Below are 287500 nucleotides of genomic sequence, written 5' to 3'. Positions count from 1 at the left end.
GTATTTTTGGTAAGTGGTGGTGTATTTTGTGACATTTGCACGGTTCATGATGTCTTAATGTTTTGGTTTAATGTATGACTTGGGTTATTTTTTGGTATGTGGTCTGGTGTTTTGTGACAGTTGCACGGTTCATGATGTCTTAATGTTTTGGTTTAATGTGTGACTTGGGTTATTTTTGGTATGTGATGTGGTGTTTTGTGACATTTGCATGTTTCAGGTTGTCTTAATGTTTTATTTTATTGTATGACATGGTTTTTTTTTTTGGTATGTGGTGTGGTGTTTTGTGACATTTGCATGGTTCAGGTTGTCTTAAGGTTTTGTTTAATGTATGACTGGGGTTATTTTGGTACGTGATGGTGTATTTTGTGATATTTGCACGGTTCAGTTTGTTTTAAGGTTTTGTTTTAATGTATAACTTGGGTTATTTTTGGTATGTGGTGTGGTGTTTTGTGACATTTGCACGGTTCATGATGTCTTAATGTTTTGGTTTAATGTATGACTTGGGTTATTTTTTGGTAGATGGTGATGTATTTTGTGACATTTGCATGGGTCAGGGTGTCTTAATGTTTTGTTTTAATGCATGACATGGGTTATTTTTGGTACGTGGTGATGTATTTTTGATATGTGGGGTATGTGGTTGGGGAATTTTTACATGGTTCATGATGTCTTAATGATTTGTTTAAGGTAGGAGTTGTATTATTTTGGTAAGTGATTGTATGTTTTGTGGCATTTGCATGGTTCAGGTTGGCTTAATGGTTTATTTTAATGTATGACTTGGATTATTTTTTTGGTACATGGGGGTGTATTTTGTGGCGTTTGCATGGTGCATGGTTCAGGCATGCCACGGGCATATCTGTGGCCGTTTGAGCTGTGAGGTTGGGGTTAGTACTGAGTAATGTACGGTTAGTTCATGCTAGTAGGGTACATGTTTAAAGTAATCATGTATATCATATTGGCGTAACTAAATTTGAAATGAGTTGAGTGGACTATGTATTTTTAGATGAACACACTATGTTGTTCACCTATAATTATAGGGATCGATGACTAGAGTAGATTGACGGCATTTTACAATAGCTAGTATTAGGTATTATTGACATTTAAAGTTAGATAGACTATAGTCTATACTACATGGTGGTATAGGCATCCATGGATTTCCAGGGAATTCAACCCGAATCTGTAGACGGGGGCTGTACACAAAACACAATGTTTTGTGTTGACAATAACTACGAGGCAATAACAGCCATCATACTAGTAAATATTATGTATACTAGTTAAATTATCTAAACTCTGTGATTTGGCATAGACATTTTTCACGACACATAGGAAGAGTCTAAACTACATGCATAATAATAAAATATGGTTGAATGTTTCAAATAATGGATAGTTAGAATGGGTCATGCATGATTTTAATACAAGCACCTTAACATCACCATGTCTGATGGTGCAGTGTGTAAATGTAACAGGTTATCTACATGGTGTATACTAAAGCATGTAATACTGATGTACCGATGTTTTTCCAAGAGTTCAGATCGTATAGTTTAGAAAATTGTGTAAGTCTATACTATACGAGGTCTTTAGATCATGGTCAGCACCAAATATCATACCAAAAGTCTGTATCTTATGTTTATCAGGTTTTATTTTGATCAGAAAATAGACAATTATGCAGATGAACATACACTGTAGCACAACATGGAGCAAAATGTACAAGACAATGAATTCACCAGGACATCAAATATATATATATATATATATATATATATATAGATATATATACAACGATGCAATCAGGTCAATCATAGTGGCAATAGTTATGTCCTTGATTATTATTTTTTGGATCATATCAGGGTAAATCCTTCCAGTAATGCAAATAAGATGTACATAGCCTATGGATTCTTGACATTGGCAGTGGTCCTACCTCAATACCGCTAGTTCTCAATACCTTAATAACACCCGGTATAAAATCATCAGTCCACAACTTGTTCATTAAATCTTTAAAATGATTGTAGAAGTAATATCGGGGCGTAATATTCAAACATGTGTGCTCGGTTTGACTAGAATGGTCTATGCGGCAGCCGTTGCAATCATCCTTCATCTGTTCGGTTATAGCGTTTGCGAGTAGTTGACCAACATGTATTTTCAGAATATCTGTAAGATTTGTGGGGTTTGTCCCAGCAAACTCATCCAAAGTCAGTGGCCAATTCAGGGGGTATGGCGGCGAAAGCAATGGTGTGTCGGAGGCTGGAGGGTCATGGGGAGCAGTTGAATTTGGGGGTGATAGGTCTACCCTCTCAAAATACTCTGTGTCCCCCGCACCATAGACCCAAAATGCCCTCTCAAAATGTTCATCGTTCTCTGGATCATAGTCGCAAAATGCCCGGGCATCATCATATTCATCGCTGTCCGTATCTGCAGTACTGATGTTATGCCACCACGGGGGGTGTATACATGGTCCATTGAGGGTCCATACACCATGAGAGGTCCCTTCATTCGAGTTTGATTCTCCCAATGAAGAAGTAGAATCCTCCATGGTCCGTGAATGGCGCAATATACTGGCAATAATGAGTTAGCATTTTACCTATAGTGTAGGAGGGGGTGGGCTGGTAGCTGCAATTGTTGGCCCATCGGTTTCTAGATCAGAGTGGGGTGTGGGTGCATCGTTTTCTAGGGCGCTGTACGAATTATGATTTACAGGACGGTTATCCATTGAGAATATATTCTTATCTTGGTAGCAGGTAGAGTACATGTCGTCTTTCTTTCTTCGTGGGCAGCTAGTGTCTCTATTGTAGGATTACTCAGTTATGCAGGGTTATTCTCCGTATTTAAGGACATCCCCGGAGAGGTGGAGCCTAAAGAATAACTGCCATACTAATCATATGGCCGACCTTTGAGGTCAAACAGGGTTTTTTATACAGTACCGGATACGTTACACCCCCAACAAAAGAAAGGCAGGATCATCACCAATGCATAATCCTGATTAGTTACAATAGTCGCAAAGTTTAGTATACTACCACCGTAAGAACCTAACTAGAATCTAACAACGGTAATAGTGTAAATATATATATATATATATATATATATATATATATATATATATATATATGAAATAAAAACAACAATGAAGATATGTTGATTTTTGTTTTGTTTTTATTAGTGAGAAACATAGCACGTATTTACACAAGTATGTTACACATTACATTTATAGACATGTTCAGTTCATTCCCATTCGCTTTGGGGTTTCAACCAGGTAGAGTTGGGTTTCAACCATCTAGTTTTTAGGTGAAGCAGACGCTGAGATCGTCGACATGCCTTGGGTGGAGACAGAGGGGAGGGTATGTCCTCATCACCAGAGTCTGCAGGGGATGGTGGTGGATTGGAGTAGTTCTCTGGTTCAGAGTTCGGTGCTCTGGAGGACGGGGTTGTAAGGGAGAGGTGTACAAATTCCGCATTTTTGGCCAGTCCAGGAGTTTTCTTGCTCGTAGTCATGTCCAATGGTTCGATGCTAGCAAAATATTCCTCATCCGTATCGATTATTAACCCGTCCGACTCGAAGTCCTGCTCATCAATTCTCGACATATGGTTACTTAGCAGCTCCGCGGCCATGATCTCGTCCTCTGCCCTCTCTTTGTATAATTCAAAATCACGGGTATAGACAAATCTACCCCGTGTTGAATTATATTCCTCTAGTCTGAGAGGGGTAATATACGGGCTATATGACTGGTGCTCCACAGGTTCAACGGGTTTACGTGGTTTACCCATAGCCTCCATGACTAATACTGAGAGGAGAAAGTTGATAACAAATGGTGTTTCCTGAGAAATTATCTCCTATAGCCTTATCCTCTGGTGTGAATAAGCCTTATCCTCTGGTGTGAATAAGCCTAACTCTCTTTGCTCTATACATACATCTAGATCTGAGCCCTCCCTTTTAATTAGTTTGTTCCTTAGCTATACACCCCACCCCTCTCAGTGATTATTCATGGTAGTGTCTACAATACATTTACACTGATACATTTCAACTAGGCTATTAACCTATGTTGTCGTCAGCAGTTTCAAACCAGTATCTAAAAAATAATGCATGTTTCTACATGTACATGTATCAATTTTTGTTAATTATTAGCCATACGATTTTGAACAATATTGATCAATATACTTTATAATTTAAGCTTGGAGAGTCCATGGCATAGGCTATATAGAGTAGATGCATAGATGTAGATAATATCCTTATTGCCAGTATATTGCGTCATTCACGGACCATGGAGGATTCTACTTCTTCATTGGGAGAATCAAACTCGAATGAAGGGACCTCTCATGGTGTATGGACCCTCAATGGACCATGTATACACCCCCCGTGGTGGCATAACATCAGTACTGCAGATACGGACAGCGATGAATATGATGATGCCCGGGCATTTTGCGACTATGATCCAGAGAACGATGAACATTTTGAGAGGGCATTTTGGGTCTATGGTGCGGGGGACACAGAGTATTTTGAGAGGGTAGACCTATCACCCCCAAATTCAACTGCTCCCCATGACCCTCCAGCCTCCGACACACCATTGCTTTCGCCGCCATACCCCCTGAATTGGCCACTGACTTTGGATGAGTTTGCTGGGACAAACCCCACAAATCTTACAGATATTCTGAAAATACATGTTGGTCAACTACTCGCAAACGCTATAACCGAACAGATGAAGGATGATTGCAACGGCTGCCGCATAGACCATTCTAGTCAAACCGAGCACACATGTTTGAATATTACGCCCCGATATTACTTCTACAATCATTTTAAAGATTTAATGAACAAGTTGTGGACTGATGATTTTATACCGGGTGTTATTAAGGTATTGAGAACTAGCGGTATTGAGGTAGGACCACTGCCAATGTCAAGAATCCATAGGCTATGTACATCTTATTTGCATTACTGGAAGGATTTACCCTGATATGATCCAAAAAATAATAATCAAGGACATAACTATTGCCACTATGATTGACCTGATTGCATCGTTGTATATATATCTATATATATATATATATATATATATATATATTTGATGTCCTGGTGAATTCATTGTCTTGTACATTTTGCTCCATGTTGTGCTACAGTGTATGTTCATCTGCATAATTGTCTATTTTCTGATCAAAATAAAACCTGATAAACATAAGATACAGACTTTTGGTATGATATTTGGTGCTGACCATGATCTAAAGACCTCGTATAGTATAGACTTACACAATTTTCTAAACTATACGATCTGAACTCTTGGAAAAACATCGGTACATCAGTATTACATGCTTTAGTATACACCATGTAGATAACCTGTTACATTTACACACTGCACCATCAGACATGGTGATGTTAAGGTGCTTGTATTAAAATCATGCATGACCCATTCTAACTATCCATTATTTGAAACATTCAACCATATTTTATTATTATGCATGTAGTTTAGACTCTTCCTATGTGTCGTGAAAAATGTCTATGCCAAATCACAGAGTTTAGATAATTTAACTAGTATACATAATATTTACTAGTATGATGGCTGTTATTGCCTCGTAGTTATTGTCAACACAAAACATTGTGTTTTGTGTACAGCCCCCGTCTACAGATTCGGGTTGAATTCCCTGGAAATCCATGGATGCCTATACCACCATGTAGTATAGACTATAGTCTATCTAACTTTAAATGTCAATAATACCTAATACTAGCTATTGTAAAATGCCGTCAATCTACTCTAGTCATCGATCCCTATAATTATAGGTGAACAACATAGTGTGTTCATCTAAAAATACATAGTCCACTCAACTCATTTCAAATTTAGTTACGCCAATATGATATACATGATTACTTTAAACATGTACCCTACTAGCATGAACTAACCGTACATTACTCAGTACTAACCCCAACCTCACAGCTCAAACGGCCACAGATATGCCCGTGGCATGCCTGAACCATGCACCATGCAAACGCCACAAAATACACCCCCATGTACCAAAAAAATAATCCAAGTCATACATTAAAATAAACCATTAAGCCAACCTGAACCATGCAAATGCCACAAAACATACAATCACTTACCAAAATAATACAACTCCTACCTTAAACAAATCATTAAGACATCATGAACCATGTAAAAATTCCCCAACCACATACCCCACATATCAAAAATACATCACCACGTACCAAAAATAACCCATGTCATGCATTAAAACAAAACATTAAGACACCCTGACCCATGCAAATGTCACAAAATACATCACCATCTACCAAAAAATAACCCAAGTCATACATTAAACCAAAACATTAAGACATCATGAACCGTGCAAATGTCACAAAACACCACACCACATACCAAAAATAACCCAAGTTATACATTAAAACAAAACCTTAAAACAAACTGAACCGTGCAAATATCACAAAATACACCATCACGTACCAAAATAACCCCAGTCATACATTAAACAAAACCTTAAGACAACCTGAACCATGCAAATGTCACAAAACACCACACCACATACCAAAAAAAAAAACCATGTCATACAATAAAATAAAACATTAAGACAACCTGAAACATGCAAATGTCACAAAACACCACATCACATACCAAAAATAACCCAAGTCACACATTAAACCAAAACATTAAGACATCATGAACCGTGCAACTGTCACAAAACACCAGACCACATACCAAAAAATAACCCAAGTCATACATTAAACCAAAACATTAAGACATCATGAACCGTGCAAATGTCACAAAATACACCACCACTTACCAAAAATACCCCAAGTCATACATTAAAACAAAACCTTAAGACATCATGAATCATGCAAATGTCACAAAACACCACATCACGTACCAAAAATAACCCATGTCATGCAATAAAACAAAACATTAAGACACCCTGAACCATGCAAATGTCACAAAACACCAGAACACATACCAAGAATAACCCAAGTCATACATTAAAACAAAACATTAAGACACCATGAACCATGCAAATGTCACAAAACATCACATCACATACCAAAATAACCCCTGTCATACATTAAATCAAAACCTTAAGACAACCTGAACCATGCAAATGTCACAAAACACCACACCCCATACCAAAAATAACCCATGTCATACATTAAACCAAAACCTTAACCCAACCTGAACCGTGCAAATGTCACAAAACATCACATCACATACCAAAATAATACAACTCATGCATTAAAACAAAACCTTAAGACACCCTGAACCATGCATAACTCACAAAACACCACATCACATACCAAAATAACCCCAGTCATACATTAAACAAAACCTTAAGACACTGTGAACCGTGCAAATGTCACAAAACACCACACCCCATACCAAAAATAACCCATGTCACACATTAAAATAATACATTAAGACATCATGAACCATGCAAATGCCACAAAACACCACACCACATACCAAAAATAACCCATGTCATGCATTAAAACAAAACCTTAAGACACCCTGAACCATGCATAACTCATAAAACACCCCATCACATACCAAAAATAACCCATGTCATGCATTAAAACAAAACACTAAGACAACCTGAACCATGCAAATGTCACAAAATACGCCACCACGTACCAAAATAATCCAAGTCATACATTAAAACAAAACCTTAAGACAACCTGAACCATGCAAAACTTTACCAAACAGTAAAAAACAAACGATTACAACAACATCAACAACACTTAACACAAATATTTTCACCCCACAGATACAGTAGATTGAAAAGTTGGTTCCTACCTTTGAGTTAGTGTTGCTGAAAAACACCCAGATCCAAATGTATATTCCATATTTCCATATGTAGTAACTAAGTGTGGACTGTCAACACGGAGGCACACATTGACGGTTGTGATCATGCGCAGATTGCATCACCTCTGCTCCACCATACTGGGTACAAAACGGCCATTAGGGGGAGCCATAGTACAGTGAAATACAATGGGGACAGGGGAATAGCTATTGATTCACTGACTGAATACATTATTGGCAGAAGTGTAATCAGTATAGGATACAGTCAACCACATATCCAAAGGGATCACTGATAAAAGTCCTTGCTGTCTTGTTTCCATTCGGTCCAGGGTAATCAATTCATAATCATGGCATATATTATGATATATATATATATATATATATATATATATAAATATATATATATATATGTGTAGGCCTGCATGTTGGGGAACAAAGAAGGGCTTATAAGGATGTGGAGGTAGTCACTAGACATAGGTCAGGGGGGCAATCTTTTTATTTTATTTTTATAAATATAAATACCTTGGAATACCGAGGTATAGATTATCAATATCGGCATCGTACCGTACTGTAAAATCTCATACCGTGGCATGCCTAGTTTGTACCGTCTACCAGAGGGAAGTAGCTGGAAGTCAGTGCAGGGTGGATGAGACGGGGTCGTTTGCTATCTTGATAGTTTTTTTTTTTACGAAGTATCTCATTGTAGATACAGCCTAATTGCTGGTGTCTCTTCCCAATTATTTTTGAGGCTAGATTTACTATTCGCTGCAGCTTGCTTCTTCCTTTGACCTTTAGATTGCCAAACCACATTGCCATGTTAAAACTCAAGACTCCCTCTATCAGGTTTTTATAGACTGTTTCCACGATATGCTTGCTCACTCTAAAGGAGTTGAGCTTGCGTAGTAGGTGGAGACGTTGGTTACAAGTTTTAAAAATCTGTTCAGTATTTTCACTGAAAATGAGTTTGCTGTCAATATATCTGCCTAAGTATTTAAAACTGTCTACTACCTCCACTATTTGTCCACCATTTGTAATGGCCTGCACAGGTTCCTCTTCATGAATGACAAGCTTCTTTTGTTTTTGTCACATTGATCCCTAACGAGTTTTTTTTTTCTTCCCCGCACCAGTTCTGAAGAGATAATAGATATGCTCTGTATGATTCCTCCCCATTGTCCCCCCTTCCTCAGTAAGACAACTGAGACCACTGCTTGCGGTTGAAAGGAAACGTAAAATCAATAAAAAGCTGACCTAGTAAGATGGGGATAAGCAGGCTGATAGTTGCATAATCAGTTCCTCTCTGACTTTTATAACCAAACTGGAAATAATCTAAGCTGTTAAAAACCATCGCTATAATTTGTCTGCTTATAACTCACTCAATACATTTTCCCAAAAATGGGAGTAAGAGCAATACACACACACACACACACACACACACACACACACACACACACACACACACACACACACACACACACACACACACACACACCCAGCAAAAGCATGTCCCTGTCACGACCCATATACGAACTATTGATCCAAGCATGCAAAATCAATACTCACACACACAGCCTGTACAGAACCTACTGCCCCAGACGAGGCGAGAATTAGTTTCACTGGCATGTACACAGTAGCACTGGTTAATGAATAAACGTATATAGTAAATAAGGTTGAAGATAGTCTGAACTAATGATCATTGATTGCCAAACTGGCAAAGTCCACCCAAACACGATCAATATGATGAGATCCTCACACAAAAGCAGAACTACAATCATGATGACACTAACTGCCAAACTGGCAAAGTGCCAATAGCAAAATCAATATAATGACGTCATCGGAAAAAAACGGTTAGGCCCCGCCCACAAAGTGTCCTCAGGCTGAGAATACCGAAATCGGACATAGGGGTCCCTGGGGAATAAAAATCCCCCCTAAATAAAAAGGGTGGGAGGGATATAGGGTGTCCTTCCTAACTACTAGTGTGACTTCATTGTGTCTGGGCCTGGGGTTAATTTATTGGTATATGGTTGGCGTGCAATAAAAGTCAGGACAGCGACTAGACTCCAGTGGATCGGATGATACTGGGGATATAAAAGGGGATGATACAGGGGATATAAAAGGGGATGATACAGGGGATATAAAAGGGGATGATACAGGGGATATGAAACTAAAGGCAGAAGGAGAGAAAGATGAAGAGTGCAGGCAGCATAATGTAAAGGTTGACAACAAGAAACTGACAATGAAAACATGTAACCTATTGGCAACCTTGTGTTGACATTCTAGTGTTATTAATTGGAGTATTAGTTCTGAGCTGCTGACTAATAGCTGGGCAAAGCAGGGGTGGAATCAGGAAATCCAGTACACATGCTTGTAAATATGCCCAACGTACACTGTAAACTCCTTAACCCATTTAGACCTGATGATCGAGGACGATTCTACAAATACCTTCTAAATGCTAACAGTTTTCTCATGTTTCTATATGTCAGTGGTGCTCAAACCTCTTCATGTCATGGACCTCCTAAAATATATGTAGATGACCCCCCCCCCCCCCAGAAGCAAAGATAATAGATTTTAGTTAAAAAACGTTCACTCTGAAAGCATATATATTCAAAGATTTGCACCTTCAAAGATTCAAAGATTCAATTTTTCAAAAAATAGCAGATCTACAAGCTATATGAGCTTGTAGATCTGCAATTTTTCAATAGCTAAAGTATAACATAATCCTTAAAACACCATTCTGTGGTCCCTCTCAGAATGGGTTAATGTATAACTACGAGTGGGAAAAAGTAACCAAATGGACCCGGAAAGATCCATTTGGTTTTTAAGTTTCTTTGTGCAATGTCACAACCCTGAGTTACACATGGCATATTAACAGTGAGAATCTTGCTGCGTACGCGCAAACTCAAAGTCAACTTTATTCACGTCACAAATCCATACAAAGTATATAAAGGACTGGGAGATTATACCAGCGGCACAACACATGCAGTTGCATGAGGCTGCTGCTCTTATGCTGCGTTCACACAGGCAGAGACAAAGATACATGAGGCTGCTGCTCTTATGCTGCGTTCACACAGGCAGAGACAAAGATACATGAGGCTGCTGCTCTTATGCTGCGTTCACACAGGCAGAGACAAAGATACATGAGGCTGCTGCTCTTATGCTGCGTTCACACAGGCAGAGACAAAGATACATGAGGCTGCTGCTCTTATGCTGCGTTCACACAGGCAGAGACAAAGATACATGAGGCTGCTGCTCTAATGCTGCGTTCACACAGGCAGAGACAAAGATACCGTCTGCTCTTATGCTGCGTTCACACAGGCAGAGACAAAGATACCGTCTAGCCGCGTCTACCATTCATTTTCAATGGAAGCCAGCAACATGAAGATACGTCAGCATGTTGTTTATCTCTGTGTGTGCTACCCTATCCTTTGTCTTCCTAGACTTACCTATAGCGCGTTCTCTCGTTAACTCACTTTTTGTACAGTGTAGACAGGAGCCAACTCACAAACACAGACAAACAGCATGACTGGTCCTGTGGTTTTTAGCTAGAAAGAGAACAAAATTAACGACAGCTTATTTAGAAAATACCGTTTGTGGAATATGAAAATATATATAAATTTTAAACATAAACAAACAATGTATAATTATTTTTGTTAAAATACACAGCAATTTACTTACCTGACTGTTACCTATCCACTGCATGCGTTGTGGCTCATAAGGATAGATCGTTCATGCAAAATATGTATATAGGCTAGGCTTGGGTTGGGTTGTGTCAGTGTGACATCTCAAAAAAAGACCTTCCTCTTTTTTGAATGTCTGTAAAGGATGTTTGATCTACACTATGTAACACTATGTACACTATGTGAAGTAGTTTCATGGTTTTAATTCAACTAACAGTTACAATTTTGTATTATGACATTGTTACGCAAACTTCCAGGTATAAAGTAAGTCTATCTATTTCACATTAGATAAGAGGTGTCACAAAATGTGTCACATTTGAGGCTTGAGGTTCTCAGAGATGAACATGTGATCTGTGGTTGCATGCTGAATAGTGTGAAATTAATCAGCACTGTTAAACAGGATGATGAGAATTGGTCACTGAATGTACTGCCAACACTCCAACAATTTCAGGCACATGTTATAGAGCTGTTGAATTGGACATTTGTCATAATTGGTTTTGAGACTATTATTGGTGCTTAGTGGAGAGACAGTGAGCTCCGGCTTAGTGTTCACTTGTGAGGCAAAACACCATAGTCTAATCATTCCGAAGAAGAATTTATGCATATACAGGTAGAACAGTGTGATAATTGTGAATCCCAGCCGTTGTATTCTCAGTGCCCAATCTGGTTTACACATGCCTTGACCTGTTCTTTGACCTCTCTTCTAAGCTTTAAGCCGGGCCAATCATATAGTGTTTCTTGACATGACAGGGTCTGGCCGAGGATGTTGAGACATCTCCCGGGGCAACAGATGTGAACCAGGAAATTTAGAGAGGGTGGTTTTCTTGTGAATAAATTCCAGCACTCAAATATGTACACAAACAGATCAACTGCGTGGATTAGCACTTGCAAACACAGATTCAATGTAACAAAGGCCAAATTCCAATAACCCAAATCTCAGCCACTCACTCACTCACTCACACTCGGTCACTCCAACACGTTACAGTGAAATTGATGACCTGCCGAAATATGTGACCATCTTGTTTAAACTTTGCTAATAAACCAAACCGCAATGATTTACGTTTGGACACTGACGTTATGTGACGTCTACACGATTGTCACATATTTCAGTAGGTCGCCATGCTGGAGTGACCAAGTGTGAGTGAGCGAGTGGCCGAGATTTTGGGTAATGGAATTCAGCCAAAGGGACATGCATGGGCACTAAAGGCTAGATGACTCACCCGCGCTGCTGGCCAATGGAGAGCAACGTTACCACATGGCGGCCATGTTCCTACAGTCAGCTTGTGTAGCCCCCCCAGCCAAGACCCAGCCTGCAACGGCCCTGCCAATCGGGCTCAGCCCTATTGGGCTCAGCCAATCGGGCTCAGCCCTATCGGCACGACAGGTTGCACGTTGGTCTGGCGAGTGGGATGCCCCGGTTCAATCCCCGCTTTCCACGCATTGCTACAATGGCTCACTCATAACATTGTGTCTATGGTGCATGTACTTTATTAATAACTCACTCATAACATTGTGTCTACGGTGCATGTACTTTATTAATAACTCATAACATTGTGTCTATGGTGCATGTACTTTATTAATAACTCATAACATTGTGTCTATGGTGCATGTACTTTATTAATAACTCATAACATTGTGTCTATGGTGCATGTACTTTATTAATAACTCATAACATTGTGTCTATGGTGCATGTACTTTATTAATAACTCATAACATTGTGTCTATGGTGCATGTACTTTATTAATAACCGCAACTTACTCTCCCGGAAGTTTCACCAAGTTGGCTAGAGGCGGCGCCGCTCCGTCGCGGTCAACTATACCGGTATACTTTATCAGCCAAAAGAACTAGTTGCGGTTGTTGGAAAAATAGTGGCAATAGTGGATTAAAACCCGGGAGTCTAATTATGAACTACAAATGGCCACCGAACTGGCTGCCAGAATTGTTTTTTCCGGCTGTTTTATAATGTGAAAATACTCCGCCCCTACTACAGGTAGTATGCCTCCCCCCCGCCCTTCACTGGGCCCCTACTACAGGTAGTATGCCCCCCCCCCCCCCCCCCCCCCGCCCTTCACTGGTGAAAGATTTGTGAGGAAAAGGCTTGGCTTCTTATCTATGGCTGCCACCACTTCAGGGAGAGACCACAGAGCAGTGAATGAGGAGAGACCACAGAGCAGTGAATGAGGAAGGAAGCCTCCCTTGAACAACTGAGGGTCAGACCTGTAGAGGGAGACATTCAATAATCTCTTTCCTGCTATGTGCCATATATGGTCATGGCTTGTCAACACATTGAAGGCCGAGTTATGTAGTATGCTAATGTTTTCCACTGTTTACTGGATTCTCTGATATGATACAGTATATTGTCCAAAAGGGAAAAGCCTAGTAAGACGCACAATATCCCACACTGAATCCACTTAATGCTACTGTCCCGCTTCAGCAAATGGAGAAAATGTGTTATGGGTTAACGCCCATAGCAGGTGCTGTGTGTGTGTGTGTGTGTGTGTGTGTGTGTGTGTGTGCGTGCGTGCGTGCGTGCGTGCGTGCGTGCGTGCGTGCGTGCGTGCGTGCGTGCGTGCGTGCGTGCGTGCGTGCGTGCGTGCGTGGTGTGCACGTGATCCACCATGTATTGCACAGGAGGCCTAGCCATAATATAAGAGTCAAGGCCATGTGTGTGCATGCGTGCGTACGAGTGAGACAGACAGATAGACAGACAGACAGACAGACAGACAGACAGACAGACAGACAGACAGACAGACAGACAGACAGACAGACAGACAGATATATGATAGAACATATATGATATTTCAAATAGAACATATATGATATTTTTTAAATACATGCAGGTATCTATGTGGGTATATGATACATCATGTAGGCTACTGTAAGAATAGAGAAGGTAAAGTCGACGGTCAATGACAGAGGGAAGAATGAAAGTCATGAAAGTGGAGCACAGCTAGCTTTAATGCGGCTTAGTTGAATGTCAGCTGCATGAAATGCTGAACCATCGTGTATGACCAGCAACCACTAAGCCTGGTATACTGTTTTGACATGACTAAAGTGTTTTAGCTGTGGTTGGTCTGGCAAAACCTATTACTACAGTTGACAACCCATAACACACTAAAGGTGATACTGACAGCAACATCTGTATTTAATAGCCCACTGCACCAATTAAGAGGAAGCTGTGTACGTCGTAAAAAAAAAAAGCTCCCTTTCTGACCTTGCAAGCAAATCATTTGTGAATTGAGGACATCACTTTTTTACCATCTACAACACGGTTTATGTCCCATCAAAGGTAGAACAATCACAGCTCATGCCACTACAGACAACACAACACCTGAAGTGAAAGTTGGGTCGTAGTTGAAAATCTATGCATCCGGAAAATCTCTTCATACCAGTTTTGCTTTATGGTATAAAGTATTTTCTATAAGGTCACAATTTAAATGTCTCCAAAACTGTCACTGCAGGGACTGATGATGTCACTGCTGAAGCCTGATCTTCACGCTTACATTGTTTTATTACAACTAAAAGAAGAGGATCATTCATCTAACCGAAATTGCTTAATTTCCTCAATTTGTCTGTGTGTGCAATGTGCATGCATGTGATAGTCTGTGTGTGTGCGTGTGTGTGTGTGTGTGTGTGCGTGCGTATTTGTGTGTGTGTGTGTGTGTGTGCGTGCGTGCGTGCGTGCGTGCGTGCGTGCGTGCGTGCGTGCGTGCGTGCGTGCATACACACACTTATACAGCTGTTTATATCACGTCAACATATCCTAATCAGTTTTTCAAGGTGAACTTTTATAATCAGAAGTACTTGAGATCATTTCTTGTGATAATATGACTCATGTGCTAGTTTAATAATAATAATGTGATAATAATAATAATGTGATAATATGACTCATGTGCTAGTTTATCCAGAAGCCACGTGGCACATTGTGAGCTCTAGAATAGGAGTGATTTGTTAAAGATGCAACATGGACATGGTCTCAAGTTTGGATTTATTGATGGAAAAAGACAAAATGATGTCATAACTGACTATTATAATTATAATTATAATACTGCAGGTCCTGCTGACAATACTCAACCAGCTTGCAATACTTAGATAATCTAAGGGCAGTTATTTTTTTATTTTTTTAGATTTTTCTTTTTGCGGCTTACGCCTTTTTATTGTTTTTGAAGGGACAGACAGTAGGCTGACAGGAAACGGGAGAGAGATGGGGGGATGACATGCAGTAAAGGCCGTGTCGGGCTCGGGAGTCGAACCCGCGGCACACTGCGACTGGATTACCAGTCCGGTGCCCAGACCGTTACGCCACGGCCTGGGCCTAAGGGCAGTTATTTAATTATTTTTCCAACAGTATCAAGATTGTGATTCAGTATATTTATTATTTTTTCTAATCTACCACAATCAAACCATCTAGTAAATCCAACTCTTAACCCATTCTGAACGGGCACCCATTTTGGTGTCAGCATCATGTTATGCTTTAGCTATTTAAAAATAGCAGATCTACAAGCTCATATCGCGCCACCGAGTGGCGCGATATGAGCTTGTAGGTCTGCTATTTTTGAAAAATCGAAGAACGACTGACATTCTTTTAAATCTGATCTCAGGTCAGAATGGGTTAATTATTTTTCCAACAGTGGGTATCGAGATTGTGATTCAGTATATTTATTATTTTTTTCTAATCTACCACAATCAAACCATCTAGTAAATCCAACTCTTAAATCAGAGACGTCAGCAGGGACGTGCAGACTGCAGAGGGAAGTTGAGGGGCAGGGACTGGAATTATAAAAGGCCACCATTATTTTTCTTTTACATTTCTACCCAGATTTTGAGGAATCCGAATATTTATAATCTAGGATTATACTGAGAAAAAAAGAACTCCACTGAATGATATTCATACAAAAGTTACAATTGTTATAATAGTCCTGGGCCGTCCCGAGCGGTCCTGACAGCACCTGACAGAACCTGACAGCACCTGACAGCACCTGACAGCGTGTTGTGGGTTCGAGTCACCTGACAGCACCTGACAGCGTGTTGTGGGTTTGAGTCACCTGACAGCACCTGACAGCGTGTCGTGGGTTCGAGTCCACCTGACAGCACCTGACAGCGTGTCGTGGGTTTGAGTCACCTGACAGCACCTGACAGCGTGTCGTGGGTTCGAGTCACCTGACAGCACCTGACAGCACCTGACAGCACCTGACAGCGTGTCGTGGGTTTGAGTCACCTGACAGCACCTGACAGCGTGTCGTGGGTTTGAGTCACCTGACAGCACCTGACAGCGTGTTGTGGGTTTGAGTCACCTGACAGCACCTGACAGCGTGTCGTGGGTTCGAGTCCACCTGACAGCACCTGACAGCGTGTCGTGGGTTTGAGTCACCTGACAGCACCTGACAGCGTGTCGTGGGTTTGAGTCACCTGACAGCACCTGACAGCGTGTCGTGGGTTTGAGTCACCTGACAGCACCTGACAGTGTGTCGTGGGTTCGAGTCACCTGACAGCACCTGACAGCGTGTCGTGGGTTCGAGTCCCGATCCCGACAACCTTTGCTGCGTGTCTTCCCCCCATGTCCCTCCCCTTTTCCTGCCTAACTACTGTAAAATCTATCAATAAAGGCAAAAAGCCCCAAAAGATATCTTAAAAAAAACCAAACAATTGTTATAATAACACAGGTCAAGAATACACAGTCTGGACGTCTTCTTGAATGATAATGCTTTAATGTTTAATTAAAATCAGTTGTGTTTGGAGATACATGAGCTGTATATCACACATGTGAATACACTTTATTTATAGTTAATTATAAGGGCTTGCCTATGTTTTTTGCGTGCTGCACTCAAACATTGAACATTTTCATGTCTAGGACCCCCAGATTGATGTACATTATGGTCACAGACTCGTAGCTGAAAGATGTACCATGGGGACCCCCATGAGGGAAGCTGATATAAACTAAAGGTATTTTTAGTTTGAGATCTAAAAAATAGTGTGGAAAAAAGTGTGGATCGAGATAAGAAAGGCAGAGAGAGAGAGGACAGAGAATTATAGGTGACAACTGGCAGGGAATATGTCCAGGGGTCATCAATATGCAGGGCTGCACTGGCCACCGGGCATTTTCCCGGTGGGCCGCGACCGTTAGCCTGGGTAAACCCCTCCCCCCTCGCCAGATTTGCATTGTTGTCCAGCAGGGGGAGTGGGTTTACCCAGGCTACGCGACCGTAGGGGCCATGATTTAAAAAAAGAACTTCCTGTTACAGTCCCTTGATCTCATATGGGAGGCAATCTTTCGTGCCCAGGCCGGCCGGTCTACAGTCTAGACCAGCTGCTTACAGTTACGACAGTTTTACATTTGCCAAGGACTGCCCATACCTTCTTCTGATTGCTTGAAATGAAAGTACAGGAACTGGCCGTTTGCCCGTTTCTACAAAAAAAAAAAAAAATCTCAGAGAAAGTATAGTTTTTGCCCGTGACTGAGGTGAGCCGATTGAAGCAACTGACATGAGTCACAAAACATGAGCCGACTGACATGAGCCGACTGACATGAGCCACAAAGAGACACCACGAGCGAGCTCAGGCGTGCAAGTCGCCGTGCCGAACATTGCGAAGTCTGCTCGGGGCAGCGGTGGCCGAACGGTTTGCGGAGTGTTCTTGATATCGGAAGGTCGCTAGTTCGTATCCCCGGACCGGCACGTTAAAATGACCACCGCTGAAGTGCCCTTGGACAAGGCATTGAACCCCTACCATGAAATGTTCTATGAGCAGGGCCTGGCTGTAAACAAGTTCTTGAGCTTAGTCCAGTTACCGTGGGTAGACATAGTACCTTTCCTTTCCTTAGTCCAGTTACCCTGGGTAAACATAGTACCTTTCCTTTCCTTAGTCCAGTTACCCTGGGTAAACATAGTACCTTTCCTTTCCTTAGTCCAGTTATCCTGGGTAAACATAGTACCTTTCCTTTCCTTAGTCCAGTTACCCTGGGTAAACATAGTACCTTTCCTTTCCTTAGTCCAGTTACCCTGGGTAAACATGGTACCTTTCCTTTCCTTAGTCCAGTTACCCTGGGTAAACATAGTACCTTTCCTTTCCTTAGTCCAGTTACCCTGGGTAAACATAGTACCTTTCCTTTCCTTAGTCCAGTTACCCTGGGTAAACATGGTACCTTTCCTTTCCTTAGTCCAGTTACCCTGGGTAAACATAGTACCTTTTCTTTCCTTAGTCCAGTTACCCTGGGTAAACATAGTACCTTTCCTTTCCTTAGTCCAGTTACCCTGGGTAAACATGGTACCTTTCCTTTCCTTAGTCCAGTTACCCTGGGTAAACATAGTACCTTTTCTTTCCTTAGTCCAGTTACCCTGGGTAAACATAATACCTTTCCTTTCCTTAGTCCAGTTACCCTGGGTAAACATAGTACCTTTCCTTTCCTTAGTCCAGTTACCCTGGGTAAACATAGTACCTTTCCTTTCCTTAGTCCAGTTACCCTGGGTAAACATGGTACCTTTCCTTTCCTTAGTCCAGTTACCCTGGGTAAACATTGTACCTTTGCTTTCCTTAGTCCAGTTACCCTGGGTAAACATAGTACCTTTCCTTTCCTTAGTCCAGTTACCCTGTGTAAACATAGTACCTTTGCTTCTGCCGACCATCCACCGTCCGAAGACTCCCGACGATAGGGACAGAATGCTAAATCATGTTTTGGGGTGAGCATTCGGCACAACTGCCAATCAAAGTGACTACTGGGCTGGCCAACTCTGCCATAGAATCTATATATACGCAGACCAGCTTGCTGTACAAGCTGGTAAAAACAATCAGCTCCTGTTAATACCTGTGTGAAGCCCCGTTGACGTGATACTGTTGCTCCCACTGCAGTTCAACCCCCCCCCCCCCCCCCCCCCCCCCGCTCCCATTCAATTCCCCTGGCTCAGACTTAATGTGCAATTGGTGCAGACTTTCTCTTATCTAGCATGTTTGATGACTTCTCCGGAGAGATATGGAGGATTGTAATGAGGGTTAATGAAAAATAGCACCAGTTCAAGTCTCAGCACATGGGAGAATCTCTGTCTTCCTGCCATAGCCCGCTATAAGCACTTGGCCCAGGTACAAGAATAACACTGTATAATGAATACATAAACACACATTATGTGCGTGTACACTTTGCATTCCATTGATAACATTGGCAGCAGTTCTGCATGTTGTAGTTATTGTGCTATTTTGATGATAGGAGTAGTTAGTATTTGTAGGGAATTATAGGACATTTCAACTGCCATGCTGTATACACACAGTTTAATTAGGAATCTGTACCTTAGTTTGTACATTTGTAGCCTACTAATTTTCACCATGAGAGCACCGGGCCATTTAAAGGTATATTCAGTGATTTCACTTAATTCAAATATCACTTATTTTTTTGTATTGTTGTGATAATCCTCCCTACTATAGAGTGTGCTGGCCATATAAGGAGTTCCTCCCTGTCCCCAGTTAACCCCTGGGGGTCAAAAAACCTTAGGTTTCATTTTTGACTCTGTATCCTGATTGGACGAAAGGCTGGGTCCCACAGCCAAAAACGAAACCTAAGGTTTTTTGAGTGAAATCACTGAATATACCTTTAAAAAACATTACATGATTTTACTGCATAGTGGACACTTTAATGGGAAGGACAGTCACTTATTAGCCAGTGAAATCTCACGTCTACTTAAATATATATATTTTTGGTTTAATGGGGCTTGTGGGGTACATTATGTGGCATGAAGTTGAACAAACAGGGGGAAAGGAGGAGCCGAATACTACATATAGGCCTATCATGTTTACATATTCATCACATCCAGATATGGTTTAAATGTGCTTAATAAAATAAATAAAAAACAATACTAGGCTGTGTATTTGTTTACTTACTTTGTTCTTTTAATTGTAGTGTAATCTTCCTCACGTAGCATAAATTGTTGACAAATACAATGTTCAAAGTAAATTTCATTGACAAAATGTGTACTTGTGCACAAATTAGCACACATAGTCTACATGTACTGTACAAGGGAATACTAAACTAACACAACCACTGTACTTTGATACAAACGTACACACATAACAACGTTTACCACGTTTACGGTGTCCACATTTCCATCCTCTTCCTAGCCAACATCGGGGCCAGGTCTCAATGTTGGTTCTTTTCATCATGATAAATAATAGGAATAGTTACATCACATCCATTTAATTGCACTCGTCCAGTAAATGCCACATTCTTCCTCATCATCATTAGCAGAGTCAGAGAGACATAAATTGGCAAATGAAGCCGTACGTGCCCTCCCAGACACCATAGCAACCAACCTGCGGCAACACATCATTCAGTACAGAGCAAGGCAATAGTAGTGTGTAAAATAGAGCATTGCTAAGTGAAAATAATGGCAATAACAAATAGCTGTATAACGATATAATGACTTCATGTTAGTATAAATTAGCCATTATAGGAATAACCCCATGAGGTTAAACATGGGCTAAACATTTCCATTCAATTATGGCCGACATGATGTTCTGGTGTGTATACTTTATAATTAGCCTTTGGACATGGCCCATGTTACATTCTGGTTTGTAAGGAATGATAAGAAATTTCTCTCTCTTCTCTCTATCTATCTCTCTCTCTCTCGCACGCACGCACGCACGCACGCACACACACGCACACACACACACACACACACACACACACACACACACACACACACACACACAGAGAAAAGCGTCCTATAAACAGCATGCGCTGTGTTAACACACATGTAAACACCCCTAAGTGGCCTGTTGACAACAGCATACAGAGCTGCTATCTGCCTCCTGTTCTCTCCTCTGCATCATGTGACACATCAAACACAGCACTTTATGGGAAAGCACCTTCCTGTCAACAGAGGTGTCGATGGACCTGTGTTTGGGTGATGCTTATCCGTTTGTTTGTTTTGTGTGCGAGTGCGTGCATGCGTGTGTGCGCGTGCCCATGTGCACGATGTGTGTTCACAGTGTGAGTGTGAAGATACCATCTAATAAAAACACAAACGTTGCCGTTTCTCTTCCACTCCTTTCCTTTCCTTCCTTTACAGTCTTTGCGATTTCTGTGTCAGGGCCTCGATTTAGCATCAACACCATTATTCCTCCTTCATCTAAAAAGCAGCGTGCCTTTTCAAACGACGGCCGTGATGATGTCATCCAGCTCTGTGTGAACTTAACAGAGAGAGTTTTGTTTGCGTTACATGTGCATGTGTGAGTTCACCACAAAACGTTTAACAATACCCCCCCCCCCCCCCCCCCCCCCCACACACACACACACACACACACACACACACACACACACTTCCCTTCATTGCACGCACCAGAAATAACCCTCCTTCAGAAAGCACTGTATTGTTTTAGAGCCAAAATGACCACATCAGCTCAGGCAGCACTGAAAGCCCTTCACTTCAGTCATCCAAACAAACACACCACAGGCAATGCAACACATCCTTCGCTGTCAACACAATGACAATGAGGAAGAGATCCTCCTTTTGGATGAGGGGAAGAGGGGGGATTTCTTCTCTTTTGGATGAGGGGAAGAGGGGGGATTTCTTCTCTTTTGGATGAGGGGAAGAGGGGGGATTTCTTCTCTTTTGGATGAGGGGAAGAGGGGGGATTTCTTCTCTTTTGGATGAGGGGAAGAGGGGGGATTTCTTCTCTTTTGGATGAGGGAAGAGGGGGGGATTTCTTCTCTCGCGTGTTTCCAGAGCAGCGACCGCTGTCGTGAGAACTTTACTAATTGGCCTAAAGGAAAACTGATCTTTCTGACAAGAAATAATGTTCAAAATCATTCTTTTTTTGGCAAACAAAGACATAGTACTAACCATGAAGTCCATGAGGCTTTAGTCTTCTGAAAATGCAGCAGAAAGAAAGGCACAGATTATTTTGTGTGAACTGAGTGGTGCAACTCCGTGTGGGGGTCCCCGGAACTTCCAGACCCACAGGGTGCCGGCCCGGTTCCGGCGAGCCGCCCCGTGTCCGAAACGGTCGAGAAATGACAGAGTTACCGTGTGGGGGTCCCCAGTGTGTGTGTGTGTGTGTGTGTGTGTGTGTGTGTGTGTGTGTGTGTGCGTACCTACTGTACTTTTCCTGGCCCTCACAAGAGAAGGTAAAACAATTATATTTTAGGGTTGGTCTTATAATTAGAAAAAGGTTGGGGTTTAGGATTAGGCATATAGGGACAGGGGTTTAGGGGTTGTTCGAGTTATGCATTGCAACGTGTGGTGAGCTTGTAGATTTGCTATAAGTACAGTATAATGCTATTAACCCATTCTGAACGGGCACCCATTTTGGTGTCAGCATCATGTTATGCTTTAGCTATTTAAAAATAGCAGATCTACAAGCTCATATCGCGCCACCGAGTGGCGCGATACGAGCTTGTAGGTCTGCTATTTTTTGAAAAATCGAAGAACGACTGACATTTTTAGAATCTGATCTCAGGTCAGAATGGGTTCATCAGACCAGTGTGTGTCCAGTGGAAACCTCGTATGAATCTGATCTCAGGTCAGAATGGGTTAAGAAATACTGCAGTGCAACTATAAGTACAGTATAATGCAGGCTTTAGAGTTAGGGTTAAGAATGGCAGAGAGACTGGTCAAAATGGCATCTAGAAATTTGCCATCTGAACATTTTAAGGACCTTATGTACTGTATACAGAAATAATACAACGTGTGTGTGTGTGTGTGTGTGTGTGTGTGTGTGTGTGTGTGTGTGTGTGTGTGTGAGAGAGAGAGAGAGAGAGAGAGAGTAAGAGAGAGAGAGAGAGAGAGAGAGAGAGAGAGAGAGAGAGAGAGAGAGAGAGAGTGCGCGTGCGTGTGGTCAATGGGATTTAACAACACATACACATCCTGATGATTCAACAAAGCATAACACAATTAACTCTCTCAGTGCCTCTCAATTAGTTCCAAGGAGAGGATTAGGGGCTGTGGAAAGACTCTGACGGAACTGATGTACAATCAGGGGATATACTGTACATGGACCTCTGAATCAAATGTTCCACTGATCAAATGCTCCAATATGGTGTCTGCTCTCACACGGCTCAATCATTGTTCCAAAGCAGCTGTCAGCCGGACTGGACTGTGGGCTGGAATAATGTTGTTTGTGTCTGTCTGTGTGTGTGTGTGTGTGTGTGTGTGTGTGTGTGTGTGTGTGTCTGTGTGTGTGTGTGTGTGTGTGTGTGTGGGTGTGTTAGGGGGCAGCCTTGGACACGCAGCTGTGTGCAGTTGTGTTGATCATCACCTCATCCCAGAAATCAATTAAGTGAACAGAGGAAAGAATGTCGTTAGAATAGGAGGAAGATGGAAGGGAAGGAAGCAAGGGACAGAGAGAGAGAGAGAGAGAGAGAGAGAGAGAGAGAGAGAGAGAAAATTGTAACATACAGCTGGACTAACTGAGGAGGAGTTATGAGAGAGAGAAACAGAATACACAGTAATATCCTCAGTGTTCATTAGCGTAAGTAGTATAGAGACGATAGAGTCCAGCTGGGAGATGGAAACTGAGTGTGTAAAGACATGTAGGACCTGCGGAATCACAGCCAACTAAATCTTTCCCCGAGTACAATCTTTATATCCAGAAGGTTCAATTATAATTGCGCTGTCCTCTACATTGTTCTGCTGAGCTCTGGGTTTTTCAAGGCCATTGTATTTCATAAAGCTCACCATCTGATTGCAATGCAGAATAGAACAAGCTGTCGCATCCAGAACTGAAGGGCAGGTGCAGAATAAAAGAAACATAATTGCAAAGTAGCTCCCAATGCGGTGCAGTTCATTCTGAAGAAGGCAAGATCCAAAATGAAAAGAAATCCACTTTCGGGGAAACTGCTAACTTTATTTTTGTTGAAATTTTTGTTGAAACTTTGTCTCTACCATCTGAGGACAAAAATGTTAAAAGTTTACCAAAGTACAGGAAGTGCCAGTGCCAGATATTGCACGAATGTTTAGGTATGGACGAAGGGCAATATGTTCTGTGCATTCCTTACCAATATACAATATTAGTTATCTGTAGTTGTCATGCCTATTATTTATTGTTTAGTGTTTAGTGTTATAGATCTAAAGTGAACAGGAAAGTGTGGCTTTGGATCCCAGCAGTGGGTATTATGTGACTTTATGTGGTAAGTAGAAGGTCACACATTTGATCTGTACGTGTATATATGCACTAACAACAACCCTCATCAGGCGCACCATTCCTTGTGGCCCAACTTATAACCACATGTGAACCATAACATCCCTGTTCTGGTCTATGTCAGAATTGACATAGACCTTTCTGTAAGCATATAAGGCAAACATTCTGCATCAATAGCTGATTTACAGTACAAGCTTACAACGCGTTGCAACTCTAGAACTACTGAACACAGAGCCACTCCGCCCCATGGCATGGCAATATATGGCATGTCATAGTCCTGTTATGTAGGCTTTTCACCAAAGAGATTTGGTGAAGAGGGGAAAAAAGGAGGGAATCCAAATTAGACTCATGGAGCACTCTGGTCAACTGAAGTAGTGTGTAGGGTGAACTCATGCATCTAAGGATAATTATGCAAAACAACATTTCCTATTTACTTTGTGTGTCATTGATGTGTTACAAAAATCACACCAGTGTGAACCAAGTGGTGCAACTCCCGTCTATTGGTTCTCAGTATCGTTCCAATTTGTATCGTTCCAATTTCTTCTCTGTATCGTTACAATTTCTTCTCTGTATCGTTTGCGTCCAGCAGGTGGCAGCCATGTCACATACTTCTCTCGTTCCAATTTCACGCATGCGCACACCACTCATGCTCATGATACATGATACATGATACATGCGGACATTGCTGGATGTAGAAGTGGTTGCACCACTTAAAAAAGGTCTAGCTGTAGCAGTTCAACTATTTCCCTACCAGTTGAGCTCATGCACTTCCAAGGCTTTGACTTTACACCGCACAACGAACCTCTGTTTGCCCTTCTTAAACACAATTAAATGAGCTCCCCCCCCCCCCCCCCCCCCCCCCCCAATACCGTGGAGCCTACTGTATGACAATACAGAATGAGGGAATGGCATTATACATAATAGGTAAAGTCCAACATATTTCAGATCTTAATCCAGGATAAATCCATAGTTGGCCCATGCTCATGCCTCTCTCACAATAGGTTTTGGGTGGCGTCCAAATAGAGCTTACCCTTGGCTTAATGGTGAAATCCATTCCCACTATTTTGGCCAGGGCTTTTATAATTAATGTTGGGCAAATAGGCTGGAGGAGGAGAAGGAAAATAGGAGGAGGAAAAATCTATATAAAGGGTTTTTGAATAGAATTGGGGATATAGCCCTTATAACCCCCCCACCCTGCCTGTAACATTTTTATCCTCTTGTGGGATTAATAACTGCCTCTCATTACATTACAATGCTCACTTTTCTCCCTCACTGTAATGATCATACACTATCTCCATCAACAGCCCATATTCTAAACTCTTACAGACCTTTTCTCTTTCTACACAATATATACTACTGTTCACACTTATGTTATAGGCCAGCAGGTTGATAATCGAAGGATTACTGGTTTGATACACACACACACACACACACACACACACACACACACACACACACACACACACACACACACACACTGTGTGTGTGTGTGTGTGTGTGTGTGTGTGTGTGTGTGTGTGTGTGTGTGTGTGTGTGTGTGTGTGTGTGTGTGTGTGTGTGTGTGTGTGTGTGTGTGTGTGTGTGTGTGTGTGTGTGTGACATAATATGTTACCCCTTTATTCTACATACTAGTACAACTGTATTTCTAAATGGTAAATGGTCTGCATTTCTGTAGTGACCAAACTGCCAGGTCAACTGTCTTTGACCTGTACATTGTCTTTGCACAGCTTGCACATACTGATATTAGCACTAACTGTGTATACTTTGCTGCATGTATTACCCACTATTCCTGGTTAATTGTGCCATTCATATTCTATATATTTTATATTCTGTACATTCTCCAATGTAAACATTTGTTTTCCAATCTTTCCAGTCCCAGAAAAGACGCTCTGTGATTCACCAGTAGACAGTGGCGACGCAGTGTGCCTTCCGCACTTTCACTCCACTTCCATCTTACAACGAACTGCAGTACGGCCAATGAGGCTTTTTCTTTTTTAATATCTATTCCACCACTTCACCCTTCCCCCCTGGTGAGTCCTAGATTGACACTCTGGGCTCCACCTGGGTCCAGACTCCACAGGTGCAAGCTGTTTCCCTAATTACTGCCTATTGGCCAGGGACTATTTAAGGCTGTCTGGTGGGACTGCGCTCTTGTTTGTTTCATTGTATTCTCATGTTGCTTGTTCTGGGTGGCTGTGTTTTCGGCCTCACGCCCTGTGACGTGACGTGACGTGACGTGTACCTTGTTTTGTATTATGTCATTTTTATGTAAAGGTCCCTGCACACTGGCTGGGTTTTCCCGTCGGTTGTGTGCAACCACCTTAAGTCCTTGTTCAATAGGCTTCCTGAGATTACTTTGAAGTTGAGTTCTGCATTTTGGGTCAAAAATTCTCACTGTTAATTTGCCATGTGTAACTCAGGGTTGTGACATTGCACAAAAGGGACCACAGAATGGTGTTTTAAGGATTATGTTATAGGACTTTAGCTATTGAAAAATCGAATCTTTGAAGGCGCAAATCTTTTTGTTTTTAACTAAAATCTATTATCTTTGCTTCTGGGGGGGGGGGGGGGGTCCCTGGAACTACATATTTTCAGATGGGGGTCGGTGGCCAATTACATATATTTTAGGAGGTCCATGACATGAAAAGGTTTGAGCACCACTGACATATAGAAACATGAGTTTTTCAGAAAACTGTTAGCATTTAGAAGGTATTTGTAGAATCGTCCTCGATCAGGTCTAAATGGGTTAAACAGTAATTGAAATGCACAGTAAATAAAATGGACTGCACATGTGCAGTAAGTGATATTTGTTGGTTGAAGTAGGTGTTTAATAGCTCTATTCTGATAGTAAATCATCAGTAACTGGGGTCTCCACATATCTCCAGATAATTAATGACCGAAAACACATTTTAAAACAAAACTAAAGTAATCAAAGGCCAGTAAACACAGTCGACAGTCATCTTGTAAATCTTTGTTCACCCTTTAGAATTGGGAAGTTGAGCAAGCGCTCACTCACTGTGAGAAAAGACAATCAGCCCAATTCGACACAGGTGTTAAATCAAATGCTGTTCAATAGCGCCACCCTGTGGCACTACACTTACAGATGATGATAGACAAACCATACATCATTGCCACATCACCTTAGATGTAGGTGTCCCTTGTTGACTTGTGGTGTCCTGTTTTGACTACTTCTGTGTAATAATGACTTTAAGAAAATATGTTCTTTAATATTATGCATTCTGTGTCAGGAAAATCTTGGACAAACATCACGCATGTGTGTATTGAAGGGATCAACAGTAGATATGCCATGCCCATAGTACATCTCTCTCACACAACAAACAGACTATTTAGACAATGGTTCGATTTTAAACAGCTGTTTGAATCCTGACGGTTTTCTGAAAAACCTTATGTTTCTGTATCAGTGGTGCTCAATATTTCATGTCAAGGACCCCAAAAATGATATGTTATATGCCTCCGCCCCCCATCTGAAAATATGTTGTTCCAGCTGGAACCTCCCCAGAAGAGAAGCAAAGATTTGAGTTCAAATCTATACAAGCTTGTAGATCGGCTATTTTCAGCATGCAGCCATGTAAAATGTATTTTATTTATACCGGATCTCTTGTCCACTATATATATATATAGTCTTAGTCATCATAGCTTAGCTTTAATTTAGTTTCCATTTCGTTTTTGACAGTGAAAAAAGGTAGTCGACGAACATTCTTTGTTTTGTATTAAGTCGACGAAATCAACACCAAGCTAATTGTCTGGGAGCTTATATGTAATTGCTCATGTGATCACGCCAGATGGCGCTCTTTCCCCAATGCGAGTCAGCACCGTATTAATTAAAAGAACTCCTGCAGTGAGAGATGAGACTTATGACAAGACACAACAATAATTATTTAAATCATGAATTCATTCATACAGTAGGTCTGAGGACCTATAGTGTGTTTTCATATTTTATAATAAATATGGTCCACCTGCACTAGGCCTACTGCTCTGATGACTTGAACATGTAGTTTTCATTGTGATAAATAATTAACTTAAAGTATACTTTGTCCATCATTAATAATAATAATAGAGTTTAATATATAACCAGTGGTGTAAAGTAACTAAAGTACATTTAATTTTGAGGTATTTGTAAAGTATTTCCAATTTCCAATACTTTTACTTCTACTCTACTACATTTCAGTTCCAAAATGTGTACTTTTACTCCACTACATTTATTTGACAACTTTAGTTACTAGTTACTAGTTATTATTATTATTATTATTATTACACATTAACCTCTTCAGCCCTATAGATTTTGGCCATTTGAAAATAGCTTGTAGATCAGCTATTTTCTAAAGATTTTGTACACATTCTGCAATATGAGTAGCCTAATACTTTTAGTGCTTTAACCCATTCTGACCGGGCACCCATTTTTGGTGTTATGCTTTATCTATTTATGTTATGCTTTATCTATTGAAAAATAGCAGATCTACAAGCTCATATCGCGCAACCGAGTGGCGCGATATGAGCTTGTAGGTCTGCTATTTTTGAAAAATCGAAGATTTAATCTGATCTCAGGTCAGAATGGGTTTAATCAGACCAGTGTGTGTCCAGTGGAAACCTCGTATGAATCAGAATGGATCAGAAGTACATTTTGATGCAGATACTTTTGTACTTTTACTACACAATGGAGACACTCTAAAATGACGGCACCAGTAAACACATGATAATAATAATAATAATAATAATAATAATAATAATAATAAACACATGGATTATATTTAGTTCATGCTCTTTTATTGTGGAGACTCAGTACTCAGTCAAAGCTTGAATCAGTTGAATCACACGTTCCACTCAACAAGGACATGTTTAATATGCACGAAGTACACACACAGAAGGATATTTGTCAGAACAAGGGTCGTCGCACCACCGCCCATCCAAACAGTTTGTCACCACACAGTTTGGCCATTCACGTTCACAATGATTTGGCTGACCGCTATGCCACCCAGTGTAATGCACATCAGAACAATCAGACCACATCCATCTGTCCTCCACCAGTCTGTCATTCAGTCCAATCCAGGTCATCTCTGGCTCTGGGCTACTGGCCCGGATCAACAACAGGACGAAGTCGTCCTCCCACGCGCTGTGGATGGACACCAAGTTCGCACCTAGATCCTGGCAGTTCTTCTCTGCGTCGTTCCAGGTCAGCTTTGAAGGTATGAACCTGTAGCAGCGACCGTTGAAGTGGAACCAGGGCAGTGGACAGCTCCCACGCTCCAGCTTCAGCTCAGCGGAGGGACTGGCGTGCACGGTGCCTATACACACATACACACACACAGAGAAAGAAGGATGCCAAATGAGTAATAGAAGAACCATTTTTTGGCCAAACATAAACATAAAATAATCATACATTTGAACTGACAAGCACTTGGAATCCTACGCATTTCATTTAGTTTGACTCGGTTCCACAGAGATACATGTTGTGAAAATAGCTGATCTACAAGAACAATTCTATTACCTAGTGCCATTAGGCCCAGCAAGCACGGGAGTTGAGAAATCATCAGCAGCATGTCAGCCAGAGGTGGTCTCTGTGTCCGTGGAGATGGTTCGGGATCTTCTAGAAGGGTGTGTGTCCGTGAAAATCGGGTCGGTGGTGTGTTGCCTTATGTTGTGCTGTGTGCTCTTTTTATGTGCTCAAAATAGGGTGTTTTCGCGCTGGCATCATTTGATTGGTCGTGACACATTCGCAGGTGTGTTGTTCAAACACACTGCCATGATGTCATGTCCAAAACTGTTGCTTTTCACGATTAAGGTGATACACATGAATTATTTGATTCTTTTGAACTCTAGCATGCACCAACGCACCAACGCACCCACGCACACACAACCTGTGACCTTGACTCCCATCAGAGCAGAGAGAGAGAGAGAGGGAACACCATGCATACTGTATTTTTGTCATCTGAAATGTTTCATCTCATTTACTGTAGATAGCATAGTATAGTAGACATAGCATCCTATAGTGTAGCTTCATTGTACACAGATATTCTATACTGTAAGACAGATGTTAGGTTCTGAGCTTACTTAAATTATGATCCTTGATGACTGTATGATGTTAGTCGCTCTGGATTGAGAGCATATCTGATAAATGTCTACATTGTAAATTCTAATACGTTAATATTATTAGACATAAATGGAAACAGCACAGTGTACAGTCAAAGTTTGTCATCAAATTTTGTTTGCCGGTGCAGCGCTGGTTGGCAGGTATAGGCTATAGGCTACCATCCCCAGACAATGGCAGCCTCTGTAGAATTGGCTTTAAAGCACAGCTCAAAACCTATTTATTTATTCACTCTTGTTGCTTTTAATTGATATATTTGCGCACGCACACGCACACGCACACGCACACGCACACGCACACGGCCATGCTCTGGGCCTGCCATGACTCAGAATGCGGGAAGGATTTCACATTTGGTACTTTGAACCAAATGTGTGAAACTTTGTAACGTTGCTCCTGGACAGCTGGACTGCTTTAATAACATCAATAATGTTTTCCCCTAGTAGAGTATACACTTTGTGAGGAGGGGGGGGGGGGGGGGGGGGGGTTATACTGGAGTCCCTGATCACTGATGGTGTGAATCCTATTTTGAATAGGAATCTGAATCCTATTTTATTTGCATTGTAAATAATCCCCATAGGGGGATTTTAGATCGCCTCATATAAGAACTGTTAACAGAAAAATAAACATGTCACAACCGGGCGATTCACTCATATGGATATGAAGAATCAACTGACTGAGAGAAAACTGCTATTGAATTAGTTACATTTTCACTAGAAACAGATCGACTGTATCATATGAGTCACAAACGATACAGAGACACCTCCCTGACAATAACGCCGAGGCAGCTTGTTTATTTTTGGACCACAACGCTTATATGAAACGATTTTAAGATGAGCCCATGTTATTCTCCATAGAGAAATTACTTCCGTGAACATGGGGGGAATCGAGGGGATGAGCGAGTAACGTCAGGACTTCGGTGCTCTATAGACAGGCAGCCCATTCATCCAAACAGAAAGGTCCTATCTAATCCTACTATAAATGCGACTTTGTGTGTCTGTGTGATGCACGTAACTCGAGAAACGTTTGCCCCACCGACTTCAAATTCAACACACGCGTTCCACACCGCCGCAGGGAGTGCAGTGCCCGGTATCGAGTCTGTCGGACCCACGGTTCTCCAGAACCACCACAAAAGGCTCTGGTCAGGCTCTGCCAGTGGGCCTAATCAGCCTAAATCCCTTCACCTATATGCAATTTCCAAGTTGCATCGTTCCCAAGTAGGCCAGAGGCCGACGGGCACGTACAGGTCTAGTTGTATTAAACAACGTCAAACTCACCAACATTGCAGAAAAGCTTGGCTTATCCTCTTTCAATTCAGTTTGGAAGTGCTTGTTGTAGCCTATATCACTCAATGGCCCATGCATACTACCTGTTTTGAATTTGCACATAATGCAGGTGGCAGCATGAGGTTGCTTTATTGATAACGAGCGCTTCCAAACTCTGACACTTACATAAATTACGTAAATTCTCCATTCATTGTCAATGGGAATTTAATCTCAGTGTAAGATGAAAATCTACACAAACTACAGTTCCAGGAAGTGTTGTGATGAGGAACAGGAAATGCCAGGGGGAAGTGCATAAAAGTTCCAGGAAGTGGATCCAGGAAGTGATCAGAGCATGTGTTTGGTCATCAACAGCTGTTCAACAGCTCTTTCCAACCTACTGTTAATTCATATCAGTGCTTTATATAAATGTATATCGCCATAAACTACTGTGTCCTAAGGAGGGAAACATACAGATAATTATGTTGGATATACATATTGTGAAGGTTGATATTAAATATGGACTGAAACAGACGACAACAAAGGAACAAAGGATAACCTGGAACCCCCTGACAGAGTTTGGGTGAGAGGATAATGATTTGTCTTTGTGTGCATTCCTCTTATTTTGGAGCATTGATTTATTGACTGATTTTAGTAAGTAAGTAGCCTTGCTGAGCCATGAGGCCCATAGGGCAGGAGCCTATCTCCTGTTTCTGTAGCGTGAGGCAGCTTGATGTACAAATACACCCCCTGGACATGACGCTAGTATGTCGCAGGGACTTACCCCCAATCCAACCCTTGATGCTGAGACATTGGCCCTTTCTGAAACCAGTCCCTTGACTTGAAGTGCTCTCGGGAGGTACCTTGTGCAGAAACAGGAAACAGACACCATTCATTGCCATGGTTACCATCATGCAATTGTGTTACCTGTTATTTTGTTTGTACAGTTATATTGCATTGCATTGTGTATGTTTGTGTGACTTCCATTTGTAGGTCACGGTTTCCATTCGGACAGAGAGCAGGGCTGCACAAGGCAATCGAGTCTAGATCGGCACAGACTCGCTCTTGAGGGCTTTATACGGTACTTCCACTCACTACTCACTACTGCTTCTAGCACAAGGCTGGCTTAGATGTCCAGGAAACAAAAATGCTGTCACTTGTTTATTTGTTTATTTGTCGTGTCCCAAAACTGTTACTTTTTCAGGACTCGCTGCTGTGTTATCGTTCCAGAAACCTCGCCGTACGCCCCGAAACTTACTTCCCGTTATTCACATTACAATGTAGCAAAAGTTGCGGATCTACAAGCTCCAAATGTGGCGTTTTGCGCTACTTTTGATGCTTTGGTGTGTGACGCTGTGGTGTGACCACATAGAATGTTGATTTCAGGGGAAGAACATGACTATAGTAATGGAGATAAGAGGTCACCTCTGCCCGACAACGGAGATAAGCTCGCTGGCTGTGTTCCAGTCTGTCTGTCTGTCAGTCATTACATTTGAGTGTGGTGTCATAATTAAAATGTAGCTTTTAGCGTAGGTTCAATAAGGAAGATCTTAACAAACGCATTCATTCGGCCTTTCAGCACTATCGTGGCTCATCATTATCTGTTCTCAAATCCTACAATTTGCAGCAGCCAATCCATATTTCTTCTGGCAATTCAGACAAATGAAAATGAAAATTCAGTGTCAGGCTAGTGATGAAGATCAACATCTCTAAATCTGAGGCCATATGGATCTCAACAGGAAACCAGTGGATTGTCCACTACAGGTAGTGAATGAGTCCTTTCCCCAAGTGAAGGAGTTCAAGTATCTCCGAGGAGCAGCGGCTCCTTTGTATAGAAAGCATGCAGTCAGTTGTTCTGGTGGCAGCTAGGAAGGATGCTTCCTTGTTGCCAACTCTAGGACGTTTTCCAGGCCTACTCTATAGGAAGAGAACACGGGTCACACCAAGAACCACACGCCTGGCAGCACCTCAGAACCCCCAGTTAGAACTGACTGATGTCACCTGCGAATGGGAAGTCTGTGATTCTCTGCAGGAACCGCTACCTGCGAACCGACTCAAAAGAAGCAGACAAAGATGGATGGATGGATGGAGCATTTCACCCATTACAAATTGTTGGTTTACTCATGATAATTCACTTGTTTTTTAAAGATGGAGTGCCAACATTTTTGTATTTTTCCAGTTTTTCATGTGTCTATGAGGTGACAGTACTTCATTAGACACCCTGGAGTTGTTTTTATGTGCAATGGTGTATTAACTTTGTATTTAGGGTTTCTTCCTGGAGGCTGAACCCTTGACAGTCAAACGGGCCAGTGAAGTAAACAGTAATATAGTGACACCACACTATCAGCCCCTCCGCTAACCCCTCCCCCTTTATCATACAACTACAGCTGTGGGTGCGGCTTCAGTTCAGGTGGATCACCACCCATCACCACCCACCAGGCAAACCAGGCATACTTAATGAACTGGGCGTGTCCACATAAAAGCATAATTTTAACAAATACTGTACACTTTTTGGAAAAGGTTCTTCCCCCTTATATTGTAATAATATCTGATGATCATGTTTCAGGGTGGAAAAAAATGGTGGCACTCCATCTTTAAAGATAATACTGTATATAAATGTTTTTATTTTGGCAGAAATTACACATTTTATGTCATATGGGGCATGCTGAGTAATATTTAATTGATACAAAAAAGGTCTCTTCTCTTCATGGTCATATTGTTTTTAAATGCTGCCGAGTAGTTTCACACTATTAAGCAACCACAAATCACATGTTCAACACTGACAACCTCAAACCACTCTGAAGTCATTCTGGAATTGTGTTGCAACTTGGACACATGGCATATATTGGTATATTATAGAACAGCTGAATAGACGTTGCATTTCATCACTGTCAGGCAGGACGATTGTATGTCCAAATTTCATCCTTTTTTTTACTGTATGTTCCCCTCAAAAATGTGTGGCCATATAGTTGATCCAGGATTTGCTTGACACTTACTTCAATGTAAGTAATTCAGTTTAGTTCATTTATTTTGGTCATTAAAAACAGATTAAAATACAGTGCCTGCTTTGTTTTTTTTGTTGCAAAAGAAACATTGACCAAAAAGGTGTAGGCTGTAGCCTATTAAGCTTATTGTGCCTACCCTTCTAACATAAATGGCTTTCATAGGTGAAATAATACAACAAAGCAAACAACAGAAAATCAGCCGTTTCGACCGAAAATCTGAAAATTCACTTAGAAAAATATTACGTAAGTGAATTCCGAGGTTTAAGAATATAATGAGGAAGGAAGTCCTTTCCATGTTGTAGGCCTAACAATCCATGGGCTTAACCCATTCTGACCGGGCACCCATTTTGGTGTAAAAATGGTAAATGGTGCATTTATATAGCGCCTTTATCCAAGGCGCTTTACAGAGATTGTGCATTACATTCACCCATTCATACACCAATGGCAGCGGAAACCATGCAAGGCACCAACTAGCACATCGGGAGCAATTAGGGGTTCAGTGTCTTGCTCAAGGACACTTCGACAGTAACTCTGGGGAGCCCGGGTTCGAACTGGCAACCTTACGGTTACCATCCAGGCACTCTACCCCTGAGCCACCGCCGCCCACTGTCAGCATCATGTTATGCTTTAGCTATTGAAAAATAGCAGATCTACAAGCTCATATCGCGCGATACAAGCTTGTAGGTCTGCTATTTTTGAAAAATCGAAGAACGACTGACATTTTTAGAATCTGATCTCAGGTCAGAATGGGTTCATCAGACCAGTGTGTGTCCAGTGGAAATCTCGTATGAATCTGATCTCAGGTCATAATGGCTTAATACAAAGAGGCGTGTGTCAACTGGCATAACGTCAACAGATGACCATCCTTTCTCAGTAAGTAATGCACTGTCAGAGCTTTATGTGTGAATTCCATCAACAAGCTGTCATAAAAGTTGTTACTCGGTCGGTCATCTTTCTAGTTGTATTATTGTGTTAGTAAGTATGTATGCTGATTAGTGCATAGGACCACAATGGAAATAAGTCCCCAGGACTTTATTTTATCATTTTTTTTAACCTTCTCATGTCTAACTGTACCGTTTACTGTTTACAAATCTGACTAATAAAGTCATTAATCAATCAATCAACAAGGACCCGTCCAGTCATGCTGTTGCCTGGAACTGGATGCGTGATTGTGACTTTCCTCCTATCTGTTTCAGGTAGGAATATGTAGTCAAATGTATTATGAATATGTTGTTAGATTGTCGCTATTATTTAATGGTGTCTATGCTATTGTCCATCACAATGAGTTACCAGCATGCTAAGCTTGTACAAACAAAGCTTGTAAGGGATTCAATGGTTTGTTAATATTAACATTGTAGGAAAGTAAGCAATTAAACAGTAATTGAAATGCACAGTAAGGTTAAATGCAAAGACTTAAAACATTTAATAAGCAGTATACTGTACTGTACCTGCCAGTAACTGATAAGTCAAGTAGCAAGGTCATGTAACAGGTTTAAAGGTGAAATGGGTGAATTAAATTTAGCATTAATTTAGCATAATCTGGGAACAGTAAATGAACACTTATAAATGATCTTTCTATGCATCCCATGTCTATAATGCTTCATGGACATACTTATAGCACGCACTCACCACTTATATTGACTTATAATCACAGTGATTATAATACATTAACATTATTACAGATATGATCCTTGCAAAAGGATGTCTGTGAGTGTTGAGCAATTATGAAATATTATAATACAATAAAGATTGATTCTGATTCTATGCCAGCAACTACAAAGGTATTTGTATTAGGGACATTTTGGCAGTACATTCAGTGACCAATTCTCATCATCCTGTTTTTTTAACAGTGCTGATTAATTTCACACTATTCAGCAAGCAACCACAGATCACATGTTCATCTCTGAGAACCTCAAGCCTCAAATGTGACACATTTGTGACACCTCTTATGTGAAATAGATAGACTTAGCTCAGCTTTGTACCTGGAAGTTTGCGTAGCAATGTCATAATACAAAAATGTAACTGTTAGTTGAATTATAACCATGAAACTACTTCACATAGTGTACATAGTGTTACATAGTGTAGATCAAACATCCTTTACAGACATTCAAAAAAGAGGAAGGTATTTTTTTGAGATGTCACACTGACACAACCCAACCCAAGCCTAGCCTATATACATATTTTGCATGAACGATCTATCCTTATGAGCCACAACGCATGCAGTGGATAGGTAACAGTCAGGTAAATAAATTGGTGTATTTTAACAAAAATAATTATACATTGTTTGTTTATGTTTATAATTTATATATATTTTCATATTCCACAAACAGTATTTTCTAAATAAGCTGTCGTTAATTTTGTTGTCTTTCTAGCTAAAAACCACAGGACCAGTCATGCTGTTGTCTGTGTTTGTGAGTTGGCTCCTGTCTGTCTCAGGTAGGAATTTGTAGTCAAATTGTTCATGCATAATATGTTGCCAAATTGTTGCTATTATCTAATGGCCGTTTATAAGGTTTATAAGGGATACACAATTAAACAGTAATTGAAAGGCACAGTAACAAATGGACTGCACATGTGCAGTAAGTGATATTTGTTGGTTGAAGTAGGTGTTTAATAGCTCTATTCTGATAGTAAATCATCAGTAACTGGGGTCTCCACATATCTCCAGATAATTAATGACCGAAAACACATTTTAAAACAAAACTAAAGTAATCAAAGGCCAGTAAACACAGTCGACAGTCATCTTGTAAATCAATCTTTGTTCACCCTTTAGAATTGGGAAGTTGAGCAAGTGCTCACTCACTGTCAGAGGGAAAGACAATCAGCCCAATTCGACACAGGTGTTAAATCAAATGCTGTTCAATAGCACCACCCTGTGGCACTACACTTACAGATGATGATAGACAAACCATACATCATTGCCACATCACCTTAGATGTAGGTGTCCCTTGTTGACTTGTGGTGTCCTGTTTTGACTACTTCTGTGTAATAATGACTTTAAGAAAATATGTTCTTTAATATTATGCATTCTGTGCCAGGAATTCTTGGACAAACATCACGCATGTGTGTATTGAAGGGATCAACAGTAGATATGCCATGCCCAGGTACATCTCTCTCTCACACACACACACACACACACACACACACACACACACACACACACACACACACACACACACACACACACACACACACACACACACACACACACACACACACACACACACACACACACACACACACACACACACACTATTTAGAGAATGGTTCGATTTTAAACAGCTGTTTGATGATGTTACGTTATAGTGTATTCTCCAGAGGGTCAGTCAACTCACAGAATCGATAAAGTGAGAGAGAGTGATGCAAAGATGTACCAGTGCACAGCAGACTCCACTGATGCATCACGCTTTAGTCTCAATGTCACAGGTACAGTAGTAGTATCATGATGGAAATGTAGTAATTCAATAATATATATTTTTGACAATGATGGGAAAAATTACGTCATATTGTCCCTCATTACGTCATAGGCTATTGTCTCTTGTTATTGTTAATGGCATTTAATATCACCATTACATCACCTAATCACCTAATGAGTTAAACTTTAATATATTAGCGCCCCTCACTTCACACTTTTTGTATATTTCTAACTTGTCTAAAAATGTGAGCTTTAGACCTACAGGTGAAGGTGATACTCGGTCCGTTGAGAGAGGGACAGGGAGTGATTTTGAACTGCAGTACCAGCTGTCCTCTGACTGACAGGCACACCTACATGTGGTATAAGAATGGCCAGTTCCTCTATGAGGACTCGTCTCCCTGGTATCAAGTTCAACTCCCTGTCAACAGTGAGGAAGAAGTGATCTACTCCTGTGCTGTTAAAGGTCATGAAGCTCTCAAAGCCCCTGATGTTTCAGTCAGTGAGTGGTGACATTATCACATCTGTTCACAATGGAGATACTGTAGGCCTATTGCTGTTTATTAATATAGTTTGAGGTAGATACTAGATATCTAACTAAATACTGTATATATTCTATTTTAATAAATGAATGGTTTATAAGGGTTGTCTCAGTCATTTCAATGACTGCATGTGATTTCTTTCTCCTAGATTCTGTCAATCCAAGCTGCTTTAGAATGACCTATGCTGATGGGAGAATGTGTCCTAAGTCATTGCTGAATAACTCCTGTTCCATCACATTCTTTAGAGGTTAGACACATCAGATTTGTTTAGTCCAGTTAGCGGTTTACACTGTTGTGTTCCCCTATAGGCCTAGGGCTATAGGGTGTCACTTTTCCATAAAGGCCACATGGCTGCTGATAGTTAAGCATAAAATCACAAAAGAATGTATTTATGACAGGGACCGGGTCCAATGTTATGTGTGGGCATTTTTTTGATTGAGGAGTCTTTGCGACATCACTAGTCAGAGCAAAACAATTCTGTTGTTCAACCAACATTACTGATGTACTGATGTATGTACTTCTTCTCAACAGATCTGCATGTCAAAGTGACTGTCATTAATACAGGGATAGTGCAGCTGACCTGCAGAACCACTTGTACTCTGACAAACCTCAAACCCACCTTCCTGTGGTACGGGATTAGAGATTATGTTGCCACTGGTCAGAATCAGACTTATGGAAATTCTGATTATGGTTATTATTGTGCTGTAAAAGACCAAAAGGATCTCCTCTCTCCTTCAGTGTGTGAGTATGAATCAGTCTGTTTACTTGAATTAAATACTATATTCATGCTGCATAATAGGTATGTCTCTTATCATTTACATTTAACATGTTCTTGAATCCATAATCTCAGTTTCCTTATATGCATATTGTTTATTTCAGGTGTTCAAGGTGAAAGCTGCTGGAGAGTGAATTATATGAAATATAGAATCTGTGCTCTGATCGGCTCATCAGTGAACATATCATGTAATTATTCATACCCAACTGGTTATGTGCTGGTAGACACATACTGGTATACCACCAGTATACCAGTAAGTATACCAGTATGGTTGACCCAAGACCCTAACTATGAACATCGTGTGAAGTTCTCTGGACAGACAAAGAACCATCACACCCTGACGATCAATAACCTGACAGAGAGAGACTCATCTGAATACATATTCAGATTTCACACAAATAAGCCAGAAGGAAAAGTGTCTGGTCTACCTGGAGTGAAAATACACGTAACAGGTAGACTTTTGATCATGTCTTGTACTTTCTTCTTTCAATTGTAGTCTTCAGTGTCAAAACAATGAATTGACTACTTGGACAAGCCTGCCATAACATAATGACATTATAACTGTCTTTCAGGCCTTACATTGAAGATGATTCCTGCTGCCAATGCAACAGAGGGACAGAGAGTGACACTGGTGTGTAGCAGCAGCTGTCCTCTGACTGACAACCCCACCTACACGTGGTACCAGAACAGTGTAACCCAGAAACAGAGCCAACAGAACTATGTGGTTCTAGACCCAGTCAGCAGTCAGCATGCAGGAGAATACTCCTGTGCTGTCAAAGGTCACGAGGAGCTCAGAAGTCCCGAAGAAACTCTCACTGTCACACGTGAGTAGAGCTTCAATGTTCACATGTTGGAAACCCTTTCACACATGTGAAACCACAAGTTTCCAAAAATGTATACATTGTATTTGAAGAATGTGTTTCGTTTTTGTCAGTACATTTTTCATCGACATTCAACAACTCTCTCTCCAAAAATCATTATGTAATCCTTCACACAAAAAGTATGATCATTCTCATTGTAACCATACAGAAAATGACATTCACTCGAGAACATTCTGCTACTGTTCATAACTTTATAATAATTTTGTGATGTGTGTATTTCCATGTGCTGTTACGCAATCACCAGCCGCTAAGAATGCAGCTATAGTAGTAATTACTGTAGTCTGCCTCAGCCTGATTATTCTGGTACTGGCCTGCCTGTGGATCAGGTAAAACAAATGTTATTTTGTTTTCCAATTCCTGAATCTACATTTCTGCTTTTCTATTACTACAAGTGGTGCCTTCAATTATTATTGTTTTCTGGTTCAATGTAGGAAGAAGAGAAGTCAGACCTCCAGCACTGAGCCAGCACAAAGCAGACAGGTATTAGAATTACTGGACCGCAAACTGCAGTGTTGTGAGTGTGTGTGTGTGTGTGTGTGTGTGTGCGTGTGTGTGTGCGTGTGTGTGAGAGAGAGAGAGATCTAAAGAAAAATAATTGACCCGCCATACCCCACCACACACAACTTACGTCTCTCCTGTCTCCCCATCAGACCAAGTCAGATCCTATGTATGACAACATCTCAGCTGTGTCCAGGACACTCGTCACTGCTCCACATGGACCCACTGAACCACAGGATGAGCTTCACTACAGCAGCGTCCACTTCCCTCCTTCTACCAGCTCCAACAGCCAACCACCTCAGAGACAAGAAGATGTCCAGTATGCAGCCGTCAACTTCAAAACGTCCTCCAAGTGAGAATCACCGCTTGTTGTGAATGAACATTTGTGGGTCTCCCACATAATTGAACGTGTTGAATTTGACTATGTAGCTACACAAATGCATTTCATGTTACAGTATGTTTATGTTAGAGGGGCATGGTGGCACAGTTGGTAGTGCTGTCGCCTCACAGCTAGAAGGTCCTGGGTTCGATTCCCGCTCGGGGCGCTGTGGGTGCTGGCGGCGTGTTTCCTCCTCCATGTCATCAGTGCCCATACCCGAAGGCGTAAAGGGCCTTTCTGTGTGGAGTTTGCATGTTCTCCCCGTGTCCCCTAGGGTAGGTACCCTCACAAAAACATGCAGTAATCCTGGTCTCTAAACTGCCTCCCCCTGGCCAGCCGGGGCGCCTGATGGAGGGGAAAGGAACTGGTTGGAATAACGTGTTCCTTCCACGCGCTACGTCCAAACCAGGGAAACTCCCCCCTGTCAGGTGTAAAGGAGCAACTTGGACACTCAAGCATGAAGGAAGCATGAGTTAAGTCCGTTGCTCTCCCCAGGTTGGCGGAGGGTGTGTAGAGCCCAGGATCACATTAGATGATTGACACAGGGGTGAAAAATGGGTTACAAAATCATGGGATAAAAAAAATATATATATTAGTATGTTTATGTTAGGTTTCAGGGTATTAGGTCCATCTTGTGTTGAATTGTTCATTAAAATTGACAAAGGATATAAATAAATGAATAAATAAAATGGTAAATGAAGAGCAGCTTCATCGTAATTGATCAACTCAAGGACATTGATTTAACTTGATTATTCAGCCAGGTCAAGCTTAAATCCAGGATTCACTCCTTTGTTCTGTTCTATTTATTATATTATTACTATTTTATTAAAATAACCAATGTGCAACTATTATGAAGTCCTTACAATATTATTTTTCTTTAAGTTAAAGTCTAGGAGAATTATTTATATTATTACGGTACTTTGAAAAGTCATCGAAATCAGTAGTTTTCATCCAGTGGCGAACATGAATGAGCTCAGCGAAAATGTAATGCAAGGCCAATGGGACAAACGGACAAAAGAACACTCAGTTCAATATTCAAATACTTTACTTATATAATTAGTACTATAATACAGTATACACCTCATATTGTCAAGTACAAGATGTAACACATTACTCCAATTTATATAGTGCAGATAGAAGTTTGGATTCATTCCTCTTTACTTCAAGTAAGTTGTTCATTCATTCAAGTCCAGTTGAAACGGTCATCTTTCACGTATTAAAACAATGAATACATTACCATTAAAGGCCATGACAATGGTTATATAAGGGTGGTTATATGAAATCAAGCCCACTGATAAAAAAGGCAGATGTGATTATTTGACATTTAGCTTTGTCAAGCTAAGCTACAAGATTACAAGAACTACAGTAGATGCAGTCTTTTCTCTTCTTTAATTTTTTTTCTTCCCTTCCGTCATATTATGACGTCATATTGATTTGTTTCTGTACTTCTGAGGCCTGTCTGGAGACATGTAAAACTTCATATTTGGGCAAAATGTGTGGAGACAGGAGACATACAATGGCTGTTCTAGACAGCTGACCCGCTCTGTGCCACAGTGTAAAACCTATGCCTTCTTTAGGTTGGGAAAACAACAAGGAACCAGACGGAGCAATTCATATGGAGGAGACTACTTTCACAGCCAATCGAAATTGAGCTTTTGCACATACTTCTGACTCCCCCTCACTTTAGCCAAATCACTCACTCCCCACAGGGCTATACAAGACCGCTGACGTTTCCCTCTACACCAAATCTCTTTCCCAACAATAGCCGATGATGTACAAGCTCACCAAGCTTGCAGGTCTACCATTTTTGCTGAATGTTCGCTCCCAGAATAGGATCGGTGTAGTGATTTATGGTGCATTTACAATGTTTACAATAATATAAAATGAGATTTTGTTTTATTGCTAAGAAAAAGTATGTAGTAGTTCGGGTTTTTCCGATAACTGGTGATGAGAACCTACCCTTTTGTTTTTTTTAACGCCTTATTTTTCAGTTAATGTATGCATGTATATATCTAAATTAATTACATAAATAATTCAACAAATCAAATAATCAATCATTAATCAAATAATCCTAAAGAAAGTCAACAGATGAATCAATGACAAAAAACTATTGTTTGTTGCCAACCTGTACAGGAATGTCTTCATTCTCACGTGCAGTGCAGAGACCTTGGTGTACTACGGTGTAGTAACTCCAATAAGGTCGGATGTTGCTAGTTGCTACATAACATACACGTCCTCTGTGTTACAGCTAAAGCCTGTCTGTCACCATTACATCTCTTTCCTGTAACCCAGCACAGGTAACCCAGCAATACAATGCAACAACCTACTAAGATCTAATACCCGGCATACCTGACATTGTTTGTATTATGCACATACTGTAGTCACAAGGCATTCTTTGCAGTCACACAGAAACGGAGCTTTACATCAAACACATTCAGTAGCACCTCACCTGACTGTGAGTCAAATCACTCCGTGTGGACAATAAAAACACCCTCCCTCCCTGCCTCACCGCCCTCTCATTGTCCCTCAGTCTCTCCATGGGGTGGGTCAGTTCTCCGCTAGCTGTTTGGCGAGTTCCTGGATGATCTCCCTGTTCTCGTACAGGTACATCTGGGTCTCCCACAGCATGTTGACCAGAACGGCGTCGCTTACCTCGTCCAACATCACCTCCTGAGACAACTGAGGGCTCAACCTGGTGTGAAGGACAAGGGCAGGAGGACGTGGTGAGGGCGGAATGCAAAGACAGACGTGCGTGGGGATGGAGGGAGGAGGAGACATGGTGATGGATAAGGCCAGCGGGTGAGAGTCAAAAAACAGAGAGGGGAAGACTAATGAAAGACAGACATAGAAGTATAGATATAGTGAAATGATAATGTAACGTGTGTGATTGACCAACCTGTGGTACATTGTGTCAATCATCTCACACCAAGATCTGGCCCGGTCCACTGCACATCCATCTGAGTCCGTACACTGAAAATCCAGATACAAAACAGCTCTTAGATTAGAAGCGTAAAATAATCACTCAGTTGTGGTGCTGCTGTTAGGTGGGAAACGATTTTAAACACAATGTAGGTTACTCATCTCTGCATGTTGTCTAGAATGTATTTTAGATCTCTTTGTGCTTAACTGAAAGACCACAGTGGAAATGTTATGGCCTCTTGTTTGAGGAGGCAAAAGGTTTATTCTTTAAAATATGTTATTTGTTGATGTAATTTTAACTAATTTGATCACATAGGAAATCATTGTTTGTATTTTCCAGTGTAATATTGCAAATTAGGGTGACCCTCAACGATTTCTCTGAGAATCTTAAATAAAGGTTGAATGAATGAATATATACTCACACAGTCCACCAACATTTTGCCCAGCTCCTTGGCTCCTACAAAGCTCTTGGCCAGTTCCAGAGGGTTGGTCGGTCTGAAGACATCCACTGAATTCACCACCACCTGAGGAGGCTTGCCTGGAGATTGTACATACATGCATGTTTCAAAAACACCACCATTAAAGCCCCACATGTTTGTCCTCTCAAAAGTAGACCAATCACAGCTCATGCCGCTAGTGGATTCTGCCTGAAGTGCATGGTGAAATGAAGTCAGTGAATATGAAAGTGATAATCTTTCTGGTAATTGCTTAATTACACCAAGATTGTTCTTCTTTCAAGCAATTTTGATGTATTTTGAGTATTCATAAAGATTTCCATTTAGCCATCCATTTGACCCTCATCACACAATCAGCCAGCCTGGTTTGCCACTGAAAAATGAGCATTGTGATTCGTTCACAAATTATCACAGCTGCAACCGTAGCATACTAACGTTGATCAACTCAAGGTTATAATAATAATATTTTGTGTACTGCAAAGATTGAAGCAATTTATACATACATACATTGATTGATTGATTGAAATATTTATTAACAGTTTGCAGAATTACAGTTCATTTCAAGCACAAACTCAATACAAAGACTGTTAACTGTGAGTGGACGACCCAATTAAGCATTACACTTGTTTACAACAGGGTCCACCATGTTCAATTCATCAAAACATTTAGAGACGTACAAATAGACACTTCTATATAGTTAAAGAACAGAACAGGAATTCATCATAAAGGAAGCAAAAAGGAAAAGAAAGATATACAGTGAGGGGAAAAAGGGCATGCCTTACATACAATACATTGTCCTCATACATACATTGCTGAAAAGTATTGACTTACCAGTGCCAAGAGAGACCACAATGCCTAGCTTCTTGACATCTTCACCACGCCCCTGAGGATGAAGAAGAGAGAGCACAAAGATGAATGGCACAAACTATGTGATTGATAGTGAATATGAGTACACAACATGACACAGACAGAAAGAAGAAGAACTAGAAAAAGTGCCCTTCTGGGCACAGGTCTCCACCAGGATAGGAATGTAGGACATTGCAGCTTGCCTTCATCTGGTGGTTGGATAAAAGGGCAACAAAAGTAAATCAGGATGGAGTCTGAGAAATCTGAAAGACCGGTTTCGTTGAATGGCTCTAGACTAGACTGTGTACCAATTTGCGTGATGTTTGGACAAAATCTGTAGGTGTACTGTGCAAAAACTTGTTTTGCACAAAGCGGCCTCCTGGTGGCGCTATAACAGGCCGTTCTGGAAAGTTTGGGGCAGAGGTTCATCGTTGGCATCCAGGGAGTGTGTGTGCAAAATTTGGCATCGACCGGGTTAACGGTGGCCGAGATTAGCTGCTCACGGACACACACACACACACACACACACACACACACACACGGACGGACGGACGGACACACGGACGGACGGACACACGGACGGACGGACGGAGTGCAAAACATACTCTCCCCCCATGCCTTCGGCCTGGTGGAGACAATAAAACATTGAATTGATTTATTTAATTGCCTACTGTACCTCTGACTTCAGGGCTTTGTTGTACTGGTGGATTTCTGTCATGGTGTCTAATGTCGGGTTATTGGCCAGCAGCCCTCCATCCAGAAAGCGTCCCATTGGGCGGAAGTAGGTCGGCGCGGCACCACTTGAGCGGGCAGCTCGCCATACAATTTGCTCTGATTGGACATAAAATAAAACGATCAATGGTGGACGAATGGATACGACACAGATTTTGGTGGAGACCCGTGACCCGCAGAATCCAAAGTTCGGTGTGACCCCTGTGCCATTTCCGTGCTCATAGTGTCTGGTAGACAGGACACACACACACACACACACACACACACACACACACACACACACACACACACACACACACCTTCATCAGTCACGCTACGCTTTCTGGGGGGCTGTACAGAGTATCCTACCATCAACACTTCCTCATCCTCCCATCCTGCAACAACAACACAGCTGGCGCTTAAATAACGTGGAAAACCTGGAGATTCAATATGCTTTGCATTAGGAATAGCTGCGTTATGTTCAAAAGAGTACTGTGTGTGAACTGTGAACTCACAAACATTTCCTGTTGCATTCCGAGTGATGAATGTTAAAGATGATAATACTGTACTTTTTTTTTCTTGCAAAACAGTGCTGTGTCATTACGTGAAACGGAAGTCTGAAGTCTGGAGATCGCCATTTCGCCATAAACCGTCGTAAACAGGGACAATGTCACGGCCACCGAGGGTAGTGGCTGTAAAACCAGGCTGTATTACTAGTTATTTTCACATTAATACGTTTTACGCCAGTGCCATCACTGGAGTAAACTTTTCAGCACAATGGCATGTGCGTTTCGGAGACACACAGAAGACTACTCTGTTTTATGGCTGCTAATGAAAAATACAGCCCTACAACAAAATAGAGATCATTCAGAATTTGGGAGGCTTTAATGCTTGGTGCACACTAGAGGATTTTAAAATCTTAACCGATTGTAAAAACATGGGAGACCACAGATATACTGAAACATTGTAATTTAGTTTGTTTGTTATTCATGATGATTGAGTCAAGAGTCAACGCAGGACCACACACCTGTCCATTTACCAGTGTGGACTTGTGACCTCACACTCACATGATCAAACATAACTTCAGAGAAAAACAACATTTCTCAGAGCAAAATGTCTAAAAAAAAAAGAAGGTATGCTTTGAATTACAAACAAAACTGGAATTGTCTTAACTTGATGGGGACCTTTCGCCAGAAATAGCAGATCTACTGTACAAGCTCACAACACGTCCCAACATTGTCTGGTGTAGAGATTCTGTGTGGAAGGAAGCAGACCGTGTACAGTTGTAACTCAGAATAGAGGGTTTAAGTGGTTAATCACAAGAAACAGGGGATTGTGAAAGACAAGCTTTATGCCAGTGCTGGAATATGTAACTAAGAACATTTACTTAAGTAATGTACTTAATTGCAATTTTGAGGTATTTGTACTTGTTTCCAATTTCCAATACCTTTACTTCTGCTCCACTACATTTCGGATCCAAATATTGTACTTTTACTCCACTACATTTATTTGAAAACCTTAGTTACTAGTTATTTTTGTAAGTTTTGATTATTATTAAAAAACATATAGTAACCACTGCAGCCTTATATACATTTTGGCCATTTGCCGATTTGGCCATTAGCCGATCTACAAGCTCACAATGCGTTGTGAGGTTGTAGATCTGCTATTTTCAAAAGATTGTTAATATTGTTATACATTTGAAAACATGAAATGGGACATTCTGCATAATGAGTACTTTGTAGATCTTGTAGATCTGCTATTTTTCAATAGCTAAAGCATAACATAATGCTAACACCAAAAGGGGTTCCCGCCCAAAATGGGTTAAGAACCTTTTGATGCCAATACTTTTGTACTTTTACTCAACTACATTTTGAATTCTGGACTTTTACTTGTAAAGGACCATTTCTAATATTTCTATATTGCAGTATTGATAACCTTGAGTACTGTTTCCACCACTGCTTTATGCAATCAGCTGATGTGACCTACAGTATACGTGGTGAATCCCTGTGAACTAATTGACAGGAGGAAATAACCTGACTCGATGCAATATATTTTCATATATTTACACGTCAAAGTCTTTGATTTCACTTCAACAAGTCAGCTCAATCTTCTGTGGGTTTCCGCTCAATATTCCATTGCTGTTCCTCTCGCTCTATAGGATTTCAAGTCAGGTAAACAATCATAATATTTACAATTTAAAGTTGCGTGGACTCCCATCGTCAAGTTGGCAACATTAAGAAGATGCCTGTAAACGCCTCACACTTCAGGATCATTTAGGCACTTAACCGGTGACATCAGCCTCGAATCGGGAACTCCCCTGCGATTGTCAGGAGGGGGCGACGTGTCGTGAACCCCCAATTTTCCTTGTGAATGCCAGCATTGGAGAACACTTAGCAACAACAAACATTCCTTTTCCTGAGCTACAGTAGCACTTGCTCTAGTGAGGTTTTGCAATAACATTGTGGCAACAAGGGAGACGTTAGTAATAGCTACATCTGAGCATGCAGTAAGTCCAGCCAGACAGTACCCTGTGGGATGGTGAGGGGCTTGAACGTAGCTGTAGTGGAGTAGGGGGGCACTCTGTGGCTGGAGGGGGGATCATAGTTCCTGAAGATGTGCAGCTCCCCTGGGTGTCTGTCTGCAAGCACACTGGTCACCATTACCCTGTACAATATGAAAGAGAAACACCACACTGGATAATATACCATCAAACTACTTCAAAAACGTCACTGACGTCCACACCAGAGGGAGCTCCACAAATCACGCTCAACCCAGATTCCCAAAATGTGGAATGCCGTACCAACAGTCATAAAAGGAAAAACAAGCACTTACAGGTGGCTGCAACTCGGAACTTGTCTGGAAACTGTTTGCTGTACATATTTATATTTTAAATTCCCACTCATTTATATGATTTTTTTTAAAGTATTGTCTATTTGTCTGACTGTCATTAAATGTTTCGATGGATCCCAATGGAAACAAGCCATAGTGCTTTCTTGTGTGTAAACTGTAAATCCTCTTAATATAGTATTCAATCAATCATAAAATGACACAGTAAGAGACACAGTTAACAAAAAAAAACACACTGGTTACCAATACCCTGTCCAAGATGAAAGAAAGAAACAGCAGGAAACCACACTTTAAAAAAAAAGGAACTGGGTGCAAGAAACAAGAAATGGTAAATGAGGAACTGAAAGAAAGCTAAATAGAAACAGCAGAAATGTCATGTGGGCCATGGGAGACAGTGATATCCATCAGTGTTATGTACTCAAAATGTATTTCAAATAAATAAATAAAACATTGACCCACAGTCCCACACTCCGGTGCTGTTGCAGTTACCTGGGATATCGAACTTCTGTCATCTTGGTGTTCTCTCCGAACTCTTTCTTCAGGAAGTCCTCGAGCGGCGCTGACTCATAGGGCCGGGACCCCTTGAACACTTGCTCCTTCATTCTGAAGTATAGACAGCGCAGATAATCCATCGACTTACCTAAACGCAGGGACCAAAAACAGAGCCATCAGAACCACAAGTACAGTGAATGTTACGCAATATTGGAGTGACACAAACACACACACACACACACACACACACACACACACACACACACACACACACACACACACACACAAGGCTGTCTCACCATGGACGATGGCCAGTGCCAGGATGCCTCCAGTGCTTGTACCAGACACCCAGTCAAAGAGCTCTTTGGTGGGCTTGCCAGCCTCTCTCTCCAGGGCTATAAGCATTTGGATCAACACCAGACCCTTTATCCCTCCGCCATCCAGACACAGCACTCTGTCTATCCTGGAAGGACAGGACAAGATCATTATATCAGTGAGACACATGCCTCCATTTCACCCAGTCCTTTTAATTCTGCAGTGAGAGCATAACATTTTGCCAAACATACTTCTTTTTCGATGGTTTGGGGCCGTCGACACTGGATGTTCCTATAGCGCCCACTGCGGACGCCCCATGCATGATGTCCCCAAACCCTGTCAGCCAATGACAGATCATTAACTTGACTATAAACATAATAAACTACAGATGACAAGTGATAGAATTATAATATGCACACTGGCTATGTATTCAACAGCCTAACTTGTGTTATTTACGTTTGTTCTTTTTCCCCCCTTTTTTTTTTTACAGCAAAAAATGTGCTTGGAGGAAAATCCTTTCATTAGGCAATAAAGCTCTTTAACTTGGAGTGTTAACAGTGAATCATGGTTAGAACTGTAGCATGAGGTCATATTTGTATAAATGAACAATGCAGTGCATAGTAGGAGCCTTGGATACAGCAGCTGTATCCTATGTAGCACATGGGGTAGGAAACCTTGAGCCCGGGTGCCAACATTGGTGATCACTGGCACACTGGCATAGCTGTGAGAGAGGCATTTTCTTTTAAAATTAAGTATTCAAAAAAGGGGTTTAGTTAGTTAAATTAGGCCCCCCTCACATTTATATACCAATGACATCCTGCACATAATTCTACATTCATTCAAACTCTGAAGTCTTGACTGGGGAGGGAGTCTGGGAGATAGGTTGTCTGTACATGAACGCAGCACACAAAACCAACAATCTTATCAAAATCCAATAAATATGAAAGTGAAACTTACTGTAATTAGGTTACGCTGCATAATTCATTATAATACAAAGATATGTTTCTCCCTTAAAACATGCCTCTTGTTTTGATGGTTATTTCAAGTTCAACAGCACAAAGTAAGCATATTGTGTCTCTGGACAGTGTGATGTTGGCTGTGGTACAAAATGCAGAGCACGTCCCATATTAGAATGAAGCACTAAGTAGAAGCGCTTCCAATTCACTAATTAATTTGTTCAATCCAATCTGAGAACTGCTGACAGTTGCTTCGAAAAACAGGAAGGGTGTAACACGGGTGCATGAGCTACAATTATATACAATAAATAAATAATAATACATTTTTAGTTAATTGGTCCTTTGTTGTACTGTACACGGTTACGTAACAATTTTAACATTCCATCCCTAACGGTCTACAAACACCACACCAAGCACAAAAACAGATAAACGACAAGATGAAGGCCTGGGTGGTCATTACAAAATAACAAACCAGCTCATTATTTCCATTGAAAACTCAGAGTAAAGCAAGCGTGAAAGCGGTTACGGTTGAGAGGGAGGTTCTCTGAGGACACGCCAGGCCCTCCAGGGGCTCGTGAAGAAGACATTCAGCCAGGGGGGCTTAGGGGGTAAGACCACTTTTGTAGAGGTTTGGGTTGTGTAGTCACCTTGCCATGATGTAACTCCAAATGTGGACAAGAAATCTAAAATAATTTATTGCTCCAGTGATTAGAAATTGAGAATTCAAAATATGCTCCTCATTGAATTACATTGTACGCTGAAACGGCTCTCAAAGTCACTCTTTTAGTACGTAAACAAACACACACAAAGTTGACAGTCAGACACCGGCTTTGTTTGTTTACGTACTAAAAGAGTGACTTCGAGAGCTGTTTCAGCATTACAATGCAAGTAAATGTGGAGAATATTTTGAATTATCAATTTCTAATCACTGGAGCAATTTTTTTGTAATTTCTTGTCCACATTTAGAGTTACACATTTGGATGGCAAGGTAACTACACAGCCCAAACGTGGTGAGTGGTCTTACCCATTAAGTAAGAAAAGGAAATGAGAAGAAATGGCATGGAGGACGGGCATTACCTATGCCTGGAGAAGTGGCCTTGACGTTGCTGGGGGGAGGACTGTTGGGGGAGGGAGGGAGACACCGCTGTACCCCTACATGACACAGCATGTCCAGCAGTATCTTTCTGTTAGGGCCTTACAGCACACAGTACACACAAGCCAATGGGGTTAGACATGCGCGCACATCAAGACATGCACGGACGAAGTGTGAGGAAGAGGGAGGGATAAAGAGGGAGGGGATGAGAAGAAACGGACTGAAGAGAATGCATTTACAAATAAAATAATCCAAACCGCTATCACATCCTTCAAGATAAAAGTGGTGAGATCACATATTATAAAGCCTGGTTTAACTAACTACCAGTGTTGTACTCCAGAAATAGCAGATATACAAGCTCACAAAGTGTTGTGCTGCGATGCGTTGTGAGCTTATAGATCTACATTGAGCATCTAACAAAGTATATCTCAGGTTTATTAATACACCCCATCAAACCTGCAACAAACACACACATGTTATAACACTGCATAGAGAGAGATGCATCCATGAGTGACTAATTATGCTATAATGTTGTCTGACTCAATATTGTTGTATTATTTTACAAATACGATACGACATATGGATAATGAAAAGTCTAAAAAAACATGGGTGAGTTGTTTGAACAATAACTGCAAGAGCAGATTTAACAAGTTTGTTAAATGATGACACACTGTTTGATGTTCACATCTTCTGCGTAAACCTTGCGTATCATGTTAATTATTACATATCCAATCATTTTCATGCAAAACTAAACCATTTACAACAATGCACATGCTCTTCAATGGCGGTAGATGTTAGCTTGTGAGTCTCAAACTGGCTTGTAAGATCAGGGTAAGGCCCTTTAACTTGGCCCTTAGAGTTTCCCTCAACCTCTGCTCACTTCTTTTACAATGTCCATCATAGTTCCATAATATATCCCTACCTTTGCTGGTGCGTGCAGCGATGAGTCCTGGTGTCTCTCCCAAGTCATTGTGAATCTCTACGTCTGCCCCGAACACAATCAGAGCCTTGATCAGTTCCATGTGGTCCAGCTACAAAGCAGAGGGTCACATAAAACCAAAAATAATATATATATAGTTAATCCATAATTACTATGAGAAGACAATAATTGCATAGAAGACATATAGACTACATAGAAATAATGGATAATAAAACATACAGGACGTTTTATGTAGACCAACTAGCTTGGTAGCTAATAGTTGTTTCTCCGGTAGTTTTTGTCATTTCCCAGGGAAATCAAAGAGACTCTATTACACAAGTGTTGCAATCTATAAGGGATATCTTTAACCTGGATTAAACAGACTGGTATATTTCATGGGAAGAGCGTATATTTCCTACACACACACACCTTCATTGCCAGGTGCAGAGCAGTGTTTCCGTCCTGCCCTTTGAGGTTGGCGTCTCCTCCATGAGTGAGCAGCACCATGGCTGCCTCGAAGCGGTCCTTCTTGGTGAGGATGTGGAGGGCGCTCTCCCCCGTCTTACTGAGGTAGTTCACTAAGCAGCCACGCTCCAACAGCATCAGGCACATCTGGCAGAGAGAGAGAGAGAGAGAGAGAGAGAAAAAGGTAGAAAGCAATTGAAAGAGAGACGTGGACATGTAGGCAGAGAAGAGAAAGAGAGAGAAACAGATGTGTTCCTCAAGCGCTGAATTTGTGTCATTTGTCATCTGTTGCAGCATGTGAATTTACAGTATAAAGACTACTATACTTATATTGTGTTGTTCTTTACCTCAGCTGTCTTGACCCAGTGTAGAGGGGTTCCTCCATACAAAAGATCCTCCGCCTGCAGCTGGCCTGGGTCTGCCGACAGGATAGCCTCAGCACAGCTGCAGAGTAACGGACAGGAAAAGTTGGACTAGTACGCACACATTATTCAGACATGCATATCGTCGCTGTTGGACAGAAACCTTGGGAAATAACCCTTGTTCCAATGGATACAATGTAGTTACTATTCATCTATACTTTTCAATATCCATAAAACCCAGAGACAGACTTAACCCATTCTGACCGGGCACCCATTTTGGTGTTGGCATCATGTTATGCTTTAGCTATTGAAAAATAGCAGATCTACAAGCTCATATCGCGCCACCGAGTGGCGCGATACGAGCTTGTAGGTCTGTTATTTTTTTGAAAAATCGAAGAACGACTGACATTTTTAGAATCTGATCTCAGGTCAGAATGGGTTAATCAGACCAGTGTGTGTCCAGTGGAAAACTCGTATGAATCTGATCTCAGGTCAGATTGGGTTAACCACTTTCAACCTGGGCACGGGCATGTCACTATGCTACAGAAGACGAAGAGCAAAGAACACAAAATGAGACAAACAGCACAACTATCCAAGGATTATTAATACATTCACAGCATCATCCATCTCACTCACCCTTTTTCGTTGTATTTCATGGCAGTGTGTATAGGGTACCCACTGCCTCCCACGATGTTGCACCTGGCACCGCCGCCCAGGAGGGCCTTGACGGCCTCCACCCGGCCCAGGCGACATGCCACGTGGAGCGGCGTCTCCCCGGAATTGTTGAGCTCATCCACCCCCGCACACAGGCGCGAGCACAGCACCTGGCGGCCATGAAGGTTGGACGGAGGGTTAGAGGAGACAGGAAGAGGCAGAACAGAATGGGGGTTAATGGAATGATGATGTGAAGAAGGTAATAGAACACAACATGTCCACACACACACACACACACACACCTTTAATTCTTCGCCTAGGGAACAGTCATGATGTAAAGCAACCACACAATTAACTCAACATGCATCTCATCCTGTTACTATAGCAATATGACACTGCACGTTCCAAACCTATGGTTCCAACAAGCAGGAAAGAGGCAGAAACCGAATAGCCTAGCTAGCCTACTCGGTCTCTGACGTTTTACACTAGCAGATAGAAAACATAAATAAGCGACAGTCCCTGTCGACAGTCCCTGTCGAATATTCACTGTGTTAGGATCAGTATCACTATCACACAGTATTGCTTAAGTTTTGTAACAAGTCTAATCACTTTGCATGCATGTGATCTACAACTGGTAAACACTAAACAGCAATGTTACCAAAGATGTAGCAATGTATATTTCATCACATTTAAGGTTCCATTTTAAAGATCTTTAAAAAGTTGTGACTGGTTTAATATCACTCAATCCCCCGCTTCCCAAATTACCTCAGCAATGCAATGCAAAGTGCATCTCGGTCGATGATAGAAAAGAGTTATAACATGACCCATCAGTGGATGTTGTGAAGGGAGGGAGGAGGGGGGGCTAGACTCATCTCAGATGAAGACACTCGAGTCGGGTTTCAGCAACCTCACACCAACCACAGTACTACTACCTGACTGGAGACCTGCTTTCTCTCCATTTCATGCTCAGTTCTGTGATCTGGTCCTAGACCTGAGATCAGATCCTAAAAATGTATTCTACATCCTGACAGTTTCCTGAAAAAGCTATGTTTCTTCTATGTCAGTCGATTCTTCAAAAATAGCAGACGTACAAGCTCTTAGCGATCTGCTATTTTTCAATAGCTAAAGCATAACATAATGATTTAATCCTGTGATGAGGTAGGACCTCTGCTGGTTGACAAGAGGTAATGCATTAAAGTCAATACAGTATGCAATGAAGCCTCTGCTCAAACAAGCAGTCCCTTGTGCAGTAGCTCACTCTCAACACATTTCAGAGCATGCACAGGTTTGAATCCCGGGTAGGACACAGTTATGGATTGCAGTTTAATTTATGTCTATGTTCTGTGCTAGACCACAAATTGTCTTTTGATTAAGCAATAATACACAAGAGGGTGTGCGTTGCTGTCATTAATGGCACACCTGCGTTGCTGCAGGACACTTTGAAATATTTATTTCTATTGATGACAACTTATGATGCTTTGAAGCTCTGCCCTCCTTTGACTTGGTAGTAAACAGCTCATTCTCAACAGAAGACTTTTCATCTGTTTTTGAACATTTCAAGCAGCATTTTTCACTGTGGTCAGTGGTGACTTGCATACCATTTCTTTTCGACCACACCTTATGCACTCCATTAATCATTTGCCTTTCAAAAATATATGTTGTTATCCCACAAAGGATTGAACAAACATATTGCCATTTTCAGGGAATTATGTCTACTGTGTAGCTGTTTTGTTGTCGGGTACCAAACTACCACAAATCTTGTGCATGTCATTCAGACACAAATTCTTAATTTAGATTAGATTGTGAACAATTAGGATAGTTATGTTTTTACATTATTAATGTGCCATTGGTTCATAAAATGCACACAGGTTGGCAGATACTGTACAAATACCTTATCACAACTCTTCTGTGAGTTTTGCATTCTTTCACACTCTTCATCAGTTTACGGTGTTCGTTCATAGCCATAATATGTGGTTCTCTTTCATGAGCCCATGCACATACAGTACTATATGCTGCTGTAGCATGAGCCGTAATTCGTCTGTTCTTGTGTGTACATACTGTAGTGTAGTCGGCGTAGTGTAGTGTAGTTTTGGGCGGCGGTGGCTCAGGGGTAGTGCCTGGATGGTAACCGCAAGGTTGCCAGTTCGAACCCGGGCTCCCCCAGAGTTACTGTCAAAGTGTCCTTGAGCAAGACACTGAACCCCTAATTGCTCCCGATGTGCTGGTTGGTGCCTTGCATGGTTTCCGATGCCATCGGTGTATGAATGTGTGTGTGAATGGGTGAATGTAATGCACAATCTCTGTAAAGCGCCTTGGATAAAGGCGCTATATAAATGCACCATTTACCATTTAGTCGATACATTCATACATACATGCACTGTACATACACACAGTATGCTGTAAAACAACACAGGGGAGACAAAAGTCCTCTGATTCTCACCTGTATGACAGCAGGAGAGTCCTGCTTGGCGGCGGAGTGCATGGGAGACTCTCCGTTACGGTCCTTGATGTCAGTGCGAGCCTGGCTCTCCTCCAGCAGCTGTTTCACACACACCACGTCGCCACGCTCACACGCCAAGTGCAGAGGGGTCTGTCCTGACGTGTCCCGTGCATTGATCTGACTAAAAAAATAAAATAGCGGTTGTGTAATTTCAGCAATTACAATTTATAGTTATCCTGGGCAATTCGCAATAAAAATAGTTTTTTAGGATTGAATGCGTCTTGCTCAACACAAACAATTCACTGTTGGTGCCGGACATTTGGCTGTTGCCAGACAGCAGACCAGACTCAGAGCATTTTCATTAGTTACAACTGTGGTTTCAGTATTTTAGTTATAAACTCAGCTCACAAGTAGCAATTATAATACATCAATAATGAATATATTTACTACAATGTACAACACTAAACTCAGAACAGTGTCATATGCACACTTGCAGAGTTATAACAAACACGGAGGACTTTTCTGTGCAGATAGAAGAACAGGTATCCAAAAGGGAAGCACGCACGTCGCACATCTCAAAATATTCTACGGGTGCTGAATAGAAATACGTACAGATTAGAAGGAAGGAAATCTGCACACCGGAAGACCGCATCGGTGTGTGGACTTCCAGTTCCTTCCTTCTAATTTATAAAAGAACGCGCATGAAAATAGCAGTGCCCACCCACATGTAGTCACTGAAAGTAACCGACTCCCGAGTGCCATATCTAGCAAATGCAGCTCCATAAAAGAAGAGTCTCAGTCTGACCTCTGCACATAGTTGTGTTTCAGGCACTCCCTCAGGCCGGTGTCCACAGCGATGTGGGCAGAGCTCCAGTCCGGGTGGCTGCGGAGGCAGTCTACTATTGGCTGGGCTGTTTCGGCCTTTAGCAGAAGGGTCTCATAGAATGGGCGGAGCTTGAGGGCATACTGTGGGAACCAGTTCATGGCGTTCTCCTCGGTCGCCACCTGGAATAGCCTAAAAGGATGCCAGTGGATGTAACTGTCAGTGATGTAATGTAACCTTTTACTTACAGAAGACTTTGATTTTTTTTGATTGAAATATTTATTAACAGTTTGCAGAATTACAGTACATTTCAAGCACAAACTCAATACAAAGACTGTTAACTGTGAGTGGACGACCCAATTAAGCATTACACTTGTTTACAATAGGGTCCACCTTGTTCAATTCATCAAAACATTTAGAGACGTACAAATAGACACTTCTATATAGTTAAAGGACTAAGAAGGAGCTTATAGATACGCCAACCAGAATGCCTCCCCTTGCGTTATAATGATTTGCTTTAAATTAGAGTGGTCATCTATCTGGTCTATGTACATTTACTTAATCGATCACACCAATAATGAGCATATCACACATCCCTTTGGTATACTGTATAGAACAGTGGTTCTCAATGTGTGGTCGTGGACCTTTAACCCATTCTGACCTGAGATCAGATTCATACGAGGTTTCCGCCGGACACACACTGGTCTGATGAACCCATTCTGACCTGAGATCAGATTCTAAAAATGTCAGTCGTTCTTCGATTTTTCAAAAAATAGCAGACCTACAAGCTCGTATCGCGCCACTCGGTGGCGCGATATGAGCTTGTAGATCTGCTATTTTTCAATGGCTAAAGCATAACATGATGCCGACACCAAAATGGGTGCCCGGTCAGAATGGGTTAAAAGCCAGACCGCAGCAGGGCAACTACTGTAGTCGCAACTCAAAACCATAGCATGCAATGGCAGTTGCAAGGAGTTGCATTGGGGTGGACTAGACTTTGCATTGGTGCGGTCTGGCCTTAGGGTCATTACGTGGGTTCATTGGTGCGGTCTGGCCTTAGGGGTCATTACGTGGGTTCCACTAAGGGGGTCCCCTTTCACAAACTACATAATTGGTAGTGTTACTCTATCAATTAAATGTGACCCCAAGTCCAGCTGTCTCGCATAAATCTTTCATCACTCTTTGGCCTTGGTTTCCTATCTCTCGCCACACTGACCTATCTGAAATAACATTAAACTGCAAAAAGAATGTATCTTAAATAATAATTGTTTTACGTGTCAGTCAGTGGAAATCTATGGTTGGCTAAATCAATAAAGTTTTTGTGTGTGGGCTTTCAGTCTGATTGTCTACACTCTACATTGTAAATCAATATATTTTTTTTTACCTTAGAGCCATAGTTGGAGTTTCGGGACACGTAAGCAGACAGTCCCATGACTGATATGAAGGGTTTTTGTAAAGAAACATACGTCCCTCCTCCTTAAGCCGGACTTTTCCACCTCCACTGTAGTCAGACAATTGTACTTCTCGGACCCGATAAGGGTTCGAGAAGAGGTTGGACACAGAGGTGACTGTGTCGAATATCCGACCAATGAACTGCATCTTTATGCTTTATCTGGAGAAAGAGATGGAAAAAGCTGTGGAAATACACAATATTGTAATATATTACAATAGTAGTAATATAGCTAGGCTATCTTGCAGTGAATATATTTCAACGGTACATAGGCAGCTATATACATAATATATACTTGAACTATAGTTACAAAAATAATACTGTACTCTCATCAACACTACAACACTACTAAACCATTATTGCAGCCAAGGACTTGTTTAAATACACGACTGATGAAATTATGTCTGATGTCTGCAGTCACAGTCAGCACTGCACTGTTGAGAGCTTTTTATTATGGACATGACCGTCATGATTATCATGACACGAGCATCATGTGAACCATGGCTATGTTCAATTTAAATGTATTACCTCCACAAAGAGGGACTATCACACTGAGCCGAGGTGTCACACGCCACAAGGCTTCAAGGCAGGCTGACCATTAATATCAGTATCACACACTATGAATAAAGTACACTAGTCAATTCAGCTGTTTCTTACCACTTCTATCAATTCGACACGATCATTAACCCAAGCTCAGGGCAGCTTAGGGCAGCTATATATGCTTAAATGTTCCAACTTCCTTATACCACTAATCGGCTATCTATCTACCTATAGTCGCGGCAGCATAATCGCATTCATAAAATGAGCTTTGTGTAGTTGACTGTACTGTACCTGCTGCGCTCCGTTGGGATGTGATCCGGATACCAGTAGTTGACAGCTATGGATGACAGTCGACTTTTGATATTACATCAACAACCGGGTCGCTGCAACCAACCCTCACTGATGTCACGGATAATGCGAGCTGCACCAATCACAGAGCAGGGACTTGCAGATGGATAAGTCAAATGGGGCGGGCCATAAAGCAGCTATAAACAGCACACTGGGCAGTTTAGCAGCTAGGTCTGATCTGAGATCAGTACAGATCAGTCTTTTTTCCCTTTTATTTTTTGAATATGAAAATAAATTTGAAAACGACATTATAAAAACGTTATAAAATCTATATAGATAGATGCAATAGATTAATTAAAATGTAATAACTCAGGTATTCACTATTCAGGTTTAGTAAACAGTGTTATGTAGTTTATGGAGTAAGGTGGTAATATTAATTAAGCTACATCTTACAATTTAGCCACCAAACAAAAAGTAGAGAGTTCATCATTAACCAACTCTGTACAGTCATGAACTGTTAATGTCACTGTTGTCATATTGTTACTTTGTCACCAATAAGAATATAGCCTCCCTGCATGTATATGACATTTAAAATGTAAGAACATCATCTATCATCTATTATAAAAACCAGCTTATCCAATCAATGACAGTGGCATAGCTCATGCTCCAATCAGTGTGTTGGCCTTTTGCCCTCTTGAGGCTGCTGATATAGCTATGACAAAGCACATTAAGTGAGTGAGTAATGAAAATAGTGAAGCCTACTGTAAAGGCCAGACCATGCAACTATAGTCACTCACAACTGCCATTGGGGACACGGTTGCAAGGAGTTTCATGATGTTGCGACTAGCATTGCAGGTTGCATAGCTGACAACTACAAGCTCACAACATGTCACGTTGTGCGCTTGTAGATCATCTAATTTTAATTTTAAATATAAATCAGGCTGAGGCATAGCGCCAACCCTAACCTCTAAAATCTAATGTGTAAATGCATAATAATATATATATATGCAATAATATAACCAATAATAACCCAATATCTTTAAATATCTTCAATATCTATAAATGCACCAAGTCTCTGTCTGTCTGTGTGGTAAATGGTAAATGGTGCATTTATATAGCGCCTTTATCCAAGGCGCTTTACAGAGATTGTGCATTACATTCACCCATTCACACACACATTTATACACCGATGGCAGCGGAAACCATGCAAGGCACCAACTAGGACATCGGGAGCAATTAGGGGTTCAGTGTCTTGCTCAAGGACACTTCGACAGTAACTCTGGGGGAGCCCGGGTTCGAACTGGCAACCTTTGCGGTTACCATCCAGGCACTCTACCCCTGAGCCACCGCCGCCCTGTGTACTGTTGTAATCCACGTAATTTGACTCGCCCCACTGACATCACAACACTCCATATTTGGGCATGTCTGACACAGAACTCCATATAGGAATAAAGGGACAAAGAGAGATAGATACATAGACCCCCCACGGCTTCCCAAGCCGTGTATATAGACCGATTCACAGAGGGGTGCCCTGGGCGCGGCCATTACTGAGGGGTAATCCATGGAGCAGGTGCTCCGTAGGCCAGGTGTAGCTAATCAGTGCTGCAGTACTCAATGGTACACCTCAGTAATGGCCGCACCCAGGAAACCCTCTGTGAATCGGTCTATACACGGCTTGGCAAGCCGTGGATCTACAAGCTCCAAGTGTTGCGTCCACATCATAGACTGTATACAGTAGGTACACATGCAGCGCGTTGTGAGCTTGCAGATCGTCGGTGTCCCACTCACCATGAATCCAAGCAGAGGTCCTCACAAGAGTCACAAGTATAGTTAAAACACTGCCACTGCCAGTGATCTCATTGATCTGTGGCTTGCTATAGGCCTACACTCTCAATTAGGGATTTTCCCAGAGGTTAATTTCACTGATGTGTGCAACCTTTATTAAAATAGTTTCATTTGTATTGGAGTATTGTGAAGCTTGAGGTAGTTCATAATCGCTTCAACGTGATGCCTGGGTGAGATGAATCGTCTGTGGAAATGATGCCAGTCAGCATGGCCCACCGTTTAATGCTGTGGCCAGAACAATTATACACATTTTCTATGGTATCATAAAACTGTTTGAGCTCTGTGTTATGGTGGCCCTAGTGGTGATTTGGTCTGTGTATAATCCACTGTTAAGTGTTTTCCAGTGCTGATGATGGATGGTGGAAGTGGCAGTAGAGATTGTGACACACGTGGGCCAGTATAAAATCACCAACCAGTATAAAAGGGGAGAGAAATCTCCATATATGGGCATAAAAAGGACACAGACAGATGCAGTGGAACGGGTACTAGCCGGGTGGGGCATCGGGCATGGATCTCCAACTTCCATCGTTACCGACTCAGTGCTCTACAGCGGCAGCCGGGTAGATTACTACTAGATTACTAGTCTAGTATAATAATATTAATAATCCAATAATATATGGTCTTCACAGTGTCTAGTTCTCAAATTCGACTATACTTGTGGGACGTTTGGCCCACAAGTATAAATTCTCTGGTACCAGACTGTATTGCATTATGCTGAAGATATCTCAGTAAATACTGCGAGAGGGGGAGAAAAAAAAAGTGAGAGTTTTTTAACATTTTCTTTTTGCCATTTGCCATGTGTCAGGAATCTTGAGGCGCAAATATCTTTCACATTATTGTGAATATTTTTTTGTCTGAATGTTAAACATTTTGTGAATTCATAATCACAGATCCATCCACCCTCCCCCGATCAGTTCCACACTGATGCCACACCAGGGGGGCAGTGCCAGTCAGCCAGATATTTCGTGAAGCCTCATTTGAAATCGGTAGTTCATATAATGGCCTGTTGTGGCGCTGGACTGGACCCAAAAAGCCCCATAGCTCCATAGAGGCCCATGTATTTTGGCCCAACTTCACCTAGACTGTATTACCTTAATAAACATCGTCATGAATACTTTCTTCTTCCAGTCACTAGTTTAAAGTCTCATTTCTAATGTCATAATATTCTTTTTGGAAAATTATGGTCCCATTAATTAAAGAAATGACCATAAAGTCGCGTATGTTCTGAGGGGCGTGGCTACCGTTACAGTCTATGATCGGGATTCCCCTCCCACTCAAGAGTCTTCTCCTCCCACTCGAGTCAAAATAAAAACCAACGGAGAAGAAGGTGGGAAGTCCCGCCTCGTTGTCTGGGCAGCCAATGACCAGCTGGTACAAAACGGAGCCAGCCAATGGCCAGCTGGTACCAAACGGATCTAGAAAGATGGCGACTTACAAGCATATTATTACAGGCTTCATTTTACGTTAATGTTAGACCTGCGGAACGCTTTGTCCATATTTTTTACAGTCTATGTGCCACACTTACGTTCCTCCCCCTTTCATTGTGACTTTTAATGCATGCACATAACTGAAACATTGTGATCACATGCCCCAGTCAGACATAGGTGGGCGGGACACAGAATCAAAATCAGAAGAATCATCTTTATTATTTGTCACATGAGAGTTTTATAGTAAAATGGGTTAGGTGAAATTATTTTTTGTGCATGGTTTCTATTGTGTTATTTCTTCCAAGAAACAAAGAAAGGTATGGCACATGGGGTATGCCAGGCATGCCACCTGGCACCTGGCAGAGATTTGGCCCTGTTGGATGCACCTTTCTAGGTTTTTCTTGTTTTGTTATTTATTATATCTGAGATAACAAAAGACCAAACAACTGGTAAAGTAGGTTTTTTACTGTTCAAGTGAAACCTTACATGCTGAATATCTCAATCACTGCTTGATAGGAAGAGGACACCCAAGACTAAGACACTCGTTTGGGACAGTCTGTGTCGAATACAGCTCATCCTGGTCGAGGAGTTAATGACAAGGATCTTCACTAGCCTCTTTTGGTGTGCGTCTGCGTCCACGCAACTGATACACGCCTCTTCGTCCATCTGGAGTCTCAACAGTAACGAAACTGGGGCCCTTCTCCACGCACCGCTGGTCTCCCCCTGTGTAGCTCCGAGCAAAGTGTATTTTGGTGCTCGTCAGCCGGTTCCTCTTTTGCTTTCTGCACATCTTGCATCGTGAAATAGCAACTGGAGAAGCTGACACACTCGATCCGAACCTGGATTTACACCAGTCAACAATATTTCCTTTTCAACACTATATACCCTTGCAAGTCCACTGTGGCCACAGTGAGAGCGGGATTTACACATAGTTGTGTAGTGCCAGCCTGAACATGTCATTGGTGCACACCCATGCACCGTTGATCTTCTTGAGGATGAAAGTCTGGTGGAATCCCATTATGGGGTCTTCATCTGCTTTTATCTGTCCTACAACCATACTCATGATGGAGTCGTCTGGGGATGGCTGGTGGTCCTGTGCTGTTATACTGTGGGCAATGTTTCCGAAGGAGAGACTGGAAAGCTTTTGGACGATGTTTGCTTTTCCCTGGAACTGCAGTCCCTCCCATGTAAGGCATGATGAATCGATATACATTGATCCTAGTTGCGCTCTGTCAGTGTCAAACAAGTGGTAGTAGTTCTCCACGAAACTAGCTCCTACCTGCTCCCAACCAGTATATGACTCACAACAACTCAGCAACATATTTGACTCAAAGAGCAACACACTAGTCAAAAACCTTAACCTGTTTCTTAACACAGAACAATGTTGAGTGACAAAGTGCCATATGAAATGTGTGCTATATACTATAGAATCTTTGACATCATCAATATGACATCATCAGTGGCGTGCACAGACATTTAGAGGGGCAGGTGCTCAAGTGAAAAAAATGCGCATTTTGGGGGCGGGAACCCATTTTGGTGCTTTAGCTATTGAAAAATAGCAGATCTACAAGCTCATAGCGCGCCACCGAGTGGCGCGCTACGAGCTTGTAGGTCTGCTATTTTGCTTTAATCGAAGAACCACTGACATAGAAACATAGCTTTAGATTGTGGGGGCCTAAATAATATAGTAGAAGCGTTTTTTTAATCAAGATTTGATCAATGTCACCGCATGGTCCACACACAACAAATTAAGAAAGAAAAAAAATATATATTTTTTTTAATTGCCAAAAGGGCAGGGGGTGCTCTAGCACTCCCTAGTGTCTATCTGTGCACGCCACTGGACATCATAATTGAGTAAATTGACATAACAATATGGAACCTTTAAAGAAATCTTAATAACTCCATCATCGGTTTGCTCTGCCTGCCTGCATATCACATGCCTGCATCCTCTGGTGTCAAAAGCCGTTGCCGTTGCCCTGACGACCAGAAGGGGGCTGCCTGACTTCAGCCACGTGACAAACAGCAGCCAGCAGGTTGTGTCTGGTCTGGTCCATATGGTGGCTGTGTGTCTGACTGTCTGCTGCGGAGCTGATGTTGGAGAAAGTGCTCTGGTCCTAAGAGTGAGATTTTAGAATAGAGCACAATCATATTTTTATATGCATATTGAATGTCAACATATAACTTTAATCCCTTATTTTTCAAGATAAACTCATTCTCATCCATATCATTCCACTTAGACTATAGTTTGATAACATATTTATTTTGAATAATTAGGACCTTTTCCTCAAATGTCCTTCAATGTAGCCTATACCTCTGTGCTGCTGCTTACATTTCTGACTTTTCAGTATTCATAAATCAACCAAAAATGATCTTATAATATAGTTATATTGACATTATCTTGACATTAAAGTCTTCGACTAGCATATACTGCTCAGTCTCAATCGTATTCTATAGTGTTTATAATATTGGTGAATTAATTAAGCGTCTGCGCGCACACGTGCGCGCGCGCGCGTGTGTGTGTATGTGTTGTGTTGAACAGACAGAGAGACAAGTCGGCAGTCGGGCATGAAAGATGGAGCTCTCGGCGGCTGGGGATCGTGTCTTTGCCGCTGAAGCCATACTCAAACGCCGCGTCAGGAAGGTGAGAGAGGGCGGCCGCCCTGCGTCTTATTGTGACTGTGTGTGTGCGCAGAATGTTCCCCAGGGGGTTTTCATCCATGGCACGACTCCAAATGCATGATGAACTAAGCATGCATTTATTGTCGAGGCCTTGCAAATTGTGTGTGGATGCCTTCATGGTAGCTAAAAAGCTAGCAGTCAGGCTAGGCTATCAGTCATGGCTCGTATATGTTGGCATTGGTAGAGCAATAAAAATAGCGACACAAAGAAGGGGCTAGCGAGGAGGGAAACCAGACAACAAGCCATTTACCGGAGGGGCCTTTATATTTGACTGCAAGCTAATGGTAGCTAACGCTGCACATTATTCGGTGTCTTTGACCGTTCCAAATGACAGTAAAGGCGAACACAACATACCCCAGCAGCGGGTTATTATTTTTTAATTTTAAAGCAGTTGCTATTAGTGAAACCACGCTTGGAGATAACACGGACATACTGCAGAGTGCAGTGCAGACACAAGTTTAGCGTCCACTGGCCACATTGGGCAAACTTGCAAAGGTCCTTTTCAAAGTTACTTGTAATGTAGCACAGTGGTTCCCAAACTTTTTAATGTCAAAGACCCCCACATTGACACTTATTAGCCTGCGGACCCCCCATTTCAAAATATATGCCAGGGACCCCCATAAGAGAACATTTTTATTACGGCTCTTTCAGTGATTCTCAACCATTTTAATTTCAAGGACCCCCAGTTTGACATGCATTTAATGCCCCATTTAATGCCATTTCTATCTCTGGGACCCTGATTTTTATTCTGAAACTCTGAGAGTGTACAAATGGAACCAAATGGACCCATTCCATTTGTTACACTCAGAATTACAGGGGTCCATTTGGTTCATAACTATCATTTAGCTGGGGACCCCCTGGAACTCCCTCAAGGACCCCTAGGGGGCTAACAATAACTTACTTACAATGGTTACTCCATTGTAAGTAACCAACTAGGCCTTCACACAAAGCAAAAAAATAAATTAATAAAAACTCTTGTGTGAAATGTATTTTTAAACTAGGGTGTGCAACACTGTAAAGCAGTTCTCAAACTTTTTTCATTTCAAGGACGTGAGTTAGGCATCAATTTAATCTCTTAATGGACCTCTGAGAGTCCCTGGACAGCAGTGGACACATAAAATACATAATTGACCCACATTTGACACTTGACAGATGTGTTGAGAGTGCAGATCCGTATAGTTGTGTATGGTGAGCACTGCAATTATTATGAATTCATAATCATAGCTGAAATGAATACAAAGTTTGGCCAGTGAGTCAGAGTGAAACACCACGATAGTAAAAAGGACTTATACGCTCCTGTTCTTGCAGTGTGGATTGTCATTGAATTGTTGTATGTATTTACATTTCTTATTTTCAAAAGTATTATGTGTTTTGATAACCCTTTCTCTTACAGGCTAGAGTTGAGTACCTGGTTAAATGGAAAGGATGGGCACTAAAGTAAGTTACTCTTTAAAAAAGTGATATTAAAGTACTTAAAAGGTGTTTACTGGGTCTGGAGTATGTGCTTGGTCTCTTTCTTTTCCCTACACCGAAACGTTTTTCCAAAAATAGCTGATGTACAAGCTCACAATGTGTTGCATTGCGATGTGTTGTGAGCTTGTAGGTCTGCTATTTTTGCATTAATGTTCCTTCGCTCATGAGTTATGAGTTAGCCTAGAATTCGGATGCTAGGGTTCATGTGGTTAACTTAGTCTCTGAGACATTTATTGTTTTAAGATAGAACGTTGGTCTGAATAGTCTTCACTCTGTGTGTGTGTGTGTGTGTGTGTGTGTGTGTGTGTGTGTGTGTGTGTGTGTGTGTGTGTGTGTGTGTGTGTGTGTGTGTGTGTGTGTGTGTGTGTGTGTGTGTGTGTGTGTGTGTGTGTGTGTGTGTGTGTGTGTGTGTGTGTGTGTGTGTGTGTGTGTGTGTGTGTGTGTGTGTGTGTGTGTGTGTGTGTGTGTGTGTGTGTGTGTGTGTGTGTGTGTGTGTGTGTGTGTGTGTGTGTGTGTGTGTGTGTGTGTGTGTGTGTGTGTGTGTGTGTGTGTGTGTGTGTGTGTGTGTGTGTGTGTGTGTGTGTGTGTGTGTGCGTGCGTGCGTGCGTGCGTGCGGCGTGCGCTGTTCAGGCACAGCACCTGGGAGCCAGAAGAAAACATTTTGGATAACAGGCTGATAACGGGCTTTGAACAGAAGTAAGTACAATAATTGTGGCTTAGTATAAAACAACAGGTCACAAAAGCTTTATAGACGACTTTTTCTGTATTGTCTTTTATACATTTAGGGCTCCATTTTCGTCACCGCTAAACCCCTTATCCCTAAACTTATTTGCCTTTTTTTTTTTTACTATTTTGCAGAACTTTTTTGAATAGTTAAAATGGCCTAAAATGACTCCACAACGTGTCAATGTAGATTGGCTAGTTAAACTATTCAAAAATGATTTTCAAAATGGTAAAAAAAAAGAAAAGGCAAAGAATTTTAGGGATGAGGGGTTTAGCGGTGACTAAAATGGATCCCATAGGGCCCTATCTTGTGCCACCCCTTATCCCTAAATGGATCCCATAGGGCCCTATCTTGTGCCACCCCTTATCCCTAAACGTATTAGCCTTTTTTTACTACTTTTAAAAATAGTTTAAAATAGTTAAACATTTAAAAATTGTTCAACTAGCAACAATAGTATTTTAAAAGTTTTTTTTTTTAAATGGTAAAAAAATGGCAAATAAGTTTAGGGGTGGTGCAAGATATAGCCCATATGAGCAGACAGGACTTATCTTTTCTAATATTGGTTTAGAAAACGGGGTGAAATGCTGATTTATATCACACCCCTTGAAGTTGATGGGTCTCTTCAATACTCAGTCTGCCTGTTTACGCTTTTCATATATTTATTGCACTTCCCTTTCGGTCCTCATTCACTGTGCCCTTTGTTAACGAGCACATTGTTACTGAAATGCCTTTTGTCTACTGCCAAGCCACTTGAAAGCATCTCACTGGAAAGAAGAGATGTTTACAGGAAACCATAATGGTCACATCAGGACAGAGTATCTGGGTCTGTACAGACTCGAGGCTTCAAAAGCTGTGTGTGTGTGCGCGCGCGCGCACACACACACTTTTGAAGCACACACACACACACACACACACACACACACACACACACACATCATCACATCACATCATCACATCCTTATGTCACATTTTAATCTCACCCTCATTACAAGGCCTGTTTTCAGTTGAAAACGAGTTTCTTAGTTTCATTGGACTGTACTTATTTATTTATTAGCATTGTTTTTGGTGCTGATAAAACCCAAAAGGTTGTTCATCTCACTAAGACTTGCTATCCATCCCGTGTCTACAATGATTATAAGCATACTTATAATGCATTATTATAATCTGCATATATTTAATAAGAACTCACACATTGTGCTTTATAACAATTGTTATGACACAGTTTTAAGCATTCTATGATGACCTGGTCAAGTTTTATTTTACTTACATTATGAATCTTATAATCTATTAAGATTGTTTTAGAGCTTTATAGTACAATTATACACGTCATTGTGTGCTTTCAGTAAAGTAATTACATTCCTGAATGTGTATTTATTTTTTATTTTATATGTTTATTTAGACGGGACAGAACATATTAATGAACAGTATATTAAAAATGTAGCGTAAATACACCGGATTTAGCAGAGATGGTATTTTCCATCCGTAACATAAATGTTGTGTTGTTCTTGCTTAATTAAATTGAATTAAATCTATGTAAAGCACCTTGGATAAAGGCCCTATATAAATGCACCTTTACCAAAAGATCAAGTCTGTGAGTGACCAGTAATTTTGAAGTATTATAATTGACTTGATGTCATTATAAGAGGCTTATAATGTGTTTGTGATTGCATTATGAGTATTTGTCATTGCTTATAAGCAGATTACATTACGTGTGTGTGTGTGTGTGTGTGTGTGTGTGTGTAAAATATAGTCATGATTATTGAGATATGAGTGCTTATAACAACTATAATTATACAGTGGTATGAGCAGATTATAAATAAATAAATAATAAATAAATAAAGTCAATTCTCACACCCCCGGATTTAGAAAAAATCATGCATGCCTTCGTATCTTCCCGCCTTGATTACTGTAACGGACTCTACACAATGTTAAGCCACTCCTCATTATCCAGACTCCAATTAGTACAGAACACTGCAGCCAGAATCCTCACTAACACAAACCGTAGAGCACACATAACCCCGGTATTAGCTGGACTGCATTGGCTACCCATCAAGGCCAGAGTAGATTTTAAAATCCTTTTAACCACTTTTAAGGCACTTAATGGACTGGCCCCACTGTACATCCTCGACCTTTTATCTCCCAAGGTCAATGTGAGACCCCTCAGGTCCTCGGAGAAAGAACTTTTAAACATCCCAGTGACCAAGCTAAAGACTAAAGGTGATAGGGCCTTTGCAGTGGTTGCCCCTACCCTGTGGAATGCTCTGCCCTTGCCTCTGAAAAAGTCCAAATCAGTTGATATTTTTAAAAGCTGTTTAAAAACGTTTTTATTTCGTAAATATTTTCCCCATGCTATCACTTGATTTCCTCTGCAGGTCCATTTGTTTTGTCTCCATTTTAAATCTGAGTATTGATCATGACATATGTATGTTCGTATGCATGTATGTATATATGTGTATGTGTATATATGTACATTTACATGTGGTATAGGTATCTATGTGTGTATGTGCGTGTTTGTGTATATATATGTATATATATATTTCTTCAATTTTTTACTACTATGCTTGTTTTAACCTGATTGTTTTATATTGTGTCACTGTTCAGCACTTTGTAACCTTGTTTCGAAAAGTGCTCTATAAATAAAATTTACTTACTTACTTACTAAATAAATGCATTATAGACATGGGATGCATAGCAAGTGTTGCCTTTATTGCGAACGCAATGAGCACTAACTATGAGACCCTGCAGATCATGTCTGTCTGTGTGTGTGTGTGTGTCTGTGTGTCTGTCCCGCTGTGACACCACCCGCCCGCCACCAGAGGGCGCAGCTGTAGCACACACACACACACACACACACACACAGTAGAAAACTTAAAAAACTAAAAAGAAAAAAAAAGTACGTAATTTATTCTAATTGTTGTTATTGCAATTTACGAGCTGCGTTCGCTTCCCGCGTTTGAGCGTCTTACTTGTCTCACTAGGATACATTCTATGAACGGTCCTTTCATCACTGAGACAAAGTTGAGAAAAGTTCTAATTTGAAAATAAAGTGTTTTTTCTGACTTGCAGTTTTCTTTTCCGTTGTTCCTTTTTCAGGGAGCGGGAGAGGGAAATTCACGGGCCAAAGAAACGGGGGCCAAAACCCAAAAATGTTGTCGTGAACGTCAAGGTATTGTTCAGAACTCGCCTGTATTTAATTGCATTTCTAACCTTTTATCTATTCAGAGAAGGGTTTTGTTGAACACACCAATATTTTTCTGCACCACCTGCAAGACAATAATATCGTTGTTGTGGTCAGGCTAAAACAAACAAAATTGTGAACAATAGATCTTTACATTGAGGATATACTCATTATCTATAATAGTTTTATATAAGTATTTTTTTTTTTTTTTTTTTTTTTTTTTTTGCGGCTTACGCCTTTTATTGATTTTTTAAGGGATAGATAGTAGGCTGACAGGAAACGGGAGAGAGATGGGGGGATGACATGCGGTAAAGGCCGTGTCGGGTCCGGGAGTCGAACCCGCGGCACACCGCGACTGGATCACCAGTCCGGTGCCCAGACCGTTACGCCACGGCCTGGGCCTTTTATATAAGTATTTATCTTATTTTATTTTTTAATTAAAACTAGTTTACCTTCCCTAATTGTAAATCACTTTGTGTCCTCTCCAGGCTCGTTCCCAGAAAGGAGAGACCAGCTCTCAGTCCACAAATCCCCGTCAGACTAAAGCACGCTCCTCCTCGACCGCATCCATCCAACCAATGCCCTCTGCCTCTTCTTCCTCCTCAGCTGTGGCGCACACTCCTAAACTCAACTCAACCCTTTCAACCACCCATAAGCTAAAGAAAGACATTCGTCGTTGCCACCGCATGTCCAGGCGTCCTCTCCCCCGTACAGACCCCTTGGCGCCCCCCTTCAGCCAAGGTGGCTTTCCCTCTCGCCCACATGTCTCCCCCTTCTCTGAGACCGTCCGCATCCTGAACCGTAGGGTCAAGCCCCGGGAGGTCAAGCGGGGTCGAATCATCCTCAACCTGAAGATTACTGGCAAGCCAGGGAGGGGTGGCGCAGCGAGTGGGGGCAACAGGAGTGCTTCCGGAGGACGGCAGAACATCCCCTCGCGCAATAGAATCATCGGAAAGAGGACGGGCGAAGCTCCATATAGGCCTTTCCAGCCCCCTGCTAAGTTGCTGGGCTTCCCCATGTACGGGAAACCCTTTGGGATGCAATGTGGAACCCCTGGGACCTTTGGAACATGCTCCACTGCTGCAGCCACAGGAAGCCCTTCCATCTCCCGGGGCCGGGGTAGGTTTCCTGCTGTCCAACAGCGCCGGTATTCCCAGGGAGGTCCACAGCGCAAACCCAATGCAGAGGCTTCTGTAGCGGAATCACCCTCCAGCCAGAAACCCCAGGACCCTTGTTCTTCCCAGCCAACACCCAGCCAACCTCACTCGGAACAACAAAAGGGCAAAAGCACCCACCAGTCTGCTTCTGCCCCGTCAACTGACCAAACCTCAACATCTTCTGTTTGCCTCCCCTCATGCCAATCCGGCTCTGCCTCTTCCTCCTTGGAGGATGAAGAGGAGGAGGCTGCCCTGGACCATTTGGGGACTTCAGATGGGGGAAAAAAGAAACTTCACAGAAACCCACCTAAATGCCAACCCTCTGCTTCCAACAACACACAACCCCCACCACCCATCGCTCCTGGCAACCAGAGTTCGACCACCGCTGAGCCCAAAAGGGTTCCTGCCGAGGGGGACCCCAACTGGCATCCAGAAATGGCGCCCAGTTGTCAGGATGTGGTGGTCACGGATGTCACCACCAACCTGGTCACTGTCACCATTAAAGAGTTCCCCTCCCCTGCCTCCGGCCCGGCATCACCCTCTTCCATGCCTGAGAACGGCTCCTCCCCGCCCACCAATAGCCTTTCCTCCCCTGAAGACCCCATCCTCCCCAAGCCATAGAAAGCTGCATTGTTGCGATTTTTATTTCCATTGTCAACACGTCTTGCCAATATTGCCACTTTGGCCCTCTGCCCCCCCTCCCTCCTTCCATTACTTGAAGATGTTAAATGAAAGTAGTAATGTAATGTAACTTAACCGCCCAGTCAATGAATGGTAATAAGAACATATTTTTTGAAAACGAAGTGTGTAAATTCAAAAGGGTCAGCTAATATAGCCCTTCCTTTCACATAAATTACCATATTTTGTTCACTTGCACAGCACTGACTCTTTTAGAGCGCTTGGGTGGAAGTGGTATTTGATTTGTTTTCAGTTACTTCAGGCATGCTGAGTTTAGCTTGTTTGGTGTAACAGAATTATCCCCAAAGTAAAACCTTATCAAGCACACTTAGTGTAAATGAAAGATGGATACTATTTTGATACAGGATTTGCAGTGAAGGCTAGATATTGAATGCCTTCAGGGTGTTATGCCAATTTCTCCCCATCCCAAGTTCATTAGAGGTCCAACTTATCAATGATAAAGGTTGTGTTTTTGCACTTAGTTGGACTTATATAGCATCATTACAGAGAGGTATGTACTTACTACATAAAAAAACCCTCTTATATGTTAACTTGTTATCATATCAAGGCGTTTTCTTCTCGCTCTCTTGAACGCACAGGCATATACATATGAATAGTTATTTATATGCACGCACAACAACATTAGAAGCTACAAACAAAGATACAACAACAAAAAAGATAAGATTTAACTTATTGCTGTCCTTGCCTTGTTTTCATGCCTGCCTTGTGTTTTTCCGTTTTTTCCTCTCCTTTATTTTTTTTTACAAAACCCACGCTGGAATGTCTACCAGGACTCTAAACTGGCCTGCTTTTTAATTGTGATAAGTATAAGAATGCAGTGTTGTCTCCCTAACAACTCCTGAAGGAAGCTCAACAATACAGTATCTAACACCACTTTAACCTGGTGAACATCCTGAGCAATGATGAAAGTCTCCTGCCACTGTGGTAGTTGGAGCAAAGCATTTCTTTTAATATCCTGCTATGGTCATTGGTGTGTTGCTGACCAGTCTTTAAGCTAACAGTGCATTCTTAGTGAAGGTTAGTCTCTGCTACACAGGGCTAGTGTAGGCTGAGGCTGGCTGAAGATAAAAATAGAAATGTATTGTCATGTATTTGTTTCTTGACCTCTCACTGAATGTTTGTTATTAAGTAAGGAAGTGGAGAAAATGGTCCCTGTGAACTCCTTGCACCTGAAAACGAATGGCAATTAAGTATGAATTCAGTTTGGACGGCACAAATAAGTATTAAGCAGATCCATCGCACTGAACTGCACAATTGATGTAATCATATTGCAGTTTATACATTGCAATTATTGTGTAATGAAGGATACTCTGACAGTGACTGGTTTACAGACATAATTACCGTTAAATACTGACTGAAATACTGACTCCAGATATCAAGGTCTGTAAGATGGTATGGAATGTTAGTGAAAAGAACAGTAAGAAAGGTTTCTTGAAACCTTGTGCATTGTAGACAATGTTGACAGAGCGTCAGCTTGTCTTTGGACCACATTTAGTGGAATATCTCATGTTTTTTGTTGTTGTAGCAGACTTGAGAGGGCGTCCTGCACAGATGGGGAAACTCTTGAGTCACTTAACTGCTCTGTTATAATCGAAGAAGCGATGTATGATATGATTTCTCATGAAGTAAAAACATAATTTGCTTCAGTAAGGCTTATGCACAATAACCTTGATTTGAAACTGAGAAGTCACCCTAGCTAGTTTGTGTGGTCTCCTTGGGGTGTTTAGTGTGTGTGTGTGTGTGTGTGTGTGTGTGTGTGGCATTGGCTATTTCTTCTGATTATATGTAGCAGTGGTACATGGGGCAGTTGTTGCTAATATGGCTTCATATCCGTCCCAGTTGTGTCATGATATGTCTTAGTTTTGGATTCAGTGGTGAAAACGTTCTAAAGAGTTTAAGATGGGAGCTATGAGGTATCCAACAAAATTAGAATAACCTCTGGTATTACTGCCATCCAGGAAACAGACACCAGCCATTGGCCAAATGGCAGATAATTTCTTCCCTGTAATCAACTCGGGTTGGTAATCAGCAGTTATGTTTAGGTTAATGTTCACGCAACAGGTGACAATGGGGATGTGTGCTAGTCGTTTCATGGGATTCATCAACTATTGTCCCCAGTAGATAATGTTATTGTTTCCTGCCATAGAACTGAGACCAACCATGCAAGGCAGCATTAGGACCCAATGTCCTCCAATCATGGGAAGAAAGAGCTGTGAATTTGCAGAAAATGTGCGTTAATGCAGCAAAATACAATTGGTGTAAAAATGCACCTACACTTATATGGGTTAATTTGTAATTAGTTAAATTAACACTGACCACCATACTTGGCAGTACAGTATTCAATTGGCTAGAAATATTGTCCTTTTACTGAAAGATCATGTTCTATTCCCACAATAGCTACATAAACATGTCTAAAGTCTAAAGTGGTCTCCGACAAGATACAGAACTGCTCCCCTAAAATTACTAAATGTGCCAGATAAATTGCCTGCAAATGTAACATTGTTAAACTGTTTGAAATCTTGATCTACCTGGAAACCTACATCAAGTTCACCTGAAGTACTTGATGTAGAAGTACAATTATATAATATAAGGTAAAAACTCAAAGTAAACCCAGACTCATGGCGATCTCTGGTGCTACCCCTGACTCCCACCACGCCCCTTTGTCGGTTGATCCTCTTTTACAATTATTCCAAACCTTCCGCATGTTGCCTTATACAGCTGCTCTCTTCCCATCCCAGCTTCACACCAGGCGACGTCTTCATCGTCCTACTCGTTTCCATACTTCCGTAAATCTGCCGTCACTTGACATTTAGAGTGCAAAGATACATTTGCACAAACTGCAATATCGTAGGGACTTATTTGAATTACACTTGCCGTCACCTCGCGTCGCAAGGCTTTCAGTAACACCTGAGTGCTTTGTGCACACTGTAGAACTCCGTGTTCCTCTTGAGCACATGATGAAGCTGTCGTGTTCTCCTGTCGTGTACTGTAGAATTGTAGTTGTCAAAACTGTATCATACTCTCAATGACTACATATGCTGTATTGTAAACATTTTGAATGGTGTAGAGGATACTCTACTAATCTTTCATTTTGTAGTTCCAGTGTAAGGATATGGCGTATTGGGTTACCTGGCAATGATTCAATAGTAAATAGCATAGTTTTTTTTGTCCCTCTCTTCCTGTTTTACGGGGTAGCACAACTCGACTTTTAGTGGCCTATCTTTGTACCAAATGGGGCTCTTGATTATTTTGTTTTTCCCATTTAATTGTGATTTTTTAATTTGAGGCGTAATTTCAAGGTGCTAAATGCAGCACTCATTGAAAGTAAGAAAAAAGAGAGGTTAAAAAGCTAGAATGAAGTTTCAATGAAATTAATTGATTTCTTTGTACTGTACATTATATTAATAATTTTTTGAATTGTGCATAATGTTAATGTGATGCTTTTTGAGTGCCATTTGTTTGTTTTTATTCTTTATTAGTCCAATATGGGTTTGATCGGATGGGAAGCCCCAGTTGAAGAACTTATGTGTAAGACTGCAGTTGTGTGTCGTATATGGTAATATGAATAATGTAAATGTGTTGATGGCAATGATGACGACGATGATAATGATGACGTGTAATGTATCTGAACTTCTGAAGCATGTTTTGCAAACCCTTATTGTACAGGTTATGTATTCAGTGTCATGTTACCTGTTACAGTTGCTTTTTGTGTGTTTCTTGTACAAGGCTTTTAATTAAAAGTGCTTCAAAAAGTAATTTGCTTGTGTGTTTTTGTCCATTGTATTATTTATTAACGTAACATTCTGAAACCTCTGTCATGATACATCACCAAGGACTATTTTTAATCCATGTTGCCACATACCCTTGTTGCCAGTTGGCCAAATCACTGCCCCTCTCATCCAGGCTTCCAGCTATCCTTTCTCTTATAGACTGGTTTGCTTCCTGCCTAGGATCCTCCTACGTCTCATTATTATTTTCCTGTTCCATGAAGAGGACTTGTCTCTTTTGGTGGTGAATACCTGCAGTCCCATAATATTCCACATGATGGTGCTGTGAGCCTGTTTAGACCAAAGGCTCAGACTGCAAAGGGCAAATTATTATTATAGCTTGGAGTTTATTTTTAATGTGAAAAGGAAGTCAGATCAAAATGTACTTCACTGCATTTCCTGAATGAACAATGACTTGAATGCTGAACGAACCTTCAGGCCTGAACAGAAAAGGACACACCCACATTTCAAATCTGGGTTTTCTTATGTGATATGAAAATGTTCGAGAAGTTTAAGAACCACTGGCCAAGATAATCCCATTTTATTAAAAGTTTTCAAAATGTTATTTCTAATATGCTGCATCACATTAAAGGTATATTCAGTGATTTCACATAATTCAAATATCACTTCTTTTTTTGTTTTGTTGTGATAATCCTCCATACTATAGAGTGTGCTGGCCATATAAGGAGTTCCTCCCTGTCCCCAGTTAACCCCTGGGGGTCAAAAAACCTTAGGTTTCGTTTTTGACTCTCTATCCTGATTGGACGAAAGGCTGGGTCCCAAGCCAAAAACGAAACCTACGTTTTTTTTTAGCTAAATCACTGAATATACCTTTAAGAAAATACCTTGAGATGTGTATATGACAGACAGTCGATATCTTATTGTTATCTTATACAATGCATGGTGCATTTATATAGAGGGTATGCGCATGCTTAAAGTGAATGGCACATCGAGTGGCAAAGCAACATGCAAAGTGAGTTTAACATTGTTTAATGTTGTTTAATGCAATCAGATAGGACAGATAGGACTGTTTGGATGTAGGGGTTGTCAAGGCCAGAAAGTAGTTTTTTGCCACTCAGTAGGCATTCCTGCGCACAACTTCCGGGTTTGATGATGATATGTCACGTGCATACACTCTATAGTGCCTTTATCCAAGGCTCTTTGCATATATTGCATTACAATCACCCATTCACACACACATTCATACACCGATGGCGTAGGAAACCATGCAAGGCACATTAGGGGTTCAAACTCTGGGGGAGCCCGGGATTGAACTGGGAAGATTCCGGTTCGGTTCCCAAGCGTGTATGATAGAAATAGATATCTTAATAATAATAAACTTTGAGACGTGTATAAGTATGGCTATAGATATCTTATAATGATGTGATTCAGTGCTGTTCCTCAGAGTGGTCTTTTCTTGACTCCATCCCTCTATCTATACCCATCTGAACGCATGCGTATATTCAGTAGCATGTTAGAGAGTGTGGGTATGTGTGGGTGGGTGTTGGAGAAGATTTTAACCTCTGGCCTTTCACCTTTAACCTCCAAGGAAAACCAGATATCAATACCAATACGCGTTCGTTTTGCATGATTATGTCCATAAACTTGTGCCAACCTCTGGAATGAATACACAACAAATAGTTATAATTATCTATAAGTTTTTTTTTTTTTTTTTACTTTGTTTTTATTAAGGGTTTTACAGACACAAAATCAAACAAACAGAAACAACAACAACAACATGGTACAAAGACAAATTCACAACGATCACATAAACATAGAAACAAAAACAAATAAATAAAATAAAAACATAAAATAAAATTAAAACAAAACAAACGGATCATATAAATGCAGTTACATAATAAAATAAATAATAATTAGAACCTTGCTTTGGGAATGCTTTTTAACTTTTCCTTTCCATCATTCTACTATGTTTCACCTCTTGTCCATTTATATAATGACCACTTTTCCCATCTTTTTTCATAGAGGTCTACTCTTATTCTTATCTTGAATGTCAACTTTTCCATGTCCTCAATATTGTCCATGATGGCTCGCCATTGTTTATAGCCTGGTATGTCAGTCTTGAGCCAGTGTTTTGTGATTGCTTTCTTTCCAGCAGCTAGAAGGATTTTGACCAGATATTGGTCTCTCGGATGCACAGATTCCTCAATAAGACCCAAGTACATTACAAGGCAAGAACAGGGAATGTCATATCCTATTACCTCACATACAGCTGTGTGGATTACCAGCCAGAAAGGTTGTATTTTTGCACAATTCCAGAAAACATGTGTATGGTCAGGATTCATGTGGTTACACTCTCTCCAACATGGTTGTTGGCTCTTAAGCTGTTTGCTCTTAATTTGGGGAGTTATGAAATACCGTATTTGGTTTTTCCATGCGAATTCCCTCCACTCCTTTGATTGTGTTGTTGTCTGGTGTTTTTCCCACATATCTTCCCACATCTGTTCTGGAATGTCCTCACCCAACTCCTTTTCCCATTTATTTTTTAAATATACTGTGGAATTTTCAGGTTCGACACTTTGTTAAAACCCACTCTCCAACATTCCCGCAGTTACCTATGCGGTCGGGTGTGGAGGTCTTTATGCCTGCAGCAAGCCTAGCTAGAGGTGTTGTTTCTTGTCTCTATGAGACTATCCCCCGCAGAGACCCGGGTTTGGATAAGATCAGGGCAGGCTGGGAGGCCGAATTGGAGATCGCATTTTCAGATGAGTGGTGGGAGCAGGCAACGGAGAGGGTTAATTCTTCTTCTTCCTGTGCTAGGCTTAGCCTCATTCAGTTTAAAGTTCTCCACAGAACCCATTACAGTAAAGCAAGGTTATCTAAAATATATCCGGGCATGACGGATAGTTGCGATAGATGCTCACAATCACCAGGGAATCTGTCCCACATGTTCTGGTCTTGCCCCAAATTGATCCCATTCTGGAAATCTTTCTTTGACATAATTTCTGAAGTACTGGAGACAACCATTTTGCCTTGCCCCCAAATTGCAATTTTTGGAATCCCGGAGGAGGATGTAGTTTTACCCAGAAAGCAACTTAATGTTATTGCCTTCGCCTCATTAATCGCCCGCAGGAGGATACTTCTACAGTGGAAGGCTAAGTCCCCTCCCTCGGCTAAATCATGGTTGATTGATGTTATGTCCTTTCTGCAACTTGAAAAGATCAAATTCACAATTCGAGGGTCCTCTGACAAATTTTACAACCATTGGCAACCTTTAATATCGTATGTAAGCAGTTTAGAATCACTTTCACCTGACTGAAGACACGTGGTGTGGGTGTGCGGATCTCTATTGGTGCAGTGTGTATATATATAACATAATAATACATCGGAAATCATTACGCATGAGAGTCGAGAAATGAGCCAATTAAGCTTTTATTTTTCTTGTGTTTTTTATTTTTTATTTTTTATTTTTTTATTTTTAACATTACTTTGTTTTATTTGATTTACCCATTTGTGTTATTGTTAATGTTATTTTTACCCCCCATTTGAAATTGTCTTGTCTACCTATTGGTTTTATACCTGTGTATATATTGTTTGTTATGTGTATTGTTTTGTACTTAACCCATTGCTTTTATACCTGTGTTTATATGTTGTTTGTATGTCTGGCCTCGTGGGGAGGGATGGTGGGTGGGGATGACTGGGAGGGGAGTTGTGGGAGAAAATGTAAAAAAACCCCAAAGAGTCATATTCTCTGTCTGTAAAATTTGCATATCTCACTCTTTGAATAAAATTTACTTAAAAAAAATATATATACTGTGGAGAACTTTTTGGAATCCATCAAACATGAGTACAAAACAGATATGGCTTTGGGTGTGACTCTACCATATGCCCGTTCCATGATTCGTATTATGGGGTGTATTTCTTCCGTCGGTCTTTTAATTTTTTTGTTATAATAGTCTCTCATCTGTAAATATCGGAAGAAGTCCTGATTAGTCAGGTCGTATGTACTTCTTATTTCTTCGAAGCTTTTCATTTCTCCTTTTTGAGTCAATAGGCATATGGCTGTCACGCCCAAATCCCTCCATTGCTTAAACCTCGAATCAGACCTTCCTGGTTCAAACTTCTTATCATATGAAATCCATTTCAACATACCCAGTTCCTTTCCAACCTTCAATTGTTTCTATCTATAAGTTTTAATAATCAAAGCCCTATTAACTAATGTACATTTATGTTTGGTCCCTATGTCTACAACAATATAAATTGAGCCTATTACAATCATAATGAATCAAATATGGTTATACAATCAATGTTACCGACAGAAGTCACCGATTAAACCACCAGTAGACCTCTGGACTCCCTCTGTGTGCATACTGTATATATGCTACACATGCATTACTTGCATTCTCATGTACTTATCCAGATTATGCTTGGTTCTACCATCATACTCATTACAATTTATTATATTTATTATTCTGTATACATTACTGTACATTTACTGTACATTTTTCTGCATTTATTCTCTCATTTACTACATTACTGTATTGCACTTCTGGCTAGACGCCACTCTTCATTTCATTGTCAAAGTATTTGTATACTATGTGCAGTGACAATACATTGAATCTAATCTAATCTAAAAAATCTAATCTAATCTAATGGGACGCTTTATGAGACATTATTGTCATAATTATTGTGGCCAAAATTGTGATTTACAATATCAAAGCAATAAATCAAAATATGGTTAAAAACCTCTTAACATGTCACTTCAATGCCCTGCAGCATCCCTATTCTGAACATTTGCCAACATAACCAAAGCCTTAATTGCGAGCTTGTACATCTGCTATCTTTGCGAAGACATTTGGTGAAAGCAGTCCAATTAAGTACAGACCCCAACTCAGGTCCAATCATGAGACGAAGGACAATTTCTAAATTAAATATAATCAGAGTCTTTAATCAGGATAAACATTATGTCCCATCCCTACTCTATATCTAGGCCTAAATATAGGATGATTGTGATCAGCCGTCTGTTCACTATTGTCTCTGCATCAGACTGTGGAATGCACTGTGGAATGCACTTCCCATTGCAGTCAGAACTGCAGCATCACTCCCAATCTTCCGCCGTAGTCTGAAAACCCACCTTTTCAGACTCCATCATGGCCCATAGCACTTACCCTACCCCCTTAGATAGCATTTCTGTAGACTTAGATATAGCATCTGATACAGACTTATAGCATGTTATGTAGACAGCACTATAATTGCATTGTATATAGTCATAGCACGCCATAGTACATATGTATAGCATAGTAGTATATATATATATAGTTTATATGTATAGTCTCATAATATAGATATTCCACTGTTACTTTCTTAGCTTACGCATGTTTTATGATAAATGCTTTTTGTGATGTATTCCCATGCTTTTTGTTCTTGCTTAATGTAAGTCGCTCGCTGGATTAAGAGCGTCTGCTAAATGCCTAAATTGTAAAAATTGTAATTGTAGACTGTCTCTGGTTCATGTCTCATGTCTCTGTCTCATTGTCTCAATTGTCTCATTTCACCCCCCCCCCTCTCTCTCTCTCTCTCTCTCTCTCTCTCTCTCTCTCTCTCTCTCACACCACTTACACACCACCGTCCTGCTATAGCATTGTGTTCGTGATGGCGCATGCCCACTGCCTCTCTCCCCATCCATCCCCATAGTAACACGGAGAGGAGAGGACCATTCTGTCAGCACATCCCTGGTGGTATACACTGTGGTGCTCTCATCAATTTTATATGCTGGGCGGAAAAAAACAGCAAGGCGTCTGACATACGACGGTGACTTCTCTTTAGGTCAGTAAGTACCTATTTGTTTTTGTTTGATTGTTTGCTTTTTCGTGGAACATAATATTGCCAATAGGTAGCCTAATGCTAGTCCTATAGACAAATCTATATAGACAATAGAGCTAATGTCTCGTTTGTGGTTGCAATGCGATCATTTATATTAGCGCATGGCTTGTTGTATTAATGTATATAGGATATAAAGATTTAAATACTAAACGAAATCATTTTTTTAAACTTGTGTGTACAGTAGCCTATAGGCCTACTAGCCTATACCTGCTTCTCTTTTCTCTTCTTTTAGCGAAAATATTCTAATCTATTTGACCGATCTCCTCTAATAGCAATAATAATTGCTGCTATGAAGTTCGTCGTGGTTCTCGTGGCCGCAGGCAGCCTGGCCTTCCTCGGCGTGGTAATCTGCATCATAGCCAGCGTTTATCCTCGTAAACACGCTACGCTTCTGAGCGACAACGGCACTCTCACCGCTGAGAGCCTGGGGCTCGACCCTCTGGCCACGGCATCTGTAGCCCACGCTGGGCCGCTGGGCGCTCTCCATGGTGCTGGATCCTACGACAGAGGAAACGGTCTGGGAATCGACTTGGAGGTCCCCACTCTGAACGCGTTAAGCCCGGGCGAGGTAACAGGTGGCGGAGCAGCGCCCAAACAGTTCAGTTTCAATCGACTGATTTGCACTCCCGTACCAGTCGGGGATTGCAGCAGGCGACAGAAGCAGACGCAGGCAGATGAGCCGTACGGGGCCGGAGGAGACGATCAAGACTGGACTTACCTCCGAACGACGGCGGGGGAGCTCCGCCACATGGTCCTCCAGCAGAACGACCAGATCCTCATGGACCAGAGGACCATCCGGGAGCTCACGGGGAAGCTGACGGAGTGTGAGAGTGGCCTGGACGAGGACATGAACGTCCCGGAGCGCAGCGTCGGAGTCTGGACCGGCAACCGTCGTCTCATGGCCGGGGATGAAGTCAGCTCGTCGGCAGCAGCGCAGCTGCAGACGGCGCGGGCCGTAGAGGAGCTGGAAAGGGCCATAATGGACTTGAAGGACCGCATTGAGAAACTTGAGGTAGGGAAATGATGTATTGTATTTAACCACTAAAACCCCATATGGTTGAGTGCAGTCCCTATATGGCTCTATAGTGTCTTTTCTGTTTTCTGTCATAAAAAAAAGAAAGAAAAAGTGTGACACGTTGTGAGCTTGACGATCTGTAGCCTATACTATACATGATCCAGAGCTATAAATCTCTCGTGGAATTTCAAAAGTACTGTTGGCCAAATCAGATATTTCTGTAATAGCCAGTCTGTATACTTGACTTGAATTATGGGTCGGGTCCTATTAATGAAATAAAATATCCCTTAAAATTGTCTTATTATAATTTTAGATGTTTTACTGTAGCCAGTAGCCTATACACATAATATGTGCCTATTATATAGGCCATGCACCATAATATAGCAATGGCATTAATCAGTGTTGAGATTGCATCCCTATATACACACACAGCTAAATCTTATTTTATGTGAAACTACTCTTAGTGTAAATATTTACCCACGTCCATCTACTCCCCTGCAAACTCATTTCACATGGTGCATGTCTCACACATGCTCTAGCCTCGTTAGTGTCACATCAAGCAGCCTGTGTGAAACCTTTACTTATACTGCAGTGACTAATTTCTGAGCTGTTGTAGCTACTTTATATGAAGGCGTCTCAGGCCCAAATATTAGTACCCTGGCCCTACATCATAAACCCACAACGCATGCACCACACGTCGTGAGCTGAGCTTGCAATGTTTGGAGCGTGACACCGCCCGCCACGCAAGTAAGTATAGAAATCAGACTTAAAGGAGAATTCCATGCTAGAATGCTTTCTTATCTTTCTTACCTTTCTTTGTAGTTGTTACGTCCCCACCAAAGAGGTCCAGGTGTTTTTTTGTGCAAAAACTCCTTATTGGCTATTTTCCCTACCATAAGCCCTCAATGAATTGCATTGCATTGAATGGGAATTAAATGGGGCTATGGGGTGTTATGCTAGTTCGCTTATTTCCATCGAAAGAAGTAGTAAAGTGTGCCGCTTGGGATATTATTTACATTATGAAGAGAGGATATATACAAAGACATTATCATTTTGAGCGATGGAAATAAGCTAATTAGCACAACACCCCATAGCCCCATTCAATTCCCATTCAATTCAATGCAATTCATTTAGGGCTTATGGTAGGGGAAATAGCCAATAAGGAGCTTTTGCACAAAATAACACCTGGACCTCTTTGGTGGGGACGTAACAACTACAAAGAAAGGTAAGAAAGCCTTTTAGTATGGAATTCTCCTTTAACACCACCCTGCCCCGCAACGACCTCCACCTGACGAGGAAAGGCGTGAATAAAAGATGAAGCTTGCATGGTGGACAGTAGAGAGAGAGATGGTGGGCAGATGTAAAAGATGCAAAGCTACACAGTGTATTTGTAGTTGTTGTAGCTTTTGCAGAAGCTACAAGTGTCGGATTTGCTTCGTAGCTTCACGTCGTTGGCTTCCATTGACAATGAATGGTAGACTGCGTCTTTGCGTTTGCCCGTTTGAACACAACAAGAGAGACACCCCTGAGAGCTGGGCGGTGGGTGGGTGGGTGGGTGTAGTGCACGCACGCACACACGCACGCACGCACACACACACACGCACGCACGCACACACACACACACACACACACACACACACGCACATCTATTTATTATTTCTATGTTACTTATTTATTATCTTTGGTTTATTATATTCTTTTTACCTATAGTGTCACCCCTGCACTGTCTTATCACTTACAGGCAGAGATAGGCCCTGCTATACTGAACCTTACCGCCGACACACCCGTGAGTGCTAGCGGCGGCAGCAGCAGCAGCAGCGCAGGCGGAGCTAATGCCAAGCCGCCACCCCCATCTGGCGGCGCTCCCTCCCGCCCTGCTGTGGCGCCCCCGGGTGCAGGGCGCCGTCCCGCCTCTCCCGCCAGCAAGCCTCCCTCCCACGGGGGCTCCCCGGGAGGGAGAGGCAAGGGCGGCACGTGGCGAGTGGAGGACCTGGAGGGAGAGCTGGAGAGAAAGATCAAGATCCTGGAGAAGGAACGTCAGACCATGAAGAAGGAGGGCCAGCAGGAGAGGATCGACCAGGGCCTCGGCGCGGTCGCCCACCACGGGACAGAGCTGGAGCACAGTGAGTGAGAACACACCGACAGTGCTGGAAAATGTACTTAAATGTTTAAGCCATTCTGACCTGAGATCAGATTCATACGAGGTTTCCACTGGACACACACTGGTCTGATGAACCCATTCTGACCTGAGATCAGATTCTATAAAAATGTCAGTCGCTCTTCGATTTTTCAAAAATAGCAGACCTACAAGCTCGTATCGCGCCACTCGGTGGCGCGATATGAGCTTGTAGATCTGCTATTTTTCAATAGCTAAAGCATAACATGATGCCGACACCAAAATGGGTGCCCGGTCAGAATGGGTTAACTTATATTAAAGTAAAAAGTATCAATACTGCAATATAGAAATACTCCGTTACAAGTAAAAAGTCCGGAATTCAAAATGTACTTGGGTAAAAGTACAAAGGTATTGGCATCAAAATGTACTTAAAGTACTACAAGTAAAAGTACTCAATATGCGGGATGTGCCATTTCAAGTTTCAGAATGTATAATAATCTTTTGAAAATAGCAGATCTACAAGCTCACAATGCGTCGCACGGTCGATCCATCGCAACGATGAGGATGAGGTTGAAGGGCCTTGTTTGAGAGAGGGAGGGAATGGATGAAGAGGGTAGATCGGACGCATGATTGTGTCAAATAATTTTGGAGATGAAATAGTAATAATGATACAGTACATGACTTGTATAACACTTTTTAAATGGTGCATTTATATAGCGCCTTTATCCAAGGCACTTTACAGAGATTTTAAATGGTGCATTTATATAGCGCCTTTATCCAAGGCGCTTTACAGAGATTTTAAATGGTGCATTTATATAGCGCCTTTTTCCAAGGCACTTTACAGAGATTGTAAATGGTGCATTTATATAGCGCCTTTATCCAAGGCACTTTACAGAGATTGTAAATGGTGCATTTATATAGCGCCTTTATCCAAGGCACTTTACAGAGATTTTAAATGGTGCATTTATATAGCGCCTTTATCCAAGGCGCTTTACAGAGATTTTAAATGGTGCATTTATATAGTGCCTTTATCCAAGGCGCTTTACAGAGATTTTAAATGGTGCATTTATATAGCGCCTTTATCCAAGGCACTTTACAGAGATTTTAAATGGTGCATTTATATAGCGCCTTTATCCAAGGCACTTTACAGAGATTGTGCATACTAGCGTTTGGTTGGTGGGGAGTGCAGTTTGTCCTTGAGGTAGAGAGGCGTTGGTTTCATCCCTATCACCATCCCTGACTGCAGGTGGCTCATGCCTGACTCATGAGTCATGACTGACTCATGACTGTGGGGTTCATGTTATGTATACCATCCATCTACGTGTCACTGTTTTTAAAGAGCTGTGTGTGACAAATAAAGGTTGAATTTATTCAAGCTCACAACGTATTCCAATGTGGCAGGCTGTGTGACCATGTAGATCTTGTTTGCTGATTTTTAACAAAAATAAATTATGTATTTATTTTTTACCAAAATCCAGACGCCAGGGTTAGAGTGGTAAACCTTCTACAAATATTCTTGTGTGTTCCTCTCCCTGTCTGCACTCACAGCCTCGACAGAGCCGTCGTTCCCTGATGGCTTCGTCCTGTCCTTCCCCATGCGTACCAACTACATGTACGGTGTTGTCAGGAAAGAAATGCCCGAGATGTATGCCTTCACCGCCTGTGTGTGGCTCAAGGCCAAGGAGGGGGGCATTGGAACCCCTTTCTCCTACTCAGTGGCAGGACAGCCCAATGAACTGGTGCTGCTACAGGGGGTACATAACCCTGTGGAGCTGCTCATCAACGACAAGGTAAATGGTCATGGAAAACGAGGATTATGAGTTTATTTTACTGTGGAGACAGTGGAATATAGATGAGTTTATTTTACTGTGGAGACAGTGGAATATAGATGTGTTTATTCTACTGTGGAGACAGTGGAATATAGATGTGTTCATTCTACTGTGGAGACAGTGGAATATAGATGTGTTCATTCTACTGTGGAGACAGTGGAATATAGATGTGTTTATTCTACTGTGGAGACAGTGGAATATAGATGTGTTCATTCTACTGTGGAGACAGTGGAATATAGATGTGTTTATTCTACTGTGGAGACAGTGGAATATAGATGTGTTCATTCTACTGTGGAGACAGTGGAATATAGATGTGTTCATTCTACTGTGGAGACAGTGGAATATAGATGTGTTCATTCTACTGTGGAGACAGTGGAATATAGATGAGTTTATTCTACTGTGGAGACAGTGGAATATAGATGTGTTTATTCTACTGTGGAGACAGTGGAATATAGATGTGTTTATTCTACTGTGGAGACAGTGGAATATAGATGTGTTTATTCTACTGTGGAGACAGTGGAATATAGATGAGTTTATTCTACTGTGGAGACAGTGGAATATAGATAAGTGCATCAGTCAAATGATAGAATAGACAAACCAAATGTAGAAGAGAGAAGGCCACCTGGCCAACTCAATATTATCAATGCTGGACTAACTTGTTAGACATGGTTGACCAGCAGAGATGCCTTTGGTGCCTACTGTGTTTTCTGTCCTTTATAGGTTGCACAGCTGCCACTCTCCTTGCCACAGAATGAATGGCAACACATCTGTGTGAGCTGGACCCTAAGGGACGGTGTGTGGAAGGCATATCAAGGGGGGAAGATGAAGGGCCGGGGAGAGGGACTGGCTGCCTGGCACCCCATCAAGCCTGGGGGAGTACTAATACTGGGCCAGGAACAGGTGAGACAGATGGAAGGATAGAAGAGGTTTAATATCTTGTACTCTGATATGCTGGGTGGTGGAGCTGCAGGAGGTTTGATAGAGTGGCAGAAGCAGGGTAAGGCAATTCAAAGTGCTTTAAAACATGAAGCAAAGGAAAAACACATGTACTGTATATAAAAGGACATTTGGAATTCAGTAAAAAGGAAGAAAAGAAAAGAAAAGAAAAAAAAAGAAAAGAAAAGAAAAGAAAAGAAAAGAAAAGAAAAGAAAAGAAAAGAAAAGAAAAGAAAAAAACGTTTAACACCTAATAGGAAACACCTATTCGGAACACAGATAAAGAAACAAAAACACACACAATATAACTGACAACAAGTTTGTTCCAGGTGATCTGCATAAAACGGAATGCTGCTTCTCCACATTTAGTTTTTAAGAGAAGCTATAGATAGACAGAGATAGACATTGCTCATTTCTGTCCTAGACTGTCTAAAGTCTAGACTATCTTTCTTATCACGCTGATGCACCAAGCCTAGGATCAAAAGCATAAAACTGGACAGTGTCTGAGGGATGCTGAAGAGACAGAAATCCAGCATTAAAGGCCAAAATTGTCTTGGGCAAATAAACCATCAATGAAAGGACTCACTGCCAGTGAGTCTTTTGGACACATCTGGGATTTATATGGATAACTATACTAATAAATACTTTTGGAGCAAAAAAAACATTGGCTAGCAGCTGATTAAGCCTAAAGGTCATTTCACATGGGCAGCGATTAACACGCCTAGTAATTCATTTCCAATGAGACCTGCGTTTTTGTTTTGTTTTCATGCGCAGAGAAGTCAGCGCATAAGAGCAAACCTGTCGTTGATCCAGGCGACAATTATTAGTATTTTTTTTCATGTCAACTCCTAAATTTCAAATAACAGTTTGTTTTTAATGCAGAACTTCTCATTCCTTCCATGTCCTCTCACCCCAAGGATACACTAGGTGGACGCTTCGATGCCTCACAGGCCCTGGTGGGGGAGCTCTCCCAGTTCAACCTGTGGGACCGGGTGCTGAAGCCCGCTGAAGTGGCTGCCTTGGCTGACTGCAGTGCCTCCACGCTGGGGAACATCGCACCCTGGACGGACCATGACGTGGATGTCTTTGGAGGGGCCACTAAGGAGTCCCTGGACCCCTGCCATGCTGCGCAAAGAACCAACCTCTCCAGTCCCAAACAGTGATTGAAGACTGTGGGGGGGGGGGGGGGGGGAGGTCAGCCAAAATGTTCAGGTTTTGTCCTGTTAAGCACTGTTTAGGGAGGTAGAGTTAGAGGGTTTCTTTGGAAAGATCAGGTAATGGTAATTAGGAGCAGTGTAGATGTTTTTCTTTCTTCAGTACACTTGTGTTTATGTCTGTAATTGGATTCAGTGAGGCTTGTGCGCGCTGCAGCCATGAATTCACTTTAACCAAGAGAGCATTGGTGGATCAACCTCTGGCATGCATTTAATGTGTTAAGTAACAGGAACCTGAAGGTGCATTATGTAATTGCGGTTTTAAAGGTTCTTGTTCATACATAATGCCTTTTGTTTTGGCAAATAACATTTTAGCCAACCAATCTTTTGGTTGTCAACGGAGGGTTTTTATGCCATAAAGAGTTGTTTTGTAAATGAGTTTCTTAACTGAAAGTGACGTAGAATCCTGTTTTTTCTTCTGTCCATTTGCCTGTGTTTCACACTGAAAGATTATTAGATTTTTGAGGTGCCATGTTATTTCAGTTTTAATACTCTGTAATGAAAAACAAATAGATTTTTTGTTTGTACTTGTTTCTGTACTGCACAGTTTTGTTGCGCAATGTTTTGTGTACTCTATGTTTTATATAATGCATATCATATTGATTTCTTAAAGCAATTAAATGTGTCATTGTGTACAAGTGTATTTCTGCTACTGTTGTTCTGTGCCAGACGTTTCTCCCTGCTTCAGCCCACATACTTTCTATGGTGTAAGTTGCAATATTGTTATCGTTTGAAACTTGTGCCAATTAATTAACCTACTGTAGAAGCATCAGAGCATCAATCAGGCATTGAAATCATTAACAATTTGGGTACGTTTGGTTGATTTTAGACCTGCTATGTTATGAATGTAAACCTGATGGAATGTCATTGTATTTGCATGAATGTATTTGCAGTGATGAAGTAACATTTCCTATCACCAAATATCTTCACAAAAAGGCATACATTCTTTATACACGGTGCTTACTGTATATGTACCTAACAGTATATGAGTGTTTCTTGGCATATTGTATCCTCACAGAATACCTTATAGGTCTACTGTATGTAATGTCAAATGGTCTTGGAGAAGTACATGTGTCGATGGAGGTCAGTAGAATTGTGTACACCGCTATGTGCTCTCGTGTAGCTTGCCATATCAGCGCCATAAACCATTGACCTTTTGCTGTAAAGTGCCTGCCTGGGTTCACCTGCCCAATTTCATCTATCTTCTTCTTCTTCTTCTTCTCCTCCTCCTCCTCCTCTGTGTCTTTGTCTCTCTCTCAGTTTCTCGCTCTTGGTTATGACGTGAAATACTTATTTACACCTCCATGAATTGTCTATGATATTGTCAAATATGTGGATGGAAAAAACATTTATGTTATGGCAAAGAATATTAAAATAATATGAAAAACATCTTTGTGTGTGTGTGTGTGTGTGTGTGTGTGTGTGTGTGTGTGTGTGTGTGTGTGTGTGTGTGTGTGTGTGTGTGTGTGTGTGTGTGCGTGTGCGCGTGTGTATGTGTGCGTGGCGTGCGTGCGTGCGATCCAAGATCCATAGTGTCGATCCTGTTCTGTTAATATGAGCAGCAATGCAGTCAGTATGTCGGTTTAGTCTAATAATTCAATCAGTCAATCTCTTTCCATCAGTCATGATAATCACCTTTGGTTCACCATAAAGAGCAGCAGCATCACATGGGGTCTTCTTAATCCCCTTCCTCAACCACTATACTATCTCTCTTTGTCTGCTGTTGAATAATTGATACCTCATAATAACCTTTCACTCAGCCACAAGTTATAGAACTCTCTCGACTCCTGCATGCACACATCATTTTCTCTCTCTCCGAACACTGACTTACAGACGGTACAGTCAGTGCACATCAAAAGCGTCTCTTTTCCCCTTCGCCATTCATCCTAGTTAACTCACGAATCCACTCTTGTCAGCTCGAATGCTCGATCAATCAATCAAGCATCATCATCACACCCTCTGTAGCAACCATTCATGTTCTCTCTCAATCAATTATTGAGCTCCAGCTCCAGTTTATCTATTTTTGACTTTCAAGCGAGGGCTTCTCTCAAATTCTCTCTGACCTCTGTTTAAGATTCCTCTAATTCCAGCTGGTATTTACCACCATAACCACTGTGTTGAATGTTATTTTATTTTCTTCCTCTCCATTTTCCCTCCTTTATTTCAATTCACCCTCTGGTCCTGTCCTCTTCTGCAGTGTCTCTCCATCAATCTCTCTTGGGTGCTCGGTCTGTATCTTATTGATTTTCCTCTTTCACTTGGAGTAAAGTAAAACAGACATACACATGCACACAGTAAAGTAAAACAGACATACACATGCACACAGTAAAGTAAAACAGACATATACACATGCACACAGTAAAGTAAAACAGACATACACATGCACACAGTAAAGTAAAACAGACATACACATGCACACAGTAAAGTAAAACAGACATAGACATGCACACAGTAAAGTAAAACAGACATACACATGCACACAGCAAAGTAAAACAGACATATACACATGCACACAGTAAAGTAAAACAGACATATACACATACACACAGTAAAGTAAAACAGACATATACACATGCACACAGCAAAGTAAAACAGACATACACATACACACAGTAAAGTAAAACAGACATACACATGCACACAGTAAAGTAAAACAGACATACACATGCACACAGCAAAGTAAAACAGACATACACATGCACACAGTAAAGTAAAACAGACATACACATGCACACAGCAAAGTAAAACAGACATACACATGCACACAGTAAAGTAAAACAGACATAGACATGCACACAGCAAAGTAAAACAGACATATACACATGCACACAGTAAAGTAAAACAGACATACACATGCACGCAGTAAAGTAAAACAGACATACACATGCACACAGTAAAGTAAAACAGACATAGACATGCACACAGTAAAGTAAAACAGACATACACATGCACGCAGTAAAGTAAAACAGACATAGACATGCACACAGCAAAGTAAAACAGACATACACATGCACACAGCAAAGTAAAACAGACATACACATGCACACAGTAAAGTAAAACAGACATAGACATGCACACAGTAAAGTAAAACAGACATACACATGCACGCAGTAAAGTAAAACAGACATACACATGCACACAGTAAAGTAAAACAGACATACACATGCACACAGCAAAGTAAAACAGACATACACATGCACACAGTAAAGTAAAACAGACATACACATGCACACAGTAAAGTCAAACAGACATACACATGCACACAGTAAAGTAAAACAGTCATACACATGCACGCAGTAAAGTAAAACAGTCATACACATGCACACAGCAAAGTAAAACAGACATACACATGCACACAGTAAAGTAAAACAGACATACACATGCACACAGCAAAGTAAAACAGACATACACATGCACACAGTAAAGTAAAACAGACATACACATGCACACAGTAAAGTAAAACAGACATACACATGCACACAGTAAAGTAAAACAGACATACACATGCACACAGTAAAGTAAAACAGACATACACATGCACACAGTACAGTAAAACAGACATACACATGCACACAGTACAGTAAAACAGACATACACATGCACACAGTACAGTAAAACAGACATACACATGCACACAGTACAGTAAAACAGACATACACATGCACACAGTGAAGTAAAACAGACATACACACTCACACAGTAAAGTAAAACAGACATACACATGCACACAGTACAGTAAAACAGACATACACATGCACACAGTACAGTAAAACAGACATACACATGCACACAGTAAAGTAAAACAGACATACACACTCACACAGTAAAGTAAAACAGACATACACATGCACACAGTACAGTAAAACAGACATACACATGCACACAGACAAACAGACATACACATGCACACAGACAAACAGACATACACACTCACACAGTGAAGTAAAACAGACATACACATGCACACAGTACAGTAAAACAGACATACACATGCACACAGTAAAGTAAAACAGACATACACATGCACACAGACAAACAGACATACACATGCACACAGTAGAGTAAAACAGACATACACATGCACACAGTGAAGTAAAACAGACATACACATGCACACAGACAACTGTGGGCAGAGATGGGCAAAATACATTGAAAATGTATTTTGATACAAAATACAAATACTGGGTCAAAAAATGTATCTAAATACAAAATACTAAATACATCTTCCATCCCAGCGAAATACAAATTACAAAATACAGAAAAAGTATTTCAAATACGTATTTCAAATACATGTATTTCAAATACTGCCCATCTCTGACTGTGGGTCTCAAACACGTGATGTGTCATAACTCAACTGGGTCAAGTTGTAAAACCCCACTAGCCTTCATGTGTAGTCGTCCACCCATTTCATAGTAATCATGCTGTGCAGTTAATGACTCACTGTATAGCACATGATATGTACATGAGAGACAGAGAGGCCAACAGGGAGGGGCAGCAGACAGACACAGCATAAAATGACAAAATGATCAAACTGAATTCCTATATCTTCATTAAAAACTGAGAGAGAGAGAGAGAGAGAGAGAGAGAGAGAGAGAGAGAGAGAGAGAGAGAGAGAGAGAGAGAACAGAGCATGTATGGGGAGGGGGCGATGGAGAGAGATTATCATGTGATCTGTGGGAATACTTCTCGGATAAACCATTATAATCCAGAATTTACACCAGATTGTATTGATTACATGGATTATGTTATACACATGCAATGTCAGGTGCTGCTGCTGTGTGTGTGTGTGTGTGTGTGTGTGTGTGTGTGTGTGTGTGTGTGTGTGTGTGTGTGTGTGTGTGTGTGTGTGTGTGTGTGTGTGTGTGTGTGTGTGTGTGTGCGTGCGTGCGTGCGTGCGTGCGTGTGCGTGTGCGTGCGTGCGTGCGTGCGTGCGTGCGTGCCAGGACTGCCAACAGTCTCCTGCATTTCAATCACATCTCCTGCAGGACCCTTTGTCAGCAATGCACCAGGGGGGGTCTGGGGCATTGCATGCAATCATACAGAGATGTTCACTTAAATAATGAAAGGTTATTATTAAAGATAGGTGTTACATTGCTTCAGGCATCAAATAAAGGTGCAGTATACTTTTTGCCTTTTAATGTCTGTGGCTGTTTAATAGCCAGTGCTTTGACTGTGAGCTTGACCATCCTCCGTGTTTTCTCATTTGATCCATTCTGTTTGTGTCTGTGCTTGTGACGTTCGGTCACTCATTTTGACATTAACAACCATTTTCTTTTTTTTTTTTTTTTTTTTTTAAGATATTTTTTTGCGGCTTACGCCTTTATTGGTTTTTTAAGGGATAGAAAGTAGGCTGACAGGAAACGGGAGAGAGATGGGGGGATGACATGCGGTAAAGGCCGTGTCGGGTCCGGGAGTCGAACCCGCGGCACACCGCGACTGGATCACCAGTCCGGTGCCCAGACCGTTACGCTACGGCCTGGGCCAACATCCATTTTCAACCACAAAATACATGAACTTGCTATACAATACAATCGTATTTCTCACTGAAAATGGTGAATTGAAAAATAACAGTTTTTGTTTTGACTTGTGTTTGACTTGAATTTACCCATTCTGCATACTGTGAAATAAAAATGTCAATCAATCAATCAATCAATCAATCAATCAATCAATCAATCAATCCAGACATGACATTCTAGTTCTAGACTAGGGCCTGGGTCAAACTGAGATTTGTTTTCCTATAGTGTCCATCAAATGATGCAAAAGGTGATATCTAAGTTTTAAAACAATTACAATAAGTAAAATAAAAAACTCTGGTCTGGTCAGAGTCTGACTTATTGATGTCAATGAGTGACATCAAGAGGGCAAAGCAATAAAGGCGGCCAGATAACGTTGTAAAGTAAAAGGCTCAATAACAACAGACATACACATGCATTGCAATATGGCACGTTAATATTGCAAATCAGGATGATGATTGTCATGTCTATGACGTTTTAAATCTTGGGGGACATGTCCCTGTTTGATGGAGAGGTTTACTATGTGGGTGATGATTGGAGCTATGGCTAAGGGAATATTGTCATGGCCAGTGGCCTTGTGGGGTTGGAGGGCACTCCGTTTTTAAGTACCTCCTCAGTTGTTACCATTGCCATTTTAAAATCATCTTTACAAACACCTAGGTTTTTGTAGAAGGCTTTGAGTTTGATGTGTATACATATTACGTATACATATCTTAACATGTAAAGAAAATCATGTTCTAGGCCTATATATGTGTATCTGTGGATATATTTAATTACCGGTTTATATTTAGCTTTTTATATAATATTTTAAGTGTGCATTGGTTTTAGAGTGGCAGTCATCGCTCACTCGGTGGAATGACTGAACCAATGAAGACCAGGCCTACGTCAGAGAGGGCGGGACTTCCTCTTTGAGGGCGTTCTTCCATTTGTTGACAGTCAAAAATGTCTCCTTGACAACCGCGGGGCTGAGGCTGGAATAAATGTCGTTTTTTTTGCAGAACATGCTGTGTGAACATACTATGTTGCCAATAATAAGGTCGTAATTACAAAGACAGAGACAACTTCAAACTCTGCTCTACATTCCTCCGTAGGCAGGTAGGAACACATTAATGCACTGTAAACAGAAACCATAGACCGGCTGTGCTGTGCTGTGCTGCTAGCTAACCTGATTAGCTAATGCTAACTATAGTTGGTGAACTGAGTGGGATAACTTTCATGTAACGCTAGCAGGTGCAAACTAGGCTAACTGTTGATAGCGGCAGCAGAGCAGTGTAAACGGGCGATATGTGGCCTCGTCTAGTGAAACGGGCACACTTTGCAGTAATATGAGCTAATTGCTAACGCTAGCCTGATAATGTTTGTGTGAACGATATGCCATTACGTCATAGACATGACATCACCCTGATTTGCAATATTAACGTGCCATATTATTGCATGTGTCTGTAATTGTTATTGAGCCTTTTACTTCACAACGTTATCTGGCTGCCTTTATTGCTTTGCCCTCCTGATGTCACTCATTGACATCAATAAGTCAGACTGACCAGGCCAGACTATTTTTTATTTTACTTGTATTCTTATTTATTTATTCTTGAATATTCTATATATCTTTTCTTGCCGAGTCACATTCTGTCCTGTCTGTCCATGCCCACTGCTGTGCTGCTATGGCAATGGTTCTCAAACATTTCAATTTCTCACAGTGGCGTGCACAGACATTTAGAGGGGCAGGTGCTCAAGTGAAAAAAAGGGCACCTTGTGCAGCGCATTTTGGGGCGGGAACCCATTTTGGTGCTTTATAGCTATTGAAAAATAGCAGATCTACAAGCTCATAGCGCGCCACCGAGTGGCGTGCTACGAGCTTGTAGGTCTGCTATTTTTTTTAGTATCGAAGAACCACTGACATAGAAACATAGCTTTAGATTGTGGGGGGGCCTAAATAATATAGTAGAAGTGTTTTTTTTTTTTTTTTTTAAGAGCACATTGCCAAAAGGGCAGGGGGTGCTCTAGCACCCCCTAGTGTCTATCTGTGCACGCCACTGTTTTCTCATGTCAAGGACCCCAACTGATCATACGGCCAATAGGTGTAGACCCCCATTTAGAAGGATTTGGTGCCCCCATAGCCTACCTCATTCTACAACTGTCTGTACTGTAGATGGAGAGAGAAACGTTGCTCTTATACAGCACATTCTGTCATTGGATTACCTTGTGGTGAAATGATAATGAAATTAACCACTTTCAATCTGGCATACCTATATTGGGCAACACGCCCACATTTTGCTAGGCTGAACAATTTCAAAGATACAGAAGATTGCAGATCTACAAGCTCACAGCATCAGATCATCATGTCGTGAGCTTGAGCTTTTAAATGAAGTGGTTGAACAGTTCCTATAGGGACCCCCTGGAAGAAGCCCCTCAAGGACAGCTGGGCCTCCCTGGAGTGCAGACCCTACTATAATTGTATTGGCTCCTAGATTTCCCCATGGGATCAATAAAGGTTTACACTGTCTTTCCAGGACCTTGGAGGAGGAATGGCTGAGACGGGAGAGGTGAAGAAGGAAGAGGCTGACTACAAGAGACTTCATAACTTCCCTCTTATCAGGGTACGATGTGGGACAGGAATACGGGCCAGGGTGTACGATGTGGGACAGGGCTTGTATTAAAAAAAAATCATTGTTTTCATGACTTTAGCACACAGACATGCCGGAAGAAATGAGAGTCGAGACCATGGAACTGTGCGTCACAGCCTGCGAGAAGTTTGCCACCAACAACGAGGTGTGTATTTACTATTTTGTAAGACACTATGGATTTAGAAAATGTGTGAGTGTAGGATCTTTGTCCATAGCAAATTAGCAATGTCTTTCTTATGTCTTCCTCTTGTGTTATGCTCCATCACACAATGGAGTTGTGCACCGGGAATAGCTGCTATTTGACGTGCAATGAAGTATGTATGAAATGGGTTTAACTCTCCATCTCTCTCTCTCTCTCTCTCTCTCTCCCTGTCACTCTCTTTTCTCCGTCCCTCTCTTTCTGTCTGTTTTTCAGAGTGCAGCCAAGATGATCAAAGAGTCTATGGATAAGAAGTTTGGCAGCTCGTGGCATGTGGTGATCGGTGAGGGCTTTGGCTTTGAGGTCACTCATGAGGTGAAGAATCTCCTCTATATGTTCTTTGGAGGGAGCCTGGCAGTATGCGTGTGGAAGTGCTCCTAGCATTTCTTGTCCTCTCTCTCTCTCTCTCTCTCTCTCTCTCTCTCTCTCTCTCTCTCTGTCACCAGGATGGAATATCAACACCACCTTCTGAATTTGTTGCTGTGATAGTTTGTGAACTCTGAACCACTTTGACAGGGAACCAACTCTAACTTGGCGGTCCTCTATAGTTTCATATTGTTATATGAAAGGGTGAACAGTGGCTGGTGAATTTGGAGGGCCATTTTGTCTGGTGGTTAAAAAAAAGAAAAGAATTCCACTCTCTTGAGTCTTTCTCACCCTTTTATCTGTCATCAGTGTCATTCTTTTTTCCGAGTAGGCTACACACATGTTGGCATGAACTCACCTTTCAGAACAATTCAGCCAGCCAGGGTCTCCAATATCCATTTTCCCTCATTTCTCTTCAGGGACTGCGACTGCACGTATGTGTATGTGCTCGATGATGTGTATGCTGGACAAACACTGTTTTTTGAAAAAGATTGCACTGTTCACCATACTGCAGTCTGACCACATTTTCTTTGCAACAGCAAAATGTCTTGCTATTTGTTTTCTTCGAGCTCCATCTGTATTCATTTTGCCTTCTCTTTGCCTCTTTCTCCTCTTTTTTCCAAGCACTTGGATTGTGTTTCAGTTAAGTTTTTTGATATTTTATATATGTAAATATTTTTATGCAACTTGTAAAGAAATAAGTGTTTTTAACACCCAAGACTTCTTGTTATACTGAAGGGCTCTGACACTTGGCAGCCAAATACCACTAAACCAGATTCATTTTTTCTCCCTGAAAAGGGGTTTGTATTACTCTGTTTGTATTACCATGCCAATATCTCCCTGCTCGGTGATATTAGCAATGTGATAGGTTTTTATGTTGATGCCAATTTTCACGATTCAGTAGAACGGACCTATGTGTGTGAACTGACCTGATTGTACAATAAAAATCTGAATTGTAATCCACAAGTGAGCTGTTCTGGCTCTCTGTCATTCTCACAGGATTAGTCTTTGGGCAATCAAAGGAAGGAAACATTTTGCAGCAGTGTGATCAAAGGATTAGAGAAGGGATTGTGAAATGATGAATTGAGATTAATATTTATTTGTGACATAATTATTGTATATAACTGGTTTATTTAGAAATGAACTCTGAATTGAAGATGAGATATAAACAGTGAAGGAACATTGTGATCATAACAATTTGAATTGATGTTGATTTAAATAATGATTAATAATTATTCCAACAGAGAATGAGCTACAATATAAAATAATCAAGACATTTCAACTATATAGATCGGCACCACAGATAGCGGAGTATGACAAGGTTTGTGGACCACAAAATGTAAGTAAAGTACCTACTTATTTATTACTATATCAGTGCAATAAATAATGATAAATCTATTTTGAGTATTTTTACATACTCTAAAATACATTTGTAAAATGGTTGCTACAGTACATCTTGTCTTGTGTTTAGCCTGGTTGGAGGGAGGCTAACTTTAGTTTCAAATTAGGCCACCCTTCTTTTTTTTATGCAGCAGTCTAATAATAGACTAGCCTCATTGAAGAGTATTGAATCAGTCTTGGGTAGAAATACACCAGTTGTTGTACTTTTGAATACATAAGTAATATTCTTTTGATCTATACAAAGAAGTCAGACATGTTTTTGAGGATAAAGGGTGCAACTGGATTCAAAGGTGCAATATAGATATACCTTTTTTTTGCCCATGCAAAAGGCAGGTAGATAAAAAGTAATACACACAATTTTGTGAAATGTTATTATTGTTATAGGCGATTGGGGGGGAACCAATGTACCTGTCATTTCAGGTTTCCTATGAAGTCTTAGTGAAATCTCAGCACACAGTTGGCTGCAAACTTAAATATTCGAGTTAATGTTTCAAGGACAAACGATGCCAAATATCAGACAAGAGAGCCTGCCAATTCTCCCCGACCATATTCAACTGAAACATCACAACACCATTTCAGGTCAGGCTGCACTATGGCAACAAACAAGCAAACACGCGCCTCAGATATTTTTTATTTACACAGGCAGTACTTTTACTTTGGCTCCACCTAACGCAATGTTTTCATGACCACCTCCGTAATATTGAGTTACGTAATTTCTGGCAGTTTCACTGCCATGTTGACAGTTTTCTAAATTCAGGCCAAACCTCTGTTTGATGTCATCTATTATTCACCTAAGATGCTCTTTATATATCTCTTCCACCCTGCGTCCTCCCAATATCATGAAATATTCATACAAAGATACACACTTAAAAGTCTATGTTCAGGCTTAATTTTTCAACCCTGAAATAAGTGAATACCGGTATACCCACAAAGTGTTCATGGTTCATGTTGTTTTATGCCATTTTGAGAACACACTCCATGTTTCCCTATTAAAGCTTAGTGTGGTATCTTAGCAACCTTTCCCTGTCCCCTGTGGCAGAAATTGGTTTGTCCCGAGTATGTGTATATGTACCGCATGTGAGAGAGTGGAGGGCAACTGAACTGGATAGCTGATTGTCAATATTGTGGCGAAAACATCAGCACATTCAATCGCTGCAAGAGCAATTACAAGGAAGTGCACTAGAAGAAGATTAGGGCTAAAAGTGTCATCGTCGGTGGAGCAAGGATGAAACTAATTTCAACATTAATATGAGCGTGTCGATACAGTTATCTCTTTGTGTGCGCACTGCGTACTGCGTACTACAAACGGTATGCTGTGTGAAAGGGAAGATCAGCCAACACAGGGAAGCTGGAAGTACCTTCGCTAAAAACACCGGGACAACGCTCCACACGTACCAAACTCTTCTCCCTTCAGGCTCCAAAACTATGGAATGCACTTCCCATTGCAATCAGAACTGCGGACTCACTCCCAATCCTCCGCCGCAGTCTGAAAACCCACCTCCATCATAGCCCATATAGCACTTGCCCTAGCCTCGACCTCCTATGCTATGTAACTTAAATATCACTTTATGTAGACATATAGTGTATACACTTGTAGTTTCATTAGATAGATATTCCACTATTAGCTTACGTATGATTCATGATGACTATTCTTTATGTATTTGATGTATTACCATGTTTTTTGTTCTTGCTTACTGTAAATCACTCTGGATTAAGAGCGTCTGCTAAATGCCTAAATTGTAAATTGAAGACATTTTATAGTTTAAGTCAGGATATGGGTTTAGGTTTGGGGTTAGAATTAGATTTATTCTGAGATCTGGGTACATAGAGGTTGAGTTTATATGCATGCAATGTGATGGACTACTGTAGGTTAAAATTGGCATGTAGTGTTCACTCATCAACTGTTTGTTGATGAGTGAATTTCATTGCGTTATCTCACCCAACGTAAGTGAAAACGGACTATGTCCAGGCCTTTAGGGTTACCTAGAGGTGAATCACTGGAAATCAGTTGAGTGTGAGTGTGTATGTATGTGCGCGCGACCATGTTTGTGTGCATGTGTTGTGTAAGACTGGTTTGACAGTTGACAACTGTGGGTAGAGTAGATACATTATTATCTCAAATAATATTCGAAATAAAGGAATGTGTGGGCATAGTAGGCAAGTCTATGTCAACTGGCTGCATACAAAATAATGAACTATCAAATTTCAAACTAACTACAGCTACCAGTACACACGCACGCACGCGCACACACACACCCACACCCACACACACACACACACACACACACACACACACAGAAAATATCCTCCCACCTCAGAGAGAGAGACATACACAGTGTATCCTTAGAGAATCTCCATGGAGTCTCTGGAGCATTTCTGAAAGTCTGAGCATACTGTAAATGCACAGAGAATATGAAAGAGCAGTCTCTCCCACTGTCAGATTGGAGAGTGCAGTCGAATGCATTATTTGCACATTCCTGTCCAAATGGCATGCACACATTATTTTTATGCTCCTCTTTAGACGGTCCCTCTGTATCACTTTCACTGTTTAACTAGACTCATTGATAAAACAAAACTTTAGAACAAACTGTATGATGAAATATGACTTGAAGCAAACTCAGATTCCTTAAAACAGTAAACCACATAGTGTGTGTGTGACACCAAGAGAACACTATTAGCTTGTAGGTAATGTTCCCTTGATACATACCTGATAAATACATAAATGGTAAATGCAGCCTAACCTTTTTAGTCAAGCTGAGTCGCTTGGTGGTGTGCTTTGATGCCAAGGTAAACAGAAATATATAAAAAAATAAAATTGCAACACTTGCTATGATGACATCCTCTTAGGGGTCCAACTATCGATTATTTTCTCTGTGATCATTTTATCAATTACATTTTCTGAATATAATAAAATAAAATAAACACTTTTTAAATAATGGACTAAATTAATTTGTCTGATTAACCACACCGCGACGCATTGTGGACTTGTAGATCTGCTATTTTCTGTATTTCGATCATTGTTTATAATCTTGATTAAGTTTTACTCATTGACTGCCACTGACGTGTTTGATGTCTCTTGTTTTTTTCCCAATGGAGCTGGATGGCGCTGTTCGCTAACCTATGGGTCACCATTGGTTTTCCCAATGGAGCTGGATGGCGCTGTTCGCTAACCTATGGGTCACCATTGGTTTTCCCAATGGAGCTGGATGGCGCTGTTCGCTAACCTATGGGTCACCATTGGTTTTCCCAATGGAGCTGGATGGCGCTGTTCGCTAACCTATGGGTCACCATTGGATGGCGCTGTTCGCTAACCTATGGGTCACCATTGGATGGCGCTGTTTGCTAACCTATGGGTCACCATTGGATGGCGCTGTTCGCTAACCTATGGGTCACCATTGGTTTTCGGGGGTTCCCGGGAAACCACTTGACACGTCCATCACATGACCGGAAAATAAAAATAAAAAAATGCTTTGCTAAGCCTGTAGGAGCCGGCGGGAAAAGCACCACATACAGTAATGCATTCCTATGGGCAACGGCACGTGGTGCTCGTTCTACACCAAAGCCTGTAGCTTTCAAACGGATTGTCCCTTACTGTATATGGATCAGGATTGTTTTCCGATTCTAGCACACCTGTGTGTGCGCGTCATTTGAGGCCATCCGTGCGCAGAATGGATCCACGCAGAATATTCTATGATTTTTCAAATGTTGTAACTGTTGCACCCCTGCATCCTTTTGATAACCAGGAGCCATGTGACACAAAGCTCCCCTTTTCCCACCCTGAACAGGTGTGTGTTTTCTTCCCTCAATACTGTACAAGTGTACAACCACTCCGGCTATAGACCGTCAAAGTGGTTGTCTGACTGTTCTCCACCGGCTTGCATGTGAATGGTGACACAGATGAGTGGACAGATAGACCTCAAAAGGTACCTCATGGGAGGGATGAGCACACACATTGATCTGTGTGTCCACACGGTGCCAACCAGATCACCGTAACCTGGCACCTCACCCCGTTGGAGCCTGGAAAAGTGCAAAACTTGAATAAAGAGTGAATGGAGGAGCGGAGCAGTGTCTGGTTTCACAGAGACATGAGAGGAGAGTGACGGATATTACAGCACGGTCATTCAAAAGCCAGGTTCGTAAATGGATATATGTGCCTTTGTTCATTTCAGTAACCGACTATCCGGTTGCCTTTTGTTTCCTTGCTTGAGTAGCTTTGTCTGATGAATGGTGTGATTGAATGACAGGAGGAGAGAAGAACAATGTACAATACATTATAAGCCTTTTAGATAATGATGCTTGTATCATTATTCATTACATTGTCTTTAGGTCTCTAAGGCCTTACCTCCTCTGCCTTACTGACTGACTGTCTGTCTCTCTATTTGTCCCTCTGTATAATTTCTTAGTTCTTTTTTTTTTCACCCCTCCATCTGCTCATCTCATCGTTTCTCTCTTCACCCCTGTCTCTCTTGCTTCTCTGTGATAACTACAATATGCACATTTTGCTGCTGTTCCTGTGCATTTCACAAATGCATGCACGCATGCACACGCAGTCACGCACATGGTGTGTGCAAACACAGGATAAGATTTATATTACAGATTTTTCAAAGGTATTGTTATTTCCTTGTATTTGTGTAATGAAGTAAGGTTGTGTCTAAACCTCCCTGGTTATTAAATGAGCACGGAGCCTGGCCTCTCTGTCTCTATGAGAGGGGTTTCACTCACTTTTTCGTCTTTTCTTGAATATTGTTTCTTTCAAATGTTCCATACAGTATACACTGAAATATACTGAAGTGTGTAATAATGTACGTTTGTTTTTGTTTAGAGAAAAGTTTATTTTGGCCATATTGATTGAGCTAATAATCTTCTTGTAGCTGATTGACTGGTCGGTTGAGGGTATTTTTACCTTTGTTCATTTCATGCCATTGTAGGTTTAAATGTATATTGTGGTAGAATTTATTATCTCCGCCAGGTCAGAGAGGTGCAGAGGCGTGAGGTCATGTTTTCGCCCCATGTGTTTTCGTCCAACCAATTATGCACAAATGACCATCAAACAGGGTTTTGATACTATACATACAGTTTGCCATTCACATAGCTGTGTGTGTTTAGGGGGCCCTGCTATGTCTCATTGAAAACGCCATATGAACGCAACATCTAACCCATTCTGAACGGGCACCCATTTTGGTGTCGGCATCAGCGATACGAGCTTGTAGGTCTGCTATTTTAGAAAAATCGAAGAGCGACTGACATTTCTAGAATCTGATCTCAGGTCAGAATGGGTTAATCAGACCAGTGTGTGTCCAGTGGAAACCTCGTATGAATCTGATCTCAGGTCAGAATGGGCTAATCATACCCAAATTGTAATTTCAGTTTGAGGGCTCTATAGAGCACACCTCCCCTGTTGGGGTGCCACAAACGTGAACATTTGTGCTATCTGTCGTACAAACTCAATTTCCTCACACAACTTCCTCGTGAGCTGGCACATATTATGCAACCCTGTGTAGGCAACCAGACTTGGTGGAGATCTGCACTCTAAGGAGCGCGCTTTTCTTTTCTAGTTGTTATGCAAGAGCCTTCTATCTGAAAGGGGCTTGTTTATCTTGAGACAAACATTGACATGAGGGTGTCGATCCTTGACCTTATGAGTTGTTCTAACAAACTGAATATTATAGAGTCAAGATGTCTCTTTCATGCTGGTCTTTTGACTATGACTAAAGCTCCCCCCATCTGTGTTTATAGGGGATAGTCTAGTCTGGCCACTAGAAGCAGAGGACTACTTGACTATACTGACCTCTGTGTTTAATGTACTTCTCCTTTGCCCTCTTGTAATAAATGTATGTATTAAACATACATTTAAGTGGTCCCCCAGGGGCTCTAAACTAAGTCCACTAGTATTTCCCTCTACGCCAAACATCTTTGCTGAAAATAGCTGATCTACAAGATCACAACATGTTGTGACGTGTTTCGAGATTGTAGGTTGTCCTGTAGATTGTCACAGATCTGCTATTTTCACTGATTTCTTTGGCCTAGATTAGGGACGCTATAGGGTTCAAGTGGTTACATTTCAATTTACAATTAAAGCATTTAGTAGATGCTGTTATCCAGAGAAACGTACAAGCATGAATCAGAATGAGCAGAATAAGCAAGAACGGGTCGATAAACAATGGTAAATAATTAGTGCAGAGAGAGACAGACGGAGTGCTATCTCAAATAAACTATACCTCTTATATTGGTTGCTTGCTGCCTGCAGCCTTATGCAGTATTTCGCTCGCTTGCGCTCAATCTATCACATTTATCATCCCATTGTAGCACTTATTTCACCAAGTCCCACCTCCAGGTTTTAAACCCAGCAATTCTCTGATTCTGTCTCATTAAATGTCCCATTTTTCTGAAAGCTGAGGGCCAGAGGGTTGACACCAAGGATTCCAATTTCACGACCAAATCCAAGGTTCCCACTCCTCCAGGCCCTTTATCTTTTCGCGTTTCGCGAATTAAATGCAGGCCCTCAGCTTAGCCATTGTCTGTTTTCAGCGTTGTTATATCTCTTCTCAACCTATTCTTCAAGCCAGCAATTTTCTTGTGAAGCTTATTACAAATCTCCATCTTCAGGAGACTCAGAATGCAATGAACTAAACTTGGACTTTGGAAATGTTACAGTGGTTTGTATACTCTGGAGGTTCTTTCATCGAGCACATGGCATTCTTCTCTCTCACTCGTATCTGTACGTTGGGATTCCTCCTTGTTGGCGTTTTCTGTCTAATTTGTTAACTCTTGACTTTATTAAGTCAAACACTAATTCCACCGAGTGTACTGACAACTGTATACAGTCATATAGAGTGTACTGACAACTGTATACATACATGTAGAGCGTGTACTGACAACTTTATACATGGAGTGTACTGACAACTGTATACATAGAGTGTACTGACAACTGTATAGAGAGGAACTGGTTTAGTTTGAAATGTCAGAAGTGCAATACCAAATCTGCACAGACACCAGTGATAAGAGTGAAGGTCACAGGATTTTGATAGTGCAAGTTTTGTTTAGTTTTATGTTCTCTCTCTCTCTCTCTCTCTGTCTCTCTCCCTCTCTTCCCCCCCCCCCCCCCTCTCTCTCTCTCTCTCTCAGTGGGATGTGGTGGTGTATGCGCCGTCGCTCCAGGACAATCTGTCTGTCCTTGGCAGTCGTTACCGTCTGCTTCCACCTCTTCTTGGTGCTCAATGTGTCCGTCTATAAGCAGCCCTGTAGCCCCTCCTCCTCCCCGTTACCCAGGATACAGCGGGCCTTGGAACGCGCTAACTACAGCTCAGTGGGAGTTGGTACCCTCGTCAAGCCACCGACTGATGACAACCACATGGAGTTTGCTAATGAGGTTACCAAAGGTCACTCAAAATCCGCTACCCACAAATTGGCCGCCAAGGGCTTTGCTCGGAAAGAGGCGGAAAGTGTTTCACTTAACATTTTAGCCCCAGAAGGACGCCATGCCACCTACATGCCACCCGGGGGGTCAAAGTTGGAGGCCCTCTTTAGCCACCCACTGTATAATATGCCCACCCTGCCCATACCTGAAGATGATTGGCTTCTGAGGGTCAAACCAAAAGTCAAACCTAGCGAGAAGAGCTCACAAATGTGGTGAGTGCAGCAGGTGTGTGTGTGTGTGTGTGTGTGTGTGTGTGTGTGTGTGTGTGTGTGTGTGTGTGTGTGTGTGTGTGTGTGTGTGTGTGTGTGTGTGTGTGTGGCAATCACTATACTGTGATTGCCTTTTGGCAACCACACTAATGAGGGAGAGAGTGATGTTTTCATATCTGCTGCTACAATAACCAGGAGCAGACATACAGTACATGCGTTATGTTATGTTCAGTAAGCGTTCATCAGGCTCATTGTTATTCATATCACCTCTCTCTCATTTGATTAGAGGAGGGAATTGGCTGAGTTTTGCACTGTATCCATTTCTGTCATTGTTTTGTTGGAAGTTCATGATATTCAATCCAGCCAACAGCCAAAATGGCTAGGACTCGGAGGTCCAATTTATGAATTATGGAGGTGGTTCGCTCTGCTGCTCAGTGGTATAGTTACTTTGTAACATTTAACAGTTTTCTTGGCGCTCTATTTATTTGACCACTTACCCTGTTCTGCGTTGGTTAGAGTTAAAGCTGCAATCCGGAACTTATTTAAATGATTCTGTATGCTGCCCTACAAAACCAAAGTGCGGTAATTATGTTTTTGGACACATTGACTTATTTATTTGTCTCAAAGGTGAAATTATTATTCATGGTGATAAACAACGTCAGGAACCGATAAATTATTTGTGCATTATCTCTTATATTCCAATAACCTGTTTGGCTGCCCAATTGAAACACTTTAAAGCCTATTTTATCAGTTTAATGTATTGTTTGCGTCGCATCTGCACCTTGGCCTTTTAGGGTATGTATGTGAATACAAGAACGCTCGCCCCACGCTCACTTTTTATCCTCAATTCAAATCCGGCTAATCACTTGTGGCTTCCTCACTTTTTGAGTGGTGCAGCCACTCCAAGGAACAGCAACATGTCCGTCCGTCCCTGGCTGTGCCCCTCAAAAGAAAGAAACTCTGAGATGTAAATAAATGGAACCAAAAGGACCCGTAAGGGGATTTGACTGTGCATGTTGCACCTCTGATTCCTTGCTCTCCCAGGATGAGTGACGGCCAGGACGTGTACGAGGATGTCCAGTGGAACAGTAGCAGTGACAGTCACCCCCCTTGGCTGCGTTTCCACCTGGGAGTCTCCCGCTGGCAGCTTTATCCCCAGCGGGACTCCAACATGGAGGCGCTGATCCAACAGTTATCAAGCCACCGCATCGTCAGCTCCGGTCTGATATGAACAGATTTCCTGTTTTAGCTGAATTGTACATACATTCTGTATGGAATATGGAATGATCTTGTAGTAGTATATTGTATTTCCTACCAAACCACATTTCGATTACATCAATTTTGTTATTGTTTTTGTAAAATGTGGCTCCAAAGGGCCGAGCTGTGTAGGAGTCGGGTCTGTAAATATGGGTCTGGGGCTAATGTCACAGAAGATTTGAACTAATCAGCTGTAGGCCAAAGAAGTAAAAAGCCCTGGACTGGGCTGAAACCTTGCCCAAATATGGAGATGACACAGTAGGCAGTAGCCCTTGAAGTCCCGTCTCTTGAAGTCCGAGATCCACATGGAAGCAGCCTGTCTTGTTTGTGTTTCCCTTTCCTCCCAAATTAGTTCCCAATCTCCCCACACCACCCTGTGTCTGATAATACTCCCCCAAATGTTGGCCCGGGGAGGTTGTTGACTGTAGTCCCATGGTTTCCAGAAGGTGACAAATCCGGTTCCTTTTCCCATAGCTGTGTTATTGGGAATGGGAAATCATATGGGAAAATGAATAAAAACTGGAAATGGTTATGTTTATGTTACCTTCTGCAAACCTGGGACTCAGCCTTTACCTTTCAGCTGATAGTGAGTCACTGGGAGAGTAAAACATGCATAGGTTCACTTCACGATATATCTCCCCCAGTTCCCCCCTAATGCATGCAGTACTAGGGCAGTAATGTGCACACCCACAGTCTCTGACGGTTGCGTTGGCTTCCAGCGAAGACAGACCAAACGCACTGCTGATGGGAACGGAACACAGGTCCCTGCGGTGGGACCTTTATACCACCTAGACGCCTGAATGTCATTATAGCCTCCTAGTTGAAACACTGGTCGTGTGTGTGGGGCTGGCCATGACCCTGGGATGATGACGTGTGTGTGTGTGTGTGTGTGTGTGTGTGTGTGTGTGTGTGGGGCTGGCCATGACCCTGGGATGATGACGTGTGAAGACAGAAGTAGAGGACTGAATTAGTATTATGTTGTATACCAGACACTGTATACAAGTAAGACGCGCAAACGCGTGAAGCGAACGCAGCTCGTAAATTGCAATAACAACAATTAGAATAAATTACGTACTATTTTGTGTGTGTGTGTGTGTGTGTGTGTGTGTGTGTGTGTGTGTGTGTGTGTGTGTGTGTGTGTGTGTGTGTGTGTGTGTGTGTGTGTGTGTGTGTGTGTGTGTGTGTGTGTGTGTGTGTGTGTGTGTGTGTGTGTGTGTGTGCTACAGCTGCGCCCTCTGGTGGCGCACAGACAGACATGATCTGCAGGGTCTCATAGTTAGTGCTCAGTGCGTTCGCAACCAGAGCATAAATTAAGCATTAGTGTGCTTCTGTTAGAGGCTATGCGAATTCACTTAGAGTAACGGTTTCCAGCAGCTGGAAGGATTAAAGGATTGCGCTCCTTGTGTGTCTTAGTGTTTTTAAATAATTTAAAACTCTCTAGGCCGCCCCTCTGACTGTATTTTGAGAGATGCGTGCTTGACTGAGTGTGCATGTTCATGTTTTCTGAGAGAGAGCGAGAGATAGAGGGAGGGCTACAGTAGTAAAGGCCTAAAGCACTAAAACAAAACAAAGAGACGTGGCAGACCAATTTATGCTAGGCTTTTACAGTGGCTTTTACAGTGTTTTGAGCTGGTACATCTGTTACTGAGTCAGAAGACATGACAGAGGTGTTTGGGTTAGCGTATGGAGTATGGAGTATGGCATATGGCGTATGGAGCGTACGCGGATGTTGCTATGGTAACGTTCCCTGCATTGTTTTCAGTGCAGAAGTCCGGAGGGACGCAGCTGAAGCTGGTGATGTCATTTCCCAACTATGGACAAGCCATGTTCAAGCCCATGAAGTGAGTCAATGAGGGAAACCCAATACACCACACATCCAACACATATACTCAACATAGTATACAGCAAGTACAATCCAAGTGAGATCTATGATTCCGTTTAGATGTATTGACTTAAATCATAGGTTACAGGTGGTGAAGGTTATTGCACAAGGTCAATGTAACTGTGTGAACGTAATTTACACCAATAGGCAGGAGAGAGATGATGAATCCAACTACAACCTCTATTACTTCTCTGATTTTGAAAGGCACAATGCAGAAATTGCTGCCTTTCATCTGGACAGGTATGGCAATTCTAAATAAATGTTTTGGAGAATCCAGCATGGACCACACTGCAATGAGCACATTGAAATTGCATCACATTTACTTTTTTCTTCTCTCAAACAATTTGCCCTTTTTTGTTATTCCTACATACAGTATGCACTATGTTCTCTCTTTCTCTGTTCCTGCCTTTCTCTCGCTGTCCCTCTTCAGTTGTATAGCTCCTGTAGCCTCGGAAACCCAGACATTTTTTATACCTCTTGTGGTCTGTCGTTAACCCTGCCTCTCTCTCTCCAGAGTCCTGGGTTACAGGAGGATCCCTCCAGTAGTGGGGAGGCTGGTGGATGTAGTCAAGGAGATAAAAGACATTACGACCGATCACAAACTGGCCCGAACCTTCTACACATCCCCTGGTACCTATTACAGTTCATTTCTTTAGTGAAAGTAACAATATCCCATAAACTGATCATAATATATCATTGTCCTCTGCTCTTTTTGATTGATTGATTGAAATATTTATTAACAGTTTGCAGAATTACAGAACATTTCAAGCACATACTCAATACAAAGACTTAAATGTGAGTGGACGACCCAATTAAGCATTACACTTGTTTACAAGAGGGTCCACCATGTTCAATTCATCAAAACATTTAGAGACGTACAAATAGACACTTCTATATAGACAAAGAACAGAACAGGAATTCATCATAAAGGAGGTAAAAAGGGAAAAGAAACATATACACAGTGAGGTCTACAACCTCCCACCTCTCCTCTTTTATGTGCATGTTTACTCCTCTCCTCTCTCCTCTCCTTTCTGTTTGCATTGCGGCACTATTACTTTCCTTTCGTCTGGCTCCATCTAGTGGGGAATGTATGTTTCTACGGCCAGTGTTCCTACTACTGCACGACAGAGCATGCAGCGTGTGGTCGTCCCCGGGCCCTTGAGGCCTCTCTGGCTGTGATGCTGCCAGACCTCACTCTGGCCACCCGCAGATCTTGGAGGTCGCCATGGAGACGCTCGTACAGCCGCAGCAAGCTGGCAAAGTGGGTGTATATATCTGTACTTTTGTTCTTCTGTTGTTCTGTTGCATAAACCGCTTTTCCAGTATACAACTTAATGTGTTGTCCTGTGAAATGAAGTGATTCATTTTGGTGGTTGTTTGTCTTACCACGACCTCATCAATCAAAGAATCCACTTCACATTACTGCTCACCACCCAAAAGGCACTCCCCAAGCTGTCTCCCCCCTAACGCTCTGACCTCCTCCAGCTTCATGTCCCTACTGCTCACCACCCAAAAGGCACTCCCCAAGCTGTCTCCCCCCTAACTCTCTGACCTCCTCCAGCTTCATGTCCCTACTGCTCACCACCCAAAAGGCACTCCCCAAGCTGTCTCCCCCCTAACGCTCTGACCTCCTCCAGCTTCATGTCCCTACTGCTCACCACCCAAAAGGCACTCCCCAAGCTGTCTCCCCCCTAACTCTCTGACCTCCTCCAGCTTCATGTCCCTACTGCTCACCACCCAAAAGGCACTCCCCAAGCTGTCTCCCCCCCTAACTCTCTGACCTCCTCCAGCTTCATGTCCCGTCCCGTCCCCTCCCCTCAGGTCCAGTGATGTCATCCTCCTGGAGGTCCCCATAGAACCGTCTCCGAACCTAAGGCGACAGCAGGGCTTTCTCTGTGACTGCCCCAAACCTCTGGAATGCACTCTCCAAACAAATCAGAGACACTCCCCTGCCTCCCTTCTTTCAAAACTGCCAATAAAACCCACCTGTTTAGAATAGCTTTTTATGAGCTGAGAACCTGAGATTGATCTCAACTCTTGTTTTTACTGTTTTATTGCTTTTAATTCACTAATTAATTGACTAAAGTTCACGTCCACTTCGTACTATGTCACTGCACCCATGAACTGTGGAAACAAGTATAGGCCTATGCATGATCTCATAATTATCGTTTCAGGTGGGAGGTGGAACCAGATTACTGTGAAACTGTGAAGAAGACATCTCCATACGATACGGGTACCAGACTGGTGGATGTCATGGACATGGTCATACTGGACTTCCTTATGAGTAGGTTCATGCTGTGTGTGCACTATAAACTGAGTTTTCATCTAAAATCTAAACACTTTGTAATGTGTACTTGTTGTGTTTAAAATGTTTTCGATAACTACGATTTGATAAACCACAGCAGTGGTATAGAAGTGGTATATTGTAGCCTCCCATATAAGTTAGGTAACATAACATAACAAAACGCTCCTAAACTTTCCAAAGTTTCACATTTTGTGTTTTGTTTTCATAAATGAATGCCTTTAACTATCATACTACAGTGTCACACAAAAGTATCAAAAATAGCAATATGAAAATGCAGCGCGGTGGTTGTACATGGTTGCCACTACAAACGTATGTCTTTATTACATTTAAAATACAAACTATATAAAAATATCAAAAGGTAATTGAAAAGTAGCTAATTGATAAAATAGTTCTAAATGGACACACTCTTTGAGGTTTTCCAAAAAATGCATGGGATTCATTTATCATCAAATTAGGATCATGGAATCATCATTTCACTGCATAAAAAGAAAACACAAGACATTTTTCACACTTCACACACAAGATAAATAGTAAAATGGGTCCCAGCCGGTTTATTTCCCGTTGCTGTGTTTGGGAATAGCCGAGAGGAAATGAACTTGGACCCAAGCTGTTCCCTAGCAACGTAATTACACTGCAACTCACAGGAACTGCTGAAGAGCACAACTAAAGTTGTATGAGCGCTACTATGGCAACGAGACATTGCTGTGGTTGCATGCCTACACTTCTTCAGGTGAGAAAACCAATGAGATAAAAGTTTATCTGTTTAAGACTTTTGGTTTGTTTGAAAAGTAACTTTATGAACATTAAACATATATTAGTCAATACCTGAAATTGATATTGGTAAAATGATTCTGCAAATGAATGAACTCATGTTGCACTGTGTGTGTCTATAGCTAGCAAGCAACTTTGACAAAGCTAGGTGAGCTAATGATCCTAGCTTGGAAGTGTCTAGTTGGCAGGATGTAAGGATTATATCCTATATATTTAGTTAAAATTGCAGCTGTTGGGAGTGATTGACATTAGGTTAACATGATGATGTCACAAAAACAAACAAGCAAAGTTAAACGGCTAGATTTGATTGATACTGTGATACTTCTGGCAACTTTTTGGACTGTGCAGTTTTCCAACAGTATTTGAAAAGGAATAAGCTGTATGCAATTGCTGTAGGATTGTGAAGAACTTAATGGCCACAAAAAGTAACTTGTATTTCTTTATTTCCATGCTAGCTTGGCCAGACTGTATTGTACCCTTGGGTTGCTGTTTGTGGAAGCTGTCCCGTTAAAGACTTGCTGATGCTATAGTAACAAGGCACCTGCGGCATGTTTGCTGCCTCAAAAGAGGACAAACCCCCTGATGTGATTTTAAGGGACAGAGGCAGGGGCAGCGCTACGTTGAGCCCCAAAGCTAAGAGAAATAACCATGGCCGCATGGCCAGTGTTGTTTCTCGGCCTTCTGTGACTTTACCACCACTATGTCAGGATCAACAGCGCTTATCTGCCTTTGCATTTAAACCCCTGTCTGGCCGTACTTCCATCCTTGAGCATCCCCCTGCACCCAGGACCGCTGTGTCAGTGTTGGAGCTGCCTCGCCTCATAGCACAGGTGGGCCCCGAGAAGGCCATAGGTGACACAAAATGGATGCAAGGACCTCGTCTCATGGCCTCGGCATTAAGCACTGACATCCCCGTCAGATCTGTGCGGGGTAGTGAGACAACACCTCAGAGGTAAGCAGAATGGTTTCTTCGACTGGGGCATTTGCATTATATTTTAGACATAATAGATGCTTGTGCCCTTATAAAGGTGAGCAGCATCTGACTGAAGCACTACATTAGAAAGTCTATAGGCCTATATGTAAATACATAAATCAAACATTTTCTATTTAATTTCCAGTGATGGGACCAACCTATTAGCTTTGGTAGAATGTGAGACTCATAATATTCAAATGAAAATGAAAAGCAATTATTGGAACTCGGAAAATACATTAGCTGTATTGTGTGGCTGTTTCGCTGGCCCTTTTTCAATGTGTCCAGGGCAGGAAATTGTGTTCACGGAACATTTTCACGGTTACAAAATGTACTTAGAAAATGATAGTGCCTGATGAACCCCAGTGGAAATGCATTAGTCATGTAGTTAAAGTTTATTTGAGCTCTCAAAGTTGCTGAATGTAGTTTTGTTGCCCAAATTATCTGGCAGTTTTCTTATTTACAATTGTATTAGATTTTTAGAAGACTTAGTAACTGTTTACCGGTGCTTGTAAGTGTACATGTGCGGCACTATGTTTATTACCCCTAGGTAATGTGTCTGTCTGTCTGTCTGTCTGTCTGTCTGTCTGTCTGTCTGTCTGTCTGTCTGTCTGTCTGTCTGTCTGTCTGTCTGTCTGTCTGTCTGTCTGTCTGTCTGTCTGTCTGTCTGTCTGTCTGTCTGTCTAACAGTCTGTCTGTCTGTCTGTCTGTCTAACAGTCTGTCTGTCACAAAAAATCACCAAAAAACTTTGAAAGAGGTTTTATCATGAGTGGAGGAAGAACCATTAACTGGTCCAGGGGTTCTCAACGTGTGGGTCGTGACCCCTCGGGGGGTCGCCAAATTATTTGGGGGGGTCCCCAAATTTAAAAAAAAAAAGAAATATTTTCTTTCTTTCTTTTTTTGCAACTGGAAATTGGAAATGAAGAGTTTACATTATAGTACATGCATACACCTTCCCTAATGATTATATCTGGTTTCAGTATTTATTTATGGTGTATTGTCTATTTTTAAGGTTATTGTAGCAGTCAATTTATTTTGGGGGTCGGGAGGGGGGCGGGGCGGAACGGGGGTTCCGAGACATTGCCAAAGCTTTTTCCGGGGGTCCCACGGCCAATAACGTTGAGAACCCCTGAACTAGTCGCACCGTTTCATTGTCAATCTCCAGAGGCCACTGAGTGTATGCTAACGATGTGTATGCTAACGATGCGTCATGACATTATATATTGGCCAAACGAGGACGAGGCAGCAGCAGAAGCACTGCAACACCACAAACTGTGGCCTTAGTTGGCTGGTGCCTGACTGTGCTCTACTACTCTACTGAGCGTGTGCATTTCATATTCATATGTACTCTATATTCTCTCCAGTCTTACAGATCGAGAGATACTCACGATTAAGAAAGACAAGAGAAAAAGCGAGTGGGTGAAAGAGACCGTGCTGCATAAAGGCCCTCTCTCTGGCACAGAGGTGGTTGAGATCCTGGCCTTGAAAAGAAACCAGAGAGAGTTTGATTTTTACTACCTCAAAGAAGTGGATGAGGACTCATTCAGGTATCTGATATATACTATGACTATGTCCTTATCTACATTATAGAATGCACAGTATGTGAATTATGTACAGTAAGTACGTCATGCTGCTTTAAAACAGAATAGTCACTAAATATTGAGAGATGCTTCAGAAGGGGGCGGCCAGGTCAATAGCGGCCACAATAAAATGTATGGAATGGGTTGGGTCCAGACTACCCAGTAGACTACAGACTACAGTTAGCCCTGTTTTCATCAGGTTCTTGTAACATGATGCAGCATGTAATGTTTCCATTTCCTCTATAGACCTTATGACCTGCACGTGGTTCATCCCGACGATGCTGGCGCTCAACACTACGTATTCTCCCCCAGTACTGTCCTCCATGTGACGGAGAAGGGCTATGGTGGATTTGTTACCCTGGAGGAGTGGTACAGAGAGGCTGTGTTGTGGACGGCTTTGCAAGAGCTCTCGTTCTTCAGAGACTATCCACTGCGGAAAGCTTTTACCCGGTAAACACGCACACGGCATCCATCCTTGTCTGATTTGTTAATAACATTTCCTTGTTTGACCCTGACTATTTGTTTCTAGGTGGCACAGAAATGTGTGCAAGATTACCTTCCAACGCAAATGTGAGACATTGCAGAATATGCTGCTTATGGCGTTGCCTCAGTTCAGAAATGGCCTTTGTCTCCTCTCCAGGTGCATAGATTAACTACCTCATCTTTAATTACTGTAAATAGTAATCAGTGTTGTTCCAAACATCTCACAGTGTCTCCAATCTGCATCTGTGATGCTGCAATATGTTTTAATTGTTATTTACCTTTTACAGAGTAATTGAAGAAGTGAAAGAGACCCCCTGGCTGCCGCAAGATGAGTCAAAGACTTACACGGTGATGGAATTCAAAAACATACTGATGAACAAAAACAAGCAGTGGATGGGGATCATTGAAAGATTGGTGCATTATCGCACTGTCATCCTAAATATGGTACTATGTTTACATTTTTTAGATGATGATTTGCCTTTTGAGATTCATATATGACGGCACTTAAGTCTTACTAGTCGATACTGAAGTTATTGTGGACACACCGTTATTAGTTATATATATTCATCTTTATATACTGGTATATTTCAAAAAGTGTAGAACGTATATGTGTAAATATGTGAACTATTATGTGAAAAAGCCTACTACAGTGTACAGAAGAATTCTGGTATCGATCAGTCCAGAGGTTTGTGAGATTAGCTCCGGAAAACGATTTTAGATGCTGACGTTAACCCATTTTGGGGGAGGGAACCCCTTTTGGTGTTACGTAGCATCATGTCATGCTTTAGCTATTGAAAAATAGCAGATCTACAAGCTCATAGCGCGCCACCGAGTGGCGCGCTACGAGCTTGTAGGTCTGCTATTTTTGAAGAATCGTGAAAAGTGACATGAAAGTGTTTGAGAACGACTGACATAGAAAAACATAGCTTTTTCAAGAAAACAGTCAGGATTTAGAAGACATTTGCAGAGTCGTTCCCAGGTCAAAATGCGTTGCTATTGCTACGGCCTTGTCATTGTCTTGCCTCCAGGTACAAGAGGACGGCTATAGCACACGTCAAGAGCTGCAGTTCCGCGTTGAGCAGTCCACAGCACCACGTGGACGCCACCGACCACTGCACCTTCAGCTGGCTCACCACAGGGAATGGAAGAACAGCTTGGTCCGTGCAGAGGACGTCATGCAGAAGATGGGCAACATGGCCATTCTCGTTGATCAAATGACCATGCAGGGGCTTGTCGCTGTCACTCGACGAAAGATCCTGTCTTTCCTCAACGATGTTATGAAGGTGGGGACACTACTGATGCTGTGATCAAAGGTGCTGTTTCCTCTGCATTCATGCAGCGGCGGTGCCCTACCACTACCAGAGAAAACTAATATCATAATAATGATTCCACAAAACACAAAGATTTTTTTTGGGGGGGGGGGGGGGGGGGGGGGCCTCAGATGACAGTAAAGTGACAATGTAAGGACTTTTAATATCTTTAATATCTGGGGTCCCCAGATCAAATATGATTATTTTGAGGGGTCGCTGCCTGAAAAGGTTGAGAACCACTGCTCTAAAACACAAATAAGCGTTGGGAGCAATGAACCTCTATGCTTCACTGCTGCATGGTATTGCAGAGGGAACAGTGGAACACTACAGTAGGCTAAATCCGGAAAGCGTATGATGAAATGAATGGTATAGAGCAGTTGTTCTATTTAAATTATTGGCTATCTATACTACCCACTTTCCTTGATTTCTGAATCTTTACCCGACTACAACATTTAGTTGTTTTGCATTTCATTTCACCCCATGTGTTACCCCATGTTGTGTATGCTAATGCATCATTCATTTGGCAAACTGATGGGGGGGGGGACTACAAAAGAAAATCAACCATTTTATTTAGGAAGTAAGAAATGGAGTGAAAGAGTTGTGATTATTTCCTCCCAAGCAGATTAATTGTTAGATTAGTAAATCAATATGTTCCTAATTAAACAGCATAAGAATTGCTTTCTATTCAAACTGCTGGTTGCTTGTTCCATTTCATTTAGTTAACAGATCAGCATGCAGTTTATACAAAGATGCTCAGTATTTTATCATTATTCTTAACAGTATTTATTCAAGAAACATTGGCATAAAGACGATTAAATATTTTCCTATTGTGTTTCCCAGAGGGAGAAACCTCTCTTCCGAGCCCAACTGATGTTCAGTGCAGATGGTCAGCTGACCGTAGATCCACCTGTGCACTTGTTTGAGGGAGTAGTGCGTGAGGCTCTCCTGACTGTCGGTGGCTCTGCAGTCCAGGTAACAGTGACTCTGTACTCCGGGTAGCACCAATTGTCCTCTTGGGAATGTTCTGCAAAATAACCTCGCCAACTCCCTAGTGACTTGAGTGAATAGAGATTACTAAAATGATTGGATACCTGAAACATGCTGCTCAGTGCTCAGACTGCTCACACATAACCTTGGTTATGTTGTAGCCTATGTATCAATTATGATATTTCCTTTCATTTATTTATGCTCACACTGTTGCAAAATGTATTCTGCTGTCCTTGTAGATGTTGGACGCGTATGGTTTCTTCCATGAAACCAATCACAGTGAGGCTTCCACTTCCAGCAGCTTGAGGCCCAGCTGTGCTCCAGGGCTCAACCTGGCAGGTTGCAGTGCTTTTACAGGCAAGGGCTTTTGGCTTGTGGTTGGTGGGTGTTTTCTTCCTCCATGCTTTTTCTGGTGTGTGTTTACAAAATGTTAACTTTTCAGGAATTTAGAGGAACAGATGCGTTTTTTAAACATCAACTGGTCAGATTGCCATGAAACATGCTGTGCACGTGACGTGAGTGCTCCCTGGATGATGAACCCCCTAATGCTCTATACATTTTACCACCAATAACCAAATAAGTCAAAAATGTATGTGAAGATGGTTCATGTTGTTTTTTAAGACGGTGTGTGGACCTTCTCTTTCTCTTTTCAGATATTCTTTTTTGATCCAGTACCCGTCGAAATGTTTGGATGTGCACCTCATACACCTCACACCTGCTGCTCATGTGTGTGTGTGTGTGTGTGTGTGTGTGTGTGTGTGTGTGTGTGTGTGTGTGTGTGTGTGTGTGTGTGTGTGTGTGTGTGTGTGTCCAGTGACAGCATGCAGTCTTTGACTGTATAGAAGATACAAGGAATGTCAATGGAATACTGTATGTGTTCTGCCTGTTCCAGGGGTTGAGGAGGAAAGTGGGAGCCTGTCATATTGTTACCAGTCAGACCAGGAGTTGAGCCGCCTGGTGGTTCAGGGCCAGAGGCTGCGAGGCTGCTACCATCCCTTGCTCAAGGAGCAGCTTGAGTGGCAGCTCAGAAATGAAGATCTTTCAGAAGAGGTTGAGAGAGAGCAAGCAAGGATCATGCAGGCAGGTCTCCCCCCCCCCCTTTTCATCCTCTGTTTGTTTATTGACTATACTTTTATTACCTCTGTATGACCTACTGTCTGTAGGTAATATTACCTACTGTCTGTAGGTAATACAGAGGTAATAAAATTACATTGGAGAGCTAAGCATAAATAATCTCAGTTTTTTTTTTAATTTCACAAAGTGAGTGTTCAACACTTTAATTTGAATGGATATAAGGAGATGTGGGGTTTTTTTAAGGTTTTATAAAAAAAAATGCTAAAGCTCTTTTTTTCTGATAGTAATACTTAGTGTTTTCCTCTGGCCTGGTTTATTTTTTATTCTTGTCAGAGAGATGGGAAGACCCAGACTGTTACTGAACAAACACTACAGCAAGGATTACTGTCGGAATACTGAGATATTTAACACAACAAAACAAAACACTGATATTGTACGCATGCACGCACGCACGCACACAAAGTATATCTCAAAACACTTAATTACTGTACTATACATTTAGCAATTTTATAAAGCTGTACTGTGTGTATTGTCATTGGTCTCTGGATAGGAGATTCAGTCAGAGATCCAGCAGTTGTGTGAAGAGTATGCCTGGTTGGCTGACATCCATTTATTCATCAGCCAATGGAGCCCAGCCTGCCTGGAGGCCATGAGGGACCAGCCTACCTTACTGTATGAGAAACACATTGTGAAAGTGTGTTCCTGGACTGAAAGGATGTGCACGCTTCCCCCCTCATTCACTACCTCCAACAGACTGTTTGTCATCCACTGTGCACACATTCAGGAGAAGCTAGGTATATGCATGCAAATGCACCGCTTTAGATGCTATTGTTGCACATTTTGTGAACAGCATCCATGCCTGATATGTTGATGCAAATGCTGTTTGTTTTTTCCAGGAGTACAGTTAAAGTGCATTGTGGGGGAAGTGAAAGCGCAGCTGGTGGAGGAGATGAAGCAGTGCTCAGAAAGCCTGATATCAGATCTGAAAAGGTCTATCAGTGAACTCAACACAGAACCTTTTGATTTGTACGACTTGAACAAATTTGCCTCAATGGTATGAACAAGTCAAAGCAACACTCCAGGACTCTGGAAGCATACATACATTGTTGACCGGAGGCCCCCAGGGGACTTGATCCCCTCATGAATCTCTTTGTGTGGAAATAGCCGATCCAATAGAGCGTTGCAGTCCCTCCCCCTTTCAGAACAACGAGTGGCCCAGGAAATGAATCCCAATGCATTTTTCCCATAGGCATTTCAGAAAGTATTTATTTAAAGACCTTTTAAGCGTCGTATGAAGCCAACTCTTGTCGTGACAAATCATGACAACACACACAATATTTTGGACCAAACAAATAATTACAAGGAAGAAAAACAACAAAAAAAGTGTTTTAACCTGCCGTTTTTTTCTACTTTCTAATTCTTTGTTTGGCCCGAAAAATTGTGTTTGTTGTCATGATTTGTCACAACAAGAGTTGGCTTCGTACGACGCTTAAAAGGTCTTTAAATAAATACTTTCTGAAATGCCTATGGGAAAAATGCATTGGGATTCATTTCCTGGGCCACTCGTTGTTCTGAAAGGGGGAGGGACTGCGACGCTCTATAGCGAACAGTGCGATGTGTTGCAATGTTTGTAGAATCTTTACCTATTTACCTAAATGTTTGCCTGTTATGACATACTCAGAATAGGGACGCTAGGGTTCATTTGATTAATGAATAAAAATAATTATCCAATCTGTATGGTAGAGTATGTAACAATATAACTAACACGTGTGTAGTTGTTGGAGTTGTCTCCATCTTCCATTGAGTAATTTAGACCCTGATGGCCTGGTAGGAAACCTGTTGTTTGGTAATGTCCTTTAAGTTATTTGAAGCAGACGTTAGAAGCACTTCAAATAAATCTTGTATTACCGTAATTAAGGATAAACTACAATGATCATTATCTTCCTTTAGGTGAAGCAACGTGAGAGAAACACTGCTGACATGCAGTTACGTTTTGATCGTGTGCATTCTCTCCAAGACACCATTTGCAAGAGCTGTAGAAAGATGACCTCACAGGAGGTGACGCTGGAAGATCAGGTCAGTGTTAAAATTATGTTTTCAATTTCACGCATGACTTCACTCTTGTCCTACTTTACCCTCCCCTGTCAATGTAAGTCTGTCTCCATCTGTCTGTCTATATGTTTTATATTTAGATGCAAAGCCTGTGGCGACGTTACGTCCCTCTCCTGAAGCAAGCAGAACAGACGGTGTGTCAGCGTGTTCCCTCAGTGGCCGATACCTTGGATCATACCTTCTCATCGTTGGTCAATGACCTTGACGGAATGGCGTCCGACGCCTCTTCCGGACCCTTCCTTGACCCCACTCAGAGTGCTGATGAGATGTTCTCCAGACTCAGTGATGTGTGCAGACGGGTGCATGCTGTCGGCGCCAAGCTGAAAGAGCTTAGTGGGATCAGTGAAAACCTAAGAGGTGAGTGCCCCACAGACGGTGGAACTAGCCAAGTGATTCTCAACCTTTTTAATATCAGACCCCCAGTTTGATATGCATTAAATGGTAAATGGTGCATTTATATACAGTAGCGCTTTTTATCCAAAGCACTTTACATAGATTGTGCATTATGTACATTCACCCATTCACACACACATTCATACACCAAGGAAACCATGCAAGGCACCAACCTGCACATCGGGAGCAATTAGAGGTTCAGTGTCTTTCTCAAGGACACTTCAACGCTAACTAAACTCTGGGGGAGCTCAGGAACGCACTGGGAATCTCACGGTTCCCATCCGGCCACATGGACCCCCATTTCATCTCTGAGACCCCAATGTACACTGTGAAATCTTAACTCAGAGAGTGCACAAATGGCATTAATAAACTCTCTGAGTTACAGGCCGTAATCCCTCAGATCTCTAGACCCCATGTTGAGAACCAGTGAAGTACTGTAGAGGCGGTGCATTCGTTCATAGCCTTGAAGAAAGTTGACAAACCAGTAGACAAACCAGACAGACAACATTGTACAGCTCTCTCAACGACCTAGAATCTGTTTTCTCTGCCTTGGTTTCTCTCTTCAGGGCATCCTCTGGATCTGACTCTGTTTTCTCTGCCTTGGTTCCTCTCTTCAGGGCATCCTCTGGATCTGAATCTGTTTTCTCTGCCTTGGTTTCTCTCTTCAGGGCATCCTCTGGATCTGACTCTGTTTTCTCTGCCTTGGTTTCTCTCTTCAGGGCATCCTCTGGATCTGAATCTGTTTTCTCTGCCTTGGTTTCTCTCTTCAGGGCATCCTCTGGATCTGACTCTGTTTTCTCTGCCTTGGTTTCTCTCTTCAGGGCATCCTCTGGATCTGAATCTGTTTTCTCTGCCTTGGTTTCTCTCTTCAGGGCATCCTCTGGATCTGAATCTGTTTTCTCTGCCTTGGTTCCTCTCTTCAGGGCATCCTCTGGATCTGAATCTGTTTTCTCTGCCTTGGTTTCTCTCTTCAGGGCATCCTCTGGATCTGACTCTGTTTTCTCTGCCTTGGTTTCTCTCTTCAGGGCATCCTCTGGATCTGAATCTGTTTTCTCTGCCTTGGTTCCTCTCTTCAGGGCATCCTCTGGATCTGAATCTGTTTTCTCTGCCTTGGTTCCTCTCTTCAGGGCATCCTCTGGATCTGAATCTGTTTTCTCTGCCTTGGTGTCTCTCTTCAGGGCATCCTCTGGATCTGAATCTGTTTTCTCTGCCTTGGTGTCTCTCTTCAGGGCATCCTCTGGATCTGACTGTCGTGACGGCAGCTCTGCAGACACTTGAAGCTCGTAAGGGATTGTGGGAGTTGATGACTGCATGCACAGCTCAGACACGAGACTGGAAGCAGTTACAACTCAGCCAGGTGACTGTTATATGATTCTATGAAGCTTAGCTTTGCCCCATTCTGACCTGAGATCAGATTCTATAAACGTCTTCTACATCCTGACAGTTTTCTGATAAAGCTATGTTTCTATGTCAGTCGTTCTTCGAATTTTCAAAAAATAGCAGACCTACAAGCTCGTATCGCGCCACTCGGTGGCGCGATATGAGCTTGTAGATCTGCTATTTTTAAATAGCTAAAGCACGACATGATGCTAACACCAAAATGGGTTCCCGTTCAGAATGGGTTAAAAAGAAATGCTACCAACGAACAATGAACAAATTATTTGGTAAACAACCAAAAATGACCCATATTTCCTCTCAGGGGATTAACAACAGATGCTGTCTGTCTGTCTGTCTGTCTGTCTGTCTTCTTGTATGTCAGTTTGTGGTGTCAAAAGCCCTAGAGCAGGTTGATGTGTGGAGACAGCAGGTTGTATCTCTGTCCAGTACCATACCTACCAACGATGCAGTGCTCCAGGAGACACTACATATGGTGGAGCACTTTCACCAACGGCTTTCTGTCGTGGACAAACTGTGCAGTCCCGGAGTCACACATGAACACTGGAGTAACATTTTGAAAGGTCAGAGAGTATAGTCTGTGAATGTATTGTAATGTACTGTACAGCATTACTGTATACGCCTTGTGATAGTGTTCAGTATTCCTAAAATCACGATGGAAATACTTTTCTTATCTTCAGGCATGGGGCGAATGTATACCCCAGACATGAAGCTGACTGTAGATGACCTGATGTCTAAGCAGTTTGGAGAGCACCAGGACAGCATTAGCAAGGTGAGAGGAGAGCTATCATTCACATGAACACTGTAAGCACATGAACACTGTAAGCACATGCACGCTGTTGTAGTTTGGGAAAAGCCCTGGGCCCTAGCGGTCTGGGCACCTACAGACAATACACATTGTCTGTCCTGACAGTAGAAACGTTGAATTTTTGACAGTGTGCGGGACCCTTCTTTGTTTTTCAAAGATAACCTCTTTTTTTTTTTTTTTTTTTTTTTTATTGATTTTTTTTTTTTTTTTTTAAGGGACAGACAGTAGGCTGACAGGAAACGGGAGAGAGATGGGGGGATGACATGCAGTAAAGGCCGTGTCGGGTTCGGGAGTCGAACCCGCGGCACACTGCGACTGGATTACCAGTCCGGTGCCCAGACCGTTACGCCACGGCCTGGGCCGATAACCTTTTTAAGTACGTATATAGCTACAACAGGACATATTTTCATTTGATAAAATGTGGATCTTTCACCTATTCAGATATGTCGAGAAGCAAAGGCAGAGTGGGACATGAAGCAGGCGCTCCTGAAGCTACAGCAGGGTTGGGAGGCCAGACTCTTTGGACTGGCTGCGTTCACAGTGTCTGTGTGGCAACATGACGGCGAGCCACGTGACGGCGAGCCACGTGACAGCGAGCCACGTGACAGCGAGCCACGTGACCGCACCGGCAAAGAGTTTCAACATGACGGCGAGTCACGTGACCGCACCGGCAAAGAGTTTCAACATGACGGCGAGCCACGTGACCGCACCGACAAAGAGTTTCAACATGACGGCGAGCCACGTGACCGCACCGGCAAAGAGTTTCAACATGACGGCGAGTCACGTGACCGCACCGGCAAAGAGTTTCGACATGACGGCGAGCCACGTGACCGCACCGGCAAAGAGTTTCAACATGACGGCGAGCCACGTGACCGCACCGGCAAAGAGTTTCAACATGACGGCGAGCCACGTGACCGCACCGGCAAAGAGTTTCAACATGACGGCGAGCCACGTGACGGCACCGGCAAAGAGTTTCAACATGACGGCAAGCCACGTGACCGCACCGGCAAAGAGTTTCGACATGACGGCGAGCCACATGACCGCACCGGCAAAGAGTTTCAACATGACGGCGAGCCACGTGACCGCACCGACAAAGAGTTTCGACATGACGGCGAGCCACGTGACCGCACCGGCAAAGAGTTTCAACATGACGGCGAGCCACGTGACCGCACCGGCAAAGAGTTTCAACATGACGGCGAGCCACGTGACCGCACCGGCAAAGAGTTTCGACATGACGGCGAGTCACGTGACCGCACCGGCAAAGAGTTTCAACATGACGGCGAGCCACGTGACCGCACCGGCAAAGAGTTTCAACATGACGGCGAGCCACGTGACCGCACCGGCAAAGAGTTTCGACATGACGGCGAGTCACGTGACCGCACCGGCAAAGAGTTTCAACATGACGGCGAGCCACGTGACGGCGAGTCACGTGACCGCACCGGCAAAGAGTTTCGACATGACGGCGAGTCACGTGACCGCACCGGCAAAGAGTTTCGACATGACGGCGAGCCACGTGACCGCACCGGCAAAGAGTTTCAACATGACGGCGAGTCACGTGACCGCACCGGCAAAGAGTTTCGACATGACGGCGAGCCACGTGACGGCGAGTCACGTGACCGCACCGGCAAAGAGTTTCGACATGACGGCGAGCCACGTGACCGCACCGGCAAAGAGTTTCAACATGACGGCGAGCCACGTGACCGCACCGGCAAAGAGTTTCAACATGACGGCGAGCCACGTGACCGCACCGGCAAAGAGTTTCGACATGACGGCGAGCCACGTGACCGCACCGGCAAAGAGTTTCGACATGACGGCGAGCCACGTGACCGCACCGGCAAAGAGTTTCAACATGACGGCGAGCCACGTGACGGCGAGTCACGTGACCGCACCGGCAAAGAGTTTCGACATGACGGCGAGTCACGTGACCGCACCGGCAAAGAGTTTCGACATGACGGCGAGTCACGTGACCGCACCGGCAAAGAGTTTCAACATGACGGCGAGTCACGTGACCGCACCGGCAAAGAGTTTCGACATGACGGCGAGTCACGTGACCGCACCGGCAAAGAGTTTCCTGCAGCCGACATTGTTTTCAGTCAGCAACATCCAGTGCAACAGTCCTGTGGCGGCCATACATCCATCATTACTGGTGAGACTAATTAGCCTGACACTCAATCTGATTTTATCTAGCCAGAACATATTTTCTTAATGGGCGTGGCTAGCGATTCAGGGCTGGAGCCAGGCTAGAGACTAATGCTTATTTAATTTTTTACTATATATGATGGTGTAGCTGAATGTAAATAGCAGTTCTTCAAGCTCACAACGCGTTGCGATGCGCTCTGCACACTCTTTGTACAACAAAGTAGAAATACTTCATACTTCATTCATAGCTCACAATGCATGGATATTTAAAAAATTATAATAATGATGTTTTTTTTTATGGAAGGCTTGTTAAAATGATCTCAGTTCCTCACTAGCTTAGGGTTATCACAATTATTCAACTTAAATTTGTAATCGTGACAGCCCTAGACTAGTATACATTATAAATATCCCATGTAGAAGTTGTTGCTGAAATATGTTTTAGATGTGGAGATTGTCCTTGCTGAGACAGAGGACAGTGTGAGGACTTTATCCAATATGTTGGTGTCTCCGCATGCTGCTGATTTCAGACCAGAGGTGGAACACTGGGTGCATTCGCTACAAGAGCTCGGTAACATGAACATGAATACAGGAATATGACTGATGAGAGTTGGATGGCGTGAAAGGTTATGAATATATGCCTAAATAATGCCTTTTTCTGTCTCCTCTTCCTGACTATTTGCAGAGGAGCTGCTTGATTTCTTTGAAAGATACCAGCAGACATGGATTTTCCTGTCCAAAATGTTTTCTAAAACAACTATTTGTAATCAGAGGGTGGAACTGGTAGGTAATAGGTATATTAAGTACTTTTGCTCAAATACTGAATACTTTATTAGTCAGAAATGTAAACAGCACATGGTACAGTATAAAGCCATTAATTCTTGTTTCCATTGTTGTCTAATGGGTCAAATAGAATTCTAAAGAACTTTAAACATTCATAACCGGTTGTAACTGAAAGTCCAGGTTTGTTCATATTAAGTATTTATTAACCACACAAACCTTTTATAAGGTTTAAGTGCTTATGTTAATTTGACCTTTCTCTTCATTTATAGCTGGAGAGGTTCCATCCAGTGGATAAAACATTCAGGGACATCATTTGTTCGATATCAAGTGACCCTCATGTGCTGAGCATTGCACAGTCCAAGAAGACAAACAGCCTGTTTCATGGCAGTAGCCTTCGCCAAATCCTCATCAATGATCTGTCTACAATGGAAGCTATTTCCAACCAGATTCTGCATGTACCCCGTGGAGAGTTCCCAAGACTCTGCTTCCTGAGCGACCGAGAAGTGATAAAACTGCTCTCTCTGCACCCCACACCTTCCACCTTGCTCCCTGCTGTGCGGAAATGCTTTCAAGGAGTACGCTGGCTAGAAGTGGACTGTGAGATGACAAATGACACAATAGACACCTCTGATAAACTCATACAGATGAAGATCCGAGGGGTCTTTGGCAGCTTCAAGGAGCACATTGGTTTTCAAAGTCCTGTAGAATTTAGTGTGAATCCTCTGGTTTGCCTCAGTCTAGTGGAGAAACAACTACTGCAAACTATGATGCAACTCATGAAAGATTGCCATGTTGCACGGACAGTGCTTGAACCATCCGACCAAGATTTGAAGACTTGGGACTCGGGAGTTGGAGGTATCAAGTTACTTAAGAAGAAAGGAGAGAAAGACATGCTACCTATGTTGAATTTAGTGTCTGATTACCCTCTTCAGTGCCTTCTGGTGGCTGAGGAAGTGGTGTGGTGCGCTGATGTTCTAAGGATCAACCAGGCTTCAGGCCCAGCAAAGTGGAACCCCATCAAAACACACAAGTCTTCCATACTGAAAACCTTGTGCCGTGTTATAAGGGAAGGAATCACTGGTGCCACAGAGAAATCCCAGGTTTCTAATCGCACAATGATGTTTCTGCGTGCTTTGGTGCAACTTACCATGAACCATGCACGACAGATATCCAAACTCATGGATGTGAAATGTGAGCTGGCATCTTCATTTGAGTGGCAAAGTTCACTGAAGTATCACATAACTTCACATGACCAGAGTAAGACTGAGAATGCCTTCAGCTGTGATTATGCCACTTGTTACGTGGATGTCCTTGGCACTCAGCTGCTGTATGGTTATGAGTACCTTGGTCCAGAGCACTGCATGGTGGTGAATACTCCTTCTACAGAAAGGGCAATACTCGGGATTCTCCTTGCTTTGACCAGCTACAGATGTGGTTTTGTTACTGGACCTTCCATGTCTGGTAAGACAAAGACGGTGGTTCAGTTAGGAAGAGCACTGGGACGACAGGTCATTGCTTTGCAGTGTTTTTTCAGTACAGGTCCTAGCATTGTGCAGCAGATGCTCCTTGGCGCGCTCCAGACAGGAGCATGGCTTGTTTTAAACGCTGTGGACTCATTGAAACAAGGAACGCTGTCATTATTTGGACAGCATTTGGAAGATATTCACCAATCCTTCTCTGCCTGCAAGACAATTTTACGACAGAAAGTGCACAGAGAGCCACGGGACAGGATGACCAACATGTATCAGGGGTGCTCAAACCGTGAAGGGCCGGAGGTCCCGATGTCATTTGCAGGGAAAGACATCTTTGCCAAACTGAGCTATGGCTGTGTTGTTATCTCAGCAAAAGGGCACACAGCTGAGGTTGCTGAGAGTCTGCAAACTGCAACCAGGCCCATTGCATTCATGTACCCAGATCACAGGGTCATCACAGAAGTAATGCTTGCTTCTATTGGCTTCTCAGATGCCATTTCTTTGAGTCGATGCCTGATGTCCCTTTTTAGCATGGCAAAAGATTCCAACTGTTTGCCTGAATGCATGAATGAAGACCAGATTGGCCTGCTTGTGGTCTTGCAAAAGATCATCGCAGCCTCTGGTATACACCTAGATGGCAGGTCTTCCACTTTAATGTACAACAGTCAATCTGCAGCCATTGTGCGAGGCTTAGCTGAGGAAAAGGCTGTTGTCAAAGCACTCTTCTCTACCGTAGTGCCATACATTTGTGAGCTAAAGAAAGCTTCACAGTTTCGCACCCTTCTTGAAGAAACCTTTCCCATGGCAAGGTACTTTCCTTTTGTCCCACACCGTACTGAGGAAGAAGAACAAATCTTACTTAGGGATGCTGTGACAGAAGAGCTACAAAGAGCTGGGTTACACCCTGACACACAAACGATTTGCAACACACTTGCTCTCTACCAAGCCATGAAGTTCTCACGGGCAGTTGTGCTGATCGGTCCCTCAGGGAGTGGAAAGTCAACCTGTTACCGTGCTTTAGCTGGGGCACTGCATATCCTGGCTGCCAGAACAGCAGAGCATGTCGATGATGGAGATAACGCACAGACAGAGCAGCAAACCCCCCTTTCAAACTGGCACTCTGTTGACACTGTGGTCTTATTTCCAAATGCCATGTACCGTGACGAGGTATTTGGATGCTGCAGAGAAGAGCGAGGGTGGTGGGATGGAGCTTTCACTAAAGTATTAAGAGACTCAGAGCGGCACGACCTCTCAGCCGCTGCCATTTCCAACAGTAAGATAGGGAGAGAACAGACACAAAAAGTGAAGTGGCTAGTCATGGATGGAGAGCCACTGGGCCAGCCTGGCTGGTTGGACTGCTTCACTACGCTCTGCAATCCTGACGATCCCTGCCTGTATCTGTCTTCAGGTGAAAAACTTGTGCCATCCCAGTCAAAACTAAAATTACTGGCAGAGATCACAGACCTCAAGGACGCAGCCCCCTCAGCAGTAACCAGTTGCAGCCTGGTGCATGTCACTGGAGCTGATCTATGGAAGGCTGTGTGGAAGGTGGAGATGAATGCTCTTCGTAGAGAACGCTCACTTGAGGAAGGGATCCTGAAAATGTGGAATCGTTTAGCTGAAGACCTTTTCTGCAGAACACTTGATGCGCTTAGGCAGAAGGCCCTCACCTCTGTATTGCACAGTGAAGGAGATGGAAATGTTGAATTCTCTAAACCCCCCACATATGGATTGCAGGAAATTATGTCATTCTTTAGTATTATACAGGCCCTCCTGGAGCATTTTTGGAGGAATTCTGGGTCAAAAACATCACCAAGACAGACATACAAAAGAGGTACAGTAAACTCCTTAATATGACAATATTTAAAGAGGTGATAATTAACATTCCTAACAATAGGTGCATTGCCCATTCTCCCAAAAGATATGCCTCTGCTTGGAAACGTGTCAGACACAGATATCTACGTCATTTCAACTCCGAAGGAGCTACAAGCCAGGGACATTTTCCTGGTGGCCTATATCTGGGGCTTTGGTGGACACCTGCACCCCCGGTGAGGCTATTATCATGTAAAAGAGTCTATGCAACTATTTAATAGACCATATTTGATATTTCTGTTTAAAATGAGTTATGAATGTGTTTACATTAACATACATGTTTTGTCTTTATTTTAGCCACTGGCCACAGTTTGATACACTTGCCCGCCAAGTGTTGTTTGATAGCCGATATAGAGTTGAGGTTCCAGACGAAGGGACCGTTTTTGAGCACTTTTTCAATCAGAGTGAGGGAATGATTGTGGACATAATCAATGGGATCAACTGTCCCAGGGTTAGAGATCCATGTTTGGCCAGTCCAGTTATACCCAAGGTTTGTTGTTCCAAATCTTAAAAATATTTACTTTATATTTTAGTATATATTTATTTTGCTCTGTTGATTTGGTTAGCATTTACATAAATAATGTGTTTTCAAAACATTTTACAACCTGATAATTGTACAACTTTTAATCAACAATGAATTGCTGTTTGCACAGTATGAGAAGCATGTGTACCTTCTGAAGCTCATGTTGGAGGCAGAGCAGCCTGTGATGCTGGTAGGAGAGGCCAGTTCAGGGAAGACCATGTTATGCAACACGTTACTGAACCAGGACAGGCCACACATCAGCCTACCTGCCAGTCCACTCCTGAGTTCCCGCCATGTGCGCAATGTGCTGAACAACATGAGCTCCATGAGAAGACAATCAGGACTGCTGCTGTTTGTGGATGATCTGCACCAGGCTCCCTGTGGTGAGTATAGAACAAGTATAGAACATACAGTGTTTAACCCATTCTGACCTGAGATCAGATTCATACAAGGTTTCCGCCGGACACACACTGGTCTGATGAACACATTCTGACCTGAGATCAGATTCATACGAGGTTTCCGCCGGACACACACTGGTCTGATGAAGCCATTCTGACCTGAGATCAGATTCTAAAAATGTCAGTCGCTCTTCGATTTTTCAAAAATAGCAGACCTACAAGCTCGTATCGCGCCACTCGGTGGCGCGATATGAGCTTGTAGATCTGCTATTTTTAAATAGCTAAAGCATAACATGATGCTGACACCAAAATGGGTGCCCGGTCAGAATGGGATAACCACATTATATTGGCAATGATGCACTAAACCGAAATAAATTAGTATTGTATTCCAAACAATTTTCAAGACTAATGTTTCTGTGTCTTTCCTGTGTTTTTAGATGCTTTTGGAAAAACATCAATGGCTCTAGAGACACTCCGACAAAGTGTTTCAAAAGGCCATATCCAAACCTATGATGACTATCATTTCAAGTGCATGAGTTGTAGAGGCATCAGTTACATGGCTACTTGCTGCACATCCAGGTCTGGTTATGGCAGTGGTACCGTGATCAGCTCCCGCCTCTCTCGTCTGTTCTCCATCTTTGTGCTGCCCAGCTTATCTGCTGAGGTTCTATTTTCTCTTCACTCCCCCCGACTAAAACTATGGCTCAAAGACCTCCCATGCTCGCAAGGATCTGCGGATTTGACACGCTGTATCATCGGCGCTACTCAACATCTGCTTCATGCAACGTGTGAGCAGTTCCCACCCACTGCACAGAGACCCCATTACACGTTCTCCCATCATGATCTTCAAAAAGTCTTCCAAGGAATGCGTCTCTGGCAACCTTGCAACAACACGAACCAGGAAGATGCCAGCCTTATGATGGATGTTTCCAAATCTTCACAAACTGGCGTTGCCACGTCCACAACAGGTTCTGCTGCCAGTGTCCTCAACATAGTCCATCTCTGGATGCATGAGTGTCTGCGCACCTTCAGTGACAGGCTGTTCTCAGTAGATGAAGGCAAAGCGATGGTGTCACTCATAGCCAGAGTTTCGGCAATATACTATGGAAGTGAACTGGTTGAGAAGTCGTCATCCATGAGCCCGCAAGACAAATCCACTGCTATGATCCTCACTACTTCTACTGTCATCACAGACAACCTCAAGTCGAGTAGTCTAGACACACCAAATAAAAGAGAGGGGGACAGTGAGGCCTCATCTTCACAGTTAGCTCCTGAGGCTCTGTTGAATTTGACAACCCTAAGAGAAGAGGTCGAATCCAGACAGTCTGGTAGACTAATCAGCATTGAGTCTACATGTTCAGACTCTAGTTCAATTAGGAGTCATGGAACTAAAGAAGAGAATACAAGAAATACAGTACAATACAAGAAAGTTGGGAAGAAGGATCAGTTGATCCTGCGAGATGCAAGCTTGTGTAAAGTATTAATCCCCTCTCCACCTAAAGGCCCCAAACCAGCTGCTCCGTTAGAAAGAGGCCATAGATTCACTGAACACTCAGTGCAGAATGAAGGAATGTATTCAGGAGAACCAAGCTCAGGCCCATGTCTGCTGCCATCTCAACTTCTTCAAGATATGGAACAAGCAATGACTAAGATTGTATTTGGCCCTGCGATCACAGATCCAGTCAACTCAATGGCACAACAGTACGACTTAAAACGCGATGCTTCTTATCAAGAGCAAGACTTTGATCTGCTGGTGCAGCAGCTGTCTGCTTCCGTGAAAAGACAAGAGGAACATGGAGAGGAGTTTCATGATTTCATCATGACATCAGGTTGTGCAGTACACAGACAGAGGATGCATCAGTTATTGCATATCCTCCGAGCACTGCTTATGCCTGGAGGTCATGGAGTGCTGTTTGGCGCAGTCAGAGGCACAGGCCGTAAGAGCAATGTACGTTTAGCTGCCCATCTGACAGGTTACTGCTTGATGGAAGTACACCCCGGTAATGAGAACAAGTTGGGTGAAATCCTGAAGGAGGCCATTTGTCAGACTGAAGTGAACAGTGCTAATGTGGTGATCTTGGCCCATGAGGAAACGAGCCAGGCTGTGAGAGAAGAGCTACTGACGGTGATGGCCAGTGGCACCTGTCCAGGGCTCTACCCGGAAGAGGAGCAGGCAAACCTCGTAGCCAGAGAGAATGGTGTCAAGGATTCTCATGCACTTGAGAGGTATACGAGAACAGACATCTATCTGTTTTTCCACATTATTCAAGTCTAACTCGTCTAACTGTTACAGTTACAATATTTGTACCCTTTCCAACCTATTGACAGGCATTTGAGGCAGTTCCAGAGGAATATGCATGTATTTCTTCTGCTACCTTTGGCTACCTCAGAGGGACGTGAGCTGCCTCACTACAATACCCAGTCCTGGAAGGTAACTGTACTTTCTCACCAGAAAGATTACCATTTGTAAAATGTTTTAAGTACTTTGTAATGTATTGATCACCTTGGGGACATTTTGTCTTCAGCATTTCACTATCATCCTAACTAATATAGTCTATATAATATAGACTTAGTTGCTTTGAAAAAACATGTTTTTGCATACATTTCATCAGTGTACAAAAAAGGTATTCACTTTTAAACAGTATAGTACAATACCCAGGTATTTAAAAAGTAGTGGGGAAAAAAGATTACGAAAGCACACACAACATCCAAATCATAAATACTATATACTGTAGGTGCTGGACAGAAGAACATGGGTATACATACCAAGCCACCAATGTATTAGTAGTTAAACCTACCAACCATAGCATATTAGTATTTCTCACCATGGTCTGCTTCTTCCATTGTTGCCATTGCTTTAATGATATACAGGCACACATAACGAAGGCCCTGAGCCTGAGCAGCTGTGTGGAAGTGTACCAACCATGGTCCAGACAGTCTTTCGTGGAAGCTGCTACTCACTGCCTTAAGGATAATCTCCGGATTCCTGAATCACATGGACAACGTTAGTTGCTCTTTCTTATACATTTAATTCAGAGAGTGTACAAATGCACTACATTCTTTAATTATGTTTCCGTTGTGGACAGTGTTACATGTATGCTTTTAACCCATTCTGTACGGGAACCCCTTTTGGTGTTTTAACTATTGAAAAATAGCAGATCTACAAGCTCATAGCGCGCCACCGAGTGGCGCGCTACGAGCTTGTAGGTCTGCTATTTTTGAAAAATCGTGAAAATGCGGCACAAATCTTTGAACATATATTCTTTCAGAAGAATTATTATTATTTCGACATCAGGCCTAAATGGGTTAAAATATGTGTGCACACAGTATAGTGTCCATGAAGAAAATCTATCAAATTGCCTCAGTGACGAAATTAACGTTACGCAAAACATCAGATCTGACCTGATGTTATATTGTTTGCTTTTGATGCAGTGCAGAGACGTTGCTTGGAGGCCAGCATGCCCCTGGCCATGGAAAGAATCCACAAGTCAGCATGCAGATATGCTTCAGTCCTGTTAAGAACCCACCCGTTCAGCCCCCAGACCTATATGGAGTTCATCTGTCACTTCTTTTACCTCAGTAGCCATCTCTACAAACAGGGACTGTGCCAAGCCAAAAGGTTAGCTATAGATTATTTTGACACTGTTAACCCATTCTGACCTGAGATCAGATTCATACGAGGTTTCCACTGGACACACGCTGGTCTGACGAACCCATTCTGACCTGAGATCAGATTCTAAAAATGTCAGTCATTCTTCGATTTCTTTCAAAAATAGCAGACCTACAAGCTCGTATCGCGCCACTCGGTGGCGCGATATGAGCTTGTAGATCTGCTATTTTTCAATAGCTAAAGCATAACATGATGCCAACACCAAAATGGGTGCCCGTTCAGAATGGGTTCAAGTAGAGACTCCATTCAACATGTTATGCAAACATGAGTTAAAGGGATATTTAACTTTTAAATAAAAATAAAATATAAAATAAGATAAAGAAATCACACCCCCTCACGCATTAGAAGGACATTCTAATGCATTGTTTTCAATCTTTGCCTAGCTTTATAGCCAAATTACAATAAAGGCTTTTTAAATTCAACTGAGCGGAGATTTATTTTTTCACTTTTGCATATCAGCCCACTTACCACAAGGGAAAGGAACATCCAACTTGTTATTACCTACGGTAGCCTGTTATTATTGAACCCTCTTCAATGAGCACCTGTTTTTCACGTACTCATGACTACAGACTACGCAGTGCTTCCTCTTCTCTCTATTCAATGATATATTATGTATACATAATGTAAACTAGAGTGTTATACTAGAGTGTATACTGGCCTGAAACTATTCTACATGTTTCTCAGAGTTACAACTGTCCTGGCCCGCCTGGAGGCGATGACGGATACAGCTGTCCAGTACAAACACAGCGTAATCACACTGCAGGAGAATGTTGCTCAAGCTAAACAGGTACTGTACTGTAAAGCAATTTATCACATGACAAGTAAACGCTGCATGTATTTACATCTGGGATTACAGTAAGTACAATGTATTTAAATCTGGGATTACAGTAGTAGACATACAATTACATCTGGGATTACACTAGTAGACGTATAATATATGCCTATATACAAGATATGAATGCTCAAACCGTGACCAATGATCATATTACAATTTCAGCGAGGATTATTATAATTATAAATGTTTTGCCTTCGTATTCCCTTATACACTGTATATATTATTATATTTACCATGTCCCACATACTGTATGCCCAACTATGCCCAAACACAACTAGGCTAATATAAACTGTTATAGTACAAATTATAATCAGCTTGATATGTATTAGACCAAAGACCACCATTTGGTTAATAAATTATCTCTAACACCCCAATCTTACAGTAAAATCCTCTGAGTTCATTGAGTGTCGATGAACACTGAGAGTGTACAAATTTGATCATTTAACAATTTGTATACTCTGAGTTACAGACTTGCAGTGGTCTATTTTTTTATATATTTTTTATCCCACGATTTTGTAACCCATTTTTCACCCCTGTGTCAATCATCTAATGTGATCCTGGGCTCTACACACCCTCCACCAACCTAGTCCCCATATATGGGGGACAAGGGGAGAGCAACGGACTTGAACTCATGCTTCCTTCATGCCTGAGTGTCCAAGTTGCTCCTTTACACCTGACAGGGGGGAGTTTCCCTGGTTGGACGTAGCGTATGGAAGGAACACGTTATTCCAACCAGTTCCTTTCCCCTCCATCAGGCGCCCCGGCTGGCCAGGGGGAGGCAGTTTAGTGACCAGGATTACTGCATGTTTTTTGTGAGGGTACCTACCCTAGGGGACACGGGGAGAACATGCAAACTCCACACAGAAAGGCCCTTTCGCCAACCCCGCCTTCGGGTATGGGCACTGATGACGTGGAGGAGGAAACACGCCACCAGCACCCACAGCGTCCCGAGCGGGAATCGAACCCAGGACCTTCTAGCTGTGAGGCGACAGCACTACCCCCGTGCAGTGGTCTATTTGGTCTGAATCATTTACAGTAGAAATGTTTTTGTGCTTTGATTGCATGGTGCTTGTTCTGCAGTGTGAGAAGGAGCTCCTGAGAGCCATGGACGCTGAGAGGATGGTCTGTGAAAGAGCCCGGCAGAGCGTTGTGTTCGCCCAGATGAAACTCTTTCAGCTGGAAGAGCAGATTCATCAGACCAAACACAAGGTACATAACATTGTACAGTAGTTCTCAAACTTTTACATTTCAAGGATCCCCCTGAACTCTTGACAGTATATGCAAATAGAACCAATCGGACCATTTGGTTCCATTTGTATACTGTCAGAGTTACAGACTTGAGAAGAACTACTACCTTAGAGGCTACCTTAGAGGCTGACATTCTGAAAATAGCAGATCTACAAGCTCATATCGCGCCACCGAGTGGCGCGATACGAGCTTGTAGGTCTGCTATTTTTTTAATTTTTTTTTTAAGATATTTTTTTGCGGCTTACGCCTTTTTATTGATTTTTTTGAAGGGACAGACAGTAGGCTGACAGGAAACGGGAGAGAGATGGGGGGATGACATGCAGTAAAGGCCGTGTCGGGTCCGGGAGTCGAACCCGCGGCACACTGCGACTGGATCACCAGTCCGGTGCCCAGACCGTTACGCTACGGCCTGGGCCAGGTCTGCTATTTTTGAAAAATCGAAGAACGACTGACATTTTTTGATCTCAGGTCAGAATGGGTTAATCAGACCAGTGTGTGTCCGGCGGAAACCTCGTATGAATCTGATCTCAGGTCAGAATGGGTTAAGTTTGAGCTTAAAGGCCCTGGGATCTAGGTTGGAAATCCAGCCTGCCAGCGTGTCGTGGGTTTGAGTCCCGATCCCGACGATCTTTTCTGCGTATCTTCCCCCCCCATCTCTCTACCCGTTTCCTGTCAACCTACTGTGATCTATCAATAAAAAGGCAAAAAAATGAAAAGATAAAGCTTAAAGCGTGTGCAAAAATTACATTACTCTAGCATAGTCTCTTTCAGAATACTTTTTATTTATTTCGACGTCAGTCAAAACTGTATGTCATCAATATTGCCTCTCCAGGAGAGTCCACTGTTCCAGTTGAGCCTTCAGATCTTCGAGTGTCTCAGTTCCTCTGACCTGGAAGAGGTGCGTCGCTACACCAACCCTCCAGAGGGAGTGGTGAAAGTCATGGATGCCCTGTGTCTGCTGTTCAACCGCCCATGCAACTGGGAAAGTGCCAAACAGCTTCTCGTGCAATCCAACTTCTTCCAGGTGTGTGGGACAATATTTTTAATCAAGCACAGAGCAGACCCATCCAGTCTAGGTATGGAGTCAAGTGTTATTCAACTGATAAAATAAACCTACTTAAAACTCAAATCCTGCACGGGACTTATTATAAATGTATAAATTAATCTGTCTTGGAAGAGATACAGAATTAGTTCTCTCATGCAGGAGACTGGTGTTCAAATCCTGGGTAGGACAGAGTTGTGAAACGCAGCTTTAAATCAGAAATGACTTGATTCCGAAATAATGGAGCCTCCAACTGCACTTTCTCTCCGGCCCTTTTTCTAGGAATTAGAGTTCTTTGACCGCCACGGACTGACTAAAAGTCAGCTACAAGCGCTCGGCCGGATAGTTCACAGTCCTCACTTCCAGCCAGAGTCTGTGAGAGAGGTCAGTCATGCTTGCGAGTCTCTGTGCAACTGGGTGCGCGCTGTGTACGAGTACGCCTGCATGGAGCGCCGCGTGGCCGCCCAGGGACTTAGCAAGCAGTGCTTAGGAACGCTGGCCAAGGAGGCTCATGATCGCCTGGTCCTGGCCGAGCTGCGGAAGGAGGAGGTGTTTGGGAATCTGGCAGACATGGAGCGTCGGCTCCAGGCTGTGCAGAAGGAGCTGGTAGAGCTTCTCAAGCAGCTGAGTAGAGCCGAGAGCCTGGACAGACATGCTGCCACTGTCGTCAGTCAGATGCAGAGTCACATTGCAGACTGGAACACTGCTGCTCAGGTAAAAACTCATGCTTTGTCAAATGTTTAATTGATTCTGTCACTTCAAACTGTCCGACATACAGAAACATGTTCCACTTTTGGAAAAAAAGGGAAAAAAAGTTAAATGTATTTCGTGTTTTATTTATTTTTCTAACTAAAATTGTATTGGTTTTTAAGACAAGACAAAAAAACAAACTTACAATACATATAACACCACAAACGTACAAAAAATAAAAAACAGAAAATAAAAAATGAAACAGGCATCGACATTGCGTTTCAAATTTGTTACATACATTTTTCTAGGCATTTACAATTGTCTCTCATTCCCCTATACCCTTAAATATTGTCCATTTATACCATTTGTCCTTTTTTCTTCCTGTAGCCTCAGACGGTGTGTCAGTTTCTCCATAAAATGTATCTCCTGAATCAAGTCCTCCCATTGTCCCTGTGTTGGAGGTTCCATCTGTCCCCATTTTCTTGTGACAGCTTTCTTTGCTGCCGCCAGTAAAATGTTTACCAGATATCTATCCTCTCCTCGAATCTTACCCCCCCATCAAGTTTCCTAAATACAGAACATCACACTTCATAGGCACCTCATATCCCAATATCTTTTGTATATGCTCATCATCATTTTCCAAAACTCATCCATTTTGGGACATTTCCAAAACACATGTGAGTGATCCACATTCGCATCCCCACAACCTCTCCAACATTGTATCTGTTGCTTCAACTGCTTACTCTTGATTTTTGGTGTTATAAAAAATCTGCACAGGTTTTTCCAAGAGAATTCCCTCCATATCCGTGAATATTTCGTGTTTTTAATGCACATAATATTCTAGGAGGCAGACGTGAACGACCAAACCCTACCAGGGGATGCCCTTATCCTGGCTGCTGCCATTTCATACTTGGGTCCCTTTGGAGCTGACACACGCACTGAGTTACTGCACAAATGGAGGGAGCTGTGTCTGACGGGGACGATGAATATCAATCCTGAAGACCCGCGAACCTCCCTGTTCACGAAAACAGACTGTTCCTGCTCTGAGCCCTCCCTCTGCGCTGCCATCCCTGTGGCTGAGGAGCTTCAGTGGGCCCTGGCTCGCGCACTAGGCATAGAGCAATGCCATTTCCAAGGTTTGCCTGCCAGACTGGTGCTAAAGCTGCTCCTGTGGGGGTGCAGAAGCCCCTGGGTTCAACACTGGCCTCTACTGGCAGACACCCAGCATCACGAAGAGCTCATCACAGGTACAGTAGTGTAAGCCCAATCAACATGACATTATACCAGGGGGGCAGTCAGACAGATATTTTGTGAAGCCTGAAACTCCTGAAAGTTCATATAATGGCCTGTTGTGGCGCTGTCACTGGACCCAAAAAAACCCATAGCCCCATAGAAGTCCATGTATTTGGGCCCAACTTCACCTAGACTGTTTTACCTTAATAAACATGGTCATGAATACTTTCTGCTTCCAGTCACTAGTTTAAAGTCTCATTTCTAATGTCATAATATTCTTTTTGGAAAATTATGGTCCCATTTATAAAATAAATTACCATAAAGTCGCGTATGTTCTGAGGGGCGTGGCTACCGTTACAGTCTATGATCGGGAGTCCCCTCCCACTCGAGTCAAAATAAAAACCAACGGAGAAGAAGGGGGGAAGTCCCGCCTCGTTGTCTGGCCAGCCAATGGCCATGAAGCTGGGCCCAAACGGAGCCAGCCAATGGCCAGCTGGGCCCAAACGGATCTAGAAAGATGGCGACTTACAGTGCAGGAATAAGAGGCTTCATTTTACGTCCATGTTAGACCCGGAGAACGCTTTGTCCATATTTTTTACAGTCTATGCATTATAGCTAGTTGGTGTTGTTATCAAGACTGATTTACAATACAAATAATTTTTATTATAGGCAACAATATGTAAAAAGTTGAAGGTTCAAAGCCACATGTGACAAGACCTGCTCATAGCTACAGTATGTTACACTTTGGTGTTGAAAAAAAAAGTGTGTTTTAACAGTGGTATTTTAATGTAATTCATCTGTTGTGCTACTGCTAGCACTGCGCAAAAAGCATGGAATATGGATGTGTATATTACAGGAAACTCCTGTTAAACTTTCCAACAAACTCCGGTGAACTCTTTCTTTGTACCATCACATCACATATTAACTGTATACTGTATGCCCGCTAAACTTGAGGTTTACGGCCAAAATACAGTGCCTATAATTGCCCGTTAACAGTTGGCGTAACCAATTCTGACCGGGCACCCATTTTGGTGTCGGCATCATGTTATGCTTTAGCTATTTAAAAATAGCAGATCTGTGGCGCGATACGAGCTTGTAGGTCTGCTATTTTTGAAAAATCGAAGAACGACTGACATTTTTTAGAATCTGATCTCAGGTCAGAATGGGTTCATCAGACCAGTGTGTGTCTGGCGGAAACCTCGTATGAATCTGATCTCAGGTCAGAATGGGTTAAATAAAACACTGTAGGATATAAATTGTTGTACATTATGAGAGAAAAGCACAAGAGAGAGAAATTAAATGTGTTTGTTTGTTCTGCAGAGTTTGAGAAGGAGTATGGAATGGTGATTTGTGCTGATGACCCAGAGCTGCTGGACAAGTTGAAGCAGGCTGCTGAGAATGGTGGGTCTTGTAGTTCTATATTGTAGTGCAGTATGATTTGTATGACGTTGATTAACAAAGAGACAGCATAACCAAATACTGTAACACAGTCAAGTATTAATATAACTCTTGAGAGTGTACAGTACAAATGTAACCACCAAATGCACCCTTGCCCCCCCCCCTTTTCTTTTTTTTTTTAAACTTTAAAACTTTTATTAATCCTGCGGTTGAAATTCAGCTTCACCCAGCTGATGGCTGCTCAGGTGGTCATGATGTGCACGTGGGGGCACATCCGTTAGGGAGTAAGTGCCTTGCTCAGGGACACTTTGACATGTAGAACCTCTCTAGTCTCTACCCACTAATGGACTCAAATGGAGGGCTCATTTTACTCACTCTGAGTTAAATTAACACGTGACTTTACAGCATAACGTCACATTTTCTTAGTTTTAAATTAAATGTATTTATTTTCCACTGTCAAACTCATTCCCATCCTGTCCCTGTGCAGGTGTGAGGGTGCTGCTCAGACACGTGGAGCGTGCTGTCCCCGGCCCACAGTTCCTGGCCATGTTGGTGCGTCCAGCAGCACAATGTCATCTTCATCTCTCAGCAGGCCTCAGCCCACCCTTCCAGCCCACCCACCCACAGTTCTGCCTCTTCCTCAGCACACACCTGCCTGTCCGACTGCTTAGCAGTGGTGAGTAGTGTACACTTCAGTGTTAATTTAAAGGTCCTTTTGATAAGACTTACAGTATATTATGTAGACGAATAATAAAAAATAAAATAATACACCTACAGACCTATTAAAAAGTGTGGAGTAAAGGTATCACTTTTTACGTGTGTAGATGGATATTACGGGTAAACAAGTTTTTCTGTTGATCGTCAGGTACAGGTCGTACCTGATGGAGACCAGAAACATTGTTTTAGAATTTAATCAAGTTTGGGGGGATCTTCGGTGTGTGGACACCATTTGTGTGTCTTGAACTGTTCTTAGTTTAGTTTAGTTTTTATCCTGCACCCAGTCAAATCATCAGAGATGTGCGTGCATTATTACCTATGAACTGAAGGTATGCTGTGTTGCTCCTACAGAGATCCACCCGTCCATACATTATTACCTATGAACTGACGGTATACTGTGTTGCTCCTACAGAGATCCACCCGTCCATACTGGCCGAGGTACATGTGGTTGACCTGACTTTGAGCTCCGCAGAGACTCAGGAACTCATGTTGTCTCGTCTGCTGCTACAGCCTGAATGTGTGGACGCGTTGACACGGCAGACTGGTGTCAGCAGAGACAAGAGGAGTCTGCTGCTACAGCCTGAATGTGTGGACGCGTTGACACGGCAGACTGGTGTCAGCAGAGACAAGAGGAGTCTGCTGCTACAGCCTGAATGTGTGGACGCGTTGACACGGCAGACTGGTGTCAGCAGAGACAAGAGGAGTCTGCTGCTACAGCCTGAATGTGTGGACGCGTTGACACGGCAGACTGGTGTCAGCAGAGACAAGAGGACGTTGCTGCTACAGCCTGAATGTGTGGACGCGTTGACACGGCAGACTGCTGTCAGCAGAGACAAGAGGACGTTGCTGCTACAGCCTGAATGTGTGGACGCGTTGACACGGCAGACTGGTGTCAGCAGAGACAAGAGGAGTCTGCTGCTACAGCCTGAATGTGTGGACGCGTTGACACGGCAGACTGGTGTCAGCAGAGACAAGAGGAGTCTGCTGCTACAGCCTGAATGTGTGGACGCGTTGACACGGCAGACTGGTGTCAGCAGAGACAAGAGGACGTTGCAGGACAAACTGCTGAAAGAAGAGGTGAATCAATTGGCTATATATATATGCACACACGCCATTTTGGAAAGAACTTGGGCCACTTCCCTACTTACTTCACAGTTGTTAGTTACCGAACTTACCGATGATACTAATTAAGGCTCTGTTCCATTTAGTGTGCAGTGGTTCTCGAGCATTTTAATTTTAACGACCCACATAACTCTGAGGGTGTACACATGGAACCAAATGGACCCGTAAGGGTTCATTTGGTTACACATCAGTACAGGGATCTTTCCAAAATGGTGTGCAACTGTGCATACAGTAGAGCCCATTGCCATTATATCAAACAATTATACAGGTGGAATATGAGAGTGAAAACAGTATGACGGTCCTCTATACCAGTGTTTCTCAACCTTTTTTGTCCCAGGGCACACTTTTCATAGCCTAAAAATCTCGGGGCACACCTAGATATACGGTTTGTGTATATACTGTATACAGTATATACCGGTGTGTATATATAGTAAATATATATAGTAAATATATTATATATATTTATATATATATATTGTATAGAGTCTATACAACCAATCAGTTCACACGGTAACTAACCACCTGGTGGTTAACGTGTTTGGTTGGTAAAAATATGAAAGTGGCTGGTGAGATTTTTTTTGCAACTGTGGTTTAAAAATATTTGAACGCTTCCATCATAATTTCTATCCACTAGAGGGTGCTAATGCTCACAAAAAACAACTACAGTATAACCTGTATGTTACTTGCATAAAGTATCATGGAAATAACCAGGCCATGTTGAAAACAATGTTTTAAATCATTTTTGTTGTAAACCTTTTCTTTTTTAGCTCTCTCTGATGGACTATGTCTTGCAGTCCTCCATCCCACTGCTGCAAGACCCTGAGTTCCTCCCCCACCTCTTGGCCTGTCAGGACGCGTCTCAGAAACTGCAGACTGATGTCAAGCAGATGAACGTTGAGCTGGAACTCTGTGAGTGGCGACTGTCAGCCCCCAGAGACGCAGCGAGGTTGGCCTCTGCCCTCTATCAGGACCTGCAGGGTGTGGCCCGTATGTCTCCCGTCTACCTCTTCCCACTGCGTGGCTTCATCACAGCCGTGGGCGAGGCCTTGGTTCCCAAGGGGGATTCAAATGTGTCCAATACCGGTAGACAATTGACAGAGGGCATGATGTCAGAGATCACTCACAGGATGGTATCCCACCTACTAGCCCAATACCGGCCTCGTCTCTTCCAGAGCCACGCCGCACTTCTGAAATTGCTGATGTCCGTGACCCTTCTCCAGCACCAGAAGATGTGCTCTGAGGCTGAGAGAGCAGCCTTCCTCCGGGGACTGGGAGACCTGGATATGGATATGCAGGAACAAGAAACCAAAGTCGACTCCCCTCTCTCCGCCGGTTCACCTAGGGAAACACAGAGACATGCCTTCTTGCCAGGATGGATACCTCCTCAGATCCTTCCCGAGCTGCTCCGCCTGGAGAGGATTCCATCTTTCGGGGGATTACTCTCGTCACTGGCCACGTCTCCCAGGCAGTGGCAGGAGTACCTGCGCTTCCCCTCCTCCACGGTGGCAGGGACCGTCACCTGCTCCTCTCACTCCCATCTGTCCTTACTGCAGCGAGCTCTGCTCTGGAAGACCCTGCTCCCCCACAGCCTGGTCGCAGTGGCAGAGAGCTTGGCCGCCTGCAACCTGGGCCTTTCTGGGAGCGCAGCAGTGGTCGAGGGCCCTCACTGTGGCAACCCGGAGGGCCTGTCCCGATTACTTGTCACACACGACGGACCCATAGTCCTTACATCGCCTGGTCCAGACAGAGATAATTGGGCAAGCATTCAGCCTCTTCACCTGCTGAAACAGCTGACTACTTACCAAGCAGATGCAAAGAGGGTAATGGATTTTGAACAATTTGAGTTACTAGTTTGCCATAATTATGACCATTGCTTGTCTTTGCCCGACAGTATTTGATGTGTTTCCACCTGTTCCACCTGTTTTTCAGGTTCAATTGAAAGTCATTTCATTTGGAGGCGAGTGTGAGACAGAGGTCATGCTGTCAGTACTGGACAGAGCTGTTACTGATGGTCACTGGTTGGTTTTTAACAACTGCCACCGGTTGGAACGATGGGATGAAAAAGTAATGCTACGCCTTAATCGACTGGTTTCGTCTTCCAGAGGTAAGCTAAGTCAAGACATTTTACATTTTTCTGTGGTGGGGCTCTATGGATGGCTAGGTCAGCCGGCCGGCCGTTTTTCTAGAAGAAAATATACACAGAATAGTTTTAGAGAGCTACAGACATTTCAATATATAATGCTAAGAGCAAAGACAGCCTGGCCAACATTTTCAAAAATTACACATAAAACTAAAGTGAACATACTTCAATCAGTCAATCAATAAATCAATCTCAATGCAGTGGAGGTCATGGTATTTATACCGATGTATGACGTGGACAGCATACATTCAGTTCAGGTGTTGTCCACATTAGAGAGAAAGAGATTTTTATATATTCTTGTTCCTATTCCTTCTCTTACTTACTGCCATACTACTCACTGTACTACTCCTGTTCGGATGTTGTTTTACCTTAACTTTTCTAGGCTACCTGACAGATGTGGAGGCAGGCGAGGTGGTTCATCCAAACTTCAGACTATGGTTTATAACTAGAGGATATACCCCATGCTGCATTCCTGGTAGGACTGTGTATACATGACAGGAATAGAACATCCAGATCTGATGCTCTTGATCACCCACTACCTAGCCTTCAATCTGACATTTGCTATGGGGAACATTATGGATGTTTTACCATGTATTTCAATAAGCTTCGATGAGCCTCGTCCATTGCCCAACCAGCTCATACAGTACAGTTTTGGTGTCTGATAAGCCTTCAAACTGGCCTTGCTGTCAATGTACACAATACACATCATGTCAACCAAGCTTGTTGCGTAGCAACGTACCAACATTTGACACAATGTGCCAAACTGGCAGGACAATCCATATTCTTCCAGATCACCTTGCAATAAATGCCGATACCAAGTCAAAGTTGAGCTAATTTGTGCGTACTGCACCTCGTCAATATCAAACCTGTAGCTGCTGACCTGCATTGAATGCAGACCTGCATTCACTTCTAAGAGTTGTTTGATCCTTCTTTGAGGGAGTACAGTACAAGAATGTAAATCATTGTACAGATTTCTTGGCATCTGATAAGCCTTTAAACCGGCCTTGCTGTCATCATGACAACCAGCTTCCTCAGACGTTGATAACAGCTGACGAGGATGTTGGTTGATTATAGTAGCAGAACATCGGACCTTATCAATGCAGATTGTACTGTGGTTTTCCTTCATACTGTAGCTCATGGTGAGCCTTACAGATGAACCACATATATACTCTTGCGTAAATTATTATTTTCTACTACACATAGAAAGTCAATTTAACCCATTCTGAACGGGCACCCATTTTGGTGTTGGCATCATGTTATGCTTTAGCTATTTAAAAATAGCAGATCTACAAGCTCATATCGCGCCACCGAGTGGCGCGATACGAGCTTGTAGGTCTGCTATTTTTGAAAAATCGAAGAGCGACTGACATTTTTAGAATCTGATCTCAGGTCAGAATGGGTTCATCAGACCCAGTGTGTGTCCATGTGGAAACCTCGTATGAATCTGATCTCAGGTCAGAATGGATTAAGCACCTTACTTTCATTCATCCTCAATGTTTATTTGCACCTCTGCTCTGAGAGTGTACAGGTGTAACCAAATGGACCTGTATAAGCATTGGCATTGTCCCCTTGCAGCTGCGGTGAGAATGCGGGCCCTGCATCTGGTATGTGACTGTCCCCGGGATGTGAAGGAGGAGCTCAGCGGCGCCCTGTGTCAGGTGCTCTCTGCCGCGCAGTCTGATGAGGTCATGTCCCCGCTCTCTGCCGCGCAGTCTGATGAGGGGACGTCACGTGACGTCATGGAGCCTTTCCTCCTCGGCTGTGCCATCGTTCACTCTGTCTTGCTGCAGAGACAGACCTGCAGGAACGTGCAGGGCGTCCAGAGCAACGTCTATCACTGGTGAGGAAACATCTGTATCACGCACACACGCTCGCTCGCTCGCTCGCTCACTCACTCACTCTTTTGCACTACAAATAAATATGGATTTTTACCAAAAGTTGTGGGATACTATCTTGTTTAGCCCATTCTGACCTGAGATCAGATTCTAAAAAATGTCTATTACATCCTGACAGTTTCATTATTAACCCATTCTGACCTGAGATCAGATTCTAAAAGTGTCTTCGATTTTTCAAAAATAGCAGACCTACAAGCTCGTATCGCGCCACTCGGTGGCGCGATATGAGCTTGTAGATCTGCTATTTTTAAATAGCTAAAGCACGACACAATGCTGACACCAAAATGGGTGCCTGGTCAGAATGGGTTAGAAATAATAATAGCACGCAGACGCGTCACATCGCCGAAATGTATATTGCGCTGGTGATGTATGTTTTGTACTAATAATCCAAATCTACAAAGTAACTATAGTAACTAAAGTTTTAAATAATTGTAGTAGAGTAAAAGTGGAAAAAGTGGAAATACTCAATTAAACAAAAAATACCTCAAAATGTACAGTAAGTACAATTGTGTCTCTACTAAATATAATTTTCATGAGTCAGTATACTTTAAATGATTGGAGAGACATGGCACAAGACGTATAGGTACTATGTTATGTGTGTTAGACATGGCACAAGACGTATAGGTACTATATATGTTATGTGTGTTAGACATGGCACAAGACGTATAGGTACTATATATGTTATGTGTGTTAGACATGGTACAAGACGTATAGGTACTATATATGTTATGTGTGTTAGACATGGTACAAGACGTATAGGTACTATATATGTTATGTGTGTTAGACATGGCACAAGACGTATAGGTACTATATATGTTATGTGTGTTAGACATGGCACAAGACGTATAGGTACTATATATGTTATGTGTGTTAGACATGGTACAAGACGTATAGGTACTATATATGTTATGTGTGTTAGACATGGCCAGGGGCGGCCTTAGGAATCTGGAGGCCCGTTTCAAGACCAAATATGAGGCCCCCATCATATACCTATGACATCATTATTTTGTTGATACGAATAGTTTGACTGTTCAATATCACACGCAGCTATTGTTTTACTCGTTTCTCCGACATATTGGAAGCCACATTTTTCACATGTGACTAAATAAACACAGTTCCTGGTGCTGGCTGTTATCTGTTGTTTAATCTCCAACATGCGTTTGTAGTTCTATTTTTAACTATTTGTTTGGGTTTGAAGTATTCTGGTCTCTGGCGTGCTGGTGTGTTGATTCCTTTTAGCTTGCTGTGTACCAGATAAAATGGTAAATGGTGCATTTATATAGCGCCTTTATCCAAAGCGCTTTACATAGATTGTGCATTACATTCACCCATTCACACACACATTCATACACCGATTGCGGCGGAAGCCATGCAAGGTACCAACCAGCACATCGGGAGCAATTGGGGGTTCAGTGTCTTGCCCAAGGACACTTCGACATGTAGACAGGAGGAGCCGGGATTCGAACCGCCGACCCATGGATCATTGGACGACCTGCTCTACCTCTTGAGCCACAGTCGCCCTTAAGAGTTTTGTTTTTGGCCCAGGCCGTAGCGTAACGGTCTGGGCACCGGACTGGTAATCAAGTCGCAGTGTGCCGCGGGTTCGACTCCCGGACCCGACACGGCCTTTACTGCATGTCATCCCCCCATCTCTCTCCCGTTTCCTGTCAGCCTACTGTCTGTCCCTTCAAAAATCAATAAAAGGCGTAAGCCGCAAAAAAATATCTTAAAAAAAAAAAAAAAAAGAGTTTTGTTTTTTCTGTAGGCCGAGTTTCGCGATTATTATTTTTTTGGCAGAAGAAAAAAAACTAACAATAACAATAGAAGATCAAGTCCTTTCAGGACTCCTTGGTCCTTTAAATAAAAAAAGATCATAGAAATAAATATACAATAAAGAGAGTTCCACCGTGTTCAGTTTGGAACATACAGACACAGGTTTGTGTTTCCACCGCATTGTGTTGGACGGAACAATTGTCATTGTTTGATGCCTAGCTGAATGGTTAGAGAGCCTGTCTGGAGAGAAGGAGTCTCCTGAGGTTTGAATCTCAGTAAGAGATGCTGAGAGGTGGCTCACCATCAGGTGGGATGAGATGTTGATCCATCATTTCTTGATCTTTCTGCTGTTCCTTCGTCTGGAATGTGGTCTCGGTTGTTGTTGTTGTTGTCGTCTGTTGTCGTTGGTTGCCATGGCTGCTAGTTCCCACCTGATGTCGTGTGGGAGTTCTGATTGGTCCAGAGCGTACTGAATAACTTCTAGCTTACATAACGTCTTAAGGCGAGGACTCAAGTCTAAGATGAACAGCTCATCAGAGAAGGTGTCATCTCCTTTGTATCCTCCAAAGAGGATGATACGATCTCCCACAATGCAACAGCACATACCCTGCATTGGACATGGTCCTTTCCCCTTGGGCTCAACCTTCTTCCAGGAGAAGGTCTCTGGACTGAATTTCCACACATCATTGAAGTTCTGGTTATTGTTCCAGCCACCAAATATGTACAGCTCTCCATTGTAGATAAATGCTGAATGCCAACAGCGTCCTTCTGGTAGAAGTTGTGCAGAAGGTGTGTCCAGCCAGACGTTGGTCTCTGTGTCAAACACTCTGATGCTGTTGTTGACCTCCTGGTATTGCTTCATGCCCCCGAATACAAACATCTTGGTACCAATGATGGTAGCAGAGTGAGCTGATGAATCAGGAGGTGGAGTTCCTCTGGTGTTAATTAAAGTCCAGACCATTGTGCTGGTGTCCAACTTGTACATGTCATTAGTGCATCTAGTCAGCTTGTTGCATCCTCCATGGATAAACATGACCTTCTCCAACACACAGGCTGAGTGGTAGAACCTCTCCTCTGGAACAGTCCCAGAAACCCTGGGTTGGAACCATCTGTGGGCGTCAACATCAAATGCATAAAGCACATTGCAGTAAGGATAGCCTCCCCAGATGTAGACTGTATCTTCAACCAACACAGCTGTGTGGTCCCCGCGCATGGATGGAACCTCAAGGTCACCGTCTCCTCTTCCTGGTTCAGGAAGAGGAGGTAACCTCACTGGAGTTACCTCCAGTGAGGAGGCTCACTGGAGGTAACTTCTTCCAGCATAAAGACACTGTGTTGAAGACATGGACCTCTATCTGTCCCATATTGTTGAAGGTCCCTCCATCATCCCAGCCTCCAAAGGAATACAGTTTGTTCCTCACTGCTACAGCAGCATGATGGGCTCGCTTTGGTCCTCCTGCTTTGGAAACGGTCCAAGACAACATCACCCTGTCTGTCTGTCTGTCTGTCTGTCTGTCTGTCTGTCTGTCTGTCTGTCTGTCTGTCTGTCTGTCTGTCTGTCTGTCTGTCTGTCTGTCTGTCTGTCTGTCTGTCTGTCTGTCTGTCTGTCTGTCTGTCTGTCTGTCTGTCTGTCTGTCTGTCTTTCTTCACTCTCTCGACTAATTTTCAACACGGTGCATCCTCTTATATCTTCTGGTGTGACATCACACGCGACACAAACCGTTGCCATGCACGCCTTAACGACGCCAATTAGTGCAGACAGTCCACTGAGCAACTCAAGGTGAGGCTGAATGACAAGCATTTTGCATTCTAGCTCTTTGAGGGGAGCTAGCGCCCCCTATGGCCAGCTTGGTGTGTTTGTGTGTTCTCAGGGACGGCCTTGGGAATCTGGAGGCCCGTTTCAAGACCAAATATGAGGCCCCCATATACCTATGACATCATTATTTTGTTGAGGCCCCCCCTGAGGGTGGAGGCCCGTTTCAATTGAAACTGGTGAAACATACTTAAGGCCTCCCATGGACATGGCACAAGACGTATAGGTACTATATATGTTATGTGTGTTAGACATGGCACAAGACATATAGGTACTATATATGTTATGTGTGTTAGACATGGCACAAGACATATAGGTACTATATATGTTATGTGTGTTAGACATGGCACAAGACGTATAGGTACTATGTATGTTATGTGTGTTAGACATGGTACAAGACGTATAGGTACTATATATGTTATGTGTGTTAGACATGGCACAAGACGTATAGGTACTATGTTATGTGTGTTAGACATGGCACAAGACGTATAGGTACTATATATGTTATGTGTGTTAGACATGGCACAAGACGTATAGGTACTATGTTATGTGTGTTAGACATGGCACAAGACGTATAGGTACTATGTTATGTGTGTTAGACATGGTACAAGACGTATAGGTACTATATATGTTATGTGTGTTAGACATGGTACAAGACGTATAGGTACTATATATGTTATGTGTGTTAGACATGGCACAAGACGTATAGGTACTATGTTATGTGTGTTAGACATGGTACAAGACGTATAGGTACTATGTTATGTGTGTTAGACATGGTACAAGACGTATAGGTACTATATATGTTATGTGTGTTAGACATGGCACAAGACGTATAGGTACTATGTTATGTGTGTTAGACATGGTACAAGACGTATAGGTACTATATATGTTATGTGTGTTAGACATGGCACAAGACGTATAGGTACTATATATGTTATGTGTGTTAGACATGGTACAAGACGTATAGGTACTATGTTATGTGTGTTAGACATGGCACAAGACGTATAGGTACTATATATGTTATGTGTGTTAGACATGGTACAAGACGTATATGTACTATATATGTTATGTGTGTTAGACATGGCACAAGACGTATAGGTACTATGTTATGTGTGTTAGACATGGTACAAGACGTATAGGTACTATGTTATGTGTGTTAGACATGGCACAAGACGTATAGGTACTATATATGTTATGTGTGTTAGACATGGCACAAGACGTATAGGTACTATATATGTTATGTGTGTTAGACATGGTACAAGACGTATAGGTACTATATATGTTATGTGTGTTAGACATGGCACAAGACGTATAGGTACTATATATGTTATGTGTGTTAGACATGGTACAAGACGTATAGGTACTATATATGTTATGTGTGTTAGACATGGCACAAGACATATAGGTACTATATATGTTATGTGTGTTAGACATGGTACAAGACGTATAGGTACTATATATGTTATGTGTGTTAGACATGGTACAAGACGTATAGGTACTATATATGTTATGTGTGTTAGACATGGTACAAGACGTATAGGTACTATATATGTTATGTGTGTTAGACATGGTACAAGACGTATAGGTACTATATATGTTATGTGTGTTAGACATGGTACAAGACGTATAGGTACTATATATGTTATGTGTGTTAGACATGGCACAAGACGTATAGGTACTATATATGTTATGTGTGTTAGACATGGCACAAGACGTATAGGTACTATATATGTTATGTGTGTTAGACATGGCACAAGACGTATAGGTACTATATATGTTATGTGTGTTAGACATGGTACAAGACGTATAGGTACTATATATGTTATGTGTGTTAGACATGGTACAAGACGTATAGGTACTATGTTATGTGTGTTAGACATGGTACAAGACGTATAGGTACTATGTTATGTGTGTTAGACATGGTACAAGACGTATAGGTACTATATATGTTATGTGTGTTAGACATGGCACAAGACGTATAGGTACTATGTATGTTATGTGTGTTAGACATGGCACAAGACGTATAGGTACTATGTATGTTATGTGTGTTAGACATGGCACAAGACGTATAGGTACTATGTATGTTATGTGTGTTAGACATGGTACAAGACGTATAGGTACTATATATGTTATGTGTGTTAGACATGGCACAAGACGTATAGGTACTATGTATGTTATGTGTGTTAGACATGGTACAAGACGTATAGGTACTATGTTATGTGTGTTAGACATGGCACAAGACGTATATATGTTATGTGTGTTAGACATGGTACAAGACGTATATATGTTATGTGTGTTAGACATGGCACAAGACGTATATATGTTATGTGTGTTAGACATGGCACAAGACGTATATATGTTATGTGTGTTAGACATGGTACAAGACGTATAGGTACTATATATGTTATGTGTGTTAGACATGGTACAAGACTTATAGGTACTATGTTATGTGTGTTGTTGTTAAAGGACTCAGGAGGACCTCCAGGCCTTGGTAGAAGCACACATTCACATTGCCAGTCGCTGTGAGAACAAAATGGAGGCGCTGGAGTACATCGCAGGTGAATCCCTCTAGTGTTAGTGAAACAGACCTCAGCTGCAAATCTATTACTACTATCTACCAACGATGGCTCATCTACAAGCTCACAACACGTTGCACTGTCGCGACACGTTAAGGCAGGGGAGCATTTGATTAGGGGTGCATGCAACAGTTATAGTACTTCACCCATTTTCAACCTATATTCATAATATAATTGGTCTGTGTCTCAGATGAGGACTGTTTCTCATGTTGATTCGTTGATATAAATGTAAAACAAAATAAGAGGGAAACGAAAAGAAAAACTTGATTAACCGAAAAAGTTATATATATATAAAAATCCGATATATATTCGATAGCTGCAGCCCTACATTTTATGTAAATTTGAATATGCTTAACCCATTCTGAACGGGCACCCATTTTGATGTTGGCATCATGTCGTGCTTTAGCTATTGAAAAATAGCAGATCTACAAGCTCATATCGCGCCACCGAGTGGCGCGATATGAGCTTGTAGGTCTGCTATTTTTGAAAAATCGAAAGAACGACTGACATTTTTTAGAATCTGATCTCGGGTCAGAATGGGTTCATCAGACCAGTGTGTGTCCAGTGGAAACCTCGTATGGATCTGATCTCAGGTCAGAATGGCTTAACCCAGTTCCTTTGTGTTCCCAGTCAATGTGGTGCACGGCGGCCATGTGTCAGACCCTGCTGACCTGGAGGAGGTGGCCAGTGTTGTGAAGGCCTGTCTTAACACTGCGTCTCCACTCTGTGGCAGTGGCCCGCATGTCCTCGGGAACATCATCAACGTTCCTGCTGGACACTTTGCTTCTTCTGGCTGTTTTGGCAAGACAATTAGTTCTGTTATGATTTCTCAATTCTTTCCTAGTTGTATGTCAGCATGGCAAGAAATCATAAAACTATAAGATGTGTCAATGCCATAGTGTGGATATTCTGCATGTTCTGTTTAACCCATTCTGACCTGAGATCAGATACTAAAAGTGTCTTCGATTTTTCAAAAATAGCAGACCTACAAGCTCGTATCGCGCCACTCGGTGGCGCGATATGAGCTTGTAGATCTGCTATTTTTAAATAGCTAAAGCACGACATGATGCTGACACCAAAATGGGTGCCCGGTCAGAATGGGTTAACCACTTTGAACCTGATCGCTGTCTTTTCTTTTTTGTCTCGCGTGGCCAGACTATATCACTGCATGGATATTAGGACATATTTGTGTCTGGCCACGTAAGGCTACTATTTTTTTGGCCTATCATTTTAAGTGACTATTTTCACAAGTGTTCACAAATAGTGCAAATGGCAGATCTATAAGCTCACAACACGTCTGATCACTGTTCTTGCACGAACACTGTTTTTGCATGAATACTGTTGTACAATGACGTACATACATGTATAAGGGCTTAAGTTGTTAAATATTACATTTTAGACAGGGATCATAGTCACTGAATTGTTTTCTATTCACAGATGTGTCAGGATTGCTGCAGGGACTGGAGCAGTATACTCGAGACTTGGCTTACGTCAGTGAGCCCTTAATGTTGGGCTTCGGCGCTGATCTGGCTGCTGAGATAATCAAAGTCAATGGCCACGCTCTGAACAACTTGCTGCAGGATTCTCAGATACCACGAGGCAAAGTCGGAGGCCGCGGCAATGAGCGGAACTACCATGCGATGCTGCCGGACTACGGTCAATCCAGAGAACGACTGCAAGCTCTTAAAAGCACGCTTGCAACCAAAGACACCCGTACAGTAACAAGTGACGGATTAACCGTTCCACACGGCCCCGTGCGGGACTTTCTCCTGGCTGAGTGGGATGGTCTGACTGACCTGGTTTCCTCACTGATCTCACAGCTCAAGCAGCCCAATCAGCACAGCAAGCCAACCACTTCTTCCCTCCTCGCTGTCGCAGATCTGTTCCGATTAGAAAGGAGAGCCGAGTTGCTCAGGGCTTATCTTTGGGACGAGGTCTGCAAAGATACACCTACCGCCTACCGTCTGTCCGCCTTCAGCAACGCCAGAGGCTTTTTGGTGGCTGTGAGGAGAGAGGCTGCTCAAGCTCAACGCAAAGACGTCAGTAATGTAGGCCTGCATTTCCAGGTAAACCAAGACCTTTTTTTTTCCCAAAGGTAATTAAGTTAAATTAAATCCCAACATTCTAACGGCAAACTGTCGTACTATTCATTAATTCCACAGTCGTCATAGATTTCTTTTTTTTTCTTTCAAATAACTCCATTTAAGCTTGTCTTGAAATTGTATTTGGCAAAAAGTGATGTGGTTTTCCCAGTCCTATCATCACACTGAAATGGTTTTGGATTTGACTTCATTTCATAGGTGAGGGTATAGAGGAGAATAATGCCTAATTTATACCTTGTTGCTCACTCGTTTTATGCACTGAAAATAGCTATTCTACAAACTCACAACGCAAGCTTGTAGATTGTGTGTCACCACCAGCTCACAGCTATGTATAAATCAGGCCTAATCCTCCACCTTGCTCCTACTTTACACTTTGAACTTTGAACGCCTTCCTGTGCAATAGCATAGGAAGTAAAACTGTTTTTACCAGTGGTTACTGCTACTGCTACTGTCACATAAGCTGACTCACGCGCTGAACCAGCCGCATCGATAAAAAAACATTTAAGAATACAACAGCCGGCCCAGGCCGTAGCGTAACGGTCTGGGCACCGGACTGGTGATCCAGTCGCAGTGTGCCGCGGATTCGACTCCCGGACCCGACACGGCCTTTACCGCATGTCATCCCCCCATCTCTCTCCCGTTTCCTGTCAGCCTACTTTCTATCCCTTAAAAAATCAATAAAGGCGTAAGCCGCAAAAAAATATATCTTAAAAAAAAAAGAAGAATACAACAGCCATTGTTTGCTGTACAGCTAATGTGTGTGTCCTGGTCTTCCCACCCCAGGTCCTGAGTGTTTTCTCACCCCCAGCCTCTCCTCTGACTCAGGGCGGCGTGTATTTGTGTGGCCTGGAGCTAAGGGGGGCGCTGTGGGACACGCGGCTGGGTGCTCTGCAGGACACGCCCTCCCCTCAGCCCTGTGCGCTGCCCTTGCTCTGTGTCAGGCCTGGTGCGGCCGGGGACACACACACTGCCCTTTACAGTCACCAGCGTGAAGCCTCACAGTCACACGTCCCCAAAACTGATGCCACCCAAGTGTTCGATGCCCCTCAGCTGCCAGTCTACCACTGTCCTCTGTATCTGGACCGGCAGGGTGGCGACAGTGGAGAACGGGGACTGGCAGACGCCGATGTCGTCGCCAGCGTTCCCCTTGCAGCTACGCTGAACCCTGTGTTGTGTTGTCTGAGAAGAGTGAGGCTGGTCAGTACACTCTGACCACTCTTTGACTGACTGGGTCTGCTCCTGCCTGCATTGTACTGTGACATCCTGAGTGTTCATTTAACTCTGATCATTTGCAAATTCATGTAACCAAATGGACCCCTTTCCCTTACATTTGAACAGTGTTGTAGTGTACCCTTGTAGCTTGTTCTGTAGATCGACTATAGTAACTAAGTATAGGGTTGAAGTTGTTAAACGTGAAGTATGTTAATCATAATATATTCTATGTGGATTCAAATGTGTCTTATCTTCTCCAGTTGGCACAGATTTTATTTGTTAGTTGTTCCTAACGTGTATTAAGGCAGCATGATATAATTTTTTTTAAATAATATAAAACATTTCTCCGATTTTTTTTTTTAACATTCATAAACATTTCCATACTTTTTTCTTTCCATAATGTATTTCTCCATTAAAATGATACGATCTTCTTTTTATTTTACTTTAAATTATAGTAATCATTTAATCAGCATTCTAGTTCAGTGATTAAGTGACATTTTAATATGAATGTAAAAGAAGTGTGCAATGGGTAGACAATAAAGCACACCATGCAGCCTTTTTGTGGTTGAATTATTTTCTCCCTTCTGTGTTTAATTAAATAGTTGTCAACATTCATTGACCAAAGAGAAAATGTGAACACCCATGAATGCAAAATATTATACTGTTGTTCTCTTATACAGTTAAACAGTGTAATGGAAAGCACTTTATCAAATTATATATGACATTATTTTGTAAAAAAAAGAAAATGCATATAGCGGTAGTCTGTTATTTATCAATCCAGGTCTGCCTGTAAAGAGCTCGGTACAAGTGTACAAGTGTAACAGTTTTGTTTGGGCGTGTAGCCTACATGTAGTTTTTTCAATGCAAAAGTGTAATTTTAAATAAAATCTAACACTCAACAGGATTTGTACACCAGAGAGGGTTGCTGAGGTGGTTGTACAACTTGTACTGTACCGTAGCTAGATGACTGCCTTAAGGCCTACTGTATTCATATTCCAATTTTAGGTGATAAGGTGACCACTATTTCCGAGTATTTCTGACTTTCGGTGGTCACCTTATCACCTGAAACTGGATTATTGCGAACGCAGTGATTGCGAATGCAATGAGCACTAACTATGAGACCCTGCAGATCATGTCTGTCTGTGTGTCTGTCTGTCTGTCTGTCCCGCTGTTACACCACCCGCCCGCCACCAGAGGGCGCAGCTGTATCACACAAAACACACGCACGCACTCACACACACACACACACACACACACACACACACACACACAACTTAACTTAAAAAAAACTTAACTTAAAAATAAAATCTTAAAAAAACACAAAAAAACTTAACTTAAAAAAAATACTTTAAAAACACTTAACTTCTAAAAACTTAACTTAAAAATAAAATCTTAAAAACTTAAAAAAACACAAAAAAACTTAACTTAAAAATAAAATCTTAAAAAAACACAAAAAAGAGAACTTTAAAAAAGTATGTAATTTATTCTAATTGTTATTGCCATTTACGAGCTGCGTTCGCTTCCCGCGTTTGCGCGTCTTACTTGTGAATAGGCCTTTATCAGATGATTGCTGAGTGTATAACGGAGGTCTTCTGGCATGTGGTCCTCTCTAGGTAACATGGACAGACATCACTATGAAACATTCGAGAAGTTTGGCAACAACACATTCTTGATGCACCTGGACAATGGTAGGGGGTGAGTATCATCATTCTGTCTCTCTCTCTCTCTCTCTCTGTGTCTCTTTCTCGCTCTCGCTGGCTGGCTGTCTGTCTATCTCAGAGATAATTCAAAAAAAGATTTTGCATACTCCAAATAGTTTAAAGGTATATTCAGTGATTTCACTCAAAAAACCTTAGGTTTCGTTTTTGGCTGTGGGACCCAGCCTTTCGTCCAATCAGGATAGAGAGTCAAAAACGAAACCTAAGGTTTTTTGACCCCCAGGGGTTAACTGGGGACAGGGAGGAACTCCTTATATGGCCAGCACACTCTATAGTAGGGAGGAATATCGCAACAAAACAAAAAAATAAGTGATATTTGAATTAAGTGAAATCACTGAATATACCTTTAATATCTAACTATAAATGCACCAAGTCTGTACGTCTGTACGTACGTCTGTACTCTGTACGTCTGTATTCTGTACGTAACTCGAGAACCGTTCGCCCCACCAACTTCAAATTCGACACACGTGTTCCACCCCACCACAGGGGGTGCAGTGCCCGGTGTCAAGTTGGTCGGACCCACGGTTGTCCAGAACCGCCCCAAAAAGACAGGTCCCCTGCCCAGTGTCCATATATGGAGCTGGCCTTGTTCTGGTAGGCCAGTGCCCAACGGGCACCGCTGTAGAGGCTCCAATGGGCAAAATAATATAGGCTAAAGGCTACTAATTATTATTATTATTTATTTATTTTTATTTTTTTAAGATATTTTTTTGCGGCTTACGCCTTTTATTGATTTTTGAAGGGACAGACAGTAGGCTGACAGGAAACGGGAGAGAGATGGGGGGATGACATGCAGTAAAGGCCGTGTCGGGTCCGGGAGTCGAACCCGCGGCACACTGCGACTGGATTACCAGTCCATTATTTTAATAATATCGTGGAGCAAGGCAGCCGGCCTCTGGCGGGTGATATATTTTTTATTTATTAAAGTATTATATAATAACATAAAATACCATAAAATGCCATAGCAACCATAACAATAACAGCTCAGCGAAAGTCCATAACTAGAGTGAGAATTATACCATACTGCTCATACAGTACAATGCCGGGGGCGGCGGTGGCTCAGGGGTAGAGTGCCTGGATGGTAACCGTAAGGTTGCCAGTTCGAACCCGGGCTCCCCCAGAGTTACTGTCGAAGTGTCCTTGAGCAAGACACTGAACCCCTAATTGCTCCCGATGTGCTAGTTGGTGCCTTGCATGGTTTCCGCTGCCATCGGTGTATGAATGTGTGTGTGAATGGGTGAATGTAATGCACAATCTCTGTAAAGCGCCTTGGATAAAGGCGCTATATAAATGCACCATTTACCATTTAATGCCCATACGCAAGAAATTATGCCACATATATGCATGTCACATATAGGCTGTGGCCTGACAGTGTGTCGTGTGTTTGAGTCCCGTTCATGACGACCTTTGCTGCATGTCTCTCCCCCTTTCCTGTCTTCACTTGATACGTATCAATAAAGGCAGTTTTAAGCCTAAAACAAATCTTTAGAGAATATATTCTATCATATATTTACCACGGAGTAAATTAACAAAAGTTTGGTGGTGGTTTGTTATCTCAAGATAACAAATGATTAATTCGTGGCCACGAAATAATAATTTGTTATCTTGAGATTACAAATAAATAAAAAAATTAAGATTCGGGGGGCTCCGTATTAAGGCCTATTCATAGTCTGGATTTCCGGTGGTGAGGTGACCACCGGAACTGAAATAACGTTGAGCGGTGCTGAGTAAAAACAGAGAGAAGGGCTGGAGCGGTGGCGGTGGTTTGCTCTTCACCGCGGCTCGTGACGTCATGTTGTAGTTTGGTGGTCACCTAACCACCGAAAAACCAGAGCCTTTAATGTCCTTAATATTGTGGGGTATTCAGAAAAGTAAAATCTTCAGTCAAAAACATAAAAGAAATAAAAGAAAAAGTCCAAATCGTACAGTTTTGGTGGAATGACTCATATAACCTGAACATCTCTGAACAATCACTTCACCCATGCTATGGATACCCCACATGTTATTAGTATCTTATCATTGCCTACTATGATACTGTACTATGAGGTCCTGTCCGTCCACACTGTGTTTTCATGGTTATGCATAATGTTCTGTTTATCTTCTGTGATGAGCTGTCACCCCGTACAGTTACAGTACATGCAAATGTATCTGGCAATAAAGGGATTTCTGATTCACAATTATGATTTGTGTGTGTTCTCACTGTAGGTTTGGACGCCACTCTAAAGATGAGCCTTCTATCCTTGTACCTCTAGAGCAATGTTGCAGGTAAAATACAAATGTGGTTAATCACTTAGTTAATCCCTATAGCGTGCCTGTTCTGGGGGGCGTTGCATCAATCATGGCGCGTTGCGATTGTGAGGTTGTACGTCAGCCATTTTTGCCAAAGATATTCAGTGTAGGTTGAAAACAGGAGGGTCACTTGTATAGAGCTCTGGGGGACTCCGGTCAACTAAGTATAGAGGGTTTAACCCATTCTGACCTGAGATCAGATTCATACGAGGTTTCCACTGGACACACACTGGTCTGATTAACCCATTCTGACCTGAGATCAGATTCTAAAAATGTCAGTCGTTCTTCGATTATTCAAAAATAGCAGACCTACAAGCTCGTATCGCGCCACTCGGTGGCGCGATATGAGCTTGTAGATCTGCTATTTTTCAATAGCTAAAGCACGACATGATGCCAACACCAAAATGGGTGCCCGGTCAGAATGGGTTTAAGCATGAAGAATGTTAATCATATTATTCCTCTATGCAGACTTAAACATGTCTGAACAGTAGCTTCTTCAGATGGCACATTTGAGTGTAGATGGTGTCACACTTGCCTACTGTGCGTAGTATGAAAACCGGGAAAATATAGAGAAATAACCTCCAGGCAGTCCGTGATGCAGAGATGCTGTTCGTCTTTATTCACCAAAACAAAAGTATTTACGTTGATACTGGACAGGAGGCCCTAGCTCCTTCCACCTCCACAGTCCTAATACTGGACAGGAGGCCCTAGCTCCTTCCACCTCCACAGTCCTAATACTGGACAGGAGGCCCTAGCTCCTTCTAGCTCCTTCTAGCTCCTTCTAGCTCCTTCCACCTCCACAGTCCTGGGAGGACTCCCTACATATAAAGGCTAAGCCCCTCCCACTGGAACATACCACCCTGAATTGATTCCACAATTATACCAGTACTTCATAATGTCCAGGGACAACACATATTATTCATCACATTATTATTATTATACATCACTTATTTTTCAATCAATTAACCATATCATCAATGAGAAAACAGGGTGCTCTAAACAAACCCTCATACTGTTGGTATGTTCCCCACACCCCACAGCTGATAGTTCCTCCCTACTATGGAGACAACAAGCAATTAGCAATCAAGCATCAACCCAATACATCCCAAAATATTATAATTCTCTGCAACATACACAATAAATAATAATTCAAACTTTAGCCATTCAGTCTCAGTGGCTCAGGCTGAACTGCCACAGATGGTTTTATCACAAATGTGTATCAATGCAGTTTAATATATAATACAGCAAGTAAGCCTCGCTGGCCCACAGGACAGAAGCTTATCTCGTGTTTCTGTAGCGTGAGTGATTGGCAAGTCCACCCCCTGGACATGACACTTGCTACTGTAGTATGTCGCAGCGACACGAACCCCGGCCTCTCAATCTCAGACCAGACACTATATGAGCTGGTATAAAATATACTGTATAACTTTAAGTGCATCCAGAGAAAACTGTCATTTTCGCATCACTCTCCCGCCTTCATTCACCCCATCTGTCCCATCTTCCAGAATCCGCCGCTCTACTTGGCTGCGTCTCCGTCTCCTTTCGCAGCCTCAGTACCGTCTCAGTGATGTCATGCGGGAGTCGTTGTCCAAAGACCCTCTGACCGGCGTGGCTCCGCTGCTCTCAGAGGCCCACCTTGCTGCTCTCGACCGTCGATTGGCAACGGTGGTCGAAACCGTCCGCCATTGCCAAGAGCAACGGAGCAGGAAGGGCAAGGGCGATGAGGTCATCTACGATGACATCAACTCCACCGAAGGCATGGTCACTCCTGCTGCGTAGCATGTACTGTAGGCCTACATGTTGCACCACAGCCACTTGTATTATCATATCCTGGAGAGACAGCATGTGCTGCTGTGTAACCCAGTATTAGACCAGTCTTCCAAATATTGTTATCGAGATTTCACAAAGATTTGTGACCTGCTGTACTAAAATCTGTCAGATGTTTGATGTTTGAACTTGATTAGAAACGGGAATTATGCATCTAACTGTGGTTCTATCAATTCTAGATATCCCTCATAGCACTGCATTCTTCATCTAACTGCGGTTCTATGAATTCTAGATAGCCCTCATAGCACTGCATTCTTCATCTAACTGCGGTTCTATGAATTCTAGATAGCCCTCATAGCACTGCATTCTTCATCTAACTGCGGTTCTATGAATTCTAGATATCCCTCATAGCACTGCATTCTTCATCTAACTGCGGTTCTATGAATTCTAGATATCCCTCACAGCACTGCATTCTTCATCTAACTGCGGTTCTATGAATTCTAGATAGCCCTCACAGCACTGCATTCTTCCGATCTCGTGCAGCCGGTGAGGTGTCATTATACCAACAAAGACCTGGGATGACATGCAGGGCCTACACCCCCCCCCCCCCCATATGAAACGCCCACAGTCATCCCAAAGAATCTTCTTCTGGACAGTGGACACCCTATATAGGCCTTAATTGTCGTCACAGGTTACATTGATTGGTTACATAATTACTCGAACCGTGCATTCACGAGATGGAAGCATCCAGTTAGAGGCACTGCAGCTCGATCTGGCTTTCAGGAAGACTGAAATAGATCTAAAGAGTATAGGGTAGCAGGTCAGGAGCTCAAATGTTTTACAATAATCGTGCATGCATTTGACATGAATACAGGTCTTGGCAGGTCTTGTGGAATAAATAAAAATCACACTTGTATGAAATGAGCGGTGCCCGTTTATCATGATGACAATGTCAACAACATGATGTCACGGGGGGGGGGGGGGGGGGGGGGGGAATCTACACACAAAGCCACACGTTGGAGTGGTTGGCAGTTAGCGCCGCTCAAAGATTGTGAGCTGCTTTGAATTAACATATGCTACTACTCAATTTGACTCATGCATTTTGTCACCAAACTGATGGGGCGGCATGTGCTTTTTGCCTGAACCCTGAACCCCTGAAACCTTTAAAAAAAACAACCCTGAAACTAATAAAAATAAACCAACACAACAACACTGACCTCCGCATGTAATTCTCTTTTTATTTTATATTTGGCTGAGGTGGAGGAATTTCCTGCGGCGCGGGTCTACGTCACAGCTAGTTGGACAGTTGGCTGTCCATCTCCTTTCGTTTCAGTGCTACGATCAATTATTTACCTGGCCCGGCCGTATCAATGGCACCTGCTCCCTTTTCTATTCCCTCCTTCCCTCCCTCTCTCCCTGTCTCTCTGTCTCTCTCTCTCTGTGTGAAAACAGCCGATGAAAGAAGGATAAAAAGGCTCATTAACTGAATGAGAGAAAGAGAGAGAGAGAGAGAAGAAAGACGAAAGTCGTAGCATCAGACAGGTTGGAACGATAGACAGTGTGGAAGGTGGTGAGGAGGACTTTCACTACCTTACCCTGTTGAAGAAAGGCCCCCAGAAGCTTGCTCTTAACTCCCAGGTGTTCATGGGACGGCGTATCTTTTCCACAGCGGTGTATTATTGTCTCTGACGGATCAAATCCTGCTTTGGACATCTTTTGCTAGACACATTTTTGTTAATTTGCATAGTTTTAAAGTTTGTGCTTACATTGTGGATGACAATGGCAGGAACAAACAGCGACCAGCTACACAGAACCACTTTAGGTGTCTACTCGGTAAGTTGACATACAGTAGTCTTCTTATGTTTCTACTACTTGTTCCTTGATGGTCCCCTCACTTCCCTCACCCCTTCACTAACAGTTACATCTTGAATGTTAATTTAACCTTGTGTGTGTACAAATTATATTTGTTCACACTCAGATTTACAAATGTTAAATTATGACTGAGGATTTGACTGAGCACAACCGACTCTAAAATAATAGTTTTATAGGCTAAATAACTTCCCCAACAGTGTGTTTTGTATTTTTTTTTTATGAACTTCAGCATTTTTCGGTGACTGCATGCATGGTTTCCTAAACTGCATGTGACTGTTTTCTTACAACAACATTGTTATTAGTATCATGGATATTATGTTGTTTGTCCTCTTAGAACCTGATGGAGCAGTTCAACCCTGGTCTGCAGAAACTAGTTACTCTGGGAAACAGCTACATCAAGGCCTTCCAAGGTGAGGGGGTGTGTTAGTGTGTGCGTGCGTGGGGGAGTGTGTGTGTGTGTGTGTGTGTGTGTGTGTGTGTGTGTGTGTGTGTGTGTGTGTGTGTGTGTGTGTGTGTGTGTGTGTGTGTGGGTGTGTTAGTGTGTGCGTGCATGGGGGAGTGTGTAAACTCTGCAAAACAGGCTCTGTTAAAATGAATATTTAATAGATTGGATAAAAGAGCCCTGAGGTGAAAATGAGTTGTTCCATTTTCACAAAATAGATGGAGCAAAAAGGTTACAGGAATGATCACATTCGGATGTTAAATCCCAACCTCAATTAAATCTAGTGTACACTGTGTGTGTGTGTGTGTGTGTGTGTGTGTGTGTGTGTGTGTGTGTGTGTGTGTGTGTGTGTGTGTGTGTGTGTGTGTGTGTGTGTGTGTGTGTGTGTGTGTGTGTGTGTGTGTGTGTGTGTGTGTGTGTGTGTGTGTGTGGTAAAGAGTGATGTGAATAAAGAATCAAAGTTCAACATTGCATGGAAAAGTGGCTCTAATATTTTCACACAATTAATTTGATTTCATAAAAAATGCTAAATCATTCTTCCATACTATGCATATGATATTCATTACCTCTATATATTCTGTGAATACCAATTCCTTGATCATTTGCATATACCAAGCCACACTGCAATTCTATTCACTATCGTTAAATATCTGGTTATTGTTTTATCTGATTTTGTCCTTTCCAATGGCTTGCATACATTCGTAAGCACTAAATAAAACGATACACTTGCTGTGCATTTCATGAATACATTCTGCATTGACTTTACCCAAATATGATGTAGATTACGTTAACATCACAACGTGAGCTTGTAGATCTGCTATTTTTCAGCATAGAGATTTGGTGTTGAGAGAAAAAATAGGCCTTGAGGCCTATACGGTATATCCCTATATAGGGTATCGGGTAGATCCTGTGCCAACAAAAGTATAGTGTTTTAGGCAGTAGTTTTCAACCAGTGGTCCGGGGACCACCAGTGGTCCTTGAGGGGGTTCCAGGTGGTCCCCAGCTAAATGATGGAGAGTTGGTAACCAAATGAACCCTTTTAAATCGTTAACTCCTGAGAGAGTTTAATCAAGAGTTAAATCATTGTTAAACATCTGCATTACTTTAGTCTACACAATTAGAGAACGGAATCGTGGACAAAATCCTAAAAGTCTATACAAACGGTGGTCCGTGGCTCAAATGCCGAATAAATAATAGGCCTTGATGTGAAAAGGGTTGAAAACCCACTAGTTTAAGGGGTTAAGAAGACAGAGGAGAGAGGAGGAGCTAGGACAAGCTTTTTTTCAACTTGACACAACTGGTGCATGCATGGATTAGTCTCTGCGAGAATGACCCAATTTCAGTAAGGGGGTACTATGATCACATTATACAGGATGCTCCATTTACCCATATACGATTACAACCACATGTAGAACGTCTGTGTCCGTTTAGAATCACTTCATCCGTCCTATTCTTTGAACATTCTTATGAATTGGGTTAGTAACTGGGGTGAGCAGCATACAACATTAATGGCCCTCTCTGCGTGATACACCCCGGACAGGCCTTCGCTCACAGGGCAGCTAGTCAGCATGCTGGTAAAGTGATAGCCACTGACATGGTCTATTATTGGACCACAACCACCCCTATCACATGTCACTATATAGTGTTGGGACTGGGAGTGTTTTTTTTGTTGTTGATGAAACTTGATTGAAGTCAATTAAGAGTTATTTTACTGGCTCGTGTGTTATGGAGTGGGACGATTGCAAATTTGTGCTAATAAATGAATACATTTAAAATATTAAATTCAAGGTAGGATACGAGTACTCATTCATCAGCTTAAATTGTATATTGTTCCATTTCCGATATTGTCCTCACTTCCAATTTCAAAATGTGTGTGTGTGTGTGTGTGTGTGTGTGTGTGTGTGTGTGTGTGTGTGTGTGTGTGTGTGTGTGTGTGTGTGTGTGTGTGTGTGTGTGTGCGTGTGTGCGTGTGTGCGTGTGCGTGCGTGCGTGCGTGCGTGCGTGCGTACAGCATTAGCAGTTTGCAGTGAGGCCTATTTCAGTGCCGTCGCTAAGATGGGGGAACACGCACTTCACACAATTTCAAGTCGTTCTCTCGGTAAGTGCCAGTGCGTGTGAAGTGTGTCCTTTCTGCTCATTGATGATTAACTGTGATAAATCCACCACACAACGTTGCAACCTCAAAGTAATCCCCAACCTCAAAGCGGTTGGAAAGGTTTGGAACCACCCCAGGGTGGACAGATAAGGCTGGACAAAGTGGAAGACATGTATACTTGATGGAGAAGGTGATGGTTTTTTATTTAGATACCGTATGCACAAAAAGAAAATTGGTCAAAATGTCTGTTAACAACAGGAACATAAGTTTTGATTGAAACATCATCCCCAACCACGCCATACATTTCTGTTGCTCTGTGTGCAAGGAGCGTGCATGCATGTGTGTGTGTGTATGCCTTTGCGTGTGCATCCATGCGTGCACACACACACGGACTACCTATTTTCCGTAAGATTCACTTTCCCTATGACCTCCGGGGCCTGCGATAGCATTGTTCGTGGTAAGCATTATGCTAACATCTCCTTTGGGACTGTGTGGGTACTCATACACCAGCTCTAGCGTACCATGACCCATGCCGATCTGCTAGGCTGACTAACTGAGAAGGTCAGGGAGCCACCGTGTGACTATAGGGCCCGTATCATGTAGCCGCTGTTAAATAATAGATGGGGACAGTCTTTCAGGCACACTCAATTCATTAAGCTCGCCCACAAACTGTTGCCAATATAGATAAGACCAGAGCAAACCTACAAAGATTTTGACTATTAAGGTCTAGCACTTTGGCAATATATAGGTTAATTGATTCAAATATAGGGCAGAATGGTCTGGGAGGTAAATGTTGCTTTGAGAGTAAAAGTATTGTATTATGTAATTGTACTTCTGTATCAAATAACAATTGTAATTGTATCAAAATGTATTTTTGTGTATTCAAAGTTTTTCCTTTTCCTTTTCGAAAACGGCCACAATGCTACGAGTATTTTCGAATAGCTGAAGTATAAAACACCACACCAAACTTTGATTCGGAGGGCTGATTCTGCCGATGCTTTTCAATGGGAACGGAGTGTTTGATGCTTTTCAATGGGAACGGAGTGGTTTGATGCTTTTCAATGGGAACGGAGTGGTTTGATGCTTTTCAATGGGAACGGAGTGGTTTGATGCTTTTCAATGGGAACGGAGTGGTTTGCTGCTTTTCAATGGGAACGGAGTGGTTCGATGCTTTTCAATGGGAACGGAGTGGTTTGTTGATTCTGATTCTGCCGATGCTTTTCAATGGGAACGGAGTGGTTTGTTGCCATTTGCGGATTTCCGCAAAATCAAAACACATTTAGTCTGAAATTGCATTGCTTTTTCCCCGCATAATCATGTTATTTATGGATGTACTCTTTTGTGTGGGGAACTTTATGTTTGATTGGCTTGCCACAATGTTAATGACAAATACAGCAACAGGATTATATATATATTTTTGGGGAAGTTAATCCAAATAAGAGCTGGGATAGATGTCACAAACTTTTTTCCAATTTGCAACTTCCGAGTGCTTTTTGTTTGTTTTAATCTCTTCGTCTCTATCTGTTTAACAGGGGATGTTCTGATGCAGATATCAGAGACCCAGCGGAGACTCACTGCAGAGATGGAGGGAGTCGTGAGTGGGTTTATTCACTCTAAATCCGTTTCTTCTACCAGACAGCATCCGACGTTTTGTCGACAATCTAGTTTTGACTGCAGATTTAAAAACTCAAATAACACATTTCACTATCGCATCAGTCTAACTCTAAAACAACCAAACACAGCAACATTTTTACATTCAAAACACACATTATGGCCCAGGCCGTAGCGTAACGGTCTGGGCACCGGACTGGTGATCCAGTCGCGGTGTGCCGCGGATTCGACTCCCGAACCCGACACGGCCTTTACCGCATGTCATCCCCCCATCTCTCTCCCGTTTCCTGTCAGCCTACTATCTGTCCCTTAAAAAATCAATAAAAGGCGTAAGCCGCAAAAAAATATCTTAAAAAAAAAACAAAAAAAACACACATTATTATTCATTAATTATTCTATTTTTTACATTTTGTAATGGACACAAGACACTTTAATGCCTTACTGCTCTCCAGGTGGTGTTAAAAATAGTTATCATATGCTCCTAATAGTGGAGATGGTTAATGTGAATGAGTGGAGCTCAATTTCATATATTCTGTATGCATGTACTTTCCCCCGCCCCTACAACAACTTAAGGATACACAAGTTATAACTAATACTGTGAAAATGTGCTACAACACTATCACCACATTTATGTTTATCCAATATACAGTAATGTAATGTGTCTTCCTATTTGTGATTCACAGAACTTGTAGGGAGAATGGCGACTGGGGTTAAAGGAGAATTCCATACTAAAAGGCTTTCTTACCTTTCTTTGTAGTTGTTACGTCCCCATCAAAGAGGTCCAGGTGTTATTTTGTGCAAAAGCTCCTTATTGGCTATTTCCCCTACCATAAGCCCTAAATGAATTGCATTGAATTGAATGGGATGTATGGGGTGTTGTGCTAATTTGCTTATTTCCATCGAAATAAGTAGTAAAGTATACCGCTTGGGTTATTATTTACATTATGAAGAGAGGATATATACAAAACAATTATAATTTTGAGCGATGGAAATAAGCGAATTAGCACAACACCCCATACATCCCATTCAATTCAATGCAATTCATTTAGGGCTTATGGTAGGGGAAATAGCCAATAAGGAGCTTTTGCACAAAATAACACCTGGACCTCTTTGATGGGGACGTAACTACTACAAAGAAAGGTAAGAAAGCCTTTTAGTATGGAATTCTCCTTTAATGGCGACTAGTTGGGAGGTTCGGACAATCTGAAGGGCGAAGCAGCAAGTTTGCGCGATCCCGTGAAATTGAAACACACGCTACAAAAGATGGATTGTGGTGGTCAGCTTTCAGGCTGAACACATGGCGTTTACTCCCAGAGCGACTGACTGTCCGTGTTCACCAGGTGTTCCACCTGATCCAAGCGAGAACACAGGCGTTATGTCGCTCCCCGTCTGACGAGCCCTTAACCCACTGGCACCCCAAGTGGTTCAGTGGTTAAGTGGTTAATCTTCATAGTGTCACTTGAGCCCATGCGCTTGACTGCGTTGGCTTTTGATCAAACAAAACATGACCGCTCTGCTGGCTCTAGTATATAAACAAGTGATCACGTACCAGACATTGTTTGTCCAGAGAGGAGTCGCTACACTGGAATGGCAGCCTTACCGTGACAGTGACATTGTTTTGCTTCTCTCTCTCTCTGCTGCAGTTTCAGTGGTTCCAGATAGAAGTTATACAGTCCATGGAAAAGAATACGAAGTTAGACGAAGAGTACATTGCTGTGAGTGTTCCACAGGGTTTAAGTGTGTGTGTGTGTGTGTGTGTGTGTGTGTGTGTGTGTGTGTGTGTGTGTGTGTGTGTGTGTGTGTGTGTGTGTGTGTGTGTGTGTGTGTGTGCGTGTGCGTGTGTGTGTTTACTTGTCAGACACTGTTTGAGTTCTGGCTATGAGATCCAATGAATATTTGTGAAATTGAGGACATTAATTGCAAACGTTTAAAACTACACAGTCAATCAAATCCTCTCTATCCACGGGTTCATTTGGTTCCATTTGTACACTCTCAGAGCTAAATTAACACTGATGATTTTGCTGTGCAGTGCAGAGGCACGTGCACGCACATAGACATCAAAGGGGGCTTCAACATTCTCTGCACGTCTCTGTTGCTGTCTGTGCACAAATGTTGTTATACTGTTCCAACTTGTATGGCAGCTGAATCGTGTGTGTGTGTGTGTGTGTGTGTGTGTGTGTGTGTGTGTGTGTGTGTGTGTGTGTGTGTGTGTGTGTGTGTGTGTGTGTGTGTGTGTGTGTGTGTGTGTGTGTGTGTGTGTGTGTGTGTGTGTGTGTGCGCGTGTGTGCGTGCGATCCAGGGGAGTCGCAGGGTGTATGAGCTGGAGGTGAGGAACCAAGCAGAGCTGCTGGAGAAGCAGATGAGACGAGGGGTTTACAGAGACTCACTGGTAAACACACACACACACACACACACACACACACACACACACACACACACACACACACACACACACACACACACACACACACACGAGGAACAGCTGTCTGTTCATGAAAAGGAATTATTGATGTGTGTTTGTGTGTGTGTGCGTGCGTGCGTGTGTGCGTGCATTTGTGCGTGTTCAGGAGAGCAGTGATTACATGGTCTACCTGCGTCAGAGTCATCAGGAGATCCTGAAAGAGGAGGAGAGGAGGTATCGCTTCTTGGCCGAGAAACACTGTGGCCTCACCCAGTCACTGCTCTTCCTCATCAACAAGGTCTACACACACACACGCACACACGCACGCACACACGCACGCACGCTCGCTCGCACACACGCACGCACGCACGCACGCACCGGTTTGGTTACATTTGTCCTGTCTCAGAGTTGAATTAACACTGAGGATTTCACTGTGTGGGGAAACTGGACCTGCTCTGCACCCTGTGCTCTGTGATCACATTCCCTGTCTCTCTGTCTCCTCCACTTTCTGTTTCTCTGTCAACACCACTCTGGGCTCTTTGATCACATTCCCTGTCTCTCTGCCTCCTCCACTTTCTGTTTCTCTGTCAACACCACTCTGGGCTCTTTGATCACATTCCCTGTCTCTCTGCCTCCTCCACTTTCTGTTTCTCTGTCAACACCACTCTGGGCTCTTTGATCACATTCCCTGTCTCTCTGCCTCCTCCACTTTCTGTTTCTCTGTCAACACCACTCTGGGCTCTTTGATCACATTCCCTGTCTCTCTGCCTCCTCCACTTTCTGTTTCTCTGTCAACACCACTCTGGGCTCTTTGATCACATTCCCTGTCTCTCTGCCTCCTCCACTTTCTGTTTCTCTGTCAACACCACTCTGGGCTCTTTGATCACATTCCCTGTCTCTCTGCCTCCTCCACTTTCTGTTTCTCTGTCAACACCACTCTGTGCTCTTTGATCACATTCCCTGTCTCTCTGCCTCCTCCACTTTCTGTTTCTCTGTCAACACCACTCTGGGCTCTTTGATCACATTCCCTGTCTCTCTGCCTCCTCCACTTTCTGTTTCTCTGTCACATTCCCTGTCTCTCTGCCTCCTCCACTTTCTGTTTCTCTGTCAACACCACTCTGGGCTCTTTGATCACATTCTCTGTCTCTCTGTCTCCTCCACTTTCTGTCTCTCTGTCTCCTCCACTTTCTGTTTCTCTGTCAACACCACTCTGGTACAACATGCACACAAAAAGTCACACATACACATGCATGCATGCATGCGCAGCGCACTCATGCACGCACGCACAGTCGCGCACACACAAATCAGACTTCAATAATAATAATAATAATGCAGCTGGTAATTAATTGATTTAATCAATTTGGGCTTGTTTTGTTTTTTTTGCCCAAGGGGAAATTCCTGCATGCAAAATAGCTTCTATAACAGCCTGGTTATATAGTGCTGTTATCACTCTGACCCCTTTTCCACCGGTTGGTTCCCAATGGGAACCGGTTCAGTTCTTTTTGGTTTTTAGTCCATGAGCCAGAGCTCCAAAATTGGTGGGCAAACTATACCCTATATTAAATTGTTTATAGGATCAATACAAGTAAATTAATACATGATAACCCTTCCACAGTAGTAGCTTTTTCATATTTTCGATTATTTTGCATATTTTCCTACATAATGCCTCATTTGCATATTTAGAAAATGTAATTTTTTTAATACAATAGATCATTGTCTTCGTGTAAGTACTCAATTGGGGAAGTTTCACGGTGATAACAATCTAATATAGGTATGGTTTTGCACACTCAATTCATAATTAACGTTTCAATTTTGGAGCTCTGGCTCATGGACTAAGAACCAAAAAGAACTGAACCGCAGAACCGGTTCCCATTGGGAACCAACCGGTGGAAAAGGGGCCTCTGTAGCAGCTCAGTGGCCTCGCGGTTAGAGTGTCCGTCCTGAAACAGGGAGGAGGTCGGGGTTCAATTCCCTGTGTGAGTCATACGACCAAACACTTACCAATGTCTCCCTGCTCGGCGCTCAGCATTAAGGGTGGGATTGGGGGTGAAGTTCCTGCCAAATACGTCATGTCCAGGGGCTGTGTACTTGACATGATGGCAGGGGGATGTACTTGCGTATGCTTGCCTGCCACTGCAGAAACAGGAGACCTACTGTATGGCCCACGTGGCTCGGGAACCGTTGGTTTCCAACTCCAAGGCTACAGTATACCAACAGATGTCACTGTTGAGGAATTTTGCCTGTCAATCATCGCTTCTGATCCAGAGAGAGGGTGGGATTAGTGGACTAGTGGACAGGATTATTGGACAGTGACATCACCGTCCACCGGCAAATCACATCACTTTTGTTTTATAGACAGATCACAGAATATCCACTGAATGTTCAGATTTTTGTGTGCAGTTGAGGTTAGAAAACCTAAAAGTTTATCCACTGCGAAGCCCTATTTCACAAGTGTTCTTAAAGAGTGAAAATAGCCGATCTGCAAGCACACAATGCAAGCTCACATGAATTACTTGAATAATTGTTGAGGGGTGCTAGCCCCTCCTATGTCCAGCTTTGAGGGTTTGTGTGAACACAAACATTGTCTTAAACACAGACATTGAATGCCATTGACAATGAATGTCCAGCTTTAAGAGTTTGAGAGAAATTGGAAATACTCAATGTACAAATACCTCAAAATTGTACTTATGTAAATAAATGTACTTAGTTACTTTTCACCATTTTGCTCCTCTGTGCTTTCAGACAGGCGGGTCTCTCCAGCAGAGGGCAGACGGGTGGAAGGAGAAAGTGAACGAGGCCAAGGCGTCCAGACCTCGAACGCCCACCCATCCAGATCAAGAGGCACAGGTACAATGCAGTGAATAACATAACTCCCCCCCCCCCCCCGCCCCCCCCCCCCCTCTCTAATTGCCACACCTGTTTGTGTTTGATCTGTTGACTTTAACCTGCATTGTGATTGGCTCCTGACCAGTTGATCTGTTGACTTTAACCTGCATGTGATTGGCTCCTGACCAGTTGATCTGTTGACTTTAACCTGCGTGTGATTGGCTCCTGACCAGTTGATCTGTTGACTTTAATAATCTGCATTGTGATTGGCTCCTGACCAGTTGCGCGGCTCTGTGAGCTCCCTCCTGCAGACGGTGGCTAAAGAAGAGGACATGTCCTGGGCTCGGAGGGAGCAGCAGGCCCTGGGCAGCCTGCCCTCTAGAGGTAAGACATGTCCTGGGCTCGGAGGGAGCAGCAGGCCCTGGGCAGCCTGCCCTCCAGAGGTAAGACATGTCCTGGGCTCGGAGGGAGCAGCAGGCCCTGGGCAGCCTGCCCTCCAGAGGTAAGACATGTCCTGGGCTCGGAGGGAGCAGCAGGCCCTGGGCAGCCTGCCCTCTAGAGGTAAGACATGTCCTGGGCTCGGAGGGAGCAGCAGGCACTGGGCAGCCTGCCCTCCAGAGGTAAGACATGTCCTGGGCTCGGAGGGAGCAGCAGGCACTGGGCAGCCTGCCCTCTAGAGGTAAGACATGTCCTGGGCTCGGAGGGAGCAGCAGGCCCTGGGCAGCCTGCCCTCCAGAGGTAAGACATGTCCTGGGCTCGGAGGGAGCAGCAGGCACTGGGCAGCCTGCCCTCCAGAGGTACCATTAGTAGAAACCTGATGTTTCCATGCCTTTTTTCATCTCTTTTTTGTGTTCATACAATGGTTTATAACCCTTTAACCCATTCTGACCTGAGATCAGATTCATACGAGGTTTCCAACTGGACACACACTGGTCTGATTGACCCATTCTGACCTGAGATCAGATTCTAAAAAAATGTCAGTCGTGCTTCGATTTTTCAAAAAATAGCAGACCTACAAGCTCGTATCGCGCCACTCGGTGGCGCGATATGAGCTTGTAGATCTGCTATTTTTAAATAGCTAAAGCATAACATGATGCCAACACCAAAATGGGTGCCCGGTCAGAATGGTTTTAACCCTTTAAAAGTCACAGCGAGCTTGTGTACGTCTGCTTTCTTTGAACATTTTTCAAAAATCCTGAAAATCTTCAGGATCCCTGGCACAAAAAAAATCATATCATTTTTTTGGGGTCCTTGGCATGAAAAAGTCAGAGAACCACTGGTTTAGAAGGTATTTGTAGAATTGGTTTAATGGGTTAAAGCATATTTATTTACTCATTCTCTGCATTAATGAGTTACTGGAAAGGCGCAATTCTGGGGAATTTCAAGTGTGGTTGCACCGACAATTTCAAGTTTTTAGTCTTGCATAATGTACAGTATGATGATGATGAGGTACAGTATTGACTCACGTGACATTGCACTCATCGCAGCGACACAAAAAAAAGTTATACGGAAAAAAGTCGGCCAATTAAACTGGCCTCTGGCAACCATACTAATTAATTATAGCAAACTTGAAGTGCACACTCTTAGTCTGAAACACACTTGAAGGATGAGAGCTGGTGCCTCTCAGACAGGAACCACAGCAGCATGAAAAATAATAAAAAGCTGGAGCACATCACGGATAATTACTGACGGCCCAGTGCCTTGAAGAACACACTATGCTGTCAAAATGTCAGTAATTATAGCGCTTAACCCATTCTGAACGGGCATCCATTTTGGTGTCGGCATCATGTTATGCTTTAGCTATTCAAAAATAGCAGATCTACAAGCTCATATCGCGCCACCGAGTGGCGCGATACGAGCTTGTAGGTCTGCTATTTTTGAAAAATCGAAGAGCGACTGACATTTCTAGAATCTGATCTCAGGTCAGAATGGGTTAATCAGACCAGTGTGTGTCCACAGTGGAAACCTTGTATGAATCTGATCTCAGGTCAGAATGGGTTAATGGGCTTTTCACTCCAGTTTTATGACAGGTCTCTGTAGGCGGCGGCGGCTGCAGTCTATAAAAGGGTGTGTGTGTGCGTGCATGTGTGTTTGTCCGTAACTAATCTTGCTAGCTTCTGTACCAATCCACACTACATTTCTTGTGAACACTGCTAATAGTAATTAGTAACCACACTCATTTCTTTCCACATACTGTACATATATATTTTTTTGCAATATTCAATTGGGCTCTGATCGGGTGGAAACCTTGGCCACGTTAATAAATTGGCATTCATTATATATATATATATATATATATATATATATATATATATATATATATATATATCATAGAATATATAGACGTCATCACAGGCTGGGCCCAGGTCTACATTACCATGCCATTTCCATGTGGATCCTTTAAGACCCACAAGATTATATTTTTGTTCAGTATCTAAGAACATTCTGTCTGTATATTTGTAGGTACTGTACACAAATGATAAATGGGGTGCATTTTTATCCAAAGCACTTTACATAGATCGTGCATTACATTCACCCATTCACATCACACACATGAATACACCGATGGCGGAGGAAACCATGCAAGGCTCCAATCAGAAGAAATTGGAGGTCTTGCTCAAGCCTCAAGGACACTTCGACACTAACTAACTACCGTAATTTCCGGACTATAAGCCGCGGCTTTTTACCCATGATTTGAACCCTGCGGCTTATACAACGGTGCGGCTAATCTATGGATTTTTACAGCTAACGCAGAGCCATCTCAGGCTCTGAGCTAACGTAGCTGCGGCTTATAGTCCGGTGCGGTTTATAGTCCGGTGCGGCTTGTATATGGGATTTTCCCTAAATTTGGCTGGTGCGGCTTATATTCAGGTGCGGCTTATAGTCCGTAAATTACGGTAACTCTGGGGGAGCCCGGGATCAAACTGGGCTCCTCACGGTTCCCATCCGGCTGAGAAGAATGAATAATAGCCTGATTTATATGTTATACGCAACCAAGTATAAATCACGCATAAGCCACACATACTGTACTATGTCAGCTCAAATTATTAAAACACCACTCCTTCGATCCCCGGCCGGGTCATACCAAAGACTGTAAAAATGGGACCCAATGCCTCCCTGCTTGACACTCAGCATCAATGGGGTGGATTGGGGGGGTCAAATCAACGAATCAAATTGATTCCCGAGCGCGGCACGGCTGCAGCTCACCGCTCCTTGGCTGCGGCTCACCGCTCCAAGAGATGGGTCAAATGCGGAGAACACATTTCACTGTGGTAACGTGTGTGACAAATCGTACGACTTTGACTTGACTTTGACTATACCCTGGATAGCATGACCATCAACTTTATCAAAATAGTCTGACTATATGAGATGCATGTTCTATTCCTCCCATTAATTCTGTTCTTGTCCTTGTCTCATATCTTCTGGTCACGCTATGTGTCCAATACTGTATATATTGTCTATGTGTGTATTAAACTTCAGTACTTGCCGTGTGAATGTGATACTGCCTATACGGCTTCATCTTGTTCTGTGCGCACTGATCTTGATACCTTTACTTCTTGTAAAAGACGTGAGAGTACGTCTTCCATCACTGCCCATGTGTTCCTCCTCCTCTTCCCTTCTGACAGCGCCGTCTCCCTTGCCCAGTCGCTCCCGCTCCAGCTCTGTGGGGGAGTCTCTGGGGCTGGCTGCAGGCAGAACCATGAAGGCCCTGGTGGCTCACCCCTCCTCCTCCAACCCCAAGCTGTTGCCCTTCACCAGGGGAGAAACCATCACTGTGTTGGTCCTGGAGCCGCGCAATGGATGGCTGTACGGACGCACGGACGGCAACCTGCGGTATGCGGCTGATGGGATGTTTATAGAGTGATCCCTAGAGAGTAGTAGAGACCATCGATTTCTGATGGTTTTTATTGTTATTTTGTAAAAAGAGAAAACATATTGGATTTGCTTCTATTTGAGAACTTAAACTTCAATATATTAAAATAACGTTATTTTTGAGTGGTGCAACCACTCCAAGGAACAGCAATGGCTGTGTTCACCTATGTGTTGGTTCACATAATTATGTATTCATGAGCGCCAGTATCACTGACTACCAGTAGGGGCGCTGTTCTCTCTGCCAGAAACAGAGCGAGAGATAGTAGTAGTGTTGCACTGTTGCCTGCTAATGAGAGAGAGAGAGAGAGAAGAGGAGGGGGGGGGGGGGGGAGGAGGGGGGGGGGGGGAGAGAGAGGGGAGTTGCACCACTCGGTTCACACAGGTGTGATTTTTTATTTATTTAACCACTTAAGCCAGTAAAGCCACAGATACAGATGTTGACGATAAATCAGTGGAGTTCCACTGTAGTTGCTGCTGCGTTGATTTGTGCACGTCTGTCTAACTGTACGTCTCTGTTGTGGTTTGCTCCCCAGCCAGGGCTGGTTCCCTGCAGCCTACGTGTCTGATTCTGAGGACGTTTCCAACACCTTAGGGACCAGGTACCGTATGGACTACTTCATAATCACCTTAGGGACCAGGTACCATATGGACTACTTCATAATCACCTTAGGGACCAGGTACCGTATGGACTACTTCATAATGACCTTAGGGACCAGGTACCGTATGGACTACTTCATAATCACCTTAGGGACCAGGTACCGTATGGACTACTTCATAATCACCTTAGGGACCAGGTACCGTATGGACTATACTTCATAATCACCTTAGGGACCAGGTACCGTATGGACTACTTCATAATCACCTTAGGGACCAGGTACCGTATGGACTACTTCATAATCACCTTAGGGACCAGGTACCATATGGACTACTTCATAATCACCTTAGGGACCAGGTACCATATGGACTACTTCATAATCACCTTAGGGACCAGGTACCGTATGGACTACTTCATAATCACCTTAGGGACCAGGTACTGTATGGACTACTTCATAATCACCTTAGGGACCAGGTACCATATGGACTACTTCATAATCACCTTAGGGACCAGGTACCGTATGGACTACTTCATAATGACCTTAGGGACCAGGTACCGTATGGACTACTTCATAATCACCTTAGGGACCAGGTACCGTATGGACTACTTCATAATCACCTTAGGGACCAGGTACCGTATGGACTACTTCATAATCACCTTAGGGACCAGGTACCATATGGACTACTTCATAATCACCTTAGGGACCAGGTACCGTATGGACTACTTCATAATGACCTTAGGGACCAGGTACCGTATGGACTACTTCATAATGACCTTAGGGACCAGGTACCGTATGGACTACTTCATAATCACCTTAGGGACCAGGTACCGTATGGACTACTTCATAATCACCTTAGGGACCAGGTACCGTATGGACTACTTCATAATGACCTTAGGGACCAGGTACCGTATGGACTACTTCATAATCACCTTAGGGACCAGGTACCGTATGGACTACTTCATAATGACCTTAGGGACCAGGTACCGTATGAACTACTTCATAATGACCTTAGGGACCAGGTACCGTATGGACTAGTTCATAATCACCTTAGGGACCAGGTACCGTATGGACTACTTCATAATGACCTTAGGGACCAGGTACCGTATGGACTACTTCATAATCACCTTAGGGACCAGGTACCGTATGGACTACTTCATAATGACCTTAGGGACCAGGTACCGTATGGACTACTTCATAATCACCTTAGGGACCAGGTACCGTATGGACTACTTCATAATCACCTTAGGGACCAGGTACCGTATGGACTACTTCATAATCACCTTAGGGACCAGGTACCGTATGGACTACTTCATAATCACCTTAGGGACCAGGTACCGTATGGACTACTTCATAATCACCTTAGGGACCAGGTACCATATGGACTACTTCATAATCACCTTAGGGACCAGGTACCGTATGGACTACTTCATAATCACCTTAGGGACCAGGTACCGTATGGACTACTTCATAATCACCTTAGGGACCAGGTACCATATGGACTACTTCATAATGACCTTAGGGAACAGGTACCGTATGGACTACTTCATAATGACCTTAGGGACCAGGTACCGTATGGACTACTTCATAATGACCTTAGGGACCAGGTACCGTATGGACTACTTCATAATGACCTTAGGGACCAGGTACCGTATGGACTACTTCATAATGACCTTAGGGACCAGGTACCGTATGGACTACTTCATAATCACCTTAGGGACAAGGTACCGTATGGACTACTTCATAATGACCTTAGGGACCAGGTACCGTATGGACTACTTCATAATGACCTTAGGGACCAGGTACCGTATGGACTACTTCATAATCACCTTAGGGACCAGGTACCGTATGGACTACTTCATAATCACCTTAGGGACCAGGTACCGTATGGACTACTTCATAATCACCTTAGGGACCAGGTACCGTATGGACTACTTCATAATCACCTTAGGGACCAGGTACCATATGGACTACTTCATAATCACCTTAGGGACCAGGTACCATATGGACTACTTCATAATCACCTTAGGGACCAGGTACCGTATGGACTACTTCATAATCACCTTAGGGACCAGGTACCATATGGACTACTTCATAATGACCTTAGGGAACAGGTACCGTATGGACTACTTCATAATGACCTTAGGGACCAGGTACCGTATGGACTACTTCATAATGACCTTAGGGACCAGGTACCGTATGGACTACTTCATAATGACCTTAGGGACCAGGTACCGTATGGACTACTTCATAATCACCTTAGGGACAAGGTACCGTATGGACTACTTCATAATGACCTTAGGGACCAGGTACCGTATGGACTACTTCATAATGACCTTAGGGACCAGGTACCGTATGGACTACTTCATAATCACCTTAGGGACCAGGTACCGTATGGACTACTTCATAATCACCTTAGGGACCAGGTACCGTATGGACTACTTCATAATCACCTTAGGGACCAGGTACCGTATGGACTACTTCATAATCACCTTAGGGACCAGGTACCATATGGACTACTTCATAATCACCTTAGGGACCAGGTACCGTATGGACTACTTCATAATCACCTTAGGGACCAGGTACCATATGGACTACTTCATAATCACCTTAGGGACCAGGTACCATATGGACTACTTCATAATCACCTTAGGGACCAGGTACCGTATGGACTACTTCATAATCACCTTAGGGACCAGGTACCGTATGGACTACTTCATAATCACCTTAGGGACCAGGTACCGTATGGACTACTTCATAATCACCTTAGGGACCAGGTACCGTATGGACTACTTCATAATGACCTTAGGGACCAGGTACCATATGGACTACTTCATAATCACCTTAGGGACAAGGTACCGTATGGACTACTTCATAATGACCTTAGGGACCAGGTACCGTATGGACTACTTCATAATGACCTTAGGGACCAGGTACCGTATGGACTACTTCATAATCACCTTAGGGACCAGGTACCGTATGGACTACTTCATAATCACCTTAGGGACCAGGTACCGTATGGACTACTTCATAATCACCTTAGGGACCAGGTACCGTATGGACTACTTCATAATCACCTTAGGGACCAGGTACCGTATGGACTACTTCATAATCACCTTAGGGACCAGGTACCGTATGGACTACTTCATAATCACCTTAGGGACCAGGTACCATATGGACTACTTCATAATCACCTTAGGGACCAGGTACCATATGGACTACTTCATAATCACCTTAGGGACCAGGTACCGTATGAACTACTTCATAATCACCTTAGGGACCAGGTACCGTATGGACTACTTCATAATCACCTTAGGGACCAGGTACCATATGGACTACTTCATAATCACCTTAGGGACCAGGTACCGTATGGACTACTTCATAATGACCTTAGGGACCAGGTACCATATGGACTACTTCATAATCACCTTAGGGACCAGGTACCGTATAGACTACTTCATAATGACCTTAGGGACCAGGTACCGTATGGACTACTTCATAATCACCTTAGGGACCAGGTACCATATGGACTACTTCATAATCACCTTAGGGACCAGGTACCGTATGGACTACTTCATAATGACCTTAGGGACCAGGTACCATATGGACTACTTCATAATCACCTTAGGGACCAGGTACCGTATGGACTACTTCATAATGACCTTAGGGACCAGGTACCGTATGGACTACTTCATAATCACCTTAGGGACCAGGTACCGTATGGACTACTTCATAATCACCTTAGGGACCAGGTACCATATGGACTACTTCATAATCACCTTAGGGACCAGGTACCGTATGGACTACTTCATAATCACCTTAGGGACCAGGTACCATATGGACTACTTCATAATCACCTTAGGGACCAGGTACCCTATGGACTACTTCATGATCACCTTAGGGACCAGGTACCGTATGGACTACTTCATAATCACCTTAGGGACCAGGTACCGTATGGACTACTTCATAATCCGCCTACATTCTTAACAACACATATATTAGTCTGGTTTCCAGACTAATATAGACTAATAGACTATAGACTAATTTCTCTCCGGAGAGACAAAACTAATCACAGAACGCAGCGAAGCAGGCTGTAAACCTAATATGTTACTAGTATGGGGGAACCAATGTCGCTCAAGTTATTGCACAAGTAATAATTATGACGTCAGTAGTAGTAGCTACTGTATAGGACATTAGGGCCTCTACATTTTTGTGAAAAGAATCAGCCCAGTCCGACCTCCTTTGTCTTCCAATATGAAATATTTAAAATATTTAAACAATATGAATATTTAAAAGGTTAAACATTTTATAACACTTATTTATAGTACAATTATAAATAATCATAATGTTTTATAACAACAATAATCATAACACCTTAGAAAGAACTGCATCATTACTAGGTCAACTGGTATGCGGACAAATTCAGCATTATTATATAAATGTGTACATGATGAAGCACAACTGCATTTTATTACGTTTATTATTTCATTTTTGTCTTCAGTCTTTGTCCACATTCGAGCAGTTTTTTATTTATTCTATATTTACCCAGGGAAGTAACTGAGCACAGGAGCTCATTTTCAGCAACGCCCTGCACATAGAAACACACACACACACACACACACACACACACACACACACACACACACACACACACACACACTAAAACCTTGGAGCTGACCAGTACAACCACAGTCTTATACTGTTGGCCACTAAGCAGCTCCACTGGAGCAGTTGGGGGTTCAGTGCCTTGCTCAAGGGCACTTCAGCGGTGTTGGGGTGAGTGATGACCAATCACTTCCCCACCCAGATCTTTCCTGCCCGTCCGGGGAATCGAACCAACAACCTTTTCGGCAACAAGGGCGCTCCTCTAACCCTTAGGCCAGCGCTTTCCCCCGATATAGATATCATATTGTTGTAGCATGATACTGTAAGTATCCAAACTTTTAACATCATAACTTATTCTGTTTTTACCTTTTTTTTTGGTCATTAGTGGCACCTCTGTGAGAAGCCACAGCATGAACAACCTGCTGGATCCGACTGACCAAGCAGAGAACCACGACAGCAGCAGGAGTCACGGAGACGTCCTGCCCTCGGCCACGCCCATTCGCAGGGCCTCCGTGGACGTTCGTTCGGCCTCTCCTTCCCCGCCCGAGAGGAAGACGGAGCCGGCGGCGGCCGAGACCAAGACGGCTCCCAAACCTCCCCCCCCGCCTCCCCCACCTCCTCCTCTGCAGAACACCAGGCGCGGCTCGTTGTCCGTCTCACCACTCCCAAAAAGGAAAGAGGAAGCGCCTACTGATGGCAAGGTAAGTACGGTAGCCACTGACCTGTTCTGACCTGAGATCAGATTCATACGAGGTTTCCGCCGGACACACACTGGTCTGATGAACCCATTCTGACCTGAGATCAGATTCTAGATTTTTTTTAAATAGCAGACCTACAAGCTCGTATCGCGCCACTCGGTGGCGCGATATGAGCTTGTAGATCTGCTATTTTTCAATAGCTAAAGCATAACATGATGCTGACACCAAAATGGGTGCCCGTTCAGAATGGGTTAAACCCTAGAGGGTATGCGCATGCATATAGTGAGTGGCCAAATCTAGTGGCAAAGTGAGTTTAACGTTGTTCAATGCAATCAATTAGGACTTTTCTGTTTGGATGTATGGGCTGTCAAGGCCAGGAAGTAGTTTTTGGCATTCCCCCATAACTTCCGGCCGGGTATGAAGATGATGTCATGCTTTGTTGACCGGAGTTCCCCATACAGGCTCTATACTAGAACTGCTCCTTTTTTCCCTCTAGCTGATCTACAGGCTCCAAACATGTTGCAAGCTTGTAGATCTGCTATTGTAACCAAATGTACACAATAGGGACACTTGGTTGACCGTTCATATTCTGATGAGCTAATTGTGTTAATTTATTTCTCACTGTGTGTCTCACAGTGTCTCACTGTGTGTAACATGTTGTGTAAACAAAATCACCTCCTGACATCTCTGTGCTCATGTTTTATCCGTCACGTTTTTAGACACTATCCCCCCATGGTGCTGGAAAACCTGAGAATCCACTCTTTCCCAGGTAAATGTGCATTTGTGTACCTGCATCTATGTGTAAGCACATGACTCAGGTTTGTGCTGTCAGTAGCCTAAATACTATATAAAATAAATGGTACTTAACACTTACTCATGTTGTTCATTTTCAGAGGCACGAACCCGTTTGCCACAGTGAAACTGAAACCTACAACGACCAACGACAGATCCGCCCCTCATATTCATTGACCAATCAGCGCTTTGCAATTTGGAGTCTGCCAGGTCAAATTTACATATATATTTTTCAGTGTAAGGCTGGTAAGCTAAGTAACCTTTTATGGAAGATAAGGGCAAGTGGGATAACGGCAGAACATGTGTAAACATAAGTCATAAGCTATATCAAATTAACCCTGTTTTCCTTTCTTTTGAAATTAGTATAAGGAAAGATTTTGCCATTTTCTTCTCCTCCATAATATGATGTGATCCTGCAATAATGATTGAATTAATCTATTTGTTGATGATATATGACTTTAAACATTAATGTTTGTTTGCATTGGGTCTGCACACTAATAATGACAACTCTTGTGACATTTAATAGTCCTTGACTTTGATATTAGTGAAAACAGCAAACCATAGGAAATATGTGTGTACAGTATCTTGGCATTTACAGTACCAATGCACAGGATCTGGTGTAAATATCACCTTTTTGCTTTTCTGATCACCTACTGTATGTACAGTAGAAACCTGTATGTGAGAGATCACTGGTGTTACAATGTGGACACCTGCCATTACAGAAATTACAATATATTCTATTCTCAGTCTTCCACTTACAACATTTATTCCAGTCATTGTAAATGCATAGCCTACCGTTGTTGTATAATGCAGATGTACTTTCTTCTAAACTCCATATATTTTTTGTTCCAACATTATTAATGCAGCAGCCTTTGAAAGTATTAATCCATTTTCCCTTTTAATTGTGTGTTCCGTGTAATTGAGTCCGCCGTGGTTGACAACAAGTAAAGAGGCATATTTAACTCAAGGCATTTTTATTGTTTCTTTTTTATTTGGATCAATTTTCTCTGTTCATAGAGCTTGTTTTTTCTATATCAGCTTATCTTCTACATCATCTCATCAGAGAGAGGGAGCAAGGAGGAAGGAATGGAGGAGAGGAGACAAGGAAGGACGAGGCTGAATTATACGACGTGTAAGAAGGGCCCCCGTCAAAAACAAAAAAGGTGAAAAAAAACAAAACAAAACAAAAAAGAATGGGGATATCACAGTATAAAACACAGAAGGTAAACCGGAAAAAAGTGAGTTAAGCAGGTAAAGCACATGGTAAATGATTCCATAATGAGACAATATAATACATTCAAATTATCCAAAACAATAAAGCATGTTTGTATATTAATAAAAAGTAAGACAGTGAAATATTGTGACGTCGGTGGTGCCAGCAGGCATGCCTGTGAGTGCCTCGTCTCTGCTCGACCCCCCTGTTGGCCTGCCCTGGTAGCAGCGTGTCACTAAGAGCAAGGCCTGGTGTGACAAGCATAAAGGGTCCCAAGGCAGGTGACGAGAAGAGGGGTGGTGGTGGTGGTGGTGGTGGGGCAGCAGTTACAAAATATGAGCGCTGGGAGGTGGGAGGTGAGTGTGCGGGCGTCCATTACTCATGCACCAATGCCTCAAACTCTGGAAGAAGGGGAAAAAACAGAGGGATTAAATTAGGGTTGCCCCGATCCGGCAATCGGATCCGATCATGTCATTTTCACATGATCGGAATCAGATCGGGAGCAAGAAAATAGAATCCAGTTGTCTCAATCAGATCACTGCTGCCGCGTGGAAACACTGCATGTTCAAAACAATTACTCTTCAGGATATGGAAAGGGGAACCTTTGTTACAATGGTGGTTACACTGTAGTTATTAACTATTCTCACAAACTGTTTTCGTCTGTTAAATAATAACCACTTTAACTCTCAAAATGATCTATTTTCACTATACTTTTGTATGACAAAATAGGGCATTCATTTAAACACCCATAAAAAAATATGTTTATGTCCAACAGCGACAATAAACTCCCTTTCCTGTATCTGCGTTGTTTAATGCCGGCCCACCCACCTTCAATGCCGATCTTGCCATCTCCGTCTGCGTCTGCGGCGTCGATGAATGCTTTGGTCTCAGCGTCGGTCAGGTCTCTGCCCTCTGGAGAGAAGCCCTTCAGGACAAACCTTAAAGATAGCACAGTGCAGCACACCGTTAGCACACTGTGGTCTCTCACACTGTGGTCTCTGCCCTCTGGAGAGAAACCCTTCAGGACAAACCTTAAAGATAGCACAGTGCAGCACACCGTTAGCACTGCACTGTGCTCTGCAGTGGCACGGCCACACTTTTTAAACTGGGGTGGACCAAGTGGGGCACTGCATTATGCAGTGGACCAAGTGGGCACTGCATTAACCCATTTTGGGCGGGCACCCCTTTTGGTGTTTTAAACATTATGTTATAATTTAGCTATTGAAAAATAGCAGATCTACAAGCTCATATCGCGCCACCGAGTGGCGCGATACGAGCTTGTAGGTCTGCTATTTTTGAAAAATCGTGAAAATGTGCCTCAAATTTGGAATTTTTTTTTTCAGAACGAACGTTTTTAACTCAAATCTTTGCTTCTGGAGTGGTCCCTGGAACAACATATTTTCAGATGGGGGTCGGTGGCCAATTACATTACATTTTTGGGGTCCTTGACATGAAATATTGAGTGATATAGGCCTAGAAACATGAGGTATTTCAGAAAACTTTCAGGCTTTTTTTATTTCGATGTCAGGCCTAAATGGGTTAAGTGCATTATGCAGCGGTGGCATGGCATGGCAAAAGAGCATCGATTTGACCATTAATGTCTCTGTTATCTGAATCTATCTACAGTATTTAAATTACCAACATCACAGAGTCAAAATTATATTATTATTATTATTGCATGGGTGATGGTGAGCCTTTTTGAGTGGTGCAACCACTCCAAGGAACAGCTTTGTCCATGTCCGCCTATGTGTTCACCTATATGTTCACGTGTTCACCTGTGTGACTATATGAGCGTCATATAATGAGTACCAGTAGGGGCGCTGTTTGCCAAAGACAGAGAGAGAGAGAGACAGTGCTGCACTTGCCTGCAGTTGCCTGCTAATGAGAGAGAGAGAGAGAGAGAGAGAGAGAGAGGGGAGAGTGAGAGGGGAGAGTGAGAGAGGAGAGAGAGAGAGAGAGGAGAGAGAGAGAGAGAGGGAGAGAGAGAGAGAGAGGAGGGGGAGAGAGAGAGAGAGAGAGAGAGAGGGGAGAGAGAGAGAGGAGGGAGAGAGAGAGAGAGGGAGAGAGAGAGGGGAGTTGCACCACTTGGTTCACACGGTTCATATTTTGTGCATTCTGTTGCATTATGCATGGCCATGTTTTTATTATTTTATTTTCATGGACAATTAATCAAAAGATTTACTCAAAATCTAATTTCCAAATAACAGAGGCAGCAATTAATTGCATAATATAGACTGGTGTCCAAATTAATTAATTATTTTTTTTGGCTTTCGCCTTTATTTTATATTTTTTTATAGAGGGACAGACAGTATAGGCTGACAGGAAAAGGGGGAGAGAGATGGGGGAGTGACATGCAGTAAAGGCCGTCGGGATCGGGAGTCGAGCCCGCGTGGCACACTGCCAGACTCGGACTGTACCGGCCAAGGTGCCTGGACCGCTGAGCCACGGGCCAGGCCCCAAAATGTACTTTTAAACAAGATATTATTCTGTCGCCACACATCCGTCGTCGTGTCTGTGACTCTGTGTATGTTACTCACTTAAGCTCCTCCTCCTCTATGAAGCCACTCTCATCCGCGTCAAGAGTCTGAAAGACCTTCTTGACGTTTTCCGCCGACATGGCCTTCATTCCCACCATGTCAAAGAACTTCTTATGGTCAAAGGGCGTGGCTGCAGACAGGGTGAGGAGGGGAAACATAAAACAGACCATGTCAAAGAACTTCTTATGGTCAAAGGGCGTGGCTACAGAGAGAGATAAAACAATAAAACAGAACATTTCAAATGAAGGTAAAAAATAAAACATTTTATGAAGTGGATGTGCAGGTGATATAATAAACATAATCAAGGGCTTCTATTAATAGCATAGCAGATATTAAATATACTATAGCGAGCAGGGCTTAAAGTTCTCAGTCCTGGGGATTTCATAGGGGTCATTTAATGGCATCGGTGTAGATTTGCAAAAAAAAACATTTTCAGTCTTGGGATTCTTTTTGGCTTTAAGCCCTGTATAGCGAGGGTTGTCCTATTCCCAACATTGAGTTCTTAATGAACTGTTGGGTATGTCCACGGAAAAACAGCATTTTAACACACTTACTGCGCACTTTAAAGAAATATATATAATAATTCATCCACGTCATTTTATTATTTACTAATGATCATTACTTAGGAGGAAATAGGACTGTGGCACAGCCCCTTTAATACTGCACGATAACTTACAAACTTTGACATTGATGAGGCAGGTGTTGTGGGGTTTTATGATCTTGGATGCTGCAGTGTGAGTGCGGTTGATATTAAAGTGCCAAAGCACCTACCGGCTGTCATTCTGGGGGACAGTTATGTTTCTATTTTTAGCAAATGGACTATAAATTAAAGGTAGTGTAAGTGTGTTATAAAGCTCTTTATTGTGATAGTATTTATGGTGTTTGTTACAGTAACAAGAGTCTCCATGTCTCTCCAGCTTTTTATTAAACAGAAAATGCTTTTTCAGAAACCGAAACTGAAACTGCAATCAGGATAGAGAACGCAGTCAGGATACAGATTAAACAAGTGGAACTGTAAGTGATGACAAAGAAATGAGCAGACAAAATTGGAACTGGTGGAACACTATAACAAATTAAGCTCATACACAGCTACTCTCTCCTGATTGGCTGAAATGTTGTCACTTATACCTGAAAATGTTTTTTCTATGTATTAAAGAGCTGGATAGACCGGGAGGCCCCTGTTACTGAACAAGCACTCTATAGCGTGACGACTATCACAATATAGTGATTTAACCTTATAGTAAAACACTTTTTGTTTTAACCAAAACATATCACTAAAAGCCCAACACACACCGTCTGCGAACGCTGCGCGATAGGTTCATTATCTTCAATGAACCTATCCTACACCAGCGGCGTCCGACACGCGCTGACACCTCGTCTGACGCTCCGATGCACCACTGTTCTATTTTCCAGGCGTTGCCGCGTCACTGCGCACCCGGTGTGTGTTGGGCTTTACTCTACCTTTAATTAGTAGTGAGTGCATTAGTATTTAGTAGTGAGTGCAAATGGACCCTTACAGGTCCATTTGGTTCCCTGTGTACACTCTCTGAGTACTGGTCCATGGCCTAATGCATACTGTACAATTTACAATTGACAATTTAGGCATTTAGCAGACGCTCTTAATCCAGAGCGACTTACATTAAGCAAGAACAAAAAGCATGGGAATACATCACAAAAAGCATTTATCATAAAACTAAACATGCGTAAGCTAAGAAAGTAACAGTGGAATATCTATATTATGAGACTATACATATAAATTATATATATATATACTACTATGCTATACATATGTACTATGGCGTGCTATGACTATATACAATGCAATACTGTACGAAACTGGTGGTCCATGGCCTAATGCATACTGTACCAAACTGGCGGTCCATGGCCTAATGCATACTGTACCAAACTGGTGGTCCATGGCCTAATGCATACTGTACCAAACTGGTGGTCCATGGCCTAATGCATACTGTACCAAACTGGCGGTCCATGGCCTAATGCATACTGTACCAAACTGGTGGTCCATGGCCTAATGCATACTGTACCAAACTGGCGGTCCATGGCCTAATGCATACTGTACCAAACTGGTGGTCCATGGCCTAATGCATACTGTACCAAACTGGCGGTCCATGACATTAAAAACGTTTGAGAACTACTGTTTTACGTATAGTGCACTTACTGTACGCTGCACTGAACAATGGGAACTATTTGATCGCCAACCGTTGCAATCTTCTGAGCACCCAAACAACAATGTGCATCTTCTGAAAGCTGGTTGTTTAAGAGGAACATCTTTCATATTATGATGTACCTATTTTGGTCAGCTGTGTTATGAACATTTAAAAAAATTATGATGTACCTATTTTTGGTCAGCTGCATTATTGAACATTTCAAAAAGTAACTACTGTATGCCTGAGTTCCTGTGAAATGCCCACATTGGACTCTGCTACTGTAGCAGTCTGTATGCCTTTACCATACCTGCGAAAGCCTCAAGTGCCTTCTTGATGTCTTCAACTTTCAATAGATCTTCCATTTTGGTAACTGGAATGAGAGGAGAGAAAAAGGTAGAAAGTGAGAATTCATGGATAATTTGAGTCAGACGAGACCTTTTTATATGGCAACCATATTGACATATCAGTTGTGTGATGTTACATTAGTATAACACCAATTAATTGACACTCCAGCAGGATCAATAAAGATGTTAGGTAACACTTTACAATAACGACCTGTTATAAAGCATTTATAAACATTTATAAGCAGTTTGTAGATGAGTAATAATCATGAACAGACTGTTTGTTGACATCCGTAAATGTTTACCTAAACATTTATAACCATGTGAATAGTTTACTACTTACTAATACCTTACTAATAACGTATAAATGATGTTTAAACATAGTTATAAATGTTTAGGTAAACATTTACGGATGTCAACAATGATTGTTCATGATTATTACTCATCTACAAATGCTTATGAATGTTTATAAATGCTTTATAACAGGTCGTTATTGTAAAGTGTTACGTTATCTAAGTAACATTACATAACTATTTACATCAATATGGCTGTGAAAGGGTGTTGTCATTGGACGTGAGATATATATACAGTTACCGGGCTCTTTCTAGAACAATGTACAGACATCATTGTGAACCGCTTAACCCATTCTGACCTGAGATCAGATTCATACGAGGTTTTCGCCGGACACACACTGGTCTGATGAACCCATTCTGACCCGAGATCAGATTCTAAAAATGTCAGTCGCTCTTCGATTTTTCAAAAATGGCAGACCTACAAGCTCGTATCGCGCCACTCGGTGGCGCGATATGAGCTTGTAGATCTGCTATTTTTAAATAGCTAAAGCATAACATGATGCTAACACCAAAACGGGTGCCCGTTCAGAATTGGTTAACAGAAAACTATTTCCGACCAACGGTATCTGCAAAGAGCGATGCATGCCAGTTCTCACATTGGCACGCTTGCTTCTGCAATGTTGTTGAGTTTTTCAAATGGCATTCATCTTGTGCTTTGAATGCCACAAACCAAATGCCATTGAGGTCCATTGCAGATATCTCCAAATAACCTCTGGGGAGTGTGGAGGGAGGTGCTTGGAAGTTGGAACCATTAGCAAGAGGGAGTGATTTTACAACGACGGGCCAGATTTAAAGCCCTGGTATGCTACAGTATTTGCCCCCAGGACTCCCCTGAATGCCCCCCAGAGAGTGTGTCTGTTGGGGAGGGTGGGTATGAGTTGAGAGCGGAAACTAAATTTAAAACAACAAAGCGTTTCGTAATACTTTGAAAAGTATGCATATATTTCTGTTCGTGGTGTGAAGCTGTGGAATGGTTTGCCTGAGATTGTTAAACAAGGTTAAAAGAAAAGTTCTGACTCTTCTGGTGGACAAATACCAAAGTGAGTGATTGATGGAGTTATTGACCAAACTTGCTAATTGATGGAATGTTGGATTGATAGATCTACTTATGCACCTTATGAATTAAAGTTTTTGTTTGGTTCGTTGTTTGTTTAAGTTCACAATATTCTTCTTTTCTTGTTAAAAAGTAACACAAGTGGGCGCCTGCTGGCCTTGTGGTCCAGGCGCACACAACAGCGTTGCATGTTCGAGTCCCATTCATGACGACCTTTGCTGCATGTCTCCTCCCCCCCATCTCTCTTTCCTGTCAATCTCCACTTATAAAGGCTAAAAACTAAAATATGAGCGGCCGGGAAGCTTCACTTCAAGGCTTGCATGAGGGCCCAGCCGGGCTGATGCCATAAATCAGTTGAAATAGCTTGTTGTTGGTATACAGTACTAAGAAGGACAAACTTTAGAGGACATGAACAGTGATTCTGACCACGGCATGATGAGGCCTTGCTGCATTTCATTCAGGCACTCACTATACGGTCTGAAGGCACTTGGCACATCAGGGAGGAAGATGACCAAAGAATTTAAGATGTTGGAATAAATTAAATACACAGCCTGGCATACACTACTGTAGGAGGTCAGATGCATATTTCATTCCTAACCCATTCTGACCGGGCACCCATTTTGGTGTCAGCATCATGTTATGCTTTACATATTGAAAAATAGCAGATCTACAAGCTCATATCGCGCCACCGAGTGGCGCGATACGAGCTTGTAGGTCTGCTATTTTTTGAAAAATCGAAGAACGACTGACATTTCTAGAATCTGATCTCAGGTCAGAATGGGTTCATCAGACCAGTGTGTGTGTCCAGTGGAAACCTCGTGTGAATCTGATCTCAGGTCAGAATGGGCCAAACGCACGCACGCACGCATTGTCCTCCTAGTCCTTCCCACTTTCCACACCCTATGTCCTCGTCACTTGTTCCCTCTGATGGAGAGGAAGAGGACAGGAGTAATGTGGCTGTCTTCTCTCCAGACACTGGCTCTTGGACTGTTGCCCTCACTGCAGCAGAGTTGCAGCACCACACACCCTCACATGGTCACGTGGTCCTCCTCTCCCAAATCAAGGGACAACGGAGGAGGACCCATTGGCACAAGGGAAAGGGAGTATTTAGACTGGTCCACAGGAGAGGGAAAAGGACTTTTCTGCATTCACCCAGTAGGTTCTTTCTCTGACGGCTCAGATGAGTGTCATGGGTTAAGTGTGTTGTTCAGGGGCACGTTGACACCAGGGGGGCAGTCAGCCAGATATTTCGTGAAGCTTCATTTGAAATCGGTAGTTCATATAATGGCCTGTTGTGGCGCTGGACTGGACCCAAAAAGCCCCATAGCTCCATAGAGGCCCATGTATTTTGGCCCAACATGAATACTTTCTTCTTCCAGTCACTAGTTTAAAGTCTCATTTCTAATGTCATAATATTCTTTTTGGAAAATTATGATCCCATTAATTAAAAAAATGACCATAAAGAAAAAAAAACATCGCGTATGTTCTGAGGGGCGTGGCTACCGTTACAGTCTATGATCGGGATTCCCCTCCCACTCGAGTCAAAATAAAAACCAACGGAGAAGAAGGGGGGAAGTCCCGCCTCGTTGTCTGGGCAGCCAATGGCCAGCTGGTCCAAAACGGAGCCAGCCAATGGCCAGCTGGTCCAAAACGGATCTAGAAAGATGGCGACTTACATCAGGAATTACCATATTATTACAGGCTTCATTTTACGTTCATGTTAGACCCGTGGAACGCTTTGTCCATATTTTTTACAGTCTATGGTTGACACAGAGGGTCGAACCGGTTAAAGTTAAGTAGCATTCTGCCAGCAATAGTCATAATAACTCATTTCTAAATAGTTACAAAAGGATAATTTAACACAGAGGATTGTGCACCCGCCATAGTAGTCTCTACAATACTGGTGCTGGAGGCAGCCCTCTCGACTAAATGTGACCAACATTCGACTGGTAGCTGGTGTTCTGTTATTTAGGTCGATAATAATGTGAGGCCAGAAACAGGACAGACACAATAGCGTCAAACCTGCTTCGCCCTATCAGGGTTTATTTCCCAGTAATTACTATTTTATTGTACATTATTGACCTAATTACACTGCTATACCATATATACAAATCACACCAATGTGAAGCGAGCGGTGGCTTTGGTAGAATGTTGTTTAGAATGTTAGACTTCTCTCAGACATACGGACATACATAGCCATACTCAGATATGGACATACATAGCTGTGCATAGGAGACGGTGTGCCATGCACCGCTCAAAAATAGAGAGAAACAGAGAGAGAGAGAGAGAGAGAGAGAGAGAGATAATTGTTACCCACAATTGCAGTTAGTTGCAGTACCCTACAGACCTGTGTAGGGGTCAGTACTGAGCCCTGAGTGCAAATTGTGCAAGTTGTGCAGAGCTATGGGATTAAAGTGTTAAGCTGTGAAGAGATATAGACTCGAGCAATGTATTTGTGCCTCTGACGTGTGTGTGTGTGTGTGTGTGTGTGTGTGTGTGTGTGTGTGTGTGTGTGTGTGTGTGTGACTGTGCGACTGTGCGCGTGTGTTCGTGCCCAGTGAGAGGAATTGATAGTAGCATATTGGAGTGTTTGACCCTAACACAGCACTTACTGTACTCTTTGATGAAAGGACTCCAAAAGGGACACTATGACTTATAAAACCTGATATACAGCCTTCCTTGCTGTCTCTTCCCAACCTCTCCACCTGTTATGCACTAGAAACTACTTTGGCAACAAAAAAACAATTACCGTATAGCAGGTGTTATAATGGAAGTCAATGGCGGTTGGATGGGGCTGAACGCCTTGCCCAAATATGGAGTCGTGCATCGATAGATTACTGACTGCCAGTCTGCCACATCCCAGATCCACATAGGGGAGCCATGGCGTTATAGAGCCAGTTCTTCTAAGAGATGTATAGATATGACATGCTTTTCCAATGTCATTTGAAATCTTGAAGCTGAACCCCGTTAGGCTGCTTCATAATAATAACTAGAAAAAGTGCCCTTCTGGGCACAGGTCTCCACCAGGAGGATAGGAATATTTAGGAGTAATATAAACATGTTTTTTGTTTGTTTGTTCCAATCTTTGCCAATCAGGATGGAATATGGGAAATGGTGCAGATCCGTGTTGATGGCACGCATGCACAATCCACCTGTTGGTGGCGCTATAACAGGGCAATGTGAAATGGGTGGGCTATATTCCTCAGCCTAGTAGGAAAGTGCGTGAAAGATTTCACGTGAAATTTCACGCTGCGTTCATGATTTGAGGTTTTTTGTTCAAAACAGGCCAATCCTGCAAAATTTGAAAGCCAATGTTAAGCCAATTAGGATGGAATATGAAATATCAGACACATCCGTCTTGAGCACATGACTATGGAGATACTGTGTAACGATTTGCGGGATTTTTGGACAAAATCTGTAGGTGTACTGTGCAAAAACTTGTTTTGCACAAAGCGGCCTCCTGGTGGCGCTATAACAGGCCGTTCTGGAAATTTTGGGGCAGAGGTTCATGGTTGGCATCCAGGGAGTGTGTGTGCAAAATGTGGCATCGACCGGGTTAACGGTGGCCGAGATTAGCTTGTCACGGACGGACGGACGGACACACGGACACACGGACGGACGGACGGAGTGCAAAACATACTCTCTCCCCATGCCTTCGGCCTGGTGGAGACAATAATACCCTTTCCTGGTGTTAGTATGTTCATACTGTACACAGACATGCACCCCACAACACACCTAGTTCTAGTAGAATGGAGTAAACGGGTTCTATATCACACCTATTTTGACAGTGTAAACCATAGGCTACTGTATCGTGAAGGTTGCTTACAACTTAGTGACATGACAGTGCTTGTACATTGAACAATATTAATGTATCCACGGTCGGTACCAAACTAATATGACCAGTATGATGGATGGTGTGCTAGCAGATATTTCAGTGCAGTGATATGCACCATAACACATCAATTCATCACAGCAAACTAGTTTTTTTTTTTTTACCGTGGGCTTTTCACATTTCTTTCTCTGCTGTGATTATAGAACACTGTCTTATGTTTCTGCCCAGCAAGGCAGCACATTCAAGGATTCTACTCCACAACTTCCACGAAGCTCAACCAGTTTATTAGTATTGTAGGCCTACTTTGTTTTTAAACACATACAGATTGATTGATTGATAGAAATATTTATTAACAGTTTGCAGAATTACAGTACATTTCAAGCACAAACTCAATACAAAGACTGTTAACTGTGAGTGGACGACCCAATTAAGCATTACACTTGTTTACAACAGGGTCCACCTGTTGTTCAATTCATCAAAACATTTAGAGACGTACAAATAGACACTTCTATATAGTTAAAGAACAGAACAGTAAGTCATACTTTAGGATGAGTTTCAGACGGAGATTTCAACAATAACCCTCTGACAAATCCAGAAAACTGTAAACCAGTTTGAACAACATTCAAACTGGTTGCTTTGAAGTAAGAACTTGCACATCCGTGCAAGTTCAAGCTTAACGTGTAATTCCCACAACATTCACCCCATGTGTGTGTGCGTGTGATCGCGTGTGTGCGTGTGTACGTGCGTGCGTGCGTGTGTATCCATGAACATTTTAAGATATCCCACTTTGAAACATTGGCATATACTTTTGATATAATATATCAAAAGTAATGTGTTGTTACTGTAAATGCCTTCTATGATTAATGCTCTTTATATTTAGTTTTCAACACATTTAGCTGTATATAATCAGCATTATACAGCAACCAACTCCATTAATAGTTCACAATGCATCACTAATGACTTTGGAACTGCTTGGCACAGATACAGTAAAATTATCTCGCGTCATTTCAATCCATCAACACCGGCTATGAATTCTGTTCAGATGGATTATCTTTGACCAACACATCTCATCACATTTCTGTCTTTTCTCACTTTAGCATCAATTCTAGGCTGATCCTGCTTTCGCTTTTCACTAAATATCTTCACCAAAAAATTGCCTGATGTACAAGCTCACAATGTGCCACATGAGCTTGTAGATCAACTTGTACTGAATATTATGGAATATTTCCCTTCTCATCTCTTGTCTTACCTGAGACGGATGGACGGATGCAGAGGAGAGGGGAGAGAGGGAGAGATGGGAAGAGAAAGGGACAGAGAGGCGATGGCGAGTAAATGGAGGACACAATAAGACTTTTATAGGCCCCCTCCCCCCTTACATACACACATCCATGCTCCTGTTTCTTCTCTCTATTTTGGGAGGGCATGGAGGGTCACTATAGCCTCTAAGGCAAGACATGACGCGTGGCCTGTTGGCCCCGAAGTGGCATCCCGGATCCCTCCCTGTCTCTGTGGCATTAACAAATCACACACAATTCTGACCTGAGATCAGATTCTAAAAATGTCTGTTTGAAAATGACAGTTTTCTGAAAAAGCTATGTTTCTGTGTCAGTGGTTCTTCGATTTTTCAAAAATAGCAGACCTACAAGCTCGTATCGCGCCACTCGGTGGCGCGATATGAGCTTGTAGATCTGCTATTTTTCAATAGCTAAAGCATAACATAGTGCTAACACCAAAATGGGTTCCCGTTCAGAATGGGTTAATAATCTTAACCACTTGAACCACAGTGTCCCTATCCACGGGCTAAAATTCGGTGAAAATAGCAGATCTACAAGCTCACAATACTTTATACCTGCTTTAAGCCAGGTGCTGGATAACAAGGAAATGGACATAGAAAATCCACACACTCCCACACAAATGTATTGAAGAGGCGTTCCTCAGGCAAATTACTTGGGAATCCAGTCAACTATAAGAATATAGGGTTTAAAGTGGTTTATCTACATCTCTCCACATACTGTATAGTACAGTAGCTCACTTTCATTTCCCCCTAATTTCATCTGTCCTTTTATGGTCATTGTATTGTTTCCTGGTTTCTGTACAGAATATTTCAATGACATGATTGCATTATTATTATTATTATTATTATTATTATTACTAATTTCAGTCAATAGAGTACATGTAGGGAACTGTACAGTGGACCTGCTTGTTTTCCGGGGTCAGTTAGTGTACAACAGTGGTTTTTAAGTACGGTAGTGTCCGTATACCTACAGCATGCCAACAAAAAGATTTTCATACATTTGAAAACTTGTGAAATGGGACATTCTGCATCATGAGTATACTTTCTACTTTTGGAACTTTAAGCACATTTTGATACCAATACTTTTGTACTTTTACGAAAGTAAATTCCGGATACTAACGGAAAAATGTGAATAGTTTCTCCGGCCCCAGAAAGTTAGTTGCTGCGAGAGTGAGGTCTAGCCAACACCAACTCGGGATTCCTGAATCGCTGCCCTCTCCAACATCAGGTTCTTGAGCTCCTCACTGTTGTCAGCCAAGCTGTCGCACCGCAGCACGTCTACATAGTTGGTACGCTTCTTTCCCCTCCTGGCTTTGCCCTGGGTTGGCTCCCATAGGGTCAATTTACTTGCTTCAAGTTCCGGGTGCATGCCTGACGCAGTGCCCAGCTAGCCTCATCCTTCTCTCTCTGACTTTGTCCTTGACCCGTGGTATGTCCGCATAGAGGTCCACATTTCTGATGTGGTCAGTCCATGTCACACCTAGTGCCATTCGTAGCATTCTTGTGTAGACTCCATCCAGGGCTTTTTCCTGTTGTATTGTAACTTGGGTCCATGTCTCGGCCCCATACAGCAGTACTGACTCCACAGTAGCTATGAACAGCCGCCTCTTAAGGTCTCCCATATCACCATACTTTTTCCGGCCCCGGAAAAAGTAGACGCACAGTACTACGTTAGCCTACCTGTATATACTGGCAGTGTGCACAAGCAATTTGGTGTGGGTCAGTCCAGCAGTTTGCAAGATTATCTCCAGACACAGATACACACACAGACCAGAGGTCTATAGCAGAGGTTCCCAAACCTTTTCATGTCAAGGACCCCCAAATTGACACGTATTAGCCCGCAGACCTAGCCTACCGCGGACCCTATCGGATCGGGTCCCAGTCAGAGATCATCAAACAAAGACTAGTCACACTCCTGACTGACAGCTAGATCACAGGCAACCCCCGCTATGCATGATAGGCATACGGTAGGTGTCTGTAGTACTCTCTCTGAATGAGAGAGAACTTGACTTCAGTTCTATAACCCATTCTGACCTGAGATCAGATTCATACAAGGTTTCCGCCGGACACACACTGGTCTGATGAACCCATTCTGACCTGAGATCAGATTCTAAAAATGTCAGTCGCTCTTCGATTTTTCAAAAATAGCAGACCTACAAGCTCATATCGCGCCACCGAGTGGCGCGATACGAGCTTGTAGATCTGCTATTTTTAAATAGCTAAAGCATAACATGATGCCGACACCAAAATGGGTGCCCGGTCAGAATGGGGTAAGCTGTAGAACTGTATTCACTCTAATTAACCAATACCAATACATCATTATTTTGGCTATGATTCCATGCTTTCATAGAAAGAAAAAGAATAAACACAATGACAGTCATTCTAATAAAAAATATAGTCACATTTTGCCTTTCAATAATAGAAAGGCAACACAACAGACTAGACTAGAGTGACATACATTAGGATATTTGCTATTGTGATATGGCATAAGTGTTATAAAAATATAAAGATCGGATTGGGAAAGATCGGTATCGGTATATGTCTCAAAATCAAATGATCGGAAAAAAACGTGATCGGGACCCTAGCAGACCACATTTGAAAACATTATGCCAGGGACCCCCATAAGAGAAGATTTTTTACGGCTCTAGCAGTGATTCTCAACCCGTTTAATTTCAAGGACCCCCAGTTGTACATGCATATTAGTCTACAGACCCCCATTTAATGGCATTTCTATCTCTAAAACCCTCAATTTATATTGTAAAATCAATTTGAATTTAACTCTGAGAGTGTACACATGGACTCTAATGGGTCCCACGGGTCCATTTGGTTCCATTTGTACACTCTCAGAGTTACAGACCCATAAGGGTCCATTTGGTTACAAACTATCATTTAGCTGGGGACCCCCTGGAACTGCCTCAAGGAATACTGGACTACTCGCCCCGGTGCTTGCCCGTTTTTCCTCCCGGAATTTTCCCCAGTGAGGGGGATAACTTTGTAATATGCTATTGGCTGTTTGTATTCTTTTTGGAAAAATATAAAAAGATACTCCTGTGGAAAGGCTATATTATTTGACTTATATTGAACCTATAAACAATTTAGTATTATTTAGTATATGTAAGGTTTTGCCCCCTCAAATGGTACCTCGTCAGATAATCCCCACATATCCTACAACAACTTCTGTGAACAGACTTCACTGTAGTAGCTTTTCATAAATTATATTTGTACTTAGGCTGTCTGCTGTCATGAAAGTTTATAGTTAGAGAAATTCAAAGTCCAGCCGTCTGCTGTCCAGCCTCTCCCACCCCTCACTGGGGAAAATTCTGTGAGGAAAACAGAAACGGGGCGAGTCTTCTTGTTACTGCCTCAAGGACCCCTGGGGGTCCCCGGACCCCACTTTTGGAACCACTGGTCTATAGCCTAGCTCCTGCAGAGCCACTGGCGTAACAGAATGGGCAGGTGGTCGGCTGGTCGCGGGAAATGGAGCCATATTATGAGAACAAAGAAATGCGCTATGGCAGTTATTTAGGAGACCGCATGCAAATAGCACTCCTTGCATGTAAACAACATACTGCACTGCATGGATCATTGTTTCTGGGATGTTGGGTTCCCAGAATCAATGATGATTTATTACCAGTTGTTCAAGTTATCACTAAACTACCTACTCTGTTTATTAAAAAATTGCGATGCAAAGACAGTTTTGAACGCTGTTGTTCAAAACAGCGGCCTATACGCCAAGTGGTTCTCAAACATTTTCATGTCAAGGACCCCCGTAAACTGTTGAATAATTATATATTTGACCCTCATTTGAAAACATTATGCCAAGAAGATTTGTCAAGATCTGTCAAGATTGTTCTAATTGTTTTGAAAATACACAGAAAATCAAATAGGGCTTATATGTGTTTAAACTGTTCCTCATTTTGCTGGGGACTCTGTGTGACCTCCTCACTCAAGGCCCCATGTGGGTCCCCAGACCCCACTTTGAGCCCCATTGCTACTGTATATTGTATAACGATCCTGGAAGCAGATGGTGCTCAGTTTGATCCCCTGTCCGTCACCAAGCTACGGAATCCCTCTGTTCCCGGGGTATTGTTCTGTTGCGGTTGACCTGGTGACATGGCCCGCCTCACCAACACTCACATTTCCTCCCTGAGGTTCAATATAGCATTATATATATAGATGGACATGTCTGGACTTCACTGTAACATCTTGCCAGGAGTAACAAGAAGATATATAATTGCTTCCTTATCGGAGGTATGGTGAGTGACACATTGACACACCAGCATACTCACACACTCACACAGCATGCAGGAATTCACACAGACATCTGATATATGATGCAAACAACAGGCATGCACACACTGACTTATCTCTGGTCCCCCTGAAGCCCAGAATACATTTGCATTACGGTACCTTCCAAATTCCCTATTCCTTCCTATACGACGTGTTCAGCTTTTGACTGCATATCCATCCATCTATCTCCGACTCCGTCAATGATTTTTACTAATCTCTCTATCTGTTTATCTGACTGTCCTCTCTCTCCTCCCCCCAATTCTTTTTTTTTATCGGTCTGTATCTCCCCTTCCTTCTCCCATATCTCGACACACACAATCTCAAGCCTGTCAGAAGGACCTTGACAGCTTCTAGATGGCTTTTGGATTTACCTACTGTTGCCTCAGACATCCTCACCCCCTCACTTTCCTTCCTTTCCTTCAGTCACCCATCACCTCCTATAGGCTTCTACACTTTCTCCTCTTCTGATTCCACTCGTGGTCAAATCAACAATTTATGTAGAACTTACATAAAGTGTGTGTGTGTGTGTGTGTGTGTGTGTGTGTGTGTGCGCGCGTCCGTCTGTCCGTCCGTCCGTCCGTCCGTGCCTGACCTAGGCCGTATTGGGGAAAACATTGTCCACAGATATGGCGTAACTGTCAGGAAATATTGTCAAATTGGAGAGAACATTTGTGTTCTCAATTAGATTTTATTTAATTTTATTGTTGACTCAACAGCCTTGTGAAGCCATGTGCAATAAAAATATTTTGCTTCTATTTGGTTCCACATTGTCCAGCTTTCTATATTAACAGCTGCCTCTTCAATTTCTTATATTCTCTCTTTCAGACATGCAAGATGCACACATAAACTCACTGGCCTATACACCTACTGTAATTTCACACAAAATAAAGAAATCTCTCTCTCCCTCCCTCCAGCCGATGTGACCCTCTGTCCAGACTCTCATGACTTTCACCTTACTATTGAATTACCTCTGGTCAGCAATCTCCTATGGTCAGCTATTTAAAAGGATGCCAGAGGGAGGGAGATCAGAAGGGTGACAGACAGTAGAGAGGGAGAAGAAGACTTCTTGGAAACACAAAAACAGCCATCCGTATGAATATTGACAGCAAGGGAGAAAAACTGAGAAATACAAAGACAGATTTGACAGTTTAATATATAAATTATATATACAGTATATATATATATAACATATATCGAAATGAAAACAGCATTGTATCGTATCGTTTTGCAATTGAAATAATCGGTATCGAATCGTTTTGCTATGCAATTAATCGATTGTATCAATACTACATTTTTGTGTGTGGTATTTAGCCTTTTTTTCTAATATATTTTTTATCCCACGATTTTGTAAACCATTTTTCACCCCTGTGTCAATCATCTAATGTGATCCTGGGCTCTACACACCCTCCACCAACCTAGTCCCCATATATGGGGGACAAGGGGAGAGCAACGGACTTGAACTCATGCTTCCTTCATGCCTGAGTGTCCAAGTTGCTCCTTTACACCTGACAGGGGGGAGTTTCCCTGGTTGGACGTAGCGCGTGGAAGGAACACGTTATTCCAACCAGTTCCTTTCCCCTCCATCAGGTGTCCCGGCTGGCCAGGGGGAGGCAGTTTAGAGACCAGGATTACTGCATGTTTTTTGTGAGGGTACCTATCCTAGGGGACACAGGGAGAACATGCAAACTCCACACAGAAAGGCCCTTTCGCCAACCCCGCCTCCGGGTATGGGCACTGATGACACGGAGGAGGAAACACTCCGCCAGCACCCACAGTGTCCCGAGCGGGAATCGAACCCAGGACCTTCTAGCTGTGAGGCGACAGCACTACCAACTGTGCCACCGTGCCATTTTTAGAAGAAAAATGAAAAAAAGGGGTTTAATTACTTAATTTAATTTTAAATAGTTACTGTATCGATTTCAAATCATTGAATCGTATCGTATGGCCATAATGAACCAATATCGTCCATGTATCGTATCGTCAACCATGATACGTATCGTATCGCTGTTAAGATGTATCGTTACACCCCTAACATTTTCCCATGGACCACTAGAACTCTGTGGACCAACAGTGGTATAAAATGCAGCAGCATCTGTTAGTAGTTTGATAAATGAGATGCTTAAGGTTTACTGACTGACTGACAGCTAGATCGAAAGGTAGATAGAGGGAAGGCCTTTCAAGTTTAGTTTTTAATGATACAGTTGCTGTTCTGTAACAGGTGCAGTTTTAACTCTTGACAGGTGGATATTTGCCACAGCTGAACTGAGTGAGTGAGTGTGTGTATGTTTGTATCGGTATCACTAGGATATCCCTCAACCAGTTACACCTAGATTAGCAGACTGGCTCATGCAATCCACACAGGGAAATCCACACAGTAAAATCCTGAGTGTTCATTTAACACATTTTTCTGAACGGGCACCCATTTTGGTGTTGGCATCATGTTATGCTTTAGCTATTGAAAAATAGCAGATCTACAAGCTCATATCGCGCCACCGAGTGGCGCGATACGAGCTTGTAGGTCTGCTATCTTTGAATAATCGAAGAACGACTGACATTTTTAGAATCTGATCTCAGGTCAGAATGGGTTCATCAGACCAGTGTGTGTCCAGTGGAAACCTCGTATGAATCTGATCTCAGGTCAGAATGGGTTAACTCGGAGAGTGTACAAATCGACCCAGGAGGGGTCGGCAGTGTGAGCTACAATACTGCACTGTTCTTACAATGTGTGTATGTGCTCAATGCTAACTCTGAGACAGAACGAAAGGAACAAAATGGACCCATAAGGATCCATTTGTGAGTACAAATGGAACCACATGGACCCTTTGCCGGTCCATTTGTCTGTTTGAATTAAACACTTAAACCCTCTATTCTTATGCTGCATTCACATGGAATCAGGAAAGCAGTATAGACGGCAAACCAGACTTAATTTTAGTGGACGGGAGCAGGACGGTAAACGGAAAAAGGACGGCGCGGCAGCCAGAACCGGCGACGGTATAACGGCAGACGGCATCAATGTTAAAATATTTAGTCTTTTTACCGTTCCGTGCCGTCCAGCAGGTTTTTCCGTTTGCCGTCTACTGCTTGCCTGATTCCATGTGAATGCAGCATTTTACATCTGTTGGACCACTTTTTCCGTCGACACCAAATCTCTTCACTTAAAAGAGCTTGTAGATCTGTTATTTCTGGCGAATGTTCCTACCAGAATAGGCATTCTGGGGTTCAAGTGGTTAAATTAGCCGATTTTATTGTGTAAAATGTTCACATGATGCACCAGCACAGTGTCATCAACCACAAGAAAGACCTCCTCCAAATTATTCTTACTACGAGTCTGCAAGGTGCAAGGTGACCTGCTGTCTGCAAGTCTGCAAGGTGACCTGCTGTCAAAATGCTGCATGTGTCTGTCAAACCTTCTGTCAGTCAGTCAGTCTCGCATCTTCTCAGTGAGTGTGTGTGTGTGTGTGTGTGTGTACCTGTACCTGTCTGTCAACTCAATTGCCTATGGGATTCCTTCAGCTGTTTTTGGCAGTGTCGCTCTAGTTTAGAGTTGTATTCCAAGGATGCAATGTCATTAAACTATATAGAAGGCGTGCGCGCACACGCATGCACACACACACACACACACACACACACACACACACACACACACACACACACACACACACACACACACACACACACACACACACACACACACACACACACACACACACACACACACACACACGAGCCTATAGCAACTGGCATAACCTTGAAGATAAATACACCCTTGAATGTAAGTGTGAAGTAGCTGGCTTGGAGAAGGCTGGGCCACAGGATGCCCTGCATGGTCGTGTTGAAATACATAGTTGCAATTCATGGCCACGGATGATTAACTATGATTATGTGAGTGAGAAACTATTCAAAGTGTCTCTTTGGGCTGTATGAAAATAGAGATGTAATCCATATGTGTTCTCATTAAAGAGCACTGGGCTACAACTATAGGACATGAAAGGACAAGAAACGCAAAACACAATAGAATCTTCACACCCAGAGCATACTGACTGGGGGTTAGTCACTGTGTGGTACAGTATATATATATGGATATACAGGTAGCTATTCCTGGGATCCGTGTGTGCCTGACCATGGTGCCCCCTCCCTCCCAACCTTGATGGATATATGTACGACAGCAGATGCTTGAGGAGAGGAAAAATAATTACGAAAGACATAAATAAGCATTAGCAACACCCCGGAAACGGACTGTTAGTTTGTGATGGACTGGCTATAGCGTTTGAGGGCTGCCTCTCACTCAAGCCTCAAGCCTTTTCCTATGCCACCAAAATGTGGAACGCCCTACCAACAGTCATTAAGACATGTGAATCCCTTGACTCCTTCAAAACCGCTCTCAAAGGGCACCTACGGATGGCTGCAATTCGAAACTGGCCTCTGTAAAATCTGAATCCCCCCCACCCCCCCACCCCATTTTCCCTCACTGTATATAGTATCTTTTCCCTTTTTTGCTTCCCATATGATGAATTCCTGTTCTGTTCTTTACCTACAGAGAAATGTCTATTTGTATGTCTCTAAATGTTTGTATGTCTTTAAATGTTTTGATGAATTGAACAATGTGGACCCTGTTGTAAACAAGTGTAATGCTTAATTGGGTCGTCCACTCACAGTTGACAGTCTTTGTATTGAGTTTGTGCTTAAAATGTACTGTAAATTCTACAAACTGTTAATAAAGATTTCAATCAATCAATCAATCAATCAATCAAAGCCCCCAGTGAGGCTCTCCAACGTTGAAGCCCTGGGCCCTAGTGGTGAGAGGAGGGACTGCAGGCGGACCCGACACAATGAATACAAAATGCACATTGTATAAACCTAAAGACTAACCTTCCCCCCTTCCCTATTGCTGCTATAGTACCGTATTTATGTTTATGTAATGTTACGCGCGCGTGCGCACACACACACACACACACACACACACACACACACACACACACACACACACACATGCTAATCACACTCCAACACCACATCACATCATCACTTTGCGTCTTTGCTGACATCTAGTGCCATAACATTTAATCACTACAACTTGAGAAGGGAAGTTGGGCCAAAATCCTAAAGTTATACCTAGTACTGCATCTACTCAGCATCCTCTCATCCATCAGCTGTATTCACCAGGAGCAGAAGAACCCCTACTCCTGTAATGGGGGAAGGGGTACAGGATATGCACATATGAACCTGAATATGGGATTATATAGGCCTCTGCAACATAGGCTATATTCTGCATATAGTTGCCATATTGGCATAATATGTTAATATATTTAAAATAAAACCATAGCACCACCATTAGCCTTTTCATGTCCCGCACCCCCTAGAAGGCGCTCGCGCACCACAAGGGGTGCACGGCTGCACGCGCCACAGTTTGGGAACCACTGGTCTATATACCCTCCTGTATTGCATTAAAACATGACTTGTCAGCTCTGTTAGTCAGACATGCTATTAGTCAGATAGAAGGGGACTTGAGTGCTAATCTATATACTGATATGGGCATGTGACCCATGGAGTCAGGACCCCCATGAGCTCCTCAAGGGCCACTGCATGGGCACTGGCCCAGGTGGCCCCATTTGGTCACATGAGTGAGTCCCAACTCAAAACAGCTGAGAGGGAAGGCAGTTTATCATTACTTGTATATAGACTAGTTTGTGTATTGTTTGTGTTTGTGTAGGCTTTAGTTAAAGCCAGAAAAGGTTTAGCTCATCATCAACCAGCATGCACGCATGCATGGCTAATCATTTACTTACAATACAGACCCTTTTGTTGTACACACAGTCGACACCCAGTCAACCCCAACCAAAATGAATAGAGGATGTTTTTTTTAATGTATCGCTTCCTGTATGTCGTGCGAAGTGCGGTGCAAACGCTTCAGTTCAGACGCACTGCTGACCGTGCGTGTGTGTGTGTGTGTGTGTGTGTGTGTGCATGGGTGTGTGACTGTGTGTGAACAAAGTGAAGTGAACCAAGCGCTCGTCCCCCGCAACTCCGCAAGTCGCAAGAGCTTAATTTCTACTCTACTACAGCTTCAATTAGCCTAAATATGTCGCTGCACCGACAGTTACGGCTTGGGAGGTGAGTGTCTTTGAAATTTGAGACAAATGTAATCTCCATCAGTCACCTCCACTCCTTGGAGAAATACTTTTTCTCACCTAAAAACAAACATAGGATCGTCATTCTAATGCGCATGAATGTGCAGTGAAATTATAGTGTCTGAAGTTATGTTGAGATGTGTGTAGCCTATACTGTACCTTAGCCTCGGTCCCAGGCTTACTTATCTACTGTACCTTGAAGCTTCAAACACGCGCTTTAAGTTTTGAGGTGTCGTTAAAAGGTGCACATTCTACGCATATTAATTGTGGCGAATCATATAAGCGGCCGTCATATAATGCTATCTCGTAACGGTGTCGATCGCTGCAGGGAGCCTGGGACAGTCTGCAAAACTTTTAATTGGATTGAGGCATTGGATGCAACTAAAGGCCTACTTTATAATTTAAACGTGTAGCCTATCTGTAAATTAATTTCAGTGACTTTGACCAGCTCCCTGATGATGTCGCTGTCAGCGCCACCATTGCTGACACCTTGGAGACGAAAGGCTTCATCGACTATTATGTAAGTTCGTGAAATCATGATGCTCAGACTATTTTAATGTGTGTGTGTGTATGTGGGAAACTTTTTGAGGAACAGCAGTCAGTGTGTCTGTGTTCACCTATCTATGTGTACGTTAAAGAGCACCAGTATTATCTGAGTACCAGTAGGGGCGCTGTTTGTCAGAAACAGAGAGAGAGAGAGAGAGACACAGTGCTGCACTGTTGCCTGCTAATGAGAGAGAGAGAGGAGGGGGGGGGTTCACACAGGTGTGATTTTTATATAGTTTGTGACTGATCACTATATCAATCTATTCTATTCCATCTATCTGTTTTATTTCCTTATTCTCTGATCAATTTCCCATTCACCTTCCTTGACCCCCCCCCCCCACCCAGAGGTTTGCAATCGAGGTGAAGACTAAAGGGGGCAGCAAATATCTGATCTACAGGCGGTACAAAGAGTTCTCAAATCTCCATCATGATCTGGAGTCAAAGTATTCCCCTGAAGACCCTGACAAACCTCGTGCTAACTGCTGTATCTTACCAACTCTGCCAGGTATGTTGTTTGTGTGTGTGTGTGTGTGTGTGTGTGTGTGTGTGTGTGTGTGTGTGTGTGTGTGTGTGTGTGAGATTTTGAAAACTTTTGAAAACTTTAAATGGCAAATTCTGATTTCCAAAACAATGAGTGGCCTATACTTTCTACTTTTGTACTTTAAGCCGGCCTACATTTTATACCAATACTTTAGTACTTTTACTCAAGTAAATTTAGATTTCCAGACTTTTACTTGTAATAGAGTATTTCTACATTGCAGTATTGTTACTTTTACCTAAAAAGTAAAGCAGTCATGCGTGTGTTGTTTAGGGCCAGTGATTTTACTTCCCTGTTGTGTTTCTCTTCTGTAATTACTAATTATACATTGGGAATGTTTTGCTTTACATCTCAGTTCTCGTTTTGGTCTTTCAATATTAACCCATTCTGACCTGAGATCAGATTCATACGAGGTTTCCGCCGGGGACACACTGGTCTGATGAACCCATTCTGACCTGAGATCAGATTCTAAAAATTTCAGTCGTTCTTCGATTTTTTTTCAAAAATAGCAGACCTACAAGCTCGTATCGCGCCACTCGGTGGCGCGATATGAGCTTGTAGATCTGCTATTTTTCAATAGCTAAAGCACAACATGATGCCAACACCAAAATGGGTGCCCGTTCAGAATGGGTTAAGGGCTTCTAATGTAGGTAACATAACAGGACAGATGATCTCTGGGTTTAGGTTTTGTTTTTTAAATCATAAAACATTCACTGGAAACATTAATAACTAGAACTGCACTCTGTCGAGTGGATTCTTGCTTGTTGCACACTAGTAGGCCATAAATGGCCAACTAGTGCGCAAGCAGAGCGCGCAAGTACTTTCGACCGCTGTAAACTGTCAAATCTCAGTATCTCTGTGAAGGAACGTTTGAAATGTATAATTATTAGGTGTAACTATTTGCTACCTACCTACTTTATGCATATAAACACCTAGTATTATTAAGTATGGTTCAAGTTTCTATCTATATAAGAAATACAGTTTTATCGATGTAGATATATTTTGGCTCCCTTTTTAGTTTTTAATTTTGTTATCAAATGTTTTTTATTTTAAGACAAAAATCACAATAATACACGTTAACAACATGAATGACTTAAAGAAAACAAAATGCATATAAAACAACACATAACAGCAAAAGCAAGGAACACAAAAACAAACAATCCCACCCACCCCTCCCCCCGAGACCAAAGATGCCACAAAATGTCATTACTCCTACTACTGTGCAATGGAGACAAAAAATAAATAAATAATGATAATAATAATAATAATGATTAAACCATGCCCTTAACCAAATCTGCAATACCAGACCAAATCTCAATGTTTTCCTCTTTTGCACCATGCAATCTTGCTGTAGACATTTCTAGATAAATGATGTCTAGAAAGGTCAAAGCCCATTGGCGAAATGACAATGTATGAGGCGGTTTCCAGTGCGAAGCAACCATCTTCTTTGCGGCCGTTACGCCAGCAAAGAAGACACGAATACGGGTGTTATTTAATGGCAACTGGGATACATAATTTAACTAGATAAAGTGCCCTTCGGGGCACAGGTCTCCACCAGGGCAGGTCAGGTTGTGGCCTCCTGTTGGCGCTATAATATGCCAATGGGAAAAGGGTGGCATTTCTTCTTATGCCTTGGATGACAATTGGATGATTTGAGGCATTTTGTTCCAAAAATGTGTTTTGCAAAAATCCACCTGTTTGTGGCACTATAACAGGCCAATCTGAATGGGATATATTCCTCAGCCTAGTAGGAAAGTCTGTGAAAGATTTCACGTAAATTGCACGCGTTCTATCAAACAAAATTCGCATTGCTGCTGGTCTGAGGAGGCGCTTTCTGCTGTGCTAAACTTGTGTGGGTAAGATAGCAATTGCCCACAAACACAGATCCACCCGCAAATATAAGAGATAAGATAACGTTTACGGATAGTGGAAGGTTCTAAACCCGATATAAGGCATTGGCATACGTTTGGGCCCAAACAAAAACAAATATTGCATCTGCTTTAATTTCTACTACATAAATTGTAGAGCTGGTCCTTGATACTCAAGGACCAATAGCAATTGAAAGCAAAAGCATTTAACAGCTTACAATAAAATACACACACGCAAGCATGCATGCGCACACACACACATGTGCGCATGCGTGGTTGCCACTACTGTCAAATATGCCTTTGAATGCATATATTGTGCATTGCATTTTGTTTGGCAATATTCTTTCCGTATTTGTTTTGTCGCTGACACTCGTTTAAAGGTGTAGTGAAATTAAAAAGAAGTTTTTCACACTTTTAGACCATATCCGTGGTCATTATATGGGCATACCTAACAATGGATGCCAATTTTTTTTGAAAATTCTCATTTCTGTGTGTTTTTATATCAAAGGTCCATAAAAACGATTGCATTATTTATTTATTAAAACGAAAACGTGCTGCGTGATGACGTGTAGAGATACACATCGATAAAAGCCAATAACAATGAAGCTCACCCGTTTAATTCCCCATATTTGCGCATCCGTCCATCACAGGTGCTACTGATTACAGAATACTCCGTTTTTATTTCCATTCGAGATAACATCCAGACAGTGCATTACTCGCTTTCAACTTAATCATCACGCTAGAATATGTATCTGAAAACATTATAGGGTAGAAATAAGCCACATAACAGTAAACTGGTTGTGCTGGCAGACCATATGATTTATAAACAAACAACACCACGCTGTTGCGCATAGCATAGCTATCGTCCCTAGCTACCGTCCCATCGCCTGAAGGGATGCGACGCTCTGATTGGTTCAGAAACTTCAGACCGGTGTTTCTTGTTGAAACACCATTTTCATGTTGTTCACCATTTCCGTTTCACTACACCTTTAAAAACAATGTGTGAAAGCATTCATGCCAACAATGCTCCGTTTGAGAGAGAAAGAGGCAGGCAGGCATGAGGCAGGCAGGCAGGCAGGCATAAGGCAGGCAGGCAGACAGACAGACAGACAGACAGACAGACAGACAGACAGACAGACAGACAGACCGGCTGGGCCACGTAAAACAGTGGAGTCTCTGCTCTATGCTGACTGAGCACTGAGTGATTAAGTTACACCATTGGTCGACCGGTTGGCCTAGTAAGTAAGTAAGTAAGTACATTTTATTTATAGAGCACTTTTCAAAACAAAGTTACAAAGTGCTGTACATTAAAAACAACAATAAAAACAATCAAGTTAAAACAGGCACAAAGGCACAAAGGAGCAAACAACACAGAGTAAGAGCAGAAACATAAATTGACAACAGTAATAGTCAAACTAAAAGTAAACGTTTACAAGATAAAATGTAACCTAAATAAATGAGTTTTTAACTTGGACTTGAAACCTTCAACAGACTCTGCAGTTTTAATTGATAGGGGTAGGGCGTTCCACAGTGTGGGAGCCACCACTGCAAAGGACCGGTCCCCCTTTGGTTTTCAATTTGCAAAGACCAGAAGGTCAACCAAAGTGCTGTATACACGATCATGAGGCAAACATACAATAACACAAGTAGCATAGTAAAACAAAATCCAAGCATCACAAATAGTACACAGGTTAATTAGGTCAAACATTTGAAAGCCAGGGAGAAGAGATGGGTTTTAAAGGAGAATTCCATGATAGAATGCTTTCTTATCTTTCTTACCTTTCTTTGTAGTTGTTACGTCCCCACCAAAGAGGTCCAGGTGTTTTTTTGTGCAAAAACTCCTTATTGGCTATTTTCCCTACCATAAGCCCTCAATGAATTGCATTGCATTGAATGGGAATTGAATGGGGCTATGGGGTGTTATGCTAGTTCGCTTATTTCCATCGAAAGAAGTAGTAAAGTGTGCCGCTTGGGGTATTATTTACATTATGAAGAGAGGATATATACAAAGAAATTATAATTTTGAGCGATGGAAATAAGCTAATTAGCACAACACCCCATAGCCCCATTCAATTCCCATTCAATTCAATGCAATTCATTTAGGGCTTATGGTAGGGAAAATAGCCAATAAGGAGCTTTTGCACAAAATAACACCTGGACCTCTTTGGTGGGGACGTAACAACTACAAAGAAAGGTAAGAAAGCCTTTTAGTATGGAATTCTCCTTTAACCCATTCTGAACGGGCACCCATTTTGGTGTCAGCATCGTGTTATGCTTTAGCTATTGAAAAATAGCAGATCTACAAGCTCATATCGCGCCACCGAGTGGCGCGATACGAGCTTGTAGGTCTGCTATTTTTGAAAAATCGAAGAGCGACTGACATTTCTAGAATCTGATCTCAGGTCAGAATTGGTTAATCAGACCAGTGTGTGTCCAGTGGAAACCTCGTATGAATCTGATCTCAGGTCAGAATGGGTTAAGTAAAGACTTAAAGGCCTCAAAGGCTGCAGTCACACTGTTGAGACAGCCGTCTTATCAAACAAAGTCTGATGAAACACGGAGCGGTAAGACAGCTCCAATTCATTTCCAATGGGAGTCACGTGGTTTGATGAGACAGACTTGTTTTATGCCTTGCCCCCCCCCCCCCCCCCCCCCCTCCCCATGAGACAAGTTTGTGTCACTGAGTGATGAAGTAACACCAGAGCAATACAAGTTCAAAAGGCTCGTCATGCTCCAGTTTCATTTAAAAACATTATTCATGATCATCCATAATCTGTCAGATCTCATTGTTTGACCGTCTCAATGTTTTCTAAAACTTACTTTGGATAAAAATGGGAGCTGGGAAATATAGGTCGGAAATTAGCGAGGATGGAGGGGTCTAAATTGTTCTTTTTAAGAAGAGGTTTGATAGTGGCGTGTTTAAAATTAGCCGGGACTGTACCCAATTTCAAGCAGGAGTTTATTATTAAGGTAATGCTGGGACCAACAGAACTGAAGACATCTTTCAACAAAGATGACGGGATGCTGCCTGAGGGGCTATTAGTTGGTCGCAGAGCGTTGACAATATCAGTGAGTGCAGTTAGGGAGACAGGCTTGAAATAAGTGAGGGTAGGGGATAGGGCCGGCCCCGGGGCAGGTGAGTGGGCAGATCTGAGTGTAGTAATTTTATCTAGAAAGAAATGAAGGAAGTTGTCACAGAGAGTAAGTGAGGTCACAACCGGGGATGTATCACGGGGATTTATGATGGAACTAGAAAAAGTGCCCACCAGGATAGGAATGTAGGACATTGCAGCTTGCCTTCATCTGGTGGTTGGATAAAAGGGCAACAAAAGTAAATTATCCACAGATCCGTGCAGTTAGAGGTAAAAACACTTTTCGGCCAGTTATAGCGCCACCTTGAGGCTGAGTTGAAATTGTTCATGTGGCATTTCGTCCTCGGCCTAGTGGGAATGTGGGTGCACAATTTCACGGAAATCACGCGATGTGTTCATGATTTGCAGCATTTTGTTTGAAACTGAGCACTCCTGTGAACTTTGGAAGCCAATCTTAACCAATCAGGATGGAGTCTGAGAAGTCTGAAAGACCGGTTTCGTTGAATGGCTCTAGAGAGACTGCATGTGTACCAATTTGCATTAAGCAGCTCAGTGGGCAGAGATAAGTGTACCTCCCAAGCCCTGTAAGGGTGGGGTGGGACCCGGTCATCAATGTAAGGCAGATACTGCACGTTACATTTATCTAGGCTGATGCTTAAGCACACAGATTGATCACTATAGTGAACTAAGCACACAAAAACCCTCACATGGTGAGGTTAAACACATTTGTGGTGATGGTTTTAGAATCGTATGGAATCATGCTCTAAATATGAAATATAGTAAAGCCATCTTTGCCATTTTCCTTTTTTATTTTATTTTTTATATATTTTTTATCCCACGATTTTGTAACTCATTTTTCACCCCTGTGTCAATCATCTAATGTGATCCTGGGCTCTACACACCCTCCACCAACCTAGTCCCCATATATATATATATATATAAGCAACGGACTTGAACTCATGCTTCCTTCATGCCTGAGTGTCCAAGTTGCTCCTTTACACCTGACAGGGGGGGGAGTTTCCCTGGTTGGACGTAGTGCGTGGAAGGAACACGTTATTCCAACCAGTTCCTTTCCCCTCCATCAGGCGCCCCGGCTGGCCAGGGGGAGGCAGTTTAGTGACCAGGATTACTGCATGTTTTTTGTGAGGGTACCTACCCTAGGGGACACGGGGAGAACATGCAAACTCCACACAGAAAGGCCCTTTCGCCAACCCCGCCTTCGGGTATGGGCACTGATGACGCGGAGGAGGAAACACGACATTATTCTGTAATTCTGAGAAATACTGGATTGCTCCCTATTCTTACTCTTGTACCACATGATGACACACTACAGGATGTAAAATCTAATTCATTTGGTGGGAATAAATATAACCCACTCACTGAATGACATTTAATGGACAGGAACGGACTATATAGTTACAGAGACGGTAAGAATATTACAGCTCTAAGATGTCTTTTCGTTTCCTGAAGGGGAAACCGTTTTGGACACAAGACAGCGAAAATGATCACAAGTTGTCAGAATAAATGCTTCAGTGGCAGAGGCAATGTTGTATACAGATCACAATATCACAACGGTGGGAATAAGTGATGATCTGAAGGAAAGTGTAGACACAGACAGGAGTACATAGAGAGCAGAGGCTGAAAGCGAATCGAGAGAGAGAGAGAGAGAGAGAGACACACACACACACACACACACACACACACACACACACACACACACACACACACGCTAACTCTGATCATGCAATGAACTAAATTAACCCATTCTGAACGGGCACCCATTTTGGTGTCAGCATCATGTTATGCTTTAGCTATTTAAAAATAGCAGATCTACAAGCTCGTATCGCGCCACCGAGTGGCGCGATACGAGCTTGTAGGTCTGCTATTTTTGAAAAAAATCGAAGAACGACTGACATTTTTTTAATCTGATCTCAGGTCAGAATGGGTTCATCAGACCAGTGTGTGTCCGGCGGAAACCTCGTATGAATCTGATCTCAGGTCAGAATGGGTTAAAAGAAGCACCAAAGAAAATGTTCAAGGTCCTAGTACAGTAGTAGTGGCTGTGTGTCCCCAATTGCCAAACTCTAGATGACTCTCTAAACACTTTGTACAGGAAAATTAATGCATGCAAGACGTCCTGACATTTTACAAGAATAACACGACCCACTGCCTACAGGGCAAGGAGATGGACGGTGTGAGACATACTGTACTGTCCTATATAGTGTACCGTACAGTAACCACATGATCCCTAGCGTCCCTATTTTGTGCAAGTCATAGTAGGTGAACAATCATTCCGCAAAAAAATAGGAAAATGCAGGAAACTATATAGTATTTTCGATCTACATGATCATACATCGGCAACAAAGTATATAGGATTTAAATGGTTAAAGGGACACTTCACCCTTTTTGCCAAAAAATGTATGTTAATGACGTTTAGAAGCTTTAGAACACTTTCCTGGAGGTCTTTATGTGTGTAATATGTGGTTTTAGATATTTTAGATTGTAGCAGTGACCTCTGATGTCATGGACACTGGGCTCACTTACTTCCTGGACTACATGTTGTCTCAGTAAGACAGCTCTCCCCCTATCCACAAGGAGGAGCAGTGCACCAAAGAATTATGGGAATTGTAGTCCAGGAAGGTAGTGAGACCAGTGTCCATGACATCAGAGACAACAGGCTCACTGCTACAATCTAAAATATCTAAAACCACATATTACACACATAAATACCCCCAGGAAAGTGATCTAAAGCTTCTAAACGTCATTAACATATTTTTTTTTTGCAAAAAGGGTGAAGTGTCCCTTTAAGTATTCAATCCGTGGCTGCTCTGCTGTGTTTGTGTCACTGTCCCCCTGTCCTCATCTGTGTCTGTCTCTGTCCCCCTGTCCTCATCTGTGTCTGTCCCCCTGTCCTCATCTGTGTCTGTCTCTGTCCCCCTGTCCTCATCTGTGTCTGTCACTGTCCCCCTGTCCTCATCTGTGTCTGTCTCTGTCCCCCTGTCCTCATCTGTGTCTGTCACTGTCCCCCTGTCCTCATCTGTGTCTGTCTCTGTCCCCCCTGTCCTCATCTGTGTCTGTCTCTGTCCCCCCTGTCCTCATCTGTGTCTGTCTCTGCCCCCCTGTCCTCATCTGTGTCTGTCTCTGTCCCCCCTGTCCTCATCTGTGTCTGTCTCTGCCCCCCTGTCCTCATCTGTGTCTGTCTCTGCCCCCATGTCCTCATCTGTGTCTGTGTCTGTCCCCCTGTCCTCATCTGTGTCTGTCCCCCTGTCCTCATCTGTGTCTGTCTCTGCCCCCCTGTCCTCATCTGTGTCTGTCTCTGCCCCCCTGTCCTCATCTGTGTCTGTCTCTGTCCCCCCTGTCCTCATCTGTGTCTGTCCCCCTGTCCTCATCTGTGTCTGTCTCTGTCCCCCTGTCCTCATCTGTGTCTGTCTCTGTCCCCCTGTCCTCATCTGTGTCTGTCCCCCTGTCCTCATCTGTGTCTGTCTCTGTCCCCCCTGTCCTCATCTGTGTCTGTCTCTGTCCCCCCTGTCCTCATCTGTGTCTGTCTCTGTCCCCCCTGTCCTCATCTGTGTCTGTCTCTGCCCCCCCTGTCCTCATCTGTGTCTGTCCCCCTGTCCTCATCTGTGTCTGTCTCTGTCCCCCTGTCCTCATCTGTGTCTGTCTCTGCCCCCCTGTCCTCATCTGTGTCTGTCTCTGTCCCCCCTGTCCTCATCTGTGTCTGTGTCTGTCCCCCTGTCCTCATCTGTGTCTGTCCCCCTGTCCTCATCTGTGTCTGTCTCTGTCCCCCTGTCCTCATCTGTGTCTGTCACTGTCCCCCCTGTCCTCATCTGTGTCTGTCACTGTCCCCCCTGTCCTCATCTGTGTCTGTCACTGTCCCCCCTGTCCTCATCTGTGTCTGTCCCCCTGTCCTCATCTGTGTCTGTCTCTGCCCCCCTGTCCTCATCTGTGTCTGTCTCTGCCCCCCTGTCCTCATCTGTGTCTGTCTCTGCCCCCCTGTCCTCATCTGTGTCTGTCTCTGTCCCCCTGTCCTCATCTGTGTCTGTGTCTGTCCCCCTGTCCTCATCTGTGTCTGTCCCCCTGTCCTCATCTGTGTCTGTCCCCCTGTCCTCATCTGTGTCTGTCTCTGTCCTCATCTGTGTCTGTCCCCCTGTCCTCATCTGTGTCTGTCCCCCTGTCCTCATCTGTGTCTGTCCCCCTGTCCTCATCTGTGTCTGTCCCCCTGTCCTCATCTGTGTCTGTCCCCCTGTCCTCATCTGTGTCTGTCCCCCTGTCCTCATCTGTCTCTGTCCCCCTGTCCTCATCTGTGTCTGTCTCTGCCCCCCTGTCCTCATCTGTGTCTGTCTCTGCCCCCCTGTCCTCATCTGTGTCTGTCTCTGCCCCCCTGTCCTCATCTGTGTCTGTCTCTGCCCCCCTGTCCTCATCTGTGTCTGTCTCTGCCCCCCTGTCCTCATCTGTGTCTGTGTCTGTCCCCCTGTCCTCATCTGTGTCTGTCCCCCTGTCCTCATCTGTGTCTGTCCCCCTGTCCTCATCTGTGTCTGTCTCTGCCCCCCTGTCATCATCTGTGTCTGTCTCTGTCCCCCTGTCCTCATCTGTGTCTGTCTCTGTCCCCCTGTCCTCATCTGTGTCTGTCTCTGCCCCCCTGTCCTCATCTGTGTCTGTCTCTGTCCCCCTGTCCTCATCTGTGTCTGTCCCCCTGTCCTCATCTGTGTCTGTCCCCCTGTCCTCATCTGTGTCTGTCTCTGTCCCCCTGTCCTCATCTGTGTCTGTCCCCCTGTCCTCATCTGTGTCTGTCTCTGTCCCCCTGTCCTCATCTGTGTCTGTGTCTGTCCCCCTGTCCTCGTCTGTGTCTGTCACTGTCCCCCCTGTCCTCATCTGTGGCCTCAAGTGGCTTTTATCACCAGGTCTCCTAGGTCTGTCCCACCCCTTTCTAAAGGCCCACGCTTACTCCAGCTTTAGGTGATAAGGTGACCACCGCGGTGGTGGGGAAACTATAGCATGACATCACTGAGCTGTGTAAGCAACTCACCGCTCACCCCAGCAGCACTTCCCTCTGTTCTTACTAACCACCGTCACCACATTCACCCTGGCTCACCCAGAGGGAGGCGAGGCCCTCCTAAACCATTCACCCTCCTAAACCATTCACCCTGGCTCACCCAGAGGGAGGCTAGGCCCTCCTAAACCATTCAGCCTCCTACACCATTCACCCTGGCTCACCCAGAGGGAGGCTAGGCCCTCCTAAACCACCCAGGCTCACCCAGAGGGAGGCGAGGCCCTCCTAAACCACCCTGGCTCACCCAGAGGGAGGAGAGGTCTCCTAGGTCTGTCCCACACCTTTCTAAAGGCCCACGCTTACTCCAGCTTTAGGTGATAAGGTGACCACCGCGGTGGTGGGGAAACTATAGCATGACATCACTGAGCTGTGTAAGCAACTCACCGCTCACCCCAGCAGCACTTCCCTCTGTTCTTACTAACCACCGTCACCACATTCACCCTGGCTCACCCAGAGGGAGGCGAGGCCCTCCTAAACCATTCACCCTCCTAAACCACCCTGGCTCACCCAGAGGGAGGCGAGGCCCTCCTAAACCATTCACCCTCCTAAACCATTCACCCTGGCTCACCCAGAGGGAGGCGAGGCCCTCCTAAACCATTCACCCTCCTAAACCATTCACCCTGGCTCACCCAGAGGGAGGCGAGGCCCTCCTAAACCATTCACCCTCCTAAACCATTCACCCTCCTAAACCATTCACCCTCCTAAACCACCCAGGCTCACCCAGAGGGAGGCGAGGCCCTCCTAAACCATTCACCCTCCTAAACCATTCACCCTCCTAAACCATTCACCCTCCTAAACCATTCACCCTGGCTCACCCAGAGGGAGGCTAGGCCCTCCTAAACCATTCACCCTCCTAAACCATTCACCCTGGCTCACCCAGAGGGAGGCGAGGCCCTCCTAAACCATTCACCCTCCTAAACCATTCACCCTGGCTCACCCAGAGGGAGGCGAGGCCCTCCTAAACCATTCACCCTCCTAAACCATTCACCCTGGCTCACCCAGAGGGAGGAGAGGCCCTCCTAAACCATTCACCCTCCTAAACCATTCACCCTCCTAAACCATTCACCCTCCTAAACCATTCACCCTCCTAAACCATTCACCCTCCTAAACCATTCACCCTGGCTCACCCAGAGGGAGGCGAGGCCCTCCTAAACCATTCACCCTCCTAAACCATTCACCCTGGCTCACCCAGAGGGAGGCGAGGCCCTCCTAAACCATTCACCCTCCTAAACCATTCACCCTGGCTCACCCAGAGGGAGGCGAGGCCCTCCTAAACCATTCACCCTCCTAAACCATTCACCCTCCTAAACCATTCACCCTCCTAAACCACCCAGGCTCACCCAGAGGGAGGCGAGGCCCTCCTAAACCACCGCTTAGTTGATGGACTATGATCGCCTATAGCAGGAGTTTTCAACAGGTGGTCCGTGGACCGCTGGTGGTCCGTGAAGGTGTTGCATGTGGTCCCTGACCATGCATTTAGTAATGTAGGAAAGTGAAGATTTGTATTTAAATTTATTGTATTGACCACAAGTTGAGAAACAATGCAGTAAATGACGTGGTGACATACGATGACGCTCGATCGATCAGTTATTGGGAAGTCGGACGTCAAGAACTTCCACAAAAAAGGGAGGTAGAATCTCAAGGGAAACTACCGGTTTGCCTGCATGGTTGAGTCACCATTACAAGGAAATGTGCGTCTGCTCGCTCATACATACTGTAAGTTACAATGAACAGCAACATGATTTTAATATGGAAGGTTAATTTTTCCCCCCACACCACGACCATATCCCCCCTCCCAACACAACAATGGTCCCCAGGTTGATTCTCAGTCAGGGTAGTGGTCCCCAGGTTGATTCTCACTCAGGGTAGTGGTCCCCAGGTTGATTCTCAGTCAGGGTAGTGGTCCCCAGGTTGATTCTCAGTCAGGGTAGTGGTCCCCAGGTTGATTCTCAGTCAGGGTAGTGGTCCCCAGGTTGATTCTCAGTCAGGGTAGTGGTCCCCAGGTTGATTCTCACTCAGGGTAGTGGTCCCCAGGTTGATTCTCAGTCAGGGTAGTGGTCCCCAGGTTGATTCTCAGTCAGGGTAGTGGTCCCCAGGTTGATTCTCAGTCAGGGTAGTGGTCCCCAGGTTGATTCTCAGTCAGGGTAGTGGTCCCTGGTTCATAATCAGTTGAAAACCCCTGGCCTATAGTATCAAAATAGGTGAAAAGGTGTGTAGCTTTACTATAGCTTATCACCTAAAACTGAAGCATGCGTGAGCCTTAACTCTGTCCGTCATGCTTAGGGAATGCTGGGACACTATTTGTAGATGTGTGACAATGAGACATCCCCGCGATTCTTGATGTAACTGATGGCTGGACAAAAAAAGAAAAATCTAAGTAAAGAAAGATAATGTCGCACAGCATAATGTTGTCCTATGCTTTATTAATAAACCAAACAACCTTTTGCCAGTAACGTTTTTGTTAGAGTAATATTGCACAGGACAGCATTAGGGCAAATGTATGCTTTGTTGTGTGCGATGGTGTCGCATGCCGAAGAGTCAAGACGTCTGAGAATAGCAGACCTACAAGTAGGCTCACAAGCTGGATGAGAATGAAATATAGACTTAACATTGACTTTAAATTAAATACTTAATTAATTGTAGCTATAGAATGGCTTCAGGGTTTCTTTGCTGAATATGGTCTGAGATAATCTCTTACATGTAACGGTGTTGTTATTCTGCTGAATATGGTCTGAGATAATCTCTTACATGTAACGGTGTTGTTATTCTGCTGAATATGGTCTGAGATAATCTCTTACATGTAACGGTGTTGTTATTCGGAAAAAACACAGAAGCACGCGGGAGGAAGTCGACTAAGAAAGGGGAGGAGCCAAAGCGAGCACCCAACACCGTCATAAGACACCCAACACCGTCATAAGACACCCAACACCGTCATAAGACACCCAACACCGTCATGAGACACCCAACACCGTCATAAGACACCCAACACCGTCATAAGACACCCAACACCGTCATAAGACACCCAACACCGTCATGAGACACCCAACACCGTCATGAGACACCCAACACCGTCATGAGACACCCAACACCGTCATAAGACACCCAACACCGTCATAAGACACCCAACACCGTCATAAGACACCCAACGCCGTCATAAGACACCCAACGCCGTCATAAGACACCCAACGCTGTCATGAGACACCCAACACCGTCATGAGACACCCAACACCGTCATGAGACACCCAACACCGTCATGAGACACCCAACACCGTCATAAGACACCCAACACCGTCATAAGACACCCAACACCGTCATGAGACACCCAACACCGTCATGAGACACCCAACACCGTCATGAGACACCCAACACCGTCATGAGACACCCAACACCGTCATGAGACACCCAACACCGTCATGAGACACCCAACACCGTCATGAGACACCCAACACCGTCATGAGACACCCAACACCGTCATGAGACACCCAACACCGTCATGAGACACCCAACACCGTCATGAGACACCCAACACCGTCATGAGACACCCAACACCGTCATGAGACACCCAACACCGTCATGAGACACCCAACACCGTCATAAGACACCCAACACCGTCATAAGACACCCAACACCGTCATAAGACACCCAACACCGTCATAAGACACCCAACACCGTCATAAGACACCCAACACCGTCATAAGACACCCAACACCGTCATAAGACACCCAACACCGTCATAAGACACCCAACACCGTCATAAGACACCCAACACCGTCATAAGACACCCAACACCGTCATAAGACAAAGCATGAATGAAATCGGGCTTACAATAAATAGTTTTGTCTCGTGAACGGAATATTTGGACTGAACTACGGTTTACTTTGCAGAGAGATGATTTTTGTCCTCATGACTGTCTTTCATGTTAAATGACTAAAGGAGTGAGGGGAAAAACATTTACAGTCCACAAAATTAATAAAAATTAAAAAAAAAGATGCATATAGGAATCCCTCTGAAATGCTGTGGAATACCAACCAAGTATAAGGCATATCAAAACTAAAATAGGACTGTGGACTGATACTACTAGGGGATAGCAGAGGAATCTCTCATGTACTGTACTGTACAGTACATACAGATGTATTTGGAACATTGCCAGAGTTAGATGTTTGATGTTTGACTGTGTGCCACTTATGCAGGTGCATTCCTTATTAGAACAAGGCCTCTACTGTTCGTCAGTAGAAGGCGTTCTCTGTGTATTTTGCCTCTTCCATCCCTTCTTTCAGAGGGGGAGAGAACATAAAAGCATGCAAAAAACTAAAGGAATATTGTATTCCTTTTCTTATATAAACATATACATACAGTACACGCACACGCACACACACACACACACACACACACACACACACACACACACACACACACACACACACACACACCGCCTTGAGGTGTGCACACATTCGCCTGGGTGACAGCAGACTGCTGGGCGAGCGCTGGCGCTTTGGAATGGTGGGTCAGATCAACATATGGAATGAATTACGTACTGGCCATAATTGGAGCGTGTCTTGAGTGTACAGGGTTTGATGAGGTCAGATTAACATAATATGGAATGTATGGAACGTAATGTAATGTAATATGGAACAGGTCAGCTCCATATATGGAGATCTAAGGGTTTGAGGTCAGATTAAGAGTTGCTGGCCAATATTGATGACATCAGGGATCTCAAGGAATATTGATGGGATGTCCATCCCTGATGATGTCACGTGATGTCACGAGGCATGACCATGAAGGCTGGATAGCCGAAACGTCTGCTCTGTGATGTAAGAAAAATACATGAAAATACATTCTTGTTGTTTTGCGACCCATTACCATTTTGAGCGGTAGCGCACCATAAGTCAGTGTGCGGTAGTCACGAGAATAGTTATCCATGTCTGGGCTGACCAAACAACACACTGCGACCTGCAGTCGCAACAAATACTTAAAATTCAACTGATATAGATCCATCGGTAATAGGCCAATATTGGGGCCGGGCTCTAAAATGCTGTGCTATTTGTATCTAGTGATCTCATTTGCTCTGTACGCTTTTTTGATCTGCTTTGTGTTGTCCTTGCAGTAACTCTATAAGTAGGTCTCTCTATCTCTATCAGACTCTGACAAGCAAGGTGTTGAACTCTACCAAATGCTTTTTACATAACCTGGTAAAATAACCAGATTATAAACAATTAGTACAGTCAAAGTCTGGATGTGAAACTGAAGCAAATGCACAGATTTTGAATAATAAAGGTTTAGCTCATGCAGCCATGTTTGTAGTTCCATCCCAGGCAGGGACAGGGCAGATTGCAGGCTTTGTTGGTTCATGGTGTCCTTCTAAGGTCAGGCACTCTGGAGACATAATCACCATCTCCTCCTCCCAGTGCCACCAAATACTGTATATAGACACAAACTCCCCTCTGGGGAATTTCCACGTTTTTAATAAGGAACAAATTGTGACATTGGCACATGAAAAGTTCTCTCCCTCTCTTGAGCTGTGGCTCCCATCTGACCCGCCCTGATGCTGTGCCTGGGTATAGGGATGCCACAATTATGTCATTTAAGTTGACCATTAATTGTCACACAAAAGATTTCGATTAACGATTTCATTGTGATATTTTGCTTTGGAAATTGGAACATTATGAATAGAAATTACATTTCTGTTTGGCTTTTAGGCTTCGTAAATAAAAATGCACAGGGCAGATGTGACAAATTACCAAGACATTACTTCCTTTTTAATAAACTGGTGTGAAGTGAGGGGCGCTCTTATCATCATACATCATCACATTCTGGCCAATCACTTTTGGCGTCCACACTTTTCTGTCCTCACTCTTTAAGCCCTGAGCCAGTCAAATCATTGCTATTGGGTACACACACGCACAGTCGCACACACAAAGCTGGACATGGCAAAACAAATAGCCGAAATAGCTGATCTACAAGCTTACAAAGCATCACAAATGTGTAGATCTGCTATTTCTGCTTTTTTTTGTATGAAAATGTTTCAACATGGACACGATTATGACAAAATAATTGCGATTAGACGTTTTTTCTGTAATAATTGTGACAATCCTTATACGTCTGGGAAGCCACCCAACGCGGATAGAATTCAAACCTGATACTGACAAAACCTGATGATTGACAAGGGGCGTCACAATACTAGATATGTATAGGCATTCATCAGCACACAGCTACTGTACCTCTCATCATAACAGCCTGGGGAAAAAACCTGCAGCAGAGACAGGGGGGAGACGAAGCGGGTGAAATTGTATTTATGATTTCTTTGTAATTTTGTGTCTTTTAATTGTCAGGAGGGTACCTCAATTTCATGTCAATCTGAATTGGTTAATAGCAGAAACAGATTACTATATTATTACTATCAATGAAATCAATGTGTGTGTGTGTGTGTGTGTGTGTGTGTGTGTGTGTGTGTGTGTGTGTGTGTGTGTGTGTGTGTGTGTGTGTGTGAGAGAGAGAGAGAGCATGTGTGAGTGCGTGCGTGCGTGCGTGCATGCATGCGTGTGAGAGGGTGAATGAGTTCTTATGTCAACATAACAAGCTACTGACTGAGTGAGTGAATGCTGAGTGAGTGAATGAGAGGACAGGGAAATTGGGTGTTCGAGAAAGATTATATTTAAAAGTCATTAAGACTGTGCTAAATTGATTCGGCAGCAGCAGAGATGGCCTCGGCTCAATCAACGAGGGACCTGATTTAAAGCATTGTGATTGTGTGCGCACAGCCTTCATATGTCTGCACTTTGTACACGGGAAGAATGACAATACATCTACATGCTGAAATAGCGAGGGGTAATTTCCAGTACCCCTGTGGCTAGATTATATTAACACAACACTCTGAATAAGGTAGTTCTGTGTGTTAATAATTTAACCACTTAAAATCCTAGTTAACTTGGGTTCCCCAGGGATCTATACTACTGTAGGTGATCTAGTATAGATCCCTGGGGAACCCCGGTACTCATTCATTGTACTAGCTGACCTACAATGAAGTACACCACCCTTACAGGTCTATAAGGTCACACAAACAGACCCTCTTCTAGTCTCCTCGCCTCTGAGGAGCCATGCCTGTAAAACTAGAGTTTAAATAGACCTAGCTTGTCTTTATTTGGTTTCACAGACCAAGAAGGTTTTGTTTGGAACAAAGTAGCAGATTATATAGCAACAAAAATAGATTTGGTTTTACCCAACATAATATGAATCAGGGACCCTCTGTGTAGCTTTTCTAAGCGGCAGGCTAATAATAACCCATTCTGAACGGGCACCCATTTTCGTGTCGGCATCATGTTATGCTTTAGCTATTGAAAAATAGCAGATCTACAAGCTCATATCGCGCCACCGAGTGGCGCGATACGAGCTTGTAGGTCTGCTATTTTTGAAAAATCGAAGAGCGACTGACATTTCTAGAATCTGATCTCAGGTCAGAATGGGTTTATCAGACCAGTGTGTGTCCAGTGGAAACCTCGTATGAATCTGATCTCAGGTCAGAATGAGATAACAGTAATAGTAAGTGAATGTGATGCATCAGTGTCAGATGTATTGCCCACACAGTGAGTGAACACACATTGAATCCTGCTCCAAGTAGGATGACACACTTTCACAGAACTTCAATGGGAAAGCAGGCCTCGTTTGGCCAATCATCCTTAACCCATTCTGAACGGGCACCCATTTTGGTGTTGGCATCATGTTATGCTTTAGCTATTTAAAAATAGCAGATCTACAAGCTCATATCGCGCCACCGAGTGGCGCGATACGAGCTTGTAGGTCTGCTATTTTTGAAAAAAAAAAAAAAAAGATTTTTTTTTAGAATCTGATCTCAGGTCAGAATGGGTTCATCAGACCAGTGTGTGTCCGGTGGAAACCTCGTATGAATCTGATCTCAGGTCAGAATGGGTTAACACACATAACCCAGTTCAGCCTTAAGTGTGCCACATGTAAAGCTCACAGGGATGACATGTATTCCTTCCAATAATGTGGAAGTATATCGCTGCTGTTGGGCAGAAACCTTGTATCTCCATGTTTCAACTTATTGTGCACATATTATTATGTTGAAAATGAATGCCCTACTTCATCATACAAGACTGTCACACAAAAGTATAGTGAGAATGAGCAGATCAAGCTTGTAGATCGGCTATTCATTTTACTGTTTTGGACAGGAATTACAAATTTTCCACCTGACAGCAACGATAATATTACATCCTAACCCATTCTGACCTGAGATCAGATTCATACAAGGTTTCCGCCGGACACACACTGCTCTGATGAACCCATTCTGACCTGATATCAGATTCTAAAAATGTCAGTCGCTCTTCGATTTTTCAAAAATAGCAGACCTACAAGCTCGTAGCGCGCCACTCGGTGGCGCGATATGAGCTTGTAGATCTGCTATTTTTAAATAGCTAAAGCATAACATGATGCTGACACCAAAATGGGTGCCCGGTCAGAATGGGTAATTAGGGTGAGTCTTACCTTTGCACCGTGAAAACCAGTGTGTTAACACTTCTCAATTCAAGTATATTTGTTTAAGCTGATTTGCAGCTCTGCAACGGTGAACAATGTGTCTTTGTTTTAGGCAAAGTTTACCTTGGCAACAAACAGGAGATTGCAGAAAGCAGAATTCCCGGACTGAACACTTATATGAAGGTAAGCCTTTAGTTTTCCTTATTAGTTAGACACAATCCATTCCATTCCGCTGTTTCAACCACTTAACCACCTCATGCTTTGTTGTACAAGGAATAGTGAAATTAGCAGATCGACAAGCTCACAATGCAGCACATCAAGACACGTTGTGAACTTGTAGATTGCCTATTTTTGCTCTTTTATTTGAAGGTAAAGTGAAAGTGGTTAAGGCACCATTATTTGGTGTGGCTGATAGATTGTGTAATGCAGTAACAACGGCCTGGTGGGCTGAGTGATAGAGTGGGTGGACGAGCATTGGCTGGGATATTTCAGTATAGTAGTTTGCAGATCTGAGCAAAAGCGTGTAGGCGTCTGTATGCTGCCTGTGCCCACATTGTGTCTGACTATACAGCACTCTAGCTGTTGGACGGCCTGACATGTTGAAGCCTTTCTGATTTCATTCTCTTTAGTTTCTACTCGTCCGTCCGTCCGTCCGTCCGTCTCTCCCATACATATAGATTCTGCCTCTCCTCCTTTATCTGGCACTTCTTTATGCATTTCACTCTTCCTTTCATCAACTCTCTCTTATAACCTCCCTCTCTACTTTTCTCCCCCGCCCATACCGACTCTAACTCTCTCACTTTCCCTTATTGCCATCCATATCTCCATAGACATAAAAAGATAGACGCCCCCCTTCGGCTCTGGCGCATGTGGCTCGCGAGGGGGAGGCAACATGGAGGCAAGCTTTCCCGAGATTCCTTGACGAAAGGATAGCGGAAGCATGAGCGGGAAGCTTGCTATAGCGGCACTTGCTTTGGCAATGTACATGTTTGTTTCCTCCTGCCAATAAAGCTCCCTTGGATTAAATCGATAAGTTCCCAGAAAAGACACGCTGTTGATTGGCCAGTAGTCACTTGAGTGGCAGTGACGCAGTGCGCCTTCCTCACTTCCGCTTGATTTCCTCCTCACACTGGAGATACATCACTCCGAACTGCAGCGGCCAACGAGGCATCTATTGTTTTTTTCAGAGGTTGCTGAGTCTTCCTACCAGGGTGGTCCTGGATCACACTCTCAGACTGTTCTTCTACCAGACGGAGCAGGACAGTCAGCACCGTCCACAGGCCCTCAGGCGCCTCCGTCCCCCCACGCGCAAAGTGTAAGACCACAATTTACAATTTACAATTTAGGCATTTAGCAGACGCTCTTAATCCAGAGCGACTTACATTAAGCAAGAACAAAAAGCATGGGAATACATCACATTAAAAGCATTTATCATAAAACATGCGTAAGCTAAGAAAGTAACAGTGGAATATCTATATTATGAGACTATACATATATACTATATATATATATATATATATACTACTATGCTATACATATGTACTATGGCGTGCTATGACTAAATACAATGCAATTATAGTGCTGTCTACATAACATGCTATAAGTCTGTATCAAATGCTATCTAAGTCTACAGAAATGCTATCTAAGGGGTTAGGGTAAGTGCTATGGGCCATGATGGAGTCTGAAAAGGTGGGTTTTCAGACTACGGCGGAAGATTGGGAGTGATGCTGCAGTTCTGACTGCAATGGGAAGTGCATTCCACAGTTTTGGAGCCAGAAGGGAGAAGAGTTTGGGACGTGTGGAGCGTTGTTGTCCCGGCGTTTTTAGTGAGGGTATACTTCCAGCTCACGCACACACTAACTGGCACGAGGAGGGCATGAGTATACCGCTGGAACGGTACCGACCCCCCGACGGCACAGGGAAAGGCCACGTGTACACCGTGGCAGACAACCTATTATTATTATGGCCATGTTGTAGTGACAGATGGAGGTACATATGGCATTATACGCGGGGGAGGAGAGATTTGGTGTGGCAGAGAATGGCGGCTTGGTTACAGAGAGACAGTGAAGGCATGTGGGGTGAATTAAGCAGCATGCTCAAAAAGCAGGGCAGCAGGTGACCTGGTGGTTGGTAACGATCCTGTATTAACCCATTCTGACCTGAGATCAGATTCACACGAGGTTTCCACTGGACACACACTGGTCTGATTAACCCATTCTGACCTGAGATCAGATTCTAAAAATGTCAGTCGCTCTTCGATTTTTCAAAAATAGCAGACCTACAAGCTCGTATCGCGCCACTCGGTGGCGCGATATGAGCTTGTAGATCTGCTATTTTTCAATAGCTAAAGCATAACATGATGCCAACACCAAAATGGGTTCCCGTTCAGAATGGGATAAGAACATCACATGGTTTAGTGTCTATTCTTGTAAGTATCACATCTTCATGTATACCAGGGGGAGGATATTCCTACCTAGCAACAGGTGGGAATGTGGGTTGTCACAAATTACATCAGAATTCATGTTCTTTGACCATTTCAATGTTTTTCTTTTTTATTGATCATTTATTGATCATCTCTCGCTGTATGGCTGTAGTACATGTGTGTATGTGTGTGAGCTGCTGTACTACCTAAATAACTCATTTTTAGGGGTTAGGGCATTGTAAAAACGCTAAAATAATAAAATAAAGGTAAAAAAAATCGCAGGTGTCGTTGGCCAAGCAGTCGCACCCCCAGGCGTCAAGTTCAAGCTCCGCCTATGGTTTTAAGGGGTCTCTAAATTCTAAATGAAGTCATTATTGGACAGTCTTCAGGTGTGCCTCGTTTTACCAAATCAGGTCATGTGGTAAACAGGGACTCTCGCAAGAGGAAGTGATGATAATAACTCTCTATCCTTCTCTATTTGATCCGCGTTGCATTTCTTGTGCACACTGCAGCAGGCGAAGAAGGACCTACAACATTCTTGAATATTTATTTTAAATCCGCCAACAGCATCTCTACAGTACTCTATGTAACATTATTTATTCATAAGCGCGGGGCAATCATCCCTCCTAGGCTATGGGATAAGAATCCCACCAGGGCTATGGACTGGCACTAGACAGACATCACAGACATATGCATGATATACAGTAGAGATAGCAGGAACACAAACATATCCCATCATCCTTACAGTAACACACAGAGAGGCTGCTTTCCTGTTCCCTTGGGGTTCATCAGGAGTGGAATAACTCTGGTCTCAAAGGCTGTGTCAGGAAGGACCCAAATGCAGAACTCATATCAAAGTAAAGTCAGGAGACCCAGGTGGACAGAATAACGATTGCTTCACTTAACTTAAAACATAATACAAAACAGGGTAGAGTGGTACACCTCACAGGGCAAATAAACAGGGTAGAGTGGTACACCTCACAGGGAGAATAAACAGGGTAGAGTGGTACACCTCACAGGGAGAATAAACAGGGTAGAGTGGTACACCTCACAGGGAGAATAAACAGGGTAGAGTGGTACGCCTCACAGGGAGAATAAACAGGACCCAGAAACATACAACGTGAAAATGCAGTGGTCCAGCACAGAGAGCAAACACTGACAGTCTTAAATAGTCTCTGGCCAACTAGGCAGTCATTACGCCAACAGTTCACACCTGTGAATCCTGGTGGAGCCCAGACTGTCAAACATGGACTAACCAGCGAGGAAGGGGGGAAACGTGAGGGAGGCGACCCAGGCGTGGCACAGTGTGACACGTACGGTAAGATAAGGGACACTAAAGCCAAACATCTTAAAGGGACACTTCACCCTTTTTGCAAAATAATATATGTTAATGATGTTTAGAAGCTTTAGAACACTTTCCTGGGGGTCTTTATGTGTGTAATATGTGGTTTTAGCTATTTTAGATTGTAGCAGTGAGCCCAGTGTCTCTGATGTCATGGACACTGGTCTCACTACCTTCCTGGACTACAATTCCCATAATTTTTTGGTGCACTGCTCCTCCTTGTGGATAGGGGGAGAGCTGTCTTACTGAGACAACATGTAGTCCAGGAAGGACGTGAGCCCAGTGTCCATGACATCAGAGACACCGGGCTCCCTGCTACAATCTAAAATATCTAAAACCACATATTACATACATAAAGACCCCCAGGAAAGTGTTCTAAAGCTTCTAAACGTCATTAACATATATGTTTTTGCAAAAAGGGTGAAGTGTCCCTTTAACCACTAGGCTAAAGGAGAACTCCTCATTGGCCATGGGAGATATTGGCCTTTTGATCTTCAGTTAAAGGCTCTCCTGTTATACTCAGCCCCCCTTTGACCCATCCCCCCCACCGGGAAACCACATCCGGGTCACGGCACCAATGTGGAAAGCCGGATATCCTATAAAGGAGAAGTCCTCCTTGGCAAGGTGAGATATTATACTTGGCCTTTTGGTCTTCAGGCAGAGGCTCTGAGAGACTGCTACACAAGAGACACATTACTTTATCCCGCAGTATACAGTAAGTGTCATTAATAGGGCATGTCTCCTGGTGGACATTTTGTACCTTTCTAGTTTCTCTTTTGAACAACTCCAGGACATGACCTCTCTCTCTCTCTCTCTCTCTCTCTCTCTCTCTCTCTCTCTCTCTCTCTCTCTCTCTCTCTCTCTCTCTCTCTCTCTTTTTCAGAAAAGCACCAGATGTCAAACCGAAGATGGACCTCTTCTCTTCCCCCAGGGCTGAGGTAGATTAACGCATTCTGACCTGAGATCAGATTCATACGAGGTTTCCGCCGGACACACACTGGTCTCATGAACCCATTCTGACCCGAGATCAGATTCTAAAAATGTCAGTCGTCGTTTGATTTTTCAAAAATAGCAGACCTACAAGCTCGTATCGCGCCACTCGGTGGCGCGATATGAGCTTGTAGATCTACTATTTTTCAATAGCTAAAGCATAACATGATGCCAACACCAAAATGGGTTCCCGGTCAGAATGGGTTAAAAAAAACAAATAGATTCTGGAATGACGCATAACGACACGCCACTATATATCTGGGATAGAAAATGGTATTGGCATTGAAACATCCATATCAGACGACCTCTAATCTCTTCCTAAGTCTTCCTTTACTTCATCGCATCATACCCTCCCTCCCCCCTCGTGTCTTCACATCCTTACCCTGCGCTCCACCCCCCCCCCCACCCCCCCTCTCTCTCTCAGGTCCCCCCCCCCCCCCTCTTTCTGCTTTCTCTCCCATGTCCCGTCACTGTCCCCCCTCTTTAATTTGTTGGAGGTGAGGTCATTTCTCATCCCTCTTACCCTTCCTTTTCTGTTCATTTTTATTCCGTTCACGTGCACTGTTCTGGTGCTGAAAAAATAAAATAAATATATATAAATATATATATATATATATATATATATATATATATAAAACTAGAGGGTCCCTTAGAAAATAGGCATGCGTGTGTCTGTATGTGCGTGCATTCATGTGATGCAAATGACTAAATATGTCACTGAAATCATATTGCTGGAAAGTGACAAACAACTGAATGTTCGCTAGCATTAGTGTTTCTATTAGTGCTGGCTGTCACAACACAGAAAGTAAAATGTAGAGAGATGACAACACCACATCTGTAATTTCCGAGTAATTTCACACACACGCGCACACACACACACACACACACACACACACACACACACACACACACACACACACACACACACACACACACACACACACACACACACACACACACACACACACACACACACACACACACACACACACACACACACACACAGTAAACACAAAGTTGCAGCATTCATTACATAATCCTGTGGTCTTTATGACCTAACTGAGAGTAATAACGTTGTTTTAAGGTGTTCAATCTCTCTCTCTCTCTCTCTCCTCCTCCTCTCTCCTCCCTCGCTCTTAAAATAACTGCTAACTCTACTCACAAACCACATGGCTGCCCACACACACACACAACATCAGCTTTGCAATGATTGTTCTGGCCTATTTTATTTATTTATTTTGTGCACTGTACGGTACGGTATGTTTTTACAGCAGTGAAGCATCCTTTATCTGAACGTTGATAAATGGTTTGCTTTGGTCTGATGGATGGTTTGAGACGAGAGGCATTTGTCACAGCGGAGTTATAGCTTTAGTCTTAGTCTTACAACGCTGCACTCCACTTAGCACAGGGTTAGGGTTGGTCCGCTCCCAGACAGCTGGAAGTGATCGTGGTCTTCCACAGTCTCTGCACGTTACACACAAGGACACAAAAGACTGCAGCATTCTTATTGCCCAAACAAAGTTTGGCAGAACCCCATGAACAAAACTAAGTAATTGCGGTAAAAGAATATAACATTTTGCTTTTTGGCAGTTCTTGCAACTCCAAGAAGGTCACTCGTCACATTTGTAGTTGAAGTCTGTCGATAAACAACAGTACTCCCCCTTTCTGCATCGCTGTCTGAGAGCGTGTGTGGGTTTTCACATGGTCAGGCGAGGTAAGTTAACTAACCTTGCCATTCAAATCTTTTTAAATGCATTCGAAATTATGTTAATTCATCCCATACACAGTATGTATGATTACATTACATTACATGTAAGTGTTAACCCATTCTTAACGGGAACCCATTTTGGTGTTGGCATCATGTTGTGCTTTAGCTATTGAAAAATAGCAGATCTACAAGCTCATAGCGCGCCACCGAGTGGCGCGATACGAGCTTGTAGGTCTGCTATTTTTGAAAAATCGAAGAACGACTGACATTTTTAGAATCTGATCTCAGGTCAGAATGGGTTCATCAGACCAGTGTGTGTCCAGTGGAAAACCTCGTATGAATCTGATCTCAGGTCAGAATGGGTTAAATACTGTCTAGACTAGAGTGCCAAACGCACTGCAACCGTCACATTATGCAATGTCATTGTTATATGGCCATTGTTCAGGCGTTTCACTCCCAGACCGCAGTGCTCTGAATACCTCACCAATCACTGACTGTCCCAACGGTACAAATGGACAAACAGACGAACAATGATTTGGACTTTACTTGTTGTGTGTAGAGAGAGTCATCCCATCATATCCCCCAAAAAACGCCACTGTCTGTCGGGGAGAGAGAGAGACACGCAGAGTGAAGCGGGCAGAGAACCCAGGGAGGAGTGGGACTGTACAAGTGAGGGACAAAACACAATGGGAGCCATATAAAAGAATGTAAAATGAGACGATGACGATGATGAACCCACATCCGGTCCTTTTTCCTTATACAGACCGTGAGCCGTTGCATAGAAATTAGATCCCAATTTACTGTAGGTAAAAGACCTGACCTATAGGAATATCAGATAATGCCAGTACAGTATGCTCAGCATAATCCAGCATGCTGACTGGATTGTAATATGAGATCATATTCCGATATCCTTCTTACTATTATGTCTTTTATGCTATTGAATTGTTCTCAACAATGACTGCGTGATTTAACTGAAATCATTCCAAGGTGAACACCCTTTATTTGTTCCCTTTGCACCACATTCACCAGAAATCGATCAACAGAATATCTTTAAATGGTTTTTCATAATTTGAAACTTAAGTCAATGTTGGGGGTCTGTGATATAAAAAGGTCTACTACAGTACACAGATAGATCCCTTCCAGCTGTGCTCCATAGCCACTCACATATCTCCATTAATGTCTCTACCTGGAAGTAGGTCATCCAATTAAAGTCTGACGAGATTTTACAAGCCTCTCGTCTCTGCTCCACCTCCCTATTGACAGGCTAATGAGCTAAGGAGTTAACAGGCTCATTAAGGCCGGGTCAAATAAGGAACGTAATTGGGGTGGTTGATTCCTCCGGTGGCATGCTGACCCCAAGGGGCCGCGTGGCTATTAGAGCATGAACCCTATACTGGGCAGCACGCACCCGAAATACCTGCCCTGGAAAAACCTAATTGAGGTCTCTTTTATTCTCGTGCTGTAAGCCTACTACATGTGGCTTTTATTCCTCTTAACCATATACTAGTCTAGTCCCCCTCCTTTTTCCCCTCTGCACCAAATATCTTTGCCGAAAATAGCCGATCTAGAAGCTCATATAATCTACAAGCTCGTTGAGGGCTTGTAGATGGGCTATTTTGGCAGTTTGGCCCAGAGTACCACCCTAGGGACACAAGGGTTTCATGTGGTTAAACAGTATTACCTTTTTACCCCGTTATGTTGTTATGATTATGTTTTATTCCTTTTATATATTTTTTAACTCCTTCCCCGCCACGTTTAAGGTCAAGTTTTAGTTACGAAACATAGACAACCATAGCCATCAGGATAGCCCTTATCCTGAAGAGCCACTGAAGCCTGAAGAGATACTTTCGTTTTCGTCAGAAGCGATAATACGGTACCTCGATGTTCTGTATGATCACCTCAGTCTGAGATTCAGTTCTGAGATAAACGCTGCTAAAGATGGTTGCTAAGATTACTGTGGACGGAGGCAAAATATTGACTGACGTCACAACACTGAAGCAAAGCGTTGCCAGGCGACGGAGACGCCAAGAACCAGCAAAAATTATGCTTTGATACCAGCGATGCTGGATGCATTATACCACTAATAGCTCGTTCAACGTCATCCTAGGCGATCTGTGACTTTTAATACAAGTCGTTCGATGTTGTTTTTAGCAGAGAATGAGATGGATTACCAGACTAGGTGCCTGGACCGTTACACCGCCCCAGGCCTGTTTTATTCCTTTTATGACCATATGATTTGCTTGTAAACAGGGCACTATATCACAAATGAGACCCCTGTCTCAATGGGGCAAGAGTTTCCCCGTTTAAATAAAGGTCAAATAGATGAATAAAATACAAAATGCACAGTGACATCTGCAGTGTTCATTTCACCTAAAGTTAAAGTTTACAAATGTTTGTACATTTTGTACAAATAGTCGTGTACACTCTTCAAAGTTGTTATGCGAGCATAGTCGCATACTCAAACATTCATAGCATCTAGAGGAAGAGGGAGACATGGAGAGTAAGCAGGCGACTGATAGAGAGAGAGATAGAGAGAAAGAGGGAGTCTGATGGACAGACAGATAGATAGACCTGTCTCGTGCAGAGAGAGATAGAGGGTTGGCCAGAGATTGAGAGGTGCCTAAAAGTACAGGAAAAGAAGCAAAAAGGATGAACGGCAGAGGAGAGGCACATACAGTAGATGAGGGGAGTATAACAGGAGAGAGAGAGAGAGGACATTTATTCTCAGTTTACATTGGAGAATTACGCTTATCGCCTGCAACACATTTTCACATCAACCATAAATTTAATGCAAAGACAGTACAAAAAAAAGCATTGGATTAAAGCATTGTAAGTAGCAGTCTTGAACTCGAATGCTTGTGTGTGTTCGTGTGCATTCTTGCCTGTGTGTGTGTGTGTGTGTGTGTGTGTGTGTGTGTGTGTGTGTGTGCACGCGCGTGCTCGCTCGCGTGCGATTTCACTCTCAGTGAAGTTTTAATCCAGCCCGCTGCCTCTGTCCCTGGCTTCCTCACTGGCCCATGCCTCATTAACCCTGCCCTGGACACACGCACACACACACACACACACACACACACACACACACACACACACACACACACACACACACACACACACACACACACACACACACACACACACATGCACACTCTCTCTCTCCATTGGGAGCTTCATTATTGACACGTGGGGTGCAGCGCAGCGACAATGTGATTATTATGCAGTGGTTTTTAAACCATACATTGCATCGCTGTAACGCACAGACCTGCTCAGTGCTCATTCACTGTCGCATACTTGTTCAGAAACACCTTGCATACAGTATGACAGTACACAGTCAATGCTTCCATACAGTATGACAGTACACAGTCAATCCTTCCATACAGTATGACAGTACACAGTCAATCCTTCCATACAGTATGACGGTACACAGTCAATGCTTCCATACAGTATGACAGTACACAGTCAATCCTTCCATACAGTATGACAGTACACAGTCAATCCTTCCATACAGTATGACAGTACACAGTCAATCCTTCCATACAGTATGACAGTACACAGTCAATCCTTCCATACAGTATGACGGTACACAGTCAATGCTTCCATACAGTATGATGTAACAGGTCCGAGTGAGATGACCATGTATACAGCTATAGTTGATCATAAAGTAGCCGATCTCTGTGAAATTAGGACAGAATGATGTAAGACAGAGACGGTGCTTGTTTGCTCTTTCAGTGCTGTGTAAACAATCATGTTTATTTTTAATGAACACATGTATAGCCCATGTTTTCTTATTGCATCATCATGCTATATAGAAACGTCCTTTACAGAAATGTATTCATTTAGAATGTCCAAACAATGACCAATCAATGTAATGCATCTTGATGAACTCCTTCTCAATTGTGCAGATTACACTATAGTTTATCAACAGTAACCATATGTCTTTGGGCTAATATTCTTAATAAAACCTTGACTGATTCAATTATAGGCTCTTGTAGAATGGTGACAAACAATAACTGCACCTAATAACACTTTTGTATCATCACACTCATATAATGCTGGACTCAGCTAAACCCAACCTGAACCTGCTGGGGAGAGTCTTAAAGCTAATGATATAGCCACTTAGCACTCCAGCACTTTACATTACAGTAGTAAATCATTACGTTTTTACTCATCAAATTACCCCATGAACTGTAGCCACACCTGCTCAAAACAACACTCTTTTAGTTACATACTAAAAACGGACATTTGTGTAACTTTTGTGCCTTACAAACCTGTGAAATTAGGACAGAATGATGTAAGACAGAGACGGTGCTTGTTTGCTCTTTCAGTGCTGTGTAAACAATGACGTTAAAATGGCGCTCCTGTCTACTAGTACTGCAATAACAAAACCACTGCCTAGCACTGCCCCCTACTGTTCTGGAAGACACATGGCAGGTTTAAACCAGAGTTGATGGGCAGAATTAAATGAAATTAATACATTCATAACCAAGTTAAATATCCCTTTTGTGACCACACAATAGTGGGCGTCACACACTCCCCCTCAAAGAAAAATGGCTCCTATATAGCTTTGCAAAACAAAACAAAAAGACCATCTTTAACTTTTCAATACCCCTGGGTAGGGCCACCATAAGGCACAAAGGTTGTACAGGGCAACCACTGATATGGCATAGTAAGGTAGGGTAGTTGATATGGAATGTGTTGTGGCTGCATTTCCCATACTGGCACATGTGGCACGTACCCATAAGCACTTAAAAGGTCAACTCTGCCCTGTGGCTGGTAAGACGGTTCACCCAAAGTTTCATATGTAAACCTCTGAGCAGGCTTCTTCTCACGAATGGACTTTCTGGTTGTAGTACCTTGGTCAACTGGCTGGCCTGACTGCGGGGCATGTAACTGAGGACCTGACAAGTAATCGTCTGCCTGTGATACAGCTGGACTAGGCATAAACCCTGACTGGTTATTGGGTGATTGAGGCGATATGGGCCTATACTCTTCATCTGATACCACTTGCTCTAATCCCTCCCCCTCATCTGCTGACCCTGTGTGGAATGTTGTGTTGTCCGGTATGTCATGTAATGCCTCTTCGTGTAGGAGAGAGTGGGCAGGGGCCTTCCCTGACTCTTGCCCGACTCTTAGAGGTTCACTGACAGGTCCTCTTCTTATTCGGAGCCAGTAACTTGTATCATTCTCGTCCGATTCTGATGAGTCACTGTTTGTCGCCAGTTCCTTTTGCTGTCTCCTGTTTAACCTTCTCTTTTCCCTTTGTTCCTGTACAGGTTCAGGTAAGTTCCTCTTCTTTTCAGGTACAGATGGTAAAAGTAAGTCAGCAGGTAGGTCATTACAAAGGTGTAACAGGTTCCGGTGCAGGACGCGAGTTCTGCCACCTCCCCTTTCTGGGCACACTTTGTACACAGGATTACTGTTCACTTGCTCTTTGACTATGTGCACAGTATCTTCCCAGTAAGATCTCAATTTCCCCGGTCCTCCCCTCTCACCCAAGTTACGGACTAGCACACGGTCTCCTGGCATCAGAGACACTCCTTTCACATGCCGATCATAGTACTGTTTTCCTCTTGCACTTGATTGTTGGCTGTTTTCAGAGGCAATTTTGTATGCCTCCCTCATTCTTGCTGCCCACTTTTCTGCATACCCCCTTGGAGTTGTGACTTCTTCCTCCGTTTCGAGACCAAATAGGAGGTCCACAGGCAGACGAGGATGGCGGCCATACAGCAAGTAGAAGGGTGAGTACCCTGTCGCTTCGTGCCTTGTACAATTGTAGGCATGGATCATCTGCGGCAAGTGCTCTTTCCATCTGTGTTTTTGATTATCCTTCAAGGTGCGGAGTAGTTGCAGCAGGGTCCTGTTGAACCTTTCTGAAGGGTTACACTGAGGATGGTATGGTGTGGTCCTAGAGTGCTCAACTCCTGAGAGCCGTTGCAAGGTCTTAAACAGATTGTTTTCAAATTCACGGCCCTGGTCATGGTGGAGCTTTCTCATATAACCGAACCGGGGAATGAAATCATCAAATAGCTTTTCTGCTGCTGTCGTGCCTGATTTGTTCCGAGTCGGATAGGCTTGGGCAAACCGAGTAAAATGGTCGACGACAACTAGGATGTACTCGAACCCTCCAACACTCGGCTCTAGGTGCATATAATCAATTGACACTAGTTCAAGGGGTGCCGTGGTAGTAATTGACCCCATAGGAGCCCTTATATGATAAACCGGTTTCTTTTGTTTAATACATGGACACTTCCTTGTCACATAGGTCTCGATTTCTTTCTTCATGTAGGGCCAATAAAATCTCTCTCTGGCTAGATTAATGACCTTCTCTGTTCCCACATGACCCATGTCATCATGGAGGTGTTTCAGGGCAGTGGCTCTGTATTTTTCAGGTAAGACCAGTTGACGTCTCTGCCCTGTCTTTCTGTACAGTAGTCTATTTTCAATCTGGAGTCTTCCCCACTCATGTAAGAGCCTCTTCACTGGGCCACGGGCACCTTTCCTGATTTGACTTGTTAGGTTGGTGTGTCTTTCCTTGAGTTTGATGACTTCACGTATTACTGGGTCCTCTATCTGAGCCTTCACCAGCTCTTCATGACTCATGACAGACTGGGATCCCAGAGCGTCGGATACTGAGCTTCCCTGGGCCAAGTTTAGAACAGCAACATAGGCCACATCCTTTTCCTTGGCTGCCTGACTACCTCCCCAGGTTGCTTGAACTGTCTCCTCTGACAGTTCCTCCGTGCATGCAGTGACATACTCAGGCATGTCCAGTGGTAGTCTGGAGAGAGTATCGGCGTCAATGTTGGCTTTTCCCGGCCTGTATCGGATATCAAAGTGAAAGTCCGACAACTCCCCAACCCATCTGTGGCCTACAGCATTCAGTTTGGCGGTGCTCATTACGTAGGTCAGAGGGTTGTTGTCAGTGTACACCGTGAAATGGGGAGCATAGAAGAGGTAGTCTCGATACTTCTCGCACACCGCCCACTTTAATGCAAGAAACTCGAGCTTCCCAGAGTGCATGTAGTAGTTCTTCTCTGCAGGGGACAGTGTTCTCGACCCATAAGCAATAACCCTCAACTTCCCCTCCTGGCGCTGGTATAACACGGCCCCCAGGCCTTTTGCTGATGCGTCTGTGTGTACCACAAATGGCAGGTCGAAGTTGGGGTAGGCTAACACCGGTGGGCTAGACAAGACGTATATCACCCGATCTAGGACCTCCTGATGTTCCTGCGTCCACTGTATGGGGGTTCTTGATGACAGCTGGCCTCCCTTCCCCTTGCTGCTTTTGAATGCCGACGGTGTGATGTGGTTTCCCTTTACTTGTAGGAGGTCATACAATGGCTTCGCTATTCTGGCAAAATCCTGCACATAGCCTCTGTAATAGCTTAAAAATCCCAATAGCTTCCGGGCATCGCCAGCCGTTTTTGGGGTTCTTTCTCTCAATGCTTGGACCGCTGTCAGGTCTTTGGGGTCAATCCTCACCCCATCAGCTGAGACAAGCCTCCCAACATAGCGCACCTCCTTCTTGAATAGCTCGCACTTAGCAGGCCTGAGCTTGATGCCATACTGTTGGAGAGCCCTCAGGACCCGCCTCAGCCCCTCCACATGTTCCTCAAATGACTTTGCATAGCAAAGTACATCATCCAAGTAGGGAATGCAACACTCATCCCGTAGGGAATCCAACACCTCCTCCATACATCTCTGGAATGCGGCCGGGGCATTTGAGAGGCCGAAGGGGATGCGGACCCACTCGTATAGTCCCCAAGGGGTGATAAATGCTGTCAGGTGCCTGGATCCCTCTGAGATATACCCCTGGTGATATGCTTTCCCTTGGTCTAAGATAGAAAACCAGCGGTATCCCCCCAGTGTGTTCATCAGGTCCTGGATCCGTGGGAGGGGGTGTCTGTCTGGTACAGTTTTCTTGTTGAGGAGTCTGTAATCAACACAGAGCCTCATTGTCCCATCCTTTTTGCGCACACATACCACTGGAGCAGAATAGGGTGACTTTGATTTCACTATCCACTTTTTGGCCAACAGGTCTTGAATGTACTCTTTAACCTCTTTATAAAGTGGTTTAGGTATGGCTGCATATGAACGCTGCACCGGAATGTCATCCTTCACCGTGATGGCCATTTGAAGGTTGGGAATGCAGCCAATTTCATCATCATGCGCAAATGCATTGGACTCTTCATAGAGCATCCGCTTCACCACATCCTGCTCTTCATCATGCAAATGACCGAGGTCAACGGGTGGGTGCCATAGTGTTGCTGGCTTTGTTTTGCCAACCCCATTAGTGGGAGAAAGTGTGCCAACTTCATTCACTTCAACATTGCTGACTTGGTCTGTTTCAATTATTCTGTCAATCGATTGGATGCTGCCCAAAGGTGTGCGGCTGGCTAGAGTCACATCATGTGTAGTTGTGTTGCCCACTGGGATCACAATGAAGGGTCTTTCAGTGTGGTGCACTTCAACCAGACCATCACCAATATCTAGCTGCTCGAGCCGTTGGTCATCAGGACAGTGTTCAAACAGGGCAAGGGAATGAGTGAAACTTACAGGTACTGGGAACTTAAGGTGGGCAACCTGACCTGGGTGAATAACAATATCATGTTGGCCTACTTTCGCGGACACTTGCTCACACTGGTGGGTGTTTTTCTCGGCCTGGATGAAGTTTACTACTGCCTCAACTTTGTCAGTTTCAATTTGCATGGCCCCTTTGAGAAGGCTGCATATGACCGGTAGGGCTTCTGTTTCATTTCCCTGACTCAGAATGATCTCTTGGATGACATTAAAGCCCAACAGTGGTCTTAGAAGGTTGACTTGGCTAACAAGGAATGGTACTTTAATGGAATAGTTTGGATTATCATTATCAGGCAAGTTAACAACCACTTCCATCCATCCATCATAGGGGATTGCTTCTCCATTGGCAGCAAAGACATTCAGATCATAATCGCCCATCAGTTCACTCAAATGATGGATCTCTTGATGAGGTAAGTATTCCTGTCTCCAGGCTTGGTCTATCAGGCTGACTTGGGCACCTGTATCAAACAGAGCAGTAACGGCATGACCATTCATACTGCATTTAAGCAGACATTTCTTTCCAATGAGCTGTGCAACTCTCTCAGATGTGGGTTTATCACTGGCTGGTGGGTCAGGGGGAATGGTGAGGTGCCTGTGTGGCGATTGCTCGGTGTTACTGACATTTGGCTGGGACTGGATACGGTTGTTGATCACAGGTCGCCCCTCGGCTGTGACCCCTGCTGGTTTCCCGCCGGCTTGCGTCTTTTTAGACACCCCACTGCGCGGTGCCCCTCTTCACCGCATGCGAAACAGTGATTACAGTTTGGTAGGTTGTTCTCAACACAGGAAGCACAGCCATACGGTCTCCCCTTATTCTGTGGTGGCCGTTTTGTGTAAGCACTGGCACAGTGACATGACTGTTGTGATGGCTCCTGAGTTTGGGTGTCAGACTGCAGTTTGAACTGTTTCAATGACTCAACCATTTGGGTAAGTGCCTGTACTTGTGTGGTCAGTTTTTGCACTTCCTCATCTTTACCTTTGCGGCGAGAGTCCTCCTTACTATCCTCTGGCTTCTCTGAGCTCACCTCACCACTTTGGGCGTAGGTGGTTTTTATGCGTGTGCTACGGCCTAGGCGACGTCTCCTTTCACTCTCCTCACTGGTGGTTTTGATCACCTGTCTGAGTATGGCTTCATCTGTGACCAACGGGTCAGAAAGAAGTGGCTTTAGCTCTCTCCTGATATCATCGTGCCTGTCGCTTAGCCCCTGGTAAATTGTGTGCAAGAACACATTCTGTACGGTATGTGCCTCATACTTAATTTCTGCATCTGCCTGCCTGGATGTGACGGTGACCCTTTGCTTAAGTCCCACCATTCTATATAGAAACTGTTGTGGCGTTTCATTTTCTAGCTGTCTGGCTGTAATCAATTCTTGGAAGAGTTCTGTTGTGCCCCTCTCCCCCATGTGAGACCGTAAGAAACTCCTTAACTCAGTTATTGTCATCTCATCTTTGCTGATCAACATGTCTTTGAAATGACCTGGCTTTATTACCCGCATAACTGCCCGAATGACCTCACCCTCTGTGTGTTGTTCCTTCAAACCCTCATCCATCTGTTTGCAGATGTTACTGTAGCTGATATCTGCTGTGCTGTCACCTATCTGACCACCATGCACTTTAAACTCTTTTCTGTGGAACAGTGCTAAATCTCTGAGAGTCACTAGACTATCACCCCTATGAGAAGATGGCTGGTCAACAGCTGGGGGGACTGGCCTGGTGGTATGTGTACTTATGGACTGAGTAGAATCAACATGGTCACCGGTAGGCGAAGGGGTTGAGGTACTATGGCCACTAGGAATAACTGCACCATTATCATGAGTGTCGGTCTGTTTTGACTGTGCATGAGCCATAGCACTTCCTGCCCCTTCCTCTACGGTTTCAACATGGCCGGAAGGGCCTTTCAACATGTCATCAATAAGATCTTTCAACATGAATATGTGGGATAACCCCTCATCCTCTAATTCAAGTATGGATTTGGAGGACATGTATGCACAGGCATAATCAAAACAATCTCCTTCATCACCCTTATCCCACTTATCTGCATTAGGTGATTCTGAGATGATCCTTGCGACTTCAGAGATCTGATCGGCAGAAAGGCGTAGCAGTCCCTTCTTTATTGACCAGACCAGCTGTTTTCGTACGCTGGCCATAGTTCACGCTTGCCCGACGCTCAGGTGACGCTGAGCTCTTCTCTGACGGTAGACAGACGTTGGACTGACGTGACGCTGAGCTCTTCTCGGACGGTAGACAGACGTTGGACTGACGTGACGCTCAGCTCCTCTGACGGTAGACAGACGTTGGACTGACGTGACGCTCAGCTCCTCTCTGACGGTAGACAGACGTTGGACTGACGTGACGCTCAGCTCCTCTCTGACGGTGGACAGACGTTGGACTGACGTGACGCTCAGCTCCTCTGACGGTAGACAGACGTTGGACTGACGTGACGCTCAGCTCCTCCCCTCACTCTGACTGCAGACAGACGTCCTGGACTGGTGTAGCACCTCTGTTCCGACGTGCTGCTGATGGTCAACTGGTTCAGTGATCACTGGACTGACGCCACATGGCGTGCTGATGGCGTCAATCCCGGACGAGCCCCCATGAAACTGTAACAGGTCCGAGTGAGATGACCATGTATACAGCTATAGTTGATCATAAAGTAGCCGATCTCTGTGAAATTAGGACAGAATGATGTAAGACAGAGACGGTGCTTGTTTGCTCTTTCAGTGCTGTGTAAACAATCATGTTTATTTTTAATGAACACATGTATAGCCCATGTTTTCTTATTGCATCATCATGCTATATAGAAACGTCCTTTACAGAAATGTATTCATTTAGAATGTCCAAACAATGACCAATCAATGTAATGCATCTTGATGAACTCCTTCTCAATTGTGCAGATTACACTATAGTTTATCAACAGTAACCATATGTCTTTGGGCTAATATTCTTAATAAAACCTTGACTGATTCAATTATAGGCTCTTGTAGAATGGTGACAAACAATAACTGCACCTAATAACACTTTTGTATCATCACACTCATATAATGCTGGACTCAGCTAAACCCAACCTGAACCTGCTGGGGAGAGTCTTAAAGCTAATGATATAGCCACTTAGCACTCCAGCACTTTACATTACAGTAGTAAATCATTACGTTTTTACTCATCAAATTACCCCATGAACTGTAGCCACACCTGCTCAAAACAACACTCTTTTAGTTACATACTAAAAACGGACATTTGTGTAACTTTTGTGCCTTACAAACCTGTGAAATTAGGACAGAATGATGTAAGACAGAGACGGTGCTTGTTTGCTCTTTCAGTGCTGTGTAAACAATGACGTTAAAATGGCGCTCCTGTCTACTAGTACTGCAATAACAAAACCACTGCCTAGCACTGCCCCCTACTGTTCTGGAAGACACATGGCAGGTTTAAACCAGAGTTGATGGGCAGAATTAAATGAAATTAATACATTCATAACCAAGTTAAATATCCCTTTTGTGACCACACAATAGTGGGCGTCACAATGACAGTACACAGTCAATGCTTCCATACAGTATGACGGTACACAGTCAATCCTTCCATACAGTATGACAGTACACAGTCAATGCTTCCATACAGTACGACAGTACACAGTCAAATGCTTACATACACTATGATGGTAGTATGGTACCATGGATTAACCCATTCTGACCTGAGATCAGATTCATACGAGGTTTCCGCTGGACACACACTGGTCTGATTAACCCATTCTGACCTGAGATCAGATTAAAAAAATGTCAGTCGTTCTTCGATTTAAAAAAAAATAGCAGACCTACAAGCTCGTATCGCGCCACTCGGTGGCGCGATATGAGCTTGTAGATCTGCTATTTTTCAATAGCTAAAGCATAACATGATGCTGACACCAAAATGGATGCCCGTTCAGAATGGGTTAAAGTTCTCAGTCGCCACGACTGTCAGTCATTTGGAGTCCATAGAAACCACCAGCGTGTCTGCGCACCAAAAATAGCAGATCTACAAGCTCACAACATGTCGCAGTGTCGTGTTGTGAGCTTGTAGATTTTCGGTCATTAGTGTTATTTTAAGATGAAAGAGCATTTGAAGTGAAACTATAGCAAGTTTAGAAGCACCTTCCAGAAACATAAATGGCCTCAGAAATGTCATGAGCTCTTCAGTCTTGATATTTTATTTTGCTTTATTCCATGTGGTACACAGTCAAAGCCTTGGTAGTTTATTGTCATTTATCCATGTGTAACTCAGAGAGCATATAGTAGTTGTACTCAAATGGATCCGTAGTGGTTCAATGACATTTTGTATTACTCTCTGTGTTAAATGAAGACTGATGATTTTACTGTGTATAGAGAACTGCCAGTGCATATGATAGGATCTAGGTCTCAGCATACATCTCGCCTCTTCATCTCCTCCCTCCCACTGCTTATACCTCTCCTTCTTTCCCTCCCTCTCTCTCTCTCTCTCTCTCCCTCCCTCCCTCCCTCTCCCTATGTATTTTTAGCTTCACGATAGTGCCCTAAGCAAGGCAATGTCGGTCAGTCTGTCCATCCATCCATCCATCCATCCACCACCTCGCTCTCAAAAACGGAATTGTCCTGAAATGCGCTGTGCACCCTCATGCTTAACCCTATACTGATTTACCGTGACCCCATGACCTTCCTGTTGCGCCACTCGCACACAAGACATCTGGAAATGCGACAGGCAGATTGGCATGACTCTCGCTTCTCCCAGAGGATAAGCCCTGCTGATTTTGGTCAACCCATGGCCTTGCATCTAGTTCCATGTAGGCCAAAATCTCCAATTGCACAAGAGACATCTCAAAATCCTTATTACTATAGTTTTTCCAAGAAATTCGCTGAGCCATTGGCTGTATTATGTGGCAGATGAACTAGCCATTTGAGTGACCACATGACCTTTCCTCTAGTGCCACCCTCAGGCCAAAATGTGCACACACAATATCCCAGAATCTAATAGGCACATTGCAGGATGAATACTTTGACCCCAACCTTGTCTCTCTGTACACTAAATCAGGTTTTCTGAAAATAGCCCATCTATGCATTGCGACACGTTGTGTGCTAGTATATTTTACTATTCAAATTCCACCTCACCCCCTATAGCACTTCACTACCCCCCCGTTCTCTCTGGATTAATGCTATAGCGATAGCGACTATGCAGACATAACTTGGTCACTCATTCTCATGTTTTTGTTTCTTAGGTTTGTTTATCTTGACCACAAATCGTAACGATATAATTTAGATAGCATATTGTTTAGAAAGCATTTTGGGGGCGGGGGGGCGATTACTAGTGAAATCACTGGGCTCTAACTAAGGATGTCAATCACTCAGTTGAAAGCACTTTGTTCTGTTTGGGTGTAAGGAGCAGCACAGCCTCTAGGGGTCTGCCTGTGACTCCAGGGCCTTATTTCAGGGAAGCGGGCGAGCCAAAATGAAGGCGATGTCCTTGCGGGAGGTGCAGAGTCATCAACAATGCGCAACAACAACAACAGACAGACCACCAAGGCAGCAGAGGATGTCAAGTTATCTTTGGAGGAAAACATGAATCGGCACGAATCCTTGTTGAATCCCTGCCGATGTGCAAACAACGTGGAGCACGCTGCACGTTGCAGTGGTTCACAAAGTGGGGTCCGGGGACCCCCAGGGGTACCTGAGAGGGAGTTCCAGGGGGTCCCCAGCTAAATGATAGTTTGGAACCAAATGGACCCTTATGGGTCTGTAACTCTGAGAGTTTTGTACACTCTCAGAGTTAAATTAACCTTGATTTTACAATCTAAACTTGAAATTAAACGGGTTGAGAATCACTGCTAGAGCCGTAGAAATCTTCTCTTATGGGGGTCCCTGGCATATATTTTCTAATGAGGGTCCGCGGGCTAATTAGTGTCAATTTGGGGGTCCTTGACATGAAAGAGTTTGAGAACCACCGCTATACGGCACCTCATCTCCTCCCACGCCAACGCATGGCGACGGTGAGTCCCCGAAATACCATCAAAATACACCACGTCACCTCAGGGAATGTTCCATTCACCCGTTCACCACGTCACCTCAGGGAATGTTCCATTCACCCGTTCACCACGTCACCTCAGGGAACGTTCCATTCACCCGTTCGCTGCACACCCCACGCCAGCCAATGCACCTGCCTCAAAACAGGGCCCTTATTCTTATTCTTTATCATTGTTATTTCATATTTTACACCAGTACCGCACTGTCTATCTTGCCTTTGTGTATGTGAATGTGTATGTGTATGTGTATGTGTATACAGTACGTAGTATGTCTAATTTACAAATACTAATACGTATACAAATACTGTATAAAATACAAATACTGCATGGTGCATGCGTGCGTGCATACGTGCATGCGCGCGTCTTGCGTGCGTGTGCGCCTGCCTGCGTGCGTGCGTGTGTGAAAGAGAGAGTGTGTGCCACACCTTTACTTTCATGCAGGCTAATTCATCACATAATCGTGTGCGTGCGTGCGTGCGTGAGTGCGTGCGTGCGTGCGTGCGTGCGTGCGTGCGTGCGTGCGGGCAGGCGGGCGTGTGACGTGTGTGCGTGCGGCGTGCGTGCCGTGTGTGTGAGCGTGTGTGTGTGTGTGTGAGTGAGTGTGTGTGTGTGTGTGTGTGTGAGAGGGGTTTTCAGAACACTGCCAGTAATAGAACATCACCACCACAGAACTAGCTTTAGAGCCAATCAGATCGTACCGTTTATACACCAACTCCACAATGGCGTGCTGTCACTATGTTAGCTTGTCATCAATGGGTTTCTCTTAAAACACATGCACAATGTGACAATTGACATTCATTCCATCACCTTAACCTAAACCATAACTGACCTAAATAACGCTTAACCGCAACCCCTAACACAGACCTAATGAAACGGCATGCAGTAAATTCTCAGTGGGGGGGCACCAATTGTGCACTGCTAATTCGTAAAGCCTGGTCGCTGGTTATTGGCTTGTGAAGATCACAGCAGGAGGTCTGAGCTTTTTTGGGTCCATTTGCTTTGCTTTGAGGCATGCAGGCACGTTGGCATCCACCCAGCACACAGTAAACTTGCATCACAATATACCACCCGCACCTTCATGTGGGAGCGCTCCGTGCTTTAACACATCCTCTACAGATTTCTCCAAACTTCCTCCCCGTCACACACACCTCTCTTCTCCTCACACACCTCACCTCTCCAGGCAGCCGGAAAACAATTCCTCCTCTCTATAAATCCCATTCTAGACTTAATTGCACAACGGTGTCGCTTCCCAGGAAACAACTGATTGAAGTAGGCTATAAATTAGGCTTTCTCTTCCCGTCTTCCTCTCATACACCGTTACCTACATCAGCACATCCACCAGGAGGGAGAAAAAAAGTCTCACGCATCTTACCTGTTCACTCGCACGGTCTCTTCTGACTCTCGGTCTTGTCTCTGTCTCTCCCTCTCTCCTCTGGTCTTGTCCCGTGTCTTGCTGTTGATTCGAGTCTGTTTCTTTGCCCTGTATATGTACTATGTGTGTGTGTGTGTGTGTGTGTGTGTGTCTGTGTGTGTGTGTGTGTGTGCGTGTGTGTGTCCCAGGTGATGTTTGACTTTCGCGGCAACGACAAACTGGAGCTGAGCCTTAAGAAGGGAGAGGTGGTCTTCCTGCTGAGCAGAGTGAACGCCGACTGGCTGGAGGTAGGGGAGAGAGAGAGAGAGAGAGAGAGAGGGAGGGAGGGAGAGAGAGAGAGAGAGAGAGAGAGAGAGAGAGAGAGAGAGAGAGAGGAGAGGGAGAGGGAGAGGGAGAGGGAGAGGGAGAAGGAGAGGGAGAGGGAGAGGGAGAGGGAGAGGGAGAGGGAGAGGGGGGGAGGGAGAGGGAGAGAGGGAGGAATCGAGAGCGAGAGAGTGGGAGGGAGGGAGAAACGGGAGATGGAGGGAAGGCGAGAGAGAAAAAGAGGGATAGGGAGAGAGTGAGGTATAGAAAGACAAGAGCAGGGAAGGAGAGAGAGGGATGGTACGCAAGAGAAAGATGGTAAGGGAGCTGAACAGAGAGAGAAAGAGAGGGAGGGAAAGGGAGATAATGCACAGAAAAAGGTGAGTAGGACTGAGTGAGGGTAGGGCCAGCACAGGAGGACGTACTGTAAGTTATTCTCTTTGGTTAAAATAAGTGTTAGAAAGCTTTAAATTGTGATAGTACTCATTGCTATTGTTCAGTAACAACAAGAGTCTCCATTATGTCTCTCCAGCTTTTTATTAAACAGAAAATGCATTTTCAGGATACCAATTTTATCCAATGGGGATGGAGAACGGGTCAGGATACAGTGGAACAAGTGGAATTGTAAGTGTTGATAGGAAGAAATGAGCAGACAAAATTGAAACTGGAACACTATGCAAAATTAAGCTCATAAATAGCTACTCTCTCCTGATTGGATGAACTTATTTGTCACCTACCTGAAAATGTATTTTCTATTTTTTGTGTTTTGGTTTTTTTTGGGCTGGAGAGACAGGGAGGGAGACGTTACTGAACAAACACTCTATAGCAATGACTACTATCAGAATATAGTGATTTTACCTTTAACCTATTTTGACCTGAGATCAGATTCTAAAAATGTCTTCTAAATCCTGACAGTCGTCAGTCGTTCTTTGATTTAAAAAAAATAGCAGACCTACAAGCTCGTAGCGTGCCACTCGGTGGTGTGCTATGAGCTTGTAGATCTGCTATTTTTCAATAGCTAAAACATAACATAACATAACATAACACCAACAATATCACTTACCCTACCTTTTAATGGAGAGACAGAGGGACGGATTGAGGAGCAAGAGAAAGATGCAGAGAGGATAGTGAGATTAGAGAGAAAGAAGGAAAGATTGGTACTAGACGTGAAAAAGAAGGGTTGGGAGTCATGGTAACAGTTTGGCCATGTGGCATATGGAGAGAGAGAGAGAGAGAGAGAGAGAGAGAGAGAGAGAGAGAGAGAGAGAGAGAGAGAGAGAGAGAGAGAGAGAGAGAGAGAGAGAGAGAGAGAGAGAGAGACGGGAGGCACGATGCTTAAGTTCATGTACAGTATTAGTTATGTAAAACAAAGGAATTTATGGAATTCATACATCATGGATTCACAAGAGTGATTGTGTTTTCTATTCCTCCAAACATGGACGAGTTTTTTTTAAACCAACGGGTCTGATGATGTCCTGTCATCATTGGGTCCGGGGACCCGTGGTGGTCCTTAACCCATTCTGACCGGGCACCCATTTTGGTGTCAGCATCATGTTATGCTTTAGCTATTTAAAAATAGCAGATCTACAAGCTCATATCGCGCCACCGAGTGGCGCGATATGAGCTTGTAGGTCTGCTATTTTTTGAAAAATCAAAGAACGACTGACATTTTTAGAATCTGATCTCAGGTCAGAATGGGTTCATCAGACCAGTGTGTGTCCAGTGGAAAACCTCGTATGAATCTGATCTCAGGTCAGAATGGGTTAAGGGGATTCCATCTAGGGCATATATCGAATGGGGGACCCGTGGTGGTCCTTAAGGGGATTCCATCTAGGGCATATATCGAATGGGGGACCCGTGGTGGTCCTTAAGGGGATTCCATCTAGGGCATATATCGAATGGGGGACCCGTGGTGGTCCTTAAGGGGATTCCATCTAGGGCATATATCGAATGGGGGACCCGTGGTGGTCCTTAAGGGGATTCCATCTAGGGCATATATCGAATGGGGGACCCGTGGTGGTCCTTAAGGGGATTCCATCTAGGGCATATATCGAATGGGGGACCCGTGGTGGTCCTTAAGGGGATTCCATCTAGGGCATATATCGAATGGGGGACCCGTGGTGGTCCTTAAGGGGATTCCATCTAGGGCACATATCGAATGGGGGACCCGTGGTGGTCCTTAAGGGGATTCCATCTAGGGCATATATCGAATGGGGGACCCGTGGTGGTCCTTAAGGGGATTCCATCTAGGGCACATATCGAATGGGGGACCCGTGGTGGTCCTTAAGGGGATTCCATCTAGGGCACATATCGAATGGGGGACCCGTGGTGGTCCTTAAGGGGATTCCATCTAGGGCATATATCGAATGGGGGACCCGTGGTGGTCCTTAACCCATTCTGACCGGGCACCCATTTTGGTGTTAGCATCATGTTATGCTTTATCTATTGAAAAATAGCAGATCTACAAGCTCATATCGCGCCACCGAGTGGCGCGATACGAGCTTGTAGGTCTGCCATTTTTGAAAAATCGAAGAACGACTGTGACATTTTTAGAATCTGATCTCAGGTCAGAATGGGTTCATCAGACCAGTGTGTGTCCGGCGGAAACCTCGTATGAATCTGATCTCAGGTCAGAATGGGTTAAGGGGATTCCATCTAGGGCATATATCGAATGGGGGACCCCATATCGAATGGGGGACCCGTGGTCTAATTCATATCACACTGGGGGGGGTCCTTGAAATTAAAAAGGTTGAGAATAAATCCCCTGGAACATCAGGCTGCCTTTAGAGGAATATTAAAATGTCTTTATTGCAGACACAAAAATATGAGGATTGAACACTCGTAGATATTCAACTCAAATATATTTGGAAATACTGGCCACCACCTACCATATTGATGTTTCTTTCACACATTTCTATGTGTGGGAACTCTTGTGGTGTTGAGATGGGAGATGAGTGAACTCTTGTGGTGTTGAGATGGGAGATGTGTGGGAACTCTTGTGGTGTTGAGATGGGAGATGAGTGAACTCTTGTGGTGTTGAGATGGGAGATGAGTGAACTCTTGTGGTGTTGAGATGGGAGATGAGTGAACTCTTGTGGTGTTGAGATGGGAGATGAGTGAACTCTTGTGGTGTTGAGATGGGAGATGAGTGAACTCTTGTGGTGTTGAGATGGGAGATGAGGGAACTCTTGTGGTGTTGAGATGGGAGATGAGTGAACTCTTGTGGTGTTGAGATGGGAGATGAGTGAACTCTTGTGGTGTTGAGATGGGAGATGAGTGAACTCTTGTGGTGTTGAGATGGGAGATGAGTGAACTCTTGTGGTGTTGAGATGGGAGATGAGTGAACTCTTGTGGTGTTGAGATGGGAGATGAGTGAACTCTTGTGGTGTTGAGATGGGAGATGAGGGAACTCTTGTGGTGTTGAGATGGGAGATGAGTGAACTCTTGTGGTGTTGAGATGGGAGATGAGTGAACTCTTGTGGTGTTGAGATGGGAGATGAGTGAACTCTCGTGGTGTTGAGATGGGAGATGAGTGAACTCTCGTGGTGTTGAGATGGGAGATGAGTGAACTCTTGTGGTGTTGAGATGGGAGATGAGTGAACTCTTGTGGTGTTGAGATGGGAGATGAGTGAACTCTTGTGGTGTTGAGATGGGAAATGAGGGAACTCTTGTGGTGTTGAGATGGGAGATGAGTGAACTCTTGTGGTGTTGAGATGGGAGATGAGTGAACTCTTGTGGTGTTGAGATGGGAGATGAGTGAACTCTTGTGGTGTTGAGATGGGAGATGAGTGAACTCTTGTGGTGTTGAGATGGGAGATGAGTGAACTCTTGTGGTGTTGAGATGGGAGATGAGGGAACTCTTGTGGTGTTGAGATGGGAGATGAGTGAACTCTTGTGGTGTTGAGATGGGAGATGAGTGAACTCTTGTGGTGTTGAGATGGGAGATGAGTGAACTCTCGTGGTGTTGAGATGGGAGATGAGTGAACTCTCGTGGTGTTGAGATGGGAGATGAGTGAACTCTTGTGGTGTTGAGATGGGAGATGAGTGAACTCTTGTGGTGTTGAGATGGGAGATGAGTGAACTCTTGTGGTGTTGAGATGGGAAATGAGGGAACTCTTGTGGTGTTGAGATGGGAGATGAGTGAACTCTTGTGGTGTTGAGATGGGAGATGAGTGAACTCTTGTGGTGTTGAGATGGGAGATGAGTGAACTCTTGTGGTGTTGAGATGGGAGATGAGTGAACTCTTGTGGTGTTGAGATGGGAGATGAGATGGACGACAGGGTGAGATATAGATTGTTGAGCGGACCGATTTGGTTGTCTTTACACAGTACTGTACAGCAGTACAAGTTACTTATTTCTATGTGTATATACAGTACCAGTTACTTATCTCTATCTGTATACTGTACAGTAGTATACATTACTTATCTATATCTGTAAGTAGCCTCATGGAGATCGATTCCCGATACCCGATAAAAAACCCCGATAACAAGCGTATTGAGTACCCGGTATCAATAAGCTAGGCTTACCCAAGACTGTGATCGAGCATAGCGGCCCATGACGTCATGTTTAAACAATCAAAACAAGAGGCGAATCAAGAAATAAATCTATTCACCCAGGCTGGCTGTTTTGTCGGCCTAAAAGTGTATTGATACCTGCCAACTTGCCAAGGCTGCCAACCAGCGCTGCCCAGGTAAACAAAATGACACTTTTAAAGTGACGGTACACATATTAACCAGTTAACACATGCTCGATACTGGGCTCGATAAGAACCCCGGCTCAGTTAGCCTGATCGATGCGGTGCTCGTTTTCAATCAAAATTAACGAGCTTCATCCCTACTAATGGGTCCTGTTCGAGCAAGTGATGTAGTCCATACTGTACAGTAGGTCAGGAGCTACTGTAGGTCAGGAGCTACTGTAGGTCAGGAGCTACTGTAGGTCAGGAGCCTATCTTCTTTCTCTGTAGTGTGAGGCTGCTTGATATACAGTACCCAAACCAATTAACCCTTGATGCTTAGTGCCGAGCAGAGGGCCATTGCCATTTTTATAGTCTTTGGTATGACTTGGGAATTGGATTCCGACCTCCCGATCTCAGGGTGGACACTCTAACCACAAGGCAACTGAGCTAGTCCACATACGTACAGTAGCTGTATACTGTGACATATTCTATCTGTGTACAGTACAGTACAGTACAGTACAGTACAGTACAGTACAGTACAGTACAGTACAGTACAGTACAGTACAGTACAGTACAGTACAGTACAGTACAGTACAGTACAGTACAGTACAGTACAGTACAGTAATAATAATAATAATAATAAAACTTTATTTGTATAGCACCTTTCATGACATGAAATGCAGCTCCAAGTGCTTTACAGAACAATGGAGAATAAAAGAAAAGCAAGGCAACGACAGTAATGCAATACAGTGAGGACATGTATAACAAAAACTAAAAAAAAACAACCTAAAAGATCAATTAAAAGCAATGTTGTAGAAGTGGGTCTTGAGCTGAGCTTTAAAAATGTCTACAGAGGCTGCCTGACGAAGGTACAATGGGAGCTTGTTCCACAGTGACTTCTTTCTATCTTTATACTGTATAGTGTGTACAGTATTACAAGTTACTTATTTATATCTTTTATCAAAATATCTAGTGTAGAGACTATACCTGTAGAGCAGAGGTGCCCACACTTTTTTGACCTCGGAGCTACTTTCAAAATGACGAGCTCAACAAGATCTAATGACCAAAATAATGATTATCCCTTTGCTGGAAATAGTTACATACTGTAAGACATGCACTTGGAACAGGAAATAGAGAGGAGAAATGGAATTGGTATAGTTTTCTTGTATATCATTTGACGTTTGAGCTGACAGGCCCTTTTTATCAATCAATCAAGTCACCTCAATACAAGTGATATATATTTTAGGGAGATGTCATGTGTTCTACCTGCACAGCCTTTGTGATCTACTGGTAGATCACACTCTACCTTTTGGGCAGCCCTGCTGTAGAGAGAGAGACAGGGCAGTAGTGAAGTGACATGCAGTAAATGGCCCGGCCAGCTGGGAGTTGAACACGGGGACAGAGTGGCATTCAGACTACGTGGGAATTGAACAGGGAACACGGGGACAGAGTGGCATTCCGACTACGTGGGAGTTGAACAGGGAATACGGGGACAGAGTAGCATTCAGACTACGTGGGAATTGAACAGGGAATACGGGGACAGAGTGGCATTCTTACTACGTGGGAGTTGAACAGGGAATACGGGGACAGAGTAGCATTCAGACTACGTGGGAGTTGAACAGGGAACACAGGGACAGAGTGGCATTCAGACTACGTGGGAGTTGAACAGGGAACACGGGGACAGAGTAGCATTCAGACTACGTGGGAGTTGAACAGGGAACACGGGGACAGAGTGGCATTCCGACTACGTGGGAGTTGAACAGGGAACACGGGGACAGAGTGGCATTCCGACTACGTGGGAGTTGAACAGGGAATACGGGGACCGACTACGTGGGAATTGAACAGGGAATACGGGGACAGAGTGGCATTCAGACTACGTGGGAGTTGAACAGGGAATACGGGGACCGACTACGTGGGAGTTGAACAGGGAACACGGGGACAGAGTGGCATTCCGACTACGTGGGAGTTGAACAGGGAACACGGGGACAGAGTGGCATTCCGACTACGTGGGAGTTGAACAGGGAACACGGGGACAGAGTGGCATTCCGACTACGTGGGAGTTGAACAGGGAATACGGGGACAGAGTGGCATTCCGACTACGTGGGAATTGAACAGGGAATACGGGGACAGAGTGGCATTCCGACTACGTGGGAGTTGAACAGGGAACACGGGGACCGACTACGTGGGAGTTGAACAGGGAACACGGGGACAGAGTGGCATTCCGACTACGTGGGAGTTGAACAGGGAACACGGGGACAGAGTGGCATTCCGACTACGTGGGAGTTGAACAGGGAACACGGGGACAGAGTGGCATTCCGACTACGTGGGAGTTGAACAGGGAACACGGGGACAGAGTAGCATTCAGACTACGTGGGAGTTGAACAGGGAACACGGGGACAGAGTGGCATTCAGACTACGTGGGAGTTGAACAGGGAACACGGGGACAGAGTGGCATTCCGACTACGTGGGAGTTGAACAGGGAACACGGGGACAGAGTAGCATTCAGACTACGTGGGAGTTGAACAGGGAACACGGGGACAGAGTGGCATTCAGACTACGTGGGAGTTGAACAGGGAACACGGGGACAGAGTGGCATTCCGACTACGTGGGAGTTGAACAGGGAACACGGGGACCGACTACGTGGGAGTTGAACAGGGAACACGGGGACAGAGTGGCATTCCGACTACGTGGGAGTTGAACAGGGAACACGGGGACAGAGTGGCATTCCGACTACGTGGGAGTTGAACAGGGAACACGGGGACAGAGTGGCATTCCGACTACGTGGGAGTTGAACAGGGAACACGGGGACAGAGTAGCATTCAGACTACGTGGGAGTTGAACAGGGAACACGGGGACAGAGTGGCATTCAGACTACGTGGGAGTTGAACAGGGAACACGGGGACAGAGTGGCATTCCGACTACGTGGGAGTTGAACAGGGAACACGGGGACAGAGTAGCATTCAGACTACGTGGGAGTTGAACAGGGAACACGGGGACAGAGTGGCATTCAGACTACGTGGGAGTTGAACAGGGAACACGGGGACAGAGTGGCATTCCGACTACGTGTGAGTTGAACAGGGAACACGGGGACAGAGTGGCATTCCGACTACGTGGGAGTTGAACAGGGAACACGGGGACAGAGTGGCATTCCGACTACGTGGGAGTTGAACAGGGAACACGGGGACAGAGTGGCATTCCGACTACGTGGGAGTTGAACAGGGAACACGGGGACAGAGTGGCATTCAGACTACGTGGGAGTTGAACAGGGAACACGGGGACAGAGTGGCATTCAGACTACGTGGGAGTTGAACAGGGAACACGGGGACAGAGTGGCATTCCGACTACGTGTGAGTTGAACAGGGAACACGGGGACAGAGTGGCATTCCGACTACGTGGGAGTTGAACAGGGAACACGGGGACAGAGTGGCATTCAGACTACGTGGGAGTTGAACAGGGAACACGGGGACAGAGTGGCATTCAGACTACGTGGGAGTTGAACAGGGAACACGGGGACAGAGTGGCATTCAGACTACGTGGGAGTTGAACAGGGAACACAGGGACAGAGTGGCATTCAGACTACGTGGGAGTTGAACAGGGAATACGGGGACAGAGTGGCATTCAGACTACGTGGGAGTTGAACAGGGAATACGGGGACAGAGTGGCATTCCGATTTCCGACTACGTGGCGTCCACGTGCGGTTAGGGTTAGGCTAGGAACAAATGGAAGGAAAAGACATGAGTCACGTGACACTATTTACTGTATACAATTGAGACCTTCGTCATATAATCGGTTCAGGAATATAAACGAAGACATACTGTATAACACATCATTGTCTGCTGTGTTGCTTTTCGATGTGTACACTGTGTCATTTTATAGAGGCGTCTAAAGAGCACAAAGTGGGTTTCTGGACGTGCCAAGTATCGTGATTCGTGAGACTGTCCATCGTTTCCTGTCTGGCAACAACATCTCACGAAATCTCAGAGACAGAAATGATACCTGCCGCTGTTTAGATGCCTCAATAAAACGATGTACTGTGCACATCGAAAAACAACTTGTGATATGTCTTATTTTATATTCCTGAACTGATTATATGACAAAGGCCTCAATGGTTCATGAATAGTGTTTGTTCATGAGCTGGTCCAGCCGGCTCCATCCACTGCCATGTATTTCATTGAACTTCCGGTGCGTGATTTGCCACCCATGAGTGTCATGGCGCAGCCCTGGTGTCCAGTCACGTGACCTTGCGTCCCTTCCTTCCATTAGAGCCTGTGTGGTATTCACCCTAACCATCCGGCTAACGGATCACCCCTTATCGGATCGGCCCTTATTGCTGGCTATATCTGACACATTCATTAATTTGTTCGTTCGTTCGTTCGTTCGTTCGTTCGTTCGTTCATTCATTCATTCATTCATTCAGCCTTTATTTAATCCTCAGGAATACATTGAGTGTAGGCCCTCATTTTAAATGATGTTGTGAATGTGATGTACATTTTGGAGCAGTAAAACTTAAAAAACAAAACAAAACAAACAAACAGAATAGTTCCATACAGTATTGATTGATTTGTTTTAAATCATACGTTTATCGCGTGTTGAAGATCATTTCAGACTTTACAAATTCTGTGCTTGGGGAACATAAAGCATAAGATGTTAGAAGTTAGATAGAGTCCAAAGTTCCAATCCTGCATCAATGAGATATAAGGTTGTGGCTTTCCAATAATGACCTTATAGATAAGCAGATGAAATATGTATTATGCCTCACTGCCTGAACTTATCATACAGGATGCATTGGTGCTGGTACAGTAGGCCTACCATAGATATCACTAGCAATATCTATGGGGTCTAACAGCAGCATTTACAGTAAATTAATTACATCTCCGAATTCCAACACTGATAGTAAAACGGCTTCAACAATCATTTTCCTATAAGCGTAAAAAAGTTTCTGTAAAATATCTTTTGATGCTGTTTGCTGGCAAAATCTAGATTTTAATGTGCATTTAACATCAAACCAGATGCCAAGATAAGTGATGTACTCTATGCCATGTTATGTTTTGTATTGTGTTGCTCCCTTTTTACACTGTTTGGATGCATAGCAACAATGTGAATGTGCAAAGTCATGCCAGCACAGCATTAAATCATCATCCAAAAACGTTACTTTTCAGGAAATGGAAAAAAGGAACCTGTGTTCCAATGGATCCAATGTTAATACGTTAATAATGTTAATCTTAATCTTGAGCTTGTGGATCGACTGTTTCCCCTACTTTTGAGCGACACTCTTGTACAGCAAAGTAAGGGCATTCGTTTACAAAACAATGATCTTTATAAGTTGAAATATGGATATACGCAGATTCTGCCTGACAGCAGCTATATTTAACCCATTCTGAACGGGCACCCATTTTGGTGTCAGCATCATGTTATGCTTTAGCTATTGAAAAATAGCAGATCTACAAGCTCATATCGCGCCACCGAGTGGCGCGATACGAGCTTGTAGGTCTGCTATTTTTGAAAAATCGAAGAGCGACTGACATTTCTAGAATCTGATCTCAGGTCAGAATGGGTTAATCAGACCCAGTGTTTGTCCGGCGGAAACCTCGTATGAATCTGATCTCAGGTCAGAATGGGTTAAAAGGGAAGGAGAGAGAGGAAGAAAGAAATAGATGGACAGATAGATGGAGGGAAGAGAAGAAGGAGGGATAGTAGAAACAAATGGGGCACATGAAGAAGTGGAATAGAAACAGAGAGGGAGGGACAGGGGAAGTGATAAAGTGATAAAAGACACAGTTGCATAGCATGTCTCCATGTCTGTCCATAGAGGAGGGATCAGCAAAGTCAGCCGTTTCAAACGGATCCACTTACAGAGTCATAAACATAACATACTGTGATAAGCCTTTTGTGCAGCGAACTCAATACTACTGTACTATTTAACCCATTCTGAACGGGCACCCATTTTGGTGTCAGCATCATGTTATGCTTTAGCTATTTAAAAATAGCAGATCTACAAGCTCATATCGCGCCACCGAGTGGCGCGATACGAGCTTGTAGGTCTGCTATTTTTTTTTAAATCGAAGAACGACTGACATTTTTAGAATCTGATCTCAGGTCAGAATGGGTTCATCAGACCAGTGTGTGTCCGGCGGAAACCTCGTATGAATCTGATCTCGGGTCAGAATGGGTTAAAGTCTGAACGCATGGGGCTGAGTGACAGCCAGTGGAATTCTCATGTTGAGTGTGACACTTTTATGGGCACTTGTTCACTGTCCTCGCCTGTGTGCCATGATGACATCTTGTAACACAATTTATTTTAACCAATTCTGACCTGAGATCAGATTCATACGAGGTTTCCACTGGACACACACTGGTCTGATTAACTCATTCTGACCTGAGATCAGATTCTAAAAATGTCAGTCGTTCTTCGATTTTTCAAAAAATAGCAGACCTACAAGCTCGTATCGCGCCACTCGGTGGCGCGATATGAGCTTGTAGATCTGCTATTTTTCAATAGCTAAAGCATAACATGATGCTGACACCAAAATGGGTGCCCGTTCAGAATGGGTTAATATAATTATTTTGTAATATTGAAAGCCTCATTGGCAAACAAAACGCGTTTCATAAATAGTGTTCGTTGTGGTTATTCGACTGTTCATTAACCCATTTTGACCTGAGATCAGATTCTAAAAACGTCTTCTATATCCTGACAGTTTTCTGAAAAGGCTATGTTTCTATGTCAGTCGTTCAAAAATAGCAGACCTACAATCTGAGATCTGCTATTTTTCAATAGCTAAAGCATAACATAATGCTAACACCAAAAGGGGTTCACACCCAAAATGGGTTAAGCGTGCTTGGACATAGCCAATGATCACATGGGGGGCCGTGGCGCACAAGTGTTCCAGGTGTTTGTAATTTAGAAACACTCTGTCCTGACAGTTTTGGCTAAAGGTTTGTTTTCATGAATAATCTCCACTGATGTCTCTTATCAGGATCACAGGATAATATATTATGAGCACAGCTGTGATTGCGCCGGACGTAATACTTTTCGAGTGCTTTTCTGCTGCCTGCTCCATTTAGTTTTACATTTCAATTCTATTTTTCCTGCATACCAATGTGATCTCTTCATTTGTGTGTCCACCTGTGTCAAGATTTCAGTTTCCTGCATGAAGGTAGGTGAGATGAGTGGCAAGATTAATTTGAAAGCGCGACAAAATCCAAAATCCATTTTCCTCATCATCTGGCAGTACCAATCCTATTCATTAGACTAGATTAGATTTGACTACATCCTAAATGTCTCGCAACCCAGCAGCTTTTGGTGTCTGAGGGCTTGTTTCAAGAGCTCATGTGCCTGATTGGAGTTGTTGAGAATATTACCTAAGTGACCTGGGGGCAGAAAGTGCAGAAAGTACTTAAAGAGGGGGAGGCATTGCGTAGCCTAGTATAGTTAAATTGCCAAAATAATGACTTCAGTTTTGCTCCCATTTAGTTGAAGAGAGTTCCTTGTCATCTCCTTGTCAACCAGCATGACAGTCATATAACAAGGGGATTCACAGAGCAATATCTGTTAAGTAAAACTGTGTGTCAAGTGGAGGATTGGGAGAGATTAATGATTATAATCGAATCTAAAGCTCCCTGGTCAAAGACCTATCTCAAAGTCATTGCTCCTTTGAGATACATTATTCTAAATTAGGATTCTAGATGTGTGCTCGTCTCATGTGTATAATGTGTGCTCGTCTCATGTGTATAATGTGTGCTCGTCTCATGTGTATAATGTGTGCTCGTCTCATGTGTATAATGTGTGCTCGTCTCATGTGTATAATGTGTGCTCGTCTCATGTGTATAATGTGCGTGCAGGCAAGCACAGACTCACAGGCACATGATCACCTGTGATAAGCAGATTCCAATGCATTATAGGTTTGTTTATAATGCATTATAGACATTATGGACTTCATGGAACTGCTTATACTTTAAATGAGTGGTTTGTTATTATAACAGTATTAACTCCATATCTCCATAAGACACGTTCTCTCTTTAGGTTCATGATTGCTCTTGTTTGTCTCTTGGGCTCCTCCTCCATATTTATAGTTGTTGACTCTTTCCTCTGGACTTTCTCTTATCTTGTTTAAAGTTGTTTTCAACAACACCTTTGTGGCTGTCCTTCTCTCTCTCTCTCTCTCTCTCTCTCTCCCTCTCTCTCCTCCAACTTGCAATCATTTGTCTTTAATGTTTCCTGATTCTGTGCTACTTCCTCTATAGGGCACGCTGAACAATCAGACAGGGATTTTCCCAGGATCCTTTGTGAACATCATTAAGCCCCTCCCCATCTCAGAGAGCGACAGGGGAGAATCCCCATACGTAGGCGGCTACAGTTGTCTGCGCTGCTTTCTGCTGAAACCTTCTGGAGTTGATACCAGGTGGGAGCATCAATGCATTCGTGTTTGTGTGTGAGAGAGAGTTGATTATTCAATATCTAGGCACCATTAAACGCCAGATGACACTTTATTAATCACCTCGTCAGCCTAAATGTCCTAGCACTCTATCATTCCTGTATGAGATGACTGCACAGGTATGAGGCATGAGTTCATTTCAAACTGTAGTAGTCTGTCTCACCTGGCGGCTACCTGTAAAACCTGCAATGGATTGTGTTGCGTTATGGTGTTCTATCTATTGCAGTCTCTCATGTGAACCGACGAAGGTATATCAGTAACATTGTATTATTCTCCCGGTAGAGATGTGTGCGTGGAAGAGGACGTGAGCATCCGGCCTTCATACCAGGACCTTCTCACTCGTATGAGGTACAGTAAAGGGGGGGTAGGGTGGGGGTTGGGGGGTACAGTAAAGGGGGGGTAGGGGGGGGGGGGGGTTGGGGCGTTCGCTCTGCCGCTTTTCTGCTGGTCTTCTTGAAGCTGTTTGTTAGCAAGAAGATTGTTAACCCATTTTGACCTGGGAACGATTCTGCAAATGTCTTCTAAATCTGTCTTCTGAAAAAGCTATGTTTTTCTCTGTCAGTTGTTCTCAAACACTTTCATGTAACTTTTCACGATTCTTCAAAAATAGCAGACCTACAAGCTTGAGTGGCGCGCTACGAGCTTGTAGATCTGCTATTTTTCAATAGCTAAAGCATTACATAATGCAACACCAAATCTTTGAGAACACCGTTTCCTATGGTCTCCATATAAACAGGCAAAACGGTGAATCCGCAAAACTTATGACATCATGGCTCACGTTGGCTCACAGCGCATATGTTTATTACATTGATGCAGAGCAATATCATTATGATATAATGGAGTTCCTGAACAAGCCTCCCTCCTCGCCTACAAAGTGATGCTCATCAGCGATGTTGAATGTAAAACCATGTAAAACCAAAAGAGGCCTAAGTGTAGTCTACTGTGACGGTGTGAGCTGCTGTTTTGGGTGTATGACACCAGCGTGGAACTATAAATCAGGCTTATGACGGTATTCCAATTCTCTTTGCCTTTCAAATTTCACATTCACAATTCCCTTTGATGGGCTGAAACGTCTCTTCCTAAATCAATAACGGTACTTCAAAGATTATGGAAAATAAAATTAAAGCTAATCATATGCACATCATAGGATTAGGGCTGTCAAATCCAAGTACGGTCAAGTAATGACTGAAATAAATATGTTTGTCCCTGAAATGTTCAGTCAGGCTGATTCGCTCGACTTAAAACCAGCATAGGATTAAGTGCAGAATTCCATTGGTCTATGGATATACAAGAAATCTGCTCTTTGACGAGTTTGACTTTGACTTTGAAGTGTGCAATATTAAATTAATACTCACTGGACTTAATGTTGTTGGTGATTCAGAAAGGGAATGAGAAGCTGGCTATAAAACAAGTGCTGAGATGGAAATGATGAAAAACCGCAATAATATTCATAAGGAAATGGAAGGAAACAAGACACCACAGCATTGGGATGCTTTGGAATACTGAGATGACAGAATAATATCAATGGCTGTCAGGGAGAACAGTGAGGAATCCCGGCATTTAAGATCCACTTGAGTACAAACCTCCACCAGTGTGTTATCTGAATGTCTGACACTACTACTCTTCTACTTTAAAACACAACATCATAATTATGGTATTTTGAGATACCTTTTTCCATATCGTCATGTATTTCCCAGCGCACGCCTCAGCCAATCACAGCGTTGGGGCTGGCTTGAAATGCACCGGAGCTCATGGGACCTCGAGACCGTGTTATGCTTTGTGCATTGTCAGATGTCCAACTCAAGTTTGTGTAGCCATGCCCTCGTCTTTGGTCCTACGTCGAAGAGGCCAGCTTCAGGGGGTTGTCTATTAGTACAGCGGCTAACAGCCATATTGTGAGAGAACCTTTCACTCGGTGATACAAGTGTGAAATTTGGCATGAACATGCCTCTGGGTCACCTCTTTAACTTTTTTAACCAAGCCAACGAAAATTCCAATATAAACTAAAAACCTGGAGGCGTGATCAATGCCATTTGGCTATTCTGAGTGGCCAAAGAGCATTGATCACGCCTCCAGGTCTTTAGTTTACTCAAGTTAGGGAATAAGACCTGGTACTTAAGACACGCAAAATACAGCCGTCTGTGTCTTATCACAGTCAGTCACAAAACTGTCTCCACTGGAGTTTCAACCCACGGTAAATAATCCATCTCCAATCCTTCTGTCAGTGATTGGAAAGAGATGTTATATGGACTTATATGTGCCCAACAAAACACTTTAGTTTTACTTCTAACTTCTTAGTCTGAGAGAAAAACTCTAACAGAGTTGATGAATAATGATAAAGCTGGGGCCATTGTGATCCAGAAAATGAAATGAGATGTGTATATTCCTCTGACCTCAGACACTGGTGCGTACAAATCAAGACCCTCTTGAAGAAGGCTTTACGAGAGGTACAAAGTCACCACCTCATGTGCTTCCTTTTTTTTTTTTTAAGTACATTTTATTCAAAGAGTTGGATCATGTTCAGTTTACACATAAAGAGAATACGACTCTTCGTTCTCTTTACATTTTCTCCCACAACTCCCCTCCCAGTCCTCCCCACCCACCCACCATCTTACCCCACGAGGCCAGACATACAAACAACATACAAACACAGGTATAATAAAATAAAATAAAACAATAATTTGAGTACAAAGCAATACACACAACATACAGTATATACAGGTATAAAACCAATGGGTGATAGATAAGATACTAAGAGACAAAGAAAGGGATCACATGGTTATGGTTAATAACAACTACAATGGGGGGTAAAATTAACAATAATATAAACAGGTGAATAAAAATAAAACAAAGTCATTTAAATAAAAATTAATCCTCATGTGCTTCCTTGATGAACAACCACACAGAGCTGCCTTGTCTTGTTTGTGAGACCAGGACTCCCACAGAGAACTATAGGCACGACACATCAGAAGCGTCAGTGTCCCTTCCACTTTCATTCTATTGGAGCAAATGGGTGGAGCGTTGTTTCTGTTGATGCGCCGTGCTAAGTGCAAGTCTGACCAGACGTCAACCAATAGGAAAAAGTGCATGGCTGACCCCACTTTTTACTTCTAATTTTCTTTAGAAACAAATTGCCACTGTAAACAACCAGCAAAACAAGATGGGTAATTGACGCGTTCAATATCTCGGCATGCATTTGCTGCAGCTCCGCTTCTGTCAAGCACTGCTTATGTGCAGTGCTTGACAGATCAACTGGGGCAGTGTGTGTACTGTGTAGCAGGTGTGTCTAATGAGCCAATCACAGTGAACAGAAGCTACTGTACAGTTCAATTCCAGAAGGGACAAGATGGATGAAGATGCCTCTATTAATTCACCAGCCCTGCCCTGAGGGTCGCAAATATAGACATCGCAGGTCGTAAAGTTGCTCTCCTCACTTGCCCTCCTCAAATTAGTTCTACTGGGACTCTTGTCACTCCTTTGAAATACACTCAAGCTTTCTTGTTTTATCTCCCTTTCTCAGATGTTCACTGAAAGTGTCTCCCGCTTCCGTTGTTCTCCCTTTCTTTCTGTCTCTTCTCTCGCTGTCTCAATATATTTACCTGTACATTTAGATTTAAATTGTACAGGTAATCATATAAAGATTTAAATGCTGTTATTAGTGGGGTTTCTGTTCCTTTCTTTTCTTTTTACGTTTATGAGTTTTGATATACTTTGTGTCATAAAGACTTCTAGGATTAAAAATGCAGAAAATGTGATAACTATATCTCAGCAGGCTATATCACAGACATGAATCGGTCTCATTTGGAGATCTTTAAGGGGCGCTAGCCCCTCCTATAAACAACTTTTGTCCCCACACGTCTCATATTTGCCATTGACAATGAAAGGAGAAATTAGGCCTCAAATATGACGTAATATGGCAACACAAACATTAAATGCCATTGACAATGAAGGGAAAATGTACGTCATATGTAGACGAACAAATCAATCACATAAATTCAGTTGTTCATGAGACTGGAAATTCAGTTGTTCATGTGACTGGGGGACTCGATGCTTAGTCCAGTCCAGGTGACTATGTGATTGACTGACCAAGAAAGAATGTTATTTATGTAGTTTTGTAGCAGGTTTTAAACATAAAACACCATGACCGCTTTGCGTGGCACACTTTCCCCCCTGGTGAGAAGAAGCGCACTGTGGAGTCTTCTTTTTCTTTTTTTTTTTTTTAGATATTTTTTTTGCGGCTTACGCCTTTTATTGATTTTTTAAGGGACAGATAGTAGGCTGACAGGAAACGGGAGAGAGATGGGGGGATGACATGCGGTAAAGGCCGTGTCGGGTCCGGGAGTCGAACCCGCGGCACACCGCGACTGGATCACCAGTCCGGTGCCCAGACCGTTACGCTACGGCCTGGGCCACTGTGGAGTCTTCTTTCTAAACGCATACGACCGAACAGCATGTCCCTGCAGCATCACGGGGGGGCACAGGGGACAACCAGTGTCCTGCCGACCGGGACGGTGGACAGGTTCGGTGGAGTGACGGTCAAACTGGACAGCAGCAGCTTTCCGTCGGACATCGACGAAAGTTCTTTCAGCAGATTACATGCGAGACTCGTTGGACCAGTGGAAGGCGGAGGGGAAGGTGGCAGTGTGGCTCCACGTACCCATCTCACTGAGCCACTGTGCTGGCGCCGCCTCCAGCCACGGTTTCACCTTCCACCATGCCAGACTGGACCGAGCCGTCCTGGCTCTCTGGCTGGGGGAAGGGGAGAGCAGATTAGCTGGCTTTGCAACACACCAAATCGGAGTGGCAGGTGCGGTTGTCGACGAGTCCAATGGAAAGGTTCTCGTCGTTCAAGACAAAAATAAGACAAAGAATGCATGGAAGTTCCCTGGAGGTATGTCCGATCCTGGAGAAAATATTGGTGCCACGGCGGTCCGCGAGGTCTACGAGGAAACCGGCGTCCGCTCCCAGTTCAGGTCTCTCCTCAGCATCCGGCAGCAGCACAACCTCCCGGGAGCTTTCGGCATGTCCGACATGTACCTCATCTGTCGCCTCAGCCTGCTCACCTATGACATCAACTTCTGCACTCGGGAGTGCTTGCGCTGTGAGTGGCTAGACCTCGCCGAGCTCGCCAAGACCAACGAAACGACGCCAATTACCACGCGTGTAGCCAGGTAACAGCTGAGGTGTGAAAAAAAAGCGGCTGTAAGAAATATGTTGTGTTTATAATTCTGCGAAGTTGCCCAAACTGAAATAAAAACAGGGGGGTCTTTAACCCTTTTACAGGGAGCAGTTTCGAATTGCAGACGCCCGTAAGTGCTCTTTGAGAGCGGTTTTGAAGGAGTCTAGGGATTCACATTTCTACTTCACATTTTAGTGGCATACAGTAGGAGCAAAATTAATTTAACCTCTTGTAGATTCTTTATTTCTGTGTCATGCACCAAAGGCGCCCAGCCCACATGGACTTACAGGGCACACCATAGCATTGCTTCAATATTGCATTGTGTAAAAGAAAAATTTTTACACAAACAAAACATTCTGCCTCATTTCCCACGATTTGCATAAAAAGTCTGCCAAAGCAAAAATACCCCTCCCAAAACAAAACTCCAGCTTCTCATAGTCCTCCAACCAGAAAAAGCCAGCACAGATGGTTGTCATCTTACAAAACAATACATGTCTTAACTCTTCATATAAAGGGCAGTAAAACAAAAAATGAATTTCATTTTCAATTTCTTTCAAATCACACACTAGACACACTCTGTCCTCCTCAGGAGTACCAATGAATCTACCCGTTTCTAAAGCTAATGGTAAGGTCCCAGAATGCAGCTGTGCACAAAAAGATCTCTGACCTTTGGATATATTTTGTTTGTTTGAGCCAAATTAGCCCCTTGTTTGAGCCGGTATCATTGCTGTAAAAGCAGTATAGGCATATAGGTTTGTTGGCACTGGTTTTCTCTGGCGGAGTCAGGTTAGTTTTCTCCAGCATCCAAGCCCATTTGTTGCAATGAGATATCAGTATCAGTGGGTCTCTGATCGTCTGGGTACGCGAGACTAGCAGCCTAACAAACGTTTCCTCTCTCGTTTCGTCTCTCTTTCTGTCTCCTCGCCACAGGTCCGTGTTCAAGGTGGAGGACATAGCCTTGAACTATCGTGACCCCGAGGGCGACCTGATCCGCATCATCGATGACGAGGATGTCCTGTTGATGATCCAGGAGAGCAGAGGTCATCGGCGGTCAGTCAAGAGACCCGTCAATCAGTTTCTATGGGAACTGCATGTGACCATGACCCTTGACCTGTCTGTCTACAAGACAGAGATCTGAGAGAGAAGCAGAGAGAGAGAGAGAGAGAGAATGAAATTAGCATTCACATGTATACACAAAAAGGAAATCACTGTTGTCCTGCATGTTGTGTTTGTGCGTGTGGGCATATTATGCCTGCCCTGTATGAGCATGCATGTGTGTTTTTCTCTGCTGTCGGGAACCTTATATTTTGAAAACAAAGCAATACTGCCTCATCAAAGTTGGTGTTGTGACTTTATATATTGCACTAGGGGGAGAGGTGGTGGATTTAGCTGCTTTAGCAGACAATTTGAGGGTCCAAAGGAGTTAAGAGGTTTTGTTCAAAGCGTTTTTTACTACTTTCCATTGGTTCAATATGTACTATATGTCTGTATACATACATGCGCACTGCTCTGCAAGTCCGACCATTCATGAAGACAGACAAATAAATCTGCACCGTTTTTTTTACATCAACGGAAATGCACTAGTTTACTAAAGACCATTATTATTATTATCCTAGTATACATTTTATAAGCTTGTAACATTTTCATTGTTTCAACTTTTACACATTTATCTTAATTATCTTCTGACAAATAAATTGTATTCTCAACTGAATTGTTCTGACATTCTCTGACAGAGACACAAACAGCAGTAGACAAGGGATAATTAAACACTGTGCGTGCGTGTGCGTACGTGTGTGTGTGTGTGTGTACGTGCGTGTCATTCAGGACCTCTAGCTGATTAATGGGGACTGATTGCAGAGAGAAAGTGATACATCAGTGAGGTGTGTGGGCTCGGTAGCAATTTAAAAAGATGTTGTCTCTGAAGTCTCTCTCTCTTCCATCTTTCTGTCCGTGTCTCTCTGCCCTTCTCCATCTTCCTCTATAAAATGTAACCACGCCGTACGAACTTCATCCCTATTCTGGATACCCACCCATTCACAATAGAGGGTACAGTATGCACGTGACATCATTATCATACCCAGAAGTTATGCAAACTTTTGCTGAAAGGAGCAGATCTACAAGCTTGAGAGCTTGTATTTTGGGTAAAAAGATTTGTTGTGGAGGAAAAACAGTAGGAGACCAAGTATAGACCCCTGTCAACTACATAATAATAATCTTTATTGTCCCAAAGGATATGCATCTTCACAGGTCTGTTCAAACACCCACACCAAAACAATACAGTACAGAAATCATAACATCAAGACAATACAAAAACATGAGGTCCCCAGACTCCCCACTGTACACAGAACGATCCTATCGGCGGGGCAGTCTATTTAATGCCGCGATGGCTGAGGGGACAAAACGGACCTTTTTCCATGGCAAGGTTCTGTATCTTCGTCCTGATGGCAAGAGGTTGAAAAAGCGACACAGGGGATGATCAGTGATCAGTGTCATGTGATAGCCAGCATGTGATTGTTCATGTCCGAAAGTGTGGATGTGGGAAGTCTGAATACCGTATTATGGTTAAAATATCAATGAATTCCTGCCATACAGTACTAGCCTATTCGAGTATTCGTGTCAAATTCAGCAAAAGAGAACGAGAGTGCTCAATTTCTGGCCTTCACGTGTTGCAGGTACATATGTTTTATTCACATCCAACCATCCAAGGTGCAAATATATGCTAGCGAGGCAGTTTTCCTCACCCTCAGTCCAACATCTATCAACATGCATAACATGAAATGCATCTTTGTCACTACACTACCACGTCACTCGGTACAGTAAGTACAGTAGCATTCAAGACACCCTGCGGGCGAGAAGCGACCTAAGGGCGTGGTCGCGTGCACGCATCCGCCTGGGTGACGGCAGACTGCTGGGCGAGCACTGGTGCTTTGGCATCATGGGGGTCTTGATTGTACAGGGTTTTATTGAGGTCAGATCAACATGAATGTCAGAACAGATGGTGTGGTTGGTTATCCAGGGTTAGGTGAGGTCACGTCAGTGTCGTGATCTTCATATATGGAGATGGTCATATATGGTGGCATGGCATGACGTGTCATGAGGTGTGATGTCTTGAGGCGTGATGTCACCAGAGTGTAGAGTATAGGAGAGTATAGCGACAGTGATCTCGCGGCCGCAAAGCGGGTGCCTATGGGCTATAGTTCCAAACATTGCTCCCTAAGGCTGGAACTATCCCATTGAGATAGAACGAGCACTTCCGCATTCCATTGTTACAATGGGAGTCAACGCTATAGTGTCGCTCGCCACTCTCTTACTATATTACTCTGGATGTCACGAGGTGTGACCATATATGGAGGCGTGACTACACACGGAGATGCAGGTTTTCATAGTAGATGCGACCTATGGTCGCAATATAATAATGCATATTATATAAAATCATATTGATGATAAACTTTATATTATTTGACAGCCTTCATGCATAGAACGTTGCCTTCTGTTGCTCAGCAGCAGCGCAGCCATGGTGTGTGACTATGACGCCCACTATTGTGTGGTCACAAATTCACAATTGGTATAATTCATCTTTAAAATTCGTTTATGTACGAGTTACGATTTAATTTACATCTGCCTGTCACACATTCTGTAGAGCCAAAGACAACCCTGCCATGTGTCTTCCAAAACGCTAGGGGGCAGTATTAGGCAGTGGTTTAGCTAGGACAGTGCTTTTATGAAGATGACGCCATGCCATCGTCATCTTCAGACTTCAGTTCACTTCATTGTTTACACCTATTAATACTACTATTGTTTAGTTATACACAGTGACAATTTACAACCATGGAGTTATATAAGGTTACAGCACCAGCACAGCACTGAAAGAAAGCAATTACAGGTTTGTATTAAGGCACAAAAGTAACACAAATGTCAGTTTTCAGTATGATAAGTAAAAGGTTGTTTTGAACAGGTCATGAAGGCAGACCTGTGTTCTTGTGTTCCATGATGTAGCCTAATTTGATGTCATCCTACTGCCTGGTGAGTCACCACTCACCAAACAGTGTCATCAAATTACATCATGAAACACAAGAACACCTGGGTCAACTACTGTAATGTAAAGTGCTTGAGTGCTAAAGTGGCTATATTATTAGCTTTGAAGCCCAAACCACACCAGTTGCAACTCCTTGCAACAAAACCGTTTTAAGGTCAACTCCACAGTCCACACCAATGCAACTGCACTTAGCAAGGAGTTGCATTGGTGCGGTTGACCTAGACTAATTGCGGTTTGAACTTTTTTTTTTTTTTTTTTTTTTCAGGGGTTGCAATGGTGTGGTTTGGGCTTTAAAGACTCCAGCTGTATGGTTCATGTTGGGTTTATTTGGTCAATTCATAATAACGGTTAAAGGTTCAGAAGTCCTTTTGGTATAGTGTGAACTGTGTGATTATACAAAAGTATTATTTATTGTATTCATTTATTGTTGTTGAGTTCACTCTGTAGGCTACGTTATCACTATTCTCCAAGAAAGTTTTTCCCAAGACATTGTTACTGTTTAAAGTGTAATGTGCACATTTTAGAAGTTAAGTTAATTAAGATGCATTGCATTGAGAGGTTGATGATGCTTATTGATTGTCTATAGGATTTGTGTGAAAGCTGGACATTCTAATTAAAGAAATACATTTCTACATTACTGTCAAATGGACAATGGATATAATGATCATATAATAACATTTATGCAATAACAAAAATGTGGGCTACATCATGGAAGAAATGTGTTTAATTTAATGTTGAAAATGATTCAACATCTTTCAAACCCTTTCAAGATTTTTTCCGAAATGTAAAAAATATAGCTGCTGTACAAGCTTGCGACGTGACGTGCTGTGAGCTTGCCTTGTGTATATATACATCTCCTATTTTTGAATAGCCACTATGCTACAATCTAAAATGACACAGATGCTTTCTCGGTTTTTAACCCATTCTGACCGGGCACCCATTTTGGTGTCAGCATCAGGTTATGCTTTAGCTATTGAAAAATAGCAGATCTACAAGCTCATATCGCGCCACCGAGTGGCGCGATACGAGCTTGTAGGTCTGCTATTTTTTGAAAAATCGAAGAACGACTGACATTTTTAGAATCTGATCTCAGGTCAGAATGGGTTCATCAGACCAGTGTGTGTCCGGCGGAAACCTCATATGAATCTGATCTCAGGTCAGAATGACTTAATGGGTTAACTGTGCTTTGTTTCAAAGCATCAGGCAGCTATAGGAGGACTGCAAAGGGTGTATTCATGTGTATCCTTTATATTGCAAAGGGTGTGTATATATATATATATACCTTTTGTATAGCCTACTATATATTTATTATTAATAATTGATGCTGTTTCTATCGTGATGTCACTCTTGCTATGATTGTATCTTCTAATAATGTACTTCTGTACTTCTAAGGCCTTACAGTATCTGTGCCTCAGCCGTGGCCGTCGCAGCTGTGTGTGTGTTGTTGGGATGCACTTTCTGAAATAAGCCAACAGATAAAGGTAAGATAACGAACACACCCACACAAAGTGAGCACTTTTGTCCATTAATCCATTCTGACCTGAGATCAGATTCATATGAGGTTTCCGCCGGACACACACTGGTCTGATGAACCCATTCTGACCTGAGATCAGATTCTAAAAATGTCAGTCGCTCTTCGATTTTTCAAAAATAGCAGACCTACAAGCTCGTATCGCGCCACTCGGTGGCGCGATATGAGCTTGTAGATCTGCTATTTTTAAATAGCTAAAGCATAACATGATGCTGACACCAAAATGGGTGCCCGTTCAGAATGGGTTAACTACATGACTATCCACCGTCACCCCCAACCGGACTGTAAATCAAAGTAAGGGGGATTAAATGGATACTAGGGGACGTGTCCTTGATAAACCAATTTATCTGCGCTCAAACTTTCTATATATTACACACCGTTTTTACAATTAGATCTATTGGCTTTTTAATTCCTCTCAGGCTTGACAGAGCAGTTCCGTCTAGCAAACTGTGCCTTTGGGCTTGACCTTCGCTGAGCCTGTGACTGTGATATTATTCACGCGGTGGCTATTTTGCTCTTACACATCACACATGATTTTGTCTTTTTTTTTTTTTATGAACTATGTCCATTATACCATGATGCATTAAAGGGACACTTCACCCTTTTTGCAAAAAAATATATGTTAATGACGTTTAGAAGCTTTAGATCACTTTCCTGGGGGTATTTATGTGTGTAATATGTGGTTTTAGATATTTTAGATTGTAGCAGTGAGCCTGTTGTCTCTGATGTCATGGACACTGGTCTCACTACCTTCCTGGACTACAATTCCCATTGCTCCTCCTTGTGGATAGGGAGAGAGCTGTCTTACTGAGACAACATGTAGTCCAGGAAGGAAGTGAGCCCAGTGTCCATGACATCAGAGACAACAGGCTCACTGCTACAATCTAAAATATCTAAAACCACATATTACACACATAAATACCCCCAGGAAAGTGTTCTAAAGCTTCTAAACGTCATTAACATATATTTTTTTGCAAAAAGGGTGAAGTGTCCCTTTAAGCCCCTTATTTTCTGGGTGATTAGGTGGGGTGGGAGCGGCCAGCTTGGGAGAGCTTTTCTGTTTTTTGTTTGTTTTGTAATGTATGCATGAATGTACTTGTTGTAACGTTTCTGTCTATTGTATTGCTCTGTATTTGATGTATGTTGCTGGACCCCCTCGAAAACGCGATGATGCATCTCAAGGGGATATCCTTTTTCAATAAAGGTACATACATATATATATATATATACATACATACTGTATGTCAAGTAAGGAAATATTTTCAGAACACAACGGGAAAACAAAACCAGACGTGGTGTGATCAATTTTTGCATTATACATTTCCTTGACCTGCGTTATGGGCAAGTTCCCACATTTACATGCACAAAGGGTAGAGTAGTAGTTCACCTTAGGTCCACATGTATTACACTAATTAGATCATATGATTGAGATTATTCTCAAATGGCCTGCAGTAGAAAAAATAAGGCAGTGGTGTAATCAGTAATCTCTCCCATTGCCTACTTGTAAGTCCAGTCATGTCATTTATCACAATGATGATTCCTGTTCATGAATTTAACCCCTTTCATACATTAGGAAACCGGTTCAAAACACCCACCGTGGGGGCAGTGCAGTAACAAACACCCACCCACCGTGGGGGCAGTGCAGTAACAAACACCCACCCACCGTGGGGGCAGTGCAGTAACAACCACCCACCCACCGTGGGGGCAGTGCAGTAACAAACATCCACCCACCGTGGGGGCAGTGCAGTAACAAACACCCACCCACCGTGGGGGGGCAGTGCAGTAACAAACACCCACCCACCGTGGGGGCAGTGCAGTAACAAACACCAACCCACCGTGGGGGGGCAGTGCAGTAACAAACACCCACCCACCGTGGGGGCAGTGCAGTAACAACCACCCACCCACCGTGGGGGCAGTGCAGTAACAAACACCCACCCACCGTGGGGGCAGTGCAGTAACAAACATCCACCCACCGTGGGGGCAGTGCAGTAACAAACACCCACCCACCGTGGGGGCAGTGCAGTAACAAACACCCACCCACCGTGGGGGCAGTGCAGTAACAAACACCCACCCACCGTGGGGGCAGTGCAGTAACAAACACCCACCCACCGTGGGGGCAGTGCAGTAACAAACACCCACCCACCGTGGGGGCAGTGCAGTAACAAACACCCACCCACCGTGGGGGCAGTGCAGTAACAAACACCCACCCACTGTGGGGGCAGTGCAGTAACAAACACCCACCCACCGTGGGGGCAGTGCAGTAACAAACACCCACCCACTGTGGGGGCAGTGCAGTAACAAACACCCACCCACCCACCGTGGGGGCAGTGCAGTAACAAACACCCACCCACCCACCGTGGGGGCAGTGCAGTAACAAACACCCACCCACCGTGGGGGCAGTGCAGTAACAAACACCCACCCACCCACCGTGGGGGCAGTGCAGTAACAAACACCCACCCACCGTGGGGGCAGTGCAGTAACAACCACCCACCCACCGTGGGGGCAGTGCAGTAACAAACATTGTGACGGTGTGGAGCTGTAAAACATGCAGGCATGTTACTTAACCGTGCAACAGCATCCGCACGGTGGTGTTTGTGGTAATTAAAGAAGAAGTGCCATGATTTTTTTCCCCCCCCTAAAACATTTCATTGTCTCCACCAGGCCGAAGGCATGGGGAGAGAGTATGTTTTGCACTCCGTCCGTCTGTGCGTGTGTCCGTCCGCGTGTCCGTCTGTCCGTCTGTGGACAGCTAATCTCTGGCACCGTTGGCTTGATCGCAGCCATACTCTGCACACACACTCCCTGAATGCCACAGCCATACTCTGCACACACACTCCCTGGATGCCACAGCCATACTCTGCACACACACTCCCTGGATGCCACAGCCATACTCTGCACACACACTCCCTGGATGCCACAGCCATACTCTGCACACACACTCCCTGAATGCCACAGCTGAACCTCTGCCTCACGGTGCACACACACTCCCTGAATGCCACAGCTGAACCTCTGCCTCACGGTGCACACACACTCCCTGAATGCCACAGCTGAACCTCTGCCCCACGGTGCACACACACTCCCTGAATGCCACAGCTGAACCTCTGCCCCACGGTGCACACACACTCCCTGAATGCCACAGCTGAACCTCTGCCTCACGGTGCACACACACTCCCTGAATGCCACAGCTGAACCTCTGCCCCACGGTTTTCACAGGAGGCCGCTTTGTGCAAAAAAACATTTGGACAGTACACCTACAGATTTTGTTCAAACATCACGCAAATTGGTACACAGTCTCTCTAGAGCCATTCAACGACACAGGTCTTTCAGATTTTTCAGACTCCATCCTGATTGGCTAAGATTGGCTTCCAAAGTTCGCAGGAGTGCTCAGTTTCAAACAAAATGCTGCATATCATGAACACATCAACATTTTCAACTCAGCCTCATGGTGGCGCTATAACTGGCCGATTAGTGTTAAATGGTAATGGTGCATTTATATAGCGCCTTTATCCAAGGCATAGATTTTGCATTACATAGATTGTGCATTACATTCACCCATTCACACGCACATTCATACACCGATGAAAGCGGAAACCATGCAAGGCACCAACCTGCACATCAGGAGTAATTAGGGTTTCAGAGTCTTGCTCAAGGACACTTCGACACTAACTCTGGGGGAGCCCAGATTCTGGCAACCTTGCGTTTCCCATCCAGCCACTCTACCCCTGAGCCCCTGTTGTTTTTACCTCTTAACTGCATGGATCTGTGTAAAACTTTGTATGCACACTCCCTAGAGACCATGTAAAAATCTTTGCCTCGAATTCTTCACATCTGCTTTTTATAGCGCCACCAGGAGGCTGACATATGTAAAACACATTTTCTAATATTACTCCTTCATATTTTATCCAAATTTCAAGCAAATTGGTACACATGCTCTCCATAGTCATGTGATCAAGATGGGTTTGTTTGATTTCTCATAATCCATCCTGATTTTCTACGATTGGCTTCTAAACTTTTCAGGAGTAGCCTGCTTTGTACCCGTTTTGTACAAATTGCCACAACTCCTCAATGTAGTGTCCGATTGCGGTGAAACTGTGCACGGATACTAGTTTTAACGTGTACAGGAAGTGTTAAAATGACGTTTTTGGCCACACCCACCAGTTTGTTAAGTATACCTGGTTTTCTTTTCACCTTCAATTTAGCCTTTTGACTCGAAGGCTTTCAGCTTCCAGGAAAAAACCAAAAATACACTGGGAAGACATATTAGAATATTCTAACCACACTTGGGGGGCTATTAGAGCAGCAGTCCCCAAACCTTTTTGGCCGTGCCCCCCCTGTTACCTCCTGACCTAGCTGATCATTATTTTTAATATAATTATGTCAAATGATCACAGAATGTCACTATACTCACGCAGCTGCTCTACATCTCCTTACAACAGTGTTTTACCAGATTTGGCTGTTTGTGTTAAATAACACCATAAAACCGCCATTACTAACTTTTCATGTCACGCACCCCCTAGACTCTAGAGGGTGTTTGCGCACCACAAGGGGTGCACGCACCACAGTTTGGGAACCCCTGTTAGAGTAATGTTAACTCCCTAGACACATACCGTACAAAACAGAAAGATTACAAAAATCACGGCACTCCCTCTTCAAATAATGCACTATATACTTCAATTCACTTTTTTACATTACAACAAACGTTGTTTGTTTCATTATGGCCACTATGAATCTTTTTCCCTTGTACAATTATGATATATATATTTTTGGGCTAATTCTGCCTTGAAAGTAGACTGACAGACAAGATACGCGTCAAAGGCCGTCGGGAACGGGAGTCGAACCCGCGGCACGCCGTCAGGCTGGCTCAGCAACCTATAGGTGCCCAGACGGTTGAGTCCGGGCCTCAATTATTTCATATTTTTGACACATTTATTTTATTTAACCCATTTTGGGCGAGAACCCCTTTTGGTGTTAGCATTATGTTATGCTTTAGCTATTGAAAAATAGCAGATCTACAAGCTCATAGCGCATTTTTGAAAAATATTTTTATTTTTATTTTTGTCAGGATGTAGAAGACATTTGTAGAATCGTCCTCGGTCAAAATGGGTTAAACCAAAACTATATTTTTCTGATCAGGGTCACCAGGACAGTCATTTGAAATGGGGGGTCCATCACCTAATGAAACGTTTGGAACATTTGACCGAATCCATTTGAAAGACCATGGACACCAAAAACTATTTTTCCAAGCACTGTAGGAGAAGTACTGTACTATACAGAACACGGCATATCATGCATTACACTCTTCACGTTCATGTGTGTACTTACTGTACACTATGCGTGTTACTGTATCTGTGCAGCTCCTGCAGCATGCAGGGTCTGTGTGAATCAATCAATGTCAGGTCGTGCATATATACAGTAAGTCATACAGTCAATTCTGGTGTTATTAAGGGCTGCTCTTACTAAAACATTAACGCACAGTCAGTGTGTGAAACTGCAATGCACCATTTCTTTGTCAGTATAGCCCATACAGCCTAAAACTAACTTTCTCGTACTGTGTGACAATTCACCAATCATTCCCCACACTTTTCTGCTGGGAGCCTGGCGATAATGCAACCTTGCGAGGAGAATCATGATGGTGGATACCGTACGTAAGAGATGAATGAGCTGATGCTGAGAAGTGCACTGGTATTCACTGAATGGTCGGAGTTAGATACCGGACTTCACTAGCCCATTCTGACCCGAGATCAGATTCATACGAGGTTTTCCACTGGACACACACTGGTCTGATTGACCCATTCTGACCTGAGATCAGATTCATACGAAGTTTCCACTGGACACACATTGGTCTGATTGACCCATTCTAACCTGAGATCAGATTCTAAAAAATGTCAGTCGTTCTTCGATTTTCCAAAAATAGCAGACCTACAAGCTCGTATCGCGCCACTCGGTGGCGCGATATGAGCTTGTAGATCTGCTATTTTTCAATAGCTAAAGCATAACATGATGCTGACACCAAAATGGGTGCCCGTTCAGAATGGGCTAGAGGAGTAATAGCCTTTATGTTTTTGATAAGGCCACCGCACGCACCGCTGTAAGCAAGGTGGACCAGGAGAGCGTTAGAATGTCTCCCCGCCTCAATCTCTTGAGACATTTAGATTAGAAAAATGAACTTGTCAGTGTTGGCTTTAACCCATTCTGACCTGAGATCAGATTCATACGAGGTTTCCGCCGGACACACACTGGTCTGATGAACCCATTCTGACCTGAGATCAGATTCTAAAAATGTCAGTCGCTCTTCGATTTTTCAAAAATAGCAGACCTACAAGCTCGTATCGCGCCACTCGGTGGCGCGATATGAGCTTGTAGATCTGCTATTTTTCAATAGCTAAAGCATAACATGATGCTGACACCAAAATGGGTGCCCGCCGCCCGGTCAGAATGGGTTAATTAAGAGTAAAGTGCTTCCCTTCCCCCATCTGTATCAAGTTGCAATACAAAACATGGCAATTCATTTCCCTTTTTTTATAACATGCAGTTATCTTTTCAGGTTTTCAAGTTGCTCTTATATTGTCTTCAGAACACACATGATGTCTGTCTACTGTTTGATTAAGATATTGCTTTTCCCTGCATAGAGACCATCACGTGGTGGTTATCACTTAGTGGGCTGAAAGTGTAAAGAGACCATTAGGGAATCAGAATGTCCCTGGTTCATATGACCCATGGTCCACTCAGTCTGTCCCTGGTTCACCTTTTTTCACTGACTAAAACTAAATAAAAACGAATCTATGGTGACTAAAACTAAGACTAAATATACTGACAATTTCGTCAACAAATAAAAACTAGACTAAAATGTTAGTAAGGGACTAGTGGACAAGAGATCCAGTTTTATGCTGGGTTGCATGCTGAAAATAGCAGATCTACAATCTCACAACGCGTCGCAGCGCGATGCGTTGTGAGATTGTATATCTGCTATTTTATTTCTGCTAAACAGAGAATACACCGTGGCAGTCGCGCTGCGACGCGTTGTGAGATTGTATATCTGCTATTTTCAGCATGCAACCAAAGTGTAAAATATGTCATTACAACGACATCAAGGCCTGTCAAAACACATTTTAGTCGACTAAATCAACTGTAGATTTAGTCGACTAAAATCGTATGACATTTAGTCGACTAAAACTAGACTAAACACTAGAACATTCCAGGCGACTAAAATGTGACTAAAACTAAGTGAAAACTATTCAAGAGACTATATGACTAAAACTAAAATAGAAATTTGCTGCCAAAAACAACACTGCACCATGGTTACAGGACCCACCTGGTCCTCTCAGTCTGTCCCTGGTTCACATCACCTGGTCCTCTCAGTCTGTGTCCCTGTCTGAGAAAGATAATTGCCCCCCTGGTAGTGCTGCACAATTAATAATAATAAAAAAGATCGAGATCTAGACACCGATGCAATCTCATTTTGTGAAGAATGGTGCTGCACTAGTTGGCTGTCCAATTCATTTTAGTTACTCTTATGTTTTTGTTTATGTTTTTTTTAAACAGCGTGAATGACAGCACCACAAAGGTGAGAGGCAAGCAGCCAGGTAAGCAGAAAGGTTTCCAATTCCTACCTATGATTTCCTTTGTCAAATGAAATAGCTAATCTCTTCTCTGTTCTGGTGGCAGGAGAAAGCCTAGACTATTAAGAGAAGTTGATTCATGCTTAAATGGTCAATGTGGATGTAGCCTAGGACTAAAGAGACTAAACTTGCGCTTCAGCCTGCTTTAAAATCAGTCAAATTGCTTAGTTTGATTAACAGCAAACAAAGGGATAGACTATAGAGTGAAAAAAGAGTACATGTGCATGTTTTCTTTTTTTTTAAGAGATTTTTTCATGGAAAAAATGAGAATCGTGTGAGAATTGTGATCTCATAATCTTGTGGAGGAAAATCGAGATTCACATTTTGGGCAAGAATCGTGCAGCACAGACCCCCTGGCGCAGCTGTAATAATAATAGCACGAAGCTACTGCTGCCAATAGTTAGAATGGGTACAGTACATGCAGAGTCATTTAATGTATGTGCAAGTTAACACTGACAAAAACAATACCCTGTATTACCGGTATTACTGTGGGAGATTGAAGCTTCATGTCTGCAGAATGGGGCAGTGCTGCTGCCTAGTGGTCGGAACTAAATACTACAATATACATTCTAAATTCACAGCAGTCATGTTGTCGTTTGTCCCTCTGTCCCTCTCTTTCTCTGTACTGTACCACACTTATTCTATTTTTCCCATATCTGTCTGTCATTCCCACAGCAACTAATATATATGTTAGTCACAATTTTCACAAACACACACTTTGATTCAATTCAAAGGGCTTTATTGGCATGAGAAAACATACGTTTACATTGCCAAAGCAAAAGTGGATCTCAATACAATCAAAACAAAATGTATGTGCAATTGAAAGTTAGATTCTCCAATAAATCTATTTCTATGTACGGAGGTCACTCAGTGCAGATAGTGCAGAAATATACTGTACACAATGATTAGTAGTATTTAAGGTGCTTGTGTTCCATTTGATATCCTTCTATCACAGCAGCTCACGCATCTTGTTCATTTTTGTCATTGGTCATGTTTTCAAACTGTGTGAAGTAGATGTTTCTCTAATGTCTCGCTACAGTGGACAGACGGTTAGGAAATGTATAGCTCACTTTCCACTGAAGTTTGTGTGCAGTGGATGCATAGTCTGTCTTCTCTATAGAGACAGGTCTGCCTACAGTATAGAGGCCTTTCTCCATCACAAGACTGTGCTCACAGAGTCTGCACCTAGTCGAGATCTTTCTTTGTTTTGGGTCGCTCACGGACTCACGCACAGGTATTCTGCCACGGTGTATTCTCTGTTTAGGGCCAGATGGCATTCTAGTTACTTGCGCAAGCAGAGCGCGCAAGTAATATTTTCGCCCGGTCCATATGCACCGTCCCAGCCAACCCGCCACTTTTGATGCGTATGCAAATAAAACAGCAAAATTGTGCCTGATTTGCTGGGACCAGATTACATAAATGACCATATGTCTTACGTCATCATTGAGAGCTAGTCATACATATACATATATACATAATCAGTAAAATAAAATAGCAAATTGTGCCTGATTTGCTGGGACCAGAGTACATGGTGTGTATATGTATGACTAGCTCTCAATGATGCCGTAAGACATATGGTCATTTATGTAATCTGGTCCCAGCAAATCAGGCACAATTTTGCTGTTTTATTTTCATATGCATCAAAAGTGGCGGGTTGGCTGGGACGGTTTTTGGCGCAAAGTAACCACAGTAAGGGCAAAAGAAGGGCAAAAGAAGGGGCAAAAGACAGGCAAAAGAATGGCAAAAGAAGGGGCAAAAGAAGGGGCAAAAGAAGGGCAAAAGAAGGGCAAAAGAAGGGCAAAAGACAGGCAAAAGAAGGGCAAAAGAAGGGCAAAGGACAGGCAAAAGAAGGGCAAAAGAAGGGGCAAAAGACAGGCAAAAGAAGGGCAAAAGAAGGGCAAAAGAAGGGCAAAAGAAGGGCAAAAGAAGGGCAAAAGAAGGGCAAAAGAAGGGCAAAAGACAGGCAAATGAAGGGCAAATGAAGGGCAAAAGAAGGGCAAAAGAAGGGCAAAAGACAGGCAAAAGACAGGCAAAAGAAGGGCAAAAGAAGGGGCAAAAGAAGGGGCAAAAGAAGGGCAAAAGAAGGGCAAAAGAAGGGGCAAAAGACAGGCAAAAGAAGGGCAAAAGAAGGGGCAAAAGACAGGCAAAAGAAGGGCAAAAGAAGGGGCAAAAGAAGGGCAAAAGAAGGGGCAAAAGACGGGCAAAAGAAGGGCAAAAGACAGGCAAAAGAATGGGCAAAAGAAGGGCAAAAGACAGGCAAAAGAAGGGCAAAAGAAGGGCAAAAGACAGGCAAAAGAAGGGGCAAAAGAAGGGGCAAAAGACAGGCAAAAGAAGGGCAAAAGAAGGGGCAAAAGAAGGGCAAAAGACAGGCAAAAGACGGGCAAAAGAAGGGCAAAAGAAGGGGCAAAAGACAGGCAAAAGAAGGGCAAAAGAAGGGGCAAAAGACAGGCAAAAGACAGGCAAAAGACAGGCAAAAGACAGGCAAAAGACAGGCAAAAGACAGGCAAAAGAGGGGCAAAAGACACGGAAAAGAAGGGCAAAAGACAAGCAAAAGAAGGGCAAAAGAAGGGGCAAAAGACAGGCAAAAGAAGGGCAAAAGAAGGGGCAAAAGACAGGCAAAAGAAGGGCAAAAGAAGGGGCAAAAGACAGGCAAAAGGGCAAAAGAAGGGCAAAAGAAGGGCAAAAGAAGGGGCAAAAGACAGGCAAAAGAAGGGCAAAAGAAGGGCACAAGAAGGGGCAACAGACAGGCAAAAGAAGGGCAAAAGAAGGGGCAAAAGACAGGCAAAAGAAGGGCAAAAGAAGGGGCAAAAGACAGGCAAATGAAGGGCAAAAGAAGGGCAAAAGAAGGGGCAAAAGACAGGCAAAAGACAGGCAAAAGAAGGGGCAAAAGAAGGGGCAAAAGAAGAGCAAAAGAAGGGGCAAAAGAAGGGCAAAAGAAGGGGCAAAAGACAGGCAAAAGAAGGGGCAAAAGACAGGCAAAAGAAGGGCAAAAGAAGGGCAAAAGACAGGCAAAAGAAGGGCAAAAGACAGGCAAAAGAAGGGCAAAAGACAGGCAAAAGAAGGGCAAAAGACGGGCAAAAGACAGGCAAAAGAAGGGCAAAAGACGGGGCAAAAGAAGGGGCAAAAGAAGGGGCAAAAGAAGGGGCAAAAGACAGGCAAAAGAAGGGCAAAAGAAGGGGCAAAAGACAGGCAAAAGAAGGGCAAAAGAAAGGCAAAAGACAGGCAAAAGAAGGGCAAAAGACGGGCAAAAGACAGGCAAAAGAAGGGCAAAATAAGGGGCAAAATAAGGGCAAAAGAAGGGCAAAAGACAGGCAAAAGAAGGGCAAAAGAAGGGCAAAAGACAGGCAAAAGACAGGCAAAAGAAGGGCAAAAGACAGGCAAAAGAAGGGCAAAAGACAGGCAAAAGAAGGGGCAAAAGAAGGGCAAAAGACAGGCAAAAGACAGGCAAAAGAAGGGCAAAAGACAGGCAAAAGAAGGGCAAAAGACAGGCAAAAGAAGGGGCAAAAGAAGGGCAAAAGACAGGCAAAAGAAGGGCAAAAGACGGGCAAAAGACAGGCAAAAGAAGGGCAAAAGACGGGGCAAAAGAAGGGGCAAAAGAAGGGGCAAAAGAAGGGCAAAAGACAGGCAAAAGAAGGGGCAAAAGAAGGGCAAAAGACAGGCAAAAGACAGGCAAAAGAAGGGCAAAAGACAGGCAAAAGAAGGGCAAAAGACAGGCAAAAGAAGGGGCAAAAGAAGGGCAAAAGACAGGCAAAAGAAGGGCAAAAGACGGGGCAAAAGAAGGGGCAAAAGAAGGGGCAAAAGAAGGGCAAAAGACAGGCAAAAGACAGGCAAAAGAAAGGGCAAAAGACAGGCAAAAGACAGGCAAAAGAAGGGCAAAAGACAGGCAAAAGAAGGGCAAAAGACAGGCAAAAGAAGGGGCAAAAGAAGGGCAAAAGACAGGCAAAAGAAGGGCAAAAGACGGGCAAAAGACACGCAAAAGAAGGGCAAAAGACGGGGCAAAAGAAGGGGCAAAAGAAGGGGCAAAAGAAGGGCAAAAGACAGGCAAAAGAAGGGGCAAAAGAAGGGCAAAAGACAGGCAAAAGACAGGCAAAAGAAGGGCAAAAGACAGGCAAAAGAAGGGCAAAAGACAGGCAAAAGAAGGGGCAAAAGAAGGGCAAAAGACAGGCAAAAGAAGGGCAAAAGACGGGGCAAAAGAAGGGGCAAAAGAAGGGGCAAAAGAAGGGCAAAAGACAGGCAAAAGACAGGCAAAAGAAAGGGCAAAAGACAGGCAAAAGACAGGCAAAAGAAGGGGCAAAAGACAGGCAAAAGAAGGGCAAAAGAAGGGCAAAAGACGGGCAAAAGAAGGGCAAAAGAAGGGGCAAAAGACAGGCAAAAGAAGGGCAAAAGAAGGGGCAAAAGACAGGCAAAAGAAGGGGCAAAAGAAGGGCAAAAGACAGGCAAAAGAAGGCCCCTTCTTTTGCCTGTCTTTTGCCCTTCTTTTGCCTGTCTTTTGCCCTTCTTTTGCCCCTTCTTTTGCCCTTCTTTTGCCCTTCTTTTGCCCCTTCTTTTGCCTGTCTTTTGCCTGTCTTTTGCCCTTCTTTTGCCTGTCTTTTGCCCGTCTATCTGTGCCTGATTTGCTGGGACCAGATTACATACATGACCATATGTCTTACGTCATCATTGAGAGCTAGTCATACATATACACACCATGTACTCTGGTCCCAGCAAATCAGGCACAATTTGCTATTTTATTTGCATACGCATCAAAAGTGGCGGGTTGGCTGGGACGGTTTTTAGATCATGTATTTTAACAAATGTGAAAGTATTATTACAGACATTGTAATAATTATTACTCTGATCATGATGTAGTATTAATATCACTATATTCCAAGATGAAATACATTTAAAACAATTGACAATTTAGAATAAATAATAGAATAATTATACTGTATAACATATTTGAATTCAGTTTATATACCTTTTTTTCATCACATATCAATGATTTATTTTTCTTTAAAAAACTAAAAAGGGATCCAGAATATATCTAAATCGATAAAACTGTATTTCTTATATAGATAGAAACTTGAACCATACTTAATAATACTCGGTGTTTATATGCATAAAGTAGGTAGGTAGCAAATAGTTACACCTAATAATTAGACATTTCAAACGTTCCTCTGTTCCACAGAGATACTGAGATTTGACAGTTCGAAAGTACTTGCTCGCTCTGCTTGCGCACTAGTTGGCCATTTATGGCCTACTAGTGTGCAACAAGCAAGAATGCACTCGACAGAGTGCAGTTCTAGTTTACTTTGCATTTGTGTTGCTTCTTT

The 287500-nt window shown here is 43.2% G+C and overlaps 12 protein-coding genes across 16 annotated transcripts; 9 read left to right on the top strand and 3 right to left on the bottom strand.

Moving 5' to 3' along the window:
• The first annotated feature begins 36059 nt into the window (after positions 1 to 36059).
• Positions 36060 to 41513, top strand: LOC310858780 (uncharacterized protein). Of its 2 annotated transcripts, none has more exons than XM_083765040.1 (13): positions 36060 to 36134; positions 37042 to 37179; positions 37324 to 37374; positions 37977 to 38042; positions 38245 to 38364; positions 38610 to 38852; positions 39041 to 39139; positions 39424 to 39633; positions 39772 to 40119; positions 40240 to 40491; positions 40793 to 40874; positions 40980 to 41028; positions 41199 to 41513. In XM_083765040.1, the coding sequence occupies exons 3-13, from the start codon at positions 37332 to 37334 to the stop codon at positions 41400 to 41402; spliced, it is 1716 nt and encodes a 571-aa protein (XP_083621166.1). In that variant the 5' UTR covers positions 36060 to 36134; positions 37042 to 37179; positions 37324 to 37331; the 3' UTR covers positions 41403 to 41513. The 2 variants fall into 2 exon arrangements, with proteins under 2 accessions (XP_083621166.1, XP_083621165.1); XM_083765039.1 differs by having other exon boundaries at positions 37311 to 37374.
• A 627-nt stretch (positions 41514 to 42140) lies between these two features.
• Positions 42141 to 60051, bottom strand: pla2g6 (phospholipase A2, group VI (cytosolic, calcium-independent)). 3 transcript variants are annotated; one of them, XM_083766055.1, is made up of 18 exons: positions 60004 to 60051; positions 59107 to 59334; positions 57705 to 57914; positions 56900 to 57080; positions 54442 to 54629; positions 53791 to 53887; positions 53408 to 53590; positions 52982 to 53090; positions 52044 to 52160; positions 50262 to 50346; positions 49995 to 50158; positions 49693 to 49843; positions 48884 to 49020; positions 46322 to 46476; positions 45631 to 45682; positions 44767 to 44882; positions 44322 to 44395; positions 42141 to 44117 (listed from the first exon to the last, which is right to left on the bottom strand). In XM_083766055.1, exons 2-18 carry the CDS (start codon positions 59319 to 59321, stop codon positions 43973 to 43975), a joined length of 2379 nt encoding a protein of 792 aa, XP_083622181.1. In that variant the 5' UTR covers positions 59322 to 59334; positions 60004 to 60051; the 3' UTR covers positions 42141 to 43972. The 3 variants fall into 3 exon arrangements, with proteins under 3 accessions (XP_083622181.1, XP_083622182.1, XP_083622183.1); XM_083766056.1 differs by lacking the exon at positions 60004 to 60051 and adding an exon at positions 59830 to 59854; XM_083766057.1 differs by lacking the exon at positions 52044 to 52160.
• A 4143-nt stretch (positions 60052 to 64194) lies between these two features.
• LOC310859219 (nuclear transport factor 2-like) lies at positions 64195 to 64593 on the bottom strand (the record flags this gene model as incomplete). The annotated part of the gene is made up of 1 exon (XM_083765620.1): positions 64195 to 64593. One exon carries the CDS (start codon positions 64591 to 64593, stop codon positions 64195 to 64197), a length of 399 nt encoding a protein of 132 aa, XP_083621746.1.
• Positions 64594 to 65825: 1232 nt separating this feature from the next.
• On the top strand, positions 65826 to 75109 carry cbx6a (chromobox homolog 6a). Its single transcript, XM_083765718.1, has 5 exons — positions 65826 to 65913; positions 67345 to 67388; positions 68055 to 68120; positions 71242 to 71314; positions 71815 to 75109. Exons 1-5 carry the CDS (start codon positions 65845 to 65847, stop codon positions 73102 to 73104), a joined length of 1542 nt encoding a protein of 513 aa, XP_083621844.1. The 5' UTR covers positions 65826 to 65844; the 3' UTR covers positions 73105 to 75109.
• Positions 75110 to 83079: 7970 nt separating this feature from the next.
• Positions 83080 to 89849, top strand: nptxrb (neuronal pentraxin receptor b; the record flags this gene model as incomplete). The annotated part of the gene is made up of 5 exons (XM_083765014.1): positions 83080 to 83802; positions 85547 to 85928; positions 87470 to 87711; positions 88471 to 88650; positions 89604 to 89849. 5 exons carry the CDS (start codon positions 83080 to 83082, stop codon positions 89847 to 89849), a joined length of 1773 nt encoding a protein of 590 aa, XP_083621140.1.
• Positions 89850 to 96354: 6505 nt separating this feature from the next.
• On the top strand, positions 96355 to 99570 carry LOC310858732 (dynein axonemal light chain 4). The gene is made up of 4 exons (XM_083764978.1): positions 96355 to 96508; positions 97924 to 98010; positions 98099 to 98182; positions 98453 to 99570. Exons 2-4 carry the CDS (start codon positions 97939 to 97941, stop codon positions 98615 to 98617), a joined length of 321 nt encoding a protein of 106 aa, XP_083621104.1. The 5' UTR covers positions 96355 to 96508; positions 97924 to 97938; the 3' UTR covers positions 98618 to 99570.
• A 7562-nt stretch (positions 99571 to 107132) lies between these two features.
• Positions 107133 to 163393, top strand: fam20cl (family with sequence similarity 20 member C, like; the record flags this gene model as incomplete). The annotated part of the gene is made up of 10 exons (XM_083765619.1): positions 107133 to 107632; positions 108674 to 108849; positions 110649 to 110727; positions 110916 to 111008; positions 111283 to 111398; positions 111849 to 112029; positions 112943 to 113052; positions 159221 to 159302; positions 161531 to 161590; positions 163120 to 163393. The coding sequence occupies 10 exons, from the start codon at positions 107133 to 107135 to the stop codon at positions 163391 to 163393; spliced, it is 1671 nt and encodes a 556-aa protein (XP_083621745.1).
• On the top strand, positions 114393 to 157909 carry dnhd1 (dynein heavy chain domain 1; the record flags this gene model as incomplete). The annotated part of the gene is made up of 38 exons (XM_083765534.1): positions 114393 to 114796; positions 116180 to 116362; positions 116642 to 116845; positions 117166 to 117226; positions 117907 to 118161; positions 119029 to 119160; positions 119415 to 119514; positions 120068 to 120259; positions 122267 to 122325; positions 122481 to 122718; positions 123984 to 124037; positions 124830 to 124921; positions 125399 to 127103; positions 128450 to 128577; positions 128809 to 131182; positions 131270 to 131396; positions 131518 to 131671; positions 131874 to 132126; positions 132579 to 133385; positions 133818 to 134314; positions 135013 to 135145; positions 135574 to 135760; positions 136496 to 136598; positions 137727 to 137855; positions 138727 to 138918; positions 139219 to 139650; positions 140471 to 140881; positions 142182 to 142260; positions 142745 to 142933; positions 143387 to 144051; positions 144864 to 145916; positions 146026 to 146200; positions 146619 to 146711; positions 147812 to 148076; positions 154184 to 154275; positions 154924 to 155094; positions 155731 to 156359; positions 157179 to 157909. The coding sequence occupies 38 exons, from the start codon at positions 114393 to 114395 to the stop codon at positions 157605 to 157607; spliced, it is 13446 nt and encodes a 4481-aa protein (XP_083621660.1). The 3' UTR covers positions 157608 to 157909.
• A 1767-nt stretch (positions 163394 to 165160) lies between the features above and the next one.
• On the top strand, positions 165161 to 185366 carry baiap2l2b (BAR/IMD domain containing adaptor protein 2 like 2b; the record flags this gene model as incomplete). Its single annotated transcript, XM_083765617.1, has 14 exons — positions 165161 to 165214; positions 165588 to 165663; positions 167707 to 167793; positions 169323 to 169384; positions 171045 to 171116; positions 171701 to 171790; positions 171969 to 172100; positions 174545 to 174649; positions 174910 to 175012; positions 178255 to 178462; positions 179035 to 179100; positions 184085 to 184400; positions 185117 to 185166; positions 185291 to 185366. The coding sequence occupies 14 exons, from the start codon at positions 165161 to 165163 to the stop codon at positions 185364 to 185366; spliced, it is 1497 nt and encodes a 498-aa protein (XP_083621743.1).
• A 786-nt stretch (positions 185367 to 186152) lies between these two features.
• Positions 186153 to 250594, bottom strand: pvalb7 (parvalbumin 7). 2 transcript variants are annotated; one of them, XM_083764236.1, is made up of 5 exons: positions 250414 to 250594; positions 191412 to 191474; positions 188940 to 189069; positions 187231 to 187340; positions 186153 to 186803 (listed from the first exon to the last, which is right to left on the bottom strand). In XM_083764236.1, exons 2-5 carry the CDS (start codon positions 191464 to 191466, stop codon positions 186778 to 186780), a joined length of 321 nt encoding a protein of 106 aa, XP_083620362.1. In that variant the 5' UTR covers positions 191467 to 191474; positions 250414 to 250594; the 3' UTR covers positions 186153 to 186777. The 2 variants fall into 2 exon arrangements, with proteins under 2 accessions (XP_083620362.1, XP_083620363.1); XM_083764237.1 differs by lacking the exon at positions 250414 to 250594 and adding an exon at positions 197934 to 197979.
• ncf4 (neutrophil cytosolic factor 4) lies at positions 208245 to 270612 on the top strand. Its single transcript, XM_083764234.1, has 10 exons — positions 208245 to 208379; positions 208832 to 208916; positions 209288 to 209447; positions 228093 to 228163; positions 229168 to 229295; positions 232628 to 232682; positions 250602 to 250700; positions 263633 to 263790; positions 264106 to 264171; positions 269933 to 270612. The coding sequence occupies exons 1-10, from the start codon at positions 208348 to 208350 to the stop codon at positions 270138 to 270140; spliced, it is 1062 nt and encodes a 353-aa protein (XP_083620360.1). The 5' UTR covers positions 208245 to 208347; the 3' UTR covers positions 270141 to 270612.
• On the top strand, positions 268275 to 268998 carry LOC310859131 (nucleoside diphosphate-linked moiety X motif 6-like; the record flags this gene model as incomplete). The annotated part of the gene is given in 2 exon segments (XM_083765532.1): positions 268275 to 268418; positions 268420 to 268998. Coding segments are annotated over 2 exon segments (723 nt in total).
• Positions 270613 to 287500: the final 16888 nt, after the last annotated feature.

The sequence above is a fragment of the Protomyctophum parallelum genome (assembly GCF_964188405.1).
Source record: "Protomyctophum parallelum genome assembly, chromosome: 5".
Classification (NCBI taxonomy): domain Eukaryota; kingdom Metazoa; phylum Chordata; class Actinopteri; order Myctophiformes; family Myctophidae; genus Protomyctophum; species Protomyctophum parallelum.
The sequence above is the reverse complement of the archived record's forward strand: the minus strand, read 5'-3'. Positions and strand labels throughout refer to the sequence as shown.

Bases quoted from the DNA above. Each gene is read 5' to 3' on its own strand.
- pvalb7 (XM_083764236.1), bottom strand. From the start codon at position 191,466: ATGGAAGATCTATTGAAAGTTGAAGACATCAAGAAGGCACTTGAGGCT. The intron at 187,341-188,939 runs GTGAGTAACATA...GCTATCTTTAAG, and splicing joins ATAGAGGAGGAGGAGCTTAA to GTTTGTCCTGAAGGGCTTCT. The intron at 186,804-187,230 runs GTGGGTGGGCCG...CCCTTCTTCCAG, and splicing joins TGGCAAGATCGGCATTGAAG to AGTTTGAGGCATTGGTGCAT.
- pla2g6 (XM_083766055.1), bottom strand. From the start codon at position 59,321: ATGCAGTTCATTGGTCGGATATTCGACACAGTCACCTCTGTGTCCAAC. The intron at 50,159-50,261 runs GTATGTTTGGCA...CTGTCCTTCCAG, and splicing joins CCCAAACCATCGAAAAAGAA to GATAGACAGAGTGCTGTGTC. The intron at 49,021-49,692 runs GTAACTGCAACA...CATATTGTACAG, and splicing joins ACAGAAGTTCGATATCCCAG to GGTAATGGTGACCAGTGTGC.
- cbx6a (XM_083765718.1), top strand. From the start codon at position 65,845: ATGGAGCTCTCGGCGGCTGGGGATCGTGTCTTTGCCGCTGAAGCCATA. The intron at 65,914-67,344 runs GTGAGAGAGGGC...TTTCTCTTACAG, and splicing joins TCAAACGCCGCGTCAGGAAG to GCTAGAGTTGAGTACCTGGT. The intron at 68,121-71,241 runs GTAAGTACAATA...TTCCTTTTTCAG, and splicing joins ATAACGGGCTTTGAACAGAA to GGAGCGGGAGAGGGAAATTC.
- ncf4 (XM_083764234.1), top strand. From the start codon at position 208,348: ATGTCGCTGCACCGACAGTTACGGCTTGGGAG. The intron at 209,448-228,092 runs GTATGTTGTTTG...TCTTTGTTTTAG, and splicing joins TATCTTACCAACTCTGCCAG to GCAAAGTTTACCTTGGCAAC. The intron at 228,164-229,167 runs GTAAGCCTTTAG...TGTTTTTTTCAG, and splicing joins GACTGAACACTTATATGAAG to AGGTTGCTGAGTCTTCCTAC.
- LOC310858780 (XM_083765039.1), top strand. From the start codon at position 37,156: ATGCAGTGGATAGGTAACAGTCAG. The intron at 37,180-37,310 runs GTAAATAAATTG...TTGTCTTTCTAG, and splicing joins AGTGGATAGGTAACAGTCAG to CTAAAAACCACAGGACCAGT. The intron at 38,853-39,040 runs GTGAGTGGTGAC...TCTTTCTCCTAG, and splicing joins AGCCCCTGATGTTTCAGTCA to ATTCTGTCAATCCAAGCTGC.
- LOC310858732 (XM_083764978.1), top strand. From the start codon at position 97,939: ATGGCTGAGACGGGAGAGGTGAAGAAGGAAGAGGCTGACTACAAGAGA. The intron at 98,011-98,098 runs GTACGATGTGGG...TCATGACTTTAG, and splicing joins ATAACTTCCCTCTTATCAGG to CACACAGACATGCCGGAAGA. The intron at 98,183-98,452 runs GTGTGTATTTAC...TCTGTTTTTCAG, and splicing joins AGTTTGCCACCAACAACGAG to AGTGCAGCCAAGATGATCAA.